General features: G+C 44.5%; 13 protein-coding genes and 1 long non-coding RNA gene across 24 annotated transcripts; 9 read left to right on the forward strand and 5 right to left on the reverse strand.

Annotated features, from left to right (window-relative positions):
- The first annotated feature begins 3,488 nt into the window (after positions 1-3,488).
- Positions 3,489-12,135, forward strand: KMT5A (lysine methyltransferase 5A). The gene is made up of 8 exons (XM_079322377.1): positions 3,489-3,823; positions 4,123-4,217; positions 6,249-6,405; positions 7,220-7,436; positions 8,093-8,177; positions 8,531-8,590; positions 9,076-9,266; positions 9,927-12,135. Exons 1-8 carry the CDS (start codon positions 3,634-3,636, stop codon positions 10,135-10,137), a joined length of 1,206 nt encoding a protein of 401 aa, XP_079178503.1. The 5' UTR covers positions 3,489-3,633; the 3' UTR covers positions 10,138-12,135.
- A 1,171-nt stretch (positions 12,136-13,306) lies between these two features.
- Positions 13,307-17,988, reverse strand: RILPL2 (Rab interacting lysosomal protein like 2; the record flags this gene model as incomplete). 2 transcript variants are annotated; one of them, XM_079322385.1, is made up of 4 exons in its annotated part: positions 13,307-13,606; positions 14,089-14,199; positions 16,346-16,500; positions 17,632-17,988. In XM_079322385.1, 4 exons carry the CDS (start codon positions 17,986-17,988, stop codon positions 13,582-13,584), a joined length of 648 nt encoding a protein of 215 aa, XP_079178511.1. In that variant the 3' UTR covers positions 13,307-13,581. The 2 variants fall into 2 exon arrangements, with proteins under 2 accessions (XP_079178511.1, XP_079178512.1); XM_079322386.1 differs by lacking the exon at positions 13,307-13,606 and adding an exon at positions 14,579-14,666.
- Positions 15,889-19,636, forward strand: SNRNP35 (small nuclear ribonucleoprotein U11/U12 subunit 35). Of its 3 annotated transcripts, none has more exons than XM_079322379.1 (2): positions 15,889-15,988; positions 18,643-19,636. In XM_079322379.1, the coding sequence occupies exon 2, from the start codon at positions 18,646-18,648 to the stop codon at positions 19,441-19,443; it is 798 nt and encodes a 265-aa protein (XP_079178505.1). In that variant the 5' UTR covers positions 15,889-15,988; positions 18,643-18,645; the 3' UTR covers positions 19,444-19,636. The 3 variants fall into 3 exon arrangements, with proteins under 3 accessions (XP_079178505.1, XP_079178504.1, XP_079178506.1); XM_079322378.1 differs by lacking the exon at positions 15,889-15,988 and adding an exon at positions 18,007-18,140; XM_079322380.1 differs by lacking the exon at positions 15,889-15,988 and adding an exon at positions 18,166-18,185.
- Positions 19,637-20,419: 783 nt separating this feature from the next.
- Positions 20,420-41,413, reverse strand: RILPL1 (Rab interacting lysosomal protein like 1). Of its 5 annotated transcripts, none has more exons than XM_079322373.1 (8): positions 40,864-41,413; positions 37,494-37,644; positions 32,392-32,510; positions 31,272-31,499; positions 28,428-28,600; positions 28,123-28,215; positions 24,847-24,934; positions 22,399-22,538 (listed from the first exon to the last, which is right to left on the reverse strand). In XM_079322373.1, the coding sequence occupies exons 1-8, from the start codon at positions 41,167-41,169 to the stop codon at positions 22,533-22,535; spliced, it is 1,164 nt and encodes a 387-aa protein (XP_079178499.1). In that variant the 5' UTR covers positions 41,170-41,413; the 3' UTR covers positions 22,399-22,532. The 5 variants fall into 5 exon arrangements, with proteins under 5 accessions (XP_079178498.1, XP_079178499.1, XP_079178500.1 ...); XM_079322374.1 differs by lacking the exon at positions 24,847-24,934 and adding an exon at positions 25,751-25,830 and having other exon boundaries at positions 22,400-22,538; XM_079322375.1 differs by lacking the exon at positions 22,399-22,538 and adding an exon at positions 25,751-25,830 and having other exon boundaries at positions 24,917-24,934.
- Positions 41,414-43,863: 2,450 nt separating this feature from the next.
- On the forward strand, positions 43,864-50,444 carry TMED2 (transmembrane p24 trafficking protein 2). Of its 2 annotated transcripts, XM_079323082.1 has the most exons (5): positions 43,864-44,100; positions 45,350-45,542; positions 45,932-45,952; positions 47,812-47,919; positions 48,955-50,444. In XM_079323082.1, exons 1-5 carry the CDS (start codon positions 43,921-43,923, stop codon positions 49,077-49,079), a joined length of 627 nt encoding a protein of 208 aa, XP_079179208.1. In that variant the 5' UTR covers positions 43,864-43,920; the 3' UTR covers positions 49,080-50,444. The 2 variants fall into 2 exon arrangements, with proteins under 2 accessions (XP_079179208.1, XP_079179209.1); XM_079323083.1 differs by lacking the exon at positions 45,932-45,952 and having other exon boundaries at positions 43,895-44,100.
- A 627-nt stretch (positions 50,445-51,071) lies between these two features.
- On the forward strand, positions 51,072-58,475 carry DDX55 (DEAD-box helicase 55). Its single transcript, XM_079322695.1, has 14 exons — positions 51,072-51,209; positions 51,430-51,480; positions 51,570-51,656; positions 52,239-52,330; positions 52,431-52,493; positions 53,097-53,246; positions 53,750-53,939; positions 54,087-54,169; positions 54,547-54,678; positions 55,596-55,688; positions 56,263-56,377; positions 57,035-57,203; positions 57,538-57,830; positions 58,243-58,475. Exons 1-14 carry the CDS (start codon positions 51,102-51,104, stop codon positions 58,405-58,407), a joined length of 1,791 nt encoding a protein of 596 aa, XP_079178821.1. The 5' UTR covers positions 51,072-51,101; the 3' UTR covers positions 58,408-58,475.
- Positions 58,476-58,658: 183 nt separating this feature from the next.
- EIF2B1 (eukaryotic translation initiation factor 2B subunit alpha) lies at positions 58,659-62,059 on the reverse strand. Its single transcript, XM_079322697.1, has 9 exons — positions 62,002-62,059; positions 61,821-61,922; positions 61,607-61,743; positions 61,409-61,525; positions 61,123-61,235; positions 60,468-60,536; positions 59,757-59,832; positions 59,436-59,561; positions 58,659-59,036 (listed from the first exon to the last, which is right to left on the reverse strand). The coding sequence occupies exons 1-9, from the start codon at positions 62,012-62,014 to the stop codon at positions 58,881-58,883; spliced, it is 909 nt and encodes a 302-aa protein (XP_079178823.1). The 5' UTR covers positions 62,015-62,059; the 3' UTR covers positions 58,659-58,880.
- GTF2H3 (general transcription factor IIH subunit 3) lies at positions 62,033-66,866 on the forward strand. Its single transcript, XM_079322696.1, has 13 exons — positions 62,033-62,139; positions 62,282-62,361; positions 62,670-62,776; positions 63,316-63,479; positions 63,743-63,805; positions 64,041-64,070; positions 64,482-64,510; positions 64,595-64,669; positions 64,858-64,911; positions 65,120-65,188; positions 65,310-65,445; positions 65,528-65,564; positions 65,652-66,866. Exons 1-13 carry the CDS (start codon positions 62,067-62,069, stop codon positions 65,719-65,721), a joined length of 987 nt encoding a protein of 328 aa, XP_079178822.1. The 5' UTR covers positions 62,033-62,066; the 3' UTR covers positions 65,722-66,866.
- A 797-nt stretch (positions 66,867-67,663) lies between these two features.
- TCTN2 (tectonic family member 2) lies at positions 67,664-75,765 on the forward strand. Of its 2 annotated transcripts, none has more exons than XM_079322972.1 (18): positions 67,664-67,802; positions 68,537-68,650; positions 68,937-69,010; positions 69,151-69,346; positions 69,538-69,638; positions 69,884-70,080; positions 70,312-70,435; positions 70,929-71,064; positions 71,663-71,728; positions 72,115-72,243; positions 72,501-72,578; positions 72,886-72,966; positions 73,267-73,378; positions 73,756-73,859; positions 74,246-74,396; positions 75,031-75,156; positions 75,246-75,334; positions 75,518-75,765. In XM_079322972.1, exons 1-18 carry the CDS (start codon positions 67,733-67,735, stop codon positions 75,622-75,624), a joined length of 2,055 nt encoding a protein of 684 aa, XP_079179098.1. In that variant the 5' UTR covers positions 67,664-67,732; the 3' UTR covers positions 75,625-75,765. The 2 variants fall into 2 exon arrangements, with proteins under 2 accessions (XP_079179098.1, XP_079179099.1); XM_079322973.1 differs by having other exon boundaries at positions 68,937-69,007.
- Positions 75,766-76,715: 950 nt separating this feature from the next.
- Positions 76,716-92,083, forward strand: ATP6V0A2 (ATPase H+ transporting V0 subunit a2). Its single transcript, XM_079322991.1, has 20 exons — positions 76,716-76,920; positions 78,155-78,233; positions 79,222-79,319; positions 80,127-80,264; positions 80,588-80,688; positions 81,315-81,441; positions 82,188-82,270; positions 82,610-82,703; positions 82,997-83,209; positions 83,745-83,895; positions 84,323-84,462; positions 85,202-85,359; positions 86,290-86,380; positions 86,668-86,786; positions 87,207-87,417; positions 87,527-87,646; positions 88,137-88,256; positions 89,491-89,608; positions 89,997-90,168; positions 91,016-92,083. The coding sequence occupies exons 1-20, from the start codon at positions 76,804-76,806 to the stop codon at positions 91,116-91,118; spliced, it is 2,553 nt and encodes an 850-aa protein (XP_079179117.1). The 5' UTR covers positions 76,716-76,803; the 3' UTR covers positions 91,119-92,083.
- A 451-nt stretch (positions 92,084-92,534) lies between these two features.
- DNAH10 (dynein axonemal heavy chain 10) lies at positions 92,535-141,487 on the forward strand. The gene is made up of 77 exons (XM_079323086.1): positions 92,535-92,928; positions 93,215-93,313; positions 93,798-93,913; positions 94,285-94,441; positions 94,740-94,897; positions 95,617-95,847; positions 96,428-96,618; positions 97,080-97,278; positions 97,953-98,147; positions 98,296-98,466; positions 99,124-99,303; positions 99,657-99,830; positions 100,485-100,654; positions 101,366-101,517; positions 101,906-102,070; positions 102,508-102,715; positions 103,594-103,750; positions 104,882-105,358; positions 105,525-105,683; positions 106,020-106,145; positions 106,225-106,327; positions 106,559-106,737; positions 107,358-107,569; positions 107,874-108,030; positions 108,454-108,687; positions 108,789-108,911; positions 109,686-109,919; positions 110,416-110,639; positions 111,132-111,401; positions 111,986-112,169; positions 112,361-112,495; positions 112,890-113,042; positions 113,586-113,774; positions 113,877-114,023; positions 114,592-114,783; positions 114,947-115,065; positions 115,219-115,377; positions 115,670-115,805; positions 115,921-116,043; positions 116,192-116,326; positions 116,619-116,832; positions 117,082-117,201; positions 118,113-118,258; positions 118,643-118,795; positions 119,087-119,347; positions 119,911-120,083; positions 120,402-120,495; positions 121,397-121,564; positions 121,855-122,043; positions 122,653-122,824; positions 123,703-123,906; positions 124,669-124,749; positions 125,154-125,351; positions 125,952-126,113; positions 126,480-126,654; positions 127,415-127,596; positions 127,800-127,936; positions 128,798-129,015; positions 129,356-129,577; positions 130,055-130,202; positions 130,976-131,255; positions 131,604-131,833; positions 132,249-132,522; positions 132,705-132,809; positions 133,290-133,444; positions 134,193-134,347; positions 134,541-134,724; positions 135,308-135,508; positions 136,558-136,767; positions 137,140-137,235; positions 137,785-137,956; positions 138,340-138,471; positions 138,813-139,024; positions 139,098-139,265; positions 139,476-139,653; positions 140,601-140,746; positions 141,185-141,487. Exons 1-77 carry the CDS (start codon positions 92,712-92,714, stop codon positions 141,329-141,331), a joined length of 13,572 nt encoding a protein of 4,523 aa, XP_079179212.1. The 5' UTR covers positions 92,535-92,711; the 3' UTR covers positions 141,332-141,487.
- A 1,807-nt stretch (positions 141,488-143,294) lies between these two features.
- Positions 143,295-155,671, reverse strand: CCDC92 (coiled-coil domain containing 92). 2 transcript variants are annotated; one of them, XM_079323085.1, is made up of 5 exons: positions 155,525-155,671; positions 151,585-151,641; positions 145,015-145,151; positions 144,691-144,732; positions 143,295-144,211 (listed from the first exon to the last, which is right to left on the reverse strand). In XM_079323085.1, exons 3-5 carry the CDS (start codon positions 145,142-145,144, stop codon positions 143,439-143,441), a joined length of 945 nt encoding a protein of 314 aa, XP_079179211.1. In that variant the 5' UTR covers positions 145,145-145,151; positions 151,585-151,641; positions 155,525-155,671; the 3' UTR covers positions 143,295-143,438. The 2 variants fall into 2 exon arrangements, with proteins under 2 accessions (XP_079179211.1, XP_079179210.1); XM_079323084.1 differs by lacking the exon at positions 151,585-151,641 and having other exon boundaries at positions 155,525-155,653.
- A 7,890-nt stretch (positions 155,672-163,561) lies between these two features.
- LOC306810314 lies at positions 163,562-209,928 on the reverse strand. The gene is made up of 4 exons (XR_013776432.1): positions 209,731-209,928; positions 199,804-199,874; positions 190,531-190,594; positions 163,562-163,895 (listed from the first exon to the last, which is right to left on the reverse strand). It is a non-coding gene; the product is annotated as an uncharacterized lncRNA (long non-coding RNA).
- A 45,179-nt stretch (positions 209,929-255,107) lies between these two features.
- LOC306810279 (refilin-A-like) lies at positions 255,108-270,851 on the forward strand. The gene is made up of 3 exons (XM_079322698.1): positions 255,108-255,582; positions 263,892-264,001; positions 265,645-270,851. Exons 1-3 carry the CDS (start codon positions 255,214-255,216, stop codon positions 265,976-265,978), a joined length of 813 nt encoding a protein of 270 aa, XP_079178824.1. The 5' UTR covers positions 255,108-255,213; the 3' UTR covers positions 265,979-270,851.
- Positions 270,852-278,454: the final 7,603 nt, after the last annotated feature.

Below are 278,454 nucleotides of genomic sequence, written 5' to 3' on the forward strand. Positions count from 1 at the left end.
GGCCCGGAGGCTGCGGCGTGAGGGGAAACGGGGTTCGCTCAGCTCATCCCCGCCCATGCTGCCGCTGTTGAATGCGTCCCACTTCAGGCGGCCCCCTGCTCCCGTCCCGTCCCTCCGCGGTTGGCGGCTCCGGGCAGCCGGTGCCACCCCGCCCTGAGGACACCGTCCCCTCACAGCGGCACAGCTCTGCAGTGTTCCTGCACAGGAACTCCCCCAGGAGAATGAGGGGGCCATCCCTGCCGCCCTCCCTGGGAATGCCTCCCGTGGGGATGTGCTGGCAGATGAGTTCTCCCTTGCGAATGCTTTACAAGCTGCTAATGTGAAACTTGCTGCTGCAAAAAGTGAGTGAAAATCCATAGACTACTCATGCTAGTTTCACATTTGGACACATCTTTTTAGCGCTGGAGGCCCCCAGACTGAGAAGACTCCTAATAAAATGCTTTCCCAGTTGTGTAAGAATATGAAATTTTGTAAGAACTTTCACACAGAATTGAGTCAGACATAGATGAAGTGTGAGCAATCATGAATTTCCTTCAAATGTTCAGTACTACCGTTCAATCTTGTGCAAGTTTGATTATCATTAGACGAATTTAACACGGATTAATATAACCAATAAAGGATTAGACAGATTAAGGCTAAACTATTTAAAGCCAACGCAACGTTAATTAAACTGACTTAAGTAATTCAGATTAATCAGTGATGCTTCAGATGGAGAAAAAGACGACAGAAGTGAGTAGCCAGAGACCAGAAGAACAACTTAAATGGCAGCTTTTTATCTTGATTATTGCTTTCTGCACACTTCAGACGAAGGCACGATGAAGTACAGATCACACGTGCTTAATCGAACTTTAAATCTCAGCAGCTCTGTACAATCGTGACAACAAAGTGAGGGTTTCGATGTCTTGATCATCCTCGACTGGAATAGGTGAGTAATCTGCTGGAAATGCTGCTTTCCATTGATGTGGAATTAGCACACGCACATTTCTCTGCAGGACTCTGTTTCCATAGAATTTTGCATGAAATTCACGGATCTCACTGCACTTTCTAGTCAGAGATTTTTTTTTTTTTTATCGTTGGTAGATACAATTCTGAATGTAATTTTACTTTATAATCTATGAAATGCAGTTAGCACCTACTGACATTTTACTCAGTGACTTTATAAAATGATATTGCTTAATGTAATACTCAGCAGTTACCCTCAGGGATTGTTTTTACTCGATTTCTAGTGGCTGAAGCGCAAATTGTAGGGATTTCATCTTGTGAAGGAGAAATTTGTGTAAATGCCGTCATTTATTTTGCAAATTGCTAATACGACAGGTGCTGTGTGAGAATTTGCTCTCAGGTGGGAATATTTAACAAGCATCTCCTTGGTATATTGGACAGAAAAATGAAACTGTGAATTCAAAGATAAAATAAGATTTTTTTTTTTTTTTTAAACTGGATGAAGTGTTCATCTAGAACGAAGAGATCTAGCTTGACGATTTTTCTTCCTTTTCTGAGCACATCAACGCCTCGCTCGTTCTTCCTTCCCTTCCCCCACAAAACAATTTCACATTTCCGCAGTAAAACGTGGTGCTCCCGGGAGCTGCTCATGCGGCACTACGGGAGACAATATTTAGGTCACTGGGTTTTAGCGCTGCTCCCTCTGGGTTACGGGAGTCGGCAGCGCTCTCTCCGTGTGCGTGTCCTGAGTCACAGTGACAGGCGGCTCCAGCCACACTCTTTTGGGCTATTTTAACATTTTAACTTCTCCTCATCTCCGGCTTTTGGTCGCAGGCAGCTGAGGGGTAAAGCCAACATGTTTTGTCAATTGACAGTGTGATCCCACCGCGCCGGGAGCAGCGGCCAGTTATAGATGACGTTGTTTTCTTTGTTGCTCTGGGAAGAGAATTCCTTGGCTTCCTTTGCCCTCTACTGGTGGCCCGCACGGCTTCGATGCCAACTGGGTTGCTTTGTTTAATATACATATATAAAAATAATTATTCAAAATATACAACGGTTGAGCAAAAACACATTTGAGGGCATTTCCAGAGCTTTCCCAAGACATTAGGAGGAGTGATCCCTATTACTACAAGAAGGAAATCATCTTAGTAATTGGTGAAGATATTTTTTTTCCAGTTGCATCCCAGCTGTGTGGGATGTACAGTGCGAACTGGGGTGGAAAAATCAGAGCAGTGTCTGCTCTGGTGCTTTTGCAGAGAGCTTGGAGTACCTGCCTTGATGGAAGAATACCATGGATGTGGATTTTCATGGACGTGACGTCCAGAGGATGTCAGCTAGCTGCAGTTTTGAGTTTACAGGAAAATATCCAGTGTGTTTTGGTTGCCTCTCTGTAAAATTCATGTGCCTGGTGAGAAAAGACCCAGACATAACAAATTAGAGTGCCCATGCAGAGCTGGGTTTGTTCTGTCTTCTCCCAAAGTGCCTGAATGCAGGGCTAGCATAAGAAGAGGAGGGGGTGGGCTGGAATGCTGTGCTGCTTCCTGAGATTGCTCTGCAGTCACACTGAATTCCTGTCCTGTGAACCCCCAACTGCTCTGGGACAACTTGGAAAGGCAAAGGCCTCAAGTTCTTGCTTAAGATGAGAAGGGGTTTTTGCTGTTCTTAAGGGAAAGGATGGTTTTCAGCTGAAGCAGCACAGTCTGTTTATGTCACTGTGGGAATGCCCAAGAGACAAGCAGCAGCCTGTGGCTACAGATAAGCCTTGGGTGGGAATCCTGCCGTGGTGATAGCACTTGGGGCAGCGCCAGTGCCACCACCCCAACTCCTGAGCACTCAGGTAGGCCTTGCTACAGGAGGAGCAAGGCAGATAAGAAACAGGAGTCCTGCTCTGTTGCTCAATAGAAGTGTTTTGCTTATCAGGAAGCACCAAAGTCCTTCATGGCGATTTCCTGACTTCCATGATGGCATCCATTTGGCATCCAATCAGATCCCCACATCCCTGTGCACTCCTGGCTCATTGCTATGTTATTCTTTCCCATTGTATTTTCCTGATTTCAAAGTGCATGTGCTATTCCTGTTGGCAGCTACTGACCAGGGAATCGATGCTGAAGGCAGTTCCAGCTCTCCTGGTGATAATGACGACTCTGTCAACAGGCTTTGTAATATTTTAGCCGCCCTCATTAAGGAATGGGGATTTACACACAGTCTTTGATGCCTTAGTGCAATGCTTCAGTATTACCGCTATCTAGGCGAGCTTGGAAGATTGAACTAATAGATTTAAATTTCAGCTAAACATTTCGTAAAGCAGCCTTATAATATCGCAGAGCAGAATTTTACAATCCCAGGATTAGGGGTCCCCCGAATTCCTGCTGCGAGGTGGCGGGGGCCGTGTGCCGTGCGGAGAGGCGCAGGAAGGAGGTGCCGGTGCACCGACAGGGCGGGGGGAAGCACCGGCCCTTCCCGCGGAGCCCGGAGGGTCCCGGTCCCGGTCCCGGTCCCGGTCTCGGTCTCGGTCCCGAGCGCTCCCACGCACGTGGCGCGGGCCGGCCGCGGGAGGGGCACTCCCTGCCAGGCCACCAATCAGAGCGCTGCTTGCCCTCGGCACGGGCCAATCAGCGCCCACAGAACTCACATTTAAATCCTGTTCCCGGGAGCCGCAGCCACCGCGGTGTGACAGGGAGAGGGCGGGTTATGGCCGCTCGCGCCAATCAGAGGCCTGATGGTGATGATTGGCAGGAAGTTAAACCAATGGGGTTGCCAAGGGTAACGCGGCGTCTCCCTGCAGAGCGGTTGGCGGCGGCGGGGACTCCGCGGGGACAGTCGGGGCCGCCTGGCGCGGGGGCTCCGGGGCGCGAGGCCGCCGCCGCCGCCATGGCCGGAGGTGCGCGGGGCGGAGCGGGCACGAGCGGAGCGGGGCCGGGGCGCGGCGGGGCTGGGCCCGCACTGCGCGGGGCATCTCCGCGGCGCGGAAGCTCCTCCTGGGAGGTGCGGGGAGCCGGGGCCGGCGGGACTCCTCCCCCGCGCGGTGTGCGCAGCTCGCCGGGAAGGGGCTGGGCCGCCGCGGCTCGCCCTGCCGCATCCAGCCCTTTAAACATGGCGCAGGTCGCGGCGGCCGGGCGATGACCGTGGGCGGCAGCGCCGGACATGGCTCAGGCGCCGATCTTCCCCCGTTGCTCCTAGGGAAGAACATGCCCAAGACCAGGGCGAGCGGCGTGGAGAAGGCAAGCCCCGAGAGCACCGAGAGGAAGGGCCCTGGCCGCCCCCGGGACGGCGGGGTAAGCAGCGCCCGGGCCTGGGCGGGCGGAGCGCGGCGGGCGGCTCCGGGGGGCTGCCGTGCCCTCCGCTTCCCCCGGTGCGGGCGAGCCGGGGTGGGGGCTGCCCCGGGATCCGCGGGGTCCGGGCCTTCGGGGCCCCTCCAATCATTCAGAAATCGCTACTTTAAGTACAGTCGGACTCTTTCTGTGTTTCCCTGTGCCCTACCGCTGACAGGTCCTTGGTTCGCCATTCTCTCCGTGCCATCTTCCCCGTTCTGTAGTTCTGTCCCTGGCAGCTGGCCGGAGACTGCTTGTCTCTTTGCATTTAACTCCCAATGGAAATAACTGCAGCTATTGCATCAAACCCCGGAGCCCCTCAGCCCGTTTTGATGTGCTGGGAAAATCCCTCCTCTCCGGGGTCTCAAGGCTGGCACAGACAAAGACGTGGCAGCGGCGTCTCGGTTGCGCCAAGAGCGCAGCAGGCAGGGAGCTGGGAATGAAGGGAGGAAGCTGTGCTGGAAAAACAGCCCTTCGTTTCCTGTGCTGGCTGCATTCAAAGCATGAAAGCTCAGCTGGCAGGTGGACTGCAGTTCATCGCTTTGGGCTTTCTCCCAAAATGCACATATTTAAACTTCGTAGTAAATCTTTAGGACTTTGAAGGGTTCATTGCTTGCAGTTGTTAATATGGAGTGTTTTCATAGATTTCATGCTTTGAAGCTCCAGGGTTTTAATGAGCAAGTTTTGCCTTTCATAGGCTTTTCAGAAATATTGGAGGTCAGGCAGTGTTTGTCAGATTTGCTTTTTCTCAGGCTGTTCCATTGTAATCTCAATCTTTAGTAAAGTTTATTTGTGGGCTAAGATTTCAGTCTTTAACTGGTCTGAGTCTGTGTGAATTATGTACATAGGAAGTTTGTTATTCATGACTACGTTAATTATTAAAATCCTTCTATCTGTTCTATTGTGTACTTTGTTTACTTTTTCACTGTCTGTGACTGAAATACTGAGGTATTTGTTTAGTCAGCTATATTTGAGCTATCTTTTTTTAACTACTGGGACCCTTTATTCCTTACTCTTCTAAAAAAATGGATGCATTTTTTTTCTGTTTTAACTGGCTTGCAATGTCTGAAAATTGGTTTTCGTTGAGTCAAATTATAGCCAAGAAAAACTCATTCTGCCCGAGTTGCATCTGCTTGTCCAGACACTGAGATTTCTTGGTTGGAGCACAGGCAAACTTACCCAGGTGGCTGGAGATCATAAAAGTAAAGGTGACAGGACTCCACTGATCTTTGCTAAATTTGACACTGTCACTGTTGGCATTTTGGAGCCTGAGCCAGCGAACAAACCCCAGACTCTGTGGTGTCTGGCTATGCCAAAAACTTTGCCATTTTCCTGATTTGGCTTTGCATTGACCTTTTACTGGGCTTTTTTGCCACAAATAGCTTTTACACTTCCTTTTTGTATCATATAATGGATAAAAAAATAGCACTTTTTATCTGCCATGCTTTGGTGAGAGGTGTCACTCAAGGTAGGCTGTAAAAGTGATTCCTGTGCTGCTCAGTTGAGCATATAATTTGCTGCAGTAACATTTGACACCTCCTGAGAGTAGCTGGGTAGCTCATACCTCACTGGCTGTGAGAGCTCTCTACTGGGCCTGGACAATTTTTGCTGTGTTATTCATATTTTTTTTGGCTTGTGCTCTTTGAGGCCGCCTTCCTCCCCAGAAACTCGGGCTTGGAGGGTTTTTTTTAGCACCAAAGTTCATACTGTGAAGCACAAGGGTGGAGGCTGGAGTTAGCTATGATTACCCCATCCTGCCACATTTTATGTGTAAACTCTCTGGAACTGAGAGCTTGCATTAGTTAAGCTCTCAGAGTGCTCAGCACTGTTCTGTTTTCACATAGAAATCACAACCTCAGTGAGGGTGATGCTTCTAACTGTAATTTCCATCAGCACAATCCTGTCAGCCCTGGTTGCTGCAGATTGTTGTGGATGCCAGCTTGGGGTTCCCAGAACCTCTGTGCTGAACCGAATTTTTGTGTTGGTCTGTTTTAGGAGAATGTGTTTATTGGTCAATCCAAAATCTACAGCTACCTGAATCCCAACAAAGCTCCTGGTGCTCGATCCCCACTTCAAGAAGAAAACTCTGTCATGTATCACGAGGTGAAATGTCAGGGCAAAACACTAAAGGAAACCTACAGGAAAGGAGCTGGTAAGACTGAGCTTTGGATTGCTTGTCTTGGTGAATGTGCTCCCACTCCCCCAATTCTAACATTTTCATCAAGGAAGAAAAGTAGAGAGGAGGAGTCCAAATTGTGCATGCTGAGTGCCAGGTTTCATAGTGCTTCAGTGCAGTGACTAGAAATAGGAATGTTCTGTAAGTTTATGAAGGGGAATAAGACCCATTTGACTTGTGTTTAAAGGTGCATTTAACAGCCTTGGTAATTTGTCAAAGCACTTTGATGCAAACACTTTTAGCAAGCAGGTATTTTAAGTCCCATTTGATGCAGGGATTGTTAGGCTTTTTGGAAACTTGGGGCCTTTAGTTCCTAATTTGGCTCCTCAGTTTTGACAAGGAAGTGAAGATGGCTCTAGCTTGTCCCACTGCTGAGGCCTTGCAGCTGTGCTGCTTTCCTCCAGTGAGACTGAAACATCTGTCTCAGCAGATGGGACTGTTAAACCTGATTATTTACTCTACATAAAAACGTTATTCAGCTTTAAACCACACTCACCTATCTCTGAGTCGGTTGTCTGAGGAGGATGTGGTTGTTCTGGGGTAGGATGCAAAAAAAGAAGTAAATGTTGGTTGTGGGGAGTGTAGATTTCTTGTTAGTGCCAGCCCTTTGTCTCTCATGGATTCAGCCTGGGTGGCATTGGCCACTTGGTACTGCTGAGCCCAGCAGTGCAGGGTCATTGCTGTCCTTTTTCTCTCATTTGGCAGAACTATAAACCATTGCAATTCCTTTAAAGCACTCGGGTATAGTCAGCCCTAAGTTCAGAGCCTTACTCGATTTCCTTGTCACCAGGAAAAAAGAATAGTGGCAAAATAGTTGAAGGTGCTGTGAAACCAGAAGACCAGAAGGATAAGGAAGGTGTGTGCAATCCTTCTGTGCCCTCCTCTGATCAAAACCAAGAAACTGTGGAAACCCAAAAGACTCCCCTGCCTGCAGACTGTGCTGAGGAGGCCAATGCAAAGCCAGCTCAGAAGAAGATGGTTAAAGCAAAACGAGGACAAAGGAAAAAGTAAGTGATTTGTGCAATTGTAAAAGGACAGCTCTTTTTCTCAATTATATCAGGCTTTAAAAACCCTGAAATAGCATCCAAGTACCTACATTGCAGGGTTCTTGTTTGTCTTGAAAGCAAGGTTAGTGTGTTCTATTGTTCCATCACAAGTGAAATATTTACTGGTCACCTATGGTAAAAAAGAAATTAATGAGCCATTAAGACCTACTTTCCTGTGGGCAAATGGGAATGTGTCTTGTTAAAAACAGAACAGTTGGAGGCTTCCTGGCTGAGCTGATACTCTTTCTCATGCTATCAGAGTAATGTGACCTAACATTAATGAATTCCTTGCCAAGCAGTTTTCATGACCTAAATTTTTGAGTGCCTTCTGGCAAGGCACACAGGGGGCCCCAGACTTGTAATGTGACCTTCAGTTGATTTCCAACGACATCTCACTTTTATTATTCAAGAATTAGTCCTGGAGTAATGGAAATATCGTGGGGAAGAAAAGGGGATGTAGCTGTGGCTTAAAGCTAAGAGAACTGACAAAAAACACTGATCACCTTTCAACTTGCCAAGCTCAAATAAAATTTTCTTGCATGTACCTTTGCTCTAGAGGTGTAACTTAACAAATAGTCTGCAATGTGTGTGATTGTTCTCTTTTTCTAACTCTTTAGAACACAAGGAAGAACACCAAACCGAAAAGTGACAGATTATTACCCAGTTAGAAGAAGTTCCAGGAAGAGCAAATCTGAATTGGAGGTAGTGCTTGTTAAAATGGCATTACTGATAACATGTCTGCTTAGCTGAAAATTTGGGGAAGCGTGTAACCAGCTGTAAATGGTTTCCATTCCAAAGGAAAATAGGGTTGTGCACTTGAATATTGTTAAGAACATGCTTAAAATTTGGAAATGCTGGTCCAGTTTAGAACAGAATCTAGCTGCTTATGCATTTTGGGAGGCAGAAATCTGTCTTTCTGCCATTCAGTTTGCTGGAAATACGAGATGGTTTGGAACAATGAGTGTCATTGGTGGGTAATTTCCTTACAGCTCTAAAATAAGCTACAAAAAATATCAACAATAGTGTGGTTTTGTTTGTTCTTGTTTATTCTGCAGACTGAGGAAAGGAGGAAAATAGATGAGCTGATTACAAGTGGGAAGGAAGAAGGAATGAAGGTAACTACAGTGCCAACCTAAGTAGTCATGTAGTGTTTATTATACAGTATCTTGGTGTTAATCTGTTTAATCAGAGCAGCAGAACTCAGTCTCAGGACCCTCCAATTCTTTGATGAAAATGCAGGGAAACTGGAACACCCAGTCCTTCCTTCTGAGTGAGCAGTGTTGGTCTCTGAAGGATATGTATGTGCAGCCTCACTTTTAAATACTGAGAGGGCTTTAAGGTCTTTTCACAAATGCACTGCTAAGTCCTTTGATTGGTGGACTTTGTGTCCAGCTACCCAATAACTCAGAGTGTGTCCCAAACTCATCCTGCATTTCTTCCACAGTGCCATGCATTGTGCTTCTACAGCTTTGTCTGCAGTACATACAAATTCCCTTTTGCAGCATTTTTTTAATGACACATCATTTCCTAGTAATCAGCATATCTGCAATGATGTAAATCAGCTGGGACGTGAGAAAGTGTTTTCTTTTCAACTCAACAGATTGATTACATCGATGGCAAAGGGAGAGGAGTAATTGCTACTAAACATTTTAATCGAGGAGAATTTGTGGTTGAATATCATGGGGATCTCATTGAGATCACTGATGCCAAGAAACGAGAGGCTGTGTATGCTCAAGACCCATCCACAGGCTGCTACATGTACTATTTCCAGTACCTCAGCAAAACCTACTGGTAAGCACAAGTTTCCAGGGATGGAGGCTTTGAATTCTGCTGATTCTTTTCTTGTTTTCATGCAAAGTTTTTGTTTGTAATGGGAACTGTGAAATATGGAATCTTTTGGAGCACTGATCCATGGTCTGAGAGCCTCCTGGGTGTCTGGGCTATGAGGTGAATCAAAGCCCTGTTCTTTGAAGTACAGCACAAGCTGTGTGGAGAGTTGGATGAGGCTTGTAGTTCTGCAGTGGTCTTCTGCCTAAATTAATCCTCTTGTAAAATGAACTCCTTTGTCTTTTGTCTTGTGAGGAGTTGGTTTGGAAAGCAGGATGGACAGACTTTCACTGGGTGTCCTCCAGTCTCTGACACCTACTTCAGTCCAAGCTTTATAATTTGTTTCACATCTGGATTCTGCTATTCCCGGAAACAGGCAGCTCAAACAGTGCAAAGATTTCAGTTTCTGGGTTTTGTGCTAACTTAAAAATCTCCCAGAGCTGTTTCAGTTTCCCTGCCTTGCTGTATTATGGCTGTTTAATCATGGTCATTCTGTAATGTAACATGTTAATTTCTCAAGACTGGTGTGCATTCCTCCTTCTTTGTCTGACTGGCACTTTGGGTTTGCCCACAAAGGTGCCCCTGTCCCAGGTGCAATCCCCCTTTCTGTTCTTGCTCTTTCAGTGTCGATGCTACAAAAGAAACAAATCGCCTGGGGAGGCTCATTAATCACAGCAAGTGTGGCAATTGCCAGACCAAGCTGCACGACATTGATGGTGTGCCTCATCTCATCCTCATAGCTTCCAGGGACATTAAGGCAGGTGAAGAACTCTTGTACGACTATGGAGACAGAAGCAAAGCTTCCATTGAAGCTCACCCGTGGTTGAAACACTAATTCATCTTCCTTGTTTTGGGGTTTTTATTTTTGGACTGAGTGTTCTACAAGGAGTCAGTGAAATTTTTTTTTGTTTCGTGCCCTCACTTCCCTCAGCTTTCTTAGTGGACTGCTTATGGTCTTCCAAGCTCCTCAAAACTGCCTTTTTGCTTTGCAGTATTTAAACACCTATTACAGTTTTCCAGGCAGGCTTGAATAATTGATCTTAGATTGCCAAAACTTTTATATCATAAAAGGAAAACCCTCTGTAAAATTTGAATGCTTCTGCATAGTGACCAGTGCACTTGAGCAGTGAAAGACTTGCACAGAAACTTAATCACTGGGGTTGTGCTTCTGCTTTTGCAAGGAAATCTCACACTCCAGTTTGGGGTGCTGAACTTGGCTTTATGACAGAAGTACTGCTGTACTCTGACTTGGTCATCCAGTGGCTTGACTGCCTGTCAGACTGCTTTTCACAGCCCAGTTCTGACAGGCTTCTCTGAGATGGATGCTACTGTCATTCTCAAATAATTTGTGGTAGGAATCCAGTTTCTCCTGTGTCATACATTCTGTTGGTAATAAACTGCAAATGCACTGGCACTGAGGGAAAAGGATGGTCAGATTGGCTGCTTCCTTTGGAGAAATGACTCCCAGCCAAATGAGGATCAATTTTGATAGACTGGGTTAATACTGATTACAGATGTGAAGGTAGAACTTCACAGTGAGAACTGATGTTTGACTTTTACTTATTTTCTAAACTTTGAGAAGGTACCTTTTTTATAGTTGATGGCTGATTCTTGGAGGTGTCTCCCAGAGGATTTTAAAGAAGTAAAAGCTCTCTCCAAAAATTTTTTATATTACCTTCCTATACTAATTAGCCACATCAGAAGCTATTTATTTACTGTGAATGCTTGAAGTAGAGCATAGTGGTTCCAAAAATAGGAGTCATCTTCATATGCAGCTTCAAACTGTAGTGATGGAGTTCATGCAGTGAAGAAAGTAGATTCCTTATTGCCTGTTCCTGTAGGTCTGGTCCCACTGTCTCACAGGGGAGTTGGCATCTCGTGGGTGTTTGGAATGTCACTGTTGGAGAGCCAAATCTGGGATATAGGCAGGCAATACAATGCAGGTCCTTTATGTTAAAGATGAATTCTTACCAGTTGGAATTTTTGCCAAGGCAGGCTTGGCATGTGTGTAGATGAAAATGGCTGTGAGCCATCAGCCACGCTTGCTGCTGGGAGATGTCAGCAAGGGATCTGTGGCTCTGTTAATGTCTTCTATTCCTCATGTCTTGAAGGCTGCTGCTGTTCCAGCTGAATGCCCTCTGGACAATCTTATGCTTGCCTATGTGATAGGTTAGATAGCAACAACATCCTGGTTGTGTGCTCCAGCAGCAAGAGAGGTGGCTTAGTGATGTATTTTTTAAATTAAAAACTTGAAGACAATGTCTCTGTAAAATAAAGAATATATTTATTATTGATGAAATGGCTGCTATACTACCTGTCTCCATTGCAGTTCATGAGCATTTTGGAAGAAAGCTGTGAAAATCATTAGCTATTAAATGCTTTATATTATTTACTGCTTCACACAAGGCAAACTCGTCAGAGCAAGCCTGGGTATTTTCCCATTTCTGAAGAATTAACTGGAGACCTGTTATATTACATGCACTGAGTTTCAGGTAAGCCTTGTTAGCCAACTTGTCTGAGTTGGCACTGATTCTTCTCTGGTCTCAGTAACAGAGATCTCAGCAATGTGTACAGTGTCCTCTTATACTAGAGCACTTCCCTTAAGTCAAAATCGGAATAATTTTTTTTTTTTAAAAATTTTATTTAAACATTTACTTGTTCTCTATCAGGTTGAATAGCTTAAAACCTCTGTACTTCAGCATCACTTTTGTAAACAAGAATGGGGAAAGATCTCCCTGTTTTACAGAAAAGGAAAATGTCTTCTCTGAAAGCTTAACTGGTAATTGAGTAGCACTGCGTTGGAGGATGGAAATAAAGCTCATGTTGCACTGCTTATGTATCCTTTACTTTTCTAGGATCACAGAGATCTATAGCTCTATCTCAATGTACTTCTCACAGGACATGTTGTTTGGATATTTATCTCTGTGCCTCACAGGAAGGCTTCATCTTCTAACAAGGTATCTCAGGGAAAAATACCCTTGGATTGGGAGCTAAATGCTTTTTTTTTTAAGGAGATTGGAAAATACATCCCTGGATAAACCATGGAAGAGGATGGAATTCAGATCACGTGTAAGCATCTCTCTTCAGCTCAGAGGTGTCTCCTGGCTGTTGCTGATTGTTTCTTTGTTTAATTTTTCTGTGCACAAAGCCTCTGCTCAATGGCAATGCAGTAACTGCCTTCCCTGCTGCCATGCTCTAGAAAATACACAATGAGGGCACGGCCAGGGCTTGTTGATATTTTGAAGATGGTGAAGGGACTTCAGTGGTTCTGTGCCCTGGCTGAACCAGCTGGCTCAGGTCAGCCATCTGTGCTGTGGCCTTGCTCAGACAGTTGTTGCTGACCTCTGAAGGGAGGCTGCAGCTCTGCCTTCTGCTGAGCCACTTTCACATGGTGCAGCTGAGCACATGTGTGAAGTGTCCTATATTTTTCATGCTGTCAGTGTAGGAGAAGGAGTGAAAAGACTTCAGAGGCTGCTTTTATTTCTAAAGAGAGTAAGATCACAGTTTGATACCTGTCACTGCTTCTTTTATGTCTGTTGAGACTTTTCTGCTCTGGATATTCTACCTTCCTAAATGGAGAAGCTAATTGGTGTCTTTCAAGCTTCTTTTCCAACTCCTCTGTTTGCCCTATATGCATCCACTGGTGATAAATCTCATTACTGGGGCCAACACACAGCTTGTGGCAGGTGATTGAAAGAACAGAGCTTATGCAAAACACAACTGCCTACCACAGAGACCTTCAGCTGTCAGAAATAAAATGTTTGGTGCATCTGCTCCAGTCTGAGCACTGCCTGCACCTCAGTTGTTCATGTGGGCAGAGCCCAAGTGCAGCAGCTTTTCTTCCTTTGCTGTGCTTTTCTCCACTGTTCATCTCACCCCCAAACAACCACATATGAATGGAATGTCTCTCTTAACTTCCCCTCATGTTGCAAAATCATTTGGGCTGAATGTTTTGGTAGCTGAACACAGGGTAAGTATGCTGCAATACAGATCATCACAGGCTCTTTTAATAAGAATAAACCTCAACTTTGTATAAACATTTTATTTTCTATATGTGGGTAATGTCTGACAGTAAGAAATATAAAAAGTGTCTGTTTCAAACAGTTTCTGAAAAAACAGAGTAAAATCTATTCTGAGAAAATATTATACAATGTGATTTTAATGAGATTGCTCATTCTCTACAGTAGGAGTGATGCTGCTGCTTCCAGTCATTGTCTTTCCCAATGCCTCTGAGGCCCTGATGTGCCATTCTCACCAGCAGCAAAGTCCTTGAGGATGCTCATTTTCCATGTTTAAAAGAAAACCTAAAAAAAAAAGAAATCAATAGCAGAAAGGAAACAATAATGTACAACTGGAAAACAAGGAGCAGGCAGGGGGCTGGCCCTGTCAATGTGCTATTTTGGGGGACTTTAGGGACAGACCCTGAGCTTGTGGGTTCTGTGTACAATGTAAACAAAGCCTGGGGCCAGCTGGGCTGCCCCCACAGCACAGCCCTGAGAGGCTGGCAGGGGAGGCAAGTATTGAATCCTTCTGCTCAGGAATGCTTGTTTTTACTAAAAAAAAAAAAAAAAAGTGGCTCCTTGCTTGCCTGGGTGGAGGTTGCTTTCCTGTGCAATGCTTTTTCCCCAGGAAGGGATTGCTTTATCAGGTTTTTAATTTGACATGGAGAGCAGAAAACAATATCCAGCCAACTGGGCTAAAGTTCAGCCTCCATCCCTGGATTCAGTGGGTGAGGAGTGGGCCATGTTCTCACAAATTCTGCCCCAAAATCTGCAGACAGACTTACAGCCGTTTGATGATTGTCTTCTCTTCACTGTTCTTGCTGCTGCCAGCACTGCTGCCACTGGCTACTTTTTCCAGTTCTTCAGTTTGGTCCCTTTTCTGTGAGATGATCCCACTGGGAAAGGAAATGTTTTTGTTTATTTTTTGTGGGTTTGTGCAGAGTGTGACACTGCATGGGTTAGACCTCTCACTGGGCAGCTAGGACATGGGTGAGTGAGTGTTCACAGGACAGGGGTGGCAGCCCAGCCTCTTCCTTGTAGTGAACTGAAAATAATGAATTATGATCCCTAAATACAGCAATGTAATGGTGCCAGGGTTATGCTTTAATGAGAACACTAAAGAAGTAATGAGCTGACTTCTCCACACAGCAAAAATGGCACATCATAATGGGGGTGAAAGGGAAGTGTAATCACACTTGGATTTGTGCAAGTCCAAGAGGAAGAGGAGGGTGCAGACACAAATGGTGAATTTCTGCAGGGGTGGGTGTGTGGTACCTCCAGTGCAGCCACCCAGGCTCACACCAGGCCTGGGAATAGATGGGAGATTCCCAGCTCCCCTGCAAGGCCTGTTCCTCTTTCCACCCTACAGAGGAGAGAAGAAAGGTTTTGCCTCAGCTCCACTTGAGTGTTTCTACACCCCAGAAGCTGTAACCACCTGCTGCAGGCAGCAGTTTCAGTTTGACCAAAGGGTGTTTTCCCTGCCTGGAACAGGGTTAGATTTTCCCAGCCTGCACACTCAGTGTTTTCACAACATGTCCTGAGCTGACCTCAGTCATTTGGAGAGCTCAGTGGATCAAAGCCTGTGACTGCAGTAGCTGCAGGCAAAGAGTAGCCAAGCAACACTCAACTGAATTTGGAAATAAAAACACAGAGCATTAAAAACTGGTGTGACACCAGGCACGGGGTAATTCTGAGGCAGACTGTCCTCTTGGGTAAATGAGACAATGAGCTCTTGGGTGACACTGCAGAGCTCTAACATCTGCAGGGTAATTTCTACCCAGAAATCATGATGAAAAATGCACCCCCCAAACACCACCAGTCACTTTGAGCCAGTCTCTGAGATATTTGTTATCTTGTGTTAGACAGAACTTATTTCCAATCTGCACAAGGCATTTTAGAACATATATTCACCCTCTTCTCCTGCACAGTTACTCTTTACTACAATTACAATTAGGATTTTATGTGACTGTTTAGAGGGAAAATGGATTTTGGCTTAAGATATAACACTATGAGAAGATAACCTCACAAATTACTCAACCTTTGAAAAGCAGCCCTGCCCTGCTCTTGGTGCACAGCACTGTGACTCAAATCACTAAAAACCTGAACACACTCCCACTGTTACATTTTTAACTTGGCCTGTACTAAATTGTGTAACAGCTGGGAAATCAAAGCAAGAAGCCATTCCACTGCTGCACAGCAAAGCATCCAGCTGAGCTGGGGAAGTGCTGTCAGGGAGTTTGTAAATTCATGGGTTTAAGTGTAACTTTTTGGCTCAACCTGGCTGTTACAGACAAGACAAAGGCTGGGCTCACTGTATTCAGCGAGTGCTGCTGAGATATCCCAGCTGAAATCTAATGTAATGTGCTCAGAAGGGAAGGAGAGCCTTTGGGGAAAATGAATTTGAAGCACCAAGATCAAGATCCCTCCCCCATGCCACCCTTTGATTCACACTGATTCTCTCTTCAAGGAAGACCAAGCCCTTCTCTGAAATCACTTGCTCTGCACATTTTACACAACCCTCTGCAGTTTTAAAAAACCTCACAGCTTATCATGAATGATGAAAGAGCTCAACATTTTGTTTCTAGATCAGTGCCACACCCCCGTGGGAGTGAAGGACCAGAGATCAACCAGCATTGTGCTGCAGGAGGAAGGAAACTTTGAGCTGGAAACCCCCCGTGCTCTTTGGTATGTAATGTGGCCTTAGACACAGTGTGAGTGAACAGAAGAATTCCTGTGCACGAGAACCCAGCCTGGATGTGGAGTGGGAGTAACTGTGCATAGGCTAAAGTGGGACAATTATGGGAACTGTGCAGAGATAAAGGGAGTTTGGGTTTTAAATCATATTGCATAGAGACTTCATTGTTCTCCCATTTTTCTTTGCTCACTTGTATGCTCTGGGGAGCACAGGGGTCACTTACAAACCTGGACAGTGCCTATCCTGACCTAGGTGCCCAAACCTGCCAGACTCTCACCTGAGAAGTTTTCCAGACATGAAGTACTTGTTAGTAGTAGTATTAGCTCTCTGCTGACTTCAAGCTTTACCTCTTATAGCACTGTAGCTCCTCTTGCACCACCAGAAGCTGAGCTTTCAGCTGGTTTCTCTCTTGCAATACATCTCGGAGCTCCTGTAAGGTGAACCGGGGCCGGTTGGGGTCTGTGAGGTCTATCACCATTTGATCTGGTCCAAGGCTGCTGGGCTGTAAAATAAACAGTGGTGGATCTTATAACCTCTCAAAAAACTCAGCATTCAGAGAGTAAAATATCTGGATTTTATAAACATGGCATTTTTAGAACTAGTATGAATTCATCACAATCCTGATTTTTTTTTCCCAAGCAGTTTATTATAGCTTTTCATATTTTTGTATTCCCATAGTGACTGTTCCCCAGCTAAGTATAGGTCACAACTGTGACAGGCTGTGACCACAGTTAAAAGCAGTCTCTGTCCCAAAGAGTTTGCAATTAGTTGTCAAGAAGATGCTTTTATCAGATTGTTCTCAGATGATGAGAGAGGCTGAGCCATCTAATGCCACACCAAAATTCCGTGTCAAAGAAAGGTGAGAACTGAACTGACATTTTTAATTTAAACCTTTGTAGTAATCAAGACATCAATTTCCCTCACACGGTGGTAACAAAACCTCAGTGTTTGCATACAGTTGTCTCTATGGGGCCGGTGCTGTGCAGGAGCTGAACACGGTGGGTTTGTAGTTTGTACTCTGAACTCTGTGCTGGGTCAGTCACTGCAGGGAAACTGGAGCGAGGAATCCACAGCCCCGCGACCCGTAACCACCCCGAAGGAAAGCACAAGGCTTTCATGGCCAAAGACGGGAGGTGACTTTGTGAGACTCATCCTGCTGACACAAAAGAGACCCACAAGTATCAGCTGGTCCAACTGCTGCGGTTCTGGGTGCGCTCCGCGACCCGCGCGTGGTGCGCCCGTGCTGGGGAAGGGGCGCGAGTCCCGGGTGCCCTGACAGTGTCCCGGGTGCCCTGACAGTGTCCCGGGTGTCCTGACAGTGTCCCGTGTGCCCTGACAGTGTCCCGTGTGCCCTGACAGTGTCCCGGGTGCCCCGGCCGTGTCCCGTGTGCCCTGACAGTGTCCCGTGTGCCCTGACAGTGTCCCGGGTGCCCCGGCCGTGTCCCGTGTGCCCTGACACTGTCCCGTGTGCCCTGACAGTGTCCCGGGTGTCCCGGCCGTGTCCCGTGTGCCCCGGCCGTGTCCCGTGTGTCCTGGCCGTGTCCCGTGTGCCCCGGCCGAGTCCCGTGTGTCCTGACAGTGTCCCGTGTGTCCCGACAGTGTCCCGGGTGCCCCGGCCGAGTCCCGCACCCACCTGCGGGGCGCTCCCGCGGGCCGCCGCCCGCAGCTGCTCCAGCTCCCGCCGGAGGCTGTCCCGCTCCCGCCGCAGCTGCTCCTCGGCCACGCTGCTCTCGCTCACCAGCGCCTCCAGCATCTCCAGCACCCTGACGATCCTGAACTGCAGCCGGGCGCGGGCGGCGGGCAGCTGCGGCCCGGAGCGGAGCTGCAGCAGGTCCCGGCCCACCACGGAGGAGATGTCGTAGACATCCGCGGCCGTCAGCTGGAACGGGCTCTTCTCCAGGGCGCTCTCCGGGCCGCCATCCTCCTCCTCATCATCCTTATCCTCCTCCTCCTCCTCCAGCTCCTCCTCCCCGTCCCGGCCCCGCTCCATGCCCGCCGCACCCCGGCGCTCCCTCCCTCGCAGCCGCGCCGGGCGGCGCTGCCCCTCCCGCCCCCGGCGCTCCCATGGCGGCGGCCGCGGCCCCGCGCCGCTTCCCGCCCTGCCCCTTCCCCTGAGGAGGCGCCGCCCGCTCTCCGCTGCCGGTAAGGGACGGGAGCTCTCCGGCAGCCCCGGGAACCGGCACCGAGGCGGGTGAACGCGGCGGCCTTTCCGCAGCGCCACATCGGCCTCGGCGGCTCCGGGAGCGGGGCGGGGGGACTGGCGGGATCCGAGCGGCCGGGAGCGGGGAAAGGGGCTGGAATCGACCCTGCGGCTCCTCTGGCCCAGCGGATCGGCCGCTGCCCGGCGGGAGAGCCGCGGGTGGGGGCACGGGCGGCGGCGGGAGCGGCGCTGAGGGGCTGCGGGGCCTCCTCGGGCCCGGCCCGCGGGGAAAGGCCGGGGCAGGCCGGGGCAGGATCCGGCTCCCCGACACGGCTCTGTCGCGGCGTGTGGACTCAAACAACAGCGACACGGCTGGTTGATCCTCGCGTGTCACACTCTGTGAGATTTTGGGGTGAACGCGCAGTGCAGCGGTGCTGGAAGCGCTTCTTGCCCAGGCTGTTCCTGACACAGCCTGAGGCTGTGCCGCGTGTGTTCTCCCCACAGACAATGGCTGACTGGGCCCCCATAGCGAAGGAGTACGACCCGCTCAAGGCTGGCAGCATCGACGGCACGGACGAGGAGCCCCACGACCGGGCCATATGGCGGGCCATGCTGGCACGGTACGTTCCCAACAAGGGCGTCACGGGAGATCCGCACCTCACCCTCTTCGTGGCCAGGCTCAATCTTCAGACCACAGAAGAGAAGTTAAAGGAGGTTTTTTCCCGCTATGGAGACATCCGGAAGATCCGTCTGGTTCGAGACCTGGTCACGGGGTTTTCCAAGGGTTACGCGTTTATCGAGTACAAAGAGGAGCGCGCGTTGCTGAAGGCTCACAGAGATGCCAACAGGCTCGTCATCGACCAGCATGAGATCTTCGTAGACTTTGAACTGGAAAGAACTCTCAAAGGATGGATTCCTCGGAGGCTTGGGGGTGGGTTTGGAGGCAAAAAAGAGTCTGGGCAGCTGCGGTTCGGAGGACGGGACAGACCTTTCCGAAAACCCATCAGTTTGCCAAACATGAAAAATGATTTCTATGGGGAAGGATCATCAGAGAAAAGAAACTGGTCTCGTGAGGGAACAAGGGACTGGAGAACGAGGGATCGGGACCACGAGAGGAGCAGAGACAAACGCTGGCCAGAAAGGGAGAGGTCGTGGGCTTGGGGTGACAGTGAGAGAGAGAGGGACTCCAAAGAGGAGAGGGGCAGGGGGAGGGAGAGGAAGGACAGAGACAGGAAGGACAGGGATAGAGAGCGGAGCAGGGACAGAGACAGCAAGAAGCAAAGAGATGATGATAAGCACCGCTAGGTGACCGTGCCTTGCCCTTGGGGTGTGAGCAGCTCGGGGCTCTGACAGCAATCCCAGAACAAGCTGTGGTGTTGCCACCTTGTGCCTGTGGCTCTGCTGCCAGCAGCTCTCTGTTGCTCAGTTCCTAAAGCAGTTCAGATGTCCGTTGAATTGTTCTTTAGAGAAAATAAACTTTTCTATTAATGTTTTTGAACTGGTGAGCGCTGTAAGAAATGCACCGTGTGTTCAGGCATCCCACTGAGCTGAGCACACACCTTGTCTTGCCTGGGTGAGGAGTTATCTGTGGGCCAGGTGTCGAATGGAACAGCAACAAACTGAAACTTCTGTGCCCCAAACCAGAAGCTGATGGCTTTTTGTGAAGACACTGGGACAGGCAAGACCTTTATGGGTACTGTGTCCTTAACTAGTTCTGCCAGATGAGAAACATGGAACCAATCCACAGTCTGTGACACAGGAGGATGAAACTCCTTTGTACAGAGGAATGTGCACCACAGGGCAGTAAGCACATCAGAAAATGCCTCATATTTCTGATGACTCCATGGACAGTCACTACAAGAGGGTGTCATGGGTAAACGTGGTTGTAGCTGCACCCACTCTGTCCTCACCCTTCTACACAGGGTTTAAATCCTTTCTGGAAACTGGGTTTGCTGCTGGTTGTAGCTGAACTGGGGAAAACAGGGCAAAACATCTTTTTCAGGGCTAGGATGTGTAAATACAGACAGATCTCTTCCATTAAGGAGTTTACAGGGCTTTCTGGAAAAGGCTGTGTCATGTTCTTTGTCATCAAAAGCCATTCCTAAATACAATAATGTATTTTAAATTGTATTCATCAGTCTTGGAATGGCTCTGTCCTAAATCTTTTCTGGTTTGAGGCTGTATTTCCATGAAGAGTTGTACACAGATGGATCCACAGGCTGCATCCCCCACGGTATTATTTCCTCAAAAAGAAAAAAGACGCAATTCTTGCAGAAATATATGTTTTTCAGAAATATTTATTAAACTGTTAAAATGATTTACTGCCCAACCAAGAAAAAAAAAAATAAACCAACCCAAAAAATGTCAGTGATCCTGCACTTGGCAGGCAGGATTGTTACACCCCTTACCTGCCAGCATCCTGGCCCCTTTTCTAAAAGCAGATTTTCCTTGAATATTGACAAACAATACACGACAGATCTTCAGATCTTTACAAACACTTCCCTGTGCCATCCTTCCTGATGGCACCCGGGGTGTGAATGCAGCATTGCAGACAGGAGAAGGAGTGTTTAATGCCAGCAGGTCAGGAGGAGCTCTGAGGGGTTGAGGTGATGGGCTGCAGGGGGGTGGGGAAGGCTGTGCACTGGTGTGGTGTTGGCTGCAGAGCTGCCCTGACAGCCCCAGCCTCTGCTGTGTGTGCACCAGGCCTGGAGATTTCCTTTGTGCTGCACTGGCTTAGGTTGGCTCTGTGCAGTTCCATTATCCCAGCTCATTGCTCTCAGCTGATTTCCAAAGGTATCTGCTTACTCAGGCCCACGTTCTGGCATTGTTTGTGCTCACTGCATCCCTCCTGAATGAGCCACACCACTGAACTGTGCTCGGGACAGACTCGATGGAGTCATCCACAGCTGAACTGCCTGGTGTGACTGTGCTGCACTTTTTGTTTTCTCACATGGAAGTGAAGCAGATCTTGGCAATTTAAGTATCATTAAATTAAGACACTCCCCCCATTTAAGAGTTTCTCACAAGAGACAGCTCAGCCCTGTCCTCACACAAAGCCTGGATACCTGCACCCTCTCCCACCTGGTCAGGTTCCTCGTGGAGTGTGTGGAGTGCACTGGCACTGGGTGTTCACAACGCTGATGCTGTGGGGTTTTAGTGTTGGAAGGACAGCCTTGGTCAGACCAGGGTCTCACCAGCTCAGCTAAAGCAGATCCAGCCCCAGCCCCTGTTGCTGCTGAGTTCAGCCCTGTAACAGGGGCTTCCCAGACATGTGCCACCACCAGAGGAGCAGCCTCACACACAGACCTCATCTGCTCTGCCCACCTAGTGTTTAGTCAAGAGAAAATGTTGGGGTCATGTCTAGGTCAGTGAAACAGTTAATGTCAGCCAGCTGAGGATGTGTTTCCTCTGAAGTTGGGCAGTCTTACCTAGACAGGAAACTGAAGTGTGACTTAATTAAAAACCTGTCTGTGGAAAAGATCTAATCCCTTTACAGCAGCTGCCTGCTACACTGTGAGAAAGTCCCTGGTAAGAAGGGAAAAAATTCCAGAGTTAGGATTCCTCCCTGTAAGCAATTTGTTTTCCATTAATACTGCAGAACACAAGGCACACTCACCTCATACATGGGCTCTTCATGCTTTAGGCACTGTTAGCACAAGGGAAATGTACACTCACTGTCCCTCTCAGGGCTGCTCCAGTTACCTGTGTCAGGTGCATTTCCAAGGGGTGACTCTGCAAGATGCCGATGCCAGCGGCACTGACAGGACACAGCAGAGCTGTGAGCTGCCACCAAGGGCCTCCAGCTGTCCTAGCCCTCTTGAAAAAATTCTTACAGAAATAAAAAGCAAACAACCAATAGTGTTAAGAAACAGGGTAAAAGAGTCCTTTCCCTGTACTAGATATACACTGCAAACAAACTTCTAATAATGGCACAGGTCCTTTTTTGGTTTAAAGAAGCTTGTGTTACTGTAGTTAATGCATGAACAAGATCATAGACTTGTTACTCGGCACAAAACAAGTCATCTAGAAGCTTCCATGTCCCAGGGTGTCAGCAACTGTTACTACAAAGCTTGGGTTCTTGTTTGCAGCAAACAGTCACCAAGTGAACAGTGAGGGATCCCTTTTGGAGAGTCTGAAACAACCCCCGAGGTGTGCAAGGCAAGTAAAAGTGACGAGCTGCCGTGACTCTTTACAGAAGCTTCTTGTTACAGACTGTCCAGATCTACTGCAGCAAACCAAACAGCTCAGGCTTTAGTCACAGGTGTTGCAGGGCTTCTTGTCCTTGTTCCATGTAGGAGTCATCTCTGTTGGAATGTGACCATTCTCCAAAAGTTTCCTGGAAGTGGACATTTCTCTGTGACGCCTGCATACGTTTCTTATCACGAGAGAAGAAACTAAACCTTCCAGGAAGGGAGCAGTGAGGGAGGGAGGGAGAAGAAAGAAGAGTGTTTACCATCCTGGAAGCACTTCAAACACCCACCCCAATACACAGCACAACAAAACACTGAGCAAGAAACTCTGTTTGCATCTGCAGAGAATCAAGGCAGAGCGTTGGTGGGAGTGCATGTCAGAATGTTGTTAGGGATGGAGTCATTGCAATCTCAAGCAGTTTGGCTACAGAAGCTTCAGGTAAGCTCTAAATGCTGTTGAGTTTACAAGGTGCAGGTATCATTTAGATGTTTGTTTCCCCCTTTCCCAGCCCTCAAGTAACAAAGCCACACGATCCAGGTTAGTTTCTTGGCATAAGTAAAGTGGTATCTTCAGTATTAAATCTGTATATTTTACCACAAAGCAGAAATAGAATTTTTTTTAAGGTTGTCAGCAGGGAAATTCACAAGGTAATAAAATAAGTCTCCCATTTTTTTTCCCATTGTAGATGTTTTGACACATAGACTTGATTCCTGCAGAAATGAAGAATAAATGCACTGTGTGCACAAGAGGATGAAGGCTCTGAACAAATGCACACGAGTGTGCACGTCATTTCCTGTCACACAGCTTGGGTGCTCTAAGATAATGACGTACATGAACCAACAGCCATTTAATACAGCTAAAAATACAGCTGGAAAAGTCCTTAGTATTGTTTTGTTTGTATGGGATGAAGTTATTGGATTAGGAAAATTCAATGTTCATTGTGGGTTCAGTACAAGAGGTGTTAGTGCAGTGTTTGGGCTGCTGAGAAATGCAAAAGTTGTGGTTCCAGCTACCAAAGGACTGAGTTGGCTGTGAGTCCCTCTGGTCTCAGTGCTGGGTGAGCTGCAGGAGGTGAAGATTGTTTTGGCTGCACTGAGCCAAGTGTCACACAGCTGTGATCCAGGGCAGGAACTGCTAGATGTTTCACAGGAAGGGACCATGCCAATGGAAGCTCAGCTTTGTTGGGTGGTGGGACATTGGTCAGGCATAAACCTGACCCTGAGTTCACACTCACCTTCCTCAGTGTCCTCCCTCCATCCCCCCCAGCACCACCACCCCAACCCTCCCAGCTGCCTTGTGCAGAGCAGGGAGTTCAACCTTCCCTGTCTCTTGATACACAGGGGGCTGCATGATAATCACTGAGAATATTAACAATAATTACTTGTTGATTAGAAAGGCAAATAAACCACTACACAAGCTAAATGCACATAAATAACAGTGCCAGCAGGACCTGAACTTTTGCATTTCCTGGCTTCAAATATGCAGCCTTAATAGTGAAATAAGTATTTTGCACTTAATTAGCCTCATACTTTTCTACCACCTTCATCACAGGAGCTCATGAGCTCACACACATATACTGTGTATTTTCAGGGCCAGAGCCAGCTCCAGCTGATAAAAGAAGTGTTTAGTGACCAAGCCTTTCTACAGAGCACATTTGGTGCTGCCTGCTCAGGGTTACTGTCTGGAAGCCCACACAAAGGACTGCTGTGTTTATGCAGTCAGTTTCAAATGTCAAAGCTCAGTAATTTTTTTGCTTTATCAGAAAATGAAGCAGGAGAAAAATAAGTTTGTAAATCTTTAAAAGGTTCAGCTTTTTAAATTCCTCCTGAAACAATGAAAATTGTTATTATGGCTAGACAATTCTCATGGAGGATGTTTGGAAAAAGCCTGTCTGTGTGGAGAGGAAACTGTCGTTGGTGTAAATATCAAGATCACTAAAGCAGCAGTTCAAAGAGACTTTGCATTAATAATTATCAGTATGTCTTCCAGGGAGAGCCAGGAATTGGATGACAGAATTGATTATGAAGAGTTTACACTCTATTCCAAAATACATAATTAGAGACAAAATATACAGGGCATAGATAGAAAGACATGAAAGCAGCAGCCTGTAATTAACAGTGGAAATTAATGTGGAAATCAGCCACTCCATTCTGTAACTCTTAACTAATGATTGTAACAAATTGTTAGAGACCAGTTTCTCAAAAAGCACTGGTGAGAACTGTGAATAGCCTTGCTTAGGAAGCAGAATTAACAGATGCTGGTTAAAACTGCATATTGCCCCGATTTTCCAAGGAATACTGATGGGTTTAGCATGGCAACATTAAGGTGCTAACATGTCAGTTTGAGGATGAGCATGGAGGACTGGGATGAGTACTGACACTGGCTGGTCATTCTGGTTGGCACTTTGATCCTCTGGGATCCCACTGGCAGCCAGGAGAATGCAACCAGCAGTGCTTGTTAACATGGGGTCATGCAAGAGGAAAGCACAGTACCAAACATTTAAAAAAAAATTCCTACAAGGGACACAAGTCTTCTTATTGGCTGCAATGTGGGATCATCTGGAATCAATCCAGCTGCTACCATGGGCATTATGGCTGTAAAGATCCTGGTCAGGAAAGTACAGACACAGAAGAGATAAGACTGGAGCAAGGGAAAGAAAAAGCATTCCATTAAAAAGAGAAGAGGCAAACATGATACACGGGGTTACTTTGAATTACAACACAGGACACGTTACAGGGAGAGGGGGATCTGCATCACCCAAGACAGCTCTCCTCAGTGAAAAACTCTTGTTTAGGAAAAAAAGTTCTTGTAGCAGTTTCAATTGCTTTTGGATTTCTAAAAGATACCACTTTCCTGTTTTGAGGCAGCCTGCAACCTGGGTTGGATTTCATCAAGGTATGACCACCTCTAGCAATGCAGAGCAGAGTGCACTTTTTTGTTCCAAGAGACAAACAGGCACAGACAGAATGAAATGAAGGATGAAGGTGTATGTTAAATACAAAACAGGACTCTGCTGTGACTACTGGATATTGGCACAGGGTTAGAGAGGACCAGCATTACTACATTACAGTTAAAGATTTCACAAGGGTTACAGTTGATATTTTCAAGTTAAAATCCAGTGAACTTTTGAAATAACTTCCTAAGAAACCCCCGTGGTTAAAGGGGCTGTGTGTCTGTTCCAAAAGAACCTGTGTTACTTCTCATGCAGAAAGATGCCAACTGCAGGCAGCTGAATGCTTTTGGGAAACTTGCAGCTGCTCTGGCAGGAGCACTTGGGAGCTGGCTCACAGCAAGAGGGGCTCTTTGTGAGGGTTCAGCACTTGCACTGAGCATTAGACAATCCATGCAGCACAGAGCTGAGAGCCCAGTGCTCTGTGGCCAGCCAGCCCCACACACAGCTGCCAGCACCATCCATCCATACCTGCAACACCCTCTGTTTGTCTAAGGGTTCTCTCTCCTCAGAGGTTCTCACTTGTGCCAAATATTTTTTTGAACTGTGGACTAATGTCAATTAAAGATTAAGTTGAAATCATGAGACATTTCACTTGTGACCAAATGCAGCTCTCCCCAACTCACTAACTGCTGTTCTGAGATTAAAATTGCAAACAAAGGGGCAAACACTGTTGGATCATTAGTAGCAGCCAGGATTTCTATTTTTATGCAGCATGGCACATCCTGAGCTGCAGAACTGACAGACACACCAGCTTTTGTAGATTGCAAGAATAGGAAGAAAACTCCTGCCTGTTTGAGGCATGACATCAGTGACAAACAAGCACGTAGCTTTAAGGAGAAAACAAAAGGGTGTTTTCTGCTCCAAACAGAGGGAGCATTTTTAATCCTTGGATTTTTCCTCCTCAGTAAAGCCTCCTGGTTACATTATTTCATTAAAACTCTGTCATGTGATGTGGAAGAGACAAATATTCAAGTCAGTCAGTCTGAGATCAGAACTCAGAGTTTGCCCCAAATGTGCCAACCCAGAGAAAATGCTGATTTCTGTAGCTTCTGTTTTCCTTCCCTTATGGACTTGCAGCACTGAATCACCTGAGCACATCTTGGATGGCACAGGCTACACATCCATATGGCTCATCCCCTCTGTGTGCTGAGGGGAAAAGGGCACATTGCACAGGCAAGCACAAAACTTCCCTTGAGAGGGCTCCTATTTTTGTACTTCAGCTTTTTGTTTAATCAGGAGGAAAACTCTGAAAAAGAGGGAAAAGCAACTCCACTTTGCTCTGTAAAGACAGTCTGCATGCAGAGAGCAGCACTGTTCTCATCACATCACTGGGTACAGAGTTCATGTGCCAGAGTTCCCCAGGCAGCCAGAGGGACCCTGGAGAGGGAGAAGGGAGCTCTGGAAACACCTTGCAGCAGGCAGGACCTGCAGCTGGGGCAGGAGGGTGTTGGGACAGGACAGAAGCTACACTTGGCTCCTTTGGTTTGCCCAGTGACATTTCCTGACTTTTTAAAGCCCAAATACAGTGTTGACAACACACAGAGAGGGGAGGAGGGAAGGAAAATAAAACCCCCCCAGAGAAATCCTATCCAGACAGGCTGCAAGAATGAGACAAACCTGAAAACTGCTACCTTTTTTCAGATTACTCAGGTAGACAGTTTTATATTCCCTTATTTAATGTGATGGCTGAGTGGAGAGAGAGCAGAGTGAAACCTGGGGACAGAGCATGACATCTAAAAGAAGAAATTTCAGCTTAGGCAGAGTCAGAACTAATAACTCACCAACATGTGCTCTGCCTTACAACCTCTATTTACATTTTTATGCTGCCTTTGCTTCATCAGATCAAACATGAAAGCTGCACAACACAAACTGTGTGAGCTGAAACCAGCCATTCCCTACAACAGAATAAGCTTAAAAAAGCTCTAAAAGAAATGAGCAACTTTACAGTGAAGACCTTGTGTGACACAGTATTATCATCATCATCATCACTTGCAGGATGAAAACTGATGTCCAAACTCAGAGTGTATTTTCTACTCATGTGAGAGGAAGGTTTCTCTCAGCACAGGCAGAAAGCTGCAGTCTACTGCAAATAATCAACAGTGCCCTCCTGACTTCATGGTGTTTTGGGTCAGTCCAGATCTTCCTGTGGAATTCACTCTCACAGGGCTGCTGCTGTTATTAAACAAGGACTGAAGGTTGTGGACATGGGGACAGGATGGAAGAACTCTTTAAATGGAAACAGCTGTTCCAAAATCACTTATGCAGTTAGAACAGTGAAGCTTTCAGTATCACAAAAATCCAAAGAGTTGCTATGAGATTAGAAGACTTAATTTGGAATACATAAATGGACAGCAGGGAGTTTCAACAGAGAAAAGAATTGGCCAACACAGTGATTTTATAATTAAGTGATACTCTAGTAACAGCACTTCTCTGGCAGTAAGCTTTGGTTCCAACAGCAGCATTAATATTTCAGAAAAAGGTGGGTTCTTTTAGCCAAGCAAGTGCCCATCCTCTCAGCAGCACATTTGCTCAGCAAACAGAATATTTTTGTGCTGCCCACATAAACTCAGGGTCTAAAGGCTTCAGTCAACAAGGAAATGGCCACAGTGAGGTCATGGGAAAATGACAATCCAAGACTGAAAGTTGTCCCAGATCTAGGCAAAAGTTTTGGCCAAAACCAATGTTGTTTCACATCTGCCAAGTGCTCATTCAGTGGCTCTCTCATATACAGTAGGAATGTGGTTTTCTGAATTTTTAAAGTCTTTAAAATTGTCCTGTGCATAAGAAACATTTGGTATTTCCAGACTATATCCAGTATGTTTAGTAAATGTGCTACTTACAGTCGTTTGATTCCAGATTCAGGCTGAGTTGAGGGTTTTGGCTGAATTATGGGTGTGGGCTGTGGGGATCTCGTTTCTTCTTCCATTTCCTCACTTGAAAGAAAGAAAAGATAATTAATGTTCTCCTCCCAAGCCATGGAAACACTTTGAGATCTACAATTCAATCTCAGGTAGCACTGTTGATGATGGAATGCAAAAAGATTTTTTTCAAAACCCATTGAAATCAACTGAAGATTTTTTATCAGCACCAAGAACTGGGTCTCCATTCAATATTTTCTTCCAACAGGAGAAGAGATGTAACCCACCTTTTGTAATATAAAAGCTCCTCCTGAAGCAAAAACACTCTGGATTTCAGTTCATTCCTCTCGTGCAGGACATCCCGGAGCTCCTGCAGGGTGAATCTTGGGCGATTGGGATCTTTCAAGTCCATTGCCATCTTTTCTGACTCAGACAGACAATCATCATTGTTTGGTTCTGCCTAGGGAGTGAAATGTTGGCTTGAAATTCACTGTCCAGCTTTTGCTAAGTCAGTTTTAGGAATTCATGCTTTTAACAAATGGAATAAATCAAACATCGTTTTTTTTATAAAAACACTGGAAGGTCATGCAGTTCCTTCCAGCTCCTCTCACAAAGAGGTGTCTTCTTATAATATAAACATACAAAGTGGAGATTAAAGTTTCTATTCCCCCTTATCCTTTCATAAAAAAACAGGAGGGGTGTTTGCACCAGATCTGGCTACAAAGTGGCAGAAAATTGCAGATGAGGTGTTTATAGATGTGAACCCTTTTCCTCTAAGAGTTCACTGGAAGCTTGGAAGAATTTTATCTCCCACCACCCAGTTTCTGTGGCTCCCAACAAGCCACAGTTTGCTCTCTAGGTATGAGTCTTGATTCTTCCTGTCACCTCTAGCACTTGCTCAGAACTGTGTGGCACAAACTGCTTGTGAAATCATGGTCTGTGCAAGCACAGCACACAGGACACCTCTGCTCAGGTCCTGTGCTGTTGTTCCACTCAGTGACTGCACTGAAATGAAGAATCACAAGGTTCTGGGAAGGGTAATTGGAATTGAGAGTCTGAAAAGCAGCTCCAAGCCTTAAGAGATCTGCAGGATTTATTACAATACAAATAAATGCAGGACACTCTGTTCCAGGAAAATCCATTTGAAATGTAGCAAAGTCCATTTGAAATGTGATGCTTTTTTGCAAGGACTGATAGAGGCCAGCACATGAAATCAGAGCTGCCAGGTCAGCCACTCACCCTCCTGGGAGGATGCAGAGATCAGTCTCAGAGCTCCTGTGTGGCAGTGACAGCTTGCTGGGATACAAGCTGGACATTTGAGGAGTTGAGTAGTGAAATTCCTACACAATCCATTTTTTGTAATTCTGACCCTACTCTCCTCTAAGCTCCTGTGTTTGTGAAACAGTTTTGCAATACACTGATCTGTGGTTTCAGGCTGAACTTGGCCAAGGCTGGTGCAAGGTGAATTTCAGGTGACTTTCAGTGCCTGTCCTGCAGGGATGAGGCAGCAGAGTGATGCTCACTTGGGCACTGTTTGATCACCCTTCTCATCCAAACACATTCCTTTGCACAGGCTACATGGAATAAAGATTGATGCAATCTAACAAGAGTTTCAAAGGAAATTCCTCAAGCACTTTTCCTCCTCTTCACCCTCTAGGTACAGAGTTCTGAGTTGTGTCTTTTCTTTTGGTGTATTTGTCCCACACCTCTGCCCAAAGAAGCTATTTCTGCTAGGTTTGGCTCAAATCAGCAAAGACTGAGCAGCCTGTGCTGGATGCAAAGATCCTTGACTGAGGCAAACAAACAATGTCCATTCTGGAGCATGCAGCTATTCCAGCTTTCTGCTTGCCACTGCAATTCCTGTGGAAGCAGAGTCCTGGCAGAGGGAGCAGGGACAGCTCTCATTAAGAGAGGAGCCATTGCCATGGAACTGATGAGTTAGAGAGAGGTGAAGAATGCATCCTTTCTCTGCAGACACTGAGGACACTTTCACTCCTGCTGGCTCCAGGCCTGGCTCCCCAGCCCCTTTTACAAAGCTGGGTGTCCTGGCTGAATTAACAGCAATGAAATAATCCTTTCCATTATTAATACAGTGCTTGCCCAACTCAGCAGTGACGTGTTAACACAACTGGCTGTCACATTCCCAGGGGAGCAGTGTACCCCATCAGCACTTGTCTCTGCTTTTTGCTGTGTATTCCTGCCTGTTACCAGTGAAATGGGTGTTTCACTGGATTATTTCACTCTCTGTGCAGTCTGTCAGGCATTTACACTGTGGAGCCCTTACCAATGCCTCCATCTGAACAGCTCTGTGTGACAGAGCTCCTTCTTAAATATGACACCCCTTATTGCATTTGCTACTGTGCTAAGAGCATAATTAGGAGAGGGAAATGCAGTGCATTTGCTTCAGGAATAAAAAACTAATGTCATAGGCACAAAGGAAAATACTAGGAACCATAAAGAGGACTAAGGGATCCATAGGTCAGTGCATCTTTTTCTCAGGAAGCTCTCCTCAAGTTTGCATTTGTGCTGCTCTGATCTCAGCCCAGCTCCATTTGCAGACTGTCACTTTGCCTATTCTGCAAGAATCTGGCTCTGCCAGCAGGAACATTTGCTTTTCATGAACATCTGTGCTCACAACACTTCACTGCACAAATTCTAATAGGAAGCAAAAACAGAAATAAGGCCAAAGTTGGTTCCTCTAAAAAGTGCCTTGAAATATTTATATTGATTTGGTAGCACTTAACCAGCTTAGTCCTGACTGATCCAAAGTGCCATAAGCACTGCAGGGACCAGGTGTGCAGAGCTCTGCCCTGACTCTGGGACACTTCTGGCACAGTTTCTGTTCCATTGTGGTTCATCTGCCACCATCACCCCCCTGCACCCCTGTGACCCATCTGGCCTTGAATATTTGCAGATCTGGCAAAACTGAAGTTACTGTTGGTTGTTTGTCTCTGGAAAACCCAGACTCTCCAAGGAATTGGTTTTGCTTTCCTTTGGAGGAAGGGTAGGGTGTACAAACAAAAAGAAGCAAACACGCTGCCACAACCCTGCCAAAAGGAAAAAAGGTACTTGGTCTGGAGTCCAAACCTTTTTAAAAAACTGTTTAAAAACTGATTCAAAGTGCCTCTTACCTTTACTTCCTCCCCATTCTGGCTGGCCTGGCTGTCCTCACCCTGCAGCTTTTCTCTGAGCTTGCCCAGCTCTGCTCTGAGGTTGCCCATCTCCTGCTCCTTGGTTTGCAGATACGCTTCCAGCTCCACCTTCTGCTCGATCAGCGCCTTCCCCTGCGCCTCCACCACCGTGATCCGGTGCCTCAGGTCGTGGTTAATCTTCATCAGCCTGTTCTGCTGCTGCTGGAGCTGCAGAACATCCAGCAACAGCTCACTGTCCATTCAGACACGAGCCACGATGGCACAAACATCATCTTAAAGTAGTGGGTTCCTGTTGTATTTAATCTGAAAAATTTTCCCCCTCTCCTCACCCCCAGATTAGTTTTTCTAATAGCTAATTATCTACTATAATTCCAGTCACCCAAATTTAATTGATTTCTAGAGTAAATTCTCCTAGCACAGGGAGTTGTTCAGATAAAAGCAAATCTATCACTTCTGCTATTAGTTCAAGGAAAGGGTGGCTTATGGGATTCTGAATCAAATCTTAACCCAGGGGAGAAGAAAGACAAGGCAGAGTGTTCAGGTTGTAAGCACTTTGCTTTGAGCTCCAAGACTCTCTCCTAAGGCAGGATGTGACCTGCTGGGTGTGTGTGGACAGCCCCAGCTCAAAAGGCTGCAGCACCAGCCAGAGGCACTTGGGCAGAGCAGAGATCACCTAGGCCTGGCCTTACTAGCACCAGGAAAGTCCCATGGCCTAAAGACATGAGGCAGTTTGAAGAATGGGAAGCAAAATACAGGTAAGGAGGTCATTCCACAGAAAGTGCCAAATCTCATGTCATGCCTGGAGTCCCAGTGGAGTCTGTGACTCATGTGAGGCTGAGCCCTGACCAGGTCACTGCTGGCAGGGGTGGCCTGGGCTGAGCAGTGCCCTTCTCATGCAGAGGTGCCCACACTCATCCCTGCTGTGGCACTGCACTGTACCCTGACCATTCTGGACACTCCACAGCTCTGCTGGACACTTCAGTTGCAGGACTATTAATGCAGCACTGTTGACACTTTCTGTATTAACTTCAAACTCAAAACCAGGCTATGGAAGGGTAGGTGAGAAGGAAGAGAAACAGGAAGACCAAGAGTCACTTACAGCCTCTACATCCTCATTTTTAAGTCCAAGTTCCCGGTCCTTTGCCCTGATTTCATCCCTCTGTTTATCTACCACTTCCTTCAGCTTCTTCATGACTTGCCGCTCTCTCTCTGACATCCCTGGTTAAAAAAAGAACACAGAACACAAACTAAGAACAGTCAGGAGCTGCTGAGCCTGAGAACAATAACAATGAGAAATATTTAAGCAGACTCTGGAAGTTGCCTGCTGGTAGAATTACAGAGATGCTTTAGAGGTTGCTTCAAGGGTAACAGAGAACACAGATGACAGAATCCACTCCATAAAGCTACTGCACAGAGACTCCTTAAAAAAGGAACTGACAGTCCTCAGAAACATTTATAACAGTGAGTGACACTGCTGCATCTTGCTGCCTTAGTAGTTTTACATCAATGTTCACACCGTGCCCAAGGGAGCTTGGTTATCTGTGTGATTATCTCTGGAATCAGCTGGCCAAGGCCCTGAGAAAATTGTAAAAAAGATGGTCTGGATCTTCAGTGAGATGTAAACAACATATCACTGTTGTGGATTGCATCTGGGTACAAGCCAGCTGAGGAACACCCAACTAGATTGATTTTTAGTTGTAATCCAATTTTGTGCTTTATGAAAAGAAGATGAAACAGGACCTTCAGAGGGTACCCCCACCCTGAATGCAGAACCAAAATTTAGTCTGAATTATGGCCACATATTTTCTCCTCATGTTTTGCCACCCTTTTCCCATCCTATTGTGTGGTAATTAATATTTAGAATAACTACTTGAGAGAAAAATACTTCACAGCATTTCACTGGTGAAAGGAGTTTGGAATATTGCCAAGAATCTAGCACTGATCTTGTCTGAAAATAAAGGAAGAGTTAGATTAACCTTAAATCTGACCAATGAATCATTAGGAAATGTCATAAACCACACAACAGGAAGCATTCTTCTATTTGCCATTACAGAGATAACTTGGGTCTGGCACTGCAGTGATGGGCTCTTGAGAGCAGACACAGACCAGAGGTTTTAACCTGGAGAGATGATGAATCTCCTGCCCTGACTTTCCCTGAGAATGGCACAGAGATGTGAAGTTTGATGGTCCTGAACTATCACATGAAATCACTTGCACATCCTTGAAGATGAAAACCCTGCAGCCAGGGCAGTGTGTGGCTCCTCTGGCCAAAGCCCAGCCCAAGCAGGAGCTCAAATCCAGGGTCTGCTGCTAACTCTGTTCATTTTGGCAAAGTACTTTGTTATGTGGGTCTTCAGCTTTTTCCATTTACAAACTGCAAGTGGTGCTAATTCACTCCCCACGCTGGGGTGGCTGGAAAGCTGCTTCCTTTTTAATATATTAAAGCAGCTCCCACATCAGAAATCTGCTCTGTATGCACCAAATGTATCTAGCCAGGAAAGGCTCTACTTTCTAACATCAGCTCAGACTTTCTGGTTTTGTTCTTCCCTCATCAGAGAAATCCAGAGTTGTTCCCACAAGAGAATTTAGCTGCATGTCTTTAGGAACTCCAGCTCACAGGTCAGCTACAGAATGAGCTGATGGATAATAGAGCAGAGCAGGACAAACCTCAGAGAAGAAAAGGGAGTAACTGGTGGATGTTCACTCCTGCAGCAGCTGTGACTCCCATGCAGGGAGTGGACCAGAGCAAACAGGGGAAGAGCAGCTGCAACCCTCAGTGCTAAAGGACCAGAGCTGTGGGACTGCAGAGAGCAGGGAACTGCTCTGCTGGGAAAAGGACTGCTGGTCATGGCTGGCCAGGAATTTGGTTCACAGGACATGTTCCTGTCAACCCCAGAAAAGAACTGTCAGTGACACAGTGTTCTAGTGTTACATTCTCATCCCTTTTTATTCTGTGGTACATTTGCCTGCTCTATTTCTGGACCCTGGTTTTTATCAGCTCTGTGCTGCTCTGGGTTCTAGTTCTTCACAGGACAATTTTAATTCTTTGATGTGGTACCAGCTCATACCCACCAGGGAGAACAAGTGTCACAAACACAAACTGCTGCTTAACTATTTTAAAAGTTCCAATTTCCCCATCACAACACAGGTCTGGTACTTCTCTGCACCCACAAACCTCACTGCAGGTTCCTGGATCCACTCACTGCAGCCAATCTCAGAGCTGGGGCCTGAAACATCAGCTCCATTTAAAACCAAAAGAATCCAAAACTTTGCCTTGAAGTAGAGAGACTGCAGTGAAACTTTAGGAGGAGGTAGCACTAGTGAATGCAGCTGTATCCATTAGTACTTGTGAGATGCTTTAAGATCTCTAGATAGCAGGTGCTATTTAAAGAAAAAGTACCATTCAGTGCTGACTACTTTTCCTCCCACTGTGCTCATTTTTCTTGCTAACATTTGGTGAACCTAAAAGGCTTCAATTGTGTGCACAGATCACATTATTTCAGGAAAGGGGGGGGAAGGAAAGGTGGGGAGTTTTGTGAAACAGTCACATCTCCTTCCATTTCCTCAGGCACTGGGAAAGAGGAGAGGGAAATCACTAACTGCCCTAAATGTAAAATAATTATCTCTAAATGATTCAAACTCTAATAACTGAAAGATCTTAAATGGCACACCCAGCTGGCTTCCCCAGGCACATCCTATGAGCAGTTTCCTGTGAGTTGCTGTGATCCTGGCATTATTCCAGCAAGAGAAATTTAAACAGCTGGAGGGGAGGACACCAAAAAAAACCCAGAAAAAACATTCTTTATGTTTAGTAATCTATTCAGTTGTGTCCATACAACATTTATCACTAGGCCAAGTGCCAGCAGAACCTGCACTGCACCATTACCTAAATACTCAGAACAAGTTCAGCACCCCTTTTGAAGGGAACTGTAGGTCCTGCAGCACAGGAGGGTCACACAAGTGCTGCCTGTCCCTTCCCACAGCCAGCTGCTCCCCTGCATGGCACAGCAGCCTGCTCGTCCTGTTTGACACACTTGGGTCAGGTTTGCATGTGGCATTTTCCTGGGATATTCCAATCACTCAGCACCATCAGGCACTGCTCGGTTTGGGCTTGGGAGGAGTGGCTTTAATGGGTGTTACAGGCTCGTCTTTAACCCCTCCCTTGTGTTTTGTGTTCTGCCACAGGTCCTTTCACACAAGCCCTGCCCTGCTCAGACTGCACAGAGCACTCCTGTTTGCACTCCTGCCTCTCCCAGGAACACTTCATCACACTCAGATGAGGCTCTGAGAATTAATTGGCAGGATTGACTCTCAAGGTCTTGCACACCCAAATCAGTGGCCTCTGTGTAAAATAACCCCAGTCACTGTCTGGTGAGTAAGGAGTGAGCTGCTGATCCCTGGGGCCAGCACTGAGGGGAGATGTGATCACAGTGCTCAGCCATGCTCAGACAGGAGCACTGGAGTCTGCTCCAAATCAGTCCAGCTAACACAGATTGAAATCCTGCCTCTCTGGACTCTACATCAGACTGAAAAAGAGCAGCAGAATTGCTTTCTGACACTATCCAAACAAGTCATTTGAGACAAATCTATCCCTGCTCATTAATGACAATATGTGCTAAAAGAAAAACAGTCAGGTTTGATATAATAGATCCCAATAATTAAACGGGGTTAATATAAGTGAAAAATTGCACTTAAACTGAATATTTTGGCCAAAGAATATCACTGATCTCAGAGTCTAAGCTCTGGAATGGGCTTATGGGTTTTGTTTGTGTTGTCATACATGGGTAGACACAGTAAAAATAACAAGAAAAGCACGTCTGGCATTTGCTTGGCTGGCTGGATGTGAAGAGTATGGCTATATTTAAATGCAAGCACATGAGCTGCAGTGAGCTAGATAGCCACTGGAAGGGAAAAAAAAAGAAAAAAAAAAAAAAGAAAAGAAAGAGGAAACTGGTTCTTTATAACCATATCTTCATGGTCCATGAGTCATTGCTGCCATTCTGAATTTTGCATGGAGTTTATCAGCCTGATGTTGAGCTACTTCTTTGCCACTAATTGACTCCTAAATTGAAAGCATTGCACTGTTTTTAAAAGTATCTCGAGAGGTTTAACAATTTTTACTTTTTGAAGGTTTCATTATCCTCTTCCCCAGAGCAAGTGCAATTTCCACAGTGTTGGACAGAGTTTCATCCACCTCCAGCAAGCCTGCATTAAATCCCAGCCTCCAGAGCTTGGAAAAGAATATTCCCTCATTCCTGCTGCTCACTGCAGAGCTGTGATGGCTCAGCTCTCTGCTCTGCTTTCAGACTGCTCAGTCACCCTGCATGCTCCACTCAGGACATCAGGAAATGGATTTGGGATCTCACAACCTCAAATTCTGTGCTGGGAATGGTGGAGCAAAGGGCCATCTATTCCTCTGCTCCTGGGAAAGAGCTGTTGGCTGAGCTGTGGGTCAGAGCTGAGGCTGCAAATGTTCCAGTTGCTGCAGTGAGATCTATCTGTACTTGCAGGTATGTCTTAAATTTCATTCTGCCTCAAGAATGCCCACAAATGGGTTGTTTCAGCTCCTTAGGATGCACCCCCTCTCTGGACTATAAATCCTCTGACTTATTCTAAATTGGCTAGAAGTCTTCAAAAAAAGGCAGGTAAATCAAGTAAAACCAGGATCTCCTCTTCCAGGAGAATATCATGATATTCTCCTAGCATATCTCCATATGGGGGAATGATACAATTTTCACAAAGAAACCTCAATGTGCTATTTATCAAACAGTTATCCTGAACAGATCAACAGCTGCCCTTGGTTTTGTGTACAATGTGTGAAATAAACACTTGAATGGATTATTCTGTTTGCATTTAAAAACATAAGAAGGGCTTAAGAATATTTTTTGCAAAATGAGAACCCAAACAAATGATAGACCAAAAGGTGTATCTAGACTTTACTTCCAGAGAGACTTCTTAGCCAAACAAAAATTTGGTTTTCTTTCCCTCATCCCTCCACCTCTTATCATATCTTCAGTGTCATCATGTATTCAAACATTTTCTATTTAGGTGAAAAAATATACATAAACAAACAAGTCTTCGAAACCCAGATCTGAATTGATCTACAGGAAAAAACCACACCAGAATATCCAGTCAAAGTATTTTGATAAAGTATTGCTTTTTTTAAGAAAGCAAGGACTGAATTTGAAGTAGCAAACTTGCCTTCATGCTTCTGAAATTCCTCTTCTGTGAAATTAATGTCTTTGTGAGACAAGTTTGTCATCAGTTGTTTATTCTCCTCCTGCAGCTGTGCAATTTGGGTAAGGAGATCCTGTGCTTCCCCTCTCCAGACATCCTCCACCAGTTCTAATTCCTATAGGGTAGATCAGGACAACACATTTATATTTTAAAACATGTTAAGAGTCTTTGACTGGACGACTTACAGATCAAACTGGTAATGATCCTACTGATTCTTATGGAAAATAATTAAATGAAGAGTACTTTGAGTTTCTTAGAAGACATCTGCTTTTCTAATGCCACCACCAGAAACCAGCCACCACAGTCCCCTTTGCTATTGCTGAATGTAAATACCTGAGGGGATCATTCCTGATGCAAAGCAAGTTATCTAAAGGATGGCTCCTTATGCTTTGCTTTGATGGGAGGACCAGATTAAGGAGGCTGCAGTGTTAGACAAATAATGGAACAGGAGCACAATTCTCTCCTGCACCCCAGGAAGCTGCAGAGCTGTTAGAAATGTCCCCAAAGCATCCCACAGAGAGGGCCAGGCAGTCAGGGCTGGACATGCTCATCCTGACACAACAGCCTGGTCTAAATTCCTGTTATGAAACACAAGTGTAAACTGAGGAGTGTGTGATCCAGTGCAGCAAGGGCAGAGCTCCTGGTGCACATGGTGAACAAGCCCAAAGCCCAAAGGCTGCTGCTTCCTATGTAAATTGTTCTCTGGAATGTCCCGAGTGTGGCTGTGCTAGGGCAGCCTGGCCAGTCCAAACAGCTCCCATTTGTCGGGACAGCGTCAGGAGCAGCTGTCACCAATCCTCATGAAGGTCAAGTCAGGACAAAAAGTAAAAAGTCCTCAAGGAAAACAGTTGTATTTAGAGTCTTGCTTGTTCCAAAAGCTTCTCTGTATATCTCACTTCTCCAGTGAGGGGCATTCCCTGCTCCATTTTCACTTAAGTTCTTCAAACAAAAAGCTGCATGCAAATCCCCGGAGCCAGGCTGAGTCACTGCTGACTTTCACATCCATCCACATGCCCCTTTCCTTACCTAACAACAAAACACATTCAGACAACAACCCAGCCAAGCACAGCTCGGGGCTAAAATAAGCTCTGCTCAGATTAAAGGATAGCTCTCTGCTTTGAATGCCTGCTCTGATAATGGGAAGTCATCTTCCTGGTGACTTTTGGGTCCAAATGCCATTTTATTCCAGCATTTATTACTGTATTGCTGCTCAAAGTGTTGCAGAAAACATTATGTGGCAAAGAATAATAAATAGCAAAGGTGTGGTAAGCTACACACACTTAACTATTGAAAAGGAAAGAAAATGTCATTAATCACGTATTTTACTTGAAACTCTTTATCTTGACAGGAAAATAAATCTGTATTGAAATTGATATTTCCAAAAACCCAGACTATTTACAGTGATGCTGCCTGTTACAACTCTGTAGCTAAAATAACGCAGTGACCTATTTTAGCAACAAACCAGCACATTCATCACTTAGGAGCATATTGATAAAACCAAAACAGAATGCACACAAACCCCTAAACAACCTAAACTTATATCATTTATATGTGGCTGCTCTGTAAACACACAACTATCCTAAGGTTTGCCTAGGCAAACTTTGTCATTTATTGCTATTGAAGAGGCCAGGGAATTGGAGCAGGAATTAACTTCTGAATCCTCATTAATGGAAGAAGCAGATGGGGAGGCACATCCACGGGCCAGGCAGTGCCTGCCAGCTCAGGAAGCCCCAGACAGTGAATGCTGAGCCAGGTCTATATGTAAAACAGATTCACACAAAGTTTAAGTGCTGAAATCTCACAAATTGATGCTTGCAAGGACCACTAAAAGCTTTTCTGGGTGTTTTTTGGAGGCTTTGAGGTCAAAAACTATTTCTCAGTATCTGATTTTTTCTGCTTATCAGCACCTGTCCTGTGAAAGAGTCTTCAAACCCTCACACTGGAACAGAGAAGATGTGAGACCACTGTTCGATAGGGACCTGGTACACTGGGAACCAGCTTGATTTAAAAAAAAAAAAAAAAAAAAAAAAAAAAGAAGAAGAAAAAAGGTATGCATCATTCAGTTTATTTTTCTGTTAAAATCTGCTTAGACTTAAGCAAATTGTTTAAACACTCCATGAGCCACTTCATGGCCCTCAGAGAAGCTGACAGAGCAGAGGTGGTTGTGGCAGGGAGATCAGCTGACACGTTTAGGAAACTTTTTAACACTTATAAGAACTTCAGAAACACCTACACAGAACAACTTGTACAATGATACTGGGTCAGTTCAGTTTCCACTTCACCAGCAGCCTTTGGTAAATATCCAGCATCTCTGTATCTATTCTTTAGACCTATTTTCATACTCCTGAGACTTATCAAGGCTTTGTACATTAAAAGTCTTTTACCTTCCTTTTCAGAGACATCGCCCTGAGACTTTCTCTGCAAAATGTTGCAGGGTTTATCCTGGATTTTCCGTATGCTAGGTCTCTCCTCCAGAATTCCCTGTGTCTTGTTTATTCTGATTCTGTGTGTGCAATCAGGAATGGCATGAGGCAGCAGTTATGATTTAGCATAGTCATTTACCAGTTATATCAGTTATCTGGATGGTTTAAAAAGTGGATCTGCCACTTTTGCTGCAGTAACTGGAGAGTGTCCTGCCATAAGAGGGTGTGGGAAATGCTCTCTACCTTGGGCTTTATTGGGAGTGGGGCCAGGGAACGCTGTGACCACCCCAGAACAAGCCAAGGCACATCTTGCCATAGGGATGGAGCAGCAATCTGGCAGAGTGCTCTTCCCTACTCTTCAGCTCTAACTCTGCTCTGAAATCACTTGGTTCTCCATCTCTCTCCTAGGACTTGCCTAACCCGAAGTCTGCGCCAGGAAAACGAGACTGCTAAATCATTCGCAGCTCCGGAGAGGAAAGTGTATTCTTGTCAGTGACCTTTCCTGGCCTAGCAGGAAGCAGAGCTACCCTCTCGTCAGGAGAGGGGATGGAGCAGGAGTCCAGATCGGGGAGACACGGGGAAAGGAAATGCAGCGACTGGGGAAGGGGTGGAGAAAGGGAAGGAGGGAGGAAACTTCCAGGAGGGAAGGAAACAAAAAACAACAACACGCCCAAAGCCTCAGCGGCGCTGAGGCAGCATCCGCGCAGCTCCGTGAGCCCCGCCGGGCTGCACCGCACGCGTGCCCCGCCCGCCCCCGCCGATCCCGGCCCGCACCCCGCCGATCCCGGCCCGCACCCCGGCGTCGCTCTTTGTTTTCCCGGCGGCGGCGGGGCCGGAGCGCGGCTCCCCCCGAGCGGCTGCGGCAGCGGGGACAGCCCTGCCCCGCCGCGTCCCCCGCTCCCCGCCCGCACCTTCTGGTGCTTCCGCTCCTTCTCGATGCGGTCCATCCTCTCCAGGCGCAGGCGGTCGAGCTCCAGGCGCAGCTCCTCCATCTCGGGGTTGATGTGGTTGCGGCTCACCAGCACCTCCAGGATCTCCAGCACCCGCACCACCTTGGGCATGAGGCGGGCGATGGCCTCGCAGCCGTGCTGATCGATCACCCGCTCAAACTCCTGCCCCACGGCCGAGGCGATGTCGTACACGTCCATGACCGTCAGCTCCGCCGCGTTCTTCTCCAGGGCGGGCGGCACCCCGCCGCCGCCGCCGCCGCCGTCCATGGCTCGCCCGGCCCCGCGGTGCCCGCATAGGCGGCGGCGGGGCGCGCTCCGGGCGGGGCGGTTCCCGTGCAGCCCGGGCCGCGGCCCCCGCCAACTCCCGCCAACTCCGCGCGGCTCTGCCGGGGGTGTTTAAACTTGGCCGGGCGCTGCTGGCGGAGCGGCGGCGGGAGGCGGGCGCGGCGTCCCCGCCACCACCGCCCCGCCGCCCGCGGCCAATGCCCGGCGCAGGGCGGCTCTGCCGGGGGCGGCCCCGCGCATGCCCGCGGCCCCGCTCCGCCCGGTTCCCGGGGCCGAATCCGCCGCGCTTCGCTTGCGGTGCGACAGGAGCATCGCCAGGCGCTGCTGCTCTCCGCTCGGTGCCGAGCATCAGCGGGACGGCTCTCGGTACCGACCTGTCCGGCGGGGAGCCGCGAGTTTGAGGGGCAGAGCTCGGACCCGCCCGTGTTCGGGGTTGGGGTTCCGCGCAGGGGATGCCCAGGGCTGACACGTCCGGACCGGGGCAGTTCCCCGAAAAGGACAGACGGATGGCTGCAGGCACAGCAAGGGTTTGAACAAGCCCAGCACGCAGCAGCTGCACACCAGCAATAGGGATTTCAGGCTCTTCTCTACAAGGGCACAATAAGAGTCTTTACTGAGCACGTATTCAGAGGATCAGTGGACATTTTACACATACAATAAGTTTTTTGGCATGGATCCACTTGCAGAGGAATTGAAATGAAACCACAATATATTTTTCTGGTCAGGTTTTTCAGTATTTTTGCTTTCAGATGTGACTGGGAAAGTTTGGATGTTCTTATTTCCATAGAGTTTAGGAAGAGATGCTCCAGATGAGTCTCTGTAGATAAGTCAAATATGCCTGGAAATAATTTTAGGTCCCAGTCCTGCCATTTGCTGTATGCAGAGGAGGAAGAATGCAATTTATTTTGGACAGGATATGATGAATAACATCAAACACTGGAACTAGTAAGGAGAAATAGCAGTGGGGCTGCAAAATCCTGGAATGACTTGACACGTGCTGAGTGTTGTAAATACAGCATTAATTACCTACTTTTGGCAGATGCAAAACGCCAGTGCAAGTGAATGAGAGGAATGAACGATGAGAAATGTAACACTCATAAATGCAACATTGTGACTGCCAGACCAGTTTTTCCTTGCAATTCTGTCACAACCTCGTTCTGCCACGAGGTACAAAATATTGATATTCCTCATGCGCTGTCAGCAGGTACCAGAGCAGCCTGGAGGGGAACATCAGTCCCCAAATACCTGAGGTTGGCAATCAATTGCCTAAGTTAGAGCAATAACCCAGTGAAAATATAGCTATGTATTATATGGAACTCATTCCCAGAGTTGAACACCACAGGATATTGCACAAACTTCCAGGGAGAGCAGGAGGATGAATAATGGTGTAGTCATCCTTTCCTGGCAAAGGTGCTTATGAACACACGAGGAGGAGAAGCAGCACGAGCAGAATATTTGGAGAGAACTCTGCACTACCTCAGGGGAGCAGTTATGCTGTGAAATCATAGTTTTGTCCAAGTTAGAGATGAGAAAAAGAGTTTTTGCCACAATAATTTGATACTATGAGTTGATCTGTTTAAGTGCAGGTGGATGAAAAATACAACAGTGTAGGGAACATGTGTGAAAAGACTAAAACTACAGCTGAGAGACGTAAAAAAACAGCACAGTTTGTGGCAGGGATGCAGTATGTTTAATGTTAGCCTGATCCAAACTCATGGAAAACAACTTTGGCAGGAAAAGTCTCTTATCCAGCCATGTACTTACGTGCAGCTCCTCAGGCTCAGCTTGTCTCGCAGAATTTTGTGCACATCGTCCACACCCTGTGCCTGCAGTGACACAGCAGCTCTGCCCTCGCACCTGGAGCTCAATGTGCTGATGTCAATCTGGCATTTGTCGAGATAAACGCGTCTGGGTGTCACCTGGAGTACGGCAACCGGCGATTACTGGCAAAGCCAACGCATAAATATTTCACTGGAAAGCCGGATTGTGTGTTAGTCTTTAACTTTTCCCCACAACATTAAAACAGCTAGTCATGAAACAAGCTGCCTTGAGCTCAAACATGAACTTCTGTATTTTTCTTTGGAAGGTTCAATTGGAAATTAGCGCTTAAGCATGGTCATGCAAGGAATGGGTTTTTAGACAGTTACTCTCGGGTGAAGCAGAAACTGGACGTGCTCCGACTGCGTTTCCTTAAGCGTGAATAACCCTCAAGCTGGATTTCCTTATTAACGTCTTAAACATTGGCTACTCCCCAAACCTTCTCTCTGGCTGCAGCAAGTTCGGTTTTCCGGTTTTAGCAGCAGCAGCAGCATCAGCCGTGGTGGCAGATCCCTCAGGAGCGGCCGGGTCCCTCAGGAGCCGCCGCCCCTCCATCCCCTCAGCGCCGTTTCCCGCCTCCCGCGCTCTCCCGGCCCCGTTGCCGGGCAACGCCCCCTCACCCCCGCTCCCGCCGCCGCTCCCCGTGCCTCGCTCCGATTGGCTCTCGCCGCCGCCGTCCCGCCTTTTCTCCCCGCTCATTGGCTGCTCCCGCGCGTGGGTCTCGCCTCCCGCGCCGCGCGGGCGCTGCCTCAGCGCTTTGGCGGTGCCGCCGTCCTTTGTCTCGCGGCGGCCGCCGTAGCGCAGCCCGTACGTGGCAGCGGGGCGGCGGTGGCCAATGAGCGGCGGCCCCGTGCGCCGGAAGAGGCGCGGCGCGGGCCGGAAGCGCCGCTCGGTGCCGCCGCCGGTCGCTCCGCCATGTCGCCGGTGCGGGCGGTGCTGGCGCTAGTGGCCGCGCTGGCGGCCCCGGCCGCCGCCTATTTCGTCAGCATCGACGCGCACGCCGAGGAGTGCTTCCTGGAGCGGGTGCCGTCCGGCACCAAGATGGGGCTCATCTTCGAGGTGGCCGAGGGCGGCTTCCTGGACATCGACGTGGAGGTGCGGCGGCGGCGGCGCGGGCCGACCTTGGGGAGCGGGGCCGAACCGGGGCCGGGCCCCGCGCGCTGCGGCCCCTCTGTGTGTGGGGCCACTCGAGAGCGAGCGGCGGCACCGGCGGGAGCGGGGCAGAGGCTCCCGCGGGGCTGCGGAGCGGGGCCGGTGCCGCCCGCGGGGCTGCGGAGCGGGGCCGGTGCCGCCCGCGGGGCTGCGGAGCGGGGCAGAGGCTCCCGCGGGGCTGCGGAGCGGGGCCGGTGCCGCCCGCGGGGCTCCGGAGCGGGGCCGGTGCCGCCCGCGGGGCTGCGGAGCGGGGCCGGTGCCGCCCGCGGGGCTCGGGGCGCTCCGTGCCGCCTGGCGGTGTGCGGCGGGCCCGGCTGAGCCGCTCGCTCGCTCTGTCACCCTTCCCGTGGGGTTTCAGCCTCGTCCCGGTGAATTGTTTGGCGGGTGCAATGAGCGCAGTTGCGCTCTGGAGTCAGGCGCTGCCTGTAGATGAGCAGTGTGCTTCCAAAGGGGTTGTGTTTAATCTGGGTGCTTGGCAGAGGGAAAGTTTTTGAGCGAATACTTGTTTTCAAAGAGAAATCAATTCAAGAGAATACTGAGTATGAATTACCTTCATCGTCTGATAGAGCTGGAGGTTTTTGTTTGGGATCTCGCAGATGTGAGAGTTGTTGCTGAGAGTTCTGTATCAGTAGAAAATGACACATGGCTGTGACAGGACAGGGACTGGAAGCTGTGAGATCCCTGCACGTGTCTCTAGCGGAGCTCAGCAGCAGTTTAGCCAGATGGGAATGAAATTTAACATCACAGTGACCCCGAGAGCTCAGAACTCAGGTCTTCAGTCCATTTCAAATGGTAACTGCAACAAAGCTCGACTGTATGTCTAAAGTCGATTGGAGAATGTCTTTTTTTTTCTTTTTGTTTTCCTTCAGACATCAGAGATAAGGTTTCCCCTGCAGTTGTTAATTTGACAAACAGCCAGGGTTTGTGGTTTGCTTGTTCTTGACTGCTTATCTTGACCACAGGAGGCCAGGGAGAGGGGCTTTTGTAAGAATTTCTTTACCAAGAAGTTGGTGAGGTTTTTAAAAAGAGATTTCTGTGCAGGGAGCTGCACCAGTGAGTTGTGGGAGGGAAGGATTGCAGTGTGCCAGGTTACAGAAGGTGTTGGTGCCTGTGGCTGGCAGTGCTGTGATGGTGCATTTGAAACCTTTGTGTTTGAAATAAAAACGTGTGATCCTCTGTTTTCCCCACACAGATTACAGGGCCTGATAATAAAGGGATTTATAAAGGAGATCGAGAGTCCAGTGGAAAATACACCTTTGCTGCCCACATGGATGGAACTTACAAGTTTTGCTTTAGCAACAGGATGTCCACCATGACTCCCAAGATAGTGATGTTCACTATTGACATCGGGGAAGCTCCCAAGGGCCAAGACATGGAGACAGAAGGTGAGGAAGAGTCCTGGAAGGAAATCTGCTCCAGCTCAGGAGCTTTTCCCTTCCTGCATGACTTGTGAACTTGAGTAGGGCTCTCAGGATTCCCGTTCCTTCAGGTGTAATTAGCTGTTCTCTTGCACAGCTAAAGTAGATGTTTTTAGATCTGGTTACACAATTTGAGGCAAAATCACCAGAGGATCCCTCAGCCATCTGCAGACACTAATGCTTCCATCCTTTAGCCCTTCATCAGTGCCATCCTCTGATTCCTAGTAGGCTCAGCAGTGTGTAGCCTTAGTTGATAAATGTGCTAATATAAAACTTTTCCTGTAGCTGTGTAAATGACTGTTTTATCTGCAGCCTTTTGTCCTGTACCTGTGTTCATCTCTTACACTTTCCTCTAGGTGGTGGAGATACCTGGGATGGTATGTGGACTGCTTTTTGAAAGCTCCTTAGCATCTTGTCTCTGGCACATGTTCATTCACTAACAGCTAACTTGGCTTTTTCTCTGTAACATTGGTTTGGAGCATGAGAATGTCTTTTTAATAAACTACCCCAAAGGTCTGATTCTGAGCAATGCTGAGCACCTGCAGGCTCCCATTGGCAGGTTTATACCCTGAGCAGCTCTTGGGATCAGGTCCTTGCACTGGCCATGGCAGTTTGTCTCCAGGTGCTTATTTATGGCTGACAGAAGATTTAATCAGTTTAGGTGAAATTGAACTAAAACCCTGAACATCCAAGAATGCTGGATGTTTTTGGCAGTGTTTGCTTTCTATTGCTAAAGGGGATATTGAGTAATCAAAAGCTTTTGGAAGCAATAAGCTGCTTGTAGGTTATGAATTATTACTGATGTATCAGGGGAAAAACTCAAACTTGTCATTTGCTGTAAAAAAAATGAATGTATTGTGTAGTGAGTTATAAAGTTTATTTAGAAATCACTAACTGTAGCTAGAAAGGCAACAAATTTTTGTTTTCTATTTTAGCAAGTAAACAACTTGGGCATGGAATGCTTGATGTATTTAAAAAATACCACATTCCTAACTTTTGATTTTTTTTTTTTTAAGACTTACTAAAATTTTTTATTGAGTCTGCATATATCTGTTGTAGATAATATTAGTGCAATAAGACAATTTTCTGAAGTGAATTTTGGAGTGTTTTTAGACTATCCCTGCAACTATAGTTTCTTATTAATAAAATGCATTTACTGCAATGACCAGTTGGCCATGAAAGTAAGAGATTTGAGATATTAGGACAATGAGTATAGTTTGCACAACTATTTAGATTTTAATTGTAACTTGTATGAATGTTGTTCTCTGATCCTCTCTTTTGACTGTTCCCCACAAAGTGTGTGTTTTGAATAGTTTTATTTTCAGACTGTGATCTGAAACACTTAATTTACAAATAAGACTGTAGTGAGGTAGCTTCCAAATCAACTATGTCCCTTGAAAGGAAAATATGTTGGATTTTGTGACTTTTAAAGAGAGCTGATTGCTCAGGAATTATCTGTGGAATGACACCTCAACCTGATGCTAGAAAACTTTGCAAATGACTTGCTTAATTTATAAATTTATGAGTGGGCAGTTCTTTGAGCATGGATGTATTAAAAAAGATCCTTTGATTGACAGTCTTAGATCTCTGAGCCTTCCATTTGCTGAACTGTCTCAAGCTGGTTTTGTGCTGCTGGTTTGGTATTTAACTCCTCTCCTGCTTTCACAACACAGCACAAGGGAAGGCTGTGCCAGCCCCCTGGGCATTGTGCCCCCTGAATGCTGGATTTCAGCTGAACATCCCAGGATGGGATTGTTTTTTTGCTTCAGAAAGTGATCTCATGATTTGCCAGCATCATGATCTTGAGCTAAATTCTCAGTTGTTCTATTTTTGTAAGCTTAACAACTAGGAAAAGCTGTCATGTTAAGATAATTTGCTTGGAATATATTGGATGATATTGGCAGAATAGATATTAGTGTGTGGTATTGATCTCATGCCTTCTTCCATTCTGTTCTCCTGGAAAAGTATGTGCTCACTGGAAATGTGGGGTCTGTACTGAGTCTGAATTGTGTCTCTTCCTGTTTGGATGTGGAGAAATGTTTTGTTAAAAATCACAGAGACACTTTAGGGAAGGTGGTGCTACAGAAACTGGACTTGGCTGTAAGGATAGAAAGTGTTCAGCTGTACTGTCAGACCTTCTGCAGCAGGAAATTACATTTCACTGTTCATAAATTCCTTGGAATTGGTGTTTTCAGTCATTAACAGACTTCCTGATGCTTCTGAAATTATTCTGCAGCTCATCAGAACAAGCTAGAAGAGATGATTAACGAGTTAGCAGTGGCCATGACAGCTGTGAAGCATGAACAGGAGTACATGGAAGTCCGTGAAAGAATACATAGAGCAAGTATGTGTCTGACTCCAATACATAGATTTAAATATCAAAGCTATTCCAACTGACTTAAAAAATCATAGTTTAAATCCTGAAGGGCTTGCCCATAGAGTAAAGAATGTAGGTGTTGCTTGCAGTCATCTTCAAATTGGCTTCTCCTCATGTAATGAGGGTTGTTACACAAAATAACATTTGCTGAAGTGATGTAAATCCTGCAGTTGTTTGAATGGTGTATTCATGGAGATATCATTTAATCCATGTACAAGGACATGCAGGGACAGGACAAGGTGGGGATGGTTTTAACCTGAAAGAGAGGAGGCTCAGATCAGATTCTGGGGAAAATTCCAGCCCTGGCACAGTGTGCCAAGAGAAGCTGTGGCTGCCCCATCCCTGGAGGTGCCCATGACAGGGACTGGATGAATTTTAAGGTCTCTTCCAGCCCAAACCATTCCTTGATTTGGCTCCCAGACTTTGGTTGAACTGTTCTTCACCCTTGAAGTGGATATGGTTTAATAATTGAGGCAAAATTGAAAATGTTTTGTTGAAATAGAGCAGAACTTCTGTTACTTCCATGGGTGAGCATCAAGGACAAGCATTTTTCATGAGAAAACACAACATTATGTAAAAGCACTGTCTCCTCAATTATTTGAAGCTACTAATATCTCCAGTTTTGAGACATTTGTTACTAATGGTCTGATTTAAGAAAAATCTGAATGTTTAGAACCAAAGATGATCTTGCAGAGATCAGAAATTCCCTGCTTGACTCTGAGACTGAAAAAGCAAGAGGCTTTTTTTGGCACCTCAGAGGCCAGAAGGGTGAGCAGAATAGAGAAAGATGCTGCAGTATATGTCCAAAGTGGGTTTAAAAACAAACTGTTCAGAAAATTCCCCCCTCAGATCTCATCTGTGAGGCTGCAGGGCCCTCCTGGGACACCTGTGATGACCTGGCACAAACCCAGTCCTTTATATTCAATATTCCAGTTTTATGGCAGAATTTTTTCACTTTAAAATGCTTTGTTACTTACTAATTTTTTTTTTTTTTCCCAACAGTTAATGACAACACAAACAGCAGAGTGGTTCTTTGGTCATTCTTTGAAGCCCTTGTACTAGTTGCCATGACACTGGGACAAATCTACTACCTGAAGAGGTTTTTTGAAGTCCGAAGGGTGGTGTAAGATCCTTCTGTGGTCCCAGATTTCAGTTCACTCTCTACCAAACATCCTGGTCACAAAAAAAAAGAAAAAAAAAAAAAAGTCATTTAGTTTCTGAACCCTCTTTACTGAACTGTAAAACTTATTTGCTTATGTTCCTTCCTAGTTAAGAAAGAAAAAAAAAAGAATTGTTTTTATATATCTTCTGTAGCAAAAGCTGTGCTGAAATCTTGTCACTTTATTGGCATCATATTTTTTTCCACTGAGATCTGCCCAGTCTGTGTGCTAAGCAAGGTCCAGGCAAACTGCAAACTCTGTAACTCACTCTAGTAACAAGCTGTTCTGTCTTTTCTAACTTTTTTTCCCTGTTTCCATGAGCACTTGCAGTTCTGTCCAGGGAAACGGTACAAGGCCCTAACTGTTTGCATTCTTCCATCCTGAACCCTGCAGTAGGTGTTATGAAATTGAAATAATCCCTTCTCCACTCACAGAAACTGCCAAGGAAAAGGTTAAAATTCATACCTAGTTGTTATTTAAAATATAGTCATCAGCAACTGTCTTCATGATATCAATTTCTTCCCAAAGTTCTTTTTAATTGAATAGTTGATGTGAAAATGCTTTTTTTTTTTTCTCTGCTCATCACCAAATGTTCCTTACACGGTTTTTAGTCTCTCAAAGGTTTTATTTGGAAGCCAATTGTGTGCAGTGTCTTGGCAAACACTTGTGAACCCTTTGGCTTTTGCAGGTCCAAAGCTCAGACTGTTTGCCCAGTGCCCAGGGCAGAAGTGTTCAGGAAATCTGGATTCCTGAGGCCAAAGGGTTCCCAATTCTGGGGGTTTAATCCACGCTATGCAGCCCTTGTATTTAAGTGCAGTGGCAAACTCTGCCATGATCTGATCAGAATTAGCATAATGCTAAATACTGGTGTGTTTTCTTTTTTTCAGGCACATGTAGATTTGTTTTTGTATAAAGTTACTTTCCTCAGTTATCTGATGATTGGTTTAAAAATTTAAGAAGCGTCTGATGTGGGTGCTGAGCCAGGATTATGTTGTGACTGATGTATATTAGTTGTAATCATTTTTGGGGGTGGGGTGGAGTGGGGTCTTTTCCAAGGGGGATCCTCTACAAGTAACACACAACAGTTTTGTACAATTAATTTAAAATTTGTTACAGGTTTTCATGTTCCAGGTAAAGTTTTTTCAACCTCGGGCAAACACTTGCAGCAGTTCTTCAGAGAGGTGGCTGTTACACCTTATTGCAACTGTTGTGTGCCAATATTTTTGTGTAAAACACTGAAAATTGAATTCTAAGATGTACATTTAAAAATTGCTCGTGAATCTAAATATGACCCAGGTTCGATAAATAAACAAATTCTTTAAAAAAAAGAAAGCTTTGTATTCTTTTTTTTTTTTTTCTATTGATACCTTAAAGAACTACAGATTAACACATAGAGTTTTTTTATAAATTATTTGTTTATGGCCATAAATTAAACCACAAGAAGTTCTATATTAACAAGAGGAAGAATTTCCCATTAAGGGTGGCAGAGCACTGGAACTGCCCAGGGATATCCTGGATTCATTCCAAACCCACCTGGATGTGTTCCTGTCACCTGCTCCAGGTGACTCAGCCTTGGCAGGGGGCTCACACTGGATGGCTCCAGAGTTTGCTCATAATCCTGACTATTCTGTGATTCCATGCTTTCTGAGAATATCAGGAATTTATCCAGAATCCATCCCACTTTGGGGGCAGGTAGAATAAATATCAATAACTCTGAACCTACATCTTAGGTTCTGGATACTCTGGGGGCACAGCGCTGCTGTAAGACCCGCAGAAGTACTTACAGAGGCAGCTCGCCATAAAAATAGGAATTTTTTGCTAAACCCAAAGTTGTTTTTTTGCCCCAGAGGTGAAACTCTGCGGGGGGGGTGGGGGTGGCGGAACCGATGTGCCGCGGAACGGAAGGTGCCGCGGTGTGTGCTTCCGCCGAGCGCCGCCGCGGCGGCCCGGGGCGGGGGAGCGGCGGGGCGGTGACACCGGCGGGCCAAGATGGAGGCGGTGACTGAGGGCGGCTGGAGCTCGCTGCCGCTGCCGCTGAGCCCGGGCGTGCTGCAGGCGCTGCGGGAGCTCGGCTTCCACCAAATGACCCCGGTGCAGGTGCGGGGGCTCCCGGGGAAGGGGGGGCCGGGCTGAGGAGGGAGGGCGCGGGCCGGTCGCAGCAATCAGCGGATCCTGTGACTCTGAGTGGAGCCGCCTCCGTGACTTTGCCACGGCTCTGCCTGGGTGATGTTCACGGCGAGCTCTGATACATCGGAGGAGTTTCACCTCTGTGAGGTTTCACCGCTTCACCCGCTCATCTGATGCTTCTCTTTTTCAGTCTGCCACCATCCCGCTCTTCATGAGTAACAAAGACGTGGCTGCAGAAGCGGTGAGAAGCTTTTCCTTCGCCCAGCTCGTTGTTTTTCCAGGCTTGTCTCTGGAACTGAGGGAGAGCTGACGCTGTTTCCACTCTCACAGGTCACAGGCAGTGGGAAAACCTTGGCGTTCGTGATTCCCATACTGGAAATTCTTCTCAGACGGGAAGAAAAATTAAAGAAAATGCAGGTGAGATTAAAATATTCAGTACTGAGTGTATTTTTATGATGTGCCAATAAGGTTTGAGAACTTCAAGAAAAGTATCCATTAGGAAAATTGCTTACCCACAGAGTGACTGTGCTCTTGCTCTTCAGTGTAACAGTAACAATAACTGTTTAAAACTTGGAAATAAAACTGATGTGCTCTCATTGCACTTAGATACAGCTTCTTCTTTGACATGATCAGAACAGGGTCCTGAGCTGTTAAAAAATGTCTCAAAATATGGAATACACTGATACACTGCAAGTGAGATTTGAGTGCTTTTTAGCATCCATTGACCTTGAACGCATTTTAGTGTGTAGGGAACTTCACTGTCATTTGCTGTTAAATGTCATTATTAGATGCTGCTCTTTTATCAGAGATACTTTACACATTGGTACAAAGTCTTTCATAGACATTTTAAGATGGTTTTTAGACTTTATTGTATTTCTGTGGGAATGTTTTGTCTGAAACCAGGCACAAAATCATGGTTCATATTCACTTAGGTTGGAAGGGAGAATTCTGCCCAAATGTTTCTTTTTCTCCCCACAAATTCCTGTTTTTCACGTGCAGGTTGGAGCTATAATTATCACACCAACGAGGGAATTGGCCATTCAAATTGATGAGGTGCTGTCACATTTTACAAAACACTTCCCCATGTTCAGGTGGGTGAATTTCATCATTTCCATCACCACAGTTCCTTCTGTCACTCATGAGCCAGCAAAACTTAATGATGACCCAAATCTTTCTGGTTTATTGTTTTAGTCAGATTCTTTTAATTGGTGGAAGGAACCCCATGGAAGATGTTGAAAAGTTTAAGGAGCATGGGTGAGTTGTTTGTTTGTCAGTGTCTCAGAGCTGTGGTTTTCTCCTTGTCAGGGTTTTCAGCCCAGAGCTGTGGTCCTGCTGGTGCAGGGATGGTGCTGCCAGAATCTTTTGGGATGAGCTGGGAAATGGTGGGGTCTGTTCCTGGAGAGAGGTACAGCATGAGGAGAGGCTCTTGTGTGACATCAGCACCATTTATCTGCTGTTTGGGTAAAGAAAGGGCTGGAAAGTGCCTTCACTGAACATTTCACTTCTCCTTGCTCATTAATTTCTTGAAATTAATTAGTGCTGATACTGATGATGAAGTTTTGAAGGAGTCCTATTTGCAACTGGCTGTTGCATGGAGGTACCAACTATTTCCTGTAGCTGATAGTTCCTTTCCATACTTGCTGTTTATATTCTAAATTATTGCCATAGGGGTTGTGCTTTCACCTGGGCATTTCCCCCCATCTGACAGGCACTGAAAAATGGATACAGTTAAAAGTGACAGAATCAAATTGTTCTATTGAAGAAGGCAGGGCAAGGCTATGCTGTGATAAAGTATTAGGAGTTCTCCCAAATTCCTCAGCCTGTACTTAGGGAATTGCTCTGTGTGTGCACCAACAGTGGGAACATCATCGTGGCCACCCCGGGGCGCCTGGAGGATCTGTTCAGGAGGAAAGCAGATGGGCTGGACCTTGCAAGCTCTGTGAAGGCTCTGGATGTGCTGGTGTTGGATGAAGCAGACAGACTTCTAGATATGGGCTTTGAAGCAAGGTATTGAAAAAAATTAATTCTGGTGGTTCTTCTGCAGTTTTAAGTGAGTTGATGTGTGATGGGTGTGAATGAGCGTGGCCTGCAGTGGCCTCCAAAGTTAATTTGTTCTTTTTTGTTCTTTCATCTTTGCTCTGTGACTACACAAAGCAGTTGCAAAGGGGGAAGAGAAATAGGAAATGTGGAGCCTCAATGAATGCAGAGTGAATACAGAGTGAATACAGAGTGAATACAGCGTTTCCTTTGTTGAGATATATGTTACCATAACTCTGTTAATGCTTGGTTAAATATCATTATTTACACATCAGAATGGCTTAAAACACTTTAACCAATAAGCTTTGATCTCTCTTTTCTCTCTCTCTCTCAGAGTTAAGATAATTATTTCAGTAGAAGTTTGCCATGTGATAACAAAGCCCATTTTGCTTGTAAAGTCCTATTTCCAATGCTTAAACCTCTCCCTGAGGGAAACCTTGGGACAGTTCCATTTTCCATGTGTTTACTTGCAGCATAAATACCATTCTGGACTTTTTGCCCAAGCAGAGAAGGACAGGTCTGTTCTCAGCCACCCAGACCCAGGAGGTGGAGAACCTGGTGAGGGCAGGGCTGAGGAACCCCGTGCGCATCTCGGTCAAGGAGAAGGGAGTGGCAGCCAGCAACACCCAGAAAACCCCCACACGCCTGGACAACTACTACATGGTGTGAGCCTGCCCTCTGCCACTGCTTCCTCTTCCCTCTCCTTTTTCCTGCTTCTATCAGGAAAGATTTTAAGTCTTGTCCACTTAGGATCGTGTTAAGAAAGGAGCCAAAGTCTATTTTCTTATGTTTTTCTTTTGCATTTTTTAGATCTGCAAGGCAGATGAAAAATTTAACCAGTTGGTGCATTTTCTTCGACAGCACAAACAGGAAAAACATCTGGTCTTTTTCAGGTAATTGTATTTGTGTTTCATTGTGAGAACAGTTGGGTGTTTAATTGCTTAAATTCCAAAACTATGTTCTGTGTTGCAAAGGACAAAAGTATTTTTAAAGTGATTGATTTTGACAGCTTTTTTTTAGAATATGGTGCCTAAAAAGAGATTGATCATTGCTTCATGTAAGGATTGTGTTATTAAGCAAAACAGGAATTTTATGCATTTTTAAAGTAAGACATTATAGATGATTATATATTAATTATGAAAATTAATGAGCATATTTTAAATAAAAATAGTGTATATTTTTGAAAGAGCTTGGGAAACTCTAGCTTGACTATCTAAACCTGATTAAAAATGCAGCATAACCTTTTGCTTTTATATCTTTATCACAACAGCACATGTGCTTGTGTGGAATACTATGGCAAGGCTCTGGAATCCCTAATTAAACAGGTGAAAATAATGAGCATCCATGGGAAAATGAAGCACAAGCGTAACAAGATTTTCACGGAGTTTCGGAAGCTCCCGGGGTAAGAACGTGGGAATGGGCTAAAGCAGTGAGGGGGAGGTGGTTCTGTCATTTCCTTTTGTCATTTCCTCTGCTGCTTAGTGTGGAAATACAGCTCAGGTGAGGATGCTCCAGGCTGGTTCTGAGTGTATTGAAAATATCACAAATTGTGCTGAGGTACCCAAAGTACAACCACAAACAAAGGGAAACTGTGACTGAGGCATCTCTACCCTACTTTAGATAATCCATGTGGCAGCACAGGATGAGAACACTGCACTGCTACTTGCACCATCACACATTAGCCCTGATGTTTAAACAAACTGGTAGGAAAAATAAGCTTTTCCTGATTAGCAACCAGAGTGGAAAGCCAGGATATTACTTTGTTAGTGTATGAACAAGAGCATGGCAACACAGTGCTGTAACCTGCCCACAGGGAAATGTTCTTTGGCAGCTTTGCAGGATGCTGTTAAGAAACTCTTGCCTCATCAATTGTCATTTGTTTTATTTCATGGGACCTGAGTTTTGGCTTTTTATATCATGAGAAAAATAATTACCAGCAGATTGTAAGAACAGCTGTTGAAAAGAACAGCATGGCAGTTTTGCAAAAATTGTCACTCAAGTCTTAAGTCTTTTGTTTAAACATTTATTATAGTACATTCAGCTGTGGTGGATCCAGTGCTGGTTTAAAATTTGAATTTGTAATAGGGAATTGATTTGTCTTAGAAATGTAATATAAATCACAAAAATTTTCATAACGTTATGTAGAAGTTTAGTTGGTGAAAGCTGCAATTACCTTATATTTTGTCTCTTAAAAAACTCCAAATGTTTTAAAATGTTTTGTTCCTTGCTCTCTAGTGAAAGTACAGAGCACACAGCTGTGAGGAGGCTGCCTCTACTCAAATAGCAGGTCAATGAAAATACACTTTTTCTTCTTCCTAGGGGCATTTTGGTGTGCACAGATGTGATGGCCCGTGGCATTGACATTCCAGAAGTGCACTGGGTGTTGCAGTATGACCCACCCAGCAGTGCCAGGTACAGCTTCAGATCCTGAGATCCTTTTTCTTTCTGTGTGGTCTCATTATTGTGCTGCTCAGGTACCAGTTAGGAACAAAAAGCTGCATAAAACACATGTAATCATTTCCTGGAGGTTAATTTGAGAGAACACACAAAATAGAGCAGGAGCAAGGGAGGCTGAAACAGTGCAGTTTTTGTTGTCACTGCTGTGAATTGAAATGACTTTTTGTGGTGTGTATGTGTCAGGTGGGTGATTTTGTGACAGTATCAGAGAAAGTGTGAGAGGTGACACTGGGGTGAAAGAGAAGAGAGATGAGAGCAGGGATGGAGCTTTTCAAGGAATGGTACATTGAAAGCTCACAGGAAAGGAGCTTTTCCTTGAATTTTAACTTTTTCTGTCATAATGCTTCCTCCAACTTGCTTGAACTTCACCCCCTTGCTTTAGCCCAACAATTCAGTGGGATTGCCACACATCTCTTGTGTTACACTCTGCCAATTCCTGTTGGTTTGGTTTAGTATTTTCCATCCCACAAGATTTGCCCTTTGCTGCCCAGTGTTGCAAATCAAGCTGAGCTCTCCTGGGTTGTTTCAGTGCCTTCGTGCATCGCTGTGGTCGCACGGCACGGATCGGCAACGTGGGCAGTGCACTGGTGTTTCTGCTTCCCATGGAAGAGTCCTACATTCACTTTCTCTCAATCAACCAAAAGGTGAGTAGGCTTTTATTCTACCCCAAAGCAGGGGCACAGACTTGCTGATGGAGCTTTGAAATCAGAATTTGTAAAACTTGGGGTCATACACGTGAGTGATGTTTTAGCAGAGGTGCAGGATTAAAAGATAAGAGCTGCTTATTAATCACCAAATGGAGATGGAACATGATTGCTCCAGTGTTACCTAGTGGGTTGTAAGAGAAACTTGTGATGCAGTGAGTAAGGAAAGGCCTTTTGTTCCTTGTTGTAAATTGAGCATTTGCAGGAGGGCAGTGCTGCCTTGTGGTCCTGCCCCAGCCCTGCCAGCAGCAGCTCACACCCTGCAGCCTCTCTGCTCTTTACTGGTAACTCCTACAACCTCCCATGCCTGCTCCTGCATTTGTGGGATTAATTGTGTGAGTTCTCTGGAGAGCTCCTAATGAGACCAGAGCTTGAGAATGCAAGAGATAAAGATGTTGCCTCTGTGGAGCTGCAGTGTGAGAACTCTGCTATGTGGGGCTGATGGGCAGCCCATGTGTTGGAGTCACCAAAGGGAAAGAGGCTCAGAGCTGACTAAGGATTAACTGGGCAAGAAACACTTTTGATGTTTCACAGTGCATTTCACACCATTTGGTTGAACTTTTCCTTTGGTTTTGTTGTTTATTTTCTGGTTCCCAGTGTCCCATGCAGGAAATGAAACCTCAGACCAATGTGTTGGATCTTCTTCCCAAGCTGAAGTCCATGGCCCTGGCTGACAGGGCAGTGTTTGAGAAGGGGATGAAAGCCTTTGTGTCTTATGTACAGGCTTATGGCAAACACGAATGTAACCTGATCTTCCGGATCAAAGGTAATTCCCTGCAGGGCTGGTGCCTCTTACTGTTTTTCTTGGATAACAACAGCATAGTGGGGGTGTTCATAACCTTCAACTACTCATTCTGGATGTCAAATTCCCTTCCTGCACCATCAGAATTTGACAAAACTTGTGTTTTTTTCAAGCAACTAGTTCCAGGAGAAAACAATTGCGTAGCTTGACCAAAGTCATGAAAGCACAAATAAAAGTGACTTAGTATTGTTGCTAGTATTAAGGCATAGAGTGCAAACAATACATTTTTTTCCCCTTTTTCAGTTAAATTGACTTTTTATCCAGCAGGAAACTGACTTTATAATCTTTATTTCAACAGATCTGGATTTTGCCAGTCTTGCCAGAGGTTTTGCATTGTTAAAAATGCCAAAGATGCCTGAACTAAGAGGAAAATGTTTTCCAGACTTTACTCCAGTCACTGTCAATACAGACTCCATTTCATTTAAAGATAAAAACAGAGAAAAGCAGAGACAAAAGAAATTAGAAGAACAAAGAAAAGAAAGAGAGGAAAATCAAGGGAAAAAGAAATTTGTGAAGAACAAAGCATGGTCAAAGCAGAAAGCCAAGAGGGAGAAGAAAAAGAAAATTACAGCTAAAAGGAAGCTTGAAGAGGTCTGTGTCCATTCCCTTAAACTGCAAGTGATTACTGTTGTCTTTCCAAGGGCAGAGCCCTGAGATTTTAGTGTGTGGAACTGGTGGCTGTAAAATAACTTTTTAGGACTTGGACAAGCAAAGCCTAAAATAATTATAGATGTTTTCAATGCCAAACACTTAAAACTGCACTGATGCTGGTCAGTAATAGGATTTTTATTTCTCAGAAGTGCAGAAGTAGGGCCTGAGGGTGGTTTTCTCAATTTTCAAAAAGTGTAGCTGAGAGTTACAGTTGCCTGGGCAGGAATTGAATATTATTTCCTGTTTGGATATTCCTGGCAAATTCTGATTTGTAATCTTCTCTTGTGTTCAGCTGTATAGAATGAAAACCTTTTGGTGTTGTGTTTAATTTGCTGTTTTTGGCTTCCAACAGGGCTCTGATATTGAAGATGAGGATATGGAAGAGTTGCTGAATGACACAAGACTCTTGAAAAGATTAAAAAAGGGAAAAATTAGTGAAGAAGAGTTTGAGAAGAAACTAACAGGCAACCAGAGGTTCAAAGCAGAAACTGCTGAGGACATGGAGTCTGACAGCTGACAGTTACTCTAACCACATTTTTACATTAAAACACTGCTTATTTCAATAAAACAGGATTGCTATAAAAAATGATACAGAGAACAGAGCTGATCTAATTTCTTCATAGAGACACCTGGCATCCCTAAAGACAGAGCCTGCAGTTGTTGGGATCAAAGCTGAAAGCACCACTCTGCTGTGGCAGGTTTCCAGCAGCAGCCTTGTGCATGTTTTAATTTTGGTTTTTTCAAGTACATACCACACCTCAGAATGAGTCTGGATACACCATAAAGGATTTTATTTTACAATATCAAAATACTCCACCCCTCTTTAAAATAATTTAGCTGCAGCCTTTAGAAGCTGTAATAACTTTGGGAATTTTTTCATAGTGGTCCATAATTATGTTGTTAATCCTTGCCACGTTCATGTATCATCCTCCAAGTTCTTAGAAGCTGATGGTCACTGAAGATGACACATCCTGTGCAGGAGTCTCTGAGTTACAGGTAGAGTTTGATGAGTTCATCACTGACAGCTGAAGGAGTCAACACACCAAGGTCTGTGAAGAGCAGTGTGATCAGTGATGGGGAGGTGTAGTCAATCCAGGGGTGCTCCTCTGTGAGATTCTGAGCTGTTTTCAGAGTGTCTGCTTTGTACTAGAAGGAAACAGAGACCATTGGTTACTACACAGCTGCAAGTTAAATCCTCTTCTGGGCAAGAGCTGTGCTACAGCCTCAAGCAGATGTTTGTGGTGAAACTGAAGGAAGTCAAGTGCACAGACTGGTGCACTTTTATCTTGTGTAAAAAGTACAATTTGTGCTTCTGGAGTTTAGTGGTTTAACTGTTTCTTACCCTCAGCTGCTCCTGTGCACTAAAGGAACTGCTTTAGGAACAGAGTATCAGTATCAGGACAAATTAAGGCTGTACCATGGTGCAACCCCATAATATACCACAGCAGAGAGATCCAGATCATCAGAGATGCTTAGAAGACAATTTTTCACAGACACACCAGTGTGCACCTTAGCTGGGTAAGATGGAAGCTGAATTTCTCTTACCTTAAACCTGTCAGGGACATCCTGCTGATTGAGAGGGAAGAGTCTTACAAACTTGAAACTTTCTGCTACCACATAAAATGGTTTATTCTGGGCTTTGGCACACACAGCAATTTGATTGGTGCCAATCTGTGGAGACAGATGGAAAATAACATTGCAGACTCAGTGCTTGCCTGACAATATTGCCCACTTTCCAACAATTAACAGACATTTACTGGATAAAATCCAAATGGAAGAGGCTTTTCAAAAAGCTTTAAACACTTCAAAGAAACCAAACTTTAAAAGTCCAGAGTTTACAGAATGATGTAAGAAACTCACAATTACCTTGTTGATAATGCCTCCACTTTCAACTACACCTTCAGCACCAACTAACACCAGGTCTACTTTCTCCATAATGTAGCTGTTAAAAGAGGGGGAAAATCCAAGTTTTACTGGGTAATAAGACAAATGACTTGCTGAACAGAATAGAAAGGAATAATTCAAATAATCTTTCATTTTTCTGCACTCATCTACCTCTTGTAACTCCACATCCTTGGAGTGAGATTTCATCTGCTTCTCTGCAGGAATATTAAGTAGCCATATCTTCCCCAGCCATAGCTCACCCTGGCAACTGTGTGCAAATGCTGGAAGAAGCTGAACTTGAACTAGGAATGTTCAGATTTATTGTAGCTGTTTCTCTTCTCGTGTATTGGACTTGTACTAAGCAGTGGTAATTTGGCAAATAACTTTAGAAACCACAAAATGATACCACTTATGCTAATTAGAAAAAAATTAGCACCTCAGTTCTTTACAGATCTGTACAAATTCTTAGGTCTGGTTCTTTCTTTCATTCCAACATGCAAAATCAAATGCTTGTGTTGCAGCTGACACATTCTAATTGTGCACCTAAAGCTGTAACTTGTTTGGCCTGTTGGATGACTATGACAAACTAATATCCCTGGAGTCTGAACAAGCTGCTTACATATAAGTTTAATTTTGTCTTACTCTCAAAATAAAATTGTGATGAAAAATACTAAAATTTATGATTAGACTTACCCAACTGCAGCATCCAGAATCACAGTCACAGGAATGTTCAGCTTCCTCAGGGCTTTTGCCATTTTTTGCCTATTAAAGAAAATGTTTGGACCTTAAAATTTTATTTTTAAGACAACGAATAGGAAAATATTGTATTAAAGACTGTAGTCTGTGACTGCTCTCATCCCCCTGCTGGTAGAACAGAAAATGAGTTATTGTATAGAAATGGAAGGAATTGCTATGTGTTGTTAAGGACATGTGTAACTCAGTGTGCAGGGTTTACTCCTTCACTTATACAACAATATCTGCTCTGAAGGAATTATTTGGCATCTCTAAATGACATTTTATTTGCTATGATTAGCATAATGCTGATTATTTTAGCCCACTTCTTACAGAGACAAGTATAAAGCAGCTGTCTCCCATCTCCTAAGGGAAAAGTAGGTGGCCTGGCACTGACCAAAAGTTTGTAAACCTTTGAGGAAAACCTAGATAACACTAATTAGAATATCAACTATGGAAAATTAATTACCAGTATTTTTTAGAACAATACAAGTGACATTTGCTGTTTAAAATGCTCCAACCAAGCCTAGCAGCTTTTCTTAGGGCAGGACAAGTTGGATGGTAGCTGTAACTCACCCTGTTAACCAAGATAAAAACCAAATGAATGAATACTTGCCCTGCTTCATCTGGCTGCGATTCAGTGACATAAACACTGAATCGTTTCTTGGACTCCACAGCTGCTTCCAGCACCCTGAGCACCACCCTGGAGTAGGCGTGTGTCAGTATGCGCTGCCAGGACAAAAAAAAAAATAATAAAATTTACTTTTGCTGAGTTTGGGGAAACCTTTACTTTTAGCAGTGTGGTAGGTGGCTGTGCAGAAACCCCCATCAGAGTGCTCTCCCCTCCTGCTCCCTCCTCACTGCCAAACCCAGCGGCAGCGACCCTGCCCCGGCCTACTCACTGCACCATCTCTGATGAACGGGTGACACAGCTTGGCGATTTTATTCCGAGAGAGAGAGACTTTGGCCAGGAAGATCTCCCCGCGCTCGATCATGATTTCTTTGCACTTGGAGTAGTCCTGGAAGAGAGCGCGGGGTGGGCGCTGAGCGGCCGGGGGCTCCCGCAGCAGCGGCGGGGCTCAGCCCAGCCCAGCCCTTACCGAGTACTCCAGGGACGTGAGGCTGATGAAGCGCAGGAAGAGCTCCCCGCCGGAGGACACGGCCACCGACGAGTCCACCCGCGACAGGGTGTCGATGGCGTCCCGCAGGCTGTTCCGCAGGCCCTGGATGGTCTCCCCTGGGGAGAGGCAGAGCCGCGCGGTCAGCGCCTCGCCCGGAGCTCCGCCGGGGCTCAGCGCGGGGAGCCGGGCCCACCTCGGTCCTGCTTGAGGAACCCCAGCAGCGCGCGGATGGCGGCCACGGCCGAGGCCACATCGGGGTCATCCCTCAGCTGCGCCCTGAACGTCTCGATCAGGTCTGAAAGGCAACGGGGAGCGTCAGCCGCCGCCCGACCCCGCATGCCCATTCCCGTCCGTGCCCAGCGCAGCCCCGTTACCGTCCGTGCTCATCGCGCTCCGCGCCGCGCCGGGGCGTGGGCAGCGCCGGCCGGGGCGTGCCCGGATGGGGAGCGGCGGCCGGGGCGTCATCCGCGGGCGCCGCCGCCGCCGCTGCCCGGGCGCAGCGATGAGCGCGGGTGAGCGCGGCCGGCGCGGCCCGGCGGGGTCTGGGGGTGCTCCGGAGGGGTTCGCGGCGGGGCTCGGGCTCCCGGTGGGGCCCCGGGGCTTTTCCCCGCGGCTCGGGGCCCGCAGTGACGCTGCTGTGTGGTCCCTTTGCAGACGATGAGCTGAGCCTGCTGATCATCGTCCTCGACACCAACCCGATCTGGTGGGGGAAGAGGGCCCTGGCAGAGGCTGAGGTACGGCCTTGGGCGCTGGGACTGCTGCTGGCCCTTTCTGGGGGAAGTTGCACCATTTTCTTTGACATCTGGACTGTGCTAAGGTTGTCTGCTAAAGCAGGTTTATAATAGGCTTCATAACACCTTTTGAAATAGCTACGCAGCATTCTGTATTCATATCTGCTAAAACAGTTTAATAATGGATTTGTTAATTCATTGGAGCTCTTTCTGCATCTCCAAGTTTTTCTAATTGCGGTCGTTTCAGATTTCTTCTGAACTGGTTCTTTGTAAACGTTGTTGTGCTACATCTGCTCTGTTCTTTTTCCCAGTTCACCCTGTCGAAATGCATCGATGCAGTGATGGTGCTGGGAAACTCTCACCTGCTCATGAATCGCACCAACAAACTCGCTGTAATAGCGAGTCACACTCAGGAAAGGTAGAGCTGCTTCTGAACAGTGTCAAGATTTCGAGTTTCCTCTATCTGTCTCCTGATTTTCTTGTTTGATGGCAAGAAACCAAGTTGGAAGTGTCTAATATATAATTGTCTTTAAAAAAGAAATTAGCTTAAACTATATAGAAAAGAATCGTAATGATTTACAAAGCAACAAAAAGAAGACAGAAGGGAGGTTTAAATTGACTTAAAAATAGGCAGAGAGAGAATGGTAGATATGTGTGGAGTGGGACAATGCAAGTGGCAGAAATTCCCTTTAGGGGATATTTTTCCCCCCAGATGTTTGTGAGTCTCAGGATCTACCTCCAAGTGCAGCCAAAGAACTTTGCCAGATCTCTTAAGAGGAGGGAGACAAATGTGGGTTTTACTCCAGTTTAAGTAGAAGGTCACCTCTCATATGTAGCTTCTTTACTGCCTCAAGTATCAAAAGGATTTTAAATTAAATTTCAGAGTACTGTTATCTGCAGCTGATCCATTTGTAACATTTTTTGTTAGATGAATATTTTGTTTTTCCTCTGTTTCAGCCGTTTCCTGTACCCTGGGAAGCGTTGGGCTGCTGCAGATCCCTTTGGAGAGGGAGGCCCTTCCATGGAATCTAATTGTTCTGGCAGCAAGGATGGAAAATACGAATTGTTAACAGCAATAAATGATGCAATTGCAGAAGAGGTTAAAGACCTCATGACAAAGAGTAAGGAGAAGAAAATTCTAGGCTTAATATGCAGAATTGCAAAACACTTGAACTGTCAAGGAGTTGCAGAAATGTTCTCTATTTTAATCATATTAATTTTTATATGCTTAATTTTAATATGCTAAAGATGAGTTTATTATATTTAACACTTTAGGTCTCTGCATTAGTATTATTTGCCAAAGATAAAAATGTGTAGTATTTTGTATTGTTAAGTTCAGTAGCTGGTTTTATATACAAAAGTAACTTTTGCACTTGTATTGCAGCTGATGTGAAGGGCCAGCAAACAGAAACTCTGTTAGCAGGGTCACTTGCTAAAGCACTTTGTTGTATCCTTTTGATCACTGAATCTTCAAAGCCTTTATGTGTTCTTAAGACTGTTTCTTATAATACTGGCTTTTACTATTCTTGTTTTGTTATAATACTTAAAATTGAAACATTTCCCTGATAACTGTGGCTTGTGCTTATGAAAATGTGTATTGGAAAAGGTGGTGAATGTGTGGTGTGGAACATAGAGTTATTTCCAATAATGGAATGTAAATTCCTTAATGGCAGCAAATGTAGACATCAACAAAATGGGCAAAGACCTAAAAGGTAAATCCTCTTTTCCTTTTTTCAGCATTGAGTAAATAATTTAATATGCAAATATGCATGTTTGGACACACCCCCTTCTCCAAAATTGGCATTAATAAGTAGAGGTATCTTTTGATCATTTGAAATTGCCAAATTTAAAAAAGTTAAAGGACTTGATCAATAATCCACGTCCTTAGGGAGATTTTCTGTTGTGTGCAAATAAAACTGTAATATGGAATTGGAATAACAGGAGGTTGAGAGGAATTATTCCATAGATAATTGCCACTGGGATTGGAAATAGTTCCATATAAATGTTTTATCTGACCTGTTAGAACTAACATCCAGTATATTCTGAGGTGTCAGATGCTACAGAATTAAAGGGGTGATACAAACTATGTGCTGATGCATTTCTCTTTTTTTTTCAATACTTAGCTAATCAAGAAATTAAATCAAGGATTCTGGTAAGATCTTTTGCTGTCACAGTTTTCTTTTAGTCTTGAAATCTAGTGATATATGTAGGCTAACAAGTTTGAGTTTTTATTTAGGTCATAAAAGCTGCAGAAGACAGTGCATTGCAATACATGAATTTCATGAACGTGATCTTCGCAGCACAGAAACAGGTGAAGCTGGCCTATTTTCCATTTATATTAGCTTTTATTCCTGTGCAAAGATAACACTGATGTTAACTTCTCTTAGAATTACATGATTTGTAGTGCATTTATCATGGAAATAAATCATGACAGTAACACTGACAGGGCTGTTGTGGGTCCTGGCTAAATTAATTTTTCATGCATTTCATCTCTTGCAGAGTATTTTGATTGATGCCTGTGTCTTGGACTCTGATTCAGGTCTTCTACAACAGGTACAGACTTGCTGTTCTTATTTGCCATTTATATTAACTCATAAATACTTGATATTAGTTCAACATGTTCTTCAGCTCTTTCTTTAATCAAGAGTGGGTGTGGAAATATGTTCAGCTCTGACAGGCAGGCCTTGTGCAGTATTTGGATATTTTAAATGCCCTGTTAATGCCATCAAACAACAATCTGATCATTGTCTCTGCTCTGCAGGCCTGTGATATTACAGGTGGCATATATTTGAAAGTGCCCCACATGCCATCCCTTCTGCAGTATTTGTTGGTAAGTCACTTAAAAACACAACTCAGTCTTTTCCATTTGTCAGAAGTGAAATATTACTCACTTCACTGATGAGATAACACAGAAACACCAATTCACAAAATACTTTTCTCCATCCCTGCAGTGGGTTTTCCTCCCTGATCAAGAGCAGAGATCACAGCTGGTCCTTCCACCTCCTGTTCACGTTGATTACAGAGCTGCCTGCTTCTGTCATCGGAACCTCATTGAAATTGGCTACGTCTGCTCCGTGTGCTTGTCAAGTAAGTTTATAAATATTTAATAGTCTGGTTTCTTACATTCGAATGACCTGGTTTAGTGAAAGACAATTCTTTGATTTTTCAGTATTCTGCAACTTCAGTCCTATCTGCAGTACCTGCGAGTAAGTGTTTGTTCTTTGTATTTCAAGGATGGGTGTGGGAATATGTTCAGTGTATCTGACAGTTGCTTTTCTATATTTTTTTCCCAGGACTGCTTTCAAAATATCATTGCCACCTGTCATGAAAGCAAAGAAGAAGAAATTAAAGGTAGCTGCATAGCAACATTATGTAAATACATCATTACCTCCTCCAGTAATTCCAGTAAATGGAACCTACTTGAGAAACTGATGACGCTTTTTGTTGGATATGAAAGAGAACTGTATGCAGTGCTATTACTTGTTTCTTAGGGGATAAATATTTAAAATGTATGTCTTCTATGCAGCCTGTTAAGTAACAGATCACTGTATTACCATGCAATCTGTGCTGTTTTAAATACTAATTCTTAACTGTAAGAGGAACCAGAAGTTACATCCTGGTAAAGAGACACAGCCTGTCAATTTGAGGGTATTCTGTCCACTGCAAAGTTTCACACCTCCAAGTTATTTTCAAAGTCAGGAAACCTTTGGTTCTTTCTGTATGTTGGTGTAAAGTTAAAAATGTCCATTTCTAGTGTGTAGGATCAGAATCCTAGCACTGTGTTGTTCCAGGACTTCAACTTCTTGCTAGCAATATGAGCTACCATTTTCAAGATGGTTTGTGAGCCACTTGGAAAAAAAAAGAAAAGGTGCTACTTGCCCTGCATGTGCACTCACATGTTCCTCTAATATTCCTGTGACTGTACTGTCCTTGTGGCATTTCTTCATCAATTTGATATCTCTTCATGTGTGAATGAAAAGGCCTCCCTTTGTTTAAAATAACATCAGTAAATGCAGACTAGCTGGTTAGTTTTCTAGGTTTTATTTTGAAAGTGGAAAACAAGAAATGTAGTTGTAATATGATGACAGGCACACTTCTTATTTTTAGTATGTGTATTTCCATCTGACACATGACAAGAACAAAGATTTTTGGATTGGTGTCTTTTCTGGCAGGAAGGTGTACTGCTGTGTACTAAACAGTATCTCCTTCTAAAGAGAGTTATATATTTGGTAGTTTAACCTTTCTCCTGATGGAATAGAGAGGAATTTTTTTTCCACATAGAAAACAAATTATTTTTTCCTTTCCAATATGTATACAGGAATTTTTCAGGTCTTGATATTCACATCAGGTTTTGTCACTGTAACAACTGCAGTGCCAGTTTTTTTTCTGGGCTTGCCAGTGTAACAAGGTGAGCTTTTTTTCATTGATAAAAGCCATTTTGTGTGAAGGCTGTATTTATAATTTATGTTGTATAAAACTTTTGTAATAAAGACAGTCTCTTTTTCAAATGTGGTCAGATATTGCTTTGGTATTTAGGGGTGACCTGCGTGATTTTCTTGGAGTTTTGTTGAGTCTCGTGGTGTGATGTGGCTGACAATATGATTGCCACCAAAAAACAGGAAATCAACTCTCTAACCAGTTTGCAAGTTTAGAAAATCAACATTACTTTATCCAACATTGAGGTAGATGGGAAGTCCTCTGTAAAATGTACATCAGTTATGGAAACGTAGCTATTTATACATTCTAGCAAGCAAAGGGATTAGTGTTTATTTGCTACAAGCGACATACTTCTCTTATTAATTAGAGAACTTATTCTCTTATTAATTAGAGTACTTATTAATTAGTACTCTAATGCCTATTGGTTAATGATTCAGTCGCTTCTCATTCTAATTAGTCCACGTGCTCAGTTTCTCTCTTTTGGGTTTGGGGATTTCTTGGGTCACTGATATCTTACCAGAATTATCTGCTTGGATCTGATTTCAGCACAATTACTGAGCTGGTTTTATTACTTTCTTCCTTAGCTTGGAAATCCAGCCTGATGTCCTTGTGATCAATAAATTCTACATTCTTTCACGTTCACCCCCAATACTACCTCCCTCTTCACAAGCCGTGCTGACTCCCCGAGTCCGAGAGGCCTAAACTTCAATTTCTGACACACTTAGACCTTGTTTGTTTAGAGCACTGTTAGCTTTGTTAGTTTGTATTCGGAGCAGCTCCGCCGCCGCCATCCCGCCCCGGCCCCGTGAGGCGGCCGCGTTCCCGCCCTTTCCGCGAGGCGCGTTCCCGCCTTTCCGTGAGGCGCGTTCCCGCCCTCCCGTTGCCATGGCGCCGCGCTGGCGCTGCAAGATGGCGGCCGGGCGGCCGCCGTAGCGCGATGGGGGCTGCCGGCTTCGGGGCGCTGCTGCTGCTGCTGCTGCGGGCGGCTCCCTGCCCCGGGGACACCGGTGGGTCAGGGCGTGAGCGGCCGCAGTGAATGGCGGCCTCTGGGAGTGGAGGTGTGGGGATGGCGGTCGGGCCGCGGCGGGATCTGCCCGGGTGGGTGTGAGGGGAGGGGAGGCGGCGCGGACCCTGAGGGCTCCCAGGGAACCCTCCCAAACCCCGACGCGCTCGCCGTGGGGTTTCTGCCGCTGCTCAGCGCACAGGGGGAGCGTGGAGCAGTTCATGTCGGACTTTCCAACTTTGGCAAAGTCTGGAAATGAAAATCCAGTGAAGCTCTCAACTCCGAACCGCAAATTTACACTCCCTCCCTAAGCTGAAGGCAGGAGCCCGCAGCTCCTGGATCGCAGGTGACGGGGCATCCCTGCCACAATTCATGGCCCCAAGAAATTAAAAAGTGTAAGCTGAAGTCAGCAAGAAACACTAAATACGGTGTCTGAGCTGTGTAGTATCTGCCCGGGCTGTAAGTGCTATAAGGTTGTTTTACTGCTGTGTTTTTTTATTGCCTATTTACTGGGCATCTTCACACATGTAAACTTGTGGCATATAAAGCAACACCCACTCCTCCAACACTTGGCAAGAATGGAGATACAACCCTGTACCGGGCATCACATTATATTTTCCTTCTGTTTCTGACAATTTAAGAGTGTAAGAATAGAGCCCAAGATCTATATGTCTATGATCTGTATGTCTTACAGATGTTATCTTTTTCAGTTAACTTGTTCCTTTCTCTTTTTTTCAGTCTTCCAGCCTTCGTTTATTCACATGTCAGGGACCAGGGTGAATTCATTTTTCCTTGGCAATTCTTCAGGAGTTAATTTTTCTGTAATTTTAAGTGCTAGAGATGCAGAGACAGGTAAGAACACTTCAACCCCTTTCCCCATGTAAATAAATACGTTTGAATTGTTAATATTTTTTGACACAGAAACTACTAGAGAAATGGTAATGCATGTCATTTAGTGTCTTAATGGTTACAGAATTTCACCCATTCCTGTAATTAACCCCTTAGTTCTCAGTTGATTCCTTGTCAGCTGGGTCTGAGGGTGTACCTGTAGGGACAAGAGGAATTTAAATGTACTTCTCATTTTCCAGTCTTTTCTAAATGACAGTGGAATACCTTTAATTTTTTTCTTTTGCTATAGGAAAATTGCAAGTTGCAAATTGCAGTGGAAGTAAAAGAGCTGGAGATTGGAATTTGGATGTAACTCCTGGTGTGGTATGTCAAATACTGATTCTTCTGTTATTCCACTTCATCCCAACTTCTCTCCCAAAAGCTGATGAATGGTATAGACAAGAGCAATTTAATACAAGCTATGAGAGCTGTCAAACTTTGTTTTGTTTTGTTTTTTTTTCCAGAACACTTCTAAGGTGACTGTAAGCCTCAGCAGAACTCTGGAGCTGTGTTTGCCCAATGCCACTGAGTGCTGCCCCTCACCTCTGTGCATGCTGGAAACTCTCCAGGTTTTAGCTTGCCGTGGTTCAGTGGTGCTGGCACAGCTCCTGATTCAAGCTGAAATATTTGCCAACTCTTCTTTTGCAGGAAATGTTTCAGGTAAGTGCTAAAGAAGAAATGGCATTTTGGCTCTTCTTTTCCTTTCTGTATGGAGAAATGGGGATTTGGGCAGCAGTAAGAGATATTGAGCAATCAGTGGAATTTTCACAGAATAAACTGCAGTGTGCATGGTCTTTTTATTTGGATTTCAGTCCACTTAATCTGATTTTTTTCTTCTACTTCTGTTATAGAAAATGCAACTATCATCCCAAACCAGGCATTTAAGCCTTTGGGCTCTTGTCCTTGTAATTTAACAGCTGGAGCTTGTGATGTTCGTTGCTGCTGTGATCTGGTATTTATTTTTTATTAAACTTTGATTAAGTGTTTTCAAAGTTTCTAGATTCTCTTGTCTGTGAGGGGAGAGAGGTACTGAATGCTTCAGACTAGATGGGCCAGAGGGTGTGTTTGGATATTCCAGTATTTCTAAAGTAAATATATTCTCTGCAAAGTTGCTTGATTTACCTGTAAGTTTGACTTTGTATTGCCATCAGTATTGCAATTACCCTGCTAAAAAGTGCCCATTCTTTTCCCTTTCAGGAGTGTACACCAGACCTGCTGCAGTTATTCAGTGGATCATGTTTCACTGGAGTGTTTGGTGGGGATGTAAACCCACCTTTTGATCAGCTGTGTTCTTCCCAGTCAATGGAATATACCCCTGAGTGGTTTCCCTTCCTTTGTGTACAGTCTTCTCTTGACAACACACCATTTCTTGGCTATTTTTATCATGGCTCTACGTAAGTCTTAAGAAAATTTATTATCTCATCACACTCATTATGCAAACAAAAATATAACCTGTCTTTATAATGAAAGTTACTTTGAAATTAAGGTTTTAGGGTGTAAACCTTAAATACAGGTTGAGAAATGTCATTGGCAGTATATAAGAACAGGGGATATGAAAGCAAATTTGTAATTATTTCTGTGAGGTGAAGAGTAAAGCATTGTTTGATTTTTAAACTTGTTTGCAGTTCTACACCCAAAGGTGCTTCATTTAAGATCCCTCTACAAACTTCTCCTGGGAAACCTTTCACTGGTTACAGAGAAGGAGATCCAATTATAACAGAAGAAGATGAGTATTTTACTGTTCCCCAGGTAATCACTTGGTGCTTATCAGCTTTTGATTCCTCTTGCTTTGTGTGGAACTCCCTGCATCACATTCCTTATGGCTTTGCATCCAAATTCATCAGCTTGATGTTGGGAAGTGGTGAGGTGTATTTGTCACAAAAAACCCCTCAAGCAACCAAATAAAAAACCCAAAACAAAACCACAAAGTCATTATTAAAAGTAAACATTATCATTTCTCATCCCCTTGCCCATCCCTGCAAAAGGTAATATATTTTGGAGACACTTGTTGGTTATAATTATTGTCACAAATGAAGATGAAGTCAGGGTGTACTTTTAAAAGTACATTGAAACTACTTTTAAAGCCATGCTCTCTTTTGCCAGAGGCTGAGGTGTTTTATAACATCAGACAGCCTGCTTGTCAAAGTGTTACATAGTGCACATGCGGGGCATTTTACTAACAATAATCTTCAAATGAAAAGCAAGGGGCTGGAAAATCCTTCTTTGTGTGAACCACCTGCAGCAATCCATGGCTGGACAGTGTGTTGGGAATGCTCCCGTGGCCTATCTCCACAACTCTGATGCCAAGTGCCTGACCACTTTGGAGTCTTACAAGGAAGGCCTGCCCCATGATGTGAGGATAAACACTGGCACTGCAGGTATGCTGCAGAAATCCAAGCAGGAGTGTGCTTCACGTTTCTCAGAGCTGCTGGAACAGAACAAACCCAAGGGCTGTTGGCACAGTTGTTAAATGTAACATCTGTGTTATCTGGTGGCCGTAGTTCAGCATTTGGGGATGTTCTGTTCCTGTTTCTGAGGACATTCTGTCAAGTGCCCCACGTTTCCCAAGATTTAGGAGGTCAGAAATACTGGGATGGGTCTTTGTTTCCATTTGCCTGTTCCTGGTGACTCATTTTCAGGCTGTTGCAGAGCCTGTGTTCTGTCAGGAGGGTGCAGCATCAGCGTTTTAGATTTAGTGAAAAGTGGTTCTGTCTGCATTACAAAAGCCTGTACTTACAAAAAGTAATTCTGGAGTTTGAGATAATGTGATTACCAGCATGAACATATTTTATTCTCCATAATCATCTAATTTTGTTAGTCTGTATTACCTCTGTAATATAAGCTGTGCTTTCAAAATACATAAACAGTCTGGGTCTTTACCAAAATTAATTTTCTAAATAACTTCCTACTCAGTTTTCATAACAACAAGGATTGTACCTTGGATGTGAAAACAGAAGTCTTTGTTTTTATTCTCAGACTTCATCCAGCAGAATGTTGTCTATAGAGCCATCACTGACAGGAGCAAATTCATCACTGAAAGTGGTAGGTCTCTTCCATTTAATTAATATTTCTTACTTAACCTGGATTGTATATGAAATAGATTATTTTGATGTCTAAAATGTTTACATGGTGCAATTCTTAGGAGGAATTTTGTATGTTATCTAAGACTGAAAAAGTAAACAGGTTTCCTACAAAGCAGGAAGTATTTAATTTACTCACAGCTGGTCAGGAAATCAGATTCCTTACCTTGCATACATGGGGGTTTGCACCACTGAACATTGAAACAATAAAATAAATTCTCAAAAAGATGAATGTTGTAATTTCCAGAATTTTGCCAAGGTTTTAATGTGTTCTTTCTCAGCTGCAGTAGCAGAGCTTTCTAATTAGAATGCTTTTCATTATGACCTTTTCTTTTTTCCTTCTGCCAGAGAACCTTCTTGCTGCTGAGGTTCTGTGTCAAAATGTAACTTTTGCAGAACATTATAAATTCACTTGGAAAGATGAGAACATTGAGCAAATAAATGTCACTGTCTTCCTTGGAAGCTTATGTGATGGAGGTATCATGACATTTATGATTTTTGATTTATTTCTTTGTATTCTGGATGGAAATTCTGTGATAGAATCTCTTATTTACTAATTCTTCTTAAAAATAATTTCCCTTGAACTCTAGAAAGAAAATTATGGGGCTGATTTCCATTAAATTGTGTTATCTTGAATCTTCAGTCACTAATGAAGGACACAAGTTTGTGCCCTACATAGCACATACATTTTGCTAACTTATTTATTTAAAAGTCATACTTTTTTCTTTTGCCAGAAATCCTGACACAGAGATTCACGGTCGAATTTCTGAGTTTAAACAGTACTGATGGAGAGGACCTGTTTGAGAATCCAGGTATTAATACTTTATTTGACCTAATAAAGTAAAAAAAATTGCACTGTACAGACTCTTATCAGTGATTACATTTTATATTTCTTTTGTACTTTATGTTGCCAGCCTTCACCTTCCTGCCTTGCTGCACTGCCAGTAGCAGTGAGTGGTTCTTAGGCTTTTGTTGCATAGATATTGATTATTTAAAGTGAGGCCATTCCCACTGTCATGGAAATGCCTTGTCATGTACTTCAAGACTGAAGACATTTAAAACAATGCTAATGCTTACAGATTCTTCTACAGTGTTCATAATTTACTCTTGTCTGTTTAGGGTATCAAGTTGGAAAACCAGTGAGAGCTGCAAATCTCAATGCTTCTGATCCTCTTGGAAGCTTAAACATTTGGCAGCCAGGTATTGGCTTGTGAGGTTGAAACTTCCATTGTAGTTAATGCTAAAATGTTGGAGCTTTATTTGATTTTTGGATTTTTTGAAACATATTTGAGTTAAAAATCTCTGCCAGATTTTGCTTTTCTTTCCCAAACTTTCAAAATCAGTGAGAAAACCTTTATTGCTTTCTTGGAAAACTGAGTGGACTTGTATCTGAGTTTGCTGAGTTTGCATTCTACTGTTTGATGTTTTGCACAAAATTGAAAGCTAGAGATCCAAAGGTGGATAATAGGAAAGCTCAAGTAAGATGTTTTCATTTCACAGCTGGCAGAGGTTTATGTGCATCAGCAACTTACAGACCAGTTCTCTTTGGAGTAGATTCATACTCTGGGTGCATTCTAGAAGTTGATATTAATGAAGATTGCAGCCATTTAAGGTGAGCTACACAGGCTGAATTGTTTATCCCTGCTTCATCCCTCTTGTTGATTGTTATGTGTCTGTCTACAAGTGCCTCCTATCAGCACTGGTACATTCTGTTTAAATATTCAAGAGTATGTTTCAGCTTTCTGTGGTTAATAATCTCACTTCTGGTTTTGATGGGAAATCATAATAATGGTTTCACTCTTTACTCAAATGAGGATTGTGTTGGCTGCAATACTTGACCATTTCTTCCCTTCAGTAAACAAGTTTATTTTTGTTGTGTGATAACATCTTTCAGATGAAACTGACTGTAGGATACAGTAATATTGCATCCCACAGTGGTATGACAGTAGTGATTTACATTCTGTATGATGTTATATTCTTACTTTGCAGAGGAAATGTGACTGAGAAATTGAATACTCTTATACAAGCTACTCACATTGGAAAGAGAGACAATTCCAGTTACAGTGATCTAAATGACTGGGTGGAAATTATACGTAAGTGAGGCTTGTGTTGTTCTTTGTGGTTGAAATATGCCCATACAGTAAATATAGCATGTCAATATAAATCCAAATTGTAAATTTAAATACCTAAAGCTAGTGATGTGTGTCTGCATCCATCCATCCATATATGTGTACAGACAGGCACATAATTCAGTATATCTGTGGATACTGCATATTTTACTGCCAGCCTCTACACATATGACTTGGGATTTATCCATTGATAAATTACTCTTTTAGGTGTTTTTTATAGAGAGACATTTTAAATATGTTCCTGTGTGACAGTTACCAGCATTTCACTTGGCTATGAGAATTATCTAATTATGGAATATATAATGTTTTCCATATTATTTACATTTAAATCCCTCCATTCTCTTTTGTAGGTCTTGATCCATTCAGTTCTAATGTGAGCACTGGAGGCTTGAGAGGAATTTGTCCAGATATTCCTGCAAACCTGAATATTCGCATCATCTTTGCTAAAGTGGGAGCAGTGCAAGGGATTCCCCAGCAGCAGATTCTTGCTGTGCAGATCAGGTAAAGTGAGTTGTGTCTCTGTCTGTCTGACAAATGAATACTTCATTTTGAGCCTTGCTTATCTAACATATCCCAAATTAATTTTATAAACAAAATGGGTAAGTTTTGTTGCTGTTTTTTTACTTGCCTTTCACTTTGCAACCCAAATTACTTTGATCACAACCAGGTTAGCCTTTCTCCCTCTGAAATGAAAATTTAAAGTAAATTAATTATTAAAAGCAGATAAACTTTATACTTCACTGAAATATTAAATAAAACACATGATGTTGCCAGCAGCAAGCATACATAGGGCATCCCATCAGCAGTCATGTGGGAGAAGGAGCAAGATTGTCCTGTGTTCTGGCTTACCCTATTCCTGAGCTCTGCAAAATGCTTTATTCTTTCCTAAAACAGGGAATTTTCACTCTGCAAACACTTCCCCCTCCTCCACCAAGTCAATCCCTATGAAATAAATGGGATTTTGTTCTGTTTCACCTCATTTTCAGACTGTGCAAGTTCTCCCCTTGTACAATGTGGAAAATCCAGGGATTATCAACCTCCTCATAAATACTATGTGTTTTCTCCTTTCCTGCTTGTGTTTAAGGTCTAAACTTCCATTTCCAGCCCTCAAAAAATAGTATGCTTTTTGTTACAGTTACTCAACAGTCTTATGGCAGTTCCAGTGTGGGATTGGCTGCAAAAACACCCTCAGCATTCTTCCCATCACAGCTTCTGTTCAGTTCATTGAAGTCCCAGCTCAGCCACCCCTTCCAGTGACAAGGTAATTTTGGTAAAAAACATTGATAACCTCCCGTTATGTTCAGCAGATGTAACAGGAATTGCATTGACCAAAAGGTTCATTTTTTCCAGGTATCACAGGTTTTATGAAGAGTTTGACTGCAATAAAAATGAGTTGTGCTGGCCACAACTCCTTTATCCACTGACACGCTTTTACACAGGTAAAATAACAATGTGGGATGCCACAAAGCATGAAGGGCTGTAAACATAATTAGATGTGGGGGAGTTCAGTCTGAAAGAATACTTTTGCATACACTTTAATCTGTGTCTTTGGGTTGTTGTATAAACTAAAATTTAGCTCTCACACACTTACACTTTTTTTTGGTTTTGTTTTATTTTTCCAGGAGAGCCATATTCCCAGTGTCTTGCTAAAGGCCTGTTTCTGGCATTTCTTGTTTTACTTGCAGCAATTACAAGCAACCCTTGGTTTTCTAAATTATGGAGCAGATAGGTAAAAATTATGGAGAAACATTCTTGGATTTTGTAGACAATTTATGTGAACATTTAAAGGTACATAAAATCAATACTTCTACAGCATAGAGAAAATGGCTGTTACTTAAAACAAAAAGCAATAAATTATTTTTAAGCTCTAGACTCTGTGTTTGGAGTAGCAAAGTGCAGAGTTGACTTCAAGAAGGTGGCAAGTCCAGCCCAGAGGCTGCAGCAGGGATGGGATTGTCCTCATGGATGGACCATTGTCTTCTCAAGCCAGTTCTCTTCTCCTAGAGTAGAAGCTCCTCTTGACAATAAAACCTTTGTGCCCACCAATTTTTGGAGCAGCGGGCAGACTTCTCACACTTCTCAGAAATTCTGATGTTTTCATGTGTTGATCTGAAATTCTTTTTTCCAGTTAGTGCATTGCATTGGCAACCTGCTGTGTCTGTGTGCAGAGAACTACTCATTGTCCTTAGCTGATGAAATGCAGCATTTGGGATTTTTTTTGTGGTTTGGATGGGCCACGAAGCTGAGGAGAGAACTGGAGCAGTTCAGCTGTGAAGACAGGCTACAGCTGGGGATGTTCAGCCTGGAGAAAAGGTTGTGTGGAGACCTCATAGCATCCTTCCAGTATCTGAAGGGGCCTACAGGGCAGTGGAAAGGGAGTTTTCATCAGGAACTGTAGAACAGGACAAGGAGTAATGGGTACAAATTGAAAGAAGGGAAATTGAGGGTAGATATTAGGAAGACAGTTTTTACTGTGGGGGTGGTGACACACTGGAACAAGTTTCCCAGTGAGGTTGTGGCTGCCCCAGGCCTGGCACTGTTCAAAGCGGAGCAACCGCGGCAGGAAGGGCTGGCACTGGGTGTTACTCAGATCCATTCCAAGCCCACACGGCTTGGCTCAGGAATGGTGCTGTGCAGGGCCAGCAGCTGGCCTCCATGATCCTCTTCGTCCCTTCCAGCTCAGCATTTCTCTGATGTTCTCTCAGTCCTGCATTTCCCCCTCTCTCAGCGCCGGTTGCCGCTGCCTGCAGTGCCCGAGCTCGGCTCGCGCCGCCGCCGCTCGTGGCCGCGTTCCCCGCCCGTTCCCCGCCCCGGAAGCGGGAGCCGGGCCCGCCCCGCCATGGCCGCCCCCGGGCCGCGCTCCGCCCGCCCGCGGCGCTGAGCCCCCCGCGCCGGCAGCGCCGCCGCCATGGGCGCGCTGTTCCGCGGCGAGCCCGTGTGCCTGGCGCAGCTCTTCCTGCAGAGCGGCTCGGCCTACGAGTGCCTCAGCGAGGTGGGCGAGCGCGGCCTGGCCGAGTTCCGAGACGTGAGTACCGCCGGGGCTCGCGGGGGCTGCGGGGAGCCTGAGGGCCCGGCCTGAGCGCCGAGCCGGGCCGCGGCCGCCGTGGGGCGCTGGGAACTGCTTGAATTCCGAGTGGCAGGTGTATGGCCCGTCCCTGTGTGGCATTCGCCCGAAAGCAGGATCACGGAATTGTTGGGGTTGGAAGGGATCTCTGGAGATGATCCAGTCCAGCCGTTGCCAGGGCAGGGTCACCCGGAGCGGTGACACCGGGACGGGCCCGGGAGGCTGGGATGGGTGACGGGGGCTCAGTGTGGAGCCCCGGGCTCAGCGCTCTCGGGAGAAATGCTTTGCTGTGACTATATCGCACCTTTCTCACAGAAATGGCTGAAACTTGGGGTTACTTGCAGTTACCTGACCCGCCTTCAGCCTGAGCGTGTGTGCACATCCATCCCCCACTGACAGACACCAGCACCTGCTCTCCGCCTTTATTGAGCGCAGGTTCCTGTTCCTGGAGGGGCACATCACCGTGCCTGCCTGCCTGCCATCAAGTTGGGCTGGGCAATAATTAGCCACGTCTCTGCGCTGTCTCATCATAATTATATGATCTTTGCTTGCTGAGACTTTGGAACGTCTTCCAAATATGCATTAGAAATGTAGCTTGCAAAATCGTTGCAGGGAAAGCTGGGAAGACTTAAATAAACAGCTAGTTAGTAAATATGGCAGGGAGGGGGAGGCAGATCTGTAAGAATAATCATTCTTACATGACTGCGTGTTTAACATTTTGATGTCTTTCTAGTTACACCATTATTGTAGAAATAATGCCTTAGTGGTACTGATTTCATAGCTGATAAGTAGTCAGATATTGCATGTTGTTATTATGGGGATGTATGTAAAATTAATATTTCAAATACATTGTGGAAATGCATCACAACAATTTTTTAAATGGTTGATTTGAAGTCATTAAGCAATGTTTTAAAACTGTCAAAATAAGATTAGGAATGGTTTCTCCAGTAGGCCGTGTTATTTTGTTCTTTGATTAAAATTAGCCAGTCGCATGGATAATTCTGCTTTAATAAAATCAACTTTGCTATTTGATGACTTGGTAATCTTTTTAGGTTTTTGTGCCTTCTCAACTGAAAAGCACTTAGAGCAGAGAGTTCATGCAAATTGTCTCCAGGAAGTTGCAGGAACAGCTGTGTTTTTTTAGGGGAGGTTACTATTTCAAATCCCTAATAAGCATTTTGTCCTTCTCCTTCAGCTTAACCCAAATGTAAGTGTGTTTCAGAGAAAATATGTGAGTGAAGTGAAGAAATGTGAAGAAATGGAAAGAATACTTGGTGAGCTTTATTTTCTTGTCTGCTGTTTCTCACCTGTGGCATTACCAGAGTGGCACTACTCTGGAGGTTTCAGCTACAGATTTTTTTAACCTTCCCAGGGTTTGTAAGCTGTGAAATTTATTTACACTACATATAGATTTGGGGTTTTTTTTAAGCTCAGAGGTTGCTAATGTGTTGCTGATAAATAGATGAGGCTGTTTCAGTGTTTACTACTTAAGACTCTACTAGGAAAAGGGAAGCTTTACTGTGGATTAATCCTTGACTGTAAGATATTCACTGTTTTTTCATGTTGTGCAGCTCAATGCTGTTGATTTTCCACCCTCAAAAGCACCACAAGTTATTAATAATTGTGTTCTCATGATAGTTAATGAATAGAGGAAAGGGTATGCAGAGCATTACAGCCAAGATGCAGATGTTTTCAGTGTATCCTGAGGAAAAGTTCCAATTGAAGGATTCCTTTGATTGGAATCTCTCATCAGAGGCATGTGCTGGTCATGCCAGCAGCTATTTTGGCAGTTCCCCTGCCCAGTGTGAGCTGCATTTGTTGTCAAGGTTGCTTAAGCTGCTTTGTTTAAAAACTTTTTAATTCCAAACATGGGTCAGTGAGCAGCATGTCTGTTTCTGGTAGAAAGTGACACTATTGCACCATTAGCAGAAAGTGACACTGTGCAGCAACAAAGAGGTTCTGTGAAATTCTAAAAGCTTCTTAGAAAATACTTGTTGGGAAAGAGAAGCCTCTGAAATTTGTTTGCTTCTGCAGACTTCCAAGGCAGGAATAGTTTGTGTTTCATCTCCACCACTCTCTTAAGTTCTTTTGTGAAGACTTCTGTGTGTGCATTGTTGCTAGAATGAATGAATAAAATAGCCAGGGCTTGATGCTGCAGTGTGATTAGCACCATCAAGAACAGCTGAAGGTCAACTCTGCTGCACTCTAGAAAGTGTGGGCAAGGCAATTTCCTTTCTGATTCTGTTTTTCTTCTCACTCCAGGGTATTTAGTACAAGAAATTAAAAAAGCAGATATTCCACTTCCTGAAGAAGATGTTGCTCCTCCTGCCCCCTTGCTGAAACACATCTTAGAAATCCAGGTAACTTCCACTAAACAGATGCTAAGGTCTTGGAATTTAATTTCAACCTTAATTACTTGCTATCTTGCCACTTATGATTTAAGTTATCAGGGTGTGAAGGGTGGGCAGAAGCATTTGTTTTTCTTTTTGTCTGATTCCTTGCTGCCATTGTGACTTCAAAGCCAGTGAGGTTTTGGTATGAACACAAAATTCCTGGGAAAGGGTGAAAGCAAACTCAGGGAGCATGCAGTCATCTGTTGTTTGATTTGACTGTTCCAGGCAGACTGTCTGTAGATGCAGTCCCTCAGCTTCATTTATTGCTTTGGTACTTACCTAAGGCTCTTTGTGCATCCAAAATTTCCAGGTGTGTGGGAATTTTGCTTGCCCAAGGCTCTGCAGTTGCTGGTCATACAGCAAAACGTGGTGCTGTTTTCTCTGAATGCTTTTTCTGGTGTTGCATTCAATGTAGAAGCTTGTAAAACACAGATCTAATTTTGAATAACATTCTGTTTTGTTGTAATTATATTAAAAGAATAAATGGGTATCTTCCACCCAGTGCTGTCTGCAGTTCTAATTTCAGGTCTGCATTATTTTGACACAAATTAGGGGCAGAGCAGCAGACTGAACAGATGCCAGTGAAGGCTCAAGTGTACTCAATACAAAGCACTCTTTGGTAGATTGAGGGATAGAACCTATGGAGCTTTAGTTAATTAAGAAATGGGAAACTCCTTTCACTCTATCAAATTATTATGTGTTGAAAATGAATCCTACTCTGTTTCCCAAAGTCCTGTAACTGATTTGATGTCTTTCCTTTACTCTTTGTCTTAGGAACAACTGCAGAAGCTGGAGACAGAATTGAGGGAAGTAACTAAAAACAAAGAAAAATTGAGGAAAAATCTGCTTGAATTGATTGAATACAAGTATATGTTACAGATCACACAGAATTTTGTCAGGAGACCACCTGAGGTATTGCTTGGGGTGTTTGACAGGGATTGCTGTGTGGCATTTTTGTGATTTTTCCCTCTTGAATTGCTTGAAAATGAAGGTGTGATTGTGTTATTTTGGTGCATAAATTGTACAGTGTAATTTTGCAGCACTGACTGTAATTGTTGAGAGCAGTGCATTTGAGATCCAGGATCTCTCTGTTGCCTGAATCGAACACGGAAATGAGTTTCATGTTTTTAATTAAGCCATTTACCTAATTACCCTTTCTTCTGTAGAATAATAGTGAAATGAGAGGGATTTTTCTTTCCTGAAAGCAATGAATGTTCTTTCTTTTTATTTGCTAGTATGAATGCCATTTACATGGAAATTTTGAGGAATTTCCTTCTGTGGAAAATGAGCCATTGGTGGATTACAATCGCATGCACAGACTGAGTGCTTCACTGGGGTGGGTATGGAATGTGCTTTTTCAGAAGTGCTTGATGAGGGGCTGTAAAGAATGGCTTGTTCTCTTAAAAGATGGCCTGTGGTGATTTCAGGTGTTCCACAGCCCCAATGTACCTTTGTAACAAACCCAGATTATTTGAAGAGATAAACAGGACAGCGCCAAAAAAAGCTGTCACAAAGCTTCCATCAAACCAAGGAAAAACTCTAAATCAGTACTTCTATTCTTTAAACTCTTTTTCTATGATAAAAACACAGTGTTTTAATCACCTGACAGTGTCAGTTGTAAATGTTAACATTATTTGTGTTGCCTTTGAAATGCAGAATGAGTACTGCTATCTGTGGCATTGCTGTGAGAGGGTTTCTTCCAAGAAGAAAAAAAACAATCTCACTATCACAGAAATAATCAGTCAGAAGTAATTCTTAGTTGTGTGCCCAGGTCTGTAGTCTGTTCATTTTGCAAATAAAAGTTTTATATAGCAGCTGGCATTTTCTATACCAGCTACTTCCTGTTCAGGGTGATGCTTCCTTCCCTAGCCAAGGGAGATACTAAATTATTGTGGTGATATACTCCGAATTTCAAATTATTTTTCTTGTAAATGTTATATTTCAATTTTTTCCTTTTCCTAGATTCATATCTGGGTTAGTTCACATAGCAAAGATTGAAGCATTTGAAAAAATGCTGTGGAGAGTCTGTAAAGGCTATCCCTTCCTTACCTATGCAGAGTTGGATAAGGCTCTGGAAGATCCGGATACGGTGAGTAAACATTGTAATGATCACTGCATTTCATTTGTACTTTTCATGTGGTTTGAAAGAATTGCTCCTCTGGTCTGTCTGGAAATGATTTCCCAGTGTCCTTGGAGGAAAAACTGTTTTGAAAAATTGGAATTTGGAAGATTTTTAAGATTCAGGGATTGTAGAAGTAGCAATTGATTTTATTGTGGTTCAGGATGAGAAGTGCAGAACTTCATTGTGGGATTGTGGTGACTTTATGATTGGCCACCTTGGTCAAAATACGTGGCAGAAATGGCTGCTTGGATATTTATTAACCAGGTCTGTACAGGGCATTGCCTTTTAATAGCCTTTTCATTTGTTCATTCACTAGTTAATAAAGAGTCAAGTACAGCAGGTTTTCTGTGAAGTTTTTACTGTGAACTTAAAAAATTTTTTGTAAATCAATTATGGCATTCTAATCTGGCACTTTCTTTTTTTTCTTGAATTCTAATTTGTTACCTTTTTAAAATACTCTTCTTACTAAGAGCTCTGAGCTAGTAAAATGTAATGTGTCTTTTATTTTCCCTGGAAACTTTTTCTGATTTTCTCTAATATTAAAAAAAGTTATATTAATACAGTTGAATTTTATTCAGATAACAGATGGAAGATTATTGCTACTAACACAGCTTTTTCTAGTTGTTCAGCTTTATTACTTAGCTCTATAAATGTCACAGTAGAATTGCTGCTTAAAACATAATTCATCAGCTTTACCTCTTTTGTTTTTTTAGGGTGAAACCACAAAGTGGGCTGTTTTTTTAGTGTCCTATTGGGGTGAACAAATAGGTCAAAAAGTTAAGAAGATTTGTGACTGGTAAGAAGTAAATCTAATATATGTACATTCCTTTCTACTTGGAATATATTCTAGTTGTTTTTTGCCCTGCATTCCTTTCTGATTTGTGCTGATTTTTAGACAAGGTTTTTTATGTTAAATTTGTTTCTCCCCTTATTACATTCAGCTCTATAATTATGCAGCGTACAAATAAATACACGAGTCATTTCACTTGCAGTCTTTACCAAGTACAGGCAAAACACTACCTCTGAGTTGAATCTGTTGCCTGGCTATTAAGTGTTGTGTTAGAGATTTGGCTGTGGCAGGGGTTGGTGAGGTTTTGGTGGGGTTTGGTCACAGCACAGCCCTGTGTTCCTGCAGCTACCGGTGTCACGTGTACCCCTACCCCGACACCACCGAGGAGCGCCAGGCCGTGCTCGAGGGGCTCAATGTTCGTATTCAGGATCTTGAAACTGTGAGTAAGGAACAGATTTCCTTTTGCTAGTGCTGTTCCACCATAGGAAATCACTCGATGTATCACAGTGTTAAATATAATTTCTAACATATGTATAGCTTTGGAGATGTGGGCAGTAAGTTGTGTCCCTGGCCTCGTGCTGCACGTATCTGTTAAACCTCACAGCACTTGGCATTGCCCTCTGTTTTCTGTTTGCTCACCCTCCTAAAAGCATGGCCCAGCACTGGACACATATGAGGTGCTCTTGCTGTGATCACACTCTCAGTGAGATGTTTGGTTTTTCTCAAACAAAGGTGCTGAATAAAACTGAGGAATACTTGCGCCAAGTCTTGTATAAAGCATCAGAATCCATCTATACTTGGGTTATCCAAGTGAAGAAGATGAAAGCCATTTACCACGTCCTCAACCTGTGCAGTTTTGATGTCACAAATAAATGTTTAATTGCTGAGGTTTGGTGTCCAGTGGCTGATCTCCAGAACCTGCGCCATGCATTGGAGGAAGGCTCAGTAAGTCACCTGAATGCTCACTGATGTTAAAGCTGTCATCTTGAACTAACTGTACACAGAAGGAAAGATAATAATCATTAATAATAGGCTAAAAGTAGGTACAGCCAGATCTAGGTCTCTGCATAATTTTTTTTTTATAAGCAGAGCATTTATTTAGTGTGTAGTGTTTTTATTTTCTTGAATAATTTCTCTATTGGACCTGAGTCCAGCTGGACCCACAGTGCTATTTGCAGTCATCCAGAATGTGCCAGTTCCTTTGCAATGGTTTTTGTTTTAAGAGAGAAAATTCGTAATAACAAACCTTTGCTTTATAATATTGTGATTGGTAAGTCTCATCTGATGACTTGATACCAAGTAAGAATTAAAATAATGTGCATAATCTGTTTTTAGAGGGGGTACAAAGGGGATAAATGTTAAACTTGGGGCTTAATTTAATGGTATTTTTGGATCAGTGAAACTGCTGATGGAGCAAACGTTTTCACTTTGATTAGAATAACAGAGATCTTACACAAATCTATCTTCTGTCTGTAATTAGAGGAAGAGTGGAGCTACAATTTCCTCCTTCATGAATACCATTCCAACAACACACCCTCCTCCAACTTTGATACGTACCAATAAATTCACCTCAGGGTTCCAGAACATTGTTGATGCTTATGGAGTTGGAAGCTATGGAGAAGTTAATCCAGGTTGGTCCTTCTGAAAGCTGAGCTGTGAGCAATTGCTGCTTGCCTTGATACCTTGTTCAATTGGACACTGGCAAAGGCCAAATGGTGACAATCATACAGTTTGTTAGTAGCTGTTTTAAAATTTTCAGTAGCTTATATACTCACAGAGGAAGAAGTGGGCTTGGGTTTGGTTGGGTTTTATTTCCTGGGCTGATATTATTATCCTCAGAATTGTCAGCTACTGCTCAACTGTGAAGTTATCATTGCTACACAATAAACAAGCTTTAAACTGAGTTAAATTTTCAGTGTGGGGGAAATGTCTATGAGTAGGGGATGAATTGTCTTTCAAACTTAAGAACTTTGAGAGATTGAAGTGTGGGATTGCTTGGGGGTAATGCAGACAGGATCTCTTGTGCTGTGCCTGAAATCTGCTGTGTTGCCCTTGCAGCTCTCTATACCATCATCACTTTCCCCTTCTTGTTTGCTGTTATGTTTGGAGACTTTGGGCATGGGCTGCTCATGTTCCTGTTTGCACTTCTGACAATACTGTATGAAAACCACCCTAAGTTGAAAAGAGCACAAAATGAGGTAAAAAGAATTACAAATTATTTATTTCCCATCTAGCCAGATCATTTGATTAGTCACTGTGTTTCTGGAAAACACTGTTTTTTGAACAGGTATTTAATTAGGGTTTTTGCCATTCTTTGAGGATTTTCTGTGTTTAAAGCCCCCATATTCCTTGAGATTAATGTAATATTTTAAACTATTCACTTTCCTTGAAAGAGCAGAAATGATCAAGTTGTAATGAAAGACTTAGAAAAAATTAATTGTTGCATTTAAGCTTGTCTTTCCTTCTACCAGGGCTATTCAGCAATGTGTTTTACAGAACTTCATTACAGTGACAATATGAGGAGAAAAATGATTTTTCAAATTCCACCTTTTATTGTTTATAAAAAGAGTTACAGTTTGAAATTTGTTAAACTTCACTTTAATTTTTAATCATATGGGTTGGAATGCAGGAACACCTGCATCTCTGATTAGAATTATGTTCAGTTAAGAATGCCTGCAAAAGTGTAATTTCTTGTGAAGTAGTTCCAGGAAGGAAGTGGCTTAAAAAGACCCTTTCCTAGTGTAAGGAAGCCTGTGGTAAAAATCTCAGTGTGTGTCATGGGAGCTCATATTTCTTAACAACTGTTCACTAATAAATTTTAGTTTTTAAAAGTCTTTATGTGTCCAAAAATGTGTTTATTCTTGACACATCTAGCTACCTTTTGCTCACATAACAATTGATATTCTCTATTTTTTCTTTTTCCCCCAATACTAACAGATAATGAAGATGTTGTTTGAGGGCAGATATGTGATCCTGTTAATGGGGCTCTTTTCCATATACACTGGATTGATCTATAATGACTGTTTTTCAAAGTCAGTAAATATATTTGGATCTGGATGGAATGTTTCAGCAATGTTTCACCAGAAGGTTTGGAGGTGAGCAGCATGTTTGCTATGCCATTAAACCAGAGATGCTTTTCCTGCAGCAGTTAAACCCTTTTGTTCACATGTTTTTGACTGTCCTGTTATGGTTTGTCTTTGCATTGATGTTTTAGTTTGTATTTTCCAGGTTTGTATGTCTCTATAAAGATTTTCAGAGGAGTAAAAAATACAGGTCTAGTTTGGGATTTATTTGTCCTATTTGTCCATTCTTCTGGAATGAGCACCATTAGCCTCTGCTAAAGGAAATTAACTATTAATTAAGTAAATTAATTACCTGGCAATCATTAGTCTCTGCACAGCTTTTCTTGATAGTAAAAAAAAAAAAGAAAAAAAGAAGTTTATAAGAATTGTCCAATCTACTTTTTTCTCAGAGTGGGATAACCTCATTAATTTGAGGTGTCATTACCCTTTGGTACATAAATGTTCACAGCTTCTATCTTGTGGTGCCTTACAAAACAGGATGTGGCTTCAAATAGTCAAGACCACTGGCTTTGGTTAAAATTTGAACAGGTTTTGTGTGCTGTGATACTGAAAAGCTATATGAAAATAAAGTAGAAACTTCCCCAAATGCAAAAGGGAAAAAAGGTAGCAATTTTTCTTTGGGTGTTTGACAGTGAATTTTATGCAAAAGCAAACTGTGAACTTTTAAAATTCAACTTTGAGTTCTAGGGGAATGTGGAATAAAATCCATAAACTTTGTTTTGAAAGATGGTGAATGTGAATTAAGCCCAGATTGTGAGGTTCTAGGTGGTTTTTTTGCTGTTTTTTTGTATTAGGACTTTGTGCTTAGAAATCCTTTCACTCTTTTAAAAAAATGTCACAGGGGGTGAGTTAGTTAATCAGGAACAGTGTCCTGCAGAAATGAAAGTATGTTGTCATTATGTTTAAGATGTCAAATCTGAGTGTGTTTTTCTTTCCCTCCAGCATTGAGGATGTGAAATCTAATAGATATTTATCACTGGATCCAAATGTTTCTGGTGTCTACAATGGAGCTTATCCCTTTGGAATTGATCCGGTTAGTTCTTTCTTTTTAATTTTCCACTTGTGATGATCTGTCTTTGTCCATTAGATTTTGGTATGTGTATAAGTAAGGTAAATCTGACTAAGAAAAAATATATTCCTGTTTGCAGTCTCTGTTCAGCATTCTCTGTTCTGACAAGTCAAAGATTGAACTATTTTTACTCAAATTTTGGTTGTGACTTCCATTTGAAGTAGAATTCTGGTCCCCAGTAGAAAAAGGATTCTGGTTTATTCCTTCTGTTATGATGCTCTTCAATGCTGGTTTGGTGTTTTCTTTTGCAGATATGGAATTTGGCAAGCAACCGTCTCACTTTCCTAAATTCATTCAAAATGAAAATGTCTGTGATCTTTGGAGTGACTCACATGACATTTGGAGTTGTACTGGGGCTGTTTAACCACTTGTAAGTACAAGAAGTTACAATAATACCAACATTGTATTTTTTGTCAAGTCTGGAATTACAACAGTTAATCTTGTAAGAGAAACTGGAATTATTTTTTGAGACCAGAATAAGAATAGTTGTGAAAACTTATTAAAAAAGATGATAATGAAGAGGTCTTCTTCTACATATGTAATATGATGGTTGTACTAAAAAAATCCCAAAACAAATTAATACAAGACTTTATTTCACTTATTGGTAAATAAAGATACATGCCTCTTACAGTTTTTATTTTCCACCTGATAAAATTTCACTGAATAAAAAGAAATCAGCTCTGGATTGTAATTTCAGTCTTGCTGTTCAAAAGTGTTTTGTTTTACTCAAATCATATTTGGGCTGTGTTGGTAAAACATATTTTTATTTTTTCCCATTTCTACTTTTCAGGTATTTCAAGAAGACCTATAATATTTATTTGGTTTTTATTCCTGAACTTTTATTCTTGTTGTCCATATTTGGCTACCTGGTGTTCATGATCTTCTATAAATGGTTGGCATACTCTGCAGAGAACTCGACTGCAGCCCCCAGTATTCTGATACAGTTTATTAACATGTTCCTGTTTCCTAGTGGTGAAACAAAGAGCTTCTTCAATGGCCAGGTGAGTAATGCTCTTCCAAGCCTTTGGAAATCCTATACTTTAAAGGAAAAGGGGATGGCTTTTCCTACTTTGGATTTTATCTAATCTAATTTTCCTCCCCTCCCAACAGATTCCTCTGCAGAAGTTTTTACTTAGTGTTGCTTTTCTTTGTGTTCCTGTAATGCTTCTTGGTAAACCACTTTATTTGTACTGGTTGCACAGTGGAGGCCGAGGCATAAGAATGTACAGGGTAAGTACTGAAAGTACACACATTTCCTCAGTGTAGGAGAATTCAGCTGCTGTTTTATTGCACAGAGTATGTCCTTACTGGGTATTTCATAGAATGATTGGGTTGGAAGGGAACTTAAAGCTCATCTCATTCCACCCTCTGTGATGGGCAGGGACACCTCCCACTATCCCAGGTTGCTCCAAGCCCCTCCAGCCTGGCCTTGGACACTTCCAGGGATGGGGCAGCCCCAGCTTTTCAGGGCAAACTGTGCCAGAGTCTCAGCACCCTCACAGGGAAGATTTTCTTCTGTATATCCAACCTAAATTTCAATTTGAACCCATTACTCCTTGTCTCACCAGTTTCTGCTCAGTTCGAAAAGTTTTGGACTGAAACACATAATAGTACTTTGTTCCATTAAATCTTTTTACCTTTGCCTGTGACTACTCTTAAGTAAATTTTAGAAATGACAGTGGCAGCTTGCTTGAAGAGACAATACATTCCCATTTTGTAGAGTGGCTACAAGCTTGTCCGAAAAGAGAGTGAGGAAGAGCTTTGTCTCCTGTCGTGCCAAGATCTCGAAGAAGGCGCCAATCATTCAGACAGCGGGCACAGAGAGGGGGATGCAGAGGAGGTAATGCTGGTGCTGAATCTCTGAACTGGGTGTTCTTAAAAGCTGATTTGAGGTGGGCAGTCAATAGGTAACCTGTACACTGCCTGCTGAGCAGTTTGGAAGAAACTCAGCTGAGCCTTTACAAAGGCCTCGGTGCCCAAATGCAGTTTACTTATAGTTATTTGTTGCTATTTCATAATTATTTTTTTGTATCTTCAGTTACATATTACTAATAGTAATATTTCAGTTCATATTACTGTTACAGTAAAACCACAACCTATCTGTAGTAGAGAACAGAAAGTGTTTTATTTGCAATTAAGACTCTGCATTTAGGAGTATAGGTTTTTTTATATTGAAGAGTGGGATAAAAATCCTGGGTTTTGTCTGGTTTTATGGCAAGGTGGTGACTGCCCAGCTTCCTGTTAATTAATCTTGGCTTTGCATCTGGACAAAAGTCTTTCTGTGTCTGCAAATTACATCTTGTGATGAGGATTGTTGGTAAGGGGGGCTGGGGGGCATGGGCAGCATTCCTAATCCCCACCCACTGCTGCTGTTTAGTTTGGGCAAATTTTTAAAGGTCTGGGCAGATTCCACTGATTCCATGTGAATTGAAAGACAAAGAATTGCTTCAGTTTCCTAATGTGCAGAGTATGTGTAGTTCTTGTCTCAGTGGGGTAGTTGACTCTTGTTTCTTGTGTATAGAAAATGTAAGAATTATTTGCTCAAATAAAATCTATTATACAAAGTAAGTGTTGAAATTTTCAGTAATATCAGTTTTGAAACTGTAAGTAACAAATATTTATATTTAGAACTTAGAGTGTTAATGTGGCTATTTTTCTATCAGTAGCATTACTGATAATTACCCCTGCTTTTAAAGATGAAAAAATTGATATTGTAAACTTAGAACCTCAACAGAATGGAAAATTAGAATCGTGGCTGATTATAGTACTTAAAGTTTTCAGGTATGAGATCAAATTCCTTGTGGAAAACATAAACTGTATTTGTTTTTATATATCAGCAAGGTAATACTGGAAAACTATAGTATCTGATGGTTTTTTTTAATGTTATCTCTGTAATAAGGATCTTCTACGTGGCACACTTTATTTACTTGATATAAAAATCAATTTATTACCATTCAGTGGAATTCTTCTTCCATGTAATAAGGATTTGCTGATGCATGGTTTTGTTCTCTCATGTTTTGTTCTCTGTGTTGATACAAGTTAAAATTGATACAAGTGTGTTTTTTATCTTTCAGCTGAACTTTGCAGATGTTTTTATGAATCAAGTCATTCACACCATTGAATACTGTCTGGGATGCATCTCTAACACAGCCTCATACCTGAGACTCTGGGCATTAAGTCTTGCTCATGCACGTAAGTGAGGGAGGGTTTTTAAATATTTGTTGGTATTTTTCTTGCATTTGTATTTTTAATTCTCGTACAGGGAGGCTGTTCAAGTGATACTACAATGAAATACACTTTTTCTTAATTAAAAAAAATTCCCTATTTTAACTAATCATGATCTATGGAAGCCTCCAAACTAAAACTGTGACTTTATGTAAAATATTGCTCTCAGTAGATCTGATTTTGACACCGAGGTGTGTCTTGAAGCATTTGAGGGGATGGGGGCAGTGCTCTGGGGAGGGGGATTGCTTATAGTTCCCATGTCCAGCAGGTGCTCTTGCATTGGTGATATGAGCAGCTCAGTGGGTGAAAGTACTCAGTAGCAACATTAATTATGGCAACTCTTTGGTTTTTTTAGAGTTATCAGAAGTTCTGTGGCAGATGGTGATGAGAGTGGGTCTCCGTGTGGATACAAAGCACGGGGTCATGCTGCTCATCCCTGTTCTGGCATTGTTTGCTGTGCTGACAGTTTTTATTCTGCTGGTCATGGAGGGGCTTTCTGCTTTCCTCCATGCCATACGACTTCACTGGTATGTATTTTTTTTCTTTTTCTGTATACCACTTCAATATATACTGGCTTATTTAAGAGGAATTTTTGTGGCAAAATTGTAGTTGTCTTATTAAAAGTGAAAGTGTAAAATTCAACAGTCTCATTGTTACTGAAATACATTTATTTGGTTATATTAAAGAAGTGGCTTTTTAGTTGGATTTGATTGTTCTTCTGGAATATTTTCAGTAGATTCAAATATTATATTGGCTTATGATGCATTTTAACTTCAACCACATTCACAAAATATAAGTACATTTGATTTGTAGTGTTGCAGCTTTTCATAATGTAGAATATTAGTAACTTGGGTAAATATTTTTAATTTCAGCCTGCTTATCTCATTATATGGTTTCAGTCAATTTATTTGGTTCAACAGAACATTTATATTAATGAGTGGGGCTGCCAACCCTTAAGTATTTTAATTCTTTCTTAGTCTTGCTATCACAAGCTCTGCACTTTGGAGTGGATTCAGAGCATGTTTAGTTTGAAATCTGATGAAATTTACAATTTAACCAAAGTCATGTAGTGTCCAAAGGCAGGAGGTGGAGCTTTGTACATGACAGATTGTCCTCATGATATTGCATGTCTGCAGAACCATTGACTACACCTCACTCAGAAGCAAATGAGTAAGGCAGAAGTAAGAAATGAGCCCAGTTCAGTGTGAGAAACATAAATTAGCCTGGGACTGGGATGGGAAGGTTAAATAGCTGCACAGAAAACAAGAGAGGACTGGAGTTGGTTTTGTTCAGCTTCTTGTATTGCACAATTCTGTCCCTTGACAATTCATTATGGATTCATGTACAGATTCTGTTTTTTTTGTCTTGTTTCAGGGTGGAATTTCAGAACAAATTCTACTCCGGTGGAGGATACAAGTTTACGCCTTTCTCTTTTAAGCACATTTCTTTACATTTTAATAAAGATGGTGCATTATAATTTGGCTGCTGTCAGCAGAAATGTTTGGAAATGTCTGCAAATAACTGTGTGATTGGTTCTTGCCTATGGATGGTTTCTTGTGGAACGAAGTGGTTTTCACTGATTGCCTTATAATGCAGCCAAACAATTCTGTAAAACATACCTCCCATAAAAAGACATAGCAGATCTGGAGCAACGTGTAAAATATATAGATATCAAATGTACATTTTTCTTGATAAACTAATGTTGTAAATTAATTTTATTCTTAAAAAAAAAAAAAAAAAAGATGTTGTTACTGCTTGTCCTGAAACCCATGTAGGAATTTTTTGGAGTCTCTTTATTTTCTTGAATGGTTACTTTTAAGTTATCTGAAAGACTTTTCATTATATTAAATATTCATTACTAATCACATACTTAACCCAGCTGCATCTTGTGCACTTTGGGAACCATTCAACAATGCAATAGAAGCAATGTCTGTTTTCAGTCTGTATTCCAGGATGGTTATGAAGTTAATAGAAATTTATACACACCAATGCAATGTGCTCTTTTTTGACCATATTTAAAATTGCACTGGAAATGTTATCTGTTCATTCTGGGTTCTGTCTAGAGTTACTACTTTAAGCTTTTGGAAGCCACACTGATATTTATATTTATATTTAATATTATGGAAGAAGGCAGGATTAGAAGTATTACTCCTCCTTTTTTCCCCTGTAGTGAGGAATAACTTTTGCACATGGAATAAAGAGTTTGCCTTGATCCCCGTTTCTGTTTGGCTGTAAGGACACACAAACAGCACTCCCTGATGTTGTAGAACCTAATTTATACCGCATAGGTGGACAGGGGTAGTTTTATATTATTTTTGTATCAGTGTGAAAATGGGGATATTGCCATGATATTTTAACATCTGTGCCATACCAACAGCACAAATTAAATTTTGCACTTTTTTCCTACGAACTCCCAATAAAGCCTCGTTTGCGCTGTGCCGAGCGGGCCCTGTGTTTGTCCGTGGCCTTGTCCGTGCCCGAGGCGGCGCTGAGGGGAAGGGGCGGCCGTGAGGGGCGGCGGGCGCTGAGGGGAACCAGCGGCCGTGAAAGGCCGCCGGTGCCCAGGGGCTCGTGAGGGGCCGCCGGTGCTGAGGGGAACAAGCTCCCGTGAGGGGCGGCGGGCGCTGCGGGGAGCGAGCGGCTGTGAGGGGCCGCCGGTGCTGAGGGGAACAAGCTCCCGTGAGGGGCGGCGGGCGCTGCGGGGAGCGAGCGGCTGTGAGGGGCCGCCGGTGCCCCGGAGACGCGGCGCTCGTGAGGGGCCGCCCGTGCTGAGGGAAACGAACCCCCGTGAGAGGCGGCGGGCGCCCAGGGGCCCCGGCGCTCGTGAGGGGCGGCGGGCACTGAGGGGAAGAAGCGGCTGGTGCTGAAAGGACTCAGCTTGTGAGGGGCGGGCGGTGTCAAGGAGAAGGAGCGCCCGCGCGGGGCGGGCGCTGTACGGGAACGCGGCCGCTCGAGGCGCCTCCTGAGGCGGGCACGGAGCCTCCCGAAGCGGGCTGAAGGCGGGCAGCAGCCGTCGCTCCACCCCGCACCGTTGCCGTGGCCACCGGGAGGCGTCGGGCCGGTCGCCGCCATGAGCCTGGACGACGTGCGGGTGCGGTGGCTGCGGGACCGAGCGCTCTCCCTGCTGGGTCTGAGCGAGCCGGCGCCTTTGGAGAAGCTGCTGAGCCGCGGCGAAGATGCGCGGGTCGTGCTGCGCTTCTTCGGCCTTGGCCCTGAGGGCAGCGAGGATGCGAGCGGGGCGGGCACGGCGCTGCTGCTGCTGCGGGCCGAGCTGCCCGGCCCGGCCGGTGAGGAGCGGGAGGGAGAGCGACCCCTGCCCCGGCCCGCTAAGCTCTCCCTGGGCACTGCCTGGCCCCAAATCCCTGTTTGCCCCTCCCTCAATCCCCTCTTCGTCCCATCTGCAGAGTCTCAGCCCCATGATCCCTGTTTTCACCCCTTTTCTTGCCTCTCCATCCCTTGGGCTGTGTTCTGAATCCCTTCTGAATCCCCCCCTTTCTAGAATTTTGTCCGCTCTGTTTGTGGGACTTGCATAGTCCCTCTGCAGTGCTTTTCTCCCACTTTGCATTTGTGCAGATACGGGTGGCACGAATGTGCGTTTCCATGTGGCTTTTAATGAAGTTCCCGAAGAGTTTGTGTCAAATTCTACTGTGTATTTTCTGAGAGATGGCAAAGGTATGTGCCCTGAAGAACTGCAGCCTCGGTATTTTCAGTTTTGCATTAAACAGCATTTCTCCTTGTGAAGATATGATAGAGACTGGGACTCAGGACAGTGCACATCCAACTTGTTTAACTGGGTAGGAAGACACTCAGAATAGAGCCAGTGTCAGGGATGCTTTGCCATGTACCAGCATTTCTGTGCAAGATTTTCCTGCTGTCTCTTTAAAGAGTTCAAATCAAGACACTGTTCTTTTGAACCGAAAACTGTTTTCTAATTATCTGGCTGGGTAGTAAAGACTTAGAACCAGCTGATGATGCTGAAGTATTTTCCACCCTTTCTGAAAAAAGCATTTGCACTATTAAAACCAGCACTAGTTTAGAACATGACTTACACCAAACCTATTAGTGTTTTATTGGAATGGTAACTTATTATGAAAATGACTTTATACTTTCTGTATCAATTAATTACATTTGTACTTATTCTTTGTATACTCTTTAGAAAGAGTTGCTGTACCTAATAATCTGACTGAAGCTAATGAGATTCTTCCTCAAGTGATTAAGTCTGCTGTGCTGACTGATGATATTCTCTTGATGCTAAAGAATTCCATCTCACAGGTAAATGAGTGACAGCTTTTATATATGGAATCTTGAGTGTTTCTAGGAGTGATTTGCCTATTTAGTATTATATGGACCATGCATAAAAATATTAATAGCTAATAAGTGACCTTCATATGCCAAAATGAAGTTTTTGTCAATTCTTATTTCTTATTTTGTTTCCCCATTTTTTCCCTATCTGAGAATCATTTAAGGGTGTGACACCTCTATTTCTGTACTCGCAGACTTTCATAAAGGTGTGCTAGAACTATTTCCCTGCACAACTTGAAATGGAAGGAGACACAAATTAAATTTTAGAACAATAATGGTTAAGTGAATTGCTAGTTAGCTTTTTTTTAATAAATCTATGGCACCTATTTCAATCCTAACAGTCATCACCAGCTCAGCAGCAGACTGGGAAAACTTCCTCTGATTCAGACAGTGAAAATGCAGATTCTGAAGAAAGGAATTTACCTGAGACTAATCCTACAAAGTCTGTGGAGGACTCTGATGCTCTAATGGAGAGTGAAAATCAGCTGACTATACCAGGTTAAGTGAATGTTTTGCCTCTGCCAGCACTGTGGTGATCAGAGCACATGGCAGCAGAATGAGGTTCACCTAAGAGTGGCTTTATGTGGAATGACAGATTTGATTAAAGCTGCTCTGCTGATACCAACTGGGCTTTTTCTCACCCTGAAGTATAGCAGGCAGCATGGAGAAATGGATGGAGTCAGTGATAAGTTTTTCAAAGAGTCTGGAGGTAGAGTAGGAGACATATCCAGTGGTGCTATATTACCAATGCTCCCAGAACAAGACAATTCATTCTGTGTGCTTTTTCTTCCAACAGAAAATCTTAAACTGGAGATGCCAACTGTAAATCTAGATAGAGAAGTGTCTCTTCTTGCCACAGTTCCAGGAGTGGTTCAGTCTCTGAAAAAGTGTGCAATGACCTGGCAGAAATTAATATCCAGAGTTCTGGAGGAACAGCTGAGAAAGGTTCCACAGGTAACTTTACCTGTGTATAACAAACACCAAGATGCTTTTATTCCAGGAGACTTTGCTTCATTTCTCCACAAGAACTGTTGTTATTTTTTAATTCCTCTTCATGTTTGATTGTTGGAAAACCATTTATTAATTCTTGAAGAGTAGATCAAAATTAGTGAGGAACTGGGTGGCTCTGGGAAGTATAGTATAAATAAAATATTAAGTAATTCCCTGCACATGCTACCCACAGAGGATACCTGTGGAAAACTAAGGGACTTTTGTTATCTGCTCTCTTCTAAAGAGCCAAGAAATACTAAAAGTTGCACTGAGTATTTTTTTTAATAGAGAGTTATATTTTTTCTTTTTTTTTTCTTTTTTTTTTTTTTTTGCAAAAAAGTGATCTCACAAAACAAAAACCAAAAAAATTCTTATTTTCAGATTTTGATTCTGCAAACACATATATAACTAATACCACTAAACACACTGAGGAATTTTATGTCTATAAAGTTACCTGTGCAAAAGCATAAGCTTAGGGATATACTCCCCATCAGTGTGTGTACAGCTCTTTATTTAAGGAACCTTTTTCTGTCTGGCTGTTTGCATGGTTGAATCATATCAAGCTTCTCTCAGCATAAAGTTTATTGAAAAGAAGGAACAAATACAATCCTGCTTATAGATACTCACTCTTGCATAATGGTAATTCAGCTTTTTTTTTTAATTTGATTGCACATTGCTTGTAGGATAATGGTCCACTTGCAGAGATTTACCTCTGGCGTGAAAAAAATGCAACTTTAAGGGCTCTTACTGCACAGATAAAGCTTCCAGAGGTGCAAAAAGTCTTGGAAATACTACAGGAAGCTGAATCTGGGTTTACTGCAGATTTACAGATAGTCTTAAGTGACCTCAGAAGACATCAGGTGCAAGCTCAAGACAATGCCAAGTTTCTCTCCACTCTGGAACGCCACTTGAAGGTAGCTGTCCATGAGAAAACCTGGAGTCTGAACTGCACTTACCTGAGTTGGGTTTCTCTGTTGATGTAATCACCTCTTGCTTATTTTCTCACTTTTTAGCTGCAATAAAGATATTCTCTAGATTCACAAATTATATTTAATTTTATAAAAGAGTTGCTTGTTTTGTTTTAGTGGTTTTAATGTTTGAAAGCTCAGAACTGTGAGCACTTGGTTTGTAGTCCAACTTTGGAAGTTTTGATGGCATAGCTGGACTGGGGAAAACAAAGATCTCCCTACTCCATTTTATTAGGTAGTTTCTACCACAAATTACAGCTGATGTTTCAAAGTTGAAATTGTATTGAAGATCATCCAAACAAAGAGTAGACTTATCATTTAAAATCAGAACCAAACATAATTTGGAGCAAAAGGTGCAGATTTGCACATCTTTAACCATGTGTGTTATTTAGAATGTCTCCTTGTCCAGGTTATTAACAATATTACAGACTTTCATAACCTGAGGCAACTACCGAATAAACATTAATTTGCCAAATATGAGTTTGTATGTTTTCATGACATCTTACCCACAATATGCATTTCATAGAACTTATCAACTGGCACTGGGGTTGATGTTATCTCCAATACAATCCCTTCCCTGCTGAATGCCCTGAGGCTGCTGTGGATCATGTCACGGCACTACAACAAGGAGGAGCGCATGGTGCCCCTCTTGGAACGAATTTCATGGCAGATTTCAGCCAGAGTGCGCAGAGTTGTGGATCTGCAGACTCTCTTTAAGTGAGTGCTGGGTTTCTGTTTAACTGGGCTGTGTTTGTTAAAAGCTTTCCTTGTCTTGCACTAAGTGCAGTAGATGATGATTCCACCAAAGACGTGCCCGCTGTTTTCAACCATCTGAAGTTGTATTAGAAGGTCAATTACAAATGGATTTATTTTGTAATTTTCAGAAATTGCTAAATCAGCCCTGAAGAGATAGATTCTTGTCCTCTTTTGTATTGGAAGAACATAAACCAATAAAACAAATAAAAAATAGAGGTAAAAAAATGGCCTGAATATAACCAAAATCCCTCCTCAAGTAACATCTGCTTTCCAAATCACATTGAAAATAAGTTATAAGTTTTGCCTAGATCTTGAAGCTGCTAAACCAGGATATATTATTCCAGCTGAGATACTTTTTTTTTTTTTTTTTAATCTGTAGAATTTTATCTATAGTATCTTAACTGTGTTAATTTGATTAATAGACAAGACATAGCTGCTGCAAAAAAGAAAATAACAGAAGCCCGGAACACTCTTGAACAATGGAAAAAATGTTATTTTACTACTTGTATCCAAGTTGAGGAGTCAGGAAGTAAACGATACTGGAAATTTGATGCGAAACGTTTATTTGAAAAAACAGATTATATGGTTTCAGTCTGTCAAGATCTGTATGACATTTTTCAGGTAGGAATATAGACAATAGATAAAGAGATTGTGTAATCACTGTCTGTAGAGGAGATTGTTTTGTGTTGTAGGTGTAGACTTGTTCACAACTTAGTTTTGTGTTTGAGACCTGAGCAGTGCCTTTTACTCCAACAAAATATGTTTAATTCTGGAAGTGGAGTAACTTTTCTCCAAGTACTGGTTGGGTAAAGGTGCCACTGTGTGCATGCTGTGAACATAGGAGACTTACAGCAACTGTTTCACACATTTGTGATTTTCATGGGTTGCCATCTTAATGATTCACATAAAATACCATTTAAGTATATTATAAAATAAAATCTGGCCATCTGTGAATCTGTATTAATTGCAGAATAACATGAATGAAGAGGTGTGTGTTTAGGCTAATGCAAGTCAGGGTAATTAGCAATATGGTCCACCAATAAACTGTGTGTAAAGTGGAATGAAAAGGACTAATAACTGAGTATTATCTATTATAGCAACTGAAATGCTGGGCATGTAGATTGCTGCTGGGTTTTTTTTCAGTGTCTTGTATTAAAATATTTTAAATTTAATTCAAACCGATAATTCTCTGAAGTGGTTGATTTTTTTTAACAGAAAAAATTAAGAGTAGTGTGTTTGATGGCAGAAAAAATATTAAAAAGAAAGCTTTATACTATGTTCTTCTGAATGAATAGGTCGCTGAAGAGCTTCACAATATGTTTATTCCTGAACTGATAACTGTGTCAGAAAATCCAAAGGGTGTTGATGATCTACAGAGAGAAGTGAATATAGTAATTAGTCCTATGGAAGACCTGACCTTTGATCCTTTTAGCATGGAAAGTGCACGTGACTGGGGATTTGTTATGGAAGAATTTAGAGAAGATGTTACTGTAAGTACCATATACTGTGATTCCCAAAAAGTAGTAAAAACAAGCTTGACTGCTGTTACTAAAAAGTATTTTTGCTTTGCCACCCTTTCTTGGTTTTGCAGAATGAATTTCTAAGTGACAGGGTTTCTTTGCTTTCTTCCTTGTTTAGGATATTGAAGAAAAGATGACAATATTTATTGATGAATCTTTTATGACCCTTCGATCAGCAGAAGTTGCTTTTGACATGCTGGTTAAGTACAAACACATCCAGATTCGTGAAACTATTAATAAGCAGTTAATGAAAAAGTTCAGAGATGTTTTGGAGCAATATTGTAAAGAGGTATTCAGTTTAGGGATTTCTTATCCACTACCTGAAGTTCTTTACCTAATGAAAATCATCAATCTGTATATATCTAAATACCTGCGTGATGTCATTTTCTACCTAAAAAACTAAAAACTTTTATAAGTAAACATGATAATTGCTCTCTTTTTTTGGGACCTAGATGGAGAAATAGTCTGGTTAATTTGCTGAAATATTGTGCATATCTGTGTATGTGAGGCACTCTATGGGAGCAGGAAGGTGCTCTGAATGCAACAAGGCTTGTGGCTATTCCTGCACCTTGTAAACAGCAGCTCAGTCTTCCTGAGAAAACTGGTTTTTTATACCCTACAGCTTTCTTGTCATGGTCAAGTTCATTATATGATCAGAAGGTGTCATAGATCAGCTTTGGAAGGGTAGAATGTAGAAGACTGGATGTTGGAATGCTTTTCATATCAGCTTTTTTCTTGATATTTCAAAGAACATTTAACTCAATAAAATGTAGTATTACAGGAAATGCTGCCATAACAGCAGCTCCACAAGACAGAGAAAGGAAGACAAAATAATTATTTTCTGTCCTGCTGCTGGAATTAGCTTCAGAACTTGTGCTGTGTATCAGACAATGATCATGGACAAGCAGTGGCAAAACAATTCTTTGCAGTATTTTTTCTCTTCTAGGTTGAAATTGTTGAGCAAATCTTTGTTGAGAGCCACAAGGATCCACCTCTGTATAAGAACCATCCTCCAGTGGCTGGAGCAATATCCTGGTCCCGGTCCCTTTGCCATCGCATCACACACACCATTACTCGATTCCAAGAAGAAGAAGAGGAGTTGCTTACCTCTGAACGTGGAAAGGAAGTATGTTGGGTCTTTTGGTACTTGCTGAAGGAAGAAACACTTTCTTTACACACTTCTAAAGATGTGAAAGTGCTCTGTGGTGAGGGGGGAATCCCAAGTCTTTGCACACAGCAAGCCATGTTAGATGTGAAAACTGGATTGAAACCTTCCCGCTGTTTCCCAGGGAGACAGTGATGGAATCAATTACATAATTCAAGAGCCAAAATTCTCCAGTGTCTGCATTAATTACAGGGTGTTACTTTATCTCTTATCTAATAAAAAACAGAAACCATATTGAGAGGCCCTATTAGGACAGGTTAGTTGAACATTTCTCATGGTCTTTAAAATGAGCTATACAGAGTTGTCCTTTCCAGGTGAAACAAATGTACCTCCAAGTGGCTGAGAAATTGAAAGAATATGAAGATGAAAAATACCATCTGTGGAGAGAGAGGACAGAACACATGCTTCCATTGTTACTGAAAGAGACTCTACTGACTATTGTCACTGATGGGGCTGCAACAAATGTTAATCCAGAGACTTCTGAGCAGGTGAAATGTAGGAAGATTGTGTACCAGCTTCTCTGAGGGGAAAAACTAAAACCTACCGGATGGTCAATGGGAATTTTCTGAGAGTAATGTTTTAAACACAGATTTAGAAAAAGTTAGAGCTCAGAATTGTTTGTGGTCCTTTGTAAGGCATAGTTCCTGAATCACCTGGCAAATGATTGAATTGTTCCTGATGAAATGATTGAATTGTGTGTGTTCTTCTGTGCTGTAGTTCCTGTTAATTTGTAGGTTTTAGTACAACATTTTTGGGACACTGCTGTAGTACTTGGGACTGAAGTTAGGTAGAGGTAGACTTCCAGCAAAGATCTTGCAGAATCCTGTTCCTACTAAACTTCTGTCTGATTCTGAATTTCCACTGGGATTTCTGTTTTGACTGGTTGCAGCAGTGTGTAAACAGAGATGATTTGGTTTGTTTCTTGCAATTGACAACTGAAAAGGTATTAAAAATAAAAAAGGTGTAATTTCTGAACCAAGAATGCTGAGGCCACTATAAAATTTTAAAGGCATTTCCACAAGCTGTGAATGTCAGTAATTCTGACTTTTACCTTCTGCCTTATCAAATATCTCCAGAAGCTCACCTTTACCTTATAATGCAAGGTGTTTCTCTCCTTTCTGCTGCTCTTTCTTGTGCTGTAGAGCCCTGCAACAGAGGAGCCTGTCACCACCAAGAAAAGTATCTGCTTCACTCTGAATTTTTCTCCTGAAATCCAAGAGATCATCGCTGAAACAAAATACATGGAACAACTGGGGCTTCCAGTGCCAGAATTGGCAAGATATGTGGCACTACAGGAAGACAAATACCTTGGGTAAGGCTGTAACAGAGTATCTGCTCACATACAGATTTATGGCTGCATTTCAAGTGATTCCACTCCAAACAGGAACAGCCCTGAGTCATCACATTTTGGAAATATGAGAGCCCTTAGTGATTATTTTTTTTAAAGTGCAATTTCTAATGGCCATGTTGCACTGCTAAGCTTTTCTCTGGTACTCTTTGTATCCTTTATGCTGTAGCATTGTTATACAAATTAACTGCTTGTCCAAATCTGAGAGGAAAATAATTTGCAATTAATTGTTACTGCCATTTAGATTTCAGCTCATTTAAATTCACTCATGCATTCTTCCTGTTCAGGTTTGGATAAGTTAGTTGTGTCCAAATTATCACAGACATTTAGCACACAGATATGCCTATAAGTCCCTAAATGGATTTTAAAGTTCACCTGTTCAGTTCATTAATGGGCTTCAAACTGGGGCTGTGTCCATAACTTGCAGAGCTGGGGCAGGAGAGGTTTGTCCAACCACTACTGGAACCATATGAAACCTTTCTTTTGTTTTGAGTGGGAAATAGATTACATTCATAGTCAATACATGTTTTCTGTTTAGTTCTGCAAAGTTTGCTTTATATGGAAGTCTGAATAGAAAAATGGAAGTTCTCTGCTCTTTGTTGGAGTTTGGAGCTGCTTTTCAAGAAAATAATAATTTTTGTGTTTTGTTGTTTTGTGGTTTTTTACATTCTGTAGGTACACAAATAAATTAAAAGTCATGCTGGATTCCTATCACAAATTAATGGAGATGATGAATGAAGCAGAAATGAAACTTCTTGATCACTATATCCAAGAACTCTGGAGAATATTGAAAACAGGACACAAAAGACTCACGTGGAAGTCTGTAGGTAATGGAGATACTATTTTAAAATGGCCTTAGACATTTATTTTTAGTTAAAAAAAATCTCCTTAGTTCTGCAATCTATTTTTTATGATGGCAGAACATATGATCCATCTTCTTGCCACAGGGGCAGAATAGCAGGTTAGACAAACTCTGATCCAGGAGATATTTCTTGTGTTTTTATTATAATTAAAACACTGGAGGTCATTAGAAGCCCGTAGCTAAAAGCTGTAAGGGAGCAGGATGAAGGATTAGCTGAGAAAACATCTAATCTGTGATTTTGCAGAAACTTGGGTCATTCTTAGAGATAAAACACACCTTGTGGCAGTTTTGATGCATGGGTGAAATACTTGTTAAAAGAGAAAAGAACCTAAAGGGTTATGATTTATTTCAAGGTATTGGTGAATTTATTGTCCAATGTACACAAACCATTGGGAAGTTGGAGTTACTTGTCCATCAGATTCATCATATTTCTGAAGACATAAGCAGCAAACTTCAGTCCATAGAATCAACAAAACTCTTTAAGTTTCCACATTCAAGAAATGGTGACAAACATCCTGGTAAGTCTTTTTATTTTCATTTCCAAGCTCTGTTGTGTTTTATTTTTCTCTTGTCTGCTACTTTGTGGTTTTAGTTACTTAGATCAACTAATTGTTACTAAAACTGGTTATAGTAGTAATTCAGGGTGTACCAGAGGATGGAACTGTCTCCTCAGATGGAAATGGCAGCGAGCTGGTTGTCTGCCAGATCTGTCACTTGTCAATTTCTTTCAACACATCATATCTGTAAAAAGGTTGCTATTAAATAATTGAAGCCAATTAAAATCCATATTTCAGAGGGCTGAAATATTAATAAATTAAGCTTTAATAAGTAAAGATAGGTTTTATCGTTATATAAGATCAATTTCATGTTCACAAATAAAACTAAGGTACTTATTTCAGTATATAAAACTTAGATCTTTTGCAATTAATAATGCTATCTTTTGTATCTGTTACAGGAGCAAAAGAATTTTTTGACTATGTTAAGTGTGAGCAAGCAAAAGTTGTGGAACAATTGGTTAGAAAGTATTCTGCAATTCCACAGTTGCTAATAGAAGTGGAAAGACGAGTTGCCAATACAAACAGTGGCAAATCTCCAAAATTAGCTTCCTATTATGCATATTGGGAAAATAGGATTTATCAGGTGTTGACACAGTTAATTGTGAAGTAAGTCAATTGTTTGCTTTAATGGGTTTTCAGTCATCTTCAGGTTCTCCTGGATCTGTTGATGATAGTGTGTACTGACATTCTGTTTGAACTCATCAGTGACTTACAGTTTGTGGAAGATTTGTATTTCTGATGATTTTTTTTTCCTATGAAGTATGGAGAACTGATAACAAGGTACAGAGAAAAGCCAGCTTCTGAGAAAATGGATATTAGCATGTTGTTAGCAGAAGAGAGAAATAAGACATGCTGTTTGCAATGTGTGTAGTTGCACTTCCCTGGTTTATCTCTGAAATCAAGATTTTGTTCTCCTAAAGAACATGATTTTGAGAACTTGGTGTCTGGGTACCAGGTGCCTCCCTGTACTGCCTGGGGCACAAGTCCAAGAATAAAGGTTTTACTTGTTCTGCAGTGGCTGAGGCCAATGCTGGAACAAGATATTAGAAGGTTTCTCTTATGAACAAGGTATTATTGCAATACCATTGCAGCTCTATTGTGATATCTATCTAAACTTCCCAATCATCTCTTCTTCCCATGATCCATGTTCTGTAATGTAATCCATGCTCAGATGACTTTGCTGTGATTTCTTGTCTGGGCTTTTGCAGTGAAATTGACCACAGTTTCAGGATCCTTTTGCTCCAAAATATTTCCATTCATTCCTTCCAACAGCTTCTTCTAGCAAGTGAAGCTTTTGCATTAAATCAGTTTAGCAGGACAGTTTTTCTCCCAGACACATCAGTGTTTCCAGCTGGAATCAGTGATAACTCAGGTTACAGATTTAAGCACACACTTGAAAATTGCAGCCTCTCTTGGGAATTTTCCCAGGGGCAGCACCTGATTATTTCTATCTTTGACACTGTTTTTTTTTTTCCTTTTCTCAGGAATTTGCAGGCTTTTAATGCAACTGTTCTTGCAAATGTGCCACTGTTACAAATAGAAGCTGTTTTATCTGTTCCTGAGATAACCTTGCAACCTAATGCCAGTGAGATTGAAGAAATGACTGTGCAATGTATCCAAGACTGTGTTCAAGTCACTAAGGTGATTTTTGATAAGGATTTCTTTTTGTTTCCAGAGTTTGTTTGTGATTATAATGAAGTAATCTTATTGTGTGCTTGGGTAAGCATTAATGTCAAAGGGGGGATTCATATTGCTTTATCTTGAAATCAAAATATCCAGTACATTGATCTAATTTTACAGACTGTCTTAATTTTACAAACTGATGATCAAGGGAAAAAAAAGATTCAATTTTTACTCAGGTAAAATGGTTAATTACTTTTTAGCAGTTTTGCCAGTGTAAGGACATGATTTGGTTCTATAAATCAGCATACATCAGAAAGAAGTACTTTTCAGATTGCACTGCAGATGTTGCTTTCTGATGTATGAATAATCTGGTAGAATAAGGAATGTGAGTGACTCCTCTACATTATATTACATTACATTAGAAGCAGCAGAAAAACAGTTCAGAAAACGTTGGAGAAAGGCATCTAGGACAGCAAATATCTAGATGAGGTGTCTAATTTACTGGCAATGATGTAGCAATATTTCCCTGCATAAATAGTTTCACACTGAACTGCTTTCCTGAAAAGAAGCCAAATAATGTGACAATCTTCCTGCCCTCTGCTGATGGATGAATGATTCCAGATGTCACCTGATGAATAAATTCAGTTTAAGTGTGCTTTTTGTGCTCAGATTGCCTGCTGTTCTCCACTGCTGTATTCAGACTGTTGGAGCCAATACCTTTTCCTTTGTGTCATGCTATATTGTTACTCAGCAGAGATTTTAGAAGCAGGTTGAGTAATGCATGGAAAAGTTTTGTTAGGATGAAATTAACTCTCCTCAAGTTGATAGGAAAGTGTGATCTCTTTTTTGCTGTCAGAAAAACAATTAATTTGAGAAATCATTTATACCACTTCCTACATTGTGTACTAAATAATGGTGAATTCCTTCACTGGAAGGGGAGAAAGCATTGGAACAGGGAAGTGATGGAGTCACCGCTCCTGGAGGATGTGTAGATGTGACACGTGGGGACATGTACCATTTAGTGGGTGACTTGACAGTCCTGGACTGCTTGGACTCAATGATCTTTCCAACCTAAGTGATTCTATGAATGATTTAACTAAAATCACTTAACAAGGTAACTGTTTTCTGTCCCTGTCTTTAAAACTGCAGCATTTCATACGATGGATGCACGGTACGTGTATTGAATGCCCTCATCAGTACGTCAAGGCAGATGAAGTTGTCACCTTCAGTTTTTACAGTGATGTCTCCCAGAGCCCTCTGATAATTGAACAGGCTGATCTCATCACTCAGAATGTCCACAAACTCCTGGCTTCTCTCAGTAACTGTCTGAACCAATGGCAGAAGTATGACCTGCTGTGGAAATCAGACAAAGGTGCACTCCTGGACCGTTTGGCTGCAGAAAAACCTGCCTGTGTTATCTTTGATGAGCACTTGCAGTTCTACATGAAGGTAATTCAGGAAGTGACTTCTCAGCCCTTGATTAAAGATGAGCAATTTATCAGACTTCAGCTGGCTCCTTTAGCCTTAGCAGTTCAGGAGAATGCTAAAAGCTGGATGATGTCACTTGGGAAATTGCTTAATGACTTAGCAAGAGAGGAGCTGTTCAGCCTTCAAGGTGAGATTCAGGTAGGTGTTTTCAGCTTGGTTTTTTTTGTTATCTTTATCACTTACACTAAAAATGGATCTGGCATGTTATTTTCTTGTGTTATTTGTTTTGTGTTTGGCTCATTATTATAATTCTGGCAATTGCTTTGTCAGTGTTGATTCTAGAAATGATCTTTACTTTTTACAGAGATTATCAGAGAATGTGACTAGACCTCCTGAAACGCTGGACGATCTCAGAGTTGTCCTGAGTGCATTTGGGGTTGTCAGAAGCATTTCCCTTGAGGTGGAACTGAGATACTTGGACATAGGGGAGAGATACAGAACTCTTGAAATGTACAATATTCCAGTAAGTGCATGTCTCATCAAACCTTTCAGATCTCAGCTAAGGACACAAATGCCTCAAGTGTGAATGAACAATGTTTTCCTTTTAAGATGTGTTATAGAATTGCAGTGTTGTTGAGGTTTGAAAGGGTGTCTGGAGGCTCTGTAGCCCAGACTCCCTTGTCAAATCAGTATGTCCACTTTAAAATGGACATACAGCATGTGTTTAAATCTGATTAAGGCTGCTTTAGTATTGGTTTTGTGTTTTGCAAATTTATAAGGTGAGAACATATTCCTCACTTTCTTGTGAAAGTGTGTGTCTACCTATGTCTTGTGAGAAGTGCTACTTGTTTTGTTTTAGGTACCCAGAGAAGAACAAGTGATGTCTGACTATCTCAAGGAATCGTGGGAGACTGTCCTTATGGAAGCAGCAGAAGTCAGTCGCAACCTGGATTGTAAAGGAGGTGCAAAAGAAACATTCACAAAGGTAATATTTGTAACTGTTATAGAAAGCTATTGGAAACTGAAACAGTTTAATGGAACTATTTAAACACTGTTCTTTTTAGGTGACACAGCAACAAATTGAGGACTACAGCAAAGAGACAGAAGATTTTTTCCAGAAACTCTTGACTGAGGGGCCTGGTGTTGTTGGGGATGATCTTGATAAAGGTAAATGGATTAATGTGTGTGAAGTGATGTTTTGAAAATATTAGTCATTGGATAATTCAAATTTTATGTAAAACCAGAAAATTATGATTTCCTTATTAACATAAGAACTCATCCACCAGGACTGTGAACACTTTTAGTACTGGAACATCTAGAGACTGTACAAATTGTGTCTTATTTATTTCCCATGAACCTTGTGATGATTTATCGTGAAAAATTCCTATCCTTTCCCAGGACTAGAACTCATGGCTATATTTGAAAAAGAGTTAGAGAGACTGGAAAAAAGGCAAAAGGAGCTGGGCAGTGCTGAGAAACTTTTGGGCTTATCAGCAACAGCATACCCAAACTTAGTAAAAGCACAGGAAGATGCAAAAGCTCTGAAGCAGATCTATGACATTTATGCACAACAAAAGGTGAGTGTCACTCTGAGTCTGCAGGGACACACATGTGTTCATGCACAGACACACAGCAAAGGTGGAGGACAGAAGAAGAGGCTGCATTGTCCCCTGGTTACTGCCAACTCTGAAGCTTTGCATGAAATAAACTCTGCCCTCTGAAATGATTTTAATAGTATTAGTGCAACTATCAATGTCTCCATGGGGGACCAAACACATCCTCTCATCAGATGGGAACAGACTTTTTCCAGCATCTAATAATTGTTGGATGGCATTTTACTGCACTTGGTTCCTAATTGATTCAGTGAAACTGCTTTGGGTATGGGATGTATGCAGGTGACTGTGGGTATATCAGGCTTAACTATTTTTTAAGAAGTTTTATTTTTCCAAAATTTAAATGTCCTGTAAATAAAAAGTATGGTCCTGTTCTCCAAATTCCATTTTTACTATTTCTTATACAACTGATTGTGTTTGGCTATGAATCTATCTTGGACATGAACTTGTCTCTCCCATGTGCTTACTTGTTTTACAAACATAAAAATTTTATGTTTGTAAAATGTTAATACAATTACATTTTGGGAGTCAAAACTAAAATGAACATGATTTTTTTTTTCCCTTCTTAATGTCCTTGTTTCCAGGCAGCTAAGGAGGAATGGTCTCAGACACTCTGGATAAATCTCAATGTCAAAGTTCTTCAGGATGGAACCGAAGGATTTATGAAAGTCCTTCGGAAGCTGCCCAGACAACTGCGTGGGATGCCAATAGCTGTCCAGCTGGACAAAAAACTGAGGGCATTTCTCAACTCCATTCCTTTGTTGCTTGATTTGAAAAATGAAGCTTTAAGGGAAAGGTTTGTTTTGATTTATTTATATCACTATATGTAGAAGTTTGTTATCGTTTGCTATCTTTGTTAGAACTTTCAGTTTCTGTTACTGGGATTATGCTATGTCCTGGAGCTTGGAACTTTATTTCTGCTTAATAAACTTGTGTAATAGCATGAAAGGTGCTGCAATGACTGGGATACTTCATGTGTTCAAACCAGTTGTTCTTGTTTAAACAGCAGAATGCTAAAGATGAGTTCATTATTATATGTTACAGTTGTTTTTGGCTTTTATTGTATCATGGTGTTAAACTGATGTGTCAATTTAAAACAGGCATTGGGAAGAGCTTATGGAGAAAACAGGAACAAGGTTTGAAATGAAAACAGAGACATTCACTTTGGAAAATATGTTTGCCATGGAGCTTCACAGACATGCTGATGTTATCAGTGATATAGTTGGAACTGCTGTTAAAGAACTTAGCATTGAGAAGGTAATGTGGTCAACTATAGAATCATAGTAAAACTAAAAAGGATGACAACAATCAGTTTTATTTAAGATTTTTAAATGAGAGCAAGTTTGGCCATCTTCAGAGAGCTGCCATGAGCTACATGAGCTAAGATCTATAGCTCTGTTAAGGAGCTCCTACTGGCACAAGATCCTTGCAGAATTAGGTTTGGCAGCAGCATATTGGATTTCTATGATTACAGTAAGAAAGGTTGTGCTATGAAAATGGATCTGAAGAAGGATACATTCTCTTGCTATCATGCTTTGAAATAGACCTTTCTTAATAAACCAGAGTTAGAAAATCTGTGCAAAAATTTTACTGGATTAGCTGGTTTATTTTCTTTTTTGCTAAGATTATAGTTCTCCAGTTTTTGAAGACTGAAATATGGATCTTTTTATTCATGTGCAGGCAATGAAAGAAATAATAGAAACATGGGAAAATATGAAATTCCCTGTAGAAGTGTACACCAAAGGCACTGAGACACGTGGCTTTATTCTGGGATCTGTAGAGGAAATTTTGGAGACTCTTGATGACAACAATGCCAATCTTCAGAGTGTTTTGGGCAGTCGATTCGTGGGTCCTTTTCTTTCAGCTGCTCAAAAATGGGAAAAAATTCTGTCATTGATTAGTGAAGTAAGCGAGGTAAGAGGAAAGTGCTGGACTAAATAATTAATGTTTATTATTTATAATCCAAATTTTCTATTGTACTTTGGTTTCCTCTGATGGTAACATTTGGTTCTTAGATCTGGATATCAGTTCAGAGAAAATGGATGTACCTGGAGAGCATTTTTGTCAGTGCAGATATCAGATCACAGCTTCCTGAAGAAGTCAAAATATTTGATCGTGTAGACAAAATGTTTAAACAGGCAAGTAACTGACTTGTGATCAGCATAATTATTTAGTACATTTTGCTTCCAGTTCCATAGTTACTTATAGTCTTCTGTGACATGTGTAATGCTGAGAATGATGTGCTATAATTCATTGAATATGAGACTGGGGAACCCAGGCATTTTACTTAACATCTGTCATAACCAGAAGACTTCTTCTGATTTAGCTAAGATGGGCAGAGGTGAGATCCTTGACTGGCAGCATAGGGTAGTCAGAATCTTCTTTTCCTTTCATTGTTTACAACTTTTTACTTTTACCTTGGTAAGAAGTTTAGAAGTGTTGCAGTTGATTGAGGACCTATGTACATGCTAGAAAGGCTTTTCTGCTTCATGCCACTGTTCCCATACTGAGCACATGTTCCTGATATGAGTATGGCTTCCTTTTCTATTTCCCATGTGCAAAATTGAGAGAGTACTGTGATTTTGAAATATGATGTTTGATCACTCCTAGAAGTACCATTGTGTACAGGAGCAAAGTCAGGTATGTGCTTAAGCTGGCCTGACTGGGGATACAGCCTTGTTGGGCTTACACTTGCTTTTACAGTTGTATCTCCATAAACACACTACCTTCATGTTTTCATACAGCACTGCAGCACCAGAAAATAATTTCAAAACCATTTAGAAACCTTTCTTTTACTTCTGTAAGGACCTGTACTTCTTTTGCTGTTTGCATACTTTGTCCTTAATTAAATATAAGTTAATATAACATATTACTGTTCAACATTTTCTAAACTTCCTTTTCTCCCTGTATAGATAATGGAAGAAACTGTAAAAGACCCAATAATAAAAAATTGCTGTGCAGCCCCAAATCGTCTGTCAGACCTCCATCATATAAATGATGTGCTGGAGAAATGCCAGAAAAGCTTGAATGATTATTTGGATTCCAAGAGAAATGCTTTCCCGAGATTTTTCTTTATATCTGATGATGAGTTGCTCAGTATCCTTGGCAGCAGCAGTGCACTCTGTGTCCAGGAACACATGATAAAGGTACAATATCTGGCTTTCCACAGTGCCTTGTGCTTTTAGGTGCTTTAAAACATTTAACAGACTGTACTGTATGTGCTTATAAGGATGCATGAATATTTTTTGCATACCAAGAGAATCTTGGCAGCATCTTGAAGGAGCTTCTGAATAACCAGATCAAATCTGATGCACAGTCTCTGCTGCCTCTCACTCTGGTTGGTAACAGTTATGATAGGGGAACATTCAAGATACACCAGAATCATCTATTATTAAAGAACTTTCCTCATAGATTGTAGCTCCTCCTAGCTCTTATTTTCTAGGGGAAAAAAATCAGTGTAATTTGGGCCTGATTATTTGCTTGATATTCTGCAGTTCTGCTGCTGGGCTATATATCAGTGTTTGTATTTGATTACTGAGGAGTCAGATCCATTTCTCTGGAGGAGGACTGGGCTGCATACACTTACATCTTGGAGGCTTTGTTTCTAAACTGCCAGTGAATTTCTTTGTTGGTGCATTTCAGATGTTTGATAATATAGCCTCGCTGAGGTTCAGGGATGGTGACAATGACGAGAAGATTGCCACAGCCATGATCTCAGCTGAGGGGGAGGTGATGGAGTTCAGACAGAATGTCCCTGCTGTGGGCAGAGTGGAGAACTGGATGACAGTAGTGCTGGAGGAAATGAGACAGACCAACAGACGCCTGACCAAGGAAGCCATTTTTCGATATTGTGAAGACAGAAGCAGGTGAAGCAATCAGTGTCAAGGACAACACAAATGACCTGATATGTTAATGATACAGAAAAGGCATAATTTTACAATTCCTACACAGTTTAGTCTACATTTCTCCATGTGGGGTGATATGAATACATTCACACACACTATTTTAGCCAGCCATGAAGAATGCATAATCAATCTCTCATATCTATTTTCCTAAATCTCGAGTTTTAATTTTGGTGTTATGTATCCAGTAAGTTTATCTCACAATGAATACCACTTGCCAATTTTATACCTGTAACAAGCAGCTTTTCTACCAGAATAGTTCCTTGGCTTTTGAAATCCCACAGCATACTTTGATAGAATTCTGTACCTCTCTGAAAAGTTTGGCTTGAGTTGTAGCTGTTGCAGGACTGGGAGGAACTTCTTTTTTGTTGTTCCATGAGGTTTTTTTTTCCTTTCATGATCAGTTACTGAAAATAAACAGTAATTCAGCCTCCTCACTATATGTGTTTTCCATAGAGTTGATTGGATGTTGCTCTTCCAAGGCATGATGGTGCTTGCTGCTAATCAAGTGTGGTGGACCTGGGAGGTAGAGGATGTCTTTCGGAAAGTGAAAAAGGGAGAAAAACAGGCAATGAAATTTTATGCTAAAAAAATGCACAAACAAATCGATGACCTGGTTACCCGCATTACAATGCCCTTGAGCAAAAATGACAGGAAAAAATACAACACTGTTCTCATCATCGACGTGCACGCCAGAGACATCATCGATATATTTGTCAGAGACAGGTAAGCACCACCTCCAGCTCCTGGGCAAACACCAAATCTGTTGTTGTCCTGCTGTTAGAGTGGAGGATTATATGCAGGTGCTTTTATTGAATAGCTCTGGGAATCAGGGGTTCAAACCCAAATATGACTCCGACATGGATTTGAGATGGACAATTTTTTATACCCTTTTTGTTATATAACTACATATTAATTGTTAAACCCATATTGTTCTATTGTATACATTGATCTTATCTGAGCATGAATTCTTGTAATTTTTATCAGGTCCCCTAAACATCCTTTCTCATGATTCTTGTTATGATTACATAGTTTCTCATGATTCTTATTACAATTAAACAATAATTATATTTAATTATCAAACAATCATTACATTTAACAATCAATTATCATATGATGATTACTCAGGTGCAGTTTTACATGATCTAATAAAGACAAAGCTCAACATTTATTCCCAGGGCCTAGTTCCCTTTCTCAGCTCTTTCTTTCCACCCCCTGAATCTATGCATACACTTCCCCTGATTTTAGAAACATTTTCCCCCTACACTGTCACTGCCATCCTTGTGGCTCACGTGGGCTCTGTCGTGCAGCATCCTGCAGGCTCAGGAGTTCGAGTGGGAGAGCCAGCTGCGCTTTTACTGGGAGCGCGAGCCGGACGCGCTGACGGTGCGGCAATGCACCGGCACCTTCTGCTACGGCTACGAGTACATGGGGCTCAACGGGCGGCTCGTCATCACCCCGCTCACCGACCGCATCTACCTCACCCTCACACAGGTGCACCTCCAAGGGCATTCTCATAGCCAGCCCTTGTTATGCTTTGTCACACCCTGGTTTTATTCCTGCTGTCTCCCAGTATGAACGCTAAGATGTTTGAAATCAGTGATATCCTTCTCACTGTGGTTTTGTTACCAGCCTAACATAAATCTAATCCGATCTTTGCTTTGCTTTTTGGTTTGTCTTCAAAGGCTCTATCTATGTTTTTGGGAGGAGCACCAGCAGGGCCAGCAGGTACAGGGAAGACAGAAACAACCAAGGATCTGGCCAAAGCACTGGGCTTGCTGTGCGTAGTGACAAACTGTGGAGAAGGCATGGATTTCAAAGTAAGACTTAAAGATCTGTGTTCTCTGATAAAATGCCAATTTCTGCTCTTTATCAGTGCCCAGGATAAGGGCATGCTCTGAACTTCTACATAAACATCTCTCCCTTAGAGATACCATGCTGTTTGATAATTAAATTTAATAAAAAATGTTGATTTTTGATAAATTCCTGAAGGAATTTCAGGCCCTTTCAAACAGGGGAGCAATGACTGTATGATGTGTGTTTAAGTTTATAATAGGCAATCTGCACTTGGTAAGTAATTATTGCAAGACCTCATGACTGATAAGCATCCAGAGGTTTATCCACCACCGAGAATTTGAGCATATTCCAAAATGTTTTGATGCAGAATGTTTTATATAGTCACTGCTGAGAAGATTTTCTTGGTGTTCCTTTCAGGCAATGGGTAAAATTTTCTCAGGCCTCGCCCAGTGCGGTGCGTGGGGATGCTTTGATGAATTCAATCGCATCGACGCTTCTGTGCTTTCAGTCATTTCTTCCCAGATTCAGACAATCCGAAACGCTTTAATGAATGGGTGGAAAAGATTCCAGGTAAACATTAAAAAAGAAGAGTGATCTTGGTTTTCAGGCCATGATACAGGGTTAGATTCCATCATTAGATCAAAGGGTTGCTGCTTCTGTAATTTGTTTGTGCTGAACATTTCAAACTCCTGAGTATGTACTTTTGGTTTGAAAGATGTTAAATCCTTGCTGATTGCCTAATCCTTTGCTAGGTTGTTCCTTTGTGAAGAGAGATAAAAGTGATCTTAATAAGATAATAGCAAGTAAATGGGGTAATAGTCTAGTAGTAATGAGGAACTGCAGTAATTTAACTTGATGTGGATTATGAGGCTTTATTTGCTGAGGGTTTATTTACTGATGCTTATTGGAATTCAGAAACCTCAGACAGAAAATTTGATGTTTGTGAAGTATCTTAAAGAAGGTACATTCATCCCTCTGTTTGTATCAGGATGACTATCTAAAACACTTTGTCCTAAGTGGGTGCCTCAGTATTACTGTTTTTCTCTTTGCAAATAGACTATTTTTTTTCAAGTTCCTAATTCACATTGTTCTAATGTGTTCTTATGCCTTTAGTTTGAAGGACAGGAGATTTCCCTGGACAGCCGGATTGGCATTTTTATTACAATGAATCCTGGTTATGCTGGCCGGACTGAGCTCCCCGAGTCTGTAAAAGCTCTGTTCAGGCCTGTGGTTGTTATTGTACCAGATCTTCAGCAGATCTGTGAAATAATGCTGTTTTCTGAAGGGTTCCTTACAGCAAAGGTAAGAAAATTCTATTGTTACCCATACCCATGTACCCACCCATGTTTGCTTGGCCAGTAGCAATGTCTACATTCCTGATCATTTAAATTAAATCTCCAACAGGTCCTTGCCAAAAAGATGACAGTGCTGTACAAGCTGGCAAGGGAACAGCTTTCTAAACAACATCACTATGATTTTGGACTACGGGCCCTTAAGTCAGTGTTGGTGATGGCTGGAGAATTGAAAAGAGGATCAGCAGAGCTCAGTGAGGTAGACTTGCTGCTTAGTTTCCCTGGGCATATCATCTTTTTCATTAGAAAGGGGATGTGTTTCCCCATCTAATGTATTTTATCTGCTTTGGAAATAGGAACATTGGTGTTATTTGTCTTATTATTTCACTTTGTTCTCATTAAGTTTCATTGTGCTCTCTGCCATTAGAACTCCAGTCAAAGTAGGGAAATCTGTGGAAAATTAGATTTTCCTGCTTATTAAGTCCAGGATGCAAATAGCCAGATGAATATCTCCGGATGACTAGCAAAAACTGGTTTTGAACAGTGAGTGCTCCAGCTCAGGAAAGCTGTGGTATGGGCCACTGCAGCCATTTGGCATTTGATTAAAATGGTAGAAAAAGGCAGTGTGTTATTCTTACTTATTGATATGCATAATTCATATAAAGCAACCTCTGTTGTTTCCACTAGGAACTGATGACAAAAATAATTCCAAAATCTGTACTGAAATAATCAAGCTATGTTTTTAACAATTTAAAGTTTTGAAGCACCTCATTTTAGCTGCTTAGTTAGCTATTTGGCAAAGATTGATTTTGCTGTATTTTGTCTAGGATGTTGTTCTAATGAGAGCTCTGCGAGATATGAATCTTCCTAAGTTTGTGTTTGAAGATGTGCCTCTCTTCCTTGGCCTAATCTCTGACCTGTTTCCTGGCCTGGATTGCCCTCGAGTCCGCTACCCTGACTTTAATGATGCTGTGGAACAAGTGCTGGAAGAAAGGGGTTATGTTATTCTACCAGTCCAGGTATAAAAAATGTGAATTGCTTGAGGTTTTGTTGTAAACATGAGGCTGCAGGTGCATTGTTGCTGTAGAGTGGCTCCAGGAAGACTTAGCTGATATAGACCAGCTGCTAACCTTGTCCAAAGAGTCATGGCAGCAGTCTATTGAATCCATGTTTATTTTTCAGGTGGATAAAGTAGTTCAGATGTATGAGACAATGTTAACTCGTCACACTACAATGGTGGTTGGACCTACTGGAGGTGGCAAGACAGTTGTTATTAAAACCTTGTGCCAGGCCCAAAACAAGTGAGTATAGAATATAAACCAGGCTGTAAATGGCACAGTCTGTATTACTCAGTCCAGTCATGACAGGGTCAACAGCCGCCCAGAGTATTTTCTTGGATTAACATGAGATGATAATGTGACATTTTACTATTACTTTTCTTGCTGTATCTTTAGGCTGGGATTATTGACAAAGCTTTACACATTGAACCCTAAAGCTATGAGTGTGATTGAGCTGTATGGGATCCTTGACCCTGTCTCACGAGACTGGACAGATGGAGTCCTGTCAAACATTTTTCGGGATATCAACAGACCCACTGACAAGAAAGAGCGAAGGTAGGCAGCTAGAAATCATTGTGGTGGTTTTGAAATCCTGGGGTTTACATCAATTAAAAAAAAAATATATTACACTATTTAAAAAAACAAATGCTAAATAAATAGAAAATGTCTAGGGGTCTTTCTGTCTCCTGTGAATTTCTAGTCTCGGTGAAACTGTGCAGTTATAAAAAATGAATGGTAGACTTCAAAATATCTGGACTGACAATGACACCATTGATGACACTTCTGAATACAGAGATATGTTAGCAAAATCAGAGATCACTCAGTGCCCCATGGCTCTTGTACACAGGTACATTCTCTTTGATGGAGATGTGGATGCTCTCTGGGTTGAAAACATGAATTCTGTCATGGATGACAACAAGTTATTGACCCTGGCAAATGGGGAGCGGATTAGGCTTCAGGCACACTGTGCTTTGTTGTTTGAGGTAAGAAATGACTGTACCATTTAATACAGGGGAAGAGTTAGTTAAAGATGAGACTTCAAAGCCTGAAAAGCAGTTACCATTATCTTTATCATTATCTGGTGTGATTGTTTTATAGGTTGGGGACTTACAGTATGCATCTCCTGCCACAGTATCCCGCTGTGGAATGGTCTTTGTAGATCCTAAAAATCTGAGATATGAACCCTTCTGGAAGAAGTGGGTCAAAGGAAGAGAAAATGAGGTGGGAATTATTGCACTTCTTCAGACAGTATTTGGTAAAATTTATTCCTTTAAGAGTAATCATATCTGGTCAGCCAGGTATTGATGGGAAGTCCTACTGTCAAAATTTTTCTTTCAAGCTGCATTTTTGTCTTTCTTTTGTTCCTTAGAAAGAGAGAGTGGAATTGGATCGTCTCTTTCAAAAGTATGTGCCCTACCTTATTGATATGATTGTGGAGGGAATTGTGGATGGCAAACAGGAACGGAAGCTGAAGACTATTGTTCCTCAAACAGATTTAAATATGGTAAGAAACAGAGAATAAAGATTGAGCATGTTTAACTAAAAAGAAAAAGAATGATGGAGAAAGTAAAACATTCCCAAAGAAAGCACAGGAGGACAGTCTGTCTTTGCTACTGATGAGCACAAAGAGACACCAAACCTATCAGCACCTAAAAATGCTCTTCTACTGAACTTAATGCACATAACAGTAGATGCACCTGTAAGAGCAAAAGACCAGCAATCAGCTGAAAACATATTAAGAGTTTTCATGCATCTAAATGGCAATTTTGTTTACAGATTTGTCCTTTTTCCAACAGGTCGTGCAGTTGACTGCAATGCTGGATGTCCTGCTGGTACAGCCTGAAAGTCCTGATGTTCTGGAATGTTTTTTCTTGGAAGCTTTGTATTGCTCCTTAGGTGCTTCTCTTCTTGATGCTGGGAGAATTAAATTTGATGAAAACATTAAACTTATTTCCTGCATGACTATTGTTCAGGGTGAGAACGTCCTGGCTAAACCAGGAGAGCTGCCAGGTAGGATCTTGTCATAATTTAATCTGAATCCCATTCATTGTACTGGAAAAGTGATAGTTTTGATGAAGGTGCTAGAGTAGAGGAGTTTTGGTTGAAGCCTTAGTGGGTTAAATGACTTGTAAATAGAAAAAAAGTGTTGCTCAACTTGGTCTATAATCTTACCCTTCATTTTCATCTCAATCAAATTGTTTTCTTAGGAAATATTTCCTAAGTGTCCTAAAAAACTTGCATTTGCTTAATGGTTTGCAGGTCAGCTGCCAACTTTGTATGACTTCCATTTTGATGCAACTCAAAAAAAGTGGGTACCTTGGATGCAGCTTGTTCCTAAATATATTCATGACCCTGAAATGAAATTTCTTGACATTCTAGGTGAGTATAAGATAAAATACAGTGACAATGTGCTTTTAATTAATAATGTCCCAACACTGAGTGCATGGCACTTAACATGAGACATTTTTTTTCTGAAGGTCATCTACTCAAGTTCAGTTCCTTGTGATGGCACAAATCAGTTTCTCTAAAGCTCTTTTCATAGCAGTTTAGCAGCTATAAAGTTGATGTCTACAGTATTGTGTAATAAAAAAGTGAGTAAAGGATGAAAGCACATTTCATAATAGGGCTTATTTAGGAGTTAATAATGCCTTTTAAAAGCTGGAATAGCAGAAGATTCACAGTTTACTCTACCAGAAACTCTAGAAAAACATCAGCTTGTGGTTCAGATATTCAGTAGATAAAAATTACATTTTTAGGGCTTTTGTTATTGGTTGTTACTTCAAGCATTGCCTAATGGTTCTTTTCATAGTTAAAGACAAATTTAGGCACATTAATTTACAGTAATACTCCAGCAAGCACAGGTTAACTTCACTGACATGAGAGATAAATTTATAATCTCTGAAATTGCTCCAAATGCAGGCTATTCACATATAAAAAAAATCATCTCTGTAGAGTTCTGGGAAAATGCTTATGATCCAAATAAATCCTGATTATATCCCTGAAATAGGGATTAAATGGAGCTTAACCAAACCATGACCCTCCTATATGAAAGATAACTTCTCTCTTAGTATACATATATAGAAGAAAAGATCCCAAAGACTGAAAAGAGATGGTTAAGCAATTAAAATCTTCTCTCAGAGTTCTTAGTGAATTGATAATTCAGATTATGTCTTTGTGCAACTGCATGTTAATACTTTGAGAGTGTGTTCCAACACTATTCTATAAACATAAATCCCCCAGCAGTGGTGCATTTTCATTTAGCCAGTGATTGTGTTCCTGCTCTTTTTCAGTGCCCACAGTGGATACCACACGCACTGCCTGGTTACTGGAGCAGATGGTAAAAGTGAAACGCCCGGTTGTCCTTGTGGGTGAATCGGGTACATCTAAGACAGCAACTACACAGAACTTCCTAAGCAATCTGGACAAAGACTATAATGTATGTTTGAGGCATTTTGCCCTGTTTGGAAAGCTGTGTTTTCATTCTTTACCCTTGTGTTAAATTTGCATTGTGGGTTGCAATATTGACATGGGTAATGTGGCTGCAAACTCCAGATCCAAAGTGTGTGACTGATTTGAAAATCCTTCAAGATCAAAGATATTTTGTCCTCTTTTCCCTTGTACAGACTTAATTATAGAAAGTAAAAATATATTATCAGAGTGCTGAGGGCCTACATTTCATTGTCATCTGTAGTTCAAGTGAATAATGGACCTGAGCAGCATTTCCTGTATATCTAACAGCCAATATAAAATATATTTTTGAATGGTCTAGTTAAAAAAAATGCCCCAAGAATCCATTCTTATAATCTCCTCTTGTTTGCAGCTTGTGCTGGTAATTAACTTCTCTTCTCGTACAACATCCATGGACATTCAGAGAAACCTGGAGGCAAATGTAGAAAAACGAACTAAAGACAGTTTTGGCCCTCCCATGGGGAAACGTCTCCTTGTGTTCATGGATGATATGAATATGCCAAGGGTAAGATGTCAATAGTTTTACAAGGTAGTAGAGAAGCACTTGGGGTGGCACTGATATGGTCCCTGCATGCATAAATCCAGTGTGCATTTAGTTTATCTCAGAGAAGAGGCTCTTTTCCCATAGGAGACATTGGGATGACTGTTCACAATCAGTGCCAGAGCTTTGCAAAGCGTCTCTTAGTCCCTGTAATGTTCTCCTGAGTATTGAACCCAATATTCCCACATTTAAAGCAGTATATGGAGAGCTGAAGTACTGTGCTTTGATACATCCTGACTCTAGTATATCCTGCAGGTTGATGAGTATGGCACACAGCAACCCATTGCCCTGCTGAAGCTGCTGCTAGAGAAAGGTTTCATGTATGATCGTGGTAAAGAGATGAACATTAAATTTCTTCGAGACCTGGGTTTTGTGGCTGCCATGGGCAAAGCTGGAGGAGGTCGGAATGAAGTTGACCCTCGATTCATCTCACTCTTCAGTGTTTTTAACATCCCTTTTCCTTCTGAGCAATCACTGAATTTGATCTACTTCTCCATCCTGAAAGGCCACACTGCGGTAATTTCACTGTTTTTAAAGGATTGCTCAACAGGTGTATTATTTTTAAATAGATGTAACCTCACACAAACCTTTATTTTCTTCCTCTGTCTCTCAATGGGTTTTACATTGTTTAGATAAGTTCTTGTGTAATATGTAAAACATTCAAGCCAGCAGATAATTTATAAACCTGGGGTTTTTCATGGGTTGAAATAGGTGAATTATTTGATTACAGTTCCTTTAAGCAAATACATGAAGATCAGAAAACTTTTTCCTGAATGGGTGTGAAAAATGCAATAGAATGCATTACTGCCAAGGTACCTGTAATATTAGATGAGAAAAGAGCAGCTTAATTTTTCTGTTCTAGAAATCTTGTAGGAATTCCATTTACTGAGTTTGATGTTATCTTGAGCACTCAGAAGGTTCCAGAGTGAAATGGAGCCTACCCTGAACATTTAACTACACATTGTTTTTACTGCAGAGATTTTTTGAACCACACAGGTTTAAAAGCAGATTATGTTTAATAGCACTGAGTTCTGTCTGGGAAGACTCATGATAACACTTCTTCTTTCTCATGTTTGCAGACTTTTAATGAGTCCATAGCAGCCATCTCTGAAAAGATTACTCTGTGTACTTTGGAACTTTATAAAATGATTGTTACTGACCTGCCCCCTACTCCTTCCAAATTCCACTACATTTTTAACCTGCGGGATCTTTCCAGGGTCTATAATGGACTTGTTCTTACAGATCCAGAAAGGTGAGAATAGAAAAATTGCCATTAGTAATCCTGCACCTTTTTTTTTTTTTTTTTTTTTCTTTGGTGAATCTGAGTGAAATTGAGGTCATTTGGTACAGGAAATCAGTCACATTTGGTCACTTTTTGTTAAACCACAATCAGAAGTAGAACATCCTAAATTTTGATGTTACTCTCAATGCAAACAAATTAGTTATTATAAAAGAATCAAATCATAGAGAGTAAAAAGGTCAGTCCAGAATTTGGTCCTTGTTATTAACCATATGGCCTTAAATCATGCCAGCTCATTTGGTGCAGTCTGATATTTTGATGTTATTTCAGGTTTCACACAGTGACCCAGATGGTGAGAGTTTGGAGAAATGAATGCCTGAGGGTTTTCCATGACAGGCTGATTAATGAAGCAGACAAAGAATTGGTGAGTTATTTCTTTCAGTTTTTCAGTAGTCACTGACTATTATTATGGCAATTAATTTGCATCAGCAACACTACCACTACTAAGTGTTGGACTCAGGTCTTGGTGTCCAACTGCAGATTTGTCTAAGCAATATGTTGCTCATTAATTTAAAACACAGCTCATGGAAGAATTTTTCCTAAAACAACATGATGATGGCAGACTAAGAAAGCAGTTCTGCTGAAGTAATGGAAAATACCACTTGGTTTGCCTGTCTAGGAAAATTGATTGGCAGAAGTACAGGTGACAAAGTGTGAGAGAAGTACAGGAGGAAATCAAGTCACTATTTTCCTTCAGGAAGGACTGTACCAGAATGTGACTATATAATCAAGTAGTAAAAAGGATAAAAGAGAATAGTGTCAATTTTAAACCCTGAGATTTAGGAGAGAAATTGAGGTAAAGTCTACTCATATAGAAGCAATTTGCTTTGCTGTGGAAATTGCTTACATAAAAAGAGGCAGGCCAAGAAGGCTCCAGATTTTTCTAGCTAAAACTTTCTCCTCTAACATACAAAGATACATCTACAGCTCAATTTTCACAATTAATATTAACATTAGTCTGCAGAATATTAATGCAGAGTTTGAAACTTTGTGAGAGATCATTCTGGTGAGACATCTATGAATGCTGAAAAGGGAAGTTTATTTACACCAATATATGAGAAGGTGTTTTATTTAACAGGCTTCTCCCTTTTTGTTTTGATGTTATATTGTCAATTGCTTGAACCATTCTTGAACTGCCAATTAGATTATTTTAGATCATACATAGAACACAGAAGGGGGCTGTAACCTTTGGATCTTGTAACCTTTTCACCTTGAAATAAATCAGTATTTGAGCAAGAATCCTGACTCATTTCATATCCTTGAAGGTACAAGGCCATATAAAAACCTTGGTTGAAGAGCATTTCCCAGATGACTTGGAGCATGTCATGAGGGATCCAGTTCTTTTTGGAGATTTCAGAACAGCACTGAATTACGCAGAAGCTCGTATTTATGAAGATATCCAAGACTATGATATAGCAAAAGCTCTCTTTAAGGTAGTGTGCATCAGCTGGGAACTGTGCCTGAGGAACAGGCAGGAGCCTGCCTCAGACTGCAGGAAATCTGTTCTCTTCTGTGTGCACACAGAACTTTATGTGCTTTGATGTCCATTTGGGGTTTGCAGTAATGAAAAGTGAGGATCAGCAAGAGAGTCAGCAGTGTTTCCAATAGTTCATTTTCCCTGAGGAATGGGAAAGGAATAATGCTGCTGAATGGGCTATTTTCTTAATGTTATTAATTGTTTCATTTGGTCTCCTAGTAACATTCTGTTCACCTTTCTCTGAAGGAGATTTTGGATGACTACAACGAGTACCATGTTAAAATGAATCTGGTTCTTTTTGATGATGCTCTGGAGCATTTAATCCGTGTCCATCGCATCATCCGGATGGACCGCGGGCACGCCCTGCTCATCGGGGTGGGAGGCTCAGGAAAGCAGTCCCTGACAAAACTGGCTGCTCATACAGCTGGGTGTGAGGTTAGTGACTCTGTGTCTGGGCTGGGAGAAAAGACAAGGGAAGTAAAACTGTGGTTGGGATTAAACTGGGGATGGGGGTGAGTCAGTTGGTTAAAACAAGATGAGGCTGGCAGCTCTTTCAGAGAAGAAGCCCAGGGGGAGGTGATTGCCAGGAGGTCCAAGGTGATGACAGTGTGTGATCTGGGCAGGAAGCTGTCAGTGCCTGAATCTGGGTTTTGGCACTGGGGAAGGAAAACAAGGATGGGTTTGATGATGAAAGGGTTCATTGTCCTTAACTACTGCTGTTGATACTTACATGTGTTACAGCAGCATTCCAGTGCTGCTTGAGGAGCCTTGTTGTGATTGGTACTGTCTTATTTCAGAGAGGAAATGTTCCTCTCAGTGGCACTTAAAAAGGCTTGGAAGGAAAGAACAAAGAAAGAGGATGAACACAAAGCAATTTTGAAAATGCAAGCCTGCAGGGTTATACAAATGCACAGTTTTATTGGTACTTAAACATTTACTGGGGCCAAACCAACCCCCTTGATTCAGTCTAATTGAAATTCAGAGTTACCATCAATCATGTCTTGGATCCATCTGTGTCTTCTCAGTGTGTATTTTCATCCTTAGGTATTTGAAATCATCTTGTGTCGAGGATATGGAGAAAATAATTTCCGAGATGATTTGAAAAATTTGTACCAGAAGCTGGGTATTTATGACAAGTCAGTGGTCTTCTTGTTTACAGATGGCCATGTGGCAGAAGAGAGTTTCCTGGAACTCATCAACAACATGTTGACTTCAGGTGCCACTGGCAGTCTCTCTGTTTGTGACTCACAGTCTGAACTGTACCCTTGATACAGCTGTTACTGGTTCACCCTGTGTCCTCTGCTGCTTTAGTTACACCTTTCAGTATTACTTGAAATGGTATTGGAATTAATGATGGCTTTCTGGAATCTTCTTACAGTCATTTATATGTCTGGAGAGATTATAGGGTTCATTCATGCTGGTGATGATGCTGGAGAAATCTCAGATTTCTTCCAAGACTGAGAGAAGTTTCAGCTGCATATGGCCACAAAGCCACTTGTCCAATTGGCTTTTGAATAGCATTCACCTGAACTGCAGCAACTGTCCATATGTATATTTATGTATGTATGTCCTGAAATGTAATTTGATACCTTCTAGTGAAGGAAGCAGTTGAAAATGAGCAGCAGCTGGCACTGTGTGACCACCCTCTCTATAGAAGTTCTTACACAGTCTGATATGAGAACAGATGAGTTAATTTTATCCCTTTCCTTATTCTAGTTTTCCATGTCCCTGGTCTGTCATTAGGTTACTTATACAGTATTTGCCACAAGATTAAGAGAACAAAAATGTGAACTGATGATTCACAGACACTAATGAAGATTTTCTTTCTAGAGTCCTGTGATATTTTGTATACATTGCCGAAGCCCAAACAAAAACGCATTAATTATTCCCCTAAATCCCAAGTATGACCTATTTTCCATGAGGGCTATGAGAAGGAGGAGAAGCATAGAGAGATGAATTGGTTCATTCAAAACTACTCAGAATCGTTTTCGCAGAACTAGGTTTAAAATTGGTTTCTCATCTGCCCTATCCCCAGCCATATGGTTTCCTCTTACTGGTTGTTCTCACCAGCATTCATCTGTCCTTATGTTACAGGAATGGTGCCAGCCCTTTTTGCAGATGATGAAAAAGATGCCATACTAAGTCAGATTGCAGAAGAAGCTGCTAGAGCTGGCATGGGCCCAGCCAAAGAGAGTATCTGGCAGTATTTTGTGAGCAAATGTGCAAGCAACCTTCACATTGTCCTGGGAATGTCCCCAGTGGGGGAGGACCTGAGAACCTGGTGCAGAAATTTCCCAGGTAGCAATTGTACACAGTCTCTTCCCTGTGAAATACAAATTTACAGGCAAAAGAAAAATCTCCAGTGGATACTGAGAGATTTCTGGCAGCTAAAACTAAGCAGAGCAGGTTTCATGATTAAGGATTTGCATTGCATGTTTATTTTTCCAGTTAATTACCACATATCAGTGAACAATATTGATTAGCATTTATCAGATCAGTTCATTTTGCAGCTGAACAGCTGGAAATCAATTGGTCATCCTCACTGAACTGGAAATACACAGCCTTTGTCTGCAGCTCTCTTATGTAGTTTATAATAGAAAGTGTGGGGTTAAATCATTATGAAACTGGCATGGTGGGAAAAGAAACTACTTTGTATCCATAGCCAAAAAAAGGGCATGGTGGGGGAGACACCCCCAGAGAGATAAAACACCTGAGCCTGGCAGATGCTGCACCTGGCTGAAAGGAGTCCTGGGAACAGAAGAGACTGAAAGAAGGGCATAGGTGGGAGTGCTAAACCAGGCCCTAAAATACCTTACTGCAGCTCCTGACTGTGTCCTGTAGAGCCTAAGGAATGGTTCAGGGGGGTTAGCAGGGCACAGGGGAAAAGCTCATTATTTACTGCCAAAATAGTGTAGACTTTGTGGTAAATTCTGTTATTAAGGAGTCAAGACTAATTTGCAAATTCTTGTTGTAAATAAAATTAATTAGAGGATTGCCTGTCTGATTAGGGGTTAGTTTTACAAAGGAATTTTTCAGATAACACTCTCCTTTTATTTTAAGGTCTTGTCAACAACACTGGTATTGACTGGTTCTTGCCCTGGCCTGCCCAGGCCTTGTGTGCAGTTGCACAATCCTTTCTAGGTATGTAACATGCCAGTATTTCAACCCCTTAACCCATGGCATAGCCTGAGAAAATTCTTTACCTTTGCAGATATTGTACATTTCACAATTTCATTTCCCATTGTGCTTATTACCTTGAGTTGAAATGGGTAATGCAAAAACCCAGTCAAAAAATGTCACTGGATGGCAGTTTCTTGATCAAATAGGTTTTTAAAATTGCTAAAATTCAAGTTCCTCACTCTGCAGACAATGGGGGCTGTCTGCCAGGAGGTTCCCTTCTGCCTCTGCCCTGGTCTTGCTTTTTGCCCCAGCAAAGAGACTTGTTTTGTGCCTGGCTTAGATATATGTGAGAAAGATGGTAATTGGTGTACTCTGAAAAAAGCCACAAATCTTTGAACTTTTTTATTTCCTCTGCCCAATTTTAGGAAAAAACCCACGCATCCCACCAGAGAGCTTCCAGTCAGTGATTGACCACATAGTCATGGTGCATGAATCTGTAGGGAATTTCAGCAAGAAATTTCTGGAGAAACTGAGACGTGTAAATCACGTCACACCAAAAAATTACCTTGATTTTCTCAATACTTATGCAAAATTGCTGGACGAGAAAAATGAGTTTGTTTTAGGTAAGGCTATGTAGATGTTTTCTCCTTTGTAATAAGTGACTTAAATATTCTAAAACCAAAAGAAATTCTGGTGAGAATCCCACATATTACCCAGAATATACAAAACCTGTTAGCAGTGCTCTCTCAAATGCTGTGCTGGCACACAGCTCTGGGGCTGTGTTTTGACATTGACCCAAAATTCTGGCTACATGTGAATGTTCAGACTCTGTCAAACAATGGGCTCTCCTCAAATCCTTTTGTGAATGAACACGAGCCAGAATCACCAAACCAGACACTCTTCTGCTTGGGGAAGAGTTGTGGTGAAATCTAATACCAGCATGGCCTCACTCAGGGTTTAACTTTTCTTCCTCAAGCAGCAATTCTTGTTCATACTTCAGTGGCACTGAAATATGTGAAGAGCATAAAACACAAAGAGTGTAATATGGCAATTAAATTGTGGCACAGGGCCACTATGTGAGCTCAAGTGACATTAACATCATTTTAAATGGGAGGCTCAGGGAAGGAGACTAAAGATATTTTTTCTTTGTGAGATTGTTGCTGAGTGCTTGAACACAATCAATGAATCACTGACATTTCTCCCTTTTTTTTTGTCCTACCTAGCACAATGTAAACGTTTGGATGGGGGCTTAGTTAAGCTGAAAGAAGCTGCTGTACAGCTGGCTGAGCTGAACATAAAACTTGCTGAGCAAAAGATTGTGCTCACAGAAAAAACAGCTGCTTGTGAGGCTTTGTTACGAGACATTAAGAAGAACACAGAAATAGGTGGGTAGATTACAACTACTGAATGTCCCACATTTGCCTGCCCTTGTCTTACCTTTCCAAGGTGTAGGGCATCATGTGGGAAAGGAAGTGGCAAGAAAGGCAACTTCTGATTCAGAAATTCAGTTTTAGAGGAAAATCAGAGGGAAACATGGAGGAAAAGAAATTGTGTATACCCTGTGTAGAACAGTAACTGTTCCTAACCTGGGCATGGGATGTTCCCAACCAGAGGCAAGCTGGTAACACAAAGGTTCTGACTTGGTAGTAATTTCTGATTTTCAGCACAGTAAATCTCTATTAGTGTATTAGTGTATGTTCTGTATACAAACTGGAATGATCCATTTATGGTTCTGCCTTTACAATTACTAGCTGAGGAGAAGAAAAAAATGGGTGAAGAAAAAGCTATAGAGATACAGGAACAGAATAAAATTATTGCTGTGGAGAAGGCAGAGGCTGAGGCAGCACTGGATCAGATCAAGCCCATGATGGAAGCTGCCAAGCGGGAGGTTGAGAAGCTTGACAAAGCTGAAGTGACTGAACTCAGGTGACTCATTTGTGTCTACAGTAGCATAAACTCTTGGAAATACACTGACAGACCCTTGTTTTCTGAGTCTGAGCCTTAACCTCAATCTTTGTCCCCTGCCTGTGAAGGTCAGGACATCAATTGCCTGGTTGCCAAGGTCACAACAGAATGCCCTGATTTCTAGCCCATGACTTTGCCTTAAGGCAGTTCTTCCAGGCCTTTGTTTGCTGTCTGCCCCATCATTCTCTGGCCTTTCTGATGCAGCAGAACTTGCTCTGGTTTTTGCCTGAGCAATGACTATCCAAACCTGTTCATTCCTCCTCTTTTTTTCCTGTGTAAGTAGGAACACATAACAGTTGGTTATGTGTTCCCAGTTATAACAGGGATACTTTCATTGCATGAAAATATATTTCCCTGCTGAATTTACTCCTCCATGTGTTTTGATAGTACAGGTCTTTTGTTGAGAATTGATACAAGGACACATCCAGTCTTTGGATCTCCCTGAAATAGTTGTCCCCAAAACAGCAATGGCTCTCCCTTCCCTGCCACACTTGTTTCCTTTCTCCAGAAAAATCTCTGGATTTTTCTTCAGCTGCTTCACTGCCCTAGGAAAGAATATCGAGGGTCAGTGTTTTAAGCTTTCCACTGCTGAAATTCTTCAGTATTTTGGGGATCAAATTATCTGAATACAAGAATTGGTTATGAGCTTTTGTGTAGTTAATAAATTATTGTCTGACTTGGGTTATCTTTTTCACTGATGGCTTTTTTTTCTGTTTTCCAGATCCTTTGCAACACCCCCAAAGCAGGTGCAGGTTGTTCTGGACTGTATTCTTATAATGAGAGGTTACAAAGAACAGAACTGGAAGAATGCTAAAGCAATGATGGCTGACACAAATTTCCTGCGACTTCTGTTGACAACAGATTTTAGGGAAATTCCATGGAGCCACGTGAAAGCTATGAGAGGTGAGCTCCTGTTCTGGGTACTAGCAGTGAATATAGGATATTGTTAATGGGAACATTAACAATAGCCAACAGAGTCTCTTTAATATTTTGACAAATATTTCCTATTGTCTGTCATGACATTGGCTGATGCTGCTGGTAGAAAAAGATATTTCTTTGAGGGTTTCTGCACAGTTGTTCAACTTGCAATATTTTTGTGTTTGTAGCTCTCTTAAAGAATCTTAATACTACCTGGGCTGAAATGGAAGTTATCAGCAGAGCAGGACTGGGAATGTTAAAGTTTGCTGAAGCAGTGGTGACCTACTGTGATGTAGTTAGAACAGTCAAGCCAAAGGAAGAAAAGGTAAAATATATTGGAATCAAATTCAGAGGGGGTCAAAATGTGATTCTGATGGAAAAGATAGTACTTGACTATTTCATAGACTGTCTACTTTTCCCATTGAAGTGTTTAAAAAGTGGCATTTAGGAGAGCTATTGCAGTAGCAGTGAGGCAGGTTGTCAGTCATAAATCACTGTATTTGTTGTGTCAGGATGCTGGACTGTGGGTTATATCCATGCCAGTGCTTGAGGGATGAGGGAGGAACATGTTCAATTGGAATTTTGTAATGTAACATGCTTAGAAAAACACAGTTTAGAGCTGTTTACTTAAAACAAACTTTAAAACCCATGACATTTGGACAGAGCAGAGCTCAGTAGTACACTAAATCCATGTTTCTTAAGCACAGACCTTTTGATTATCTTTTCTAGGATGACTGGAAATTCAGCTGTATTAAAAGGAAATCTAATGTCCAATAGATGACACTGGGAAATTTTTGTCAAGAAAATGTTGTTATATACAACTGACTACAGAGAAAGTATATTCACTAGATGATGTGTCTATTTTTGGAGCCTTAATATTGTTGTTATTAAGCAGACAAAGCTCCCTTTTTAAGGCATAAGAGTCTGCTGACCTCCAGTGCTTTGATATTCCTTGTGGGGAGAAAACTGGAGATTTCTCTCATTTGGAAGGGCAGTATCAGACCATGATGTGTATTTGGGATGGGGAGAGGAGGGTGACAGTGTCAGTTATTTTGGCTTGCACTGTTTATTACTAGAACACTTTGAAAAATATGACATGACCAAAAGAAATGTGGGAACTTAATACTTCTCTCCAAAATCCTTCTGTCCTCTGACACTCTTATGTTTCCTTCAAAATATGCTTTAGGTGGCCATGCTAGAACGGAACTATGAATTGAGTAAGAGGGAACTGGAAAGGATACAGGCAGAGCTGGCTGCCATTCAGGAGGAGCTTAAATCTTTGGGGGAAAAATATGAGCTGGCAATAAAAGAAAACCAAAAGTTACAAGCAGAAGCAGAGATAATGCAGAGAAGATTAGAGGCTGCTGACAAGCTCATCGCTGGCTTGAAATCTGAGAATGAGAGGTAAGTCTAGATTCAAAGAGGATCATTTTTGACACGAGAGGTTCATGTGTCAGGGATAAAATCTATCAGGTGGAGACATTTCTGAAAATGTTGCTTTCTGTGGTGTTTGTTTCTGAGAAGAGCTATTATCTGTTCTGAGCTAATATCCATTAGCTCTTGGAAAATATCTGAGATTAAATGGAAAAAGGTTCAGATCAACTCAGTGTCTGTGGCCACCATAATAGTGAGAGAAAACTGATTCTAACTTGGGGGTCTGTCTCAACCTGTATCTAAAGTAGCAGGAAATTCTGCACTTAAACCTCATCTTCCTGGAACAGAATCTCCCATATAATTCTATCAGGTGGACAGAGGAATTCAAGGAATTAGAGATACGAAAGGTGAAGTTGCTTGGAGACTGTTTGCTTGCTGCTGCCTTTCTGTGCTATGTGGGAGCCTTCAGCTGGGAGTTCCGTCATGAAATGCTCTATCAAGTGTGGCAAGAAGACATTTTCTCACGAGAAATTCCTGCCAGCCATCCATTTAAACTGGAGAGCCTCCTGACTGATGAGGTGGAGGTTAGCAGGTATGTCCAGTCAGGAGACCCAGGGACTACTGAATGGGGCATTATAAAGTGGGAGTCTGGAGCTGAGTCTGCAGCAGAGAATTGGCATTGTGGGTGGGGGTGCACAGCCACAAGTTGTACTTTACACTCCAGGGACATTGACTGAACTTAGACACATGTAATACCATTTCTAGGAAGTTTTTTAGGAGTTCTCTATGAAATATGTTTCCATAACCCAACAGGTGTCTTTTCATTGATGTCAATGGGTTTGGCATTAAGCCTAAGCCCAGGTAGCCCATGTATCAACTATCCCAGGACTGCTCACCTAAGGCAACAGTCAGTGCTTTGAGTAGTGCAGTTACAGTGAGTCCCCATGATCACATACTGTGTGTGTCCTTGTGTGCTCAGTGATTTGCTTCATTTTGCTGAAAAATGAAATGTGCTGCTCTCCCATTGAGTTTTCATCCCAGGCTGGTCTTTGGTCCATCCTGTTCCCAGGTGGGTTTCTCAAGGATTGCCCCCAGATGAGCTCTCTGTCCAGAATGGAATCCTGACAACGTATTCCAGCCGCTTCCCACTCTGCATTGACCCACAGCAGCAGGCACTGCACTGGATTAAGAAGAAAGAAGAAAATAATAATCTGAAGGTAAAATTGGAAGATTGCTTTGCCTCATTACTGATTGTTTTCAGAGTTGCATAAATATCTGTCACCTTGAATGGGGAACCAGTTATGTATCACAGAATTATTGAATGGTTTGGATTGGCAAGGACCTTCTAGTTCCACCCCTGGCCATGGGCAGGGACTTCATCCAACCTGGCCTTGGACACTGCCAGAGATGGGACAGCCACAGCTTCTCTGGGAACCTGTGCCAGGGCCTCAGCACCCTGACAGAGAAGAATTCCTTCCTAATATCTAATTTAACCCTGGCCTCGTTCAGTTTGAAGCCATTCCCCCTTGTCGTGTTGCTAAATGTGCTTGTCAAAAGTCCCTCTCCAGCTCTTGTGGAGCCCCTTTAGACTTTGGAAGGTGCTCTAAAATCTCCCTGGAGCCTTCTCCAGAATGAACAACCCCAGCTCTCTCAGCCTGTCTGCACACACAGAGAGAGTCTAACAAAAGGGCTGGTGTAGATTGTGATTTATCTCAGCTTCAGGATGGACCTTCCATGTAGGACAATAAACACACTTAGAGGCACAGCTAAAACTTTAAAGGGTAGTTTCCAAATGGAAATTTTTCTCAGCTAATCAGAAAAAAAGCACCTTTACTATTTTGTGCAAAGACAGTTTATATCATCTGTAAGAGGAAAGACAAAAAGCAGCAAAGAACAAACTTCATTAGTGTTGGCAGCTACTGCAAAATAATATTGTTCAGCAATATGAATATCAGTTGCCCTTTCATGTTTTCCCATTGTTCTCTTGCAGATGGCTTCCTTTAATGACCCAGATTTCCTGAAACAACTAGAACATGCTATAAAGTATGGAACCCCATTCCTGGTGCACAGTGTTGATGAATACATTGACCCTGTGATAGACAATGTCTTAGAGAAGAATGTCAAAGTTGCACAGGGCCGAGAATTCATTGTCCTGGGGGACAAAGAGGTGGACTATGACAGTAATTTTAAAATGTACCTGAACACCAAATTAGCAAGCCCAAAGTTTTCTCCCTCTGTGTTTGGCAGAGCTATTGTTATCAATTATACAGGTAAGCTCAAGTGTGTACTTAATAACAAAGTAGGGATTATGCTGTTGTACAAATTTAGGGCCTGGGTTGTTGTTTGAAACCTGGAAGAAACCAAAGAATTCATACTTGCCCTTATACTCAGCATCTTATTTAATAGAAAGTCCTTCTCACTTCTCTGTTCTAATCTGCAGCTGAGCTAAATAGATCTTCCTGTACTGGTCAGGTGAGGATGCTTTGGTAGAATTAAGATACAGTCATCAACCAAGTCTCTGTTGCATTGCTGTAGTTTTATGAGACATTAAATAAGTTGTGTAAAAACTGTCTTGCGCTTACAAAACTCTATGCTCTGTCCATGTGTTGTACCTGCAGTTACACTCAAGGGCCTAGAGGATCAGCTGCTCAGTGTCATTACGGGTTTTGAAAGGAGGGAACTGGAGGAGCAGAGAGAACGTCTCATCCAGGAGACAAGTGAAAACAAAAACCTGCTGAAAAATCTGGAAGACACTCTCCTTCATGGACTGTCAACTTCCACAGGAAACATGTTGGACAATGTGGAATTGGTGCAAACCTTGGAAGAGACAAAATTCAAAGCTACTGAGGTACCAGTTCTGGGCTTTTTGGAAGGGTGTCTATGAACAGAATGTAGTCTATCTTCAGGGAAGTCCTTAACAGGAACTAAGGAATGTTTGTTTACAGTTCTAAAGCAAAAGAATCCATCCTTGGAGTTTTCAGGCCACAGCTGGGCAAAGCCACACTGGGCCTGATCTAGAGGTTGTCATAACCCAGCTTTGGGCAGAAGTTGAACTAATACTATTTCCATGATTTTTTGTAAATCTTTGCCTTTACTTTTCATAAATATCCAGGATAGGATTAATTTTATCTAACTTTTCATTTTTATAACTCGTACAATTTCTTTTGAGTTACCTGCCCAGATTTCCAGATTTCCTGTGATATAGTAGATCCACTCTGGATCAGCACAGTCATTCCAGGAGTGTAAAATCCCTTTCTGCCCAGGTGATTGAGAAACTGAAGCTGGCGGAGACGACCGCGGCGGATATCGACCTTCTCCGAGATGGCTACAGACCAGCAGCCAAGAGAGGGGCCATTCTCTTCTCTGTGCTGGCTGAAATGGCATTTGTCAACATCATGTACCAGTTCTCACTGGCCTCCTTCTTAGAGGTTTTTGGATTCGCCCTTCGGAAATCCATGCCCAGTCCTATTCTTCCTAAGAGGTTAAAAAACATCATGGATACACTGACTCTGAACACCTACAACTATGGCTGCACAGGTTAGTGCTGTTTCACCAGGGGCTGAGACTCTGTGCAAACAAAGGTGAAGCCCTGACTTCAGTTGGTTCAGGCAAGTTACCAAGTAGGGAATTTAGTGATGTTCAGGTCTCAGCACTGCTGAAAATTTCTCCAGTTCTACAAGCTTTAGCAGCTGATTTTTGAAAATGTCCTTTTAACATAGGCTTGTTTGAGAAGCACAAGTTACTGTTCTCCTTTGATATGACTGTCAAGATAGAACAAGCTGAGGGCCGAGTTCCACAAGAAGAATTTGAGTTCTTTTTGAAAGGTAAAGTGAATATTTTTATGTAAATATGTAGCTCTATGTAGCAATAGCTAAAAGATCTTTTGAAGATAGATCTTTGACTAGACATGATTCACCACAAGCCAGCACCTCCAGAAGGGGAGCTTTCCCACCGAGGAGAGCTGCATGTGTTGGGTTGCACAAACTGGGGATCCTGCTATTTCTATTTCACATTAGCTGCTTGTTAGGGTGTTACATGAGGAAAGTAATCTGTAGATATTTTTTGACTGCGTTGTATTTATTTTCTGACTATGTATGCATAATTTTAGAAATGTTTGCACAGATAAAACTCTGGCTTTGCAAGCACTTGCAAAATGCCTTTTTTCCTTCAGCAGACCAGTCTAATCTGACAGTGCTTCCAGGAACAAATTTCCCCTTGGTTCCTCTGTGCAGAGGGACTGTGTGTGGTCATGCACTGGAGGATTTCTGCCATGGACACTGACTCTGGTTTGTGAATGTGCCTAGGCAATATTTCCCTGGAGAAGAGTGCCCGAAAGAAACCGTACGCTTGGCTTCCAGATCAAGGCTGGGAAGACCTAATTCGCTTGTCTGAACTATTTCCTGAGAAATTTGAATCTCTTCCAGATGATGTGGAAGAAAATCCAGATGTATGGAAAAATGTACGTGCTTTTTTTCAGTGCTGTTTTCTCTCCTAGCTTTTCATCTGGTATTAAATGTTCAAGTGTGATGCAATGTGTCACAGCACTCCACAGGAGAGATGTCACTGTGGGTTTCTTCCCTCAAGGCCTTTCTCTGCTTCTTGACCTCAGTTAGTGATTGGCTTATTTGCAGAAGAGTTAAGGATTATATTATTTAAAAAAGAAACTAAAATACCTTCCTTGGTATACTGTAGAATTTTTATTTGTCAGTCTAATGCCTCAGAGGAGTTATTTACCCTGCTGAAGTCAGTGGAAATTTTCTGTTTGACAGTCAATATTTCAGTGGTGTTTTTGTGCAGCTAAATTGTGCTTTGATCTTCTTGTGGCAGTGAATTCTATAGGCTATTGACAAACAAGATCTCCTTTGTTCCTCCTTTAGCTTCATTTGATGTCTTCTTGCTTTACAACAAGTCTTCCTGCAAGCAATCTGTTAATACCTTTTTGCTTTTGATGCTAATTTCTATATCTTAAGAGAATTAGTTGACATAAAGTGAAAGTACAAATGTGTTTCTGGACTTGAATACTTTATACTGAAAAAGTTGGATTTTTTACATTCACCTGAACTTTTAATATTTACTTGCAGCTGATTGACTTTGTTTTTGTTGTGTCTCTTGGCCCCTCATCCATCAATTTAATTTTCTCTTTCCTAGTCATTTCCCTGACAGAGTCACTGGGTTAATTGGCATTGTGTGCTGTGTTTTCTTGCCAGTGGTATGACACAGATGCTCTGGAGCAGATGCCATTGCCAGTGCCCTATCAGGGCAATGTCACAGATTTCCAGAAGCTGCTGCTGCTGCGGTGCTTCCGCGTGGATCGGATGTACCGGGCAGTGACCGACTACGTGACCGAGACCATGGGCGAGACGTGAGTCTGTCCCTCTCCCATCCAGCCACGCTGCTCACACAGAGCTGGGGCTGGGCCTGAAGAGCAGAGCAGGGCTTGTGTCCCAATGATTTCCAAGTGTGGTGAGCTTTGTGTTTTGTGTACAAGGCTCTGTTCACACCTGGCAGCTGCTCTGTGCAAATCAATCAAATTATTGGGCTCCTCCCTCTGCCAGGTACGTGCAACCCCCCGTGATCAGCTTCGATGCCATCCTGCAGCAGAGCACCCCTTTGTCACCTGTGGTTTTTATCCTAAGTCCTGGCTCTGATCCTGTCAGTGACCTCATGAAACTGGCTGAGAGGACAGATTTTAAAGCAGATAGACTCAAATTCCTGGCCATGGGACAAGGCCAAGAAGAGGTAACTTGGATGGGAGGATGGGGATGTGCTGTGTGCAGTGAGTGTGAATTGCAAGCCATGCTCCTAATGCTCTGGACTGATCAAATTTCCTTTCCATAGGTCTGCTCCATTTTAAGTGGAGTTACCTCGTGATTCTGACATAAATTTGTCAGTTTGGGAATAACATTTTACTGAACATGAAAGGGGCTATTTGGCTGACAGGCTGCTGTTCTGGTTTGGGTGAGGGTAGATCCAGAAGCAGATTTTTAGCTGTTAAAAAGTAAAGATGAGAAGATGTTGCTGTGTATGGACATGAGGTGGCTGGAAGTGTTTGCTACTAGAAAGTTCTGCTGCTGCTTCTCCTGCCTTTCCTGTGACTTTCCTTTTTGAACACTGAGGCACTCAGTTATGACTCTGAGGCTCTCAGACTCTCAGAGCTTAACAGCTGTTTGAATTTGCCACTATTTAGTCAGTAGGAGAACTCCTATCAGACTCATTTAGACCATCACTTTCCTAGCAGGAAAACCCCACTGCACAAGCCCATCAGAGGCAGTTTGTTCTCAGGGTAAAGGGAGAGTTACAGATGGTTCTCCTCTGTCCTCAGATTGCTTTGCAGATGCTGCAGGAAGCAGAGATTCATGGACAGTGGCTCATGTTGCAGAACTGTCACCTTTTGGTGAAGTGGCTCATCCATCTGGAAAAGGCCCTGGAGAAAATTACAGAGCCTCACGAAGACTTTCGCCTGTGGCTGACAACTGACCCAACTGAAGGTTTCCCAATTGGAATCCTGCAAAAGGCTTTAAAGGTGGGGAAACCCCCAGGAGGGCAGGTCCAGTCTGGCTCTGGGGGGCCTGGCCTGAGTGCAGCACATTAGGCCAGCCTTACAGACTTGCTTTTTGTCTTTTTTCATCATCCTATTTATTTTCCTGGCATGTTTCCTTTGGGTGAAAACTGTTCAGCAGTTATTTCAAAGCAGAGGTTTGTGAGTAAACCTGGAAATGTGACAAATGGTCCTTAGTTTTAAATGCTGCCACAAATAAGGAGTACCTGGATCAGAAATAGCCCTGTCAGCCCTGCTGCTGCAGTGCAGACCAAGGCCTGTGTCAGCCTGGCAGTGCCAGTGCAGCAGACATTGGAATAGGATAATGGCTTCCAGCTGCTCCTTCAGGATACTGCAGCATTTATCACTAAAAGCTGAGCTGATTATTTTGAAGGCACAGGCCATGATTCTGCCCTAATGTTCTTTTCTGTGGCTGCTTTACTGCTGTTGTGGTGCCTTGTCCTGTGCTCATCATTATTTCATTTCACAGATTGGAAAGCAGTGCCTCAGTGGCAGCTCTGGGCTGTTCTCCCACTCCTCCTGCAGTGGGAAGGGAGCCAGAGTGGATCTTAAAGGCTGCAGATCTGCACTCTGGATCTTGCCAGGAGCAGTGAGAGCTGAGGTTTTAGACTCTTTAAAAAAAGCTGCCAGGAAGCAGCTCTGGCAGTTTGATCAGCAGGAAAGCCACATTGTTTAAGCATCTTACTGTGGGGAAATAGAGCACATTAAAATCTGTGAAGTACTGGTATTTCAGTAAATTACCTCTTCAAATACGAGAAATATTAATGTCTTGCCAACAACATGCTAATTACAAAATAATACTGAGTTCTCTTTGCATAGGTGTGTTTACCTTGATAAATTTAAAAGGTCTGTTTCATACCTTTCCTTAAGAAAAAATCCATTATTTGATAGGCATTGGGAAAACAAGTTAAAATGTCAAGCTTGCATTGTATAGCTTACTTAATGTGATGTATTTACAACTTATTTTCCTCGAGTTATCCAGTAATTGATGGCTTTCCTAATTATTTTGATAGGTTGTAACAGAACCACCTAATGGTCTGAAACTGAATATGAGAGCCACCTACTTCAAAATTCCCCCAGAAGCCTTAGAGGAGTGCCCACATCCTGCTTTTAAATCCTTAGTCTATGTCTTGGCATTTTTCCACGCTGTGGTTCAGGAGAGGAGGAAGTTTGGGAAGGTTGGCTGGAATGTACCATATGATTTTAATGAATCTGATTTCCAGGTAAGAAAATAATTGCAGTGGCTCTTGTATTCCTGAGTAGCTCAGATTACTTTTGAAAATACAGAATTTATCCATCTTTAACCTTTCTCACAATTAGATTTTACTTAATATTTTTTTCTGCTTCTGTGGAGTCATGTAGACTCCTGATCTTCTATAATGTCAATTTGGGATGCTAAAAACTAGATTCTGAATCTTTCATGTTTTTATTACCTTTCTCGTGGGTTTCTTTTCGTAAGAGGATTTATACTTAACTTTTTAATTATTTCAGAAAGAAGTAATTGTTAGTTTTCAAACAAGAACTGTATTAAAGAAAACCTATGAATATCTGATTTATGAATCTTCTTATCTCACATGTTCCAACCAATTCATTAGGTGTGCATGGAAATCCTTAACACATACTTGACAAAAGCTTTTGAACAAAACGATGATCAAATCCCTTGGAGCAGTCTCAAGTATCTCATTGGGGAGGTGAGTGCTACACTGCCACAAAAATCCAGATGAATGAAGTTTCCTTTCTGCATGGGACTGGGGACTACTAGTCTCAGGGAATTAGGGCCACTGTGTGCAAGAGCACAACAGGGAGTGATGGTGCTTAATTAATTGTGAGAGAGCCCTTGGGACCCTGTGCTGGAAGAGCACAGTTGGCACATGGGTATCACTGAGCTGTACAAATGTTGTGTTCTCAGAGCTGGGGCAGCTGCACTGCACTGGCAGCTGCTGCAACAGGAAGCCCTGCAGGAAACTGTTACTTTGCAGCACTGGATCCCAGCTGAGCATGAGCTGGAACCTCAGGAAGGTACCTGCACAAAAATCATCCAGATGGGTCATTAGGAGTGCCCAGAGCAGCTCTCTCCAAAGTATTTCCTTCCTGTCCCCCTGAGAAGGGACTGGAGATGTCCTTGGGATCCATAGGGAGACAGTGTTACACCACAGCCATTTTGACCTTTCAGTGATTTTTTAAACAGTATTTTCTGCTCCAAAAGCAGTTGCTGTAACACTGGTGTCACTGATTCCCAGGTCATGTATGGTGGGCGTGCAATCGACAGCTTTGACCGGCGCATCCTCACTGTCTACATGGACGAGTACCTTGGGGATTTCCTGTTTGACACATTCCAGGTGTTCCACTTCTACAAAAGTGACACAGTCGATTACAAAATTCCAGAAGGGAAGGGAAAAGATGACTTTGTTGGTAAGAAATGCTCCTCCTGCTACATTAAAAAAAAAAAGTCTGCTTCCAGTGTACATTGTCTCCATCCATTGCTGCTGTGTGGATTGCAGTGTTACAATCCTCTGCTTTACAGGAGCTGTCCTTTGGAATGTGAGCTTGTCACTGAGCTCCTCGGGTGTTAAAAAAAACAAACAAAAAATAACCCAAACCACAAAACCTCAGTAAAGCAGCATGATAATTTGGTTAAGTGATGTATAATATTTCTGTGAGGGAGTCTCTGTGTGTTTATTCAATCTGTGCATTGCTCTAACACCAGGTTTAGCATTTGATTTTTTTATTTAAGCAGAGCAGCAGCCAAGTTGCTGTGGTGTTCTGGGTTACCAGTTTCTGGGGCTGTTTTCCAGAGGCCATAGAAGCTCTGCCACTCTCCAACACCCCCGAGGTGCTGGGCCTCCACGCCAACGCCGAGATCGGATATTACATGCACGCGGTGCGCGACATGTGGGGGCACCTGCTCGACCTGCAGCCCCAGACTGGTGAGTGCCTGGCTGAATGGGTCTGTGAACAGGAACCTCCAGGGACGAGTGCTGAGCCCTGGGGACAGTGACAGCAGCCCCTGTGTGTGGGGAGCGATCCTGGGGCTCTGTTCTGGCCTTGGGGAGCAGAAGGAGCAAAGCCACTGCAGGGCTCAGCCCTGCCAGGCTGGGAGCAGCTCAGCACCTGCCCAGAGGCACAGCTGGAGACCTGCAGGGCTGTGGGCAAATGTCAGAGCACAACTGGGGGGAGATTGATGCCAGAAGGTGACTCAGCTCTCAAAGCTCTCAACCTTCTCTCAGATTAGTACAAATTTAGTCTCACTAATATTTTTTGGTTTCAGGTGAAACTGGTGCAGGAATTAGTCGAGATGAATATATTGCAAATGTTGCCAAGGATATAGAAAACAAATTACCTCAAGTGTTTGATCTCGACCTCATACGTAAAAGTTACGGAGTTACCATCTCCCCTACCACCGTGGTGCTGCTGCAGGAACTGGAACGGTTTAACAAGCTCATCCTTCGGATGGGGAAGTCGTTGGCTGAGCTGCAACGTGTAAGTAAAATCACAGCAGCTCCACGGGCCAGCTGGGCTGTGCCTGCCCTCAGAACTGTTCCCATTGTTCCAGGCCTTGGCTGGGGAGGTTGGAATGAGCAGTGAGCTGGATGATGTGGCTCAGGCTCTCTTCAACGGGCAGATTCCTGGCATCTGGCGGCGGCTGGCCCCCGACACCCTCAAAACCCTTGGGAACTGGATTATTTTCTTCAGAGCTCGATATGACCAGTACACCAGCTGGGTAAGCAAGTGCCTCCAGAAAGCCTTTTGTTATGTTAACCTGCACCATGAGCTGTGCAGGCTGGTGCAGAGCCAGTGAACACTTCAGGTGAGCCCTTGAGCTGGTGCCATCATTGCATTACTGTGGGTGCAAGGCAGGCTCACCCCAGCTCCTGTCTAAGGGCAGTTCAGGGTGAGAACCAGGTGCTGCCCTTCACTGCCTTGGTTGCAGGTCAATGATGGTGAGCCTGAGGTGATGTGGCTGTCAGGCCTGCACATTCCTGAGTCCTACCTGACTGCTCTTGTTCAAGCCACCTGCAGGAAAAACAGGTGGCCCCTGGATCACTCCACCCTTTACACAGAGGTAACCAAGTACAGGAAAGCAGAAGACATCACTGAATCCATTCAGGGTAGGTGTTTTCACAACTGTTTGGCAAAAAAAGGAGTTAACTGGTGAGAGAAAGAAATTGCTTGGCACACTAAATTACTTTGGTTAAACCTTGGCAGGCATTTGCCCTGGGTTTCACAGTCCTCATGATTTCCAGCTGGGAAGTAGCTGGGTTCTGGTCCTGCAGAGCTCCTGTGTGCATGAAGCTCTTCCCACCCACAGGCAGGGATTTGAACTTCCAACTCCCCCTTGCTCCATATACATACATACATACATACATATAAAAATGTGTATATATGTACACATACATATATGTGTGTGTGTATATATACATGTATCTATTTATGCCTAGAACATTACCAATCCCAGCAGGTTTGTAAGATCTATTTACACCACAAATAATATACTGAAATGCACTTAAGCAAAAAGTGCCTATAAATATTAATCGTTTATTGTGTAAATATCTCTTTATGAGCTCTCTATGACTAGCACTGCTCTAATAACTAAATACAAGAAAGTACTGGGAACAGCTAAGCAAGGCTGTGGGTACCAGCTCTTGATTGGGAACAGAGGAGGAAAAAAGTTTTTGTTTTTTTTTTCTTAAATGTAAATGCTGTACTTGGTATTTGTACCAGCACAACTGTCCCAACCCTTCACCTGCTCTCAGTGACCCAGTGATCAGGCCCAGGGGAGATACAAAGCTCTCTGTGACTTGGGCAATTGGAGGGCAGCAAATCACATTCATTCCTGCTATTGTTCATCATGTGTAGTGCAACTGAGACAATTTAATTTGATTTCCTAATACAGCAGGAAGATAAAAACAAAGCTCTCAGAAAACTGCCCCAACTGCAGTAGGAAATGCAGTGTGTTTGTGATGGCTGTAGTGCCCAGAGCAGTTACCTTAGAAGATGTCCTAGATCTTTTCCAGGAGCTCAGTTTACCCAGACGTTGCATGTTGTGCCTTTGCAGGCTGCTATGTCTCTGGGCTGTTCCTGGAAGGAGCAGACTGGGATGTAGAGCAGGGCTGCCTCATCCAGAGCAAGCCCCGTGTCCCGGTGGTGGAGCTGCCCATCCTGAGGATCATCCCCATAGAAGCACACAGACTCAGACTCCAGGTACAGCTCCTGAATTCCCCTCCTTCTGCTGTCCCACCTCCCCAGCTGGCAGGTGCTGCCCTCTCTGCCCAGACCCTGCATTTTATCATTATTATTGTGCATTATTATCCCATATGAAGCACCTGGTTTAACACTTCTTACACTACCCATCACTACAGTTTGTTTCTTCTAAGGGGGTTGATGCATTTGTTGCCTCTTTTCCCTTCAGGCACTCTGGGACAGGGACCTTGTGACACTCTCACACTCCCCCTGCTCTTTCAATTATTTCCCATCCCCAGTAAAGGACACAAACAAGATTTACATTTTCTGGATATTGGCTATTTAAGACCTCGAATAAAAGCAGTAATTTCTGAGGCCAGTCCTGTCTCCTGGAGGCCCTGGAGCTGTTTGCAGCTGTGCAGCAGCCCAGGCCCTGCTCAGTGTCCTGCTGCCTTTCAGAACACGCTCCGCACGCCCGTGTACACGACGTCCCTGCGCCGCAACGCCATGGGCTTCGGCCTGGTCTTTGAAGCTGACCTTTACACCACCAGGCACATTTCCCACTGGGTCCTCCAGGGTGTGTGTCTCACCCTGAATGCAGAATGACAGTCAAAAACAGGCACTGTGTTCTTCCCCCAGAATGCAACCCTTCAGAGGCACAGGGAAAAACCCTCAGCCCGGGTGGGGTTGTGTTTACTTAGGCACACCTGACTTCAGTTAGTATTAGTTTGGTTGTACTGTACTCCCAATAAACATGTTTGAGAATAGAGTGGTTTTGGTAATTTGTGTTTCCTTTTGGAACAGCTCCAAGCCAGTCTGTGGCTGCAAAGAGAGAGTAAGTTGGTCTCGCACACACAAAGACTAAGCTGTGCTGGATGGTTGTAAGAAATGTCTTTAATTGCCCAAAGCATCACTTCTGCACTGCCTGGAAGCAGTGCCTCCCACCAGCCCCCAAGTGGCAGGGTAGGTCACTCACTCATACAACACATGACCATAAAAATATGGTGCCAACAACCAAAGGAACCAAACCAGCTGCTGGTTAATGCAATACACGTAAAAACAGTAAACCCCAGAGTAAGGACCTTGCTTTAACCAACCCCTTTCTGGGAACACAGCTCTTTCCTATCCCTCCCCACCACTTGTGAAACAAATTCCTAGCACAGAGCCAGCAAGGCGCGAGGCTGAGGCGGGGCTGGGGCTCAGGGACAGCAGTGACAGAGGGTGCAGAGGGCAGAGCTGCCCTGGGATCAGCCCTGCTGGGAGGGTCATGCTGCAGGGATCGAGCGGGACCACAGGCAGGAGAAGAGCTCTGCCAGCCTGCCAGGACCTCTGCTGGGACACTGACAGTGGCCCAAGGCTCTGCAGGGAGACACACACCAACACAGCTGCAGAAAAAGCTTACGAGGGGCAAACTACAGCTGGCGAGGGGAGGGGACAGGGCAGGCAGGGATCCTTCATCAGCTGTCACAGAGAATACACGTTCCAAATTTTTAAAGGCACATCATAAGCTTAGCAGCATTTGGGAGCCAGTGTTTCTTGCTGGTCCTACTCAGAGGCTGCAGACAAGAGTGAAGCAGAGGTGAACTGAATGTAAGAAAAATGGACAAACTCATGCTCCTGTCCCAAAACTACACACCCTCCCTGCTCCCAGTATGCCTTTCTTTCCTAGAAAAAAATAATAAAAAAAAAAGAATCAAGTAGTCTAACAGCTGCTGGGTCTACCTGCTGCTTAGGAGTAGGGGAATCTGGTCAAGTGCAAGGCAAGTCCATCCCAGTCCACAAGGACAGAAATCAAGAATGCCAGGTTCTCCTGTATGAATTGGTTACATCACTTAAAACTAAATACTCACATTTTAGAGGGGCAGCTCAGGTTTCTAGGCTGGCATCAGCCAGCACTGTCTGATGATGCCCAGAACAAGACTAAGATTTTGAGGAAAAAAAAAAAGTATCCCTTTACAAAAAAAAGTGCAGGTTAGAGCATAAAGAACCATTTCCATATTGGATAGCCAGTTACATTTCCTCCCTGGAAAAGGAGCTCTGAGCCAGTATGGAAGGTGCTACAAGTGCAGTGTACTGACTAGCATAAAATGTGTCGTGAAGCCATTTGATTACAAAAACCCAAAACAATCCCCACAAATAACCCAGTGTTCATACCCTTCCTATGAGGGTCATTAACCCTTTAAATGGTGCTTCCCCCACCCATATTTTACTTAAAGCCACAAACCTAAGTATTTAGGATTAATCAAGTAGTGATTGCTGGGACTCTGGGGACGTCCTTAGGTCATTAAAGTGAAATACACATGCCCAACTCTGAGTGCTGCTGCCAGAGCGGCCGTGGCAGAGGTCAGTGATGACTCTGGAGTGCTCACACACACCTGGAGACAAGAGAACCCCTGCCAGGTGAAATGCTGGCAGCCAACAGGTGTGAGGGAGGGGTGCTGTCTCACTAAGGCAGCCCCGTGCCTTTGCCCACAGCAGCAGCACTTGGAAGCAAGCGGTCAGGTTCCCCCTGATTGGCCACAGCATGGAGTGGTTAAATACCTTGCCATATGAACACAGTCCTAGGAGGTTTCGTTAGAGCAAAATGTATTAATGATGTACCCGGGAGGAGTTTGGCATGCATGGGGCATCAAAAGAAACTTCACCGCAGGTGCTATTTACCCTACAGGCTCACAGTGCATAACCAGCACAGAACAGCGCTTCCGTGGCGTGCTCAGACAGTTCTGTCTGTCCCCGAGTGCTTCCTGACCACTTTGCTGCCGTGCACCTGATCCACGGCCAGGGTCTCCACGTCCTGCGGCGGGGCGGGCGCGGCGTGGTGGATGCGGTGAGCCACCCCCACGTGCGCCTTGTGCGGCTTCTCGCGGCCGGGGCTCTGCGACTCGCTGGCCGCGCGATCCGAGGGGATGGGCGGGATCACCAGCGGCCTCTCCTTGATCAGATGCACCTCGGCCGTTTCCCTGGCCAGCAGGAAGGGCGTGGGATCGGGCATGGCATCCACGGGCTCCCGCAGCACCAGCTTCCTGCTCTCCGAGCCTATTCTGTAAGCCTCTTCGAACTCGGGGTTCAGCGGGGTGGACAGGCTCTTCTTCATGCGGCGCCGCGGCGTCTCGGGCAGTTTGTCCTTGGGCGGGGCCGGTTTGTATCCGGACAGCACGGGGCTGCCGGACGGGGTCCCCTCCGCAGTCCCGCTGGCGCTCAGCAGCTTCTTCTTGGCCGCGTGCAGCTGAGAGGTCAGGTAGGCAATCGTGCTCGCTCTCTGCTCCAGTTCACTGGACAACATGTTGAGCTTATGGCTTTTCATTTTTAACTCTTCCAAATACTTCTTTTCTCTTTCTTTAATAGTATTTTCCAGCACCATTATCATTGCGTTCTTTTGTTCAAGTTCTTTCAACAATTCACTATTTTCGGCCTCTTTGATTTTCAGCTGAGCTTCAAGATCCTTGCACTTACTTTTGAGGTCATCACTTCGTGAACCGCCACTGTCTAGAAGAACAGAAGCAGAAGTGTTCCAAGTTAACAAGAGCCATTATGAGGAATCCAGCTAATACTCATCCCACACCATCCCTGATTCAGGTTAACCTTAGGGAGTTATCTTATCCCTGCTCTTTACCTGTTGTTAATAACTAGGACCTAGTGTATACACACACACATATATATAAATAAAAGCTTTCTGGATATTACAGCACCAGCTCAGCTACGTTTTAAAAATAGTCTCACTCTTCTGCCCCTAAAATTTGTGTCCTGAGTTCCCCTATAGCAAGCAGGGAACTGACTGTCTAGTGGAGTCAGCAGTTCCAGGTGCTATTCCTGGCTCTTTCACAGATTTCCTGTGTGACCTTGGGAAAGAACTTTTGACATTTACTTCATAAATAACTACATCTGGATAGAAGAAAATACAAACATTGAAAAAGATTAGCAAATTGAACATGAACACTAAAAGAAAAATGCCTTGTATTCCTTACCTGACGAGTCTGAACTCTTTACAGTCAGCTCATAGGTTAAATCTGAGGAAAAAAAGTTGTTTATTTTTGTTAGAAATCATCATGGAGCCCATACATCACCTGAGTAGATTTACAATGACAGCTTTCAATAAACACAGAATTAACTCCTCCCACTACCCAAATCAAGAACAGAAGATTCACCGCAAATGGGCAAATATGTAAAACAAGCAAACCATTTTTAAAGAACAAATAAGAAAACGTGTCTAGTTTGCCCCAAGATGCAAAGAGCCCAGCTGCCCCCAGCTGGTGGCTGTGCTGCTGGGCTCCAGCCAGTGGAGGTGGTACCTGTGCAGCGCTGCTGCAGCCGCCGCAGCTCCGCGTGCAGCCCCTTCAGCGTGTTGGCGTGCTCCCGCTGCAGGAACAGCAGGTTCTTCTGGGCACTCTGCAGCTGGTACTCCAGGGCTGAGGTGGCCATCCTGACCCTGCCAGGAAACACAGGTGGAATTGTGATGGGGAGTTACCTTGCACGTACAGGGATCCTCCCTCTGCAGCCACGATCAGCAGGAATGGCTGAATTAATGCATTGATTGATGTGTGATCATCAAATGCCACAAAAGGTTTTTCTGCTTTAGGACTATTTCAATTACAAGTGCTCTAGGTTCTTCAAAAGCCTAATTATACTGTAGGCTGGAGCAGGGAACTCATTTGTTTGGAGTCAACACATTTAAAGGATTAACTTCAGACAGTCTAAGTCATTAATCTTGTTACAAGTTAAAAGCAGAGCTCTGAGGAATGGGCTACTGTGCCAGTCTTGCTGAGGGTTTCTACTTCCCCAGGGGACACAGGGATTGGTAAAATCCTTGGCAAGAACAAGAAAGAAAACACTAAAATGCAGCAGCTCTAAGGAAAAAGGCAGAGCTCAGAGGGGTCTGAGCACAGCCAGGCTGGTGGCACTGCCATGGATGTGGCTGCCATGGGTGCCCAAACTGAGATGTGGGTGCTGGGACCAGCACAAGGAAAGCTGCAGCTGCTTCTGAGTTTCCTCAACACTGGGCCCAATGACACAGAACAAGACAAGGACAATGCTTCACTCAAAGAGAAAACAAACAGTTTTCTTGCTGAGGTTAGGAGTACATGGAAACCTGCTACACCACTGGGTTTCCCTTACAGAACAGCCTTGGCTACAGCAGTGCTCACAGCCTAAGACTGGCACAGCTAACAGAGTGATGCTGACAGACATCCCTGAAGATCTCTGTGCTGTCAGTGTTGTGACTGGTCCTGATAAGGCAACACTGGATACAGTAGGAAGGGTTAAATTGTATTACATGTGTAGAAACTATTACAGTAATTAGGTTACAAGGATAAGTGAAGATTCAGAACTCCTGCTCCTGGACAACCACCTGCAGTGGCACTGCAACCATGCCTGGAATTCTGGGACCACACCCAGTGTCCAAGATGGACCTTAAAGGGCTTTTCTTGGCATGGCAAGTGTTCTGCACTGGGACTCTTTGGTATGGAGTTCTTATGGCAAGAATTTTTTCCTACCAGTTTAAAATTGGTAGAGCATAAGCTCAGAGCAAGTGACACACTTCTGTTATTCCTAAACATATCAGAGCCCTGTGTTTAATTTTATACTTTTATTCCCCAAAAGAACAGCAGACTTGGTACTCCTGCATCTTAGTGGCACACTGAAGCACCTGGGGATGGGCTGGAGAAATCACACACACACAGAGCCCTCCTGATTTCATCAGTGACCTGAACTCAATTCATCTTCTACTGATTCATCCCTACAGAAACAAATATTAAACTGTAAAAATAAAAGGAAGGTGTGAAAGATGTTAAGAAATCCACTTTGTGCAGCAGCCAAACAGCCTGGTTACCTTGTAACAGAGATCAAGGATTAAGTTCAGTGCTCAAGAATGTGGGCAGCAGTGCCAACTGTGCTTTGTCCAGTGAATGGGTCATTTTCAGTTACCATGGTTAGCTAACAAGAAAAAATTATGGACCAAACACATTCTAAAAGAGATTTATAGGGTGGTTAAACAAATTTTGCAACACCCCATCACTGCCACACTGGTGGTCCCTCACAGCCACAGTGCTGGAGGGCTGTTGGAAGGGGCACTACAGAGTCACAGCAATTCCTGAGGGGCACCAGTAATTCAGAGGAGTGAGGATATTTAAGCTGTGATACAGTTTCAAAGGGACATCCTCTGGCTTGCAAAGCTGACATCAGACAGATGGGAGCTTTACTGAATCATCCCACTTCTGCAGTGTTCATCCTGCTCTGATGCACGAGCATGACAGCAGGATAAAACCACAGCTGGAGCTCTGACTGTGCAGGACACTGAGGCTCAGAAGGGATTCTGCTTCGAGGAATGTATTTTCCAAAAGAAACCCTAAGCTGTGGTAGAAGTAGGTGAAAGAACAGCCTCCACACAATAGGCCAGAGCTTCTGTTCTCACAATGGGTATTAATGGTGGCTTTACATCTGTAACTGTAACCTGAACAGGAAAATACTTGCCTGAATAGGAAAATATTTCATCACCAGCAAAAGCCAGTAAGTGTTCATAGCTCAGTCCTTGCAAATAAACGTGTTCATTAAAAGCTTTCTAAAAGTAAAAAAAAAAAAAACAACAAACAACAAAAAAACCAGAACAAGGTCCTCACTCTATTAATCTCCTCAACTGCTTTTTCTCTTTGATCTTCTGCATCTGAAAGATCACACCAGGACTACCTGCTCTGAAGAAAACAAATATAATCAGAGGCAAGCAAGTGTTAAAGGCTTAAGAAGAAAATAAGAACTACCAGCACCAGAGCATCATCTTCCTGCAGCAGCACTAAGTTAATCAGTGAGATCAATTAAATCGACTCACAATGAGTTTTAGCTGCAGCCCCTCTGCACTAAGCTGTTTCCCACAAGCCTCTGCAGGCTCTCTGTGCTTTCCCTCACACAGCAGCCTGGCTGTCTGCTGCCCTCCCTCCTTCCCTTCCAGGGAAAGGGCAGGCCTGAGGTGAAGCTCCAGCCCCCATGGATGTGTGGGCAGCAGATCTGGCTCCAGACCCACTCAGGCCCTTTTACACAGCACAGCCAGCACTGTGAACTCTGCTCCTGTGCCCTGGGAAAGAAAGAGTCTTGCACAGTCACTACACAGAGACAGATTTGCTCTGTCCCATAGTCCTGGGATTGCACTAAGCTGATTTCATCTCAGGCTCTCTGAAACACGAAGGTCAAAAACCACAAGAGAAGGAGCAAATGCAGAAGTCAGTGGTGCCCTTTGCAGCCCAGAGGAGCAATCTCCACCCCCCACCATGGGAACTGGTGGGAAAAGCTCCCAAATCTGCCAGGCTCTGGCTGGATGCTGGCAGATAAATGACACCAGGGCTGGGAAGAACGCTGTGACTGCATACACAGCACAACATAATGTCACTATGGTTTTTCCCCCTTCCCCTTTGTCTCCAAACAAAAAAAAAATGTTCACTATGTTCTTACAGAGACAGGACTGTGCAATGCAGAGCTTGGCAAAGTCCCCTGGGAACGCAGGCAGCTTTTGGGAAGGATGACAGAACACTAAAGGGACACTGCAGTGTCCACGGGTGATGGTGAGGGTGACACCTCTCCTCTTTGGCAGCAGGACTGGCCCTAAACACCAAGTGCCCAACCTGTCAGTGACAGAGGCTTTGTGCAGACTGTGCAATGCATTCCACCCTTCAAACATCCACAGTTTCTCATTTCTCAGGACCACCACACCACCAAATGTTTCTGTATACAGCTTAGTGATTGAGCCTTAACTCCTCCAAACAACAGATTCACAATTTCTCTTGAATATAGTCAAGGAGGAACAAATGGAATGAGTCAAACAGAATTCCCTTGGGAATGATAAATAGAACACTTTAATCATGACTACACCTACCTAAGCCATCATCTTCCAGTAAAGCAGGGAAGGTAACTTCAATTGTCATTCCTGTAAGCTCACCTTAAAAAGGAACTGTTCTGTCTCCTTACAAGTGCACGTTCTCTTCAAAAGGGAATACATACACACAAAATCTTATATGGAAAAGGAAAAAAACATTAAACAGAAACTTTCAAAATGCAGCTTAATCACATGCTCACTATAAACAGTCACTAACATTTTAACAGCCACATCTTGCCTTGCAGAGGATGTGCAGCCTCCAGGCCTTTTTGGATCTTAAGCATTTGGAGAGAGTTCAAAATGTTTCAAGGCAACCAGCATCTGGCTGCATATCAGATGCCTTTGCACAAAATCAGAGCATCTCTGCTGCAGATAGAGATAGGAGGAGGGAGATGCTAATCTCTGACCTTAGACACAAGTCCAAAGGATGGAACAAAGCCCAAACAACAGTGATTTAACATTTCCATTCCTCTTTGGTATCCACTAAACAGAACACAATAACCTCCTTTGACGTGGATGGGGTGACCATCACCTGAGAAGCTGCTTCAGCTCCCTGCCAACTCATAGCCTTGAAATATGTATGGGCAGACATTTTCCTCTTAACTGCTCACTGGCCAGTGCTCCATCAAAATGGAACCAAAGCTGCCAAAATATCATTTGCTTGCTATACAAAATACGATTTCAAGAACTAAGTAAGGACAGTGGGAACCTCTTGTAAGAGCCTCCAAAGTTTTAGGCAGACCCCATTTTAAAGATTGTCAGTGAACTGACCAAACTTATCTAAACACAGCTCTAATGCTGAAATTACTGACAGCCACTTTGTTGTTCTTTGCTTAGATCAGCTCTCCATCTCTCAGACATAATGCCATCCCCAAAGTGTTTGCTCAGCTTCTTTCAAAGGACATCACAAAGGAGACCCTGCAGCCTCCACAGCCAACTCAAGGGCTTTGCTCTCTTTCTGCTTGGACATTTGTTTTAAGTCCCCCACAAACCAAATCTATCATAGCACTGCACCTCTACTAAAGCAGATTCAGCAATAGCACAGCTCAGTGACAAACTGTTCCAGTTGCACATTTCTGCTCACCCCTTGTTCATCTGTGCATCAGACTAAGCCAGTTCAACTAGTCCAGTGCTGCTGAAGTTGAGTTTTTCAGACAATACACTCAGCCTACACATCCACCAGGGGACATCCCCTCCCTTCTGCAGTGCTCCCTTATCAGTGAGTACCTCTTGCAGCAACACCTCCATCCTCAGCCTTCTGCATTACAATATAACAATGCTTACACATCATTAGTGACCCAGCAACTTGTTCTCTTATTCTTTTCATTGGTGTGTTTTAAACCAAGCAAAATTAGTAGTTCTCTCCAGGAGACAGTGGAGGGGAAGAAGGAACTGTGCCACTGTGCTCCCAGAGGAAGGACATCATTTCCCTTTCTCAGCTCCTTTTCCATTTCTACTGCTTTTGATGCTATTTTACTCTGTGGTTTCTCTGCCTGACTTTCCCATCATTTTCTGATCAGAGGCTGTGCAAACTCTTTACAGATAATTTCTGAATGTCCTGCAAGCACACATTTTAGTAAGATGATTTTTTGTTACTCCTACAGCAGCTGGTATGGCAGCAGGAAGAATAATTGAGTGGCCACCACCCTGGTAGCAATGATTTAATTCTGGATGCTCCAAAGGAACCAGCTGGTACTTTTGCACAGAACTCACTGACTGCCTACGTGCCTGACTGTCTCTGGAGCCAGGAGCAGTGACAGGAATAGTTCATGTGGTGTTTTCTCTGTCCTTGAGACCACCCAACCCCAGAGCTGTCACAAGGGAAGAGACTAAAAGGAATCAGATATTAAAATCACTACTGTGAGTATCAGAGAACCCAACCAAATGGTCCTGCAGTGGCATTTCAAACAGACACAGCTACTGTGACCAACCCCAAGGTATGCAAAGCTATGGCTGTACAGCTGTCAGGAACAAATAGCTTACTCTGGCAGGAAGTTTTGAAAATTACCTCATTTGAGCCTAATTCACTTTAGGGAGACAAAGAAGGTATTACCTAAATGACATTACTTCAAAAGAACCCCTTTAACAATGATGAAGTGACAATAACAGCCCTCAGAAGAAAGACTACATCCTCATATAGAGGAACAGGTTGCTTCTCTCCTGCTCTCTAGCACATGCTCCTAAAGAATGGCTCTTCTATTTTGTTCACCCTTTCACTCTGAGGATAAAACAGTTTGTTATTTTAACATAACCTCTAACAAAGCCACAGATTGCAAACTGCACCCCAATCACAACCAGGCAGTCATAACATTGCAGAGACATGTCAGTCTTTCTAGTAAACCAACTTCTTTTGTCAGAAGAATGACAAGAAAATTAATATTCAATTCTCCTAGACTAACACAGTACCAATGTTACACATAAACCCAAACCTCATTCTATTTTTTTTCCAAAGTCACTATGAAAGTTCTCCAGTTTCAGTTAAAAATGAATCAGGACTTAAGTTAGTAAGGTGGGCTGTGGGTGGTTTTGGTACAAGGATCTGTTAAGTACAACTCAAAATTCAAGCTTAGAAATCACACTATACTACAGAATAGTCATGGGCTTTTTTTACAGATGACACACTCATGAACACTGCATGCCCTCTTTTAATGTTGTCCTCTATGATTAAGAATCTGTGAATTGCACTGGAAATTGAAGAAAGTGTTTTTATGCAATATAAAAATTTGCCCTTCCTGAAGCCTGCTGAAACACAAACCAAAAGAACTACTAAGCTGCTTTCACATAACCAACTTGGCTGGGCCTTTTCCCACTCCCAAACTCAACAAAACCCATCACCACACAGACATGTGGCTATTTCACTGCCCAGCCCAGACATGACTTTGTCCCACCCATCCCACTCACACACTGAGCAAGAATTTAGTGCTGCATTCCTGAAATGCTCCAGAATCACCTTCCTGGTCATTCAGTGAACCAGGTCAGGGAAGTGGTGCAGATGAAAACAAACCTGTTTTCCCAGTGGCTGTTTTCAGGTGGCAGGCTCACTGTGCAGCACTGTAGATGCCTGGGGAAGGTGAAAAAAATAAAAAATAGAATCTGTAAGCAGGTCAGGGGGTGGTACAGGCAGAACTGCTTCCTGCAGCAGCACCAGCTCCAGGCACTCGCCTGAGCTTGAGCTCCTACTGCATGAACTGCAGAAATTATGATTTTCAGAGGCTACCAAAAATATTTGTGAAACATGGCAAAAAGCACTGAAGCCTTAGAGCAAGCTAAAGAAATCTGTCCTGAGAGATCATTTACAGAGAGCAGCTATTATAAAGCAGCTCTACAGAACTGCACAACAATTTCCAGGCACGTGTAACTGGCTGAGATGAGATTTTCTCTAATGCACTCTGTGATGCTGTTTCATAAGGCATCGATTTTTATTATTTTAGAACAGCAACTATGATCAAACACAAAAATTGCTCTCCACTTTGCTAAAGGTTTTGAGAGCTGCTGATGAAGGAAATCTGGTATTGGTGATGACCTATGTCCAAGTCCTTTCTTCAGCAGGATTTTTTTTGGTGTTAAATAGGATGCCAGGACAAAGGAACCCAAACAGAGGTGCTTTATACCCTCCCTTACATAACCCAGGTATCTCACACTGAGTCACAGCTCAGATCAAGCTCTCCTGAGCTGGAAAGGAAACAAGCAGCCACACTTCCATTCCAAAGGGACCCTGCCTGCTCTGACATCATTCCCACGGCTTTTCCTCACAGATGGACTCCTCCCGAGCTCCACACCTCCACAGAAACTCGATCTGCTGTGCCTTTTGTGCCCTCCCTCCGGGCACCGACTCGGATTACAGGCAGTTACTGTGCCCTGACTTATTTTCAGCCTTTCTGGAGACAGCTACCATTCTGTTCACAGACAAGCCATGACATTGAACAGTCTTCAGTCCAGCGCTGGTTTTAAAGATTTTAAACCCATCTCTCTCAATCAAATAATTAAAACCAACAAACAGCAATGTATTTTAACATTTTAAATAGAAATCAAAAGTTTCCTTGGAGTAAAGTGAAAGCAAACATGCTCCCAAATAGCAGGAAAGAAATAGCAATCCAAAGAAAAGCCTTTTGTAATGATTACTTAAAACCACTTAAATGAACAGCTTGCAGAAGTTCCAATACACTCTGAAAACATCAGTTTCAGCAATATTTAGTCATGCCTCTAACGTCTAGTAGTAAATAAATTTATTGTTCCTATTTATAGTACCATAGCCTTGAACACCACCAGGAGAAATGAGTTTGGTAGATAACAGCAAAACATTATTAAACAAAATCATTCACTGCTGACATGGAGACAGACTAACACCCATTATCACACTGCTGCACATCTTGGTTTAGAGGAAGATATTTTTTGCATCACTTGAAAATGAGCAGAGAGACAAATCAGACATTCATTGATGATCCCACAGGCAGACAGGTAAAGGTGACAGAACAGAGGTGAGGGGCAGCAGGTGGCAGCCAGGGGCAACATTCCCACTCAATGAACACCAACAGCCACCAGTTCTCCTTTTACTGCCTGTGCTTGCCAAACCAGCAACAAGAAAAATAAAAAAATAAAAAAAATCTATGTCCCACATTCAAGTTTCCCCCCTCCTCAACTTATCTGACTGCTGAATTTTCAGTAAAGTGCTGCTCAACTAAACCTAGCACTTTTACTTATTAACAGACACATATACATAAATAATCACAGAAAGTATCACTTGTCAGCAAAAAAACTCTTCAGAATTATAAATTTTCAGAAAGATTATGTCTGTTCTCTCTATAAAAGATTACAACTTATTCCCTTTTTAAAACTTTACTATGCAAAACGAAGTTAAACATCAACTTGAGTAAAATGATTAATAGTAATCTTTTTACTCAATACAAAAACAATCCTTCACAATTTTGCTACTTTAAACCACTATTTTTAAAGCCTCAGCACAGAGATGCCTAAAATTTACAACTGTACCCTCTCTATTATGCTACTTAAAATGTTGAATATTTTATTTCACTTTACATTATGATCCACATTCTGCCATAACAGCACTGGGGAGCTTGTGTTCTGCCTCCTGCAGTTAAAGAACTGACTAATGTGGAAGATCTGGATGAACAAATATATCACCCTTAACACCTACAGCCTCTTGAAGTAGGGCACACTAAGGAACACTGGGATTTTTGTAGCAAAACACATTTAAAAAGAATTTTAAATCCCTGAAAGTATGCAGCTGTATCTGAAATCCAATGTAAAGGAAACAACTATAAGAAATTACATTATTGCTGTTCTACAGTTTGCAACAACTACTGAACTGGAAACTACTTAGAGTATCTGGATTGGTCATGAGACCTTTGTAGTTTCCAAGGGGATGAGGGAGGTAACTTTACAGATATATTAAGGGGATGAAAACAAGTGGTTATCATCAGTTTAACCAATATTCTTTCTTTCCACTTAAGCAGCTGATACTTTCCTCTATTATGACCTTCCAATCTTCATTGTTTCACTAGAAATGACTGCTGGAGCCTCAGTACAACCAAAAGCTTGAAAAAACAACAATATTACAAGTCAGCCATTATCTGTGTATAAAGCACTCGCTTTAAATTGTCAAAACAAAAAGCAATGTGCAGTTTAAGAGCATAAATGTCAGTCTCCCAGAGGCTCAGTCATAATAAGGCACTACAGAATTGCATTCACTAATGAGCAAATTATATGGGAAAAGGCACTGTATTTACAGTCACATCCATTTGTCTTTTATTTTTTAATTAAGGAGCGTAATTGGAATTGCAAAAGCTCAATATAGCTTTTTAAGTGTAAGCATCTTACCATCTAAGTAAAGCCAACAAGTACCCTGGATGCTTCCTATGCACCTGCAATGCAGATCAAACCAGACAATTCCACGCCCGGGGCTGCCTCAGCTCCTGTGTTCACATTTACCTTCACTGTCTCAGCTTTAACAATTTAACAAGGTGGGCTCAGGGGCATTCCGCTGCCGTCCAGGGCCCCTCCTTCCTCCCATGTCCCACCCCATGTCCTGCCTAGGGAAACTGCGTCTGGAAGCATCTCCATGCCTGAAGACGCCCTGCACTTCTCTGCTGCCATACCCACAGACGACAGGCGCTCTCCTCCAAAGGAAAAAATCTCCTCCTCCCAAACGAAGAGAATTCCCTACCCACTCAAAAATATACACAATCCACCCATGCAGCTCATTGCAGGCCCCGTGTCGCTCATGAAAACGACACTGTTGTCACTTCGTAAAGTGAGAAGGCGCGATGCAAAAGGCGCTGCGATGGATGCGGGAGGATGCGGTGCAAAACCTGCCCCGGGGGCTGCAGCGGGAGGCGATGGGCGGCCGCTCCCTGCTCCGGGGCACGTCCCGAACAGAAACACCGGCACAAACGGAAAGACAAGGGGAAAACAGCGAAACGCGAGGCAGTCTCTTCACCCGCTGTGCCCCAGTGACCAGAAAAGGGCCCTGGATGCTCTGAGGAGCGCGCAGGAAGCGCCCGGCGCACCGGCCGGAGCCGCCCTGCGCGCACCCGCCGCGCTGCTCGCCGCCCGCAACGGCCCGGGGGCTCTGACCGGCCCGGGGGGGCTCTGACCGGCCCGGGGGGGCTCTGACCGGCCCGGGGGGGCTCTGACCGGCCCCGGGGGGAGCATGACCGCTCCTGGGGCTCTGATCGCACCCCACGTTCAGGTTATCTCCCACAGCCGCCTCAGGTCCGGGGCCGCGGCCGCCCCGCCGCCGAACGCGCCCGCACAGCCCCGCCCGCCCCTCACGGGAGGGTCTCTGGTGTGAGGCGGTAAAAGGCCTCAGCAGCGATGCCGCTGCCCCGTTCCCCACCCAGCCCCGACGGTCGCGGTGCCGCCGCCACCGTCGCCGCCTCAGCCGGCCCGGGCACAGCGCGCCACCGCCCCGCCCGGCCCCTCACCTGCTCAGCCCCAGCCGCGTCCGCCGCTCGCCCCGCCCGGAGGACCGCGGGCGCCCCGCGGGGCCGGCACTGAGCGGCGGCGGCACCGGCACCGGGGCGGCGGCGCAGGCGCAGGTGCAGCTGCGGCACCGGGCCCGTCGCTCTGGCAACGCGGGCACAGCGCGGCCCCGCCCGCCACGGGCGCGCGCGCGGGGCGGGGCGCGGCGCGGCGCGCGCGCACGGGAGCGCGCACCTGGCGGAGGGAAGAGCGCGAGGCGCGCGCCCGGTGCGCGGGAATGTGCGGAAGGACGGGAGGGGCATTCCCGGGACACACTGTCCTGCTTGAAGCCCAGCTGGAAATTAAGCAACGCGCAATTCCCTTCCTTCTCGTCTTCTTTCCCTTCCTGGTGGGATGGGGAGGAGAATCAAAAGTAAAACTTGTAGGTTGAGAAAAAAACAGGTCAGTAATTGAAAATACAATGAAATAGAATAATAATGTTAATAAAAAGAGAAAGGAAAACCACGCCCTAAAATGATGCACAAGGCAAATGCTCATCTCCAGCTGATGTCAGGCTGCCCCTCTCCAAACCCAGACCAGCCCCCCTTCCAGGCAATTCCCCAGTTATGCCACTGGGAATAATGTCCTGTGCTGTGGAATATCCCTTTGGCCAGTTCAGGTAATCTGTGCCAACTTTGCTCCTTGCCAGTTTCTTTTGCAAACCTCCTCATGATACACAAAAGAGAAAAAAAGAGTTCTTGACTAAGAATCAACAGAACTTTACAAAAACCAAAACTGTGTATTAACACCACCATTCTCATTCCAAATCCATAACACAGCACTGTACCAGCTCCTGAGGATAACTGAGCTCCCTCCCAGCTGGGGTGAGATGTGCCAGGTGTGTCCCTGTGCTGTGAGTGCTGGTGTGAAGGATGAGGGGGATGGAAACACATCTGTGAGCAGAAGTTGTGCTGTGTGCTCCAGAGGATCATGGCATCACGTGTGTGGATGTGTGGGAAAAAGCCTGCCTGGAGTCTGGGGGTTTGTGCTATTGGCACACAATAGTGTGTGGATTTTCCCCAAGCCCACTGAAAGCAGCACAGCTGCAGCAGAGCTGTGGGGCTGGAATTCCTGCAGCCTGTCCTGCTCTGCACATGCACCTTCACTCTGTACTGCCATTTCTGCATTCATATCTGAATAAATGTGGCCTACCACCAGTAGGGCAGGCTCTGGCTGTGGCTGATATTCTCTGCATTTTCTCTACAAATCAATATTGAAGATGATGGCACAGGGCAGTTACTGGCCTGTGATTTTATCTCTGGCAAATGCACACAAGCATTTATGGATGCAGTATCTTTTCTATGTTTGTAATGGAAATAAAATACTTCATTATAAGGGGCTTCAAAATTAAGAGACAGAAACTTGGCTTTTGCAGTAACCAATAGAAAAGGCCAATAAAGTCTCTAGAAGTGAGAGATAATTTTCTTAGTCAAAAGATGCATTATACACAGCATAGGGAAGTATTTCACACCTCCACCAAAATCAAATTCAGCATCAGGCTGCAAGCTGCAGGCTCTACCTACCTTCAAGGTGATTCTGTTGTGTGTGAGGACACAGAGGATGGATCTTTATGTATTTTACACCTTGCAGCTACTAAAGCCAGGGAAAAAGAAGCACAACATAGCCTAGAGGGAAATATTTCAAAGAAAATTCATTAGTCCTTAATCAAAGCTAAAATCAAGGATGACCAGTTTTAAATGTGTGTTTGGAAGTGAAAAGCCTGGTACAGGAGGAGAAGCAGCTCTGCCAGCAGCAGTGCAGGAAGGCCCTTCCATTTTATCCATCCAGCTTTTTATATAAAGCATGGACTCTTAATTTAGGATCCTGTTAGGTGACAACCTAGTCTGGGAAAATGATTCAGTCACAACCTGTGCCAAAAGAGAAATGCATTTGCCATCTGAATCATCCTGGCAGGAAAGACAGAAGGATGTTAAATTCAATATGGATCCCTAATAACTGAACACAAATGAAGGAAAACCCCCATCTGTGTTGTTCCAAAGAAGTGCTTTTTATTAATAGGCCTCAAGATGTGACATTTATAGAACAGAAATATGTACCTGTACTCCATGTAGGGAAAACCTGTTGGAAACCAAGGGATAAAAATACATTCATTCAAAAATAAAACTGAAATAGTACCTGAGCATTTTTTCCATGTCCTGATTTCTCTGGAATTTTCAGTTCCCAGAAGTTCCAGCCTGCAACAGTCACCCCAGTTCTTTGAAAGGCTGCTCTGCCTCTCTCCAGGTGAGCAGCATTGAGCTGCCCCAGTTTCTTCATGCTCAAAATGGAACGTGAGCATGGTAATTATGTGTCATTAATATCTGCAGAATTCTTTAACAATCCTGAAGAGAGGAGTGCAGTACAATAACAGTTATAGCTCAGCTACTATAACTGGAGGAAGCTCTGACCCCACTGCAACCCCTGAACTTTGGAGATAGCCAGAAATTCAAATCCCCAATCCATCCAAGTGCAAACACCAGGCTCTCAGATATGAGAATTTTGCAGTAAAATCTCACAGTGTTTGTGGTGCCCCGAAATCAGAGATCACAAAATCTTTGCCATGATGTGCAGTGGTGTGGCTCTGCTTTCCAGGTGCCTCCCTCCTAATTTTTTTTTTTGCTTGCTTTGTTTTTTAAGAAGGAGAGGTTAGAAGGGAGAGGGCAGAGCAGCAGAGCTGGAAGCAGGAAGGTTAAATCATCTCTCCTGTGATGTTGTTTCTCTTTGCTGTGCATCTCTAACATCAACAAGCACAGCTGGCCTGGATTTGATTCCGGTAATGCAGATCTAAATCCAGCAACCCTCCACCCTATAAAGCCAAAAGAGTTTCTCTTAATTAGATCAGCGTGGCTGAGATGAGAATCCGGGATTAGCTTCCCATTCACCCTGTTGGGAAGGGGAGCAGCACTTTGGAGTGGCTGTTATCTGTGAGAGCAGGAGCTGTGGGATGAGCTCCCTGTTCCCTCCATGAGAGCAGGAGCTCACAGGCTTCAGGATGAGCTCCCTGCTCACAGCAGCACCTGGAGAGGGAGGGCAAGGGGAGGGGATTGTGCAGAGCCTTTCCCCACAGCTTGGTGTGAAACATCAGCCAGGATGAAACTCAACCAAAACATTGAAACCTCGTGGGTGATGTGATCCCTCCCCATTTTAAAGGGGAAGATTTTAAAAATCAGAACCAAATATATATGTGCGTGTGTAGAAAGAGAGAGACTTCTAAAAGTGAATCTTATTTTGTACCTCTGCTGTCAGACATCCTATTGGAGGAGCATCAGTTAAAATCCTCTCTGATCCTGCTCAGTGGCACCATCCAAGCCAGCATTCCTCCCCCAGGGCTCTTCCTGAGCGCTGTCTTTGGTCCCTTTGCTGCACTTTACCAACAGCCTCTAAGATAATTAGCAGTCATCAGATGAGAATTAATTTTTAACAAATTTCTCCCTTCGTGGGAGAGGGAGTGGAAAGCTCAGTGAATGGCAGGAAAAGTCTGTGCAGGGAGTGACGACAGGTCCTTTTATCATCCTCTGAAAAACAGAGACATTACCAAGGATTTATTTACAGAAGCTCGGAGGAATAAGGGAGATGCTGTCAGCTCCTTAAGGCAGAGACTGGTTTTGGTTATTGTCTCTCCTTTGCTTGCACAACACTTGGGCCGGGGGGCTCCTGGTACCAGAGGAAACCTCCTGCTGCAGAACAAGGAACATCTGATGGCAAGTGCTGAGAGGGATGCCCAGACATCTCCTGAGGAGGAGGAAGCAGGTCAGGATGCAGGAGATGCCCAATCCAGCCTGGCATTTGGAGCTGGAGGAGCAGAAGGTGGGAGCTGCATCTCTGTGCACGGAGGGGGCACAGCACACAGATCCTCCTGTGACTCAGCTGCAGAGCAGGGAGATGGTGCCGAGCGTGGCCAGCTGTGCTCCAGCTGTGCCCCAGCTGTGCCCCGCTGCCCTGCATCGCCTCAGGGTCACGACTCCCCAGCCGGGTGCTCAGGAGCACCAGCAGTTGTTTTTAGTAGGAGCCAGCATCATCTGCAAATAGCTTTGCTCTGGCTCTGCCTTGCTTCGGCTCCCTCAGCAGCGGGCAGCCACAAGGGTTTTGCATCCCTTGGATCATATATTGCCCAGAAAGCTGATTTAGTGCAAGCTGCCCTTATCTCATCCATTAAACGTGCAAGTGAATTGACCTACTCCCTGATCGTAAAACATCGCTACAATTGCTGGCTGGGAGAGGGCGTCAGCCCCTTACTCAGCTCCTTATCTCCACTTTACCAACCAGACTCTTAGTAAATCCATTATTTTTCAGCATTAATTCATGAGACGGCCATTAGCCAGAATTCTGTGACTGTACAAACAAGGGCAAAAGCAGTTTCCACCTTTCAATTATACCATGGTCATTTCCCAGAAACCTGGGAGTAAGGCTTCTCATTCCAATCAGGAAGGGTGTAATTAAGGTCCAGAACAGCTTTCAAAAATCTCTTCAACTAGACAGCTAAACTTAGACAATAAGTCCACAAAGGAAAAAGGACGAGTTGCACATAGCCTAGAAATAAGAGGAGGAGAAGAACAAATATTTTTTTTCCTCAGGCAAAAGAAAACCTGTGAAATCTACATTTTAAGACCTTCCAAAAATTAAGAAATACAGCCTGCAGTCTGCAAGCAACCACTGACAGGTTTAGATGTGTATGCTCAGGCTCTGCCTACTGTATTCTATCAAGGATCATCAGGAAAAAAACACTGACCTCTGTGTTGAGGGAGCACAACACCCATCCCGGCGGCTGCCGGTGCTGTCAGCCCCGCTGGATGTGCTGGGCCATTACCGTGCATTAGCGCTGTCACACACATTTACACACAAGCCATGATTGCTGCCTTTCAGGTCAGTGATAAAGCTGCTCTGGAGAAGCAGATTCGCAGTGGGAGATGTACCCTTGGGCCAAAGAATCATTAAATTATCAGCGTCAAGAAACCTCCTGCAATGGGACTTGACAGCTGTACAGTACTAGGCTGAAGCTGTTTACTGTGGATTTTTTAAACCTGGCTTACACTGAATTTTTTTCTCCCCCTCTGAATAATTTCCCATCATTGCTGAGTCTGATCACCTTGCATATCCCTGTGCTGCCACAGTCCTTCATCTCCTCCTCAAAATAAGTAGTGCCCATGGGAAGAGAGCTTTCAATCTGCTTGGACAAAGAATGGGAGAAATCATAGAAGTATTAAGCTTGGAAAATACCTAAATATAGGATTCCTTTTGCTGAGATTCAAGGCATGGAAATATTAAATAACCTGCCAGAGCACACTGGGAAGCTGTGCTACATTGCCTGAGGGCCTGCCTCACATTCTAAGAGAGATGATCTCTATTCCTGTGGAACAGAATATGCTCACTGTTAGCTCGGGAAGTACAGATGCCTGTAATCTGTCTTTTAAAAAGGGCTTTTAATGACCAGGAAACAGCACAAAGATCTGAGCTTGCCTTATAAACCCGAACCACGTACTGTCTGTAAGCACAGCATTCCACCTCCCCTCAACTCCGTGGTCTCTAGGTGAGGGAAAACGAAGAGAGTTTATTTTATCTTCCCTGATGGTGGTTGGTAATGACCTGCGAATTTGTGTCATGTGTGGGTTTTTTCTTTTTTTTTTTTTTGTTTTTTTGCAGGCTGTAAAACAATTAGGCCTGGTCCCCAGCTAGAGCTTTGCTCCTTGTGTCTGGGAGGGTTTTTGTGCTTGCTGCCGGGGAGCACTGGGTATCTGGGAGCTGTAAAGATGTCTGTGGTTTTATTGCTAGGTTTTTACAAACCTCAGGTTTGTGTTTTTATTATGATTGCTGCTGTGAGGACGTTAAAAAAATATCGTGTTTCTCTTTGAGATTACATTTCACTCTGTTGATCTTTCTCCTGACGTTTCAGGCAGTTGGGGGATAGTGGCAAAACCTGCAGGGTAAGCAAAGGAGATCTCCTTCACCCCAAACCCTGCCTTTGCCAAACTGGGGAGGCACAGGATGTTTCCATTTATTAAATTAACATAAACTCAGGCTGGTGAGAAGCAGTGCCTGGAACAGAGCAGGGCTTGCTGTGATGCTAACAGCCCAAGACAGTCCCATTTTCCCTCTCCTGTTAGAGCTGCTGAATCTTTTCCCAGCCTTCTTTTTTGCTCAGCCAAACCTTATCTAAATATTCTGTTCTTGGGGCAACAGACAAATTACACAGCTGTTTAACAGTCACTGTTTCAGGCCTGTTTTCAGACTGCAGGGTTGTGTTTCAGATTGATCAGCCAAATGATATACAAAGAGGAAATCTCTCCCTCCCATCTCTTAGCTGAGACTAATGGTGAAGCTGAGATGTGGAGATGTGCTGGCATTTGGCTGCTGTACAGCTGTATCAATTCTCTGTTCTCACTAGTCAGGGGAATTCTAACATCTTTTCACATTGCCTTAAAGATACAGAATTGGTTTCCATCAGCTTGCTGAAAAAAACCAAAAAAGGCACATAGAAACCTGCAGACTTGAAACCCACGGTCAGTCTCAGCTCGTATCTTTTTATTATGTTCACTTTCAAAGGACCCCAAAGAACTTGGCAGTTATTAAGGAGGTGGTGATAGAGCTGTAAATTACATGGCAGTGCCCTGCAAAGAGCCAGTTTCAGTATTTGGAAAGAAGAAAGCTAAAGTCAATTTACTGTATGAGCTGTTGCAAACGCTCAGAATTTCTGATTGATAGGATAAAGATGGGAGCAATTTAGGACAGAACAATTTTTGATGTTGGGAGTTATCCTGGATTATTTATTATCAGAGATGGTTCATTCCAGGCACTGATAATGACAGGGCTGTAGTCACCAAGTCTCAGCCTTAAATAAACTATTTATGTGTGCCATTAAAATGCTGTTGCTCAAGTCCTCAGCAGATTTGGCTGGGATGGATTCTGAGATAACACTGGCATGAGTGGCTGCTTGACAAATTGTCTGGAGCCTTTGCAGGGTTCAGGGTGCTAGTTTTCCTTCTGCTCTGTGACCTTTTATCAAGGCAGTTCCCTTCTCTCTTTTTGCCCATCTCCTGCCTGGCTGGGGCTGCCTCAGGCTGTACAAATCTGCAGCGCCTGGAACAGCAGGATGGGGATGTTGGTAGAGGCTTCTTGGCAGCAGAGGGATGCCAGCAGCAGATAATCACCAACTGCAGTCATTGGGTTCAAATAAACACAAAGCTGCTCCGGCAGAGACAGTCTGTGCCCTGAACAGACTCTCTGTGAGCCCTTGCTGACAGCAGATCTGTCCCTGGGGCAGGTTCTTCCCTGGGGCACGAACAGTGCCGGGCTCCGGGGAATGTTTGTGAATAAATCCAGAGAAGATATAAAGCTTTGTTTTTTGTTTTGTGTTTTTTCCATGCAGGGTATGGTGGTTTGGCATCTGTCAGGCAAACAGATTAAGAACAGATGAGGAAAAATGTGAAACCCCGTTGATCTCCAAGGGATTATTTCAGAAACACGGGGAACAAATGCATGCTGGATTCTGGCCCCTGCTCTTACGTCCTTTCTGCAGGTACAGCCCCAGACGTGTTTTGTACTGGTGAACAGTTCTGTCCCTGTGCCTTGGGCACCGCCAGTCTGCCCCTCTTATGCTGCTGTCCCTCCCAGCCCCCACTTCAGGCCTTACCTGGGCTGTACCAGGGAACTACTTGGGGTTCCTTTCCCTGCAAAGTGAGGGGCAAGGGCTGCCCCCGCCCTGAGCCTGCAGGCACAGCGACCCCTTCCTTTGTCCATGCTGGAGCTCTGATGCTTGGCTTATTGTCCCTCTTTAAAGCCAGCTCAGGTCACCAACATCCCCGAGCGCGTTCCCGATCCCATCCCGAGCGCGTCCCCGAGCGCTCCAGCAGAGCGCAGTTCCGCCCGCAGCCAGCAGAGGGCCCCCGCCGGCCGCGCACAGCGCTGGGAGCGGCTACCGCGGGAATGGGTCGGGAAAAATTCGGGAATGGGTCGGGAATAGTTCGGGAATAGTTGTGGATCGGCCGCGCACGGACATTGGGACAGCTTGGGATGGACTCTGAGGAAAACTAAAAGTTCAGCCTCAGGGAAGAGCCGGAGAAGAGTGCAGAGACCTTTGAAAATGCTACACCCACTGCATTATGGAAACCCATCCAAGTTACATCCAATCAGTGAGCACTTATCTCTCAATCCCCCCTTCTTTAGGGCACCCATAGACAGAAAATGGAGTCAGAATAGTTTAAAGCTATGTACACCACGTCTGTGCTCAAGAAATAAATCAGTTCCTGAGTTCCTGAGTGCTGCTGTGGGACATGCCCATGGTGCCTGGATGAGCCTGGGTTTTGGTCAACTGGTTGCTTCTTCCTTTCTGACTGTGCTCTGTATTGCAAAGAAATATGGATTTTACTCCTGGGCCACAAAGGAAATTTTGGTCTTAAATGAGCCATCGAGCCAAATACCTGGAGCTGGAAAGGGAGCACAGAGAACGTGCAGAGAAACATAGCTGAGTCTTTGGAGAAAATGCTGCTGCCTTTCACCACAAATGGGTCTCAACAGAGCTCTCCTGAGGAATACCTGGATGGCATGGATCCTTCCAGGATGGAAGCAGCACTTTGTGGGCTGTGTGGTGCTGGAGCTGAGCCTGGACGTGGCCTGTGGACTCTGCACCTCACTGGGGCTCCCATGCCCACCTTGGCTCTTGCCAATATTGCAGGAATAACCAGGGCCACGGGGCTCCTTCACGGATCCCTGGCTGCCTGTAACTGGGACCAGCTGTAGCAGAGCACCCAGGAGGTCCCACTCGGCTCAGCAATTAAAACTCTCTCCATCTCAGAATCAGCACAAGCACAACAACTTCAGGGATACATTTTCAGGAGCAGAACCAGTATGTGGCAGCTGAAGTGCCTGGCTGACCAGGGAGAGATGAGGTACAGCCAACATCCAGGTGGACTTTGGGTCCATGACAGAGGCCAGACCCCTCACTGGCCATAAAAGTCCTACATTAAGCTTTAAAGATTTGTTAGCTGTAATTAAGCAGCTTTCTGGTCCCATCAGCTAGATGTAACAATCCCTCCTAGCCCATTAACAAAAGGAGCTGGCAAGCCTGGATTTGATGAGTGACTGAACAATATGAAGAGGTGGTGATTTGCTGGCAATGTGTTAAAACAGGCAACAAATCAGCTGGCAACCTGCACTGGACTGAAACAAAATCAAAGCAAGAGACAGATGACTTTGAATGGGCTCCAAAGGTCACAGAGAAACAAGCAAAAACTGATAAAGTTCACAGGAAAACAGAGTGAGCAGAAGGAGCACTGCATCTTCTTGGCACTGGGAGCAGTTGGCATCCGACTTGGAACGAATGTATTTCTGAGTTAAAAAAATACATTTATCTGGAGGGAAGCTGCAGGCATAAAACCCAAAATGAACTGGTGCATGTGAGCTTGGCTGTTGCAGCACAGGGAGAACGTGCAGGGACTGTGGCACTGGCAAAGGCATTGCTGTGGAGCTCCAGTGCCACAAGGATGGTGACAATGGGGACAGAATCACGGTGGCTGTCCCCCATGGTGGGTGCAAGGGGTCACAGCTGCAGAGCTGTAACTGCACCCCAGGGGTGCTTCACTCTGTCCCATCAGTCACAGGTCAGGAGGACAATGCAGAAGAATCAGTTCCAGCATTAGAGCTCAGAGTCTGATGGTCCTTACATGGGGCAAGATAGAACCACGCATGAGAAAGAAGCAAAAAAGTCCCTTTGCACTGAGGATGCACCAAAAAGTGCACTTTCCCAAAGTGGAAAAAGCACTGCCAGGCCAGCACAAGGAGTTCAGAACATCCTGGAGGTGGGATGAAGATCCTGGGGGTGGGATGCCTGGAGCAGAGGAGGATGAGTGTTACTTGGTACTTTCCTAATTACAGGATCTGCTTAGCTATTTTAAGCCATGTTCCATGCAATATTGAAACACACAAGTTTTCATCTTTTGGCAGTTTGGTTGGTACAGCATCTAATTATCCCTGCAGCTTGGGGATGGTAGAAAATGCTTTTCAGACACCCAACAGAGATAAAATAGGTAGAAAATGTGCAAGCATTTCCTTCTCTCTTGGATTTTGGCAAGGGCAGAATCCAGCTCCCACAATAACTCTTGTACATTTGTCTTAGTATTTGCATTAGGAAGCATCTGTAGGAGGCTTGGAGCAACCAAGCCCAGAGAAATGGGAAACACATAAGGGAATGGTTTGTACCAGTTCCTCCCAGTGCTGTGACATGAAGAATTCAACTCGGTGTATGAGTTGCAAACTTCCTTTAGTTCCTGAGGGGTTGGAGCTCCTGAGGGTATCACCTTCCTGCAACCTGCAATCTTCAACCTGGACATCAGAAATACCCCAGTCCACATGCCAAACCAGGAGTTTCTGATGGCCCCAGCTGATGGCACTGGGCTTTTGGGATCCATGGAGAGACCTGGATGAAGATCCCAGCCTGAATGTCTAGGTTTTGTAATGCAGAAATATCCTATATCCTGCAAGGCTCTGCATGTCCCTGCTGTGGGGTTGTGGGGGGTCCATGGGAGGGAGGGATTGTAGCAGTGCTGTCTGGTTTGGGTGGAGGAGTGGGTGGTGGATGATGCCATTTCCAATTCCTAGCAGGAATCTGGATGTGTCTGTGCTGGGAAATTGCAAAATAGAACATTGTGCTAATTAATGCCAAACAGGAGGGGTTTGAATATACATCATCAGAATAACCTTTAGCAACCACTAGATGCCTTCCATCCCTGAGTGTCTCATAAAGAATTCACGTTTATTACGTGGCAATGGAAATACATCTTGAGAACAACCATGATGCCCAGTTAGGATTGAATTGTCCAACGTGCACAGAATGAAACACCCTCCATTCATTCACACTCTGGGAGTGCTGGTTTCACCACTGGCAGCCCTCTGCACTAACTAAAATACCTCTGAGCCAGTCCAACAAGTTTTTTTCCTCAGGTTTGTTTCTCCATGGTGTAACCACAGATCGTGCTCTATGGAAAGCTTTGAGCCTTGAAAAGTCTAGAGTTACTGTAGGTTGCAGTGGTTGGATTTGATCCTAAAACAATGAAACCAAATGTGAAAAAGACACAGATGGCTGTCACCTCTGTGCCATTTGGAGTGGGGTTTGGTTTCCAGCCAGGCAGCCCCATGCCACAGTTATGCAAATAAAGGCAGCAGAGCTGGCTGCAGGGGAACACTCACCTCTGACAGGCTGTGGCACCAGGGATGAAACAGCAGAGGGATTTCAGAGAGGGCAGAAAGGGCACCACACCTGAAGGACAGAGGATTTAAGGACACAAGGTCATCACATCCTGACTTCACTTAAGGAAAAGGAGGTTTTGCTGTGGCTCCTGAGGTACCTGGATTCTGAGAGCCCTTCCCTGGGAGAGCTCAGTGCCTGTCCTGAGAAACATCAACTCCTTGGGATGGGCACACACGTGGAGTTCAGCCCAACTAACAACCAAGAGAGGCAGAGAAGGGATGAAAGGAGGAATGAGAAGAAGCCATGGGAAAAGAATTCAAATTGCCTTAACCCAGAGTGCACTGCCAAGGTCTAGACCTTGAATTCAGTGTGGTGTAAGGGGATGTAAACAAAACTGCATCCTCTGACTCCAGGGCTGGATTTAGTCCTGCCATGGATTCCAAGAAGACACAAAGGGGTAACACTGGGCTTCAACCTCCCATTAAAAATGCTCTTCTCCAGTGAGACACTAGTAATAGAGCAGATATCTCTGATAATTAAACTACTAATCAACCCCTTTTAAAAACTGCCTGATGGTTCCCATCTCAATCTCCTGTGAGGATGGGGAGGCTTAGAAATTTAATACAATTCTGTGGTTGAGTTAAACATCAGGCAGGTTTCAGACTGTGCTTTACTAGAACCAGATGAATTTCTAAGCTCAAAATCCAGCATACAGAATGCTGATTAAGTTTGATCTGGTGACCATCTGTCCTTGTGTTTGTAGTATGAGTAGCTAAATGAAATTCTGGGAAAAAAAGGGTTATCTTAAATACACACAGGATAAAGCAAATTGAAGAAAGCCCCTTTCACTGTTGCTATGTGAATCTTCTCAGCAAGAGGGGAAGATTAGGTTAGACTCTGAAGTTACATATGCTCAAGTTCAGTTTTTTGGACTCTCAGAAGCTGAGACATCAATCTGTAACTTTTGCTTGAATTGCATCTTGTGAATTTTCATTTAACTGCACACTAAACCCAAGCAGACACTCAGCTGAGTTCTGTAGTGAGAAATGTTTCACGGCCACTGAAAGTCAGTGTCTTGGAAGGTTCAAATTGGTGCAGCTCAGTGCAATTTCCCTTCTTTTCCACCTTGTCTTGGGCCAGTAATCACCCCAAATTGCTCCCCCACTCCTTCATGCTTTAATCTATCTATATCTATTGATTTACCCATCTTTTTTACTTAGATAGAGCAAGTGAAGACAAATTATGAGTAATAGCTCAATAACCAACCAAAGTTCAGCTAAGAGCAGAGGTGATGGCTGCCAGACTTTTTTTTTTTTTTTTCCCCAATCATAATGGAAATTTGCTGGAGAAAAGAACAGTATGATAAATGGTGGCATAACATAATGCCCTCCTTTGAAGAGAGCCAGCTAAGAGGCTGGGCCCAGATGCAGACTGAATAGGGAAGAAGAGAAAGTATTGGGAAATGCAGAAAAATAGCTCTGTGGGGATGACAAATGCCAAAACAGACAGTGCTCATCAGCTTTTGAACGGAAATGGATTCTAACATGCAAAGGCACCAGCTTGGGTCCCCAAGCCCCATCTCAAGCCACTGCCTCCTTCATGTGCACCACAGGGAGCACAAAGCAAACCCAAATGCAGTCTGTGTCCTTTGCCAGCCTTCCCCAGCTGCCCAAGGCACTTTGCTCTTTGCAATGGAGGGTATCTGCTCTTTTAAAGGAGTTGTTCACATGTCAGCACGGCAGCCTGTGACCAGCAGAGATGCTGAGGGTGGCTGCAGGGCTTGGGCTGGGGCAGGACAGCTCCACAAGAGGAGGCAGCTCAGCAGAAACCACAACAAACCCATCTGGCTGAGGTTTGGGGAGCTCCTTGGGTGGGGGAAGCTCTCTGCTACTAGGGGAGCTGCCTGTTCCAGGTTTTCCCACTGCTCACCCCGAGCCTGGCTGCTTGATCTGCTGGTAAATGGGAAAAGTCTGCAGCTGGGATGCTTTTTGGGGGATGAGAGAGTCATGAGAAGTCCCTTGTGGGGGGGCATGAAAGGAGTTTGGCATGAAAAGCCAAGCAGATGTGTTTGAAAGTCCATGTTTATTGTCTGGCTGGCTCTGGTGAGTCCCTGCATCCCCAGGCACACGCTCCTGCCTGGGTTAATGTTCACTTGAGGTGCTCCTTCCCAAAGGCTGGGAGGGAGGTCACACACACACTACCTGTGCAAATGCATCTGGCTTTGATAAACCTTTGTTTTTAGTGTTCAAAGGCTCCAGATGACACAAGGAAAGCCAAGCATTGGGATCCTTTCTACCTCAGAAAACCCTAGGAAAAGGATTCAAACATTGTTTGGACGTCACAGGGCTGCATCTCTGCTTTTTACGTGGCCCTTTCCTTTGTATTTTCATTTTCTTTGTCAAGTTTAAAGAGACGCTTGTTTTTCTTGCTAATTCTTTCCTCCCGGGTGCTGATAGGGATCTCTGTAACATGAGGCCAGCTGGAAGAAATTCAAACTGCTTTCTAAATGTTGTTATGATAGAGTGTGGGGGACGTGCCTTTGAAGCTGCTGGGCTCAGGAGAAGTTAGGGGCAATTAAATTCTCTTTCTGGAAAAAATTTGGAGCCCCTACCTGTGAAAACATGGACCACTAGCTGGTATCACCCCATGCCAACCTCTAGGCAAAAGAAAACCTAAGTAGGTGCTACTCAAGTGATGTTTCTGCATCCTGGGGGGATGAGAGCCTTGGGCACAGTCATGCCCTGGTGCAGGGGATGCTGCAGCCTGGCTGGGCTTGAACAGTCAAGTTCAAGTGGAGGTGTGAAGGTGCACTGATTTGTGCTTCACATCTCAAATTAAACCTTCTTTTAAACCAGGAGAAGGAGCCAGGGAATCCTCTCTCTGCCCTCTTGCTTTAAACAAAGGTAAATATTTTCAAGTCTCTCACTGAAAGCAGAATCTGTTTCTGGCAAACTTGTGAGACAAGTCAAGGCATTCCCTCTCTCTCCTTCCCAGCTCTGTCTGCAGCCTGGGTTGAAAATGCCCATGGATCAGGGCTCTGTCAGTCCCATGGATGCCCTTCCACCTGGCACACATTGTTGTTAGCACCTTGGCAGAGATAAGGGAGGCAGAAAAAGAGAGGAGCCCTCTAGGGAGGAGATACTCAGCCTAATGTTTATATTACTGATCCAGTCCTAGTGTAGGGAAAAAAACTAAAAAGGAAATAAAGGCTTTGCTCAGAGCCAGACTTTCAGAAAAGCCCAGTGGTTTATGGAGTGCTGGCCTTTTTTGAAAATCTGGCTTCAGTCATGGCTACTGAGCCCTTACAAGTTTTTTCTTCAGAGGAGAAAGGACTCGATGGGACTCGGGCACGGTGGGAGGCTGACAAGCCCTCATGAAAGACATTTGAACTGTGTGGGGCCTTGGAAGCAACATGAAGAGACAGCAAGAGCCCTGAGGAGCTGGAGAGGAAGAAGCTGCACATGGTCTCTGAGAATCCAGGTCTGCTGGGCTTCACTCCCTCCTCTCCTTCCCTTTGTAGCTGTTTCCTGCACAGACATTTTCTACAGGCATTTCCTGGGAAGGCTGCACAGCCAAAGTTGCATTTAAATTTTCTTTTTTTGTTGTTGTTGTTTTTTCAAACCACATTTTTTCAGAGTTAGAGTGTGTGTGTGGAGCACAGAAGTACAATAAGAATGCAACTTTATCTGCACGGACAAAGCATAAGCAAGTCACAGCCAACTCTAACAGACTCTACATCAAATCCCACAATCTCTGAAAACACACAGTGGCAAAAGCAGCATGCTGCCTGCCTGGAGGAAAGAAAGCAGAGCTTTCCAGGGCTCTGCTCCATCATTCCCTCCTTTCCCCAGGAGGGAATGCAAAGCCCACAGCAAAGCAGGTGCCCTCTGGCCACCTCCTGGCCCTGGGTGCTGTGACAGCTGCTGTCATCACCCTGTGCTTCCACATCCCTCCTCTCTCCACCCACCTGCTTGCTCCTGCCTTTTCCACGATGGTGGGAGTGTTTTGGAGCAGGAATGGTGTGTTCATGTGAGTGTGTAGCAGTTTTTGTAGAGGGGCCCAGTTTCCTGGCTGAGGGCTCTGAGTGCTCCAGTATCCACATCTCACTGGACACTACAATTCCCTGCCTTGGAGGAGAAAGTTTGGGGCCATTTTCCCTCTTCTTTGGCTACAGGGAGGCTTGGGAATAACCTCCAGTAGGGATGGATTCACCCTTCTGTGCCTGCAGTGCCTGGGCTGGGTAAGGCTCCCTTTGTGGGAAGGTTTTAGGATAAACAGACACAGCTCTGAGGAATGAGAAATCCTTGTTCCTGCCCCACAGGATGGGGAAGCACTGGAACACCAGCACCAGGGACATCTAATTGCTATAAATAATGGCAGCTGCAAATGGAGAAATCAGACAAACAGCTTTGGCTCTGCCTGGTCTCTCTTGTCTCCACAGATGAACAAAACTAGGGAGATGTTGAAGAATTCTAGTGCCAAGGCAGGGCAGGAGGGTTTGGAAAAGAAAAATATCCCTCTTGATATCTCCTCTATGCATGATGCTTTATGAGGGTCAGGCATAAGAACTGAAGTCCATCATGACCCCACACAAGAAATGATACCATGTTGGCCCAAAGGATGCAGTTGAGATCTGCCAGCTAATTATTTCATTAGTAATTTTAAATTAATGACTCAGCCAAGGATGAGCACACCCAGCTGTGACACCTGTAATTGAAACGACGCAGAGAACAGGATGAATATCCCCAGATAAAATCCAGGGAAGGCACTCCTGCTGCTCTCCCTGATTGAGCCTCTCAAGACAAGTAACAACACAGAGCAGCAGCCCAGGCTGAAACTCCCACGAGCAATTAAGCAGAAGGAGAATCCTGGCAAGAACACTGGCAGGTGAACGTGTCCTAAAAACAGCCAGGGACCACTGAGGACAGAACCACCCTGAGCTGTGCTTCACATCCATCCCTCCTGAAATCACACTGAGTGATCCTCAGCCCCACATGGGCTGTAATTCCTCCTCATACCAGAGGTGCCCAGTGAATCTCATACCCCTTAACTCCATCAAAACCCAAGATTATGGAGCAGCAGGAATATGGAGCAGCCTCCAGAACTGCCACCCTCAAACCCCAAAGTACAGAGTATGTTTCAGAATAAAAGCAGTTTGAGCAGTGTCAGCTCTGCCTGTGTTTGTTTCTATGGAAAATTGTTCCTTTAATGTGAGTCATGGGAGTAATTAAGGGATAAATAGCAGCACTGCAGTTCGTCAACACGCTGGTGCCATTGCAAAAGCAAAGGGAAGTGTACACATTCCTGCAGAGACACAAATCCAGCCAGGGCTGGCAAAATAACTGCTCCCATCTTTTGGGCTTTGGCAGTCTCCTCTGCTGCTGGGCTGCTGAGGATCAGGAATGGCCCTGCTGATGTGATTTACCAGAGAATCTGGGAGGTTGGTTCCATTTAGTCAGGACACACAAGAAAGGGACCAGTGCAGGAACACAACCTCATAAAATGGGGCAAGCTCAGATGGCTGCTGTTTGTTAAACTTGACAGCAAAAGAAAAACATATTGCACCTTTGCTGATTTTTCTTAATTTTTTTTTTCTTTTTTCCTTTAGGATACGCTGAACAAAAGAAAGAGCTTGCAGATGTTGCCTGTAAAAGCACTGACTGAATGGCAACTGTGACAGTGCTGTTCCAGCCCTCCCTGTGAGATCACCAGGGCTGCAAATCCAGCCAGCACAGGTGGAATTTGGAGGTGGAAGGGCTGTGGGATGGGGCACTGACTCTTGCCAGGTGTAAGAGGGAATCTCCATCCTGGCCATTTGGCTGAACCAGCACCTTTTCAGGCTGGCCTAAAGGTTTTAGCCAAGAAGCTTGTGTGCAGAAAAAAGATTTATCAGAGCCCTTTGGTGCTTCTAGACCCACCTGTGTGGCACCAAGGAGCTCCACCAGGGCATGGCCATTCAAATGGCTCCAGGCTGGTGGTGCTCAGCAGCCCAGATGGCTCTGGAGGAGATTCCTGCATCCTCATTCCTTCTGCCCAGCAAAACCCAGCCCCACCAGCCCCTCAGGGCTTCTGGAGGGTCACTGGCAGCAGCTTTGGAGGGGGATCTGAGGAAAACCTTGAAGAGTAGTGAGTGCCAGGACTGCTCTGCATTTGCACCTGTCCATGTGGAAAGACACATTCTCAGCTGAAATCCATCCTGTGGCCCCTTCCTCTCTATTCCTTTCTCCTTAGTATTTGCAGATGATTTCAAGCAACTCAGTTTTCCATTCTCTAATGAGCAATTTAAATGCTGAAGGGCAGTGCCTCTGATGAAGGCCAAGGGAGCTGTGACAGTTTATGCCAGCTGAAGCTTTGCCTTTAAGTAAATGTTTTAAACTTTCCACTAAGGAGTCTAAAATAAGCCATAGCATGAAACATTAAGAGCAAAGAATGAACTCTGGAGACCAGAGGGATTTGGGAAATGAAATGAGATCCATCTTGCTGGCACATTTCCCCCCCTTGTCTATTTTTGGAATTTAAAAAATTCCCCCAGATTTGTCTTTTACAAACCAGCCTTTTGTTCAGTGAGCAGCACTGAGCAGTGTCCTGATTCACAGAGAGCAGGTGAGCTCTGGCAAGGCAGGATGCAAAATACAGAGCTGGAAACTATTAATATCTTTTACTGCTGGAAGAGCTTGGCACAGGTGCTGCTTGTTTTCTTTAAAGGGGTTTTCAGCTGTGCGACGTGCAAGCAAATAGGAGAGGAACAAGATCTCAAGTTGGGGAGCAGAGCAAGTTGTGATGAGCCCAACTCTTCTCCAGGGCACTGTGATCCCTGCCAGGAGTGAGGAGGTTTTCCTGGGGGATTATAGATGGTTTGGCCATGCAGGGTGTGTTCACACAGCTCTGCTCAGCAGACAGGCTCAGGAAACCTGGGCTCTAACTCCTGACTGTGGGATTAACTTTCAAGGGGACTCCAGGGTGTCACTTAAAGCCCAGTTCCCTCTGGCTTGCAACCACACTTTCCACAGATTTTAAATGGAGCAGGGGATCTTTGTTGCTTCTGAAAACTGAACTTCCAAACACTTCACTCTCCCTATGTTTAAAACAAGAAGGAGAATATTTTGAGATTAGTGGATAAGAACACCTGGGAGCACTAATACCTATGTGCCCTGCCAAGATACTGGGAGATTAAGCAAATATTTTGAGGGCTGTAAGATCTTATGAGGTGGGTATGGGGTTGTTTAGTATATCAAGGATATATTTTTCTCCCTCCTTTCATTTTTTTTCCACAAATGGAAGAACTCAGGCAGAAAGGGGGGCTACTGAGATTCATGAAGGGAGTCTAAATTGAAAACAAAGATCACACCTAATGGCATCCTAAGACTTGGCCTGAATAGCACCAAAGAAGACATAACTGAAAAAGTAAATAAGTTTAGGGGATGCTGGCTGCACAGGCTATTATTCCAAACAGGACATTATAAAGCTGATAAGGGTTTAGAAAAGATTTTCCCTGTAGTGGGAGACTCCATCCCCTCAGTATTTGGGGCAGTATACATTCAGGAAGACAATAGACTGGAGTGTGTGCAGAGAGAATAAAATGAATGATAAAGAGGTTTTGAAAACATGACCTGCAAAAAAAGGTGGAAGGAAGGGAATTTGTTTAGTCTAGAAGAGAGAAGAATGAGTGGAACATGATAATGATCTTCCAATATTTGCAAAAGGGATAGGAACTGTTCTCCAGAACCTTGGGAAGGGCAAGAAGAAATCAGCTTAATTTATTGCCAGGAAGTTTTAGACAGTACTGTAGGTAAAGCCAACTAAAGTGAAAGTTTTAGGATGGGCTGCCTAGGGAAATGGGAAATGTCCATCATGGGAAGTTTTTAAGAAGAGACTGTAGCAATTCAGATATAAACTCAGGTACTTTACAAAACAAATCATGGTGTTTGCAGAGACAATATCCCAGTATGGGCTGACAGTTGCTTACACAAAAGTGTTTTGAAAGTCACCCAGGTGTAACTGCACTGAATAGCAGTTGATTCATTCCAAATTAAATAAGTATAACTGGTGTGGGAGTAACAAACTGCATTTTTGTTTCCAAAATTGCTCTTAGACCTCATCTCTAAAGAGTAAGTAGTTTCTTAAAAAGCACTAATGACAAAGGAAATTACAGGGAAAGGTGACTGTGGTCCTGACCTCAACAGGAGAGTGCTACAGCACCTGGAGGGCTTTGAAAACTGGCAGATCACTGTATAAATAATCTAATACAGACTCTGACTCAGGTAATGCAGCCTTAAGAGGATGCACCTTTATCTCTGTCTACTCTTCCTCTCATTTTCTGTGCCTGAAGAGTAAAAATAGCACCTTTATATATAATTTTACACTCCTAATCACTGGCCCAGGTTGCTGTTCTTGCAGCCCTGTGTCCCTGGAAATCAATCCTGCTGCACTGCATGATGGAGAAAAGTCCAAGATCCTCTCACCTGCCAGGCACAGGATATGGAAATGCTGGAAAGGCAGGAATGCAGCATGTCCAGGGCTCATGGCCACAGCTACTCACTCACCAGCCCAGGCAGAAACCTGCAGGCATCTCCTGAAAAACACCCAACCCCAGCTCTTCCTGCAACACCTGATCTCTAATTAAAGGCAAAACATCCTTCCCCAAATGAGCCTTTAATCTTGTGGGTGCTGCTGGCTGTTTGGAAATGAGAAGATCTGCAGAAGTTCTGTTCTCTCATCCTCTCAGAAGAGAATCTCCAGTCTCCTGATGGGAATAAGCAGCATCATATTGGCTGAGAGGAGACCACAGGCTGCTGATAATATTTGAAAACCCACACCCAGTTATGTTATACCTCCAAAATCTCCTCCAGGGCTGTTTTTTGAACAGCACCTGGAGAAATTCTGCTAGAGGATGGTATCTCAGGCCAAAGAGTGACTCAAAACCACCTCCTCCTTTTAGGATATTAAGTGGTCTGAAAGCATTGGAAGCTCCAAAGGTGAGAGCTGGTTGTGTGGTACTGCTGCATAACAAACCTTCAGGAAGCTCTGGATAAGAATAATGATAATAATTCCTGTCTTATAGACACAACCTTGCTCTCTTCTGCAAGGGCAAGGCTGTGCACAGCCAGCTTCTTTGTGAGCCCAGAGATCTGCTCTGCACCACTGTGAATTAGGATGTTCTCAGGGTGGGATTCACAGCTGCCTGACAGCAACACATCCCTGTGGGGCTGCTGGAATTTGATGCAAGCACTACCCTGCTTCATTCCCTGGAGACTGCCTGCCTGCTCTGATTTGCTTGCCAGAAGGGCTCTTGTGTCTGGGCCTCACTGCAGGGATGCCCTGTGTTAGTTCCTCTTCCATTTTTCACTTTTTTTTTCTTTTTTTCTTTTTTTTTTTTGCCTAGGAAACCTCTTGTTAGGCAGGACTGAGCGTCCTTGAAAGCACCAGTTATAACAAACAACCAGGGGCAGATCTCAGGCAAACGCTGCACGAGTCACAGGTCACAGCTGGAAGTGGTTTTAGGGGAAATTCAAAATTACTGTCAAAAGCAGTTCTCTCTCATTTTAATTGTAATTGGTTAATCTCATTTTATTTGCCTTGTGGCTATGGCTGTGAAGCTCAGGAAACTCTCAGGGCCCCTGCTCTGCTCTCAGTTACCCTGGGAGCAATTCTGAGACTTCAGCAGAGTTACTTTGGGTTTATCCCTTGTGCCACCAAGACCAGAGGCCATTGCTCTGAAGAGTCCTTGGCAAAGGGAGGAATGAACGTTTCCTTTGTCAGAAATGAAACCAGACAAATGGCATTCACTGATTTAACCTTCCATGTGCCCCTCTGCTGAGCTGCCAGCACAGGGAGTGATGGTTTTGTGGAGCTGGAGGAGAGGAGGGATGGGCAGGGCTACAGCTGGGAAGGTGTGAATACAAAGCCAGGACAGCATCAGCTGAGAATATACTCCATGAAACAGAAAGCTGCTGTAGGCATGAAGTGCACCATGCACAGAGCCATGGGCAAGGTTAAACCTCTCCCTGCAGCACACCCAGGGCATTGTGAGTCCAGTGGCACCCACCAAAAACTGCAGAGAAAACAAACCCCTGGGGATGAGCAGGGTGCTGCACACACAGCAAGGGGTGAGGAGCCTGGCACAGACCCCAGTGAACACACCAAGCAGGGGGTCCCAGGCTCTGCCTCCCACCTCTCCTCAGCACACGTGTGCAGTCACGTGGAATTTGAGCAGCACTCATCATCACCATCAATTGTTCTCCAAGGGAAACAGGCCACCTCGCCAAGCAAAATGCTGGGGAAGATATTTTTCCACTGGACGTGTGTCCAAAATAAATACAGGAAAATCTCCTTCTCCAAGCACTTTTCCTGATTACTTTTCATTTGAATCATTAGTAAACCCGTGATATGCACACAATAGCACAAGACTGATGAAAACCCACTTCAACATAGTGCCCCATTTTTTTTTCCCAGAGATGAATCCTTTGTTATTCTCAGTATATGAGAAAAACATTCCTCCAGCCTATCCAAAGCCAAAAAAAGATGTGCACATCTTCACATGTGCATCCCTTGTTACATGGATGCTTTTTGCAGCTGGTCATTTCAGCCCTGAAGAACACTCTGGTGGGTTCTTGCCATGCTGTGTGTGAGCCCACATTTACTGCTGGGTCTAGCTGCCCCAACATGCCATGCTGAGATGAGATCCTGTTGCTGCAGCTTTGGGATTTTATTTCAAGGGAACACCAAGGTTCACTTCTGTGACTAAATCCCAAACAGAATCCAAGTTCACTGCCCTGGTTTGCAATGAATAGGGGCAGGGGAAAAGCCCCATCTCTCTGTGAGGACTGAGAATAATGTCCACCTGCACTGAGATCTGCAGCCAGGGCAGAAGCACAAAGGAAAGGAGAGCTTGGAACTGCAGCCATGACTTTCCCTCACTGCCTGTGTCCAGGAGCTCTCAGCACTCATCCCTTCACTCAGTGTCACTTCAGGAAGGGCCCTCCAGGCCCTTGGAGCAAGATGTGCTCATCAAGGCTGGAGCTTAGCTCTGCCAGGATCTGATCCAAACCACACAGAGCCTCTCAACTCCAGTGGGTCCCACCCAAATGGCCCAGGTTCACTCAAACCTCAAACCAAGACCTGTCCCAGGCTCTGTGCACAAGACATTCTCTCTTTTTCTCTTTGTCCAAATCCCTGCCTGCAGTGGATGTCCTGGCTTGCAGCTGGAGACCATAATGAAACTTATGGAATGTTCACTCAACTCCAGTAACCCAGAGATGGGAAAGGCAAATTACAGGCCTCTAGTCCTTGGCTTTTGTGTGCTGGCATTGCCTTTGAATGTGCTAAATGCTGTGCACAAGAAACGTTCTGGTTTGCAAGAAAGCAGGTTTCCAGCCAACTGCTTTTAGTTGGTGGGTTTTCTGATGGATCAGTACTGATCTCTACTTGTCTCAGTTCAGTGTGACAGGACAGATCACAGGAAATGGAGGCAGAGCTGTGGTACAAGCAGGTGGGACGCCAAGGATTTCCCAGGCTCCATCCCACACCTGGCACACCAGACACCAGGCTGGTTACTCATTTCTCTGCAAGGCAGTGGGAAGCCCAGGGCCCCATCTGGATGTGACTATATCTAAATGGAAGCCATTCCTGTCAATCTGTCCTGACCTCTGCATTCAGTCCAGCCCCACTGCTTTTTGCAGCGTTTAGATATGAAACACAAGCTGAAGCTAGGATTGTACCACTGCTTATAGAACCAGCATTTCCAGCACCTCCAGTCTTAATTCTTGATCTAATTTACTTTGCCCTGCTTTGAATTGCTTCCTTGGCTTATTCCTAAGAAGGCCTGGGGCAGCCCAGAGCTCCCTCACTGCTGTGCTCCTTCCTGGGATGAGTTGGAGCTGGTGCCTGGCAGGCACATGTACTGCAGAGTCACAGCCTGGGAGGTACCAAACCAGAGCTCTGTGCCAAGGGGAATGTGCTGTCTGGAATGCTCTGTATGTGCTGGAAGTGCCCAGAGCAAGCATGTCTCTGTCCCCTGCAAAGGCAGAGTCACAGTTGCTGCCTGAGAAGGGAAACCTCCTCTCTTGGCCATCTGTATTCCTGTCCTGATGAGCACTGAGATTCCTGGCAGAGTGTGGCTGCCTCAGGACTGTGCCAAGCCTGTGCCCCTGCTCACCCTGGCCAGCACAAGCTTTGGAGATCTCTGCCCTCACTTACTGCTCCTCCTTTTCTGTCCTGAGCTTACATAGCACAAACTCTGCCCAAAGATGAGGGTGTCCCTCTATGGTGGCCTCTGAGCCACCCCACACCAGTAAGGTTGTGGTGCTTCCCAGAGTTGCTGGTGAGTCCAGGAGACCTGGCATGGCTCTACCTGTCCCTCCTGCTCTGCTGCTGCCAGCTCCCAGTGCAAACCAGAGCTCCCAGTCACAGGATGCTGTGGAAGCTCCTTGGCCAGCCCAGCACTGTCTTGGGTGAGCCATTCCTTGCCAGGAGTCCTCAGGATCTGAGGGACAAGACAACAGGAACCTGGCAGAGAACAGATGCTTTCAGAAAAAGTCCCTCTTTCAGCAGCCCTTAAACCTCCCAGCCCCAAGACTTCTGTGCAAATACCTGACATTTACCAGCATTGCCTGAATTTTGAGTGAGGGTTCCCCCTCTTCCTGCTCCACAGCTCACTGCTGACATTTTAGGAGCAGTGATCCTGATCTCACATGACGAGCTAAATCCAAACTCTGCATTTCACCCTGTGGAAGCTGGGCTCTCACTCAGCACTGGGTGAACCTGAGCTGTGCTGAGCTCTGCAGCAGCTCCAGCTCAACCAAGAGCCTTCCCCTAACTCAGCCTCCAGCTGGGCTGCAGGCATTGTTCAGTCCCTCTCAAGCAGAGCTCACAGCCCTGGATTTTGTTTCCATAAAAAGCTGAGGGAGGAGGTGGCAGGGACTGTGGCTGCAGGATCTGGTCATACCTACAAAGCAGGAGATGGAGGGAGGAGAGGGCTGGAGCTGCATTGTGCTGCTCCATCAGTGCTGACATCCTGACAAACCAGAGCTTTGGAACAAATCTAACTTTGTGTTTCCTCCTTCTTCCCACCCTCAACCCACTGCATTATTTCTCACAGAACAAAAATCCTGTTTCTTGCCCAGCTCTACCACCAGAGCACTAATCCTTTGGCTGTGGTGTTGCATTAAGTCTTGGACCCTGAGAAAGCACTTCCAAGGCACAGTGAAGGTTTTGTTTGTTGGGGTCTAACCCATGTGCAGCCCCCAGCTGCCATGGTTGTGAAATTGTGCCTTTTCTTTTGCTTTTAAGCAGCCCAGATGAAGCAAGGAAAGGAGGCCTGTTCTGAGAGACTATTCCTAATGGTCTGAAAATAAACCCAGTATTTTTCTTGGCTTGTAAAGGAAAATGGTTACCTTGATTGCAACTTGGTTCTAACACACATTTCAGACAGTAATGAAGACTGCAGATATGAGACTTGTACAGGGTTTTTTTTCCTTTTTCTTTCCATTCTATACCCAAAACTCTGCCTGGTATAGCTAAGGACCTCTAATGGCTTTTTGGGAAAAGGCACTTTTGCTCAGGTGCTAAAGTTGGGAGCCACTTTTTATTCTTTGCCATACTGACAAAAGGTTAATGAAACAGAACTGGCATTTCATCAAGGCCAGCACTGAAAATTAGGGACAGAGCTGCCATTAAAAATAACCAGATGCATTTGCTTCTACCCCTGACACACCGGTCTTGAAATATCTCCCTTTTGGGTTGTACAGCTTCCAAGGAATAGCAGGAAATTACAATTGTTACACTGGCCAGAGAATGGATTTAATTTGTACTGTTTTATCCTCCCTGTTGGAAACTATCCTCTCTTTTCTTCCACTCCAGCTAGAAAGAAAAGAAAAAATTCAGTAAACCCAACACATTTCTGTATGAAGCCTTCCATGCAGTTGGGTCACAGCCCACATTGAGGCGTGCTTGCTTCCTCTATCAAAGGTATGGACTGTTTCCTTTCTTCAGGGTTTATTGTGGCACATCCACACAGGGCATTCTACAGACAAATTTATGGGTGTTCAATTAAAGATAGTTTGAAAACCACTGGTTGGTGAGTTTAGCTGGTACACCAAAGTGGTGCTAGGGGTGTAGGTGTCTTGGTGCTGCAGAAAAAGCTGTTTCTTGGGGTGATAAAGAGATGGTTAAAGGGGTTGTGCACATGCCAGGGCAAAGCCTGGTGATTAAAGTGTCTGCAAGAAGAAAATTGACTTTTTGGATGCAGAGGAAGGAGGAAGCTGCAGTACAAGTAACCCATCCAACTGGGCAGCAGTGAGTGTCCAGAGGCTCCAGAGCCCTGGCTGGTTTGGATTAGCTCAGCAAGCATCAGACTCTTAGTAAGGCAACCACATTGTGCAAGCTCAGAGAAGGAGCTGAGCAAGTTATGAGCATGTACACAATGGTGAGGTTGCTTCAGCTGAAGGGTAATTACTTGTTGAGCAATCATAATCCCAGTCATTTGATTTCATGTCTGGATGAGAGAGAGGTTTGCATTCATTTAAGCCACCTGTTTTCCTTGAGTAGATCCTACTCTGGGCTGCACAGGTGGAAAGAGCCTTTGGAAGGACTGGTTGCTGGCCTGGATGAATGACAAAGAGCTGCAGATTTATAAGGAATGAGCAATGATAGACTTTTTTTTTTTTTTTTAAAGATGAATTTTGTACTCTTGTGACATCACAGTGGGAATTTGGCTCTGTTAAGGATGGAGAGATGATTGCAGTGACTGAGTTACAGAGGATTAATCAATTACTGCTCGTCAGCTGAGCTGTGGTAAGTGCCTGTGCTGTTGGACATGCAGTACATCGTGTTAGCTCATGGCTGATTGGAGGCATAATGTGGTTATCCAGAGCAGAAACTGGCCTGGCCCATAGCCTAAAACCCCTTTGCCTTTTGAACAGTATCTAGCCATGGTAATTGGTTCTAGTGGGATTGCTTTAACAGCTCATGTGGCTCCAGAGCACAGATCCCCAAGCTCACAGGAGGACTGAGGGTGGCTCTGGATTTAGGGACACACAGTCCTGTTCCAGCCAGGGACAGCACAACCCAAGATCTGCACCAGAAGTGGCTTCTTACTGACTCAGGAGGGAGGAATCATAGGAATGTGGTAACAGCACAAACCTGGGAGGTCTCAAGGGGGTCAGGGAGGAGAAGAGCAGCTCTGCAGCAGGGCCATGGGAAAGCAGTGGAGTGTTCTGCTCCAGGGCTCCAGCCCCGAGGTGATGTGGCTGGAAGCAGATGAAAGGCAGCTGGTGAGGCTCAGTGAATCACTCCTGTTGGGAGCCTTCCCTCTTTAGCAGGGACTGCAGCCAAGAGCTGAAGTGACTCATGATGGCAGGATGGGCAGATGATGAAGCAGAGGATGGCACAACTATCAGTGCCTGTCATGGGGCCAGGCTGTGTCAGGTCCCTCAGCACCCCTGGGGCAGAACTGCAGCAGCATGCTTGGTGGGGCTGCCATTGCCAATGCTGTTGAGACTTTCTGGCTATCTTTTCTGCCTCCTAAAGCTTAATTTTCTCTTCCCTAGAGAGGAACAGGAGCTTCCAGAAAACTTGACTCTCTAGCTGCCTTCAGCCCTACCCTGCCAATGCAGAGTGTTGAAGGAGGGAGGATGCAAAAGGGAGAGGAGAGCAAGACTGAGAAAGTGAAGCAAAAGAAGGAGCAGGACTGACAGGGGAGAGCAGAGGGCACAGGCTGCTGCACTGGGGTCTGTGGCATTGCCTGTCAGCCCTGGAATCAGCTGGTGATGCAGAAAGGAGGGAGAGGATGGGTGGGAGAGAGAGGAGAGCAGAATTCCAGCAGCAGGGATGAGCAGGGACATGGCTGTGGCCACGAGGTGCTGGAGTGTGATCAGGCAATCAAGCAATAAGCTGTGCCCAGAGTTTCCTCTCCAGGTGCCATGCACACAGGTTGTGGCTCACAGCTCACAGGGGGGGATGCAGGCACAGGTGGGGGCTTGGCTGCTGTTTGTGTGATCCCTCCTGGGGGCTCCTGGCTTGACACAGCCTGCAAAAGGGCTCAGCAATTCCTTGTACCTTTATAGAGGTCTGGACAAAATTTACAGCAAGAGAAGGAGGCTCAGGGAAAGCTGTTTGCATGGTAGGTCCACTCAAGGAACACTTAATCCTGGGCTTTGCTACCTGTCACAGTGCATTACACTCCCCTGCAGCTGACCCCCACCGTGGAGCAGAGCTGCTCAGTCACTGATCTGTGTTTGTGCTCAGGAGGGCTCTTTCCAAGGCATCAGACAAATGGGGAGCTCTGGGAGGTGAGGCTCAGAGTAGGCAACTGTCAAACCCTTTTATAGAAGGTCCCACAGGAATTTGTTTTCCTCCTATTTTTAAGTTGAAAAGGATCGAGTTTCACTGCAGGAAATCGTTCTTCTCCTCCTCCCTCCCACACACCTTTAATTTTTTTTCTACACCATGTTGGAAGAGCAGGCTGCTGTCTGCCTCAGGTTTCCAAGAATCAGGCAAACTGGAACCAAAGCACTTGTTATCTGCAGCCAAGGAGATGCTCCTGCCTGCAAATGTTCAGAGCCTTAGGGTGTCTTTGTTGGTGAGATACACCTTTCCCCATCCCTGTTAATCAGGTTGAGACTGTAACTGGGATTTTCACAGCTTCTGTGAAGTCCCTAGAGAAAAACCCATATTCACTGAAGCTGCCCTGCTTCTTGCCCAGTAGAACAGTGTCCCAGGGAGATCCTGGGGAGGGAATGCAACAAGGATTCCTGCAGGGATCTCTTCTGCATTGCATCACTTGCAGGGTTGGACATTTGCAACACCACTCAAACTCAGACCTAACTCTGCATTCCTGCTACAAACAAACATTCAGTCAGTGCAGAGACCTTGAAATCTCCACGTGCCCAGGCTCTGCTAACATCACAGATCCTGCACATTGACAAACCTGCACCATTTGCAGATGCAAAATGTGCATCCATGCATGGGGGCTCTGGACAAAATGCACTTAAGCCACCAGACTCAAACCTGCAGCTCAACTCCCAGCCTATCACTGAGGATTGAGAGCAGGGGTCTGCCTAATGAACAGCAGCCTGATGGACACTTTTTGATGCTCAGCATTCAAGTGATTGCTCACCCACTCCTTCCCTGTTCTGCTGATACTGATCATTTTTGCTCACCCTTCCCTCACCTGCTCCAGCTCATTTCTCCTGTTTCCCTTCAGTGACAGCACAGACAATGACTCCTTTATAGGTGCTTCCACATGCCTGGTGGAAAACCTATTGAGACTAGCACAGTTATATCAATGATCTCCTGTTTATTATTCCTCCTGGCATGGGATTTGCCATCACCTCTCTGGCACAGGCAATGTTTTCCATTCATCTTGTCTCAGCCAGTTGTTTGCAGCAGGGGGCTTCAGAAGAGACAAAGCTACAATTGATGGGAAACATAAGGCCAGGCTGCTGCCAAAAGGGGGTTTCCTCAGGGATGCCTTAGAAATAGTTACTACAAGCTATTCCAACAGTGGCTGTGCACACCTGTTAAAAAAGCTTTGCCTTTGGACCTGTCTTTCTGATGACCTTTGTTGGCCACCTGTTACTCAAACACTTTTTAAGTTCACATCCTTCCAATGCAATCAGTATTGGGTAAATAATTCCTTCTCAATCCACTGAAGCCAGTGATTTACTCTAGAGTGTGCCAGAGGGCTGTCACTGCAGCAGGACAGCCCCTCAAATCTCAGGGCCTGATAAGTGTTTTTTGGCCTGTGATGTTAGTGTGGTTTCAAGTAAAGTCTGCCAGAGACTCATCTGAACACCTGTTCCAAGAAAATTCAAGTAGATGTCTGCTCTCCTCACTTCTATCAGAAGAGCACAGAATAACCAATTACATGCATTTCCCAGGCATCACAAAACACAAAAAGGCATTTAAAATCTAAAAATCAAACCAAGTTCTTGGTTTTTGCTCTGGTTCAGGGATTCAGAAACACCCACTCTGTTCATGCTAACACTGTTCTGGCAAACATGACCACTGCCCTGGAGCTGGGTGTGTTCCATGGACAGAAAACTTGAACAGAGCTGAATCTTTTAGTTTTCCATAAGTCAAATGTCACAATGAGAGCTGCAGCAGTAAAGCTGCTGATATAACCAGCCTTCTACAAAATACTTTGGACTATAAGATTTCTGCTATTATTAGAGCCACAATACTTTCCCTTTTCAGTCACAAAGGGATGAGCAGGATGCTTTGCTCTAAAGTCTATATGGTGGAAACTTGGAGTGAAAACTGAGCAAGACACACAGGACAAACTAAGGAGATCAGATTGGAGTTTGCTAAACAAACCCAGCTGGCAGAGGGAAGATGTGGATTAGAGCAAAGAGTGAGAGTTCAGCTGGGGAACAGACCACAGCTATCCTGGAGGAAGAGAGAACTTTTCCAGCCCTCCTTTCCCAACACTTCCACTGGGAAGCCTCACAGATTTTGACCTAGAACTGCCCTCTTCCTCCTCCACTCCTGAATGGACTGGCTGGCTGGAACATTATCCCAGCACTGCTCAGATCCCACTGGGTTCCCTGTGCCTGCACTCCCAGGCTCTGGTAACAGATACCTCTGAGTCAGAAGATGAAACCACCATGTGGTTAATTCAGTTCCTTCCCTTTGGTTCACCTTTAGGAGCCAGTAGTGGCTCCTGGAAATAAATCACCCAGCCTGGGTGGAGCCCTCAGCAGGGAAAGATCAAGGTCATTGCTGTTCAGACCCTCCAAGAACTGGACTCTTGTTAGTAGAACAATATTTCTGCCTCAGTCACTCTGGCAAACCCAGACATAATCAAGAGCTGCTTGGCAAGATTCCCATTCCATAAGCACAGGATGAGTGTGCTCCAAAAGAGCTGGAAGGGTGCTGCAGGCAAGCCCTTCATATTCCACCTGGACTTTCCACAGAAATGTGGCCAGGTACAGCCCAGCAGCCAGGAAAACCATGCATGTATGGAAAGAGGGCCTGGGAAGAAGGTGAAGAATTTAGCAAGTTAGAGAAGAGAAACAACAGGAAATGCTGCTGCTGGAAAAGCATCTTCATTAAGAAGTTATTTGTAAATACAGCTCCTGCTGTGGTTTTGCCCCTTGGCATTACAGAGGAGCTATAAATACAGGTTCTGATTATGCCAAAGTCTGGGGAAGGTGCTGCAGCCTTAAAATGTGGGCTGGCACCCCTCCTGTGCAGAACAGGAATGTGCTGTTCCTCCACACAGGGCTTAACATTTCAAGCCAGCCAGAGGGAACAAATGCCCACAGACCTTTTTATTGTCAAGAGAGACTGGTAGGGCCTCATCAACTTGCCTACAGCCCCTGAATGTCTTTCCATGAACACTTCCAGCATGTAAGCCACAAAAGAACATTTTCATCCTTGGAACATCACTGTGGCAGGAGATTGTCCCAAGAAGGAATGTCCAGGCTCACAGCACTGTCCTACCCCGAGCACAGTTTGTTTTCTTGCAGGAGAAGTTAGGCAGTGAGGGGCTAGATCCTCTCTCCAGTTCAACCTTCAGAGCATCCACACAGTTCAGTGTTGCTTGAACCAAATGCCAGCCATGCAGGAGGAATGGGATCCCTGTGGGATTTGTCCAGGCACTTTGGAGCAATTCAGAAGGTTACCACCATGAGCAAGAGCATACCTGTAAAAGCCATGGGCAGAAAAATGGGCTTTTGTGTGTCTGTGTGGTGCAGTAGGTTCACACTGATAATGCTGTCTGGATTTGCAACTGTCTAGACAATGGGAAAATTAGCATCATGAAACTGGATAGTTTGTGAAATGCCCAGCCAAATATCTGGGAAATATTTTTGTAATGGTTCTCCTCAGAGGGAGATATGAGCCTGTCCATTAGAGATGCAACTCTTTTGTCTTGCCTTCTGGTGAGGGGTGGAGGGGTTTTACTGAGCCCACTGAGCCTCATCTGCCATGGTTTCCAGCCAGACACCAGTGCTACTGTGGAGGAAAATAAGCCCACAGCACAACCATGGCAAATGAGCTTTCTGTAGGCTGGAGCTGCTGCTTTTCTGGCACAGAAAGGGGATTTCATCCTAAGAGCTAGAGGCTAGGACTGTATGAACAGTGGTTTACTTCTGGAAACAAACAACTAGAAGCCAGTGTCTCTCCAGTCTGTTTTACAGCCTGCACTTAAGTCCAAAGGATTTCTAGGCTGCAGGGTAAGAGCTCACAGAGCAAACAAAACTCATTCTGCACCTCTTGCCTGGAGCCCCAGGAGCACAGGGCTAAGAGATGCACAGGGATCTCTCCTCCTCTCACCCTGGACAGGATGCTGCAGCCAGAACTGTGCTCACAGCTGAGCTGGCAAGAGCTTTGTCTCCATGGCACTCTTGACAGAGCTGTAAGACCCAACACAGTCAGACACCTGATGCAGAGCAGCACCATAAGAAAACCTGGATGTAGAATCAAGGCCGAAAACAAAACAGGTAAATAAAGTCTAGCCCCCAGCTGGTTTGCAATACTTGGGGTGAGCTCAGTGGTCCCGAAATGTTGTATTTGATTAGCCCTATATGCTCAGGATTTTAAAGAGGAAGGCAGTTTTGCTCTTGAGATAGTGCGGAAGCAGTTCAGAGAAATAAAAGCTTCTGTTTCCCCATTGTATGTCAGAGGAAGATACTAATTATTACCCTTCATATCCTATTGAAAGAATTTCTTACCTATGACAAAATAACAACACTATAAAGTTAACATTTTTGTGTAGCAGATTCTGTTGTTTGACTTTCCTGAGCTATTTCCTTGCCCTCATTCATCAAAATCCTGACTGGATAATTCCACCCCCCCTTCCAGTTTTTGTAGAAGTAATCTTTAGAGTTTTGTGAAGTTGATCTTGGCTCATGGCACACATCCCACATCTGTTTTCCTAGGCCTTACTGTTTGACTCAGAATGATTGCATTTTAACTTCATCCCCCCACTGCTACTGTCAAGTGTAAAACCCCAGCTGAGCACTCCCACCAGCCCCAGGGTGCACCTGATGTCCCCTCACCTCCTGGTACTGAACACTGAGAGGTTACTCCAGGAATGCTGACTGCTTATTTATTATTCTTGAAGATGATACGGTGGGAGCTGACAGCATAGGTTAAATACAATTATTCTCCATGAGTGAGTTTTCAAAGCTCTCCTTTTGGTTCTTAGCCAAGATCCTTAAAAGCACATCATTAAGGATAAGCATGCACACAGAGCAGTGGGATGTGACGTGTTCTTTAACTTGTCATGTTGGTTTTGCTGTCTTTTGAAAGCAAAAGAGAGAGAAACTACCCATCCCTATTCTTGGGCAAACTGCCACACACTTCCAGGAGACTTTGGAGCAAAGACCTGACTGCTGCATGCCCAAGGTGACTTGGCAGAACCATCCCCAGGTACTGCAAGAAACAAACTTTTAGGTGGAAAATACTTGCTGAAAAAGCTTGATCTCTCAAGAGTCAGACTTTCCCAAGTTGAAACTTTTAAAACTCCTCATTCTCTTTGAAACCATGAGCTCTTGGCTTCTTAGCACCTAGCTAAATTTCAACAGGAGTGATTAGAAGAGAAAAATGCTGAGTGCAGTAAGGCAATATGTACACTTGAGATAGGATACAGTCAGACAAGAGCACATCTGTTGGGCACAGAGTCAGAAAATCTCTGCTGGACTTCTGCTGCTTCATGACCTTCAGATCAATTTGTTTAGATATGTCTGGGCTGGATATGCTGCCTACCATTCTGCATCTGGTAATAGAGTTAATAAATACTTCTTTCAGCATCATCTTTCCTGTGGTATTTTGCTCAGTCCAATTCTGCTACTAGGCAGAACTCAGAAATGAAGGAATCTTCCAGTTAGAGGGGAGGGGTTTATCCCAAGTGCAAAACAGTAAATCCAACAGGAAACATGAAGGCCATGGGTTAACAGCAACTCCATGCCAGAATAACCCTCTTTCCCAGCTCTGAGCACTGCAGAGTTCTGACCATCCCTGCCTGGTTAATCCAAGAGCAGGATGGCTACAGAGCTGAAATGGTGACATTTGGGTTTGAGGTGCACATTTAAAGCCATGTGACTTTTGCCAGTGTTCTTCACAGATCTCCTAAAATGCTACACTGGAAACAGAGTTTGAAAGCTGGGCTAGGAACAGGGATCCATCTTTCTTGCTTTCATTCTTGGAGTCCTTTTGGAGTCCTTTTCTGGGCTGCTGGAATTGCACTGAGTTCTCCAGCCCATTCAAGGTGTAATGAGAGTTTAAGGAACTGGATTAGTTCCTCACAGCTCCTCAATCCATAAGAAAGCCTGGGGTGGAATCCAAACATTCCTGTCAGAACATGGAAAATTATCAGACAGGTCAGCTGCATTTGAACATATCCTTCTAGACACTGTTTGCCACAGCAGGGAAGAGTTTGGAGAGGTGGGCTGGGGTTTGGATGCATTTCAGTGCAGCATCAGGCCTCCCTGGTAGAGAGCCCTCCTCACCTCCTGGTCCAGAGCTCCTTGTGTCCCTTGGAGTCAGGAGAGCTCCAAGTCACACTGCCCCATCTTGCTCATTCCCTCAAACTTCCTATAGTCTCTCCTTTCCCCATGCAAAAATAAAGATGCTAGAGAATGTAGGCACATCTTGGAACAACTAAAATAATCTAAGACTTTGTAAAAAAGAGGTCCAAAGTGTGTCCAAACACATTTACAATGATCACCTGAGCACAGCACTACCAAAATTACCACAAGCAAGAGAGTTGAACATTGCTTTTTTTAACCTACAGACAGGCTGCATTAACCACAAAGGAAACCCAAGGAGAGCTTGTGTCTGGAAGCAATAAAGCATTTGCATAACATGCAGTGTGCATTCAGTTCTAGCAGGAGGTGCTTGGGACCTCCTTGGTCAATGGGAGTGCAAACCCAGAAGTTGTCTCCCTAAAGAGGCTTGGAAGCACTTCCTCAGGTCAGTGTCCCACCACAGGTACCATTCCACCTTCCACACAGTCAACCCAGTTTCCAGGTGACCCCTGCAATACATGCCAACCATTTCTGAATACCAGAAGCAGATACACAGAAGAAATTCATATGTTCCAAACAAGTACAGAAAAGGTTTAATCTCCTAAACCTGTGCTGGAATTAGGGCACACAAGTGCTCTAAGTAGTGGTACAACCACCAAGCACAGAGGTGAAAGCTGCAGTGGTAGAAATGTGCTGGTGTAGCAAACCCAGTCCTTGCTCTCTGCCCTAGCCCAGAGGTTTTCAGCACAGTTTCTCTCCACCACTGTACAGCATATCCCTCCCACGTGCTGAGGTTGCAATAAATCCCAACCATTCTCACTGCAGGCATCACTCAAGTGCTGATGGCTAGACCAAGAGAACTTAAAGCCACCCCACAAGCCACGCTCATTTAAACACTGTCTCACCCCTTTTTTGCTTCAGAGGAGGACATGACTAAGAATGGGCACATCAGTGCAGTAACAGCATCAGCCAAAACCACGTCCTCACACGCTGCTGCCACGTGGCACTCAGGGCACAAACCTTCCCCTTTAGCATCAGCAATCAGCCTGTGTGTTTTGGAGCAAGGGGAATGTGGCTGAGATTCTTCCTTTGCTGACACACCACAGTGCTAAGCTGCTGTGGCAGACACCAGAAGGAACAAATGTAAAGTCAAAGCCATTATAATCTAGGGAAGGGCTGGAGAAACCCAAATGGAGATGTCATAAAAACATAAGCCAGAATTCATTACCCTTGTAACCAAAAAGAAACTATTGATTTGCCAGTTTCCACCATAAATAGCTGTAGTTGAGGGTCTGAGTTTATAAAACATTGAATGACTTACCATATGTTGCACTGGATGGTTTTGGTCGGAAGTCCACTAAAGATCTGTTAAACAGCAATTTCTCCTGTTGAGACAAAAACTCAGAGGTAAAAACTGCCTTGCCAAGCCCAGAAGATAAGCACAAAGACACATTGTCTTAAATCACAGGAGAGCAGAGTGTGCTGGAACAAAGCAAATACAGACTCTTGGGGTGTTTAGACTACAGCCTGTCTGCCTTTTTCCAAGTTGGGCTGAATGAAAAAGCAATTTACAGCGAGTTCAGGATTACTGCAGTCATGCCAGAGTCCCAGCTGCACAGTGCATTGTTTAATCTGGGACAGCAGCTCATTTACAGGTAATTCCAGGTGTTTACAAGGCAGTGTGGTAGGGAGGAGCTGGCTCACCACAACTGGCCACGATCCTGTTTTCCCCCATCTCCTCTGTGGATGCCCAAGCCCCTTGCACAAGGGTCCCACTGCATTTTCTGCCTTTATCCAGTACAGCTTTATCCCTGAAAATGTGGTGGGGATGTGCATGATCAGCAGGAGGTATTCCTGGTTTTCCTTTCTCTGCCAGGAATTTGCTTAGTTTCTGTACCCTGAGCACCTTATTCGTCACAGAAGTAGGTCTAATATCCAGGTTTTAACTTGTAATTCCCTGGACTAGAACTGGTTAATGGGGGTATGTAAGAAGTATGGAGAAACAGTTCAGACACTACAGATTCTCCATGCTGACTGCCAAACAGATTAATCCTGTTCATCTCTGTGGATGGGTGGGTTGTCTTTGTCACAGGGGACTCCAAAGCAGGTCCAGCTTGAAGAAGGGGAGATCTAAGGGTGGCCATGAAGCTGGGAAAATGGATTATGGCAGAAACTTTCTCACTGTGCACAGTGGTGGAGGTGAACAGAGACTCTCAGGAATTAGGCTGAATTCTCCTTTCCCAAGGATTTTGATCACTCTGGGACATACCCTCAGGATATTTGCCAAGCTTATTAAAACAAACATGGGGCAGCTCCTTGAGGCAGGACCCACAAATTCCCAACTCCTGAAGGTCCCAACTCAGCAGTTGAAAGTCAGGAGGGGAGCAAACAGCAGTTGCATTGTGTGACATGGCTGAGGAAATTTGAAAGACAAATTATTCAAAATAAAAAGCAGTGCAAAAACAGATTAGGAAACTACTGTGCCGTGACTATTAATGAAGCGATAGAAAATATCAATCACTCCCTGACCTCTGAAGCTTGCTGTGAGAGAAGAATTAGGAGATTTTATGTTCCAAGTACCAGGAAACCACAGGGCCCTGGTGCCTAGTTTTCAAAAGAACACTGAATCACAGGGAGGAAAGCAAAGTGCTGCAAAGAGCCAAGGGCAGAGTTTAAAAATAGCAGCTTTCAGTTTTGCTGCTTTTTTCTTCTTCTTAAGTGCCTGGATACAGGATCATGTCAGAGGGTGGATAAAGAGACAGACCAGCCCCTGTGGAGAGAGAAGTGTTCCTGAATGAAGTGCTGCCAGCTGGGGGGTGAGGGCTGCTCATTTTGCACTCCTGCTCTCCCCTCAAAGGAACCAGCCTCTCCTGATCCTCCTGTCTGCCCAGCAAAGAGCAGGGCACCAGGGACTGGGGAGCTTTTCAAGCCCATCAGTGTGTGCAGAGGCCAGTGCAAATGAGCAAAGCCAGGGGCTGAATGTGTGATCCAGCCAGAACCTTCTCATTCTGGGCACATGCAGGGCCAATTTCCCATGGAATTAAGGGCACTTTTGAAATGCTGTGCAAGGAATTGGATTTACTGAGACATTTGTGCTGGTGCTCTGGGTCTGTGGGCAGGGATAAGTCATGTCTGGCTGCTGTACACTGGCAAATGTGCTAAACCAAGAGAAAAGATATCTGAATTCTGATATTGCTCCAATTTCTCCAGCCCTCAGACTCAGAGTTACAGCACCTACCAAAGCAACCATGTGGAGAAGTTGAGTGTTGGTATTTTAGACAGGCAAAGGAGACAGGTAAGTATCTCCTGAAATGGACAGTAAAGTTTTAAGTTGTACAGTGGGGTAACAGTGATGGTTTTAAGGCAGAAATGGGCAGGGACTGCAGAGAGAAATGAAATGTCATCCAAACAGACTGAAAAACAGATATATCTTTAGGTAGCTGATCTCAGACAAAGCTTGCAGAGAGGCAGGATGCCCCTGTGGGCCTTTGCTTTGTCTGTGAAGAGGGAAGAAAGGCACAGCTGATGCTCTGGATAAGGCTGTCTGCATCTGCCTCTCCAGGGAAGTCTGCTGTGCCTTATGACTCACTGCTCAGAGGATGCTCTCAAATCTATAGAGGAATAATTCGAGTAATAAGGGCAGCAAGTGCAGGGAGCCACATAAAATCCCTTTTCCCAATTAAGCAAGCAGAAACACAAACCCTTTTCCCCAGCCTTCTCAGGGACCAAACAAGCAAGTTTTTCACTGCAGTAAGATATAGCTGAAATGGAAGGTGGGGAAAGAGAAATAGTGGCTCTGTCACTTGGTTAGTAGGAGTACACAAATCACTTAAACTGCTACCAGTTCAATTGTGAAATTGAATCATTGCAAGTTCAATTTCTACTGACACCAGCAAGGACTTCCAGGGTCTAGTGTGGACAACAACCAGCACACACAAAAAAATGAGGGCAGTTCAAAAACAAAAACCTTGTATGGATAATTATGCTGACCGAGTCCTAAAGGAACATTTTACCTTTACACATATGCAGAAAAATCACAAACATCTGGAATCCAAAGTATTTCCTTGTAAAGGAGTTTCCACTGGAATGTCATCTGTTCTTGCTGTTATTTGAGATAGGGTGCTGACCCAACCAACTGCAGTGGCCTGCATGGCACGAGCTCTTCACTGCTGTGGCTCATGGAAGAGCCCAGCAGTGCCACAGGGCAGTGTAATTTAATTGCCATGTCCCATGCACAGGTTGTTAAGCAGAAAATCTCCTGCTTCCACAGAGATAAGGAGCCCCATGTGTCCTAGAGATGCTCCAAGAGACACCCAAGGTTACTTGCTCCTGCTGTCCTTCAAAAGAACCAAGCCAGGGTGTATTTGGAGCAAATCCAGTGTCCTGCCCTCTGAGCAGACCTGAAAGCTTTCATTATGTGGGAAAATCTTTAAAGCACAAACTCAGATCCAGTTCATCCACTGCTTCCCTCAGCCTTGCAGGCACAAAAAGCTTCTTCAGCTCAGCTGGCCTGGGGTTTTCCCTTGCTCAGCTTTCAGTGGAGATCAGTGTGGCTGCTGATAAAAGCAGTGTAGAAATGCCCTATGATGCAGCCCTAATGGTAGAAGAGTTCTCACCAAATTGGCACTCCAGGGACTTTCTTGCAGTTTCTGCATCTGGAAAAGACTGACTGGGATGTAGCAAAACTGTCACCCCAACACAGGGAGGCAATTCAGAACAGGAGCAGGACTCCATACAATATTCCCCTCTTTAAAATGTAGGTATTGCAGCAGATTGGAAAAACAGGTGGCTTTTCCTCTGAGAACATATACCAGAGAGAATGCTAAGAAGCAGGGCCAAGATGAATTAACCTGATCAACTACAGTAAACTGACTGTAAAGTACAGGAAACATGAAGCACTGCATTTTCTCATTTGTGGCTTGGAAGACAAATTTGCAATTGAGCTTCTTTTGGAGGGCTCAAAGCAACACACTGCTGCATCTTCATCTACCATTGCACCCTACCAGCACAGATCCCTGGATTTCCTCACACTTTTTAGCCCTCAGTAGTTGTGAAGTACCAACAAATCCACATTCTCAAGCCTGGGGAGTTTTCTGTTTTTCATCAGGAAGATTTCAAAAGGTTTCACAAGGGCCAAAATGAAAAAGCATTTGGATGTTTCCTAGACAAAACCTTCCATTCTGCAGGAAGAGCTGACACTTTAAAAGACAACCAGGCAACCACAGACATTGAGAAATGGTGCAAGACATCTTTGAGTTTGTCTTTGCCAATGCTTTGACCTCGCCACAGCGACCAGACAGAGCTTGCTGAAAAGTTCTCAATACTTGGAAAAATAGTGGCACCACTCTACCATCTCTCATCCAAAGCAGCACATGAACACATTGTACTTCTGGAACAATTCTGGCCCTTGGCTGCATTTTGGGGCTACAAACACAGACAGCAGTGGAGGGGGCACAGGAGAAGAGCAGAACAAAGTTGCTGGTAATGATGGATAGTATTTTTGAACAGAGTTCAGTGTTGCTGTACAAGGAACAGCAGGCACAGGGAACACTGGACCATGCTCATGTTTCCCAGGTATACCCTGGACTGAAATCCTGATGGATTTCTGTACCCCTTAGTGCTGGCTGCAGAGCAGGGTGTCCTTGGGGTTTTAGAGACCAGCAATATAAAGCTATTTCTGAGAGAATGACACTGCTAAGATACATGGTGATAAAGCAGCAAAACCCAGAGTCTCTGGCACAACTAGAAATGTAAGAGTTTTCCAAGTGTTATGACCCTTTATGGAGAGAATGTGGCTGTGAACATGCACTTTGTTATCATAATAAAAAAAAAGCCACCAGCATTTCCTGACACCTCCAGTGCAAGCATTTGTGGTAACCCAGTAATTTGTAAGCAATTAGGGCACAGTGTTGTATGTTTACAAATCCTTAAGCAGAAGAGAAAAAGATCTTCCAAGGAAGTGGCACTTATATGTTCCTTGCAACTTCTCTGTGTATTTGCATTACAGCCAAGGGCTAATCTGAAGTAGCCTGAGTGCTCTAATCAAGGATCCTCCATAAAAAATCCTACTGAAGTTACAGATTTTTCTAGTTCAGGTTGGAGCAGACTCCTGGTACCAAACTGCCAGTTCTCTGCCACCTTCTGTGACAAATTTAAGGAAATACAAAAGAGTGAAACATCTCAAATTTCCTTTCTATGCATAGAGAGCCTTACCTAAGGTATTTTAAATACCTTTATCAAAGAACAAAGTTCCAGTGGGACATTGTCAAGAATAAATTTGCATTGAGAGCAAAAACATGGATGTCCAGTGGTGAAAGTCAGTTCAGGCATGTTTTGACACAGGAGAATTCTCACATCACAGCTTGGTCCCAGAATAACCAGCAGCAAAATCTTTTTTGCAAAAGGCCCAGTGGTTTGGATCTTATCAATGCCAGGAGATACTTGACCTGGCTGTCTTGCCAGCTCCCAGGTTCATGCTTTCCTTTGTTCATCAGATATTTGAAGCAACAATATCTAATTCCTCACCTGTTTTCAAGGAAAAAAGATTCCCCTTGAGAGGCTTTCTCTGTTCTCTTCCCAGTTACACTTCCAGCTGGTTTTTGCCTTTGGATTCCTAGTTCTGTGCAAATCCAGGTCAACTCTGAAAATAACCCCCTGGCATTTAAAAAACCCTCTACTCTGATTTTAGATGGAATTTTGAACCTTTCCAAAGAAATTATTGTGATTTGCCATGGAGATCCTACAAATCATCCAGCTTCTAGCAGTGGATTGGATGAGAAGCTGAAGCATAAATTTGCCAGGTGATATAAATTGTGTGTTCCACATTTTCCTGCATTCAGATTAGTTCTCTGCTAACAACAACTCAGCAGCAGTAAAACTGGCTATAAAACTCCATCATCAGGTATTCTGGAAGCCAAATCTCTGAGGTCTTAAAATGACTGCCTGTTGCCCAGGCCTACAGAGCAAGACCAAATTACTGCAAGGAGCTCACTTCATTATCCCTGCACTGGATGAGCTGCACCAGCATTAAGGCCCCAGTGTCAGGCATTGCAAGGCAGCCCCTGCCCTTGGGGGTTTGGGATCTAAACCAGACAAAGCAGAGAATAGCCCTGAATTGCCTTTTCCTATGCTGGAATATTTCAGATAAATAAAGCTGCAGGTTTTGGCAGGCAGCATCCAGCTCTGAACAACTTGCTTTGTATCCAGACTGCTTAAAAGATACCAGGGTGAATTCTTCCCATTGATTTTATTTTGAGAAGAGTCCCAGGTCTTTGATTTAACTTTGATTGCACATTATAACTCTGCCAAACAAATATCCATCCAAAGGAACAGCACTACCTCTAGCAGATCCTTTGGGATTTTCACTAATGTCAGTGGAGCTCAGGCACCTTTTGTTTTTGTTTCTCCTCCAGGACCATGTGGCCACCACCATCCAAATGGGAAACAACATTTTCTGTGCACTCAGGAGCAGGGCTGGGGTACCACAGTTTTGACATGACATCAGCACAGCCCAGCCTGTGCTGCTGACAGGGCTGGAGCCCTGGGAGCCTCCCCCAGGAGCACAAAACAGCTCCTCATGTCTCATTTCTGCCTCAGTTTTACTGAGGAATTTTCCTGCTGCACTTCAGCTGGAATAATATTTTAAGTAAATAGTGATGACTGGAGAAGCAAGTTAAGGGAAGGCATCTAGTAGCTGGAAATCAGGTCCATTACACTGTATTAAATATTAAGCTCAGTGTTGTAAGCCAGACAATTGCATACTGAATTAATAATGTTATTTATTCCATTTAGTGGATTATGGAAGACACTTAATCATTGTGGCATTTTAAATCAGAACTGGCATCAACAGCTCAGCTCTAAGAGTATTATATGGAGACACAGAGATGGATTGAATAGCTGGAGGTGAAGAGAGTGTGAATGTGTGAAATACAGCAGGTTTGGTAATACAAAGTTATATGGCCTTGATTGTTCATTTGGATACTAATGCTCCAGCAACACCTAAGAAAGCATAAGCAAGTCCCCAAAGATAGGCTGAACCTTCTATAATATCTGAAGGAACTTAACTTCTTTTCTTTTTGTAAAAGAGTTATAAATTTTCAAGCAAAAGCCAAAAGTATTTGCTCAGTCAAAACATAAAAATGTCATGGGAAATTCTGAAGCTTTTTTTTTTCTGGCCAAGTAGATAAAATAATAATAATATCTGAAGATGAAAAAAATATATTGATACAGCTGTCTGAGAGGAGTTTCAATTTTTTTTTTAAACCCAGAGTGGTCAATTATTTTTCCAGACTTCCACACTGAAAATCAAATAAATTTTTTGCAGGAAGTTTCAGCAGTAGGAATCCTACCTTTTGAAATATAGGGATTAAAATATTAAAAGGTCCAAGGTATCTCCCTTCTCATATTCTTTCAATTTTTTACTTCCTAATTTTGGGCTCTCTGATTGCCATCTTTTTTAGCCATATGAAGAAATGGCTCCCCAGACATCGTGCAGAAATTCACATTTTTTCCCAATCACTCAGCAGGAACACCCTATCACTCCTTAGGCACATTTCTCAACCTTAATCACCTCCAATTGCTATGGGTTCTAAAATTCAGTCTACTGGAGAAAGAAATAACTGCTCTGCCATTTCCTGCAGCTCTGATTTTCGTGCCTTTCATGGAACAATTTCATTGACTTCACAGGAGCCTATCTGGATTTACACCTGTACAAAAACCAGGCAAGAAAGCCTGACCCTTGGTGTGGAATATCAGGTTCATAAATGAGTTCTGTATCTCCAAGAATCTCCCCATTTACAAAGGTGAACAGCTGTTGCTATAAATCAGACAGTCTGAACCAGCCATTAGAACTTCATCCAGATGATCCGTTTAAAATATACAAAGGCAACGTTTTGGAAATAAAAATCTACCTTCATGTCCTCAGGGACACCTTCTGTTGGAGAAAAATCTCATCATTCAAGGCTAAAATTAGTTCACTTTACTGCTGCTTCAGGAGAGCCATGATCCTCAAGAGTAACATGGCCTTGCAAAGGCCTGTTAGATGACTTGAGGGATTCCAAACATCTGGAATTTGGTAAATACTGCATTGGAGACATCTAACTTCTTTTTCAACTTCTCCGTGGGTGTGACTCTCTGCTGTTTGCTGGAATGGCCATATCTGGTCCAGTTCCCATCAACCATTTTCTGTTTGAATAGGAAACACTTGCTGAAGTGTGGAAACAGCTGGCAGAGCTGGCTGTGCATGAACAAAACACACTCTTGTTCCTGACCCAGACTGGCCCTTGAGCTCCAGCTGGGATTGCCAAGGGCTCTTCTTGGCTTTTTGGATGAGACCAGGTCACCCAAGATGTACAGGCTGGCTGTGTCAAGGGCTGGTTCTTGGAGCATAAGGCTCACTGTCAGCAGGGATAAAGCTTTGTGTGAGGAGAGGGGAGCAGGGTGAGCATCCCCATTTTATTAGCTGGGGAACTGAGGCACAGGGAAATTAAATTATCAGCCTGTGGACATTTACAGTGAGAGAAAGAGACTCATGTATCTTTCTCTGACAGAAATACCAACATGCAAGTGTTTTCTACACAGCACTCAGCAAGCAGGACAGGCTGCTGGGGACAGTGTTCATTCAGTACCTGTGCTCCAGGGTCCTTTTGGCACCCAGCTTCCCTGGGACACCAGGAATCCACCTCATCTCCTGCTCATTAGTAACTCCCTGATTACACAGCACACATTTTCTTCTCTCTCACACACACATCAGGTGCAAGAAATATAGGTAAATATAGCTATAGTCCTGCATGGAAAGGCTAAGCCATGTACCACTGTTCTGATGGGCTTTGTCATTTGTCTTTCTCAGGGTTCTGGAGAGTTAGGCATAACAAGAACACAAGGAAACCAATGAAAGACAGACAGAGCTGTACCCTGAACCTCCAGACAGTCACACAGAGTAACAAGCTCAGCTCCTTTCACTCAATTCCTTATGCCCTTCTGAGACCGTGCAAAGGAACTTTATGATATGCTGGAAGGGATGAAGTATTAACTATCAAAAACTAGACTGAAGTAACTGAGAGCCTGCATTATTTTCTCTTTGATATATACTTATGTAAATTCAAATAAATATGCTTAAATGTAACCTGCCTTCAATTCTAGCAGAGCTTATTAAATCTATTTATGCAAGACAAGCTAGGCTCCATGGAATGCCAGGAACTCCCCTGATATTTGCCTTCCTACTTAATGTGATATTCTATGATTACACACACCAGAGCCTTTCATTCAGGCATTTTAATTTACAAATACTTTTTACATTTCTTAACACCCCTGTGGACAGGCACTGGAGCAATCAATCGAGGGGCAGCAGGGCAGCTTGTTTTGCTCCAGATCACGCACTGAAATACTAGCAGAGTTTGGAAAACTCCTTCCATGTCACTCAGAAACACAATTTCTATTAAGAGCAGACACATTCTCCTAATGCTGGGCCAAACACTCTGAGCAGAGATGCAGAGGGAAAGCTTAGTAGCAGGCAGGCCATAGGAAGGAGATCAAAACTAATATTCCTAAAGCAGCCACAGTGAATGACCATCCCTCCTTTGCCAAGGTCACTCACCAAGCAAGCTCTCCATGGTAAAAATCCATCAGGCATTTCCTCCATTTCTCTGCCCAGAGCCAAGTTACCTGCTAAAGGAGGAGAAGGTATGACTAAATGGCATCAACTCAGCCTTCCTACAGCAATCTGCACATTTCAATACAATCCTGACTCCTCAGAGTACTGGCAACTCATTGCTCAAGCTCATCTTCTCTTGTTGGCTCTATTATTTTTTATGTTCTTTAATAATGAATTGCTTCTCTCCCAGTCCCTGAGATAAGGTCTGGGTAAGCCCAGTCTGTAGGGCTGGCAGAGAAGCCTGGTAAGTACCAAGGAGCCCAGGATCCATGGGGACAGAGCCCATAGAACACCAACTCCTCTTCTACTGGGCCTCCAGGTAGCCTCCAGCACCCCCTAAACACTCAGCAACACTTCAGCTATTAATGCCAGTCCTTAAAACCAATACTATGAAGAGATTCCCCTTCAAACCCATTTTCAAACAAAAGAACACACAGCCAAACTCCTTCCACACAGGAGCTCAGCTCCCAAGGACACTTTTACATTTTCTCTGTCAGACTTTAAGTGAAGTGCAAAAACTCCTCATGGCAGAAACTAGAGACATACTGCACATCCAAACCAAGCTGTGTCTGTATTTCTTCACCTTCTCTTTTAAGTGGAGTGTAATTATGCACACAAGGAAGCCCCTGGGCTAGGAGAGCACCTCCAGCTTTGCACCAGAATTACCCAGGAGAGGGAGTCAAGAAGCTCCTCTTGAGAGGTCAAATTCAGGTAAATGAGTGCTGCTTTAGGGCAACAGAACACCAACAGCCCCCAGGTGTTAGAAACAAACCACCTACTTTGCCTTTGCTTGGGCTTTATAGTGAGAGGGTGACCTGGCTCTAGAAGGGAGAGAAGATAAAACCCAAGGTGCAATTTGCATCTGTAGGAAGAGATCTGGGAGATAACAGCCCTGGGGAGAGCTCAGAATGAATCCTGCACCAGCAGTTGTGTTTGCAGGCTTGTTTCTTTCAATGTTTTAGAAGGATAAACCCAAAACTGCCATCCCTCCATGTAAATAAAGGGATTTGTCATAAAGCTAACAGAGCCTGCTCTGAAGTAGTTCCCCAGAATATGAAGTGACAATGAGGTGCCTAAGAAAATAACATTCCCAGTGCCTGGGAAAAGCCATTCCTAGGATGGTAACTTTCCAGCTGTGATCAATATGGGCTTCGAGAGAAAACAGGGCTGAAAGACTCTGTGTATAGTCTGCACAGGGAGAACAAAGGCAACAAATAAAACTGAGGTATTTGCAAAAAGTCTGTGTCTTACCCCCAATTATCAGCTTAAAGGTAAGTTCTTGGAATGGTTACAGCCAGCCAGTTGCTCTGTGAAAATCTCACACACATCTGGCAGACAAGGAGCTGTAAACTGGTGCTTGTAGCCTTTGCCCACCCAGGAGATCATCCTGAGAGGTCAGGTCCATTGTGCCCCCCCACAAACTCTTCAATTCCATTTGTGCTATTCTCTGGCTGCCCCATTGCTGCAAAAGGTGACTGAGATTTTTTGTTCCAATGTTTTTACAGTTATATTGTGCCCAAAAGGTTGAAGCAGAGAAACATGAGCCTGTGGCCTCCAAAACCCTGGGGCTCCACCAGAGTTTTGCAGTTCATTTACACTGAGTCAGGATTTGCTGCCAGGTTTGAACCCCCACTGCCTCCCTCTGCTACCCTTCTGGACACACAGATTTCTCCTACAATTTCCCCCATCCTTTCCCATGGGCTTGTGAGAACAAAGAAGCTCATGTTTGACAATTACTCCATGCAGAATCATTAGGTGTGATCATAGATTCTAGCAATGGAAACCATTTACCTCATGTAAAGCAAAGTCCCACTTTCCTGGCCCAGCCTGCCACCTCCCTCTCTTGCTGACTGTGGCAACTTGGGCAGAAAGTGATTGACAGTTTTTAAGAGCTGTATTCTCACAAAACCAAAGTTAGGATGGACAGAGAGCAAGCACACTCCTTTCATGAAGAAATACACTGACAGCTCTTCCCCCTTGTGCCACCTCACAGACTCCAGGGCAATTGCAACAGCACAGAACATGGACTCATCCATCCAGGGGAAAACAAGGCTGCCTTCAAACCCTCCTTTATTTACTCCAGTCAGCTGTGCTGAGTGGATCAATTCAATCAGCTATTTCCTTAACCATAAAACCAGATGTGCGCCGTCACGGCCCATCTACGGGGACTCAATCCATGCCATTTAGAAATGCAGAATAAAAATAAAAAAAAATCCCAAGAAAGCTGAGATATGCTGATGTTTGGAGCTCTCAGTTTCCTAGGTAAATTGTTTTCTTTCGAGTCACATTTATTTTTGTTACCTCCAAAGAAATGCTGTTTTAGCTGCATTTCTTGGAAACAGTGCTGAGATCTAATGGGTTGTTACTGATGTGAATTCTCAGGTGGAGAATAGAGGGAATGTAGTATTGTCTTTGCTTCTGGGCATCAGCAACTTCTGCAAGCAATGTGGTGCAGTGCATGCCATTCCTTGCTAAGGCAACTTATTACCTTGCTCCCTAATGAGATGAACTGTTCAGCTTAAAAAAAACAACATTGGAGCCCTCTGGACTTAGTTCAGCTCTGGAAATCTGGGTATATGTCCGGAATTAGGGAGTGAGTTAGGAAAGTCACATTGCTCAGGTTTCCTCTGTTTCTTCTCAGACAATGTTCTGTTGTTTTTCCTCTGTACTTCTTATGACACTACAACTGAGGCAGGTCACTGCAGCAGCTCCTCCTTGCAAAGAGTCACCAAGGAAATGTGGTTTGGCTTCATTCTGCTTTCTGTGCTGGGTACCAGGTCTCCAGGTCAACTATTTCCCAAGTGAGTCTAAGGAGTAGAGGAGAGGATCCCCATGGGGTGTGTGTGGAGTTATCCATCTGCTGGGTCTTCAGCCCAAAGGATGCTGCAGGTGAGGCAGGTGGGGTGCACACAGCCACAGTGCCACAGCCTGCAGATCCTGCCCTTGCTGGGATGGAGACACAGGGTGAGCAAACATCTGCACACAGGAGGCCATGCCCCAGCTGAGCCTGCAGCTACAGAGAGGAGCCTTTGTGCAGGAACAGGCTGGGATTTACTGGCTGGAAGGTTCTTTTAGCAATGCAGCTGTAATATGCTACATGCCAGATTGTAGACATTCCTGGGGCAGCTTTCCAGAACGTGAATAAACTCAGGATATATGAATAAACCCAGCACACAGTGTGGGCTCTGCAAGGCCTGGAGGCAGCATGGCATTGCCTTTGCACATGCACAGCCTGCAGGGATTTCACCAAGCCCAGATGTCCCCTTCTGTTCCAGGATCCACATGTGCTGATCAATTCTTGCTCTGTGCTGCAGAAATTCTCTCAGAGTGTCACAAAGACTCATTCTGATTGCACTGTCCCTTGGCTGCCTGTGCTACATCACACAGCTCTGAAACACCACAGATAGGAGCAGGGGGGCAATGGGAACATGAGACAGGGCTGTGCTACTCATCCTCTACATGGGATGCTGAGTGTATGAATTGGTCCATCCTGGGGTGCCAGTCACAAGGGGAAGACTCACAAGTGATTCACTACACAGGGAAGTGTTACTTCAGAAAATGATTCAAATTCAGGAATTACCAAATAGCATTCAGGCAAGCCATATCTTAGTGCCTACCTAAACAGCATCTGTCCTGTGACATTTAGCATTGCCTGGAAAAAAAAAACAAAACAAAGGAGAAATATGGCAGCAGAGATAGCAAACACTTTAGAAAGACAAAGTGTAAATGCATCTCCAACAGCTGAGTCTTGGTCTCTAGGGAAATGTGCCTGCCTGTAGATGTGGTTTCCTCTGGTGCAAGATCCCTCAAAAGAGTCAGTGGGGTCTTTCTGTTCATACAGTCATAATGCCTCTGTGTAATTGAGCACCACTAATTAAAACCAAAAGGAAAGGAATATTTTGCAAAAGTATCTTGCTATTTTAGCTCCCCTAAAGAGAGTTTTCTGACATCTGAAGAGTGGAGCTCTGTGTGGGCATGGGCACACACATAAATGAATCTAGAGATGCCTTGTGCCCTGTCATAGCTGTCACAAATGCAGAAACAAATCAAGAGGAACAACAAACTGTGGAAAGTCATACAGCCAAACACAGGGCTTGAAAACAGGGAAATATCCATGTACTGGTCTGCTCCTGACTTGTACTTTACACTGTGCTATTTGGTGTGTTGTTCTTTCTCTCCCCCAGAGAAGACAGAAACCAGACCTTAAAACATTCACAATGAATTTTCAAATCAATAACATGTGAGACTTTGTCTAAAAGGTAAAGTTGTTGTAGAAATCAATGTCAGAGAGAGCACTTTGCCAATTCAATTATACTAGCTCCTCTCAAACTGACATAAAAAAAAAGTCAGAGAGAAAAAGATGTGGGCTTATTTCAGGCCCAATAAATGTTCCTTGAACTAACATCCCAATTTTGTAAATATTCTCAGGGCTTCTTACGCCAGCTCCCCTCGAGGGGTCATAATTAACTCTAAATAGGGTTACCTTGTTTCAGAATCAGTCTAATGTCAAGCAGTGTTTCTGCTTGTGTCCACAATTTTAAAATAATGTTGTATCCATTAAATAGCATGAAGGCTTCCCAGAAATGGGAACCATACGTCAAAATTTAACACAAATAAGTGTGATTAGACATGGCAGCTGTCTAGAAAATATTCAGCTATTTCATTGAGTTTTGGGTAAAATGTGAATGATTGTACCTATTCCAGTAAGCACAGAACCAGAAATGCTCTCACATTATCCTTTCCTTCTCAAGGCAAATTTCATTTTAAGATTGATCTCAAAGCAAAAGCAAACAGTAAGATAAAATCATAAACAGTTGTGTCTTTTGCTGGCTTAGCTGGAGACTTGAAGGAGTTTGTGATTTACTCTCTCAAAGACATGTAGCACACAGCACCCAGCCAAACTGAATCCAGCCACTGTGGGAAGGACTGAACTGAACAGGAAAATCTCAAGGCATAGAATGTCCTGGTACCCAGGTAAAATGTTTGTCCAGTCCTTGACAAGCTTATCAATAATTTTCCCACAGCTGAAAGACAATGACTGGGAAGAAAATGCCAACACCAGTAATTCAGGTGCAAAATCAAACTGTGAATCACCCTCTCTTCTCTTGTATGAGAGAAATATCCTACAAATATATACCAAATATAAAATCAGTCACAGAAACCCCTGGAAATCTGTACTTGGTTATCTTGAAACTAAAACACTCCAGGAATTTGGGTAAGTTTTTGCTTACAAACTATCATTATTGGCACTTGATCAGATGCAGATAAGTTAGGTTTCCAGCTTGGGAAGAGAATAATGCAAAAGGAATTGGAATTTATTAATTTCACATGTTCCATTTCAAGACAGGTAGGGTTTTTTTAAGCAAACATTTAAGCATTAATATAAATCTGTGCTATAGCAGCACTGTAATTTATAAGAAAATTCTAAAGCTTCCAGTCTGTGAGTTTTTGCAATAATTAGAAATTTGGGGTTTATTCAATTTAGTATCAAGTGAATAAGAAGCTGTTGAGCATTTATTAGTGTTTCTACAAATACTTGATTACATGCTTTGTTTGTCCCTCAACAAGAGAAGAATGGATTTCAGTTTCCAGGGGAGAGTATGAACAGCACAGGAGCATGTTTTGAAAGGATGTGGCTATTTGGAGTAATGTGAGAGATTCTGAAGGAAAAACAACTTTGCTTTTTGGAACAGATGTCAGAACCTACTGCAGGCCATGACAATTGCTACTGGCACAGCTAATCACACAGCACTGCAAATTTCTTCTCCAGACCTTCAGCTCAACTTAGCACAGAAAGAGCATTAGGGCAAATGCAGGATGAAGCAAGGAAGGGGCAGAAATGCAAAGTGAGGAACTTGCCAAGAGAACAGATCAGGGAGGAAGGTGTGTTCCAGTGTTTCACAGGGGTGTGTGCCAAGTCTCCTAACTCACAGGTACCTCATAGGGAAGGTGGGGACCACCACTGCCAGCTTTCTGCCTGGGGAAAAAAGGTGGGAGATCCTGGAAAACAGACTATTGCAAAAGAAAACAACTCAGAATCTAAGCACCAACTCATTTGTGATTGCATCTCCCTGGAGAAATCACTTCAGGGAAATCCATATTCATTGCTGGTGCCCTACAGAATCTGTGACAGAGCCTCCCTCCAGCACCTCATTTTTCCATGCTGAAACTGCCATGTTAAAAACCTTCTCACTGGGGCACTGCACACAACTGAGGTCGGTGAAAAAATCTGGAATCTGCAAAAAGAACATTTCTAGGAAATGGAATTATATCACCAGGGTTTATGATGAAAACCTCAGCAGACAGAGAACACTGCAGGACATAACTCTCAAAACATTCCCCCCAAGCCTTCTTTTCTCCAAAGATCTCTGCTTATGCTGTAGAAACAGTAAAATACTTAAAAAATACTGCATGGTCAATAAAGCAATTCTTGGAGTACAGATCAATAGATCAGCTGGAAACATTAAAAAGAAATAAAATGTTTTTAGGCAATTGTCTCTTCTGTTGAAAAGGTTTCATATCTGTTTTTTTACTTAAAATGTTGCTAGACAAGAGGGAAGAGATATTAAAACCCTTCCAGACATTAAAGTATTAGAACACACTTTAGTTTTGTTAGAGAAGAAATGCACAATATCCTTGCAGTATCTTCTCACAAATTAACTGGCAGCTCTAAAAGCAGTTGCCTTCCAAAAGCCTGGACTGATGTTACATCTGGTCTCATGAAAATAGCCATAAAGTCTGACTTACCAAGATGACTCTGCTGGCTTTAAGCCTCAATGAATAACATAACCCTAAAAATAGAGTTTGAGTCTATAAAAATCAAAACAAAGTTTGATGTAGAGACAGTTTTGCAACCAAAAATGAAAATATTGAATTCTCCATTAGGAAAACACATATAATAGATCAGCTTGGGAAAATCTGTTTGAACACCATGAACTTTCTGGATATCAGTATGAAAGGCAAAGCTTTTTGTAGAATAGAATCTCATTTTTATTGATTGTCAGAAAAGGGAAATGTTCCTTCCACAAGGTGATGAAAAAATCCTGTTGGGACCTGGCTGTGGGTACTGGGATTCATGGGCTCTTGGGACTTGTTTTAACTGAGCTACTCCTGCATGGTGCTGATATTTCCATCCTCAGATGTCCCTGTGAGCCAGTCTATGCTGCCATTTCTATTTACAGATGTGGAATAAAGACAGACAAGGTCAAGGGCCACATTTCCAAGTGCACTTGTTTATGGAAATTAAAGGATTTCTTGAAACACAGCTCAAACATGCCTAGACAGGGCTTGGTTTCCTTCCAGCCCACTCCAGTGGGAGGCTCCAAAATAGCATAAAATGCAACACCTGAACATTATGATGAAAGGTTAGAACCATCTGTTGCAGAACCTGTTGGCTACTGTGATCCCAATGGCTTTTCCCTGGTTCATCCTCACTATGACAGCCTGGAATTCATGCTGGCCTTGAGACTGTGAGTGGTGCAGCTTCTAAAATGCAGCAGTGAGGATGCCATCAATATCTGTTCAGATGTCAACAACCACACCATATAGGAAGGTGTCTTGAATACTTAACAAAAGATTTCCATGAAGTTTTGGGGAGGAATCTAGCTTTTCATGTGAATGCTGAGGAGGGCTGAATAGATCAGGGAGTTTCTGCCAAAGAACTCTGCCTCTACTCTTTATGAAGCTTGATGAAACTTGTAGACATTCTCTTTATGACTTCTGAACTTCTTTAAAACCAGGACAAACCCAGTGTCCCTCTCTGGCACTAACAATGCTCAGAGCCCTTAAGAGAGACTGTCCAGAGGTGGAATTACTTAGGGCAAATCTGAACTCTTCTTTAGCAGTACATTTCTCTCCTAGTTTATGCTTGGGATAAGTCCCAGAGCTCCTTCAGTTATCCCATGGTGGTGTCTTAGACACAAACTGAGGAGGTGCAGAGCATCCAGGCTGGTTGTGATCCTGCACAGCAGATCTCTGAGTGAGGCTGCAAGCTCCCAGCAGATGGGGAAGAAATTTGGGTGTACATTCTGCCAACAAAGTGAGCAGCCTTTAAACATACAGGGTTTCAAATGTGATTAAAAGTCCAGGTAGCCTCCAAGCCAGAAGAGAATAATCTCTCTGTCTCTGTGCAGTCCCTTCCTTTCCAGAGGCTGTACTCTGTTGAGGCCCAGCCAGAATGAAAGATGCTTTGCATGACTTTCAGTGTTTACTCTCACAGGAAGCTCAGTATCCTGTCTGGCTCTTGGTGTGCTCACCACCTGACTCTGGCATGCTCCAGACAGCCAAGCCTTTTTACCCAACTGGAATGTGCTGCAGTTCAAATGTCAGGAATAAAATAAGCAAGAAGGGCTGCTCTGCAGACTGGGAGGTGAGGGCATGATTTGCTGAAGGGTTAGCATTGAACTGGGCTCTTTCTGTGAGGGCACAGCACCGTGTGCCTGCATCTGTTGGGACTCACCCTTGTAGGGAGCTGGGATCCTCCACACTGCAGCCTTTGGCCAGCTGGGAGGGTGAAGAATGAGGCCAGTCAGGATTGTCAGAGGGAGTAAATACCTGCCACTCTGTAAGGAAAGGGATGGTGAGCAGGTGTCCAAAAATGGCAGGTCCTTCCAAGTGACATTTCTGTGACTTGGTGTTGTAAGGTCATCAGTGACAAAATTCCCCCATTCTTGCACTTGGTACTGATGCATTTGGCAGCACACAGTGCTTGGGTTTACCATTCACAGGACATGGATGGACTGGAAAAGGTCCAGGTAGGAGCCATGAATTGAATTAAAAGGTTACAAAATAAGTTTCAAGCAAAAGCATCCAGTACTGCAATTTCTTCGTGTTACAGAGTGTTCTTGTATTCTGTTGAAGCAGAAATACAGGGAACAAAACCGACCAAAGACTTTTCATCCTGGCAGACAAAACACAGATCTGGTAGCTGGATGTTAAAGTGAAAATTAAGAGTAGCAATAAAGTGAACATTGCTAATAAATGGAACAATTTTCTAAGGTAGCAATCAACTCTTCACTACTGGCAACCTCTGATCCATACTGAACTCTTTTCTCAAACATATATTCAGTTCAAAAGACATTAATTTCAAATTGATTTTTTATTACTACAGCCCGTATTATATGGAGGATCAGAACTGATGCACTCATGGATTTCTGCTGTATGTTCCTAGAATCCTAGAGATCATCCTAGAAGGGTGGGAAACCTCTGATTCTCCTCTGTACAGATATCAGCCTTGAGATATTTGACTAGTTCTGCCCAACTGCCCCCAAATTTACTGCCTGATCATGAGCAGTGCCTCCCAAGGAGATGGCTCATTGCTGAAGCCATGCAATTTTTCTCCTTAACTCAACTTGCATTTTTTGAGTTGAATAAACTTAGGGAAAGTTCACAGGAACGTGTGATCTGTAATTTCATACAATAACTAGCTGTAAACTCTGTCTGTGTTGATTCAGAAACCAAGAAACCCCCAAGATACATTTCTTAAAAACCAATTAAATACTTCTCTGAACAACACACAAATGTACAATCTCAGGTTGCACATAACACAAAACCAGCCCAGCATTTTCTTCCTAATAAGCATAGCAATGTAAACACAACTACAGACATTGTTTTCTAATTAGAAGAATGTACCATGAGATGTTTACAGACCCCTATGGAAATGTACAGACATTTGGTTGCCTAGCAAATGAAGGAAATGGAAAAAGTCTCTCAGCTGGGACACTCATAATTAGGTTGGCAAAGGGAAAAATAAAAGGTCTAGAAGCAAAAAGAGGCAATAGTCCCACACTGACCCAGGAAAGGCTAAGACAGTGCCAAGGAGAGGTACATAAAGGTGAATTTTCCAATGTTTTTATTTGAATATTAGCTTACCATAACTGTGTGTGTGAGCAGCCTGTTGGAAGGACTCGGTGGGAATGCTGACACATGGAAGCTGCTGTGTGGCCTTGTCTCTGTGGGACATGTTCTTGATGTTGATACTTGGCAGGGTTTGGGAACTTCTGTCCTTCAGGGCAGGATGTTGCTGGGCAGACACTGTATTTATGGGAGACAGATCCAGTGTGAGGCAGCAGCTCCTGTTTGTGCAAAAAATCAGCAAGAGAGGCCCATTGGACATGTAGGATCAAAGAGATGTGCCACAACACGTACAAAATGGGTTTCCAGATGGCTGAGTACCAAAATGCTTTGGCCAGCTGGATTTCCAAGGCTGCACCATTTGTGACTGTGGCCTGGGTCTCCAAAAGCAGAACCTCCTGGAGTCTCAGCACAGCTGTGTCTGAGAATGGTCCACAACAATCCTCCAACCCTGCCTTTAGTGTGAGACATGGAAAGCAAGTTCCTACACTGCTGGCTTCTGTGCTTCAATAAATAAAAGACTTGAAAAAGACAATTTTTTACTGCCATCAGGGCTGGCTGCAAAATAGAAACTTTGCAGTTTTGATTCTATTGATGTCACAAGGAAATTGTCCCCTTATGAAAAAGGCAAGCAGTTCTGCTTCCAAATTCTCACCCCTTCATGCTGATGCTGGCTGCATCCTCTGGGAAAGTGAAAATAACAAAGCCTGGTGCAAAGGAACAATATGTTTTCCTTGGGGTTCAATGGTCAAATAAATGTGGGAAAAGGTATCACGCACTTGCTTGTGAAAGAAACGAGTTTCTCAGGCATCCTCCCCATTGTGGTATTGGTTACCACAGAACAAACTTTTTCCATCCCAACTCCTACCCATAGTTACATCAGACAAAGCCATCACCAGACTGTGCTTTCTTCACACAACATTCCTGCTCCCTGGAAAAGCAGGAGGAAACTTGTCTGTGCAGCAAGGCTCAATCACACAGCACCACTGCAAGCATTTCCTGGCCCACTAATTTCTCCTTCCATGCTGCTGCAGCTCAAGGGTTTTACCTCACAGTGCCTGGGTTTGGAAGGGGAGGGGAGTGTAAAGTTGCTTTGATATAAAGATTGCTCTGATTTCCAGGAGCTCTTAGTGCCATGTTACACAGCTTAACCACATACACGAATCCTGGATATAACTTGAAGAGAATTTGGTTTTAATCTGAACCCTGGAATTTTACATATGGGAAAAATCCAATCAATTTCAGATTGTTTATTTATGATGGGGTTGTAGGATTGTAGGTGAAATTTACTCCATAATAATCAGCTGTCTCTGCTTTTGGCCAAACAACTTCTACACCTAGAAAATGGTGTTTGCAGCATTTTTAATCTCTTTTAACCCCATATCCCATAGACACTTCAGATCAGCAGTTTTCAGCCCTCACGAAGTTTATATTCCAGTGCAAACAAAATACTTTAAACTGTGAATTTCAACTTGCAGATAATATCTTTCTTACCCCTTTGGACCCTCAGCAATAGCACATCACTCTCTATGGTTCTGCAGGGCAGAGGGATACAGCCACTGCCCAGAAAAACAGCTGTATTTGTGTCACTCAGCCCCAGGATTTCTGCACAACTAGAAATTTTGCCTGGCTTTAACACACAGGAATAGAAGGTGTGGTGGAGCAGGGGGAAGGGATGTTTGCAATGGCTCAAATCTAAAAAGATGGTTTCCAGCTGCATTTCACATATGATTTGGGGTTTGGATGAAGTTTTAACAGAATTTCTCCATGAATTATGCAAGAGGCTGCTGGAACGCTGCAAGCACACAGAGGCACAAAGAGAGTTGTTGAAGCAGCCCTCAGACAACCCACTGCCATCTGAGACAAGAACCAAAAAACCCTCTCCAAAAGGCAAAGAGTCTCAGGCTGGGGAGGGAAAGAGAGGAGAGGAGCCCAGTGCTGCAGGGCTAGGCTGGGGACACACGGTGGGTGACCTGCAGCAGCACAGCACTAGATGGTGCTGTATTTTAGAAATAACTCTGCCTCGTGGGTCCCTTTATGGTGGAGGGATGTGGCAAACACACACAGGCTCCTTTGGAGAAACGCTGCTGCTCTTTTCAAGGAAAGTATGGATTTTCCTTTCTGTCTGTTTATAGCACAGGAGTTAATACAGACTATGAATTTGTAACTGGGGAGTTGCCAGTTAAACTCTCCAAGTGCTGCTGTTTCATTTGGGTGTGTGATGGGAACTTCAGAGCGCTGTTAAAGTGTCAGGAACAACACATTGTGTCCATGTTTACTTTTCCCTGACTTAGCCTCTTGCTCCTGATTTAGGCTGGTGGCAGTCTCCAAAAACCCAGCAGCAAAACTGCACTCCCACACAAGAACTCAGAGCATTCAATTCTGCCAGCAAAGCTCTGGTCTGCACAGGAACACTGTCACCCTGGGAAAGTGGGTGGCACTGAGCATGTGGCTGGTGCCAGGAAAGTCTGCAGTGGTGTTTTTAGAGAAGCATCCAGCCTTGGCTTGTCACACTGTGCAACACGAGGAGCTGGGACCCCATGCCTCCTCCCCACTGGCATCACTGTTCAGAGCTGACAGGCAGGAAGCCAGGGCACCCTGGTGAAGTGCAGGAAAACAACTTTGAAATTAGTGGCCTAAAAAGTCACCTGTGGAAGGAGATGGGTGGACTCCAGGGTTTATTCCTCCTGCTGTTTCTCACTGCAGTTGTGCTGGTGTGTGGTGCATTTCTGAAGATGCTGGGCACACATTCAGAGCTGGCCCAATTTCCTGACTCTCAGGGACTCCAGCAGGCAGAGCAGGTGCTCAGCAGTTGGCTGGATCCAGCCTGGGCTGCATTGGCAAAGCCTTCTATCAGCTCTCCCTGGGGCAGGAAGGGCTCAGAGACACCTGCTTATTCCAGTTGGCCATCCAAGGAAGCAGACACTCTCTCTTCCCTCCTGCTTTGCTTCCAGGCTCAAGTGAGTTTGGTTTCCTGGCCACAGACAGGGCACTCTGAGCCAGGAAAGGGTAATTAATGTCAGAAAAGATCAGGGACGCAGCACAGCACAGCTCACTTGGCAGCAGCACAAAGCAGGGGGGGAGAGATGTGTTTTAGAGAGCCTGCAAGAGGCCAAAGCAGCCAAGGGAGCTCTGCAGTGGCTGGGCCAGGTTGTTCACATGGCAGTCAGACCCTTCAAGGGGTCATTTAACTTCCTCTATGGGGCATCAGCAGCACAGACACAGCTTTTTGGTAGGGAAGGATGTGGCAAACATGGGTTTGCCTCTCCTCATAAGGTGTGGATGAAAGGACAAGGCAGCTCCAGAAGAAATCTGAGCCTGTATGGAAGGCTGTAGGGTGGAGGTTGGCACAAGCAGCGTGTCTGCAGGGATGCTCAATAGCTGAGTGAGAACAGGCCCTTTCCTGGCTGGGTGCCCAGCAGCCTGTCCCATCACACAGCATGGCAAGGTTTAGCTTGGCAGCAGAGGTGGGCTCTGCCTGCCAGAGCCTTGGAGGGAAGTCAGGAGCCAAGGAAGCACCATTCCAATGGGCTAATGAACTCATGCTCAGGAGTTTTGGCTGTGCTGAGAGTCAGCAGTTAAACAGAGGAGGAAGATTTGTGATCACAGCTCCACAGTCTGCACAAACCCACCATTTTCAGGGGGCCTAAAAGGATGGGGTCTCCCAACTCAGGTAAAATTCAGGCATTGTGGGCTGTGCTGTGCTCCAATGCCAAAGCAAGTGTGGTAGCTAAATTAGGACAGTCCAGGATATGCCAAAATGCATCCTAGTGCTGTGGGAATGAGCACTCTACAGCACACTCCAGTGCTCTCAGCAGGACTTGCCTCCTCTTATCCCCTCAGGTCCCTCTGGCATCTGTAATATGACAAAGGATGCAAATCCCAAGGACTATGTATAGACTGAAGCAGGGATAAGCAGAAAGAAAGAGGATACTGTCTGCAGCAGACAGCAGGGCAATAGTGTCACACCTGAGGATGCTATTTTCAGAGCTCAAGACAGGATGAAGGAAGCACAGTTACTAAACTAACTGGGAAAAGGCACTGGAAGGGGCTGGCAGCTGTCCCAGACTGGAGAGAGAGGGGCTCTGCAGACAGCCCAGGAAAACCAAAACATGCCTTCCCTTTCAGAAGGAAGAGCAGCCAAACTGGGACTCAGCCTTGGCTCAGTCCACCTGCAAATTATCTGCCACAGTCTGCTCTCACCCCAAGGGTTGCATGGGCAGGAGGAGCTGTGGGGCAGAACTTATGGCCAAATTCTAAAACCAAATTCTTAAACCCCTCCCTATTCTGTTCACAGCTAATTCTGACAGGGAGTAGGAATCAGAGCCCTAATCTCTCCAGTCTTTACTTTCCTCTTCCTCATCTGTCAAACAGCCAAACTGAGGCACACTGTGCCACAGCCTGGCTCTCTCTCATCCCAGGCTCTGCCTACTTCACCCAGCTCTCAGAATTTTGCTCATTCAAGTTATGAGTTAGAGTTTGTCTATATCAGACATTATATTTTCACATGGAATTTACTGCATTTCAGCACATTCTCTCTAGCAAAGGCACGACCCTTTTCTAGCTCTAAGTGTGATTAATTCTGTGGCAAGGGGAGCAGATTTATAGAAATTCTCTAAAGAAAATCCATCATGGGGAGGCACTGGAGGCTTCTCCCACTGCAGATTACTATGGGGAAAAAGGTTTAAGTTTGCTACTGCAAGCTGCAATGCTGGAGGAAACTACTCCTGATGGTGCAATAGCCCACAACTGTGAGAGAAGCTGATTAAGGCTGGGACTGCCACACAGGGGACCTGATGTCTTCCTGGATTATCCCCTTAGAAATCCAGGCTCATACTGGATGTGGCTGCCAGCACAGTGACTCTTAGCTCTCTTAGCATGAGAGTCTGATGGCCAGGGGATACTTTTAAGCAGAACAGAGATGTAAAAGTCCTGCTTTCAATTAATTGCATCACCAGGGAACTGGAGGGCAATTTGGATTAAACTATTGAGGCTCCTTCAATCACTTCCCAGGGGAAGATCCAGCAGGAGTGAAGGATTGAGCCAGAAATGACAGATAGGGAAGTGAGTGAAATATGGGGAGAGTTACACTCCTGCCCTTCATAAAATTCTGGTTTCATACTGCTCCAGACTCCACCAGTGCCAGCAGGAGGGAGGTGTGGGGAGTCTGACATGAAACCTGCCATGCACAGAGCCAGTGCAGATGATCTGTGGCTTGCTGGGAGAGAGGCTGTATGGCCCAGGCTGACCTGCCTGGGGATCCCTCAGCAAAAACAGAGCAGTACCCTGCTACCCTCACATACCCGCTTTGTGCGTGGCCCAGTTTCTGACTCCTCATAAAGTAGCCTCTGTTCTAGAGGATCCAACTTCTCACTCTCTCCATGGGCAAAGCCAGGATTTTTTTGGGTTTGTGCCTGATGCTGTCTATGGGATCTGCCTTGCTGCTCCTTCTTGAATTAGAAAGTATGCACTACTGGCAGCAAGAAGCAGAGTCTCCTCTCCCCACATCATGCCAAAGACTCATTTATTCTCTTCAAGTTCAAATAAAGCTCTACTGTTTTGTAGTGTCAGAATGGCTGGTTTTTGTTTTATAGCTACTGATTAGATGGAGTTGCTTCAGCTGCCTCCCAGCTCCAGGCTAGCAGGGCATCACTCATCTCCTCTGCATCACAGGGCCTGGCCAGCTCTGGGAGGCATCTCCCATTCCCACCTGTATGCCCAGTGAATAAACCAAGTGATTGTCTGGCCCCTCTGCTCTAAATCAGCCTAGAAATTGGAAGTGAGGCTGGAGAGTCCCCAGCTCAAGTTATGATACAAAAGCTTTTTCTGGCAGAAGGGTGGAGTTTGATGGCTCTAGAAGTGTCTTCAGGCCTTAAAGTAGCAAAAAAAAAAAAAAAAAAGCATTTTATGAAGCAAGGCTAGTTTTATAGTGGTATATAATTAAAGAAGTGGTTCAACCCAGACTATACTCAGAACAACAGCTAGGAGCAAGTAGAACAAACCTATCTGAGTCCAATTTACTAAAACAACATCCCCCCCCAAAGTAGATGGAAATCCTCTGTATCTGCATTTTAGTTGTGTCATTTCTTTGCTTTTAAAAGTCAATGAATGCCAGATGTCCCTGATTTTGATTTCCAGCAAACAGGTATCTTGCCCAAACCATCCCTTTTAAATTAAGCACAATTTGCTGCTAAGTTGGTTTTGTAAAAGTGAGAAGGGGCAGGGGGGAAGGCACATGAAAAACCCAAGAACTGCCAGCATTATCATGTGCAAAATGAGTCTGAAGGAAATTGGGGACATGCAGCTGTCAAGGCAAACAGCAACAGATTGAGGCCGTGGCACGAAGCAGCATGGAGCTCTAATGAGCAGGAAGAGCAAAACCAGAGCCACAATTTTATCCTGTGTTGATATTCTACAAGAAAAATGATCACAGAGAACATTTATTGCCCCCCTAACAAGATCAAGCTTAATAACAAAGCTCCACATGTTATTTACTACAATGTTTGCCTATTGCATAAGCAGCAGTGCCTGTTGCCTGGATCCTTGCTGCCTGCTGAGGTCTTTTCTCTCAGGCTGGCTGTTTCCCAGAGAGGTGGGTCTGGAAAACCCTGGATAAGTGTGTGAGAAAGAATCAGATGCTGGGGGATGGTGCTGTTACATGGATTGCACTGGGCACAAGCTTATCCAACATGGACAGACACATTAAACAAAGCCCAGTCCACTGTGCTGCTCCTTCCCTTTGCCCACAGCTCCCATTCCCTGTGAGACACAGTTCTGAAATTGGCACAAGGAGCTCATCCCAAATTCAGCTTCAAACTGGAGTGACCATTAGTATGTTCTCCTGAAGTCCCCAAAGAGTTCATGTCCACAGGGCTTTCTGCATAGAAACCAAACCCCATCCACACCAACAGCAAGCCTGGATAGAATAAGAGCTTATAAGAAGAGAAATTGAAAGTATACTGGGAAGAATGCAGAAAACTGAGATGCACAAAGAATGGCAGAGATGACAGCATAGCAAGATTCCAGAGCTGCATTTCTCTTCCACCCTTCTTCCATGGCCATGAGTTTCTTCTGATTTTGGCTACTTCTCCATTCCAAAAGAAAAAAAAAAGGAACAGAAGGGAAAAATGAATGTATGTCCTAATATGTAATTTTAATAAGACATGGAGGATCTGCTTTTATCACATCAACTAGAATATGCCTGGGGGTCCAGATGGGGTAACTGGCCCTGACACAGCAAAAGCAGAGGTTCCAAAAAATCCCCCAAACACAGCACAATAGGGAAGGAAGATACATCTTTATCTGTCATGCACTGCTTTACAGTTACACCCTGTGGGTGCACAAGATTAATTGTCTGGGTATGTTTGCCACATGTGAAAACATCCCAGGAGCAGTCAAACAGGAATATGAAGCTATTGTACTTTTATACTTATATAATTTCCTCCCTTTCCTTTTTATCTCTGAAAGACATGAAAAACCTGCATGCAAACAAGCTGGAGGATACAAGATCTAATGGATGGAGGACACACATGGGCAACTAACAGAAGAGGCATCAGGAAACTGAAAAGTAGGAGATCCAGCAGGTAGTGGCAAAAAAAAAAAAAGAAAAAAAAAAAGAAAAAAAAAAGAAAAGTGGATTTATTCAGTTTGGTAAAGGACTGTCTAGGTAATTTCATTGTGTTGTTTCAGGTCATGCTGCTGCCATGAGGTATCAGGCAACATGATTTCCAAAACTGCTGATGCAATGCAGGAGGAAATGAATTTCTGATATGCCATTTACCAACAAAAGACTTGGAGCATCAAACAGGCCATTTCAAAGGGAGAAGTGTTTGTGTGTCCTTTGTGATTTTTGAGCTCCTGAGCCTCTACTGAAGCACACTGTTGATGTGTTTCAGTGTTGGAGCTGCCAGGAAAAGGTGGATGGGTAATGCCACACACACCCAGCTGGTGCTTGCTGCCCTTGCTCTCAGCTGGCTCAGGTTTCAGTGTTCCCTGTTCTGGAGAAAGCCACATGCAATACAGCAGGGCTAACATCTGGCTGGGAGGTCTTTGAAACAAATGGCCTCATCTCATCCTTCAACATCCCTGTAGTACCAGCAGGTCTGGCTGCTGTGGAGTTCAACAAGATAAATTCCCTGACCTGTCAGAGCCCTGAATGCAGTTGCTTTGATTCCAGGGTTCAAGAATTACTCTGGGATTCTCAGCCTGCTAAGGCAATATAATCCCCACCCAAAATACTCCCCAGTATTTCAAGGTACACAGCAACAGGTAGTACTGACTTACAGGTAATTGTTCTTGTAGTGAAGTTAAAGTCTGTAAATCTCATTGTACAGCAGAGATCTACTGTGTCCCTTCTCCCAAACAGTGGCTGACAGAAATGCTTCTGCTCTCAGCTGCAACAGAGTTCATAAATTCACACTGCACCTGAAATTCCACTGAAAAATACAGCCACACACACAGACATATGTGTATATATATATTTCCACAGAAATACAGCCACATCAGAACATTTACCCACATCATCCCTGCCCAGGCAGAAGATCTGCAGGAAAAACATTGACAACATGTGTTGCTGCTGGGCAGAAATGAGGTAAAACCACCCCCATTTTCAGGCTCTAAATGCAAAAACTCCCCATTTGCAGAGACTGAATAGGCACAATTGATCTTTCATGCAGGAGTCCTCCCCATCAACTTTTTCCCAGTCAAGAGTAAATGAGACATGCTGGTTTCCTCCACAATGAGTGAAAAACCAGGGAACAGGCATGACAGAAAGGATTTGTTAAATACTACTTTAAAGAGCCTGTTCTACTCCTCACTGACCCATGTGTAACTCTCTTACAGCTAGTTGGGACACATGCATGAAAATGAAGAAAGAGTTTGGCATGTGGGCTTTGAAAAAACATCTCAGAAAGCCCCAGCCTACTAGCACTATTTTTTTTAAATCCATCATGTTTTCTCTGGGGCAGTAAATTACATTATCTTAATTTAATAGATAAAGGGATGGAAGCACTCGGACTCCCCAAGGTAACCTCCCTTTCGGGGTGGAGCTGGGAAAAGTCCTGCATCCCCCACCCTTCAGAAAAGTTTTCATTACCAAACTCCTTTGCTCCAGCCCAAGCTTGATGTCCTGGACACCTTCTCTCTACTGTTCCTTAGCTATTTTTATTTCTTTTTACTTTTCCAACAAGCAGAACTGCAGAACTGTGAGTATACCAGCCACAGCATCTCCATTTCAAATGGTTTGGCTCTCCTTTCCACAACATTATTTCCTGACTCTTTTTCCAGCCTGCAGCTTGCTGAGCAGAGGATTAGGATAAACTGAATCAGGCAAAAAAAGGTTTTTTCCTGGATGGCCTGCAAATACTACCTTTTCTCTCTGAGCTCAGGTACCCAGCAGCTCCCTGTTCCTGCCCTGCACTGGATACACAGAAACCTCCCTAAATTATGTGCATGTGCTCAAAGGGATTGTTTTGAAATCAAACCTTCTGAAGTGTGTCTTGAGCCCAGCTCAACTTTGGACACACTGTTGAAATTTGGATTTAATTAATTCCACTTGAGTTTTGAAATGGTGCGATACATTTTTCAGAGGTTTTTTTCCCCCCATTTCCTGGATCAGAGCCTCAACCACATTCATGGAAACACTGAAAGGAAAAAAAAAAATCCCTAGCAATAATTCACCAAGTGGGAACTGAAAACATTTGCTGAAGAAGAAGGAACCTCTTGGTCTTTGGATGCTGGGAATAATTCAATCTCTCCTCCCAATTCCCTAAGGCTCCAATGGCCCTTTTTCCGGCAGAGCTGTGGTTATTTGAGCAAGTTGCCCTGGGGACAAGTGCATGTTACTTGTAGGATTTGGGCTGGAAAGATCAAGCACATGGATTTGTAGGCAAGAAGGGCTTTGTGTTTTAATAACTGCCAACAGCCCCATAGAAGAGACCAAGCTTGCAGGATGAGAAGTGCTCCTTGGCAGAATGTAACTCAGAGCACGCAGGGAACAAGAGACATCTCTGCCAGCATCATCTCTTTCAACACTGCATCATCCTGCATGCAACAAATGTACCCATCCTGCATCCACAGAAACTCCACTCTTTGTTTCTCTCCTACACTGCAATGAGCATCTTTGCAAGTGGTCTGCCAGGTAAAAATGGGTGACTGAAACGAATCTGAAGGAGGAGTTAAATTCTGAATACTGGCCTGACTACAAGGAGAGCAGATTTGGAAGTAATTGCTCCCTTCTTGAAAAGCACTCAGAGCAGTAGAAAGTGTTAATGTGTGGTCATCACCCAGCTTCAATTATTTAAGCTGCTGCAGGTAAAAAGAACTGCCAACCTGCATGGAAAAAAACATCCATCTATTTCCCATCTGTCATATTTTCTCAAATCCATTCCACATAAATCTGAATACACACGAGACAAAGTACATACCATTGGCCTCAATTCCACTTCAAAAATATACAGCACGACCAAAGACAAACCATAATCCCACAAGTAAGCACACATTTCAGGACACATGCACTGTACTTTACTGCTACAAAGAAATAATTTCACCAGTTTTGTACACCTGTGTTTAGTGATTGCTAACTGGGTCTCACTCCAAGATTATCATCACCTTTTATGACTGCTGACCCTTAAGGAAACGAGCAAAACCCAGACTGGATTGGGTCCAAATTTCCAGGGCTGCAGACCAATAGTGCCCAGTCTATATGCAATGGTGTCTGTAGATTTTGGCCCTCTGAGTGACACTTTGTGATGCAGACAGGACACAGAAGTGGAATCTGACACCTCTCTTGAATGGGCACTGTCTCCCTCCAACCCCTGCTAGCCCAGGCACTGGGCAGAGAAGGAGGGAGTTTCTTCTGAAGCAATAGAAACGAAGAGTTTAAGATGAAGAGTGCCAGCTTAATCTTCTGTGAATTACCAGGGATGGGTAGAAACTAACATAACATTTTTCCATCAGTAAAATGATTGTCCAATGACAGATAAAATATTTAGGTGAAAATCAGCACCTCAAAATGTAAGTGGAAGACATATTACCTCATTTTGATCAACTGGAAATAGAAACAATCCATTTTGGTTTGAATTAACTAACTCCACAGTTAAACAAAGTGAAAAAAAAAAATGGAAACGAGTTGAGGCTTTTGCTTGAACCAAGATGCCTCTTGAATGTCTTGGCATGAACAGTGACTTTCCCAAACCTCTTTCTGCTGTTTATTTCTAAATACCGGATGTCTGGTTTGCTCAGAGTGTGTGTGTGTGTGTGTGTGAAGTATTTGCCTGACTTGTCTGCCCCAATGTCACAATCACAGCACAGACTTCAAGAGCTCCTGGCACAGGGAGAAAACACAGAAAGCAGACAAAGGGTAGAAGAAAGCATATACAACATTTGGAACTGCTTTTCCAGTAATATGCACTAGGGTCTCCTCCACAGAAATTTGGGGAGTCCAAGTCTTGCTGTGATGGGGTCACCTGGCACAGAGTGGGAGGAGGGAACCAGCACAGAACATACAAGTGAAAACTCCATCTGGCTCCTCAGAGAAGCCTGTGGTTTTGCATACACCCAGGTGGGTTTCTTCAGAAACCATTCCTGTATTTCTGGGGAGAGGCTTTGCAATGCAGAATAAAAGCTTGTCAGCTCTGTGGGACAAGGCACAGACAGAGGGTTTGCCCAGCAGAGCACAGCCCATGACAGCCAGCACTGCAGAGCCATGGGACATCACAAGGCTTCTTATTCCACCCTGATCCTTCCAGTGCCCCGACAGAAGGAGCTCTGCTAATTACTGGTAATCAATTGCAGACTTTGTTTACAAGGATCTAATCTTCAGCTTCATAGCAAAACCACTGCACCTAAGCTCAGCTAAAGATGCTGGTCATCTGCCATCAACAAGGCAAGAGCTGGCTGGGTAGGAACACCAAGCCTCTGTCTCCTTCCACATTTAAGAGAAAAGCAGTGTTCCTGCTGTTGGGCTGCTGCCAGAGCTATTTCCATCAAGTGAACCTACCGTGGACAGCAGACCTGTGCAGTCAAGAATTTAACAAGCCAGAACGTCTCCCATGATATTTGGGCTACTAAAGACAGCCAGCCCAGCCCAGCAGGTTTCCTCCACAGTTTGCTAAGCTGTCAGCCACGGATGCCCCTCGCTGTCTCCACACTCAGGCTGGCAGCACAAAGGGCCAGGCACGCTCCTGCACTTAACAAGCCACAGAAAGCCCAAACCAGCATGACAGCAGGCACAAACAAGAATGTAATTAGTGCTGGATTATAAATCTCTGGCTAGGTACCTGGAAACACTTGCATTGTGAGAGAAAGCAACAGCCTTGCTTATGGCATTTGGGCTTAATTTAGGTCACGATTACAGACAGGGTGCTCTGAGCTGGCAGGGGTCAGATGGCAAATCAAAAACAGGCTCGTATTTGTCTTGCCTCCTGCTGCTAGCCTCACCTTTCCAGCCCCACAGCCCAGACAGAGGCAAGCACTGTTCTCCCCTGGCCAGCTGGTGAGCACAAGTGTGGTGCAATTCACGCTTACTCTGCTTGCACTGTGGCTGTCCATGGAACAGGAGAAAAGACAACATAATTGGGTTTTCTTCTCCAAAGAGCATTTTTAAATCAAGAAAGCAGAGGTGTCCAAACCCAGCAAGGGGAGTGTGCAGGTCAGCTTCTGCATGGGGAATCTGAGTTGAAGACAGGTCCTGCACAGCCTTGTGATCAGAGAGCCCAGACTTTTGAAAAGATCTTGGGGCAGCTCTGCAGCTCCAACTCATAGCCCAGAATATTTCTTGTCAGACAGGGTGACAACCCAGAGCATGGCAGATCCAAGACCTTTGCTGGCTCTCAGGCACATGCCAGTGAGTAGGATTTAGCAGAGTATTTAGAAAGTCCCTGCCATCCCCAGAACCACACGTGGCACAGCCAGCACAGAGTGTCTGAGCAGCCCCCCAGCCCTGACAGAGAGAGGAAGGAGCCGTGACTCACCCAGAGCTGGAGGTGTGAGACTCCAGACCTCAGCGTCCCACCACTGGATCCTGCCACCCCTCCTAAAGCACTTCAGGGCTGGTTTTCACCCTTGCTTGAGTGGGATTGAGAAGCCAGGAGGCAATCCTGTGAACAGAGTGTGGAAGGGACTTTAACAGGAACATTAATAAATGAACTGCCTCTTCAAAGGGCCAGACGGTGTTTGAAGTGTTAATGGTTGAAGGCTACTGTATGATTTAAAAGCTTGCTGGTGTGGACACTGGCTGGCTTTGTTTGAGGTCGTTTGCATTTCAGGCCCACCAGCTCTTATTCATCTCCAGAGAGGCAAATTTAGCTGTCACTTGAACTGAACCCTGACTGACACTTCATGCTGATTTTCTCAGGAGTTTGGTGGCTGGACAGTCGGTCCTGGCAGGAAAGCAACACAAAACTAGCTGCAAAGGTTTGGATCTGATCTAAAATCCCTCTGAGTCCCTGCAAAACATTCCTCTGATATCAGTAGGTTTTGGATGGGGGCCACCACAAACAAGACACGTGCTAAAGTACATCACAGTTATTTCTATACAGGAGAGCAAAACAGGTTTCTGAGGGGAAACTGGCAGCTGGAGAGGGAAGTGGGAGCCTGGTCCCCCAGCAATAGCCTGTGCCTCAATGAGTGCCATGTTAGCCAAGGAAGAACAATGGCCCCAGCTTTCCTCTCCTGGCCTCTTGGGCACATTTGGGCTCCTGCCAGTGTGCCTGGAGATTCTGAAGTGCACAGAGCAATCAGACTCCAGTTTCTCCTACCAGTTTGCAGATATCCGACCACTTGTAGCATTTTATTCTTTAACCCCACACTGTTGTGCATAGGGCTGTGAAGTACAACAAGCAGCACATCAGAAATCAGGCAGCCCAGGTTTTCTTCCAGCAAAGCAAGGCAAACAAAGTTATTCAACTCAACTCTTTGATGCTTGAGATAAGTTCCAAAGATCAGGCAGCTCAAAATAAAAAACTTCCATTTGAGTGACAGAAGACTGTTATTACATCTAAAGCTGTCTTGGGGCAGAGTGGGTCAAGCACAGCCACCTCAAAGCTCTTTCCCTGCCAGAGTGCAGTGTCAGATGCTTAAGGAAGGCCTTGCCAGAGGAATCTGTGCATCTTTTCAGCAATAAACAATTGGGCATCAAAGCTTTTTGTGCACACAGGCTGTAGGACAGGATTTGTTCCTTACTGCTATTCTCTATGGCTCCATTCCCCATGGCTCTGTACTCAGCCAGCATGAAAAAGATGTTTCCTAAACCTGATTACATCAGCAATCATGTGCTATGGTCAATTATTTCTCCATCAAATGGTTCCTCATTACAGGCAGTCACCTACTTAAGTGCTTAAGCCTGGCAAGGTAGGAGGTCCATGTTTGTCTCAGTGCTCTCAGAGCAGTGTGGGGCTCCTGGGAGAGTCACACACAAGGGATTAGGAGGGGAAAGCACAAACTGCCAGGAAACCAAGCACACAAGCACAGAATCCACCAGACATGGTCACTGGTGAGACCCACAGCATGTGAGAGAGCATCTGTCAGGGTACCCTGGCTTTCAAAGAAACAGAGATTAATCTGGATGGGTCCATGACAAAGGCGAGGCTGCAATCCAGTGTGCTACAAAGGATTAAAAATATCCCTCTTTTCTCCCAAAAGATGGAGCAGAACAACTCCACAGGTAGTTCATTGGGACAGCCATTTTACACCTGCAGTCACTTTCCCCCCTGGATCAGTCTGGCCTGGGGAGTGACCACATGGGTCACACTGGTCAGTCCAGCAGCTGGGAGATTGCTGGGAGTCTCCTCCTTTCATTTAGCACAGATGATACAACCTTACTACAGCCTTGCATCTTCTTATAGAGAGAACTCTAGGCAGCTTGTGAAAAATAGACTCATGACATTAAACACCAGATGGTTTTTGGAAAGATGACACAGTTGGGAGAACAGCCCACTGATGAGTTTTGAGCAGCACATACGACCATACACTCTTCCTGTCTGCAGCCACTCAGACCCTGTGGCAGCAGAAAAATGCAGCTTAAAGTATCATTTTTTAGCTATTAAAAAGCTTACAAGCCTCAGTTTTTATCTGCCAGCAATTTTTCCATAACAAATTCAGGATAATAATAAATTTTATTCACCCAATAATTATCGGTGTGCAGATCACTTAGTGGGTATTTAAAACCCAGGTGCTTTGCTGTGGGCATGTAAAGGACATCACTCAGGTTTCTGAGAGAATCTTTGTGCTTTGATGGACTTGCAAACCCCCTCTAAAACATACAGAAAAGGTACTATTTTAGCCAATCTAGAAATGCACTAAAAGTACACAAGTAATCCAGTTACAGGAAGGAACAGGGCAGATGCCAAGGCTGTCAGGGGAACAGGAGGAAAGCAGAGATAAATGTAACTTATGTGCTTTAAAAAGAAATCAATACAGACAATCCTTGTTTTACTGTTTTTCCCCCAACCTGTTAAAATATGCAATTAGCTCATTTACAGATCAGGAATTGATGGTTTATGGGTAAATTTCTCCTTGTTTGCTTCCCTTCACTCCTAAAGGTTGAAGTTAATGGAAAAGTTACTAAGAAGTTTCTAGTTTGCTGTGCCTTCTAAAGTTACATGAATTTCAGTAAAATCAAAATGTTTTCTGAGAAGTTTTCAATCCCCTCCAGCCCCTGTCAGCTCCCCACACCTCCCAAACAAATCTGTGAAAAATGATATTCGTGGTAAAATTTCCATTTGGATAAAGAACATTTTATTAAGGAACAGAATGAGACACTGAATACAAAGTTCAGCCCAATTTTAGTCGAAACACTGGCTACATATGCTTTCCCAAATTGCTTTTCTTCATCTAATTTCTTATTATTTTTCTGCATTTTATTTTCAATGGAAAAAGATATTCTGATAAAACAGGACTTGGAGGTTCCCAGGTTGAACCATATAGAAGTTTTGTATCTCCTGGGTGCTTCACAGACCAGGACTTTGTTTGTTTAAAATATGCACTACATTTATTCCAAATAAACTCCACAAATCAATCTGTGTAATAGAAACCAGAAAAGTTTATGCAAAACAAATACAGAAAGTCATAAATACTGCATTTAAGATGTCATTTTTGTGGCTGGTATATTTCTAGGGTATGTTTTTACTGTTTGTGGGATAAGTTTTTCAGAAACATTAAAATCTTTCCTGCCTTCCATTCTCTATAGGTTTATCCCAAAGAAATAATGAGCTGAACTCCATAAACCAGCATTTATTAAATCCAAATGGGCACTTCATCTTACAGTAGCTTTCAATATAATCTATTTGATCTTTCAAAGTAGTTGGAAAATTATTTCAAGGGGAACTTTCACAGAACAAATTAACTTGAAAGAAGAGAACACTTTATACCCCAAAGAGGGAGGAAAGCAATTTCCTCAGTTTTCCCCTTTCTGGATTCCCCTCAGCCCAAGTGCAGATGCACAGATTTGGAGAGAATCTGGGGCTGCTGTTGCCTGATCTTGGCAGGGATGCCAGAAGCTCACAGAAAGCAGAGCCACAGACTGGTGGGGCCATGAGGCTACAACCATGACAAGCTCTGGGGAAGCTCCAGATTGCAGAGGAGACCAGAAGGAGCAGACTCATGGAAACTAAAAATGGTTTGCTCAAGCTGCAATTAAAAATCCACCTCTTAAAAGTTACCCTCTGTATTTTTAGAGGGACTTTATTTCCTGCCTGCTACAGCTTTTCAAACTTCTTGTTAAGTCAGTAGATAAAAATAGCACTGGGGCCATAACCTGCTCAGCAGCTCCAGGCACCTGCCAGTTTTAAGGATCCAAACATTAAGGCAGTAAAGGGACACTGAGAGGGTGGAGCCCCAGATAGATGGGTGTTGGGTGTTCCACCAAGAGCTAAATCCATCACTTGGTTTTACATGATGTCCCTGTTCCCTTTCCATCAGCCCACTGCTTCTGTTTGGATTCATTCAACTCCTCCAAGCATTAAAAAGTCTTTCTGAACAAGTTTCTTAAATTAACAGCAGGACACCGGGAATCTTTGTTCAGTCTAAAAACCCTGTATGAATTTTCTTCATCAGACCAAAGTAAAAATGCTAATTTTCTGTCTCCATGCAGGTGGAGGCTGCAGGAATCAAACAGAGAATGAAGCTGAGGAGGACTACGCATTTTGGGTCATGAGGATGAGACAGCCAAAGGAATAAAAGACCAAGTTTTCTGTATGAACGTCAGAGGATTTGGAAAAAGCCTGCCTGAAGCATTTCATCCAAGGCCTGGATCACACCATTCCCTATAGCACACACTGCTGAAGGTTTCTGTCTCCAGTCTGCTGTTCTACATTCCTTTAATGGCTGGCAAGTTTACCTGAGGAGTGCTAGCTTCACTATCCTAAGCTGTAGAGAAAAAAATTAATGTTTTGAAAGGCTTTAGAAATAGAGGATTCCCTTAGTGTGCTCTTTCAGAGACCAGATATTTCTTTCATCCATTTGGTGAGGTTACAATCAGTACTTTCTTTAAGCTTTTCAGTAAGTTGATTTCCTTTTTCTTGGGCTGAATTTCTGTTAAAGCCACACAGTCCTGGGAGCTGTAACACAAGAACTACACCAGTACCCACCAGGGTTTCTTCCACAGCTGCACAGTGAGGTAGGGAAGGGCTAAGGAACACTTTATCCTTATTTTAGAGGTGAGGAACCCGAGGCAGGATGTGAGGACAAATATGTGATTTGGCCAGCATCAGAAAACAGCCAATGGCAGGTCCTGAAAGACTCATTTTGGTACCCAAGCAATAAAATCCTCTCCTGCTTTAGTAATGATAGGGGTGTCTTTTTGATCTCTACCCTTCAGTGTGGGATTGCAGACAAGCCTTTCTCAGATGCCCATGAAAACTTTCAATCCCACTGAGCAATACAGAAACCCTGCTGGCAGATTCCCACTGGGAAGAAATTGCCAGCACCCCTGGCACAATGTAGGATCTGCCAAGAGCACAAACTTTATCACCTCTCACTGGACACATACTTCCCCCAGCACCCAAAAGCTAAACAGAGCCAACAACAACCAAACTCCAGACAGGAGCTACCCACTGGCTCAGGACTCTGAGAAACCTCAGCTCACCTTTAACCACCTTGCTCAGCACAAGCAATCTTTGTCTGAGCTAAGAGCCAGGGCCTGGCACTGCTCTCTGGGCCAGCTACAAAGCTTCCCTGTACTCTATGTAACCTACCAAGAGAGACAAAACCATCTGCTGCTCCATGCTCAACCCAGGCAGGTGGCTTTACCACAGACTGCTCAGGGGATGCTGTGCTCCACCCCAGAGGGGCTGAATTTCATTTATTTAAAATGGGAGTGGGGGAACAGACAAGGGAAGGAAGCAATGTTTTTATGATGTGATTCCTGAAGGAATGTTGTGAAGTCCAACTCACATTAGGGAGTCTCTTACTCTCCTGTCATAGATTAAAAATAGTCACCCCTTTGCTTATCTGCAGATCTCTGACTGGTCTTTCCTAGGAGAATCAGAAGGAGGTTGCAGAACTGACAAGAATATGACAAGGACCATTCCAGGAGAAGGCATCCACCAAAGAGTTGCAGGCCATGTTGTTAAGTTATAAAACTAGATGGCTTGAGTAGGTAAAGCTCTTCAGGACAGCAGACATCCCTGCCCCAGTCAGGGAACTGCAGTCATGTTAGATCAGGGCATTTCAGAGGGAGCTGTGCAGTCACAGCCTCCAAAACTTTTGCTACAGTCAATTTTGAGGAAAGCTGTTGACAAGGAAGGGAACTGTAATAAATGGGTAACTCCTGTGACAAGGCACAAAACTATTTATAGCAGCCTTGAACTCCACTGCTGATTAAATCTACATGATGAAGAGACACCAAACAAGACATCTCTCCTCTTCAGGCAGCTGGATTAATCCAGCAGAGCAGAAAGTATCCACAGGGACCCTGATACTCCTGTATGCTGACCCACAAAAGGGGCAGCACAGCACAAAGCTCAGCAGAGCCTGGAGAAAGTCTCTCCTAAGAGCATCTCTAGACATTTGCCCTTTTCCATTCCAGTGGGAAAAATCAAGTGAAAGAAATTTGGAGAGCCTTAGATGGATAAGAACTCACCATGTCTGTATGTGGGCCAGGGTGTTTCAGAAGAGGCTGATGATGTTTTGGGATGGGAATGCAGAGATGTAGTGGGGTGTGGGGCTGGTGAGTGGCCAGCAGGCTGGGAGTAGATGCCAGCAAGGTGCCATGGGAGCAGCATTGCCATTTACAAAGCATGGGCAGGATGTGCAGGAGCAGGAGGTGATGTGCAGGAGCAGGAGGTGATGTCCAGGAGATGTGCAGGAGCAGGAGGTGATGTGCAGGAGCAGGAGGAGATGTGCAGGAGCAGGAGGTGATGTGCAGGAGATGTGCAGGAGCAGGAGGTGATGTGCAGGAGCAGGAGGTGATGTGCAGGAGCAGGAGGTGATGTCCAGGAGATGTGCAGGAGCAGGAGGTGATGTGCAGGAGCAGGAGGAGATGTGCAGGAGCAGGAGGTGATGTGCAGGAGATGTGCAGGAGCAGGAGGTGATGTGCAGGAGCAGGAGGTGATGTGCAGGAGCAGGAGGAGATGTGCAGGAGCAGGAGGTGATGTGCAGGAGATGTGCAGGAGCAGGAGAATGCAGGAGCAGGCTCTCCCTCGTGCAGCCTTGGCAGGCTGCTGCAGGGAGGAAGGCTGCTCCTGCAGATGCAGAGGAGCTGTCAGGGGACAGAACACTCCTCCCAGCTCTGGCAGAGACTGTGCAGATGCTCTGGCCAAGTCACGTTTTAACAGCCCCATGCCTCAGTTTCCCCAGCTGTAAACTATTACAGGGATGTTTTGTGGCTGAATGCAGCCCATACTGACAAAGCAGGCAGAGCTCTTTGGACAGATGATCCCAAGGAATAGAAAGCATTCACTTGAGATTTTTTTCCTGTGCTTCTCTCTGATCTTTGATGCTGACACCTAAATAATTTACAACGTGAAGAAGGAAGGAAAAGACCAGAAGCAATCACACCAAAGCATCCAGCCTCCTCCAGGCATGGCCCAGGAGTTTTGGGGGAGGAAGGAATGTGCTCCCACCCCACCCCTCCCTCAGTCCTTCTGCATGATGACATGCAAGTGCTTGCTGATCAGTTTATGGATCTGGGGACTGACAGACTTTGAAGTCAGAGCTTGGCATCCCCAGTTATATGCTAGGACTTGAAACAATCAAAGCTGCCAGCATTTTTGAGGCCTCATGAACGAGCTGCACTGGTAATGGAAGCTCAGAACTCAGGATTGGCTCCTAATCTCCCCAAGAGCATCACAAGCATGAGCACACATTCTGTGGGCAATTTGGTGGCCTTTCAGTGTCTGCATTCCATGCTGTGAGCTGCAGGAGGAGGGCACATGACAGCACTGCACACATTGCACTACTCATTGCTATTTCCTAGGGTGAGGATGTATTCTGCAAGCAATTCTAGGCAGGATTTCCTCCAAAGAAGCACTAATGACAACAAAAACGTTAGCTCAGCATTTAGATTCCAGCTGGAGTTTGCAGATGTGGTAGACAGGGATAAATACCCTCTTATTTTTTCACAGGAGTGACTCTTCTAGGTGGAGGGACTGCACTGTCCTTGTTACAGGGTCAGACCCTGGACAAGGGCTGTTTGGTGTCCCAGCCCTTTTAAAGTGAACATATCTGAGCTGGAGAAGAGGAGAAAGAAAAAGAAGGTACAGAGGAGCTCAGAGGGCACAACTGCCTCTCAACAGTCAGAGGGTGACCCTCTTTCATGAGGCATCTGGGACACAGATATGAGCTGCTTCCAGTCTGATGTGGCTGGAAGGGGCAGAGGGCAAAATCCATGTGAGAAGTTTTACAGCCTGTAGCCTGAGTGTCAATCTAGCAGCCTACATGATCTGTGTGTAGTGCACAGGTATAAATCAAACTCCTGAATATGAGTTTTCTTTGATTAACATGTCCAACAACTTCCTTGCATTCCTTGCAATGCACTTTGAAATCTGAACAAGAAAAGCTCTGTCCCAGCAGCCCCATTAAGTTGCCTGGTGGAGAGAGGAGCAGCAGGAATGCAGGCTGGTCAAACAGCCTTTTGATAGACCAGGCTTGCTCAGCTCAGAAATGCTGTCTGAGTGCAAGCTCCAGCTACGTGCCCAGACTGCTCTGGTCTGCTCTCATCCTCAGCTCCTCCAAACACTGCCAGTGTGACAACACACTCTGCTCCTTCACTGAGTGGCTGCCCTTCAGTTCCAATCTTGTAGGTTTTCATAAATACACAGCCCCCAAAACCACACCATCATCCACCACCAGGAAGATACTTGGCATGTCAAGAGTCTAATTCTGCATTGTGACATTCTGTGTTACCCTTGTGACCAAAACTCTCATGTGGCTTTTCTGGATTAATACATATTAACAAGAGCTGTGAATTCCCAGACTCCCCAAGCACTAATTCAGCCTGTAAATGAGCCAGGCAAGGATCACTGAGACATTACCACAAACACCCTTGAGTTCTTGCACACCTCATGAGTACAGCTTATCAGTGTCTGTCCCAACTAGGAAGCAGTTATAGGCTGTAAAATTCACATCACATATCCTGTTTCTGAGAAACTGTACTTGGCCCAGAAGTTAGTTCAAAGGCACTCAAGTCTCATGCTTGAAATTCAAGACCACCTCTCTGATTTCCCTCCACCACATGGTGAGGGGATCAAATTCACCCTTTGCTGGGACTTACTGTTTTTTTACTGAAAAACCATTAAAGACTGACATGCTGTTCACAGAGATGTCACAGCTCTAGACTCACTCTGGGCTTGTTGAAAAGAGCTTCACAATGCCCAACACCAGTGCAAAGTCATCTGCTTGAGAGAACTGATTATAAGAAGTCAGACTCTACTAAAACCAGGAAGATTGCATTTGTCTAAATAAAATGGTCTTCTGAGAGCACTCAAAGATCACAGTTGGTGTGAAAATACAGCACATTACTGAATTGGCTGGGTCAGTTATAAGTGGAGCTCAGTGCTGCTGTTTCTTGATGCCTCAGACCCACAGAAACTGCAAGAAACCTCCAGGATGCTCAACCCAGCCCCACCCCAGCCCCCAATTCTGCTGGTGTTTGGAATGGCAGCAGCTCCCACATTTTTCGCTGCAGACCTTCAGTTCAACACCTCGAGTGCCAATGGAGACACAGGTGCACACACATCTCTACAGTTCACTATTCATGGACCTCTTGTGTTCCTGACTGGGGCACTGAGTGATAATTTTACACCTTCTAAGAATTCAGCAAGGCAATAATAATCCAAGAGTTGCAACTGGCACTCAGAGTTGGGTGAGATAAGAATTTACAGTGATGGGCATCATATCACTCCCTCTCCCTTTCACCTGAAAGCTTTAAATATACAGTTTGGCTGGAAAACCTTGAAGAATTCCAGATTTTTTGAATCAGAACTGAAATCAGAATTGCTTTCATCAGGCAGCATCAAACTAAAAAGGTCATTCAGAAGTCTTGTGTGATTTAATAAATGTATATAATTTAACTGCCTGGGTTTCTTATTAGTGAAGTTAATTGCTGTATTTTTGGCTTTCTTGCCATTTCTTAACTAAAAGCATTCTTGTTCTTTATGAGTCAGTCAGCAGGTGTACACATAACTTTATGTCAACATCTGATTACTACTTATTGCTCATTTAACTCAGCAAAATATAAAAATTGGACCATGTCTCTAGGAAAATAAATAAAAGGAGAATGTTGTGGAGTTAGAGCAGAGAAGTTTTTTTTTTTTAAATCAAAACAGGAGAGGTTTTCTTGAATATTTTTTCCAAGCACTGTTGTTATAGGTGTTTCCTGAGGAAGTGACAGACTTCCCCCCATTCCATGACTTGCACCCTCTAGTTTGTATTTTTTTTTTTTCTTCAAGCACAGAGTCCAAGAGGTATGAGCAGGCCAGCACAGTGGACAATTATTTCACTTTGCTGCTAGAATGAACTGATAGGAAGAGAAGCAGACTTCTTTGTACTCCAGCAAAGCAAAGCAGGGCATAGAGGTAGCAGTGTGCTTAATTTTAGGCAGGTGCTCTTTTACAGAGAGGAGCAGCTCATAAAGACAGAGCTTCAGGCATGTAGAAAGTTTTAGGGAAAGGCAGGTTCAGGTCAGCAGTGAACTCTAACCCACATGTGCAGATATGTAGATTATCCTCTAAAATTAACACCTAGGATGGTGCTGGTAGATTTGTGAAAAAAAGGAGAGAAGCCTCAGGTAGCTGTGCTGATGCAGCTATTGTGATATAGCTGCTAAAAAATATTATTTGACTTCTCCTTGTGCACATGGATTTAACTCCACAGTATCACACCTCAGTGGAACACGTCAGCTCAGAGGCTTCACTGCATCTCATGTTCAGCAACAGCTTCAGCAGGAGCACAGGCTGATCCAGGGCACAGGCAAATGTTCCCTGTAGCACTTTGTTGCTGTGACATTCTTAGCAGTCACTGTAAATCTGCTGTTGCTTTTCCTCCCCTCATCTTCCTCCTCTTCAAAAACCAGCATGGCCCATTTCCCCTGGCTTTGCAAACACCTCTCCCAGACATTTACAGTGCAAAATTTAGCAATGGGGAGTTGCTTCCTTGGAAAGTTTCCAAGCTGCTAAATGAGAAGTGCTGCAGGAAGGCGATGCTTTCTCCCACTGGGTTAACACCCTTCCCCTCAACTGTGCACACCAGGGCTTGAAGCCAAGTCTTGTTTCTTGGATACTCTGAGTAACAAGAGCTCATAGAAAAGCTATTGCAAGGCATAAACATTGGTTTTCATGCATAGAAGATTCCACTTAGGCCCAAAGCAGAGTATGTCCAGGCAGAACACAGCCCTGGTGCCAGATTTATGTATCCTTAGCTAAGAGCTGTCCATGGAACTGACCAAAGGAAAGTGCCAACACTACACAGAAGCACTAAGCTGTAATCAGGGTAGAAAGCAAAACTGATCTTAACTTTGTGTGCAGACACAAAAGTGGGTAGCAAAGCTTCCTCTGCTTTTACACTGACACACCTGCTGTCAGTTCAGCATAGTGACTCTAGATTGGCACCAGCATTCCTAAACAAAATAATCAAGCCAGCAACCTCTACCTCATTTGAAGTTTCTAGTTAATCAGAACAGGGGCAGCACATTTTGGGCAACAGACTTCCATGGGCTTTTACCATTGTTCTTTAGCCAGCATTGATCAGAGAACTAAAAAAGGTTGCCAAGTCCTCAAAAGATTTTAGTGTGAGAGATGCAGACCACATGTGCTGGATGGTAAACAGCTCTTGAGGATCAGAATAAAAAAGTCTTTATAGTCCAAGCAAACAAAAGTAAATGCCAGAATCTAAATGAAACAGAACTTTCCAAAAGCCTGAGGCTACCAAGATTTCAGAGCTGAAAGTGTGGCCTTGTTTGTTTCTTAGAAAGACCTAAAGCACACCCTATTATCAAGAGAGGTACCCTGTGCTGTTCCCAGCAGGGCAGTATTGTCTCTTGATTCTCATCTCATTTCCAAGCACCCATCTGAGCAAAGACAGTCCATGATATTGCTTGAGCCTCCTATTAAAGCTACACGTAGTTGGTTACTTTGTGAGGAGGCAGCAGAGAGGAATATTGCAATGAGGCAAATACATTTTATACCATTTACTGAATACAGCAATCCAGCCTAAGCCACACCACCAGAAACACAGTCCTAACACAGAGAAAGCTCTGAAATACTTTGCTTTTCTTCTTTAAAAAACACGTATACTAAAACAGATGAAAGAAGGAAAGAGTTCACTTTTGGGGACCACAAATCTGAGGACCAAGTAAAAGCACATGGATTGAAAAGGACTGCAATTTAGCCATCACAGACTGGTGCTGCTGGGTATGTAGAATTGTTCCACAAAGATCCTTGGCCCTGTTTCAAGCATCCCCAGAAGGAGATCAGTGAAGCTTTGTGCAGAAGACTGCCTAGAATTTTAACCCAGTTGGGAGCTAAAGGCTCCTGCAGGATAAATCCCCAGGCAAACGTCCCACTTGGCCCTGGGACACACTGCCTCTGTGAAGGCTGATGAATGCCTGCAGCTTTGAGGTTATACAGATTTGGTTTATTTAAACTAAAGTTTTGGCTGCTGCAGCATAAACCTACTACTGCTCATGCAGTGCTGGGGCTGTGCAGGGCTGCTTTCCCCCCTTCACACAACTGGCTGCCAGCAGCTGCTGCTGCTCTGAGTGCTCTGCTCTCTGCAGATGGCTCTGCAGCACCACTGCCATGGAGCAGGATGAAATGCAGCCTGGCAGCCTCATCCCAGCACAATCCCCTCCTTCCCTGGCCCATTGCTGTCAGTCTCTCCCCAGCTCAGTTTTTCTCCCAGCCCTGCCGTGCTGGTTTCAGTGATGCTGCTCTGTTTATCCCAGGATGAACACACACATCCAATCTGTTCAGAAAAGTCTCAACAGCCCTGGCAAAGCAGGACTCCATCTGGAGTGTCCATCTTTGCTGCCTTCAGCTCTGGAGGAGAAGTAACAACAAACTTGGGCAAAGTAGAGCCAAAAGGCATCTGAATATCACCCTTTGTAGCTACCCACATGGGTCAGCAGCCAACATGCATGACCTGAATCACTGGCTTCTGGTTTTTTGGGTCATTCAGGAAAATTTCTGGGATTTAGGTATCCAGTCTCTACCAGGGAACTTAGTTTGTGCAGGCAGAGTCAGCCCAGATCAGGTGTAAGATGAGGCACAGGACATGGGAAAATGCAATGTCAGTAGAGAGGCTGGAAAAGATGTTTTGAGATTAAAGATGCTTTGACACTTGAAGCTCATCTCACCTCACACAATCCACACTGGTACCACACAGAAAATACAGGGACAAGGCAATGCCCCTCTCCCTCTCCAAATCCTTAACAAATACACAATCCAAAGATGAGAGAGTCCACAAATTAGAAAAGCTTGCAGAGCAGCACCAGCACTTTGGTTCTTTTATGGCTCTATGGGTAAACAGAAGAAGCATGGTTCACCTTGAGCCTCTTTTATTCCCCTTAAGAAATTCTTTCCAGTGCTGTTTTACAGGTTTGCATAGCCTTGCCAATGAACAGACACCCCACAGCAAACCAGGCATTTAAAAAACACACTAAGCTACCATGAAGTAAATTACTGACTTAACAGCCAGGCACCTACAGGTATAATTGGGTTTCATTTGAAGAACAAATTAAAGCAATGTGCATATTAGCTGTGAGTCTGCAAGGGGGCAGAAAAAGACACTCTGGAAACTTTCCAAAGTGCACAAGATTAAAGAAGCCCTGCCAAAACAGCTCCCAGGAGACAGCAGTCACACCAAGAAGGAGCAGCCCCCAGGGAGAGCCAGACCCCAGCCAGGTACATCTGCATGCAGGCTCCCATCAGAGGGGCAAGGGAAGGGGCATTTGAACCATGGACCCCAAAGCAGGGGAAGATTTGGGTCAACAAGAACACTGATAGGGACAGAAAAGACCAGGGCAGGGTCAAAAGAACAGCTGGATGGATATTGCAATTATTTGGTCATAATGCTCTTTTCCTTCATGTCTTTTTCCTAAAGCCCAGGGGCAGCCATACAAATTTCCCTCTCCCAGTATCAAATCTAGCATTTCAGTGTATTTTAGGGCTTTACTAGTACCTATAACTTCTGTTAAATTGCAGTCCCAAAGGCTTAAGTGGGAAAAACATGACTCCAAAACACTCACTAAAAGTTTCTTACCACAAAGTACTCCAGCACAGTGACAGTTTTCTCAGATATACAACTGTTGCTACTGCAGGAATATTTGACTAGATTCAAAGTCTCCTCAGGATGTCTCCCCAAAGGGATAGGACTTGTTCCCTTACTAGCTTAGCCTCCTCTACCCACACCTCTTCTGCTTGCCATCTTTTTGCTGCTGCTAAAGAGGAGAGCAAAGGATGAAAACAATCAACAAGCTGAAAAGGAAAATAAGTAACAGCCACAGAGGGCTTCAAAGTTAAGCACGGAAATAATTAGTGGAACAGCTGAAAGAGGAAGGCATTAAGAAAAGGCAAAATAGTAAAAGAGTCAGATGAAAATAGGGAGATATATGACTATAATGAAGAGACTATTAGCAGCTTCAAGGCTGGTCTTGGATGTTATCCTGCAGTTATTTTTTTCCACCCTGTCCCTGGAGGAATGCCTTTCCTTCAAACCACTTTAATTTCTGAACTCTGTACTGTGCCCTGTCCACAGCCAGGGCCCAGATCTAACTGCTGCTTTCCCCCTTCTGACTCTGAAGGCCACTGAAAGTCTCAGCACTCGCCTTCCCCAGAAAAATCCCCTGGATTTCAGCTGTGCAGCCCAGTCTGAGTCAGGCAGGGAGTGTTCTCTCCACAGCCCTGTCACAGTCCTGCCCTGTGGAGTCAAAGGACTCAGGGTGTGCTGGAGAAGGGCACAGTCAGAGCTTTGGAGCAGGGGAACAACCTGACACAAAATCCTGCTGGAGGACTGCAGAGGGAGGCTTGGTTGGTGTCAGTTCAGAACATGAGACTGTAATAATATTTGCCCTCAGTTCAACTTCATATACTATGTACAAAAGCCTCTGTTTGAATAAAGGAACGGCCAGGGAAACATGAATGAAGAAGAGCCAAGAAACTCAAAGCAAAGTCCCAGTTCTTTTTGTCTGGAAATCTAACTGTTTTGGAAAGAAACAAAAACACAACTGAAGGTAGACAAGGAAAGCTCAAAACACATTTCTTGCTGAATTTTCTCAGTTTTCCTTGATGATATTTAAGAAGGAGAGAGCAAGCACATGTGTGTTCCACAGAAAGGGTTCAAAAACATGCCTTTTTTTTTTTTTTTTTTCCATTCAGGGAACCAGTCAGGCTGTCAGAGGAGCCTTGATCTCCTGGATAAATAAAATCATAGCGTTTTTTCATAGCTGCAGGGTGGGAAGGAAAAAAAGTCAGGCAATCTAAACCTCACCCTACCCCAAGTGTGACCTAGGACAAACCACTTGCTCACACAGCTAAGGAAGAGTCATGAGGGGACATGTGCCACTGCTTTTGCAGCCATCAAAACCACAGTGCCCTCACCACCTCCCTGGCCCACCTTTGCTTTGTACATCTTGAGGGTTTCTGTGCAGCACATGGAATGCCAGGCCTTTAATGGCACCAGATCCTGGCACTCCAGAAAAAAAAATATAAGCTGATTGGCAAGAGAAGAGTAAACCTGGTGCAAGGCCTGAGGGACGTCAGGATATAGTAAAGTATTTGTCCATCCCTCACCTCATGTTGCTTTAGCACAGCATTCTGATAACTGCCTTGGCAGTTGTTTCTGTCACTGATAAGAGACTCATCCACTGAGAGATGTTTGAGCCTGTACATACCATTACATGTTTTGGTTTGGTCATATGAATGCTAGTTACCAAAGTTTTCTGGGCAGCAAAGACCAGTGCAGCAGCACCAATATTTATGATTTTCCAGTTGACTGTGTTTTTCCAAATATGTTTGAGAAGGTCCAGGCAGGCTTACCTGCCCCAGACACTACCTCTTTCTCCTTGAGGTGTATTTACCCAGATGGCAGGTGTTTTATATTTCAGAAAACATTCAAGTAGGAAAACATTTGTACAGGCAGGTTCACCTCTCAGAGGACTTATTTTCTTTCTCCCTTTTTTTTTGTGGGAATAAAGAACCTTGCACCAGACCCTGGAGCTACTCACTAGCCAGCCCTGTGTGCACGTGAGGCCACGCAGAGCCAAGGCACGGGTGGGGGATACCTGTGCTCCCAGTTCCAGGGGGGCAGTGTGCTGGGGCATCTGGCACTGCTGCCTGAGGCAGGAGGGTGACATTATGGATGTCTAACAATCCAGATGTGACTCGGATATGCACACAAGAAGCAGCTCCATGCAGCTGCAGTTGCTTGCATGATTGATTTTTATTTATTTTTTTAATGCTAAAGGGAAGGTCCTCAGCCTTCTGGCCTCTGGATGGGCTGCAGAAGGCAGGTAACCTGAATCAGCTGCAGCAGCCTAATGAAGTCAGTAATGTGTCACCAACCCACGAAGCATCAGCCCTGCCAGACTTCTCCAGACACCTGCTGCTCCCCACAGATAGAGGGAAGAAAGAGCCAGTCTTGAAACAGGCAGAGCCTGAGGCAGATCTGGCCAGGAAAGCCTGAGAGTGCTGTGGCCTGAAAGGCTACAGTTATTCACAACAGTTCCTTTGCTAACTGGGCATCTTTGGCATGAGGGTTTGTCAGGGAGCATCAAAAGCCTGCTGCTCCTTTCAGGAGAGGGAGCCAAACACCAAGCAGAGCAGCAAGGCCAGCAGTGCCAGGCCTGTGCCAAGCAGCCCCAGCAGACCTGAGAGCAGCAAGCAGAGCACTGGAGGAGGCAGCCAGCTTCAGCTGAACCCACAGCACAGGCTGGGGGTTCAGGGCAGGGTCACACACAGGCCAGTCATCACTGAGCAAGCCCAAGGAACATCCAAGATCAAAACAAGAGCAGTCAATGATTCAGGGACCACATCAACCAAGTCCATGAGCAGACATCCCTACAGCACAGCTCGGAGAGAGGAGAGCCTCAGGTCTGAGCTGAACTGGATTTAAGGGCTCAACCTTTAGGCAGAGTGGTTGCAGACCCCAAGACCCCAGGTGAGGCTGTCAGGGCCATTAGAGACCATTGAGGCTCTCAGGGCAAATGACAGCCTCAGATGTGGCTAATCAGCAGCAGAACAAGAAGGAAAACACAAGGACAGAGTTCAGTTCTTGTGATGGCAATTTGTGCAAAGCTGTAAGCAACTGAAGGAGGGTTTCCTTGTGTAAGGATGTATGAAAAAGATTTTCTTATGCGAAGGATTATTTTCTTGTATTAATTAATCCTGCTCTCTACCAAAGTCTGCTGCAAAAGAGCAGGATGTCTCCTGGAAAAATGAAGCACAGAGAAGCTCCCATGTTCCAGCTTGTCCAGCCACCTGAGGGATCCCAGTCTAGTACTCTGCGATATCATGTTGCCTTTAATTTTATTTACACATTGCTCCCTGCCAAGATGCAGAATCTAAAATTGTCTCCTATGTTTGCTGAAGTTTGGAAACTAGAAACAAGCCCTGTTGCTGCAGCCTATGTCTAAAGAGCCAACTCATTTGTCTTGTCAGTAGCTTCTTCCTTTTGATCTCCAGAGCTATTCACAGTTCAGTTGCTTTGCAGAGATGACTTGTTGCAGTTTGCTTTGGTTTGAACCAGGCTTTGAAACCAGTGACCAGAATGCACAACACTTCTGCACAAGATCTTGAGGAAACAGCAGGGTAATTTATGAGACAAGCTACTAGTCTTCAAAGGATAACATCTTTTCAGCAGAAGTCCCTTTTCTTCAAAGGAAAAAAATGCATTTTGCTTTGTGAACTTGCGTTTTTATAGATACACATATAATAAACATTTATTTTACACCCACCATATCTAATGATGTGTGTGTAGAAAGGTCAAATGAAAGCAACTGCCCTTGGTGGTTGGAAGGGATGTCTGAAGGTGGCTGCTCCCAAGGCCTGTGCAGTTTAAGGCAGGATTGGAACACGTCCTGTGGAAGCAGCCAGGAAAGGCTGGGCCCCCCCTGGGCAGGGCTGGAGCAGGAGCAGACAGCAAACCAGCATCTGACACAGGAATGGAACCTGTGGGAATGATCTGGCAGCAAGGAGTCTGCAGGGGAAAGAAGCTCAGCAGATAATTAGAAAGACACGAAGGGCCTGGAATGGCCTGGATGTCCATGGTAATGATCCCAGCCCCATCCTTCCCTCCACACCTTCCTTGGAACAGCTCCCTCACTGGGATCCTAAGGAAAGCTGCATCTCTACCAAAGGGCTTCTTCTGTGTGCTAGGACAATGAAAATGGATCACAGCTCTTTCTGGAATTAGTCCTAAGGTGGGAACTCAGCCATTCTGGAGCACAGATGGGGTCAGGTCAGGTTTTTCCCTACAAACAGGAGAAGCCATGTGGTTTTCGTATAATTTGGAACGTTTTCTTACAGAATGAAGATTGATTAGATGCCTGGAGTTCCCCAGAAACAATGTTGATAGTGTTAGCAGCCTGCACACCACAAGACCCCATTCATAAAAAAAAATCCTAATTTTTAAATTTTTTTTTTTTTAAACTTTATGTTCTTGGAAAAAGAAGCTTATTGAGTAACTATCAGAGTTCCTCTTTCATCACCTTGTCATAAATCCCACAGGCTCTGAATTCCTTTAACAATCTCCCAGTTAAATTGTGACCTGCCTATTCTAATAAATAAACCTTTTTTCTTCCCCCCCAAAAAAGCTGGAAACATCCAAGGAGTTGCTCCCCCTTGCACTGAGTTCTACTAATTGAGACATCAAAGCTGATGGAAAATCAAGGTTGTGCCTGTACAATCCCTGGGCATTAACCTTTCTCTTTAGACCATTTTCAAACAGGGCAATTAACTTTTGCCAACATAGATCCCCCTCTGAAGTTTCAGCCATACATTCTTCTATCACTATTTAAGTGAAGTATGGAGCAGCTGCTGCCTTTCACCCTGAGGTGGCTCCTCCCTGAGGGCTGGTGAAGTTTCCTGGGTGTATTTTGTGCAAACCCAGCTCCAAACCAAACTCATATATAGTGCTCCTATAAGGTGTGGAAGCTTTTTTATCATCTTCACAAACACTGACAGGTAAATTTGATACTGACAGGTAAATTTGATGCTGCCAACTGTCAAGGTTGGAGATTATATTGATGTAAAAGGTAAATTAAAGAGAAAAAAAAACCAAAACCCTACCTAAAATTCACAGACCATGAGAGTGCACTTAAAAAAGATCCCTGGGCAGATAGGAAGCAGTGTCACCTTAACTGCACTGGATTGGGGCTTTGCTTCCTTATGGAGCCCTGCAGATAATTTAAACATTTCAAAGAACATCTGCACGAGGGCTGTTTTGTGCTCTGCATTTGCCCCATCCTAAACTAAATCAGAAAGCTCAGCTATGGAGCAATGTCTAATTCACACTGTGCCCCATGCATGTAAACATTTCACTGACATCCTGAGAAAAGATAATGCCAGGCCTCCCAAGGGCCCCCAAGGATCCACAGCAGTTTTGTAGCTGGTTGGACATTGTAACATATGTGTACCCATGTTATATGGAGAAAACAGGATGCATAAATGAGGGTTGCCCTTGGGCAAGAACAAATCAGGTGGTGTTTGTTTTCTCCCTAATTTGCTGGCATTGCTGTTCTGCTGGTGAGCAACCCCAGCAAAGCCCCCTGGCACATTTTCACTCATATTTAGCTCAGGCCTCTGAACACTGAAAATTCAGGAAGAGAGACTGAAATGAGACCAGGCTTCAATGAAAAGCTGGCCCCTAACACACACACACACACAAACACACACACATTCAAGTGCTCTATGCAGGGAACACATGATTGTGCTTAGGACAATATGCTGCTCCCAAAAAGGGTTTGCTGGTTTCCTTGTAGAGGGGGCAGTGGCAAAGTGCCAGCAACAGACATGGTTCATAAGCTCCATTTCTCCACAGTTTCTGCCTCTCCCTGTCAGATAGGACAGTCCCATTAAACCAGATACAAAATACAACCTTAGAATAACTGAATGTAATGTGTCCCTGGGTGTCTCAGAGGCCCTGGACTGAACACTGTAGATTCAGAAAATACCAGTGATACAGGAGAGAAATACGCACTGTTCCCTCTTGAGGTATCAAATTACTTCACATCCTTGGGCAATGCAGAGTGAAGGTGTGACATGCTGCCAGTCCAAAATGTGTCCCTGATGTCCTTCAGCAGGGGTAATTCCCAGTAAGCCACAGGACATCTAAGCACATCCTGATTCAGCCTGATTTCTGGTGTGTGCTTCAGCTCTTCAGTGACAAGGAACCAGTGTGTGATGCTCCATGCAATGTGTGACTACATCAGCATCTGGCTTTTACAATAGCCTGTTTGACCAGTGGAAGTGACCCCCACTTCTGGCAGGAGTCCCCCAAAAACACACTGAGGACCCCAGTTTTCCACTGCCCCACATGCTGCTCACACTCAACCTCCAGTGACCCCCACTACTGCTGAGACCCAGTAAATTTTGCTGGGTATCCAAGTCCTGGAGAAAGAGCCTGGCTCTCATACTCAGCTTGGGAGGCACAGATGAACACCAGAGCTTCTCTCCAAAGCTTCCTGGCAGGCTCTGACTTGGAGGAGACGGAGGGAAAGAAGAAAGTTGAAAACACCCTTTCCCCTTTCAGAGCAGTGAGCTGGAACTCAGTCTGCCTGCCAGCTCTTGTGGTGCAGTTGCCAGGCAGTAGTACTGCTCTGCAGGCCAGCATCAACAAACTACACATTTGTATTCTCACCAGGGCCAGCATTATTACTGCCACAACTTAACACCCTTAAACAGGGAATGCTGCAGCTGAGAGAGCTGTCTTGGGAATCTGGGGAATCACAGCAACCAGTTATGAAGCACCCACAGAAATCAGTGGTGGCTATAAACCTCATGGAGAGGGCAAACTCCTTCCTGTTGTGGACAGAAAACAAAGTATCTGATACCCAGATGGATAGAAAAAGATATATAGGAAGGAAATAGACCAACTAATTGAAGATGGAGCCCTTTGGATGGACTTCCTGGTGGCTTGACCACAGCCACCAACATTGCTCCAGCAGGATGCTGTGACTAGCACTGTGGGAATTAGGACTGACATCCACCACAGTCTGTAGGCACAAACAAGCCCACTGGCACCTGACTAAGGGACTCTGACTTTCTCCATCCCTCTCCCTCATGTGGCCACTTATACAACCTCAGCAATTGACCAGTTACTTGTGTTCAGCCAAGGGTTCATCAGCCAGCAAGCAGTACCAGACACAAGGAAACACTTGTGCCAGTAGAAATAAAATTGAGATGCTGGAAACACTTTGCTTTTTCCACACACAGATCTGACTCAGGTCATTGTGGAGAGCTGGAGTGAACTCCAGGTGAAAGGGTTTAGACATGGTAATTACAGCATGAGATTCCTGTCAGAATTTCAGAGTGATCCCTTCACGGTGCACAGCGATGGTGAATGGCAGGATTCATTCTTACCAAGGGTTTTCTTCTCACCCTGGATTCCTGTGAACGTCTCAGATCATGGACAGGAAACAAACAAGGAAAAGTCTCAATTCTGTGCTTTGACCAGCTTTTCCTCCCTTCTGGCACAGCCCCTTTTGCTGGCCCCCAAAACAACTGCTGCAGACAAACTGCATCATGGAGGGTCCTCTCCATTTCTAGCACTGAGGGTGACAGTCTTACATATTCCAGGAGCTATCACTGCTGAAAGTCTTCCTGAAGAGAAAACCAGAACATCCCTTGAGACAACACCTTCCATCTCAGCCTTCCTGGGCTGATGCTTCACAGAACAATTCTTCACCGAGAGGTTTTAAAACTGAGCTTGTGGAACACCATCTTCTCCCTTTATTTCAACAAACAGTTGAAGATTCTCTGGCCAGAGAGGAAACCAAATCACCTCATCACCTCTCTGACAAGCTCATACCAATGTACCATCATGGTGACTGAAAAGCTGTGGATGGCTCCAAATCAGGATTTATTTTTAGGTTTCCAGACTGTGCATGCTCTTGCCAAAAGAGCCTGGTCCAAAGTTTATTCAAGTCCACGATAAAAATGTCTAATGGCGTGAATGACCTTTGGATCAGCTCCAAACACTGTGCACTGATATTAGCACTGGGGCTGGCTGGGGATTCCCTTTGGGAAGGCTGCCCAGTCAAGAGGCAGTTTTCACAAAATTGAAATTTTCAGGGAGAAAAACATCCTGATTTTGAACCTTCTTTTCTTTCACAATAGAGAAATAAAAATAGCCCTCCCTTTTTTTTCTTCTCAATTAAGAAAAGTCAAGAAGAAATATTTTCTTCAGGGCCAGTTGGAACAAAATCAAAAAATATGTTTTGGTTTGAATGTGTTCAATAAACCATTAAAACTTCATTTTCCTATAGGTACACAGTCTCACTGGGCTGTGGTTTAGATGTCTCATCTTTCCTGCAGGCTGTTTCCTCGAGGACTCCATCTGCCATGGTGCAGAGACTCTTAAGGTCTGTGAGACATGACAGTAGCTACACATTGCCCCCTAAAAAATACAGGTATTAAGTTACTGCATGAGAGCTGCTAGAAGGAAATACAATTCAAGGCTGATGTTCAGCATTGAGTGGAGTTAAAGCAAAGCTTTAGGATTAATTGAACAAACTAAAGCAATTTGGAGCATGCCAGAACTTTTGATCAAAAGATGTTGGAACAAAACTTATTTCCCTCTGCAAAGCAAGATGTTTTGAAATTTTATTCCATGAAAAAAAAATGACAACATTGGTGTTTCTTTACAGCCAGTGAGAAAAACAAAGGTTCAGGAGAGTGAATCTCCCTTCCACTGCACTGCTGTTATTAAGAAAGCAAGAAAGGTGAGGAAGGAAGGAAGGAATATGTGAGAAGCTTACTGCTCTGGAGCTGAAAAGTCCTGCAGAAATGAGCACCAAACAGCCATGCTCTCTCTACAACTATGCCCTCATCTTTCCAGGAGTAACTATTTTCCTGGATGCCTCAGCTCACCATGGCAAGAACACATCTCTAGGTTTTGGAGGCTCTCTCAGATCTAATTTCACCTTCACTGCATCATTGTCTTTCCTGGAGTTGTTCATGGTTCAAATAAGGGAGGCCAGAATTCATTCCTGCCTCACTTGCCACCCAGCTGACAGGTGGTGTGAAAGGGAAGTGGCATGTGGAGCAAGCACAGGGAAAATCACCTTCTGATCTCACTGAAGGTGGTCCTCAAACCAGGTCATGCTTGAGAGAACTGGCAGGGAAAATAAGGAGAGGCTGGGCTGCAGCTGTCTGTTTTGGGGCAGTCTCCAGTTCAGAAGAATATTTGCCTTTCTCTCACTGCCAATTTTAGAGCTTTTATAAATACCACACCTAAATAAAATGGAATAAAATAAATGATCCTCTTCAAGCACCCCACGCCCTTTGATCACCCTCCTCAAAAACATCCAAAGGCTGCAGTGATGCATGAGCCCAGGAATTATTGTTAAAAATAACCAGTCTAGGGAGGAGAGCAATTTATGCTGGGTCTGGAGCAAGGATGAGGTTCCACTTCCTTCTGAGAATCAAGTGAACAATGCCAACCCAGAGCCTGCTGTGCAGTCATCAGTGACCTCCACAGCACAGCTCACAACCTGCAGCAGCACACACAGACTCAGGACATGGGGTGAAGGAGCAGCCAACCTGTTCCCTGACACTTGTCTAGTGACAATATTTCACAGGCATCCCATCCCATCCTTGCTGGTAAATCTGTCCCTTGATGTGCACAGTTTAGTTTTGCCATGAAGCACAAAACTTAATTTTCTGATTATTTAGCAAGATGCATTTGTCCTGTGAATGCTTCTGGGCTCAGCACAGATTTAGGGCTATTCCCTTGGGTTTATGCTACAGACAGACATTTACCAATTCCCAACAGGTCCAGATATTTAACCACATTTTCTAAACAAGGTGCTAGACCAGAGCAGAGATGCAAGACAGATGCAGCACTAATTAGCTCTGAACAAGTGTAGTTCAAAACACAGCTCTTAGAGAAGATAATGCCACTCACCTTTGAACTGGACCATTCGACCTATAAATGTCAGGTCTGGAATACACACTACAGTGTGGTATTTATGGTGCCTTTTTACTATTGCTATTATTATTGTTATTATTTTCCTTTTTACCTGGGGACTGAATGTTTGGGGACTGTGGCAGGAGAGGTCTGTACATCTGGAAAGCGTCAGATTTAACGCCCGAAGTCATCAGCCCAGGTCAGCTAAAAGTACATGTTTGCTTCCAGCAGCAGCTGTGCAAACTCCTGTTGCCTTGGTTGTGCAGGGCTTATGTAAAGATTCCTCAAAGACAGTGCCCTCTTTGTGAGCCCATAGCTCTGCTGATCCCTGGCAATTCCAGCCCCAGTTTCAAAAAGAAACGGGCCTAAAATGGCACTCTCACCGCAAACAGATGTATTTCAGCCTCTGTCTAAGGCAGCATTCATTTCATCATGAAAAGGAAAACACCATAATTTAGGGTCACACGTCTCCTGCCTGTCAGTCAGGCACTGCCAGCTATTTTTACAGCATCCCAGGGTGTTGTGGCAGTCTAGAGAACAAGTGACACACCTTTCCAAAGGCAGTTCAGAACGATTCAGTGAGAAACTCTGAGCTCCAAGCTTTGGGTTTGTCCCTGAATTTTTTTTTTTCCTTGAACGGGCTTGAAATAAAATCTCTCTATATTGCACATTTTTTCTATTGCACATTGATTTTCTTTGCTTCCCATTACTTCATGGACTGGTCCTGCACACTGCAAAATCCACAGTGCAGGTTCAGCATTAGAACTTTTTCCATTGGGCTGTGGCATGGGGGAGGAGCAGAGGTACTATGAGAACAAACTCTCACACCAGTGGTCAACAGCTGAACAAAACTGCACCTACTGTAAGAGAAGCCAAATTTCACTCATTAACTTCAGGAGTTGTCAGTTGCTTCTGCTTCACATTGAGATTGAAATCAGCTATTTTTTTAACCTAATAAACAAAACTATAATTAAAAGCAATCCAGTAAGACTACCAGGCATCTGAAAGACACATAGAGAGCATAGAGAAAACAGTTCTCAACATCCCTGCCTTGTAGCCAAATACTGTATCTGCAATGCAAACAGAACACCTCCACATTTACAGTTTGGTGGGAGTTTTGATCAGCTTTAGGGTTCAGACCACTGCTAATTAAAGTCACCAAAAGTCTTTTCATTGACTTTATTGAGCTCTGAGACAAGCCTGGGACATGCACCGTTCTATCAAGAATTCAAAGTGGAAAAAACCTGACTCTGGTAAAACTCTTACCTTGGTGTTTTTGAAAGTCGAATGTCTGAAAGGACTGTAATGCTCTGGCTGTGCAGTTTCAGCCTCCATGGATAAAAAGCCCTGCTGAGCCCCTCCTGACAGTGCCAGAGCTCCTCACGTGGAAAAGTCCGCTGGCAGGTTTCATTACCATAATTGTGTAACAGTTAATAGTACTCTGTGGAGAAAGTGGGCAAGAAAACACAAGGGAGCAAAATCCAGATGATCAATCATCCTTTTCCCTGACACTGTCTTTATGTGGGTTGTTTTCACCAGGAATATACATCTTGTAATTGCCCAGATTCCCTGTTTTTTCAACATAATTTTTATGGCAAATGCCATTAGTTACTGTACTGTGGTGATTTAAAGCTGAAAATGTACTGTGACCTGAATCAAAAGACAGATTAACTTATCTGCTTTAACAAGGAGTTACTTGAAGTCTTATAGGAAACACTGTATGAACTTACATTTCATAAGGCCAGTAATAGCTTTTCCTGTTACTTTTCTAGGAGAGAAATACAAAAGGAAATGGGAGCTGGGTGCATAATGGGAACTAGGTTGCAGAGTTTTAAGTCTGCAGGTCATCAATTCGAGGTAATTTAGCTGATGACTCCAGTGTTCTCAGCCCAGCTGTCAGGGGACAGGTGACCACACTTGGCCATCCACCAACGCTGAAACCTTGATGGCAATTCAGTGAATGGAGAGCTGTGCCTGCCCAGCCTGCCCAAGCCTGAATCCTGTGCTGCAGGGTTTGGGTTTGGCTCAGCCCCATCTGTTGAGCAGCTGGATACAGCACAGGCAGACACGGATGAGAGGAACCCAGGTCAGTCCCTCTGAGCACCACACAGAGGCCAGGCTCCTTCTGCCTCTCATTAGGAAATCAGAAAAGGCTGAGTGGATTCCCAGTGGTACAGGCTCACCCCTAGACTGCTCCAGAGCAGGGTTCTGTGTGAGGGATCTGCTAACAGCCTGCTGATGAGGATAAATAAGTAGGAGACTTTTCAGCAAATGATCTCCAACAATTAATTTACTGAGTTACAGCATCTATGGACTATATCCTTCAGGAAGGCTCCATTCTCAGTTCCCACTCTTTCACCAGGAGAGATACTCAGGTTGGTTTTCAGTGAGGTATTAGCTGAGACATGGGAAGCAGAGACTTTTAACTTGAAAAGTTAGGACAGTGAGTTCTGACTTCCCCCCCCACTGCCCCAACCCCATTTGTGGACTCTCAGCTGTGAAGCAGCTCCTCTACAGTGAATTTAAGCTGGCTAGAATTGCTTTTCTTGGTTTTCTTCCATAAGTGACAGGTTGACAGCTACTGCTCTTGGAAGAAGAGGGCCTTCCAATCCTCAGGTCACCATATGGTGCCAAATAATTTCTTTCATGTCATACCTGATTTAGAGCAGGAGGAAATAGTGCTAAGAGACCATCTCCCCCATTGTCCATCACGTGTCACTGCATCATGCCATTTTCAACGTGCCCCATCCCAACAGGCAATTTGAGAGCTGTTGTTGTCCTTCCAAGCTTTATAAATGTGCTAAATGGGGTGGATAGCTGGAGAAGAAATGTGCCGTTGACTGTTAGACATTACAGGAGGGAATAATGTGTCATAAATCAAAGAGACACAACACTATCACAACAGGCTAGCCAAGAATATGAACTGTAAGAGTTCTTATAATGACACCTATTTGTTGAGTCAAGAATTTCATCTCTAAGCTGTTCAGTGAGGCTTTACACCTCTGCTCTGGTCCTGTGTTTTAAATGATGGCTTACAAGAAAAATCTGGGGGAAAAAGTGGTTTATTTTCTTGGAGAGAGTTACTTTCACTTATCCATGCTTCTTCCATTTAAAGAAAAATTCAGAAAACCTTAAGCTATGAAATACTTGCTTTTTCAAAGAGTTTTAGTTCTTCAGAGTACCTTTTGGTGTGCTCTTCTTCTTTAACCCTGCTTAGAACAGAAGCATCCTTCCCACTGTGATATTTTCACTGTGATATATTCCTCACTGCTGGTCACCATCCACAGCAGGGAAGGCAAGAACTACACAGTCTCCCTCCTTTCTTCCTAGCACAGAACTTGGTCCAAATGAACAGGGCAAGACAGGGCTCCATTTGGATCAGAAAGAAATCACCTGCCCTCCAAGTTGGGTGTTAAACCAGCCCTTTTGGCAACAGACTTCACAACACCCTCTCAGCTTTAAACACCATGAGGTGCAGGTACAGTTAATCTCCAAATACTTTACTTGCACCACAAAACACGGCACCAGCCTTAGTTCCATTCTGCAGTTGGACCCAGAGGCATGGTGGACTTGACCCAAGTGGGGTCTGGAACATCTTGCCACTGCCTCCCAAACAGGCAGCCCCCTTGGTCACTGCTAGCACTGGTCCTTCATTTTTGATGCCTTATTCCAATCCTGCTGCTGTCCCTCCACAGCCCAGTTTGGTGTGAGAACAGGCCTGCTGGGGCTGCACAGCATTCCCTGCAAGTGGGCAGAAGGGCCATGTAAAAATCAAATCCACATGACTGTAGTTACAGGCGACCAAAGAGAGGGTTGCACTTCCAAGAAAAACTTTTCCATGTAAAAGAATTCTTAATCTCCCCTTTGACTGTCATTGTTGAAATGATGGCTTCACAGGCTTGAAATTTAAGACCCTATCGGCGTCTTTTCTGTTTGCTGTGATTTATGAATGGTTTCGCTGTTGATTATCCTCCAAGATTACAGCACAGCAGCCCTGACAGACAAGCAGAGGAAATTTCACAGGATAACAGGCAGCTCCTTCTCTGGGGCAGTAAGGCAGGGAGGTGTGTTTTGATTCAGGTATGTAACAATATCAGCAAATTCTGACTGGACACCACAGGCAACTGAATGCTCATCATGTGGCACCTACTCAAAGGCAAGCAGGGTCAGCAGAAGTCTTGATGATTTTTCTGTGCTCCAGGGCCTTTTCTCATTCTCTAATACAGTGTTCAGTTGGGGTTTTTTGTCAGGATTGTGGTACAAATCTACACACTGCAGTCAAATATGAAAAGGTAACATTTTCATACAACCCTGTGCGTGTTCTTCAAAGATCATCCTTCTTTCCTGCAGTCACAAAGTCTACTGCCCTGTCTGGGAGATGGACCCTCTTTGTTCAAGTCCAGGCTATTCAAAGGAAATTTGCTTCCTTTGATTTACTGCCAAGAACAGGCACTCCTGACCCCAGAAAAGGAGGTTTTTGTGCTTTTCATTCCCATTTCCTGCCAGACAGTTTGTTCCAAGTCAGTGCTAGGAGGGCTGTTTGTCTGGTGAGGGTAGCAGGGCCAGAGCAGGTGCAGCCATCACTTGAGGGGGCTGTGGCCTTCACTGGAGCAGACAGCCAAGACTTGGGAGTAGAGGTTGAAAAACTTTCTGATGTAGGGGCTGCCTAAAAATAAATGAGTAGACCTCTCAGGAGGTGATTTTATCTCTTGATAAATAGCCTCTGCTTTTCAGGCTGAAAGGTTATTTTGATTTGAACTCTGCCACACTGCAAAATTAATTATTATTGGCATGTGGTTTCCAGGTCCAGCACTATGGATGTGCTTCCTGCTCTTTGTATCACATCTGGACCTGTGCAGTGAGCAGTGGTTTGCCACCCTTGCACTTTGAATCATTTTGGGCTGAGATGAACGACTTGCAGTATGCCAGGCAAGGGTGGTCTAGGTCTGACCTACCTGAGTCCTGCTCTGTGGTCACACTTCCTTCAGTGATGCTGCTGCTTTGGTGCCTTTCCACACTATGGCCAGGAACCCATGGCAGAGAGGGAAAGCTGTTCTTCTTTGGAGGGAACCAGAGAGCACAGTTACATCCAGCTCTGGCCTGAGCCATTCTAACTGGGACTATAGTTACACTGTGGGTGTTCTCAAGGATCGGGTTCGACACTGAACCAGAATGGACATTCCTAGCATTCTTCCCATTTTGCCACCCAGCCTGCTTCAGAAAAAGTCCTGATGTAGGTGTTTGTATCCTGTCTCTTTCTTCCCTCACTGTATTTGTCTTTCAAGCCTGGCAGCAGTGGAAGGAAACTTAGCACGTGATGCTGACTCTCTGCCATGTCTGTGGGACGGCAGATTCCTAAAGTACTCAAATCTAACTAAGAGATTAGCTAGGAAAACAGAAGGCAGAGGACTCATAAAAGCATGGAGAGGCTTGGATCCCAGTGGATTTGAGGAAGGATACCAGCTTTTATCCAGGAACAGGGCTGCTCACATAAGCAGGGCTGTCTGGGTTCCTGCCCACACTGTCCACACAGTCCCTCTCTTATGACCTCCCACCTGTTTCAGGACTGGGCCTGGGATTTTGTGTTTTATAACAAATAGGCCAATGAAAAAAAAAAAAAAAAAAAAAAGTTGGAGAAGCCCTGAGAAATGTGTGCTTCAAGAAGCCCTCTAATTGTTGTCAGGACTGCACCACTGCCTAAGAGTGAATCTTAACAGATACAGTCCTGCTGGAATATTCCCTACTTTTCTGCTACTTGACTCCTTACTTACAGTTGTTTTACACTCAAGTTCACAGCTAGGCAGGGTTTTTCCTTTGGAGATAGTGCTGGTAGTGGAGGCCATTCTCCCTCAGGCTGTGCCTTCACACTGCTGCCCTTGTACCACTGTGCTTGCACCTGTTTGTCTCCACTCAGCTGCTGCAGAAAACTCTACTCCAGACTTTTGCTTCCTCCTTGTCCCACCATACACACAAGGGCCCAGTTTCCCTTTTCCCCAGCCAAGACACAGGAATGTACCCGTCCCTAGTGATTCCTTCCAGCAAATTAAGAAGTGCTGAACTAAGGAGGGTTTCAGTAAAGCAGCATGGCCTCAGCTGAAAAATTTGCTGTTTTTCTCCTTCGATAGGGCACTGTGCAATATTTAAATCCTGTTTCACCAGGCTTAATTCTACCACACCATATATTCACCTCTGTGTGCACATTGAATCCTTCACTCAGGTTCTGTTCAGGCTGATTTTTGCTGGCCAAAAGCAGATACTGTGACTCCAGGAGGACTCTTACCCAAGTTTGGGTCATTTCCATCACAACCATCAGGACAGGAGTATTTCTTACCACTTACCTGCCCTGGACTTTACACGAGAGAGATCCAACTTGGGTAAGCAATCCACTACTAAATTGAAACAGGTTATTAATCATAACCATAACAACAATAATATCACCACAACACACATTTGTACTGCAGAACAACAACAACCATATTAATAATATCAACATTAGGTGTGTGCACACATACCCTGCAGAAAAAGCAGCAGTCTTGATTCATAAATGAAGCCAACATCCCTACCTGTGCTGGGGATGCTCAGCAGTTATTCATGTCTTCAGCTGTTTGGAGCTCAGCAACTCCTAAACCATAACAACCACTTTTGAACTGAACACGTTGTACTGAAATTTACCTTTAGAAACATACAATATTTAGGTCTGGGAAAGATTGGATTGTCGTTTTCTCAAAACAAGAAACAGAAAAACCAGTGTCTCCTCAACTGCTTCCCAAGCTAAAACAGGACTTTCTAGGACGAAAGAACAGTGCACTCACCCCTGCCCAGTGTGTCTTTGCCATGCTCCTTGTTTCTCCGAGGAGGAAAGCAGCTCTGAAGACACTCCTTCCCCTTGCACACATGGTTTTGAGCCAGTTCAGGAGAGGGGAACTGGGCTGCAGGGGAACTGCTGGGCTGAATGCCTGACTTCACAGTGTTAACTGGCCAGAGAATCCTATTATGTGATAGGTAGCACGCCAGGGACTAATTTATGGAAATTTTGACCTTCAGTCCCCTTTGACATTTTCAGATCAGCTGTAGTCTGTGTGAGACATGAGAGCCCTTACAGTAAGGGGCTCTAAATCAGCCTGTGCAGCTGCTGGAGCCGACGAGCGGGTCAGAGGTAAGAATTCACTGAGGTTCGTGTGTGGGCTGCTCGGTGCCTGTTTGACATTTACAAATCAGTGACATTCCTCTGCACAGCTCAGTGCATACAAATCGCTTCAGTCACTCTGAGGAGGGCCCCTCATTTCAGTCAAAGGTGGATTTGGGCATCCTTAGCCTTTCCTTTTGACTTGAGCAAGGACACATCTAAACAAATACAGCTTTGCCACCCTACATAGGGATCTGCTCCCACAGGAAAACGCAGTGGGGGCAGTTTTAGGTTCAACCCAACTTCCAAGGACTTTGCACCATCTTTGTGGTTTGGGTGTGAAGTCTTTATCCCTAGGTACAGTATTGGACCCCTCACAGTTTCACTCGTTGCCACAACAGATACTGTGTTTGTCCATTTTGTAGCACAAACAGACACAGTCTCATTCCACTGGGTGCTGGGCCAATAACTCAGACCAAGTGAAGGCCAGTTGGATTTCAACAGCTTCCCATGGAAACCTATTCGCCCTGAATAAAGCTCCACTGAGCTGAGCCATATGAGTGGGCTTGTCCTAGATTTCTCACAGTCTAGACTCTTTTTAGAGAGAAAACATGATGAGAAAAACACAACCAGGTAACATTAGCCTCAACTGGTTATTGTGCAACAAATGACCATGTTAGCTTCAGCCTGACCTGTTTAACCACAGCTCCTTCTCTGAACCCCGAGGTTAATATGGACTCTCCATTCCCCTCCGTGCTGCTCCTCCTAGCTAGAGGCTGTGCTTCGATTTGGAATGCCCTTCCACGGTGTTGAAGGTGGAAGTGTTTAAGTGTGGCCTTCACCACACTGGGGTAGGAAGGCTGACTCTTGGTTGTGGATGAGAAAGAGGCGTGAGAGGGCAGGAGGGATGAGGGCTGCCATGAGGGGATATGGTGGGTTTGAGCACCTCGGTAGCCAAGACCACCATGGTGACCTGAGGCCTTGGCAAAGCTGCCCTTTGCCACCTCAAAGCGACGAGAGACAATGATTCTCGAGAGGATAAAGCGTCCTCCCTCATGCCCACAAGCCATGACACTGAGGGAAAAGGCTACTTTGGGGGTGTGGGGGTGAAAGAAGGATGATGAAAATCAGAACTGAGGGGGAATCAAACTCTGAGTGCAGGAAAACTTAGGTCAGCAGTGAGGGAATGAGTGGAGTGAAGCTGTGCCCCTGTGATGGCGTGTTGTATGTGGAGAGCCCCTTTGCCAGCCTTGGAGCGTGCAGAGGGACAAAAACCAGAACAGAGGGGAAAACCGAACACAACTGAGGGAAAACTCGGAGAGCAGTGAGGGGATGAGCAGAGGGCAGCCTCAGCCCACGGGGAGCTGTGCGGGGACATCCCTGTCCCGCCGGCCGCGCCCGGCGCTGCCCCTTCCCCTCAGGACGAACAGGGCGGGCGGGCGGCGCCCAACGCGCTCCGTGCCGGGGAAGCGCCCGAGAACGCGCGGCCGGGACAGAGCTGGGGGGCCGGGGGAAGGGGAGGGCGCTCCCCGGCTCCCTCCCACCCTCTCCGGATAAATGAGGCGCCGGGAAGCGGCGGGCGGCGCAGGCTGTGGGCGAGCGCGGCGCATCCCTGTCCCGTCCCCGTCCGCGCCCAGCGCTCCCTGCCGGCGGGGCCGCCCGGGGGCTGCCCGCGCACTCGGCCGCGTCCCCGCGGGGCTGGGCGGGGGGATCGCGCTTCGCTTCCCTCCTCCGGGAACGCCTGAGGGCGGGGGCGGCCGGACGGGCAGGGCCGGGGCCGGTGGAGGGGAGGCGGCCGGGACAGCCCGGTCTGGCTGATGCTGGCGCTGCCCCGCGCAGCACCGGGCTCCGGCAGGCTGGTAGCGGCGCTCGGGACTCAGGAGGGGCCCCCCGGGCTCCCTTCCCCTTCCCTCCCTCCGCAGCGGGCGGCGCTGGAGGATTTTCTCCCGCCGCGGCCCCCTCGCTGCCCCCCAGACATGGTAGGTCACCTCCAGCTGCAAGGGATGGACGAGAGCCTGAAGGAGAAGAGCCGGGAAGGCTTGCTGGACAGTCCGGACTCGGGGCTGCCCCCCAGCCCCAGCCCCCCCTTCTACTCCCTGTCGCCCGGTGAGGGCCGAGCAGGGGGCAGCGGCGGCGCGGACCCCCCGGCCCCGGGCCACCGGCGAGAGGCCAAGGACGGCAAAGTGGTAAGAGCCAAACGCGGGCAGCGGGCTCTGTCCCCTCCGGCCCCGCGGGGGAAGGCGGGGGGTGCCTGTGAACACTGCCTGGGCACCCCTGGGCTGAGCTCCCCTCGCCGGCCGAGGGCACTCCGGGCTGCCCGCGGCGGCTGCAGCGGCGTTGGCAGCGCCGCTGCTGTGCCAGGCAGGGCAGGGATTTTGGATACACTCACAGAGCGTTGGCACTTTGGCCGGGTGAACTCTAATAACGGTGCGGGAGTGAACCCCCAGTCCGAGCCAAGCTCCCCTGCCCACCTTAGGAACAGAAGAGTGTGATTGTTTCTCAGTGACACTGCTCTGGCTGGTAGGTGCAGGTTGGAGCTGCATCCATCCGGACCGAGGCAGGGGCGTCGGGCTCCCAGCCATCATTACTCCGTGGCATCCCGCATCTGGTTTGTGAGGAGCGTGGAGCCGCGTCTGCTGGAGCCCGGCTGAAAGAAAGACAAAAGTGCCCTTTAGCTGGGGCAGGGTAGGGATGTGTGTCCGGGACAGGCTCTGGGAAGGGCTGTGTGCCGCTGCCCTTTGCTGGAGCGGGGCTTTGTGCCATGAGCCTGTGTGAGAGGTTTGTAAGCCCAGACAGCTGGCAGAGCACTGCAGGTCTCGCTCAGCCTGATGCTCTGCCAGTGAAAGGGTTGAATGTGGAGTAGGATTTGGGTAGATTTATGATGACTATTATTTTGCTTTATTTGTTTATTTCTATCCCTGAGCTATAAAACCCGTTTTTTAAAACACAGCGTTCAGAGCATAAGCAATGGTGGTGGAGTTTTTTAAAGGATGATGAAAGTTCTTCCCCAGGGCTCTTTAAAATTTTTTTAAAACACGTATGAAAGATGTTTGGAGGTGTATTCAACGCGGTTAATTGGCTTCTATATGGAATGAAAGCTGCAGCACAAATCTTTCCATGAGAAAAAATTATCTACCTGTAGTTTAGTGACAATTCAAAGACTACTTTCCCATAAAGAAATTTTGCAATGACTCCTCACACTCTCATGCACTTTCTCAAGTTCTAAGGCCTTTTGAGCATATTACTGACAACTGCCTTTTACTCCTCAACATGCCAAAACCTTCCCTGTGAACAGTGACTCCTCACAGTGGAGAGGGTGTGAGGTGTTGTTATGAAAGTCAAACCTCAAACCTGCTAACACCACAGTTCCTAATATGGATCCTTACCTGCAGATGCTTGGGCGTGTGTGCCATCTCGATGGGAGTGTTTATGTACAAAGTCACCCACACACCTCTGATTTGGCAGCATCAGGCTGTTGCTATGTGTCTGTAAAATAAAATGAGGGAGGAAGGTGAGTGAAGGCTGCTTGGACCAAAAAACAGCAGGGAGGGAGGTGTCTGCAAAACTCTGTAATGGGGATGTGACAGTCTCCATTCCAGTTGGCCACCACACCACATCACACCACATCCAGTCTTTAGATATTGAAGAAGAAAGAACATGAGAAAATTTCAGTTCATGGGCTGTTAGGATTAGGATTCAATTGTTTGGATCGTTAATGAACATTTTACACACTTCAGAAAAGCTCACACCATAGATGTTTCCAAATTCTGTGTCACATTGCAAGGGTAGCCCTAGGCTCCTACTTAGAGTATGGGTTCCATACATTGGGAATTTGTGGAATTCCATGCTCTTAGCAGGTACAGAAGGTTACAGGGATCCAAATGCTGAAACCAGTTGGACTCTATTACTTAGAGTGGCACTGGGCTCTGCTCTTCAGCTGTTTGGTTCACTGCAAAATAATAAAGTTAATAGGAATTTTCACTCTATTTGACTACAGAGAGTTTCACTTCCTCTCATTTCCACTGTGCTAGTACTGTACTTGCAGCTGATATTAAAGCAGGAAAAATATGGAGATCATTGCTTGCTTCATACTTCCAAATTGCAGTGTCTAATTAGCTTTAATTTTGCCATTTTACAAGGGCTTGCAGATCTATGAGCAGTTATGCAACCCATGAATGTGCTTCTGTTTAAGTCTATTCCTCTGCTGTTCATCAGAGCATGCAGAATTGGCAAATCAATAATTGCAGCTATTTGCAAACCAAGAAATGCTGGTTTTAATTGCCTGTTATATTAGTGTTTGTTTTGCTTTATAAACGTGACAGAGCCAGCAACACAACCTGCACTCTTTGTGTTGGAATTCTATAAAACCATATATAAGCTCAGTCACCAACAGCCAAGGTTCTAGTAGTTACAGTTACAATAAATTGCTGTCAGGTGAAGGGAAACAACATTCCAGATCTGAGTGAAGTATTTCAAACTATTCTTTGCTGCAGAACTATCAAACCACCAGTGTGAACCCAGTTGCATTCTTCTGCAGTCAGCTATTTTGCCCCAACTTCACAAATATGTTACAAAATGTTTCTGCTTTAGGACAGCCCTTCTCATGCAGACTAAAAGGGGATTTCATTCCCTTATCGAAAAATTTCTTGTGTTTAAAATCTGTGCTCTCTCTGCTCTGTGTTATTAACTGTGACTCTGAAAAAGTAAACTCTCTGCTCCTTAATAAGCACAACTTTGTTTCAAAGACAATGCACCATTTATTCACATTTAACCAGCCAATTTGGGAGCAGCTTTGGGATCCAAGAAAATATGAAAGGCAGTTTAGGGCCAGAGTCATAAATACCACAAGTTCAACACCATTTAGGGGCTTTTTTTTTTTTTCATTTTACTTGTAGTGCAGGATAAATTGGCTTTTATTTCTTCAAATAAAGTCCATGTAGGGAATTTGTCAAGTGTTTTGTGCTTAAGTGCAAATATCCTAAGGAAAATAGAAGGTGACTTTTACTTAGTTCTGCCTTTTAAATCTGAAATGTTATTAAATTGATTCTTATGACTCTGGTTACTGAATTCTCTAGACTGTGTCTGTAAAGCTGAGTCAAAAGGAACAGGATCACAAAATAAATTCCTAATAATATGCACAAAAAAGCAGTTGCTGAAAGTGTGGGGAACGAAATGAAATCAAAGTACCTGCTGAGAGTTTTCCCTGTTGTTCTTGCCCTGGGATGCAGATTTAGGCTAGAACTGCTTTTGGACTGTGCTGAAATAAGTGCTTTGCATTCATCACACAACTCCTAATGGATATCAGGGGACATCAAGCTCACATTCATCTGCAGAAGTATCCATTGTGTCTTCTTGAAGCAGATGTTCTGTTCCTTCCCAGCAGTACAAGGAGCTTTTGCCACTGCAGTGAGTTCCTGTTACTTTGTAAGAATTAAGTATTTGTGCACACAACCCACCTCAGTGAGCACTGTCTTCTGTGGGACTATATCCCAGTGAATGTAGAGAATTTCTACTTACATTCAGCACCAAGAATGACTCAGAATCACTCTTGGGTGGTGGGAGGAGATTCCAGCTTCATCTCAAGTATGGAGAAGGAGACCTTGCCCTTTGGCAACAACAGTGGGGTCCCAAAAACATGGGCCAAGTCAGCATTTGTGCCAGCTCTGTTGGATTAATGGCTCATATTAAAAATTTAAAAAACCCTCAAACCTCAGAATATCTCTTTTTGATATGTAGTATTTTGAAGACCCCTTGGGTCACAGAGCCAGCATCTCATCCTGCACTGAAAGTGCTTCAGGAATGGGGCAATGTCTTGTGGGGAACATGGCCATCAAAGGTTTTCCATATGTAATTTCCATACCTGCCACCACCTGCACTGAAAGCACCTGAGAGGGAGGCCCAGCACCCCAACCTGAGCCAGCTTGCACCTGCAGATGGGGCAGGGGATGTGACTCCCAGGGCCCTGTGGGTCCCAGCTGCTCTGGGGGTGCTCCAGGCTGGTGCAGGGAGCAAGGCACCCCTCTGGCACCACAGCAGGGTTTGCCTCAGGGCTTGTTGGCAGCCTGGCATCCTGACCCACTTCTCAGCCACTCCCATGGGGCTGGATCCTGCAGGAATTCCCCCAGCTTCAGTTCCATGCCTGTGTCCTCTCCTGACAGAGGCTAATCCCACCTGACTGTTCCCTGTCCCTCAGCCCCATCCAGCTCTAGATATGCACCCACTCCTCTTCCTCCTTGGTGAAGGACAGGGCTTGCCTCTGGGCCTCACTTGCTCTGCCTCACCTGATCTGACAGATGTCCCTTCTGGGCAGAGCAGGGAAACAGGCATCAGGGTCTCATCATCTGCTCTGAAAAGTGGGCCTCTGATGAAAGACAGTGAGGATGATGTCTTCTAGCTGTTGAATTTGCATTGTGTCCCTATGTAACCCTGTGGATAATAAGCAAAGCAGCACACATTTCCCACTTGAAATAAAAGATAAGCAGGAAGGATGTAATTCTTTGAAATAATAAAGCCCTGCTTTCTACCTGAGGTTTGCATTTGCTGTTATCACCTCCCAATTTAATCTCATCCGGCTCTGGTATAAATTACTCGTAATGTGCAATACGTGCAGATATTGGGAAAATAAATGGTCTGTTAAACAAATATTGCTTATCTTCTAGAGTGGAGAATGTAGATGTGTGTCAAATAACTCAGCCAGATCTTTCATTATAGCTGTAAATAACAGCTGAGTAAAGTGACATTTTCATGGACCTGACATGTTACCATAGTGGGAAAATGTGGTGAGAGATTTGCTTATGCCCCAGCTAAGTTAGGAGCTGGGAATTTGGGAAGCTGTATCCTGTTTGTAGCCCTGACTCTTGGGAAGCTGTTTCCCCTTACAGTCCCTAGAGATCTAATGCCACATCTTGGTGCCTTCCATGTAATGACCATAGCAAAAGGAGTCGGTCAGTTCTGGTTCTTTGTGCTCTCTGGGGGAAGGTTTTGGGGGTTTATTTATTTCAAGTCACGTTAATTTCCTTTCCTTTTTCTCGCTTTGCTGCCTGGAATTTGGCAGCTAAAGAACAGTCAATGCTGTCATTGAGCTGTAGATTGAATTCCATTCAGCAACCAATTTTATCTGTGTTTATCTATCTGCTACTTGCAAAAAGCAGAGTTTAGCTGCCCAGGCCGTTACATGCCTGAAAGGCATCAGAGTTAAGGCAGAGGGAAAAATGCAGCCAAACAAGAAAGCTCTTCAACTTTTTAATAATTCTGTAACTCTTTGCTGGTTGACACAAATTATGTACTGGAAAAGAAATAAAAATAATAGCTCATTTACTGCCTAATATTCACCTTGGATCAAGTTGTAAACATGGGAGTCACTTTTTTGATATCTCTGGTATCTTTCATTTTGTCTTCTCAAACTTCCTTGCCTACCAGACTCCTGTCCTTAAGGATGACAGGGTTGTGGTGACTTTTGTGAAGCTGCATCTGGTAAGTACCAGCACAGCTCCAGTTCCTGGGGACAGATGAAGAATCAGGTCACCAGTGCAGCATTCCAGCACAGGAACCCTTGGATAGACAGACCTCTACTATGGATCACTTGTGGACAGCCTGGTCTAAAGTGATGTGAGCTTCTCTTCTTCACCATCAGTGACCTCCAGGAGTGTGCAGCAAGCTCTGCTCCCTGCCTGTCTATCCATAGTGCAGGATAATACAGAAACCTACCTTATTTATGGAGTGTCTGGAGATCACCAAAAGATTCCTGAAACAAGCCAGGGATCCTGATTTTCTCAAGGGACCTCAGCAGTCCAGTGCTCCTCTTCTTTCAGCCATTCCTGTGCAGAAGGAAAAATAATTGAGTCAGTATTTTTTTGACAGGCAAAACATTTTTGTTTTCTTTTTTTTTTTTTCCTTAAAGCAGATTGGAGGGAGTTGGTGTCAAACTCTTGCCAAAAAGCCAGTTTTTGACATGTGCCAAGCATATAACGTTTCAGCCCCAAAGACAAATCTTTTGGAAAGCTCATATCCCCAGTTCCCTGCTTCCCAGCTCCAGGTGACTTGCAGGAGCCAACATTTCAGAACATCACTGGAGGGAAAACAAAATGTCACCTGAAGTGCCTTTCAGTGGCTGCTGAGGGAAACCTTTGGTTGCTGTTTAGTGACCCCTTCACACTGTGCAAGCAATTCAGTTGCTGTTGAGCAGCCTGCAGGGTCTTAGAGATCTCTATTTTTAGGCCTTGCTTTGTAAGTTATTTACATCTTCCATGTGCAGACTTCCAGGTTAGTTCAAAGTTTCTGACCTCCAGCAGCTCACAGAAGAGAGGTCTGAGTCTAATGTTCTCGACAGGCAGTAGAAATCCTGGCTTTGGCCTGCCAGTGTTCACAGTTGTTCCAGCTTTCTAAACTAAGCCATGCCTGCAGGTCTGAAGTTGGTGCTCATCCACAGCATGTGAAATACCTTTTGCCACCCTTCCCTGCCCAAGGTTAACTGCAACCCCCAAAGGAAATAGCCTCATCACTGTCCCATCCAGAACTAACCTGGAGCACACTTCATCCTGCTCTCACCAAGTTCAGCAGTAGATTTTGGACTCTGGTTGATGTCAGCCATGCATGCCTCTGTTTCTCAGTGCACACTGGTTTGTTTCTGTGTTCTTGTTTCCTGATCCTGCTGTTCCCTTGTGCTGCTGTGCCCAAGGCATGGTAACATCTCCTGCATCCTGGGGATATTTGGAGCACACTTAGTGTCAGCATTTGTTAGCAAGAAGTGCTAAGGTTTGTTTGCCTGGAAGCACTTCCTTGGAACTGCTTCTTTAAACAGGGACATGTATCCCAGCCTTGTTTCCTTCACCAGTTCAAGCAGTGTGCATCCCTCTGCAGGTGAACCCCCAAAGGGCAGCCTGACTACTGTTCACAAAGCTCATGAGCATGTGCAAATGGTGTTTGACTCCTGCACACAAATGAACCTCTTCTCATGTACAAAATGCCTTTAGAAAGAGCTCTGGCCATGTGCAGACTGTTACAAGCTGGACATCTGCATCCTTGTGAACTTGTCTGATGTAAACAATTCACATTTCAGAAGCAAAGAGCTTTATTTATGACCAGAAAGGCTGCCCTTGCCCTCCCCTGTCAAGAGTGTTGAAAGCAATTCAGGAATGAACTTTGCCTTTTGGTCTGTTTTTGCTAGGGAGGGTGAATATATATATATATATTTCCCTTTTCTCCTCATAACTATGCAGATACTGTTCTGTTTATACAATGGAACAGAAATATTCAATCAAAAAGAGGGGCTGGCCATTTTATTTTATAGTACAACTTTACACTGCTGTAAAGTGCAGGGATATTTCAGTATGAAAAGAAGAAACAGCTTTGTGGCTTTGGGACACAGAATTGAAGGGCTTGGCAAATTCAGATGGAGCAGTGACATTTTTTGCCTTAGCCTGAGGCAGAAGGTCCAGACCAGTAGAGGAAAGCAGACCTCAGCTAGCCATCTACAGACCTGCACAGAGGCTGCCAGCCATTCCTTTAAAGAGATCCTGTGTCCCTGCGTGTCATAAATATCTGCTGACAGAAAAGCAGTGGCAGAGGCTGAAACCTGCAGTGACATTTTTCCAGGAGGGCAGGATTAGGCTGAATTAGCTGTTGGGTTTGATCCAGGCACCAGACACAGGATCCATATATGTGGGAACTGGTGTTTAACAGCACTCCAGTATGGAGAAGTGGGATTAGTAATTTCTGTGGTGGGCAGAGGAGCTTAGGCTGGTCTGTGACAATTTGTCAGAGTAAGTTCACGGTGCAGTTAGTCTTAAAAATCCAGTTTTTGGTGTCATGAATTGGATCCACTCCATTCATTATAAAGTCTTGGCTTGCAACTGGCTTCCTGCATTGCAGAGGCCACAAGGTGCCCCAGTGTCTCACCCCACCCTCAGTTTTATGGTTAACAAGAATGTCCTTTGGAACTCAAGAGGCATTTTTGGCACGGAGGCTTTGGGAACAGCAAGTCTATCACTTCCTCTGCTGGATTGTTGCAAGGGATACATGATTTTATGTACATATTTGTATTTATATCTGTAAAAATACATATACATGTCTCACTTCACTAGACCTACATCCTTCAAGTCAGCAGCCTTAGGCCCTCTCACCGTGTTAGGTCAGACATGGAGCATTTCTCCATGCTGACACATTTTGAGTGTTTCTAAGACTTGTTAATTCCTAGCACTAAAGGCAGTGTCAGAGCTAAAGAAAACTCAAAAACAATTGCAATTCCTATGAGAAACAAGAAAGGAGGAAGGAAAGGCAAGGTTAAATTTCAACAAGCAGATAGTGCAGCATGAAGTGACAGAGATGTGGGCACAGTCACGTACCTGGAGGTGTGCTGGGGCAGAGGGAGGTGTTGGTAGGTGAGCACAGTCCAGGTGTTGTGTTAGGCTGCTCAGCTGCCAGCTACAGCACGTTATGAACTGTGCCAGCCCCATCTGCTGTGTCCCAACTCTTGCTGTGCTCTCCTTCCCTGCAGATGCCTTATCTGCTGCTGAACCCATCCATGCCAGAGATAAGACCTCGAATGTACCCGGTGTTTTTTGGAGAAAGCATTGAGGTCAACCCTGAGCCCGTGCAGGAAATCAGGTACAGATGGGATTGGGTGGGGAGATGGGGATTTCTGTCTTCTTTTCTGCTGCTTCTGCCAAAAATTAAAATGTGTTTACAAATGGGAGTCATGGTTATTTTGATGGAGAAGGAAGGACAGGTGGGAGGGTAATTCCTGAATTAAAGCCACTGGCAGCAGCACAGGCTGAGGCGAGGAGGTTTTAACAGAAGGCAGCTTTCCTTCCAAGGCTAGCTAAAATCCAAGGCTGTGAGAGAAAACCATTACCATCTGCGGGCTTGATGGCCTCCACTAAGTAATCTGATGGTCTTCATACTGTGCCCAGATGACTTGTATCTTCAGAAGAAGCAACACCCTTCTAATTGGCACCTGTTTTTCTTCACTCTTGCCACAGAGAAGCCAACATTAGACAGCCCACAGAGCCTGAATGAGCTCCTCTGTGTGAGGAGATGCTAACTCAAGCCAGTGATGGAGATGTTCTGCCCTCCTGTGGGGCTGGTGCTGTGGCCAGTGGATAAATATTGGTTTTTGCTCTTCTTTTGCTGATGTGGAATGTACCCTGCAAACAGCATGGAGCACTTACACACAGCTTGGAGCAGGGACAGTGGGAGGACTGTAAACCCCCTCAACCTATGCAGAAGTCTCTGTGGAAATGTACCCCAGTAAATCTCTGCTGGCTGAGGAACTGCCAGCGGGCATGTTTTTATGGTGATTACATCGGAGTCCTGTTTTATGTGTGCTGAATGACTTGCTTACACCCTAGCTGTGCAAAATACATTACAGCAGCTCAGATTACACGTGGTGCACAATCAGTCAGCCCCCCTCTGGGTGGAGGTAATGACAAGCACACACCCAGCTTTTAATCTTTTTTACGTGGAGCTGCACATTCCTTGGCTGCTGATTGCTGGAGGAGCGTTTGGGGAGCGGGGAAAACCACTGGAAGTCCTGCTCTTCCACATGGCTAGGGATTCCAGAAAAAGCTCTTTTTCTGGCCCAGCGTCTGCACATCCTTTCTGGATGACTGCAGGAAAAAGGCAGGGCCACGATGTCCTTGTTTTTGTGGCTCTTCATCTGTTGGCAGTTCAAGTGGCCAATTCCTTTGAGACCGGTGGCTTGTGTGTTGGGCAGCCATAGCCCACAATGTCTCTTTGCTTTACCTGCTCTTTCAGCATTGCTTGGATTTTTTGTAGGCTCCAACAATCAACCTCACCCCTCATCTCCCAGCACTCAGATTTTAGCTGGTTTTGGGCATTTTTGTGCAATGATGGCAAGGTGGTATAAAGAAAAAAAGACAAACAGCCTTGTCAGCTCGTCAGGTCCATCACAGGGTGTTTGCCTCTAGTGATGCTCTCAGGGCTGAGCTGAGACCCCAGTGGAGAAAACCAGAGGAAGAAGAACGTTGCTTGAAGCCCATGCAACAAGGTGTTTTCTGCCCTGGTATAACACATTGCAGAAAGGCTGAGATGGATTCACAGCAAGGTGAGGCTCCAACAAGATTCCCCAGCAGGACAGAGTCCTCTTGCCTTTGGGTTGTAGAGTTGGCCCAGTGTCTGTGCAGCAGGAGGTGGCAGATGCCTCCAGCTTTGAAGGGTTAGAGAAGAGCAGCCCGTGTTGCCTCCTTTGCTGGGCTGGCCGTGCCCCTGACCCGTGCTGTCCTCCGCAGGTGCAATTCCGAGGTGCAGTACGCCTCGGAGAGGCGCTACCGGGACGGCGTCATCTACGGCCCCATCCCCACCGTCACCAGCTACAGCGAGACCGTCATCGCCGCCCCCAACTGCACCTGGCGCAGCTACAGATCCCAGCTGACCTTCCAGCCCCGCCAGAAGCCCCTGAGCTTCCAGAGCACCACCATCATTTTCCCCAAGCGCGCCAAGAACATTTACAGGACCACCCTCAACTACAGCTTGGGCTGTGCCAAGCGCTGGTTTGCTTCCAGCGTGCAGCTGGAACTGTGCGAGGAAACCAACCCGTGCGTCATGTACGGCGAGAGCCTCTGATCCGCCCCGGCCACGGGGCTGCCTCGGTGGCCACTGACTACTCACGGCTGGAGAACAGCTCTGGGCAAGGCTGAACTGGCTGGGAGGAGGCTGGCAGGGCACAGGATGGTTTTGATCAGTGAGAGGCTGGCTTGTATTTTGCGACGTTCCTGACGTTCGTGATCTGGATTTTATTTTTGGGGTTGTTTTTTTTTTTTTTGTTACCCCCGGCGTATCTATTTTTGGCTTGTGTTTAGATGAAGTCAAGATGACAAGGGACCCTGTTACCCATAGCAGAATGATGCCTGATGAGCTCTGTAGGTCTCGTCTAGCACATAGGTGAGAGTCACTGTGAGCTTCAGAGCTATTTTGGTCTCTGCAAAGGGAAGACCAACTGCAGAGTCAGCGTCTGGTCAGCCCAGCACACACCAGGCCGATCTCTTTCAGAGCTGACATGCAGAGGAGGAGGTTATTTGTATCAGTACATCACAGCTTGCTCCAACAGCTCAGCTGAGTGAGAGCTGCCCTATTGCAGCACCAGTCACCCCACTTTCTGAGAGGAGTGGAGACTGGCCCAAGAAAAAGAGGATTTAAAAAGAGGATTTAGCTAGCAGCTGAATGTTTGTATACCATGGCAAGGCACAGCACAAGCTGGAGATGGGAGAAAGGCCTGATGCACCAACACATCTGTGAGCCCAGCCAGGAGGAAGCAGGGAGACTGAGGAAAATGAACAGCTGAAGGGCAAGTTTCTAAAAATGACTGAGAGATTTAGGAGCCCAGTGCCCTTTTAACAAAACTATTGTCTGCCCAAGTGTGTCATGCTGTTCACTGCCTCTGACACCTAATTTAAGGGATCTGTATGCACTTGCAGCCCTTCTGAGTTTCGGGGTGGGGCTGTATTGCAGGGAGGGTGTAGAGCAGGAAGATGCAGGGTTAACTCACCCTCTCAATAGTTTCCATATTTGTGGCATGGGCAGCTTTTCTGCCTGTAGAGGAGCAGCCAAACTTTCTCAGTGTGGAGCTTGAAGGATTGAAGAGCCCAAATCCATCCAGGTTTTCCTCAGTCAGCCAGGCTGTAGAAACAGGTACTTTGCAGACAGCTGAACTGTCTCTGCAGAGGGACCAAGAAACAGTGAGCAGGAGTCAGTGCAGCCATCCTGAGGTAAAACATTCCCCACTTATGAATCCCATCTCCTGGTATATTTTCACTCTGGTCTCTTGCTGAAAATCTGCAAGAGCCTGGATTCCCACAAACATATAACTTTTGAAAATAGCATGGAATTGTCTCCAAAAATCTTACCAAGAATTTTTACATGCTTCTCAGACTTAGAAATAACCACGCAGCTCCAGAAATTAATTTCCAGCTCTCTCTCTTCTAAACTTTCCATTTTGTTCCTGACTTGCTGTGAGTCTGATGGAGTTATTTCAGAACACAGCTGAGCAGCCAAGTCAGAAAGCCTATTAACAATGTCAACAAGACATAGCTGATTGCCCAGAACAGTTGACGCACAAACCCACTGAGATGAAAAAAAAAAGTCTGAAAAACTTGAAAAAATAATGAAATTAGTAACATATAAAGATACTTTTTCCATCAGTTTCAAAAAGCAGTTGGTAAATGTGACCAGAACTGTGACCTTTATGAAACAGAGTTCTCTTGTTTAAAATGTAGCACAGTTTTTCCACCAGAGGTAAATATAAAGTCTTTAAATACAAACTTCAGTCCTGACAGCTGAAGCATCATTAGTGCTGAAAGATGGCAGTGCTGAACTCTGCCTCTGCTGGGAGTTAGGACTTGGTAGGAAGAAACCTCTCAAAGGATTTCCAAGGCTTCCACCTACTGTTGGATTCTTTACAGCAACACAAACAAGGATTGTATTTGTTATTGGTCAGATTCTGCTGTCACTGTCTGTCAGCATCAAAGCCTGGAAAAGCAGCATCTGCCTCCAGAGGGATTATCATGCCTGAACAACCCTCCTCCCCAGGCTCCAGCAAGCAGGAGAGCTGGCTTAGGCAGCAGGGAGTGGGTGCTTGGATGAACGTGGTCCCAGTGCAGTGAGGTTGGTGATGCACTTACCTGCTAATTCATCTTGAGGTCTGTCCTGCTGAGTGAGCCTTGGGAGCAGGTGAAGACCCCTCTGCCTTCCTGGGGACACAAGGAGGCTCTGGAGGGCTCAGTGCCTGCATCCCTGGGAGTCTGTGCCAAGGGGCAGGTTTCCAAGCAGTGTAACCCAGGTCCAGAAGCAAGGCCAGTACTCACAGCCAGGAGATCCCTGCATGATGACAGACAGAGTGGGCTGGTGGAGACAGGCTGACCTCAGAGCTGAGACTCTCCCTGTTCTCACCACACATCAGGCTTTGCTCCTTTGAACAGCTGGATTATTCCCCTGCTTTGAGCACAAAGCTGCTGTTCTTGATCATGCTGGTCTTTGAGTTTTGCCCAGAAAAATCCCTTTCATCATGACTGGCTGCAGGTCTCTGCCCACTCTGTCCACTGTTAGTTCTGTTTCCTGAATATCAGCTGCAGCAGTAAGAGAGAATTCAAGGCAAGCCAAAAAAACCTAGTGTGCAAATAAAACTCCAGCAGAGAGACTGAACCTCAACCTGGACTTTCACCACCCAGGGAGAGGGGCTGCTGAGGCAGAGGCTCACAGGTGGATGTGACCCCTGGGAGGCTGCAGTGGAGGGCTGCATCCTTGGCACTGGAGGATCCCACACACCCAGCCCAGCCCTCTTTGAAGCTTCATGCTTTGTTTTCTCTGCAAATACACTAGAAGTGACCTAACATGCTTCTGCTCCTTTGAGTTTAAGCAGCTTTTCAGGTCTTGCCATTTTAGGGGAAAAAAAAAGGAGATAGAAAGCAGCTTGGGTTTGCAGGCTGCTGCACATTTTGAGCTGTGTAGCCACAGTGGCTATGGTGGAACTATTACCCTGGGCCACAGCCAAACTGAGACATTGCCAAGTGCCTGAGATCTGGAGACATTTTTGAAAAATACCTTTTTATATGGTATCTCCCATGGGTCCATCATAAGCTGCTTTTCTTCTGAGCAAAAGCTGGCCTTGGAAGGGGTCTTTGTTTTTTCTGGGGTCAAGGAAACCACAGAGGGTGAAGTTTTCAGCCTTGCCTGGGCACACATCCCAACCTGCCACTCTCTGTCCCTGCTGCTCCCATCCCTGTGGCTGGGTTAGGCAGTGGTAGAAAAGCCAAAGTTCATCTTACTCATGACTGGGAAAAGAGATGACTTTTTTGTTTTGCTTAAACACCAGAAACTCAATTGTATTTTTGTGTTGCCAATGAAGAATCACTTTGTGCAGCCAAGAAGTGCCTTGTGCCATACTTGTGTGTTTGTACATCTAAAAAGAACAATTAGTCCCACTAGGGAGGTACTTTTCTTTCAAGGGAGTGTTGCTAATCTCAGGCAACAGATCTTTGTTCCTGGATGTTTTCTCAAAGACACAAGTGATAAATTTAGACCATGGAAAGGTGAGTTTCCTTGAACAGCTGGAACTGTGGCTACAATATTTATCCCCAGGATTCTGATGTGCATGTTGCCCACAGCTCTGCAAGCCTGATGGGTAAAGTCAGACACTGCCTTTATCTTTATGACAGGGGGAGATTATTTTTTTCAATATGGAAAGTCCCTATCTCAAAGGTTGGGGGTCTCTCTCCCCTTCATCCCTATGATTCTTTTGCCCTGGAATGCAACAGAGCAGCTCCTGTCTGGTCTGCCTGCATTGCTGTCACTGCATCTGGGGCCAAAAAGATGAAACCCATACCAAATATTGAACTTTCAGAAGCTGTGGAATACATTGCACAAATGCAGAGAACAACTTTGACCAAAAGTTTACTGCTTGTCTATTTTCTGCCTTTTTTTTTCCCCTTCCTAAGCCAGCTCTACTTTCCTCAATGTGAAATACAGACAGATTTGCACCCTGGGTGCACAATTTCTGGGACTGATGAAATGGTGTTTGGGTGTTGATAGCAGTGTTTGAGTGAGCTGCTGGTCAGAGAAGTGAATGCTATTTACTATTTATGTTGAGTGTGTCTTAAAAAAATTGGGAAAGGTCACCAGAAGGCTAATGAGCAAAAAAGACTTTGTAGAGCAAACTGAAGACTAAAGACTGTGTGAGTCTGACATAGAGGTGAATGGTTCTGTGTGTGAACACTGTGAGCTAGGATGTTTAGCCATTGTGGTTTTAACTTGCCTCTTTTCCTGTAGGAAAAGGCATTTTTGCCTTTTTTAGAGCTGAAACAAAACCAGCTCTATCCTGTGTCACAGTCATTCAGTCCTGCTGAGGTCTGTGAGCATCAGCATTCCCCAGCTCAGCAGGAGCTCTCTGTGTGTATCAATCCAACATGCACAGAGCTGTGCCTCTGTGGAGATGGGCAAATGCTTTAGAGGGCATGATGGATCTTCTTGTGGGTTATTCAGATTTTTATTGCCAGATACAGTCTGCTCCTTGAGGATCACCTGATCACTCACAAATTGATCTGTACTGAACATTTCCCCTAAAGCTCTATAACCATTGGATTTTATAAGTCTTGGGAGGCACTGATTCTTTTTCAGATACTGTAATGGCCATCAAAATGAGCAAAGTATCCTATCATGAATTGTGACCTGAGGATGGGATTGAAAGGTGTCTGAAGGTTGGAGAAGGAAGAAGAAAACTTATAAGTGGTGGAAATGCATAAGGATGTGTCATATTTTTATTTTTGTAAGTCTGATTCTCTAAGTGCTTGTAAAGTACTTTACTGTTGTATATGTGGTGATGCAGTAGCTCACAATATCCTTTTATTTTTGTATATTCCTTCCTCCACCATAATCCCTTTCTGTTCAACTCATAGAGAGTAATTTAAGAAGACAAAATTTATATATCATAATAAAATGCTCGAACTCCCTTTGCTTGGTGCCTAATGCCCTTTTTCCACCCAGAGGGAACATTTCTGGTGTGTCCATCCCTTCCTGTGGGTTTCAGCCCAGCTCCTATGGATGGGTGGCTGTGGCACAGTCAGTGCTGTGATGTGCAAACCCTGCTCTGTGTGCCCAGGGAAAGCTGAAAAGCTCAGGAGGAGCTCTCAGAGACAGTTTTTACCTTTCAGGATTCCCCTGGTTGTCAGTTTGACTGTTTCTTCACTCTAAATTTCCCTCTTCAGCTCCATCTTTTTCTACCCAGCTATGAAGCTTTCCTTGGTGTTGGATCTAGACAATTCCTCTCCCAGCTTTTCCATGGCCTTCAAGGGCAGGAAGAGCCCACACCATGCTTTTTTAATATTGAGGTATCCACATTCTAGTGCACTATTGGGATCCCTCCCATGCCCTGGCTTCCCAAATCACCATAGTGGATGAGCTGCACTGGGGCTAAAACCCTGCCTGGCCATGAAATTAATTTTAAAGCCATTGCTGTGAATGCCTCAAGCTCACCAGCCAGCCATTAGCAGAGACTCCTTTGTCTTCCAAGACCCAAGATGTCTGCAGGGAGAATCTGACACTAATCCTTATGGAAAAATCATTGGATTTATAGGGATGAAGTCAATAGGCTTGGATGAAAACAGCTGTAAAACTGAGGAATGGAAAGGAGAAGCAAAGCCATGTTATGCAAGAAGCTTGCTTCAGCTGCAGGGTAAGTGCCCATATCCTCATCTCAAACTTTTTGACACAAATCATGGCTGGGATGAAGGATGGGAGACAAGCTCATGGCTAAGAACCTGAGGAAACACAACAAGGTGGAGGAGGCAGGGGTTGTGCAGGCTGGGTGAGTCCTCTGGCTGACACCCCAATGCCAGATGAAGCACATGTGCACCCACTCCTGCTATTTAAATAAAACCATAAAATGTGAATGCTGTCCAGTGAAGATTCCCGAGGTGGCAGCTAAATCCTCAGCAGCAAAAGCAGCATTAGATGCAGGATATGTGTTTTGGCAAGTGTGCTCAGATGAGCTAACCCCTAAGCTAGTGGCTTTTACTGTGCTAGTTGGATGTTGTAAATTTAAGCAGATGATGCTTGGTATTAGTTTTGCTCCTGGGATATTTCAGAGAGTAATTGCACATATCTCTGAGGGATTACAAGGTGCTGAAGTTATAATGGATGGACTTTGAATTTAAACTACATGCCTTCAGGAACAGAAGGAAAGGTTTAGGCTGGTTTTACAGACAGCAAGAATGCTGAATATAAAATGCCAAAAGCCTCACCTAAAAGAATTTGCTGATTACAGGCAGCTACAAATTAAATAACAATAAAACTCCACATGGCTGGGGTCCCTATTCCACTCAATAAAGCAGAGCTGTAAGGAAACAATAGATGCCTTCAACAAATTTCATTCCACAGCTATTTACAGTTAACAAACAATGGAAAGATTTTCCAGAGAAAGAGCCTTACCTGATCCTGGAGCAGTAGAAACATCCCCCTGCTGCCAAACCATCAGTTCAAATCCCATGTGCCAGACCTGGGATCTTTGCTCTCATCAGCAGATGGCAATGTCACAGCCTGGACCTGCAGGAGTGTCTTTGGAAGTTCTAGGCAATGCCAAGCAGCTGGAGGTTATATTGTCCTCAGAAATGTCAGGAATCTCTTGCAATGCCAAAGGAATCACCAAAAGCATGCCTGGAGTGATGCCACTGACAGGAACTGTCTCCTCTGCACAGGACACTGAACTGTCACTTAAACCATCTCTGTGGGGAGACTGGAATGGGAGACTGGCACAGCAGAACCATCTCTGTCCCCCAAGCTGGCCCTGTGGCTCAGAATCTGCCCCAGAAACCATTCCAGGATGACTGAATCCACCTGGGATGCTTCAGATGCAGCTCTGCAACCTCCTCCTGCCCTGTGTCTCAGGGCCAGTGCCTCAGGGGCCCAGGGTGGCTGCATGGGCATGGGGGCAGGATGGTGACTGCCAAGGCTGGCACTGCCAGCTGCCCTCAGCAGTGTCTGCCCAGCCATGGGATGTGGATCCAGTGCTGGTTTCCATCCCACTGCTTGCAGGAGCAATTCCCACTGCAGATGCAGCCCCTACAAATGCTCCACAGCCTGGCAGGAACATGGCTTGGCCACCACACTGCCCATCCCCAGCTCTGTGTCTGAATCCCCTGTCTGGTGACCCTGGAGAGGAGCAGGGACCTGCCAAAGCACTGAGTCTCCTTCTCCTGGCAACAAACCCAGCAGGGAAATTAATGCAGGAATGGCTTGTTCTCGAGCAGGATAAAGGGTCCTGGAATTGCTTTTTTGGGGTGTAAGGAGGGAGTTTTATGAGCTCTATTTTCTGCTTCTAATAATGATACTGGATCGAAACAGTTCCATGCCTTGGAGTTCATGACAGATGGGGAGTTCACATCTACAAGGATGAAAATGCTCATCCTGCCAAGCCTTTGATTCTCTTGTATCCTTTCTACCCTGCAAACAGGCGGACAGCACATTTCTAGCACAAAAATATCCTCTTCTCCAGCTAACCACCTCCAGATTCCCTTCCTGAGCCTGTTCTGAGCCTGGTGATTAGACATTTCTATATACATAAACATTCAGATCATCTCCCCAAGGTTCTTCCTGTCTCACAAGCAAATCCTGAGACCAGCAGCTATTTGCAGCTCCTTGAAATACAAAAGGGCTCCTTCCAAGCTGACTGCTGTGATTGAGGCTCTCCATTCACCTCCCATCACAGGACACTGAAATTCCCATCACCTCCTCCTCTGGAGGCCAAACTGCTCCAAACACCCAGTGCATGGCTGCTGTTGGTGGTGCCAAGGGACTCTTAGACTGGGAAGCATTTTGCATGCATGGGAGTGCCTGGGCATAGCACACTTGCAGAGGTTGCAAAACCCCTCCAAAACCCACACAAAGCAGTGGAGGAATGAACAACAGACACACACGAGCGTGCAAACTGCATTCTCTTTGATGGAGCATTGTAGAAACATTACCTTCCCCTGGGGCTTTGCAGTGGAATAACCTGATTATTCATGAACCAGCCAGAATCATCAATCCCTCATTTATCATTTTCAACATAAATAATAAGGGCAAGAAAGGAACACACCAGCAATAAACTAATTATAGATGTAGCGTTGAAATCTGCCCATATCCTTTAAATATGCCCCACTTACTGCTAACAAACAGGGATGCAGCCTGCTTCCTGAGTTTGGGTTACAAAGGACACGAGCCAACACTCAGCTTCATGAGTGAAAGTCCATTTGGTGCTTGTGTGGGCGGCCAGCTAGGAAATGGCAGCAAATTTGAAAAAACCCACATTTGTCTTGCTGACAAATGCCTCCAGGAAATAAAAGCCTTTGTATTCTTCTTTGACCTCTTCCACTCACAGATGGGTTTTGCTTTGCTTTCTGATTTTTTTAGCGCCTGCACTTCCAGGATATTCGTTTTATCTGCTGATGAGCACAGCTCAGAGAGGCCTCAATGCACATCTTGTCATGGGCTGTTGTGGCCTTGGAGGGGCAGAGCTGGGGGTTTAACTTTGGCATTTTGGCACGGCAGCATCTCTTGGAGCATCCTTGCTGGTTGAGCACTGGCTTTACCCTGAGATACACTGACCCAGAGGGGAGAGCACCACGCAGCTCCTCAGTGTCTGGGAGAGGAGTTGAGCATCCTTCCAGCTCTAGTCTGAGCCTGCTTTCCAAGTGGACTGGAGGTGGAGTGGAGCAGGGAATGGGGGAGCAGCCTTTGAGGCTCAGGGTGCTTTGCTAAGCAGAGCTCTGCTCTGCCTCCAGCTCTGCCCTGAGCTCTGCAGACGGGGCCCTTTCCGAGCCCCCCGGGCCCTGTTCTGGCAGCCCAGCCCTGGCTGAGGCACTCTGGTAATGAGCCACGTCTTCCAAAGGCCTCCAGGCTTGGCAGGGGCCAGCAGGGACCCTCTGGAGCCCAGCTCAGCACTTTCAGGGAAGGTTTCCTTTGCCCTCCCCCTGCTACTCACTCCACTCCTCCAAGGGTCTCTCCTCTATGTGCACGCCGAAAGAAATGGGGAGGGAAATCACACTGTGTTTAAACACTGCCTAATGGTGAAAAATAACATCTGGAGAACAGCCTTGCCCTGCACAGAGTCCTCCACCTCCACATTTCCCAGCAGGGAACAGATCCAGAAGGAACCCATCAGCACTGGGACCAGCTCTCCCTGTGAGTGCTGTGGGCTTGGGGACAGCAGCCACTGACCAGGGGACAGCAGGTCCCCAAGAGCCCTGGAGCAGTGGGTGGCTGGCTAAAGCCACACTCACTGCTGGGAGATTTTAGGCAGTAAGGGAAGCTCAGCAAGGGGTGACTCCTTTCTCGTGCCTGTGCCATCTCCCCCATTCCCCCAGGAAATGAGGAGAAACCTGCTCCATTGGAGCCTGTTTCCACAGAGGTTCTTCCAGCCAACATTAACACACTCTGCTTCACTTCCCAGCACGGCCTGGGGCAGAAAACAACATCTGAACCTAATAAAAAGGCTGCCCTCCCCCTCAAAGGGACCCAAGAGCAACCTCTGCTATTTGGTTTCCAACCTCTGCTGTTTGGTTTCCAACCTCTGCTGTTTGGTCTCTCCTCCACCAGTGGATGGAGGAGGCAGCTCCAGCTCAGGGGTTCTGGCTGGCCTGAAGGGAAGCAGGATGTTCTGGCAGCCCATGGAGACTGGCAGCTTAAAAATGAGTCCAGTGGGGTGGAGTTAGATGGGTTTCAGTACAGTTTTCAGTTGTGGCTTTTCACTGGGGTATAGAGCTGGGCCTTGAAGAGGATGGTGCTCTTTTTCAGTTCCAAAACCATGAAAGCTGGAGATGGCTCTAAGCCAAGGCCCAGGATTAACATCCCCATGGGGGAAAGCTCTGCTTTGGTCCAACTGGAATGCAGATCCAGAGCTGGCACCCATCTTCAGGCACACACCAAACAGGTTCCTTATGTCTGACCTCTGGCAGCTGCTTCACTTTCTGGAAAGGGCTCAGGATGAAACAGCAGCAAAAAATACTCCTAGATCTTGGACAGAGCTGGATCAGGATTTCACAGCTAAATCTGGACTTCTGCAAACAAACATCCAAGTCAGTGGAGTCCAAACCTCCTCAGGATCCCTGTGTCACTGGAGCTGATTTGGGGCCCATCAGGCTGCACCTGCTGACAGCTGTGCAGAGCAGTTTGAGGAACATGTTCAATTAGGATGGAGTGTCTTTGACAGCAGCCTCCTGCATGGAGCTGCTGGGTTATTTGCTCTTCAGGAAACTTCCCTTTCTCCTGTGCCACTGGAGGCAGGAGAGGAGCCCCCAGAAGCTCCTGCCATGGTAATTAATAATGGCTAATCTAGATGCACCATCATTAGCATGGCCAATGTGGGCAGCATCTCCTCTGTCCTGACTTACCTCAGCAAATACTGCAACGGTTTTCTCCAAGCTGAACATGCATTTAGTCATCAAAGAGATTGCAAATGACTAATAAATATGAAAAGAAGTTGGGGAGCAGCAAAAATTTCTGGACCAAGATCAGTCTTTACTGACAACTGCTGCTTTTCCTAAGCAAAAGTACCCTGCAGAGTTTAAAACAGCATCAGACTTCAAAGCAGACAGCTCTCCAGATGGAGCTTACCACCCCTGCAACACCCTGTGCCTCTCAGGCTCTGTGCCTGTACAGAGGACAGTGGGATTATTTCCAGAGGGAAACTTTGGCCTCTCGTGTGAGTGGCACACTCCTCACCATGCTGCTGGTGACACCCCTCCCTGGGCTGGCCTGAGTACAGGGAGCCCCTTCTGCCTGCTCTGTTTGCAAGGAAAGCCTCACCTGTCAGCTGGGATGAAGGTGGCCCCTCCTCACTGGGATCCAGACACTCTCCAGTACTGGAAAGCAGGATCCAGAAAGTGCTGTGCTTGCAGCACAAGGACTTCACCTTCCAACTCTGTTTCAGCACATTTCCAGTTCAGGCCATGCAGGCAGATGCTGTGAATTCCACAGGGGTGGCTTTTGTCACCCTGGTGCCACCAGGGAAGGGACCTGCAGCCCTGCAGGGTCTGGCAGTGTCCCATGTGCTGGTGGCTGCCAGGCTTCACCTCCCCTGTCTCACTGTTTGAGGATTTCTCCACAGCTGGACAACTGTGCATCCATGGCTTTCATTTCAGGAGTATTTCTGCAAAGCTGGCTGCTTGCTTTGTTGGTTGGTTTGTTGTGCTGCTGGCCCCCAGCCCCTCTGAGCACTTGCCCTTCAGTAACACCAACACCAGCCTAGGATCACTCCAGATACAACTGCTCCAGCCTCCTGTCAGTGGCCAGTGATTTATTACCACTGCACTGCCTGGAGTCTGACAAACACTTTTTGGTAATTGCAGGAGGCCAAAAAAATGAGAGGATAAATAAACCTGACAATTAATTCAGCTGTTACTCACGTAGTGACACTTAGTCCCAATTCTCCTATGAACCCAACTCTCCCCAGATGGCACAGAGGCCAGGCAGAGCTCAGCCAGCCTGGACACCTCTGGCCAACACCCTTCAGGCTCCCAGTGCTGATAAGAGCCAGGCATCCCACCAAAATCTGCTCCATTTCCCTTCCAAGTTACTCACCAGCTGCCCCGTCTCATCTCCTGCCAAGATCAGCTCTTTATCCCTCTGCACCATCATCACAGAGCATATATAATGTCATGGCAAATCACAGGAGCTGATGGATGGCTATTTGCATTGCAATTGTCAGGAGAGGATAAAATGCTTCCTGCTGCACAGAGCCCAGCAACAGCTTCTGGCTCAGCTGGGGCCAGTGTGTGAGGGCTGTGGGCCACCATCGTGGGAGGACACAGGGCTGGGTGCTGCCAGCACAGAGGAGTGCTATTCTGGTGGGATTTGTACCTTTTTAAAAATAAAAATCCTGCCCTGCTCATTGCTGGGTGCCCCAGCTGCATCCCACTCCCCTTCATCACCCACAAGGACAGCCTCCACCTTGTGCCCTTTTCTCCCTGCTCTTGTCACTCAACCTGGCCTAGCTAAAAAAAAAAAAATTAATAGTTTCTTGTTTTAATTCTTCCCAAAAGAAAACAGAATTCTCTAATCCTGACTGAACACTGATTTGTCACCAAAGGTCACAATGCTCCTGCACCTTCCCAGCCTGTCCAGGGCAAAGGTATCAGGGGTATCTTTGACCTTCCCCTAAAAACTCCTGTCTGCCACTTAAAATACAAGTGAGTGTGAATTGCTGACATATTTCTATTGCTGGTTTTCAAAGCCATCTGCTTTTGTCCCATTTCATTTTCATCTCTTTATGTAAGAGCTTTGCAAGTAGACCTAAAGTTTTCCATCATTAAATTCTAAGTGTTGGCCTTGAATTTAGAGTTTTCCCACCTTCTGTTTCTTCAGCATCAGTGTGAATTATTGACCAGGGAGATGGCTGTCAGCCCTTGTCAGCATTTAAACCCTGATGTGAGAGGCTGAACAGCCCAGCCACTGTTTGCACTGGTTATTAACTCACTCTAATTGCCTTCAAGAGTGGCAAAAGCTTTTCCAAGAAGGTTTTTTAACAAAATCGCTGGTCTCAAGAGATCTTTAGGTTGATTTTTAAGGGCCAGCAG

This window comes from Erithacus rubecula, assembly GCF_903797595.1.
Source record: "Erithacus rubecula genome assembly, chromosome: 19".
In the NCBI taxonomy this organism is placed as follows: Eukaryota; Metazoa; Chordata; class Aves; order Passeriformes; family Muscicapidae; genus Erithacus; species Erithacus rubecula.

Bases quoted from the DNA above. Each gene is read 5' to 3' on its own strand.
- KMT5A (XM_079322377.1), top strand. From the start codon at position 3,634: ATGGCCGCTCGCGCCAATCAGAGGCCTGATGGTGATGATTGGCAGGAA. The intron at 6,406-7,219 runs GTAAGACTGAGC...CCTTGTCACCAG, and splicing joins AACCTACAGGAAAGGAGCTG to GAAAAAAGAATAGTGGCAAA. The intron at 7,437-8,092 runs GTAAGTGATTTG...CTAACTCTTTAG, and splicing joins AAACGAGGACAAAGGAAAAA to AACACAAGGAAGAACACCAA.
- SNRNP35 (XM_079322379.1), top strand. From the start codon at position 18,646: ATGGCTGACTGGGCCCCCATAGCGAAGGAGTACGACCCGCTCAAGGCT.
- RILPL1 (XM_079322372.1), bottom strand. From the start codon at position 41,169: ATGGACGGCGGCGGCGGCGGCGGCGGGGTGCCGCCCGCCCTGGAGAAG. The intron at 32,511-37,493 runs GCAAGTTTGCTA...TTTTTTAACCAG, and splicing joins GGAATTTCAGAAGCATGAAG to GGATGTCAGAGAGAGAGCGG. The intron at 31,500-32,391 runs GTAAGTGACTCT...GATGTTCTGCAG, and splicing joins AAAATGAGGATGTAGAGGCT to CTCCAGCAGCAGCAGAACAG.
- TMED2 (XM_079323082.1), top strand. From the start codon at position 43,921: ATGTCGCCGGTGCGGGCGGTGCTGGCGCTAGTGGCCGCGCTGGCGGCC. The intron at 45,543-45,931 runs GTGAGGAAGAGT...ACTTTCCTCTAG, and splicing joins CCAAGACATGGAGACAGAAG to GTGGTGGAGATACCTGGGAT. The intron at 45,953-47,811 runs GTATGTGGACTG...ATTATTCTGCAG, and splicing joins TGGTGGAGATACCTGGGATG to CTCATCAGAACAAGCTAGAA.
- DDX55 (XM_079322695.1), top strand. From the start codon at position 51,102: ATGGAGGCGGTGACTGAGGGCGGCTGGAGCTCGCTGCCGCTGCCGCTG. The intron at 54,679-55,595 runs GTAAGAACGTGG...TCTTCTTCCTAG, and splicing joins GAGTTTCGGAAGCTCCCGGG to GGGCATTTTGGTGTGCACAG. The intron at 56,378-57,034 runs GTGAGTAGGCTT...TCTGGTTCCCAG, and splicing joins TTCTCTCAATCAACCAAAAG to TGTCCCATGCAGGAAATGAA.
- EIF2B1 (XM_079322697.1), bottom strand. The intron at 61,236-61,408 runs GTGAGTAGGCCG...TTGTCCTGGCAG, and splicing joins CGTTCATCAGAGATGGTGCA to CGCATACTGACACACGCCTA. The intron at 60,537-61,122 runs GCAAGTATTCAT...TTTCTTTAATAG, and splicing joins TCGCAGCCAGATGAAGCAGG to GCAAAAAATGGCAAAAGCCC.
- GTF2H3 (XM_079322696.1), top strand. From the start codon at position 62,067: ATGGGGAGCGGCGGCCGGGGCGTCATCCGCGGGCGCCGCCGCCGCCGC. The intron at 64,511-64,594 runs GTAAGATCTTTT...GTTTTTATTTAG, and splicing joins AAATTAAATCAAGGATTCTG to GTCATAAAAGCTGCAGAAGA. The intron at 64,912-65,119 runs GTACAGACTTGC...TCTGCTCTGCAG, and splicing joins ATTCAGGTCTTCTACAACAG to GCCTGTGATATTACAGGTGG.
- TCTN2 (XM_079322972.1), top strand. From the start codon at position 67,733: ATGGGGGCTGCCGGCTTCGGGGCGCTGCTGCTGCTGCTGCTGCGGGCG. The intron at 68,651-68,936 runs GTAAGAACACTT...CTTTTGCTATAG, and splicing joins TGCTAGAGATGCAGAGACAG to GAAAATTGCAAGTTGCAAAT. The intron at 73,860-74,245 runs GTAAGTGAGGCT...TCTCTTTTGTAG, and splicing joins TGACTGGGTGGAAATTATAC to GTCTTGATCCATTCAGTTCT.
- ATP6V0A2 (XM_079322991.1), top strand. From the start codon at position 76,804: ATGGGCGCGCTGTTCCGCGGCGAGCCCGTGTGCCTGGCGCAGCTCTTC. The intron at 79,320-80,126 runs GTAACTTCCACT...TCTTTGTCTTAG, and splicing joins AACACATCTTAGAAATCCAG to GAACAACTGCAGAAGCTGGA. The intron at 85,360-86,289 runs GTGAGCAGCATG...CTTTCCCTCCAG, and splicing joins TTTCACCAGAAGGTTTGGAG to CATTGAGGATGTGAAATCTA.
- DNAH10 (XM_079323086.1), top strand. From the start codon at position 92,712: ATGAGCCTGGACGACGTGCGGGTGCGGTGGCTGCGGGACCGAGCGCTC. The intron at 108,688-108,788 runs GTAAGAGGAAAG...TTTGGTTCTTAG, and splicing joins TGATTAGTGAAGTAAGCGAG to ATCTGGATATCAGTTCAGAG. The intron at 134,725-135,307 runs GTAACTTGGATG...CTCTGTCCTCAG, and splicing joins TGGGACAAGGCCAAGAAGAG to ATTGCTTTGCAGATGCTGCA.
- CCDC92 (XM_079323085.1), bottom strand. From the start codon at position 145,144: ATGGCCACCTCAGCCCTGGAGTACCAGCTGCAGAGTGCCCAGAAGAAC. The intron at 144,733-145,014 runs GTACCACCTCCA...TTTTTTCCTCAG, and splicing joins GCTGCAGCAGCGCTGCACAG to ATTTAACCTATGAGCTGACT. The intron at 144,212-144,690 runs GTAAGGAATACA...CTGTTCTTCTAG, and splicing joins AAAGAGTTCAGACTCGTCAG to ACAGTGGCGGTTCACGAAGT.
- LOC306810279 (XM_079322698.1), top strand. From the start codon at position 255,214: ATGCTGGCGCTGCCCCGCGCAGCACCGGGCTCCGGCAGGCTGGTAGCG. The intron at 255,583-263,891 runs GTAAGAGCCAAA...CCTTCCCTGCAG, and splicing joins AGGCCAAGGACGGCAAAGTG to ATGCCTTATCTGCTGCTGAA. The intron at 264,002-265,644 runs GTACAGATGGGA...TGTCCTCCGCAG, and splicing joins GAGCCCGTGCAGGAAATCAG to GTGCAATTCCGAGGTGCAGT.